This window comes from Myotis daubentonii, chromosome 6 (assembly GCF_963259705.1).
Source record: "Myotis daubentonii chromosome 6, mMyoDau2.1, whole genome shotgun sequence".
Lineage (NCBI taxonomy): Eukaryota > Metazoa > Chordata > Mammalia > Chiroptera > Vespertilionidae > Myotis > Myotis daubentonii.
This window is the reverse complement of record NC_081845.1, coordinates 88825451-89113808: the sequence shown is the minus strand read 5'-3', so window position 1 is coordinate 89113808 and position 288358 is coordinate 88825451. Positions and strand designations below refer to the sequence as shown.

Sequence of the window (288358 nt, the reverse complement as noted above, 5' to 3'; positions counted from 1 at the left end):
AAAAAAAAAAAAAAAAAAGCAACAAAACCAGATGCTGACATGGATACAGAGAAACTGAGTCATTCACACTTTACCGATTGGAATGTGTAGTGTAAAATGTGTCATGACTGGTACGGGCACTCTAAAAAACAGTTTTGCAGGGTTTTTTTAATATATATTTTATTGGTTTCTTACAGAGAGGAAGGGAGAGGGATAGTCAGAAACATCGATGAGAGAGAAACATCAATCACCTGCCTCCTGCACGCCCCCCACTGGGGATATGCCTGCAACCAAGGTACATGCCCCTGACCGGAATCGAACCCGGACCCCTCGGTCCACAGGCCGACGCTCCATCCACTGAGCCAAACCAGTCAGGGCTAGTTTTGCAGTTTTTTACAAAACTAAAGATGCAACTACAATAAGACCCAGCAATTATGTTCATGGTGTTTATATCACAGAAATGAAAACTTTTGTTCACACAAAAACCTGTGCATGCATGTTCATAGCAGTTTCATTCATGATAGCTTCAAACTAGACAGAATCCAGGTGTCCTTCAACCGAAGAATAGTTAAATAGGTGATGGAATACTATCCAGCAATAAAAATGAAGGGACTACTGATACATATAGTAATAAAGGGGAATTTCCAGAGACTTATGCTGAGTGAAAGCAGCCAGACTCAAGTTCAATGCTGTATGATTCCATTTTTATAACATTCTTGAAATGACAAAATTATAGAGATGGAGAGCACATTAGTGGTTGCCAAGGGTTAGGCAGGCAGGGAGGGGGTGAAGTGGCTATGGCTATAAAAGGATCCTTGTGATGGACTATTGTGTATCTTGACTGTGGTAGTGGTCATAGAAATCTACCCATGTGATAGAATTGCATAGAACAAAGCACACACACACACACACACACACACACACACACAAACGTCAGTGCATATAAAACTGGTGAAACGTGAATAAGGTTGAGTAAGATGTATGAATGGTATCCTTGTCCACTCCCTGGTTGTGACCTTGTACTGAAGTTATGCAAGATGTTGCCATTAGGGGACCTGGGGAAAGTGGATGTAAGATCTCTCTGTATTATATCTTAACACTGCATGTGAATCTATAATTATCTCAAAAGAAAATGTTTTCAAAAAGAAACTCTCAGAGAATGAAAAGACCAGCCACAAACTGGGAGAACACTTTGGCAAAACACCTATCTGAGAAAGCTCACATCCAGAATACCTAAAAACTCTTAAAACTCAATAATAAATAGGAGAGCAAACTACCCAAGTAATTAAAAAAAAAAAAAAAGGTGGGCAAGGATTTGAACAATTACCATAATATGGATGGCAAATAAGCACATGAAAAGATATTTTAACGTAATGAGCCCTTAATGAAATGAAAATTAAAACCACAGTAAGACACTACAACACCCCTCTTAGAATAGCTACAAATGAGGAAAGAAAACTGGTAATACCAACAGCGAGTATGTATGCAAGCATCTAGAACCCTCAGACAAGGCTGGAGAGACGGCAAGATGGACCAGTCACTTTGAAAAAGTTTCATGGTTTCTTACATGGAGAATCACACATAAACTTACTATTAGACCCAGCATCCTCACTCTTAGGTATTTACCCAAGTTAAAAGAAATGTAAACAATGACTATTGTGGTTTTATTCACAACTAGGAGCCCAGCGTGCGAAATCACGAGGCCCTGTCCACCCACCCGCCACCTGCCTTGACACCTGAACCTCTCTACGCAGAGCTCTAGCACGCCCAGCCCAGCCCCCAACCCCTCTGGCCTTCTCTGGCTGCTTCAAGTCCTGCCCTCAGTCCCTCGAGTCACCTTGGGCTGGTCCCGCCTCCAGAGCAATGTGGCGACTCCACCCCATCATAGCACAGGAGGAGAGCATGGACGCCTGCTGCCTGCTGCACTGTGCTCCTTCCCCTGGCAGGTGGGCAGCAGGGTGCTCTGAGTGCGAGCAGTGGGTGGCAAAGGACTGGTGAGGGGGGTGCTATGGGCTCTCACCTCCCCCCCTCCCCAGCACAGGATGGTCCTGCCTCCTCTGGGCACCTCCCTGCTCAGCCCTGTCTCTGGAGCAATGCTCTGCCGCCCACGCTCAGTCAGCCTCCTGTGATTGGTCCTTACACATTACGGAGTCCTGACCATTAGCATATTAGCTCTTTATTATTATGATTGCCCCAAACTGAAAACAAAGTAAATGTTCTTCAATGGGTGAATGGATAAACAAACTGGTATGTCCACACAGTTAAAAGGAATGGGCTGTTAATGCCTGTAACAACATAGTTGAATGTCAAATTTTTCATGCTAAGTGAAAGATGCTGGACTCAAAGTTACACACAGTATAATTCCATTTGTATGACATTCAAGAAAAGACAAAACTATAGGGAAAGAAAACAAGTCAGCGGTTGCCAGGGGTTGGGGGTATGGAAGATGTTGACTGCAAATGGGCATGGCAGAGGGGTTTTTTTTGGGGGGGGGTGATGATGGAACTGTTCCATATTTTGATTGTGATTATGGTTACATGACTAGAAACATTCGTTAAAACTCATAGAACTATTTATATACTTAAAGGGGTGAATTATACTGTATATACATTGTACTATTATCAAAGGGTAAAAAAAGAGATGAGGTATGAACAGGTATGGCATAGCAGGGACCGAGAGAAGGAGAGCCAGGTCTTTGTGGAATAGACTTTGAGGGCTTTTTCACTTGCTGCTGGTGGTGAGGAAGAAAAGACTCAGGGTTGCATAACCGGGTCATGTCCACACCTTGGCTGCTGTGACTACTACTGCATTGAACATGGGAGTGCAGGCATGTCTTCACCATACTGATCTCGGCTCCTTCAGAAGTGAGACCACCTGAGTGTTTGTATACACAGAATGGAATAGAATTCCCAGTAAAAAGGGGGAAGTCTGCAATTGAAGATGACACTGATGAAACTGGAGGGCATTATGCTAAGTGAAAATAAGCCAGAAAATTCACAGAAGATTGATTAATATATACTGATTTCAGAGAGGAAGGGAGAGGGAGAGAGAGAGATGGAAACATCAATAATGAGAAAAAATCATTGACTGGCTGTCTCCTGCACACCCCGCACTAGAGAATGGTCCACACTGGAGATCAAGCCTGCAACCCGGGCATATGCCTGACGGGGAATGGAACCGTGACCTCCCGTTTCATAAGTCGATGTCCAACCACTGAGCCTCGCTGGCCGAAGAAGATCACTTGAAGTGTTGAATCATGAGGCCCAGGCTGCAGGCTAGTGGCCTTTGCCATCCGGAGTGTTGTGAAGTCAGGAAGGACACTATGGGTCCAGGATGTGGGGACGCCACACCTCCCACGTTAAACTCCAGGTCCCATGATCAAATGCATTGATAAGAAAGCTTTATGGGTTCAGATCTTGCTTCGATCACACCTAAGGGCATGGCATTGAGCAAGTAATGTATGCTTCGTCTCAGTTGTCTCATCCAAGAAATGGGAATGGATGATAACAGCTACCTTAGGGAGCTGCCGTGAAGGTTATATGGCACGGACATGGGAAAACGTTACCGTGGAGACCAGGGAACAGGAAATGCTTCAGAACCAAAGGGTTCGGACCTCTGGACCGGGACTCCTTCGATTGTAAACACCTCCTCAGGGGCAGAAACTATGGCGTGTATGTGAATAAGACATACCAGGGATTGCAAAATCAAGTATCTCCTGGGGCCAGTGCGGCTCGCAGGCAGGTATATGGCAATAGGGAGTTGTCACTGTGACCTGGAGACCATTTACCCCTAACTGAAAACATTCTCTTCAAAATAGTTCAAACACAAGATTGTCTAAATAAAGCACATGTGTGCTCCCCCCCAACCCCACCCCCAGTTCACAACCTCTGTTTTGGTTCCTGGTTTAGCCAATGTCAGGAACTCCCAGGCCCAATGCCTCTGGCAGGTTTACCTAAATCTCACCCAGATGGCCCTGATGGGTGTAAGTAAGTTTGGAGATTAAATCTCCAAGTTGCAGTGCCTTTTCCACAATGGGGTACATTCCGTATTCCTATCTGCACCTTATCTGCTTGCTTGCACGTGGGAATTAAGATGCCTTTCGATTGTTCAAAAACACTCTTGAGCCCTGCCTTTGCCAAAACAACATGTAATTGCAGCAGGCACATGAGCCAGGGCTGGTAGGCCTCGGAGCTGAGAGAAATTTAGCTGTGCCTGAAATGGATTAGTCTTGAGGCCAGTTAGCTGGTTTCTGTTTGTATGTTTTTAAAGGAAAATGGAAACTCCGGTGCTCGTGTTCAACTATCGCTTGAGCTGTTAGAACCACAACTCTAAAAGGCATTATTTTTCATTGTAAGTCTGAAGTGGGGCAGTTAAAATTTTACGGGCTGGTGATTTTGATATTATAAAATATATATGTAAAATTAATGAATTATAGGAAGCTTCCCTCCCCCTATTTGATCTGTGGCTTTGGGGCATTCATGATCATTTGTTCTAAAAAATCTATCATTGCCGCAGCATGACACCCCTCTCCCCCATCAGGTGGGCAAGCGTGTTTAGAGGGTGTGCTGGGCCATCAGGAACAGGATGGGAAACATTTGATCGGAGTCTTCTGCCCCTGACTTACTCTGAGAAGCAAGCCCAGGAACCAGACTGTTGCTACTTCTTGGCAAATGACAACATGAACAGAACAGAAGTCAACAGGTGTGAACTGTGTCCCTGCACATGCACGAAACATGTTCTCACCCACAATCAGGTCTCTGTGTGGGGATATGGCTAGGGCAGGGGTGGGCAAACTTTTTGACTCAAGGGCCACAATGGGTTCTTAAACTGGACCGGAGGGCCGGAACAAAAGCATGGATGGAGTGTTTGTGTGAACTAATATAAATTCAAAGTAAACATCATTACATAAAAGGGTACGGTCTTTTTTTTTTTTTAGTTTTATTCATTTCAAACGGGCCGGATCCGGCCCGCGGGCCGTAGTTTGCCCACGGCTGGGCTAGGGTATCGGCAAGGTGGCCGAGTGTCCCCAGTTGAAGAATGTATGGGAAGGAATGAAAAGATGAGGAAGAAAGATTAGATTTTCTGTGGTGGATGCCTTTTGTCCAGATCCCTTTCTGGTCTGAGCCCCTGTCCATGAGTCTGATGAGTGGTCAGTCCCTGAGGGAACCCCTTGTACTTACCCCATTGTTTCTAAATCAAGCGGAGAACACAGCGCACTTTCTGGTGCTCATTACATGCTAAATGATCACAACATGCTGTTAGATTGCAGAGCCAGGGCACCACGGAACCTGTAATATATAATTTCAGTGAAGAATTTTCCTTTGAGAATACGTCCGGCTAATTTAAAGCATAATGTCATTAACATAACCCGCTCTGCACACACAGCAGAGTGGAATGCATAAAACTTTACTAGCGCTTGGGTTTATGGGCTCTCAGTGGGGATCGCTGGGCTTGGTAAGCTTGCATGCCCTCCCCTCTTCCTATCAGACGGTGGCTGCAGACTCCCAACACCCTACTGGGCTCTCTCTCCTTTGGTTCATCCCTTCCTGGCTGAGAGAGAGAGGCCCCCTCCCTCTGGCTCCGTCTGACTCTCTTCCTGCAGCCCTCCTGGGGCTCCCCTGACAGCAACATCAAAGTCATTCCTGGCTGGAAGCTGGTGGCCAGCCATATGGAATTACAGCCCGGGCTGCCTGGGGATTACAGAGCGGAGCACGGGGCCCAAATGACTGCCATGGCACAGAGGAAAGGCTGGTGAGGCCTCCGGTTCTGAATGGAAAATATGACCGCGTGTACATTTATAAACAGGCTCCTCATAAACAACCTGCGTGTCTGTCTCACCAACATCCCAATGAAGCAAAGGGATGGGCTGCATTCAAAATAGCCTCTCTTCTAAGGGAATTACCCACCATGCCCCGCCTCCTCCTCCGGGGGTTTACTTTCATGTGTTTGCCTGCAGATTTCAGAATTATAAGAAGTAGTGCTTCCCGACAGATAGCGGACGTGAAGGCATAAAAGAGCATGGCTCACGCAGCAGAGGCCCCTCGTCTGACGCGTTGGGATTGCCACGAAATCGCAGCACGCTGCTCCTGTCCTGAATCTAGCTCTTTAGCAGCCCCCCTCTCCACTTCTCTACTTCCTCCTCCCCCAGCCACTTCTCGCTCTGGCTTTGTCTCCCACCCTCCACAGAACCTGCTGAAACTGTGCACCTCCAGCGATGCCTCTCGTCTGCACGTCCTGGGAAAATATCCCGATGGACCCAGTTGCCTGGGCTGGAACTCAGCTTTGCCCGTTGCTTCCTCCTCTCTCTTGGAGAGCTAGGTCCCGTTTCCAAGTCCTGATGATCTTGCCTCCTACATGCATTTTGGCTCTTTCCCATCAAGTTCCCGCTCGCTACTCCCTGCCTCAGTGGCTCCCAGTCTCCTTGCCAGAGTCAGCGAAGACCTCCCTGCTCTCCTTGCCTCTAATCTTGTCCTTTCCCTTTAGTCCATCATCTACACCTGCTACCAGATTATCAACGAAAGTCAGTTCATGTCTCTCCTTTTTTAAAAACCCTCAATCCTTCCCTGTTACAAACAGAATCGAGTCCAAAGAGCCTTTGCAATCTGATCCCAAATAATCTTCACATCAATATCATAGCCCTTATGGTGTCCTCACCCGCTCCTTCCCTGAGCCTGTATTCCAGGCACGGATTTCCAGCAGCTCCCTCCCAAGCAGGCCGAGCTTTTGCATGTCTCCCTGCCTTGTTCTTGCTGGTCCTTATGTTTCCAGGGCTGTTTCCCACCTGATGTATCAGGAAAACTCAGCCCACCATTCCAGATCCAGCTCCGGTGTCACCTCTTCTGTGGAAACCATCACCCCCAGCTCCTCTAGGCAAAGTTAGTGACTCTCTGTGCAGCTACATGTTATTCGTCCCTTTCTAACATTGTCCTGTCAGTGACCTGTGTGTTTCTGTCCCCTCATCGTGCCAGGGGTTACCTAAGGGCTTTGATTTTTCCCATTTATCTCTCTGTATTCCCAGTGACTAACAAGGTTTTAGATACATACCACAGATTTCTACGTGCCCAATGAATGAATGAGTGAATGCCTAACTTATTGCAAAAGAAAAAAAAATCAATAAAATGAAACGCCCTGCAGTTTAACATTTTTATTTGAGGTTCATATATCCATAGCGAAAATTGCTTTCTCCTCCTCTCTCACCCAAGGGAACAAACATAACTTACAGACTGAGCAGATACTGGCGGAGAGAAAAAGTTAGAAACAAACACAGCATCCCCTTTGGGATTTCTGAACCCTCTTTCTTCAGGCACAAAAAGATGCTTACAAATTTCCCAGGGTGATAAAGGGAGCGCATTGACATTTGTATCAATGGAGGGAAATAGAAACAGGGCGGTAAGTGTAGAAGCCCAGTAGCCCATTGTTGAGTTAGGGGGTTTCTAGGATGTCTGGGAGGCATTTAATGAATCTGGAAATGAACTTGTGTTTAATTTAAAAAGAATGCACCATTTACAAATGGCCAATTAATTCACCTTCTTTTGTTGCCGTGTTAAAAAGGTTTGTTCAAATGACTGACGTGGGCACTTCAATCAACTGTGCTCTCTCCTCTTCCATGATTTTTATCCTCCGCAAGCACCAAAGAAATGTTTCCTAGTACACAGCCAGGCGCCCTTTCCTCCCTCCTCTGTTCCCAGCCCTTCTCATTGTTCAGGCCCCAGGTGAAATATCACTTTCCTGAGAAACCTCCCTGATCTTCTCAAAGCACACACAGAGCTCGAGCTACTCAGGCTCTTAGCACCCTGCACACCCCGCGTGTATACTGACATCACGTTGTCATCATTAGTTACAACAGGCTCTACTTGCCATCAGATTCTCAGTCCATGTAGGTAGTAAGGGCTTGATAAGTATGGATTTAAAGCAAGGTGATAAATTTGTTGAATTGATGAAATGAAGCCCCTGGGTGTGAGAAGAATCAACATTGTCTTAGAATGCATTTCCCACAAACAGACACCAAGACAAGCATTTGAGTATAAGTAGTTTATCTGGGAAGGAAGGAAAGCCAATGGCAGGTGCATCTCTGGGAGGGTTATCATAGTGGGAAATCAAGGCACAATTCCACTGAGTGTGGGGAGCTGCTATAGGGTTAAACCTGGGACTGACCTGTTGGCAAAGTCACAAACAAGTCCCAGCTTAGAGGGCACAGTCCTCTTAAGCATAATTAGGCTTGACCTTATAACAGCTCCCTAGATCTTACCTGGTAAGCTAATGGGCTGAGGGAAGTGCAACAAGAACAAAAACAAGTGAAACTCACAAGAACAGTGTAACTATGGAAACCACTGCCTTGTTTACCTCTGACTATAAAAATAAAGGCTCAGTTTGCCTCGGGATCATTCTCTGTGGCCTCAGCCAGGCACAGGAAGATCCATGGAGACTAGAGAGTTCTGAACGCTGTCTCTGTGTAAAACATTCTTCGCTGACTCCGTCCACACCTTTGGGAACCCCTGGACCGCTGGGGCTGGACCCCAGCAACTGAGGACCTACTGAAAGACTGTGTGTGACACAATTTAGCCTTGTTCCCCTGGTCGGTGATGGATGGGGGAGCTGGAGTATTTATCCAGCAGCTCTTGCTCCTCATTATTTGGGGGGTACTCCTCAGGGTGTAAATAGTCCCCTCCCCAGGCCTTCCAGCCTAGCTGGTGTGCCAATGCCCTGACTTCAGAGAAAGCCCTTGGGTAGAGAGAGATGCAGGTGTCTGAGGTAGGATGTTGTTGGCACGCATAGGTATGTCCATCAGAGCTGCTGTGACATCTGCCGTGGACTGAGGAGATGCAAATGGGTCACCAACAATGTCTTCTATCATAAGCACGATCACTGTTTCTTTCTAAATTTTAATTTTTTAAATTATGAAGCACATGTGTATAGTTGTAAGTCTCAACATAATTATCTACCTCTAAGTAACGGCATCCGCCTCTACATAATAGTCTAGTATCTTGTGCGGTCACAGGAAACCACGTGAGATTCATCTGCTGTGGGAACACATCATGTCCAGTGTTTGCATGGATGCTTGGACCTCCTTTACCAACCAGCCATCCCATTACACAGTATTACTCATCCGCTCGATTGAGGATCCCTGGTGCATGCCTGCATCATATTTATAGTGTCAACATGTCGTTCCAATAACATTAGATTTTGTAATATACTAAGCATCTGTTCTGTACAACTTATGTTTATGGAGCAGTTGCTAAATCAAGCACTAACTCCCTGAGCAACGTGTTGGCATCCATCTCTACATGATCATTTTTTTCTTTTTTTATTGATTAAGTTATTACATATGTGTCCTTATCCCCACATTACCCCCCTGCCCACTCATGCCCTCACCCCACTACATTATCATTTTTTAAGTGCCCTCTTGTCAAAGGAGTTTGGGAAATTCTGTCCTAAAGTGAAGTCCTACCCTAAAGGTCTTGATGGCTTCCTGTTGTCTATTGAATTAATACCATCTTACCAAGACACTCCAGCAAATTAGTGCCCACGCTTTCCATGTTTTCTCCACACGGAGTCACTCTCCTCTCCCCCGACACAGCAGGCCTGCCCACCGGTTCCCGTGCTCTCTGTGCCTCCTCCTGAGTAACGTCTCTTTCTTCCCATCCTCAACGGCTGCCTACTGAATCGTGCTTATCTTTCAAGGTCCATCTTAAGTTCCACGAGTTTTCATTTCTCATCACATGTACAAAGTGGTATCTCTACTCTCCTGCCTTTAAACCCCTCGCCCCTGTGTGTACCTCTCTTGAAGCTCTGTAGGTAGACTGCTCTCCAGTACAGTTGTCAGTGAAAATGGGCCACTCCCTACCCTAGCCTGAAGTCTTTCTACTAGATTCTGTAAGTTCCCTTGAGGACAGGAACTCTGACTTTCTCATATTTATACCCTGTACTACTTTAGCAGAGTGCCTGGCACATAATACTCAAACATGAAATGTTTGTTGAATTAGATGCTTCACATTTATTTTTTTAAATTTACACACAGTAAAATTGGCATACATAGGTATGCCCTATGTATATTGTCTATTGAATTAGAAAAGTACAGGGCTCTGAGTTCTGACAAATCCATAGGTTATATAACCATCACCATAATTGGGATATAGAACAGTTGTATCATCCTCCAAAAATTCCCTCATGCTACCATTTGTCCTCAGATCGTCCCCTGACAATTACTGATCTATTTTCTATCCCTATAGTTTGGCCTTTTCCAGAGTGTCATAAATGGAATCGTACAGCATATAGCCTTTGATTATGGCATTTTTCTTCTTTATTTTAATTTTTCCATCACCATTTATCCCCCTATACCCTCTTCCATCTGCACCTCCCTCCCTCTCCCCTGCAATCACATTGCTGTCACGTCCATGAATTCTTTCTCTCTCTTTTGCCTTTCTTGCTCAATCCCTCCCCCATTAGCCTCACCACTAACACCAGAGCTGTCTGCCTGCTTTCTATCTGAGAGTCTGTCTCTATTTTGCGTGTTAGTTCAGTTTGCTCATTAAATTACACATACTTGTCTTTCTCTGACTGGCTTATTTCACTTGGCACAATGCTCTCCAGGTTCATCCATGCTGTCACAAAAGGTAAAATTTTCTTCCTTTTTACATCTGGATTATATTGTGTAAATGTCCCACAGTTTTTTGGTTGTTTTTTAATATATTTTATTGATTATTTTTTTAAAGAGAGGAAGGGAGAGGGATAGAGAGTTAGAAACATTGATGAGAGAGAAACATCGGTCAGCTGCCTCCTGCATGCCCCCTACTGGGGATATGCCCGCAACTAAGGTACATGCCCTTGACTGGAATCGAACCTGGGACCCTTGAGTCTGCAGGCCGAAGCTCTACCCACTGAGCCAAACCAGTTAGGGCCGTACCACAGTTTTTTTATTCACTCATCTATTGATGGACACCTGGGCTGCTTCCAAATCTTGTCTATTGCAAATAATGCTGCCATGAACATAGAGATTCATTTATTCTTTTAAATTAGTTTTTTGGATTGATAAATTCCCAGAAGTGGAATCTCTGAATCAAAAGGCAGTTCCATTTTTAATTTTTTGAGGAAACTTCATACTGTTTTCCACAGTGGCTGTACCCGTCTGCATTCCCACCACCAGTGCACGAGCATTTTCTTTCCTCCACACTTGTTTGATTTATTGATGATAGACATTCGGACAAGTGTGAGGTGATATCTCATTGTGGTTTTAATTTGCATTTCTCTGATGATTAGTGACATTCAGCATCTTTTCATATGTCTGTTGGCCATCTGTATGTCCTCTTTGGAGAAGTGTCTAGTCAGGTTCTTTGCCCATTTTTAATTAGATTGGGTTCTTTGTGTTGAGTTTTATAAGTTCTTTATAAATTTTGGATATTAACCACTTATCAGATGTATCATTGGCAAATACGTTCTCTCATTCAGTGGGCTGTCTTTTCATTTTGTTGATAGTTACCTTCACTATGCAAACATTTTTAGTTTAATGTAATCCCATTTGTTTATTTTTTTCTTTTGTTTCCCTTGCCCAAGAGATATATCAGAAGAAAAAAAAAAAAAACATTGCTATGAGAAATGTCTGAGATCTTACTGCCTAAGTTTTCTTCTAAGATTTTTATAGTTTCAATTCTAACATTTAAGTCTTTAATCAATTTTTAGTTTATTCTTGTGTAGAAGGTGGTCTAGTTTTTCTTCCTTCCTTCCTTTCTTCCTTTCTTTCTTTCTTTTGCACATATCTGTCCAATTTCCCCAAGACCATTGAATAAACTATCTTCAGCCCATTGTATGTTTTTTTGCCTCCTTTGTTAAATATTAATTGACTATGAAGGCATGTGTTTATTTATGGGCTCTCTATTCTGTTCCATTGATCTATATGTCTTTTTTTATTATGCCAGTTCCATGCTGTTTTAGTTACCATAGTCTTGTAGTATAGTTTGATATCAGGTAGCATAATTCCTCCAACTTTGTTCTTTTTTCTCAAGATCGCTGTTGCTATTCAGTATCTTTTGTTGTTCCATATAAGTTTTTGCAACATTTGTTCTAGCTCTGTGAAATATACCATTGGTATCTTGATTGCATTTGCATTGAATCTGTAGATTGCTTTAGGTAGTGTGGACATTTAAATGATGCTAACTCTTCCTATACATTATCATTATATATGCTTCCACTTACTTATATCTTCTTTAATTTCTTTTTACAGTGTCTTATAATTTTCTGATTCTCGCTTCTTCCATTCAGTGTATTGAAGACTCATCTGTTTTGTTGCATGCATCAATAGTATGCTATTTTCTACTGTTGAGTAGTGTTCCATGGATTAGATATACCACAGTTTGCTTAATCATTCACCCATCCTAGGACATAAGTCTTCATTTCTCTAGGGTTAACACTTAGTAGTAAGATTGCTGAGCTACATGGTTAGTGTTAAATAAAATGTACAAGAACCTCCAAGACTGTTTTCCAAAGTGACTGTACCAGTTTGCACTCCAACCAGCAATATTTGAGAATTCCACCTGCTCTGTATCCTCATCAATACCTGGTATTGACACTTTAAAAATAACTTTCTAGCTATTAAGGATTGGTATCTCATGTGGTTATTTATTAATTTATTTAGCTGGTTATGGGAGATCTAATTTTTAGACCACCACTCTTATTTTTTCTTTATTTTTTATTACATTTATTGGGGAACATTGGTTAATAAGATCATCTAAGTTTCAAGTGTACATTTCAATGATACATGATCTGTATATTTGCGTGCACATCACTCTAAGTCAAATCATCTTCAGTCACCATATATTTGGCTCCCTTTACCCTTTACTGCCTCTCCTCACCACTCATATGGTTATAATTTTCACTTTCTTAGTGACAAATGGTGGTCTGCATTTTTTCATGGGCTTATTTCCCATCTGTATATTTCTGATGAAGTGCAAACCTTTTATCCACTTTTTAACTGGGTTGGTTATTTATTATTATCATATGCTAGAGGCCTGGTGCACGAATTTGTGCACAGTTTGGGTCCCTTGGCCTGGCCAGCAATTGAGTCCTATCAGGGAGGCCAGCCGGCCAGAGGGAGGTACTCCTGGAGGTTGGCCAGCTGACCCACCAATTGAGGCCTATGGAGGAGTGGGCGGGTGGAAACGGAGAGGGGCCACAGGGGTTTGGCTGTGGGAGCACACTGACCACCAGGGGGCAGCTCCTGCATTGAGTGTCTGTCCCCTGGTGGTCAGTGTGCATCATAGCGACTGGTCGACTGGTCATTTCAGTCTTTTAGTCATAACAGTCGCTTAGGCTTTTATATATATAGATGTGATTTGTAGATATTTTCTCCAAGTCCGTATAGCTTATCTTTTCATTCTCTGAGTAGTCTTTCATAAAGCAAAACAATTTTAAATTTTGATAAAGTCTAATTTAACATCTTTTTATGGCTCATGCTTCTGGTATGTAATCCAAGGTCATGAAGGTTTTTCTTTTTATTTTCTAAAAGTTTTAGAGTTTACACTAATAATTTTACATTGAGACCTATGATGCATTCTGATACATTTTAAAATAGTTTTTGTATAAGGCATGCTGTACACTGGAGTGAATCAAATGACTCTGGAGGAAAATTTTTCTTTTCCTTCTTACACCCTGATTCTAGTTTGATAGCTGAAAACTCAACAGTACTCTGATTTCTTGCATCAAGGTTACAATTCTAGTGAGCATCTTTGAGGCTGGGCTGGTTCGAACTAAAGAAAGGATTATTTTTTTTTACCAGCTAAGCTGACTGCATGGAGTTTTAATAAATAATAAACAGAACAGATGCTGAAATATCTCATCTTTGCTTTGACAAGTTAGTATTGGTTGGCAAAATCAACATACGGTTTTGTGTTTTATCTGTATGCATGAACTTATTCATTTGTACACACACACCTATAGACTCTTAAATATTTCTGAGTTATTGCCTTTCCCTAGAGCTTTAAGCCATAATTTTACTTATTCAGAAATTCCAGCTACCCTTTTCCCAGAGGCAGGAGATTTTGGTTAGTGGCTTTAGAGTTTGTCACAACTGTCACATCATTCACTTTCTGGCGCGTCCTTGACTTGGGTAGACCAAAGATGGATTTTCCATTACATCACTGAGAAATGGATAGGCCTTTCCGTAAACACACTTAGACATTTTATCCCAACGTTCACTTTTTTATATTTCACTCCCATTTTTTAATGGCACTTTTGCTGGCAACCAACACATCCCTGTTGGCGCTGCTGGCAATGTGGAGAAGCTTGAGCACACTCGTCTTGCCCCGCATCAGGCAGAAAGGCAGTGTGGCTCCTCTGCCAAGCCCCTGCATCGGAGGCCTGCAGCGCCCCTATTACCCCATCACCATGAGACCTTCACACAGAGTGGGGAGCATCTCCAATTTCTTGGATTTAGGATTAATGACTTTCTCACTATTTCCAATTCTTTGGTGTTTATGGGTTCACTTAAGGTAACACTATCATGCTTTAGCCTACAATGTTATCTTTGAATAAGAAAAGCAGGTATCTAGGTCAGCCATTACACACACACACGCACACACACACACACACACACACTCTGGAAGATTGAATTATTCATTCCAACTCTTCACTCCCCTGCAATAAGATGATATATCTGCATCCCTTCTCCTTGCTGGTTGGCACTCCCCCCCCACCCAACAGGACAATGGGACATTGACGGGAGTTTACTTTCTCCCAAAGTCCACTTTATTGATCATGCGCTTGGCCAATGGAATGTAGTGAAAATGACATGAGCATAGGCTTTATGCGTGCTTACATGGTTTGGCTTGCCCTGCTGCACTCCAGTGATGATCGTAAGAAGAGTGTGGCTCGGCTAGCTCCCATCCCTTCAGTTGGGGCCCAGAATAAAACACATAGAGTTGACTCAAATCTGATCTGGAACCTGGACCTAAACTCGTCAACCTGCAGCCTTAAGTAAGAACCAGGACTAAGAACAATAAAATGCCTGCTGTTCATAAGCCACTGAGTTTGTGTTACACAGTGTTATTACAGTCATAGCTGACTAATACAATATACTTTCATGTCTCCAGTCATGCTTCCCAGGGGCAGTAAAGTCCATATGACACCCAACACAAACTGTTATTTGCTAGGATGAACAAGTGCATATTTGCAGTCATGAGTCAGACAGGTTGCCATCATCTCATGGATTTTTCTACAGCGTAGCCCATTCTTCAAGAATCTGTTTTGAACAGTTTTTCTGAGTATCATTTTAGTAGGATCAAGCTATACAGAATAATAGAATGGAAAAGCTGCCATTTCTTAATTATCCTCACAAGTGCTAGGTCCCAACAACTGAAATCACTAGCAAGATTTACAAATGAGTGATGGCATAGGTTCCAAGCTGCTAGAGCCAAATGTCTAGAGTGGTTCTCAACCTTCTGGCCCTTTAAATACAGTTCCTCATGTTGTGACTCAACCATAAAATTATTTTCGTTGCTACTTCATAACTGTAATGTTGCTACTGTTATGAATCGTCATGTAAATATCTCATATGCAGGATGGTCTTAGGCGACCCCTGTGAAAGGGTCGTTCGACCGCCAAAGGGGTCGCGGCCCACAGGTTGAGAACTGCTGGCTCTAGACAATAGAAAAAGTAATTAAAATTCAGCATCCCCCCCCCAATAATATTAATAGACCCTGATCATTTGCAGTTGTTAAAGTGTCCATTGCAATGCTCACAGAATCTCAGCATGGAATGGCAAGCTGTCCCTTGTTTTACCTTTATCCCCAAAGGAACATAATTTCTGGCATTCCTTGCTCCACGAATAGAGGTGTATTTTGCAGTTACATTATTGAGGTTGGCCAACCCTCACAAGTACATTTCCTGTCCTCTGGATTAGCTGGATACTTTTAATTGAAATATTTTATTACACTGTAGTTTTTCAAAATCTAAGGACATAGATTGATATTCCTTTTACCAAGAATGTCTCAGAATAAGATTCCATCATCTTGTCAACAGAAAGTTTCTAGGCCATCTTAAGACCCAGATTTGTATCTTTAAAATATGGTCAAATACTCTTCTTACTTGTAATGCATCCTGTGAAGTCCTGAATTTTTAAAAATAATCACCAGCACATAAAAGTCATACTTAACCTTAGAAAACATGTGTTGGGCTCAGCTCGTCTTCTCAAAACTCACCTCCCTGTGTCTGCCTTGACTTTCTCTACTTCTCATCACACCAGTCCTTTATCCCTTGAATCAGATTGTTTCCTCTCTGACTAGTCAAACACAGATTTGACAAGGCTCAATTACATACGCGATGTTTGGCCTACAAGAGCAAACATGAAAGGGGGACATTATAGTTGTCTTATAATATTTGGTGGTCTGTCATGAGGAAAAGGGAATACTTGTCCTGTGTTTCCAGAGAAAGAATGGAGCTACACAAATGAGAACAAGTCACAGGAGGGACATTTGGGCACAGTTACAAAGCTTTCAAACAATTGGGAACGTCCAGCAATAGGACAGAAAGCAGTGAGCTCCATGTCAGTGGATATGGTCAAGCTTCTCAGACATGATAGAGACATAATTCCTACATCATAGTATTAAAATACCATGATTTGTGCCTAGCTGCATGGCTCAGTGGTTGAGCATTGACCTATGAACCAGGAGGTCACAGATCGATTCCCAGTGTGGGGTGTTCAGGAGGCAGCCAATAAATGATTTACTCTCATCATTGATGCTTCTATTTCTCTTTCCCTCTCCCTTCATCTCTGAAATCAATAAAATATATTTTTTAAAAAAATAAATAAAATACTATGATTTGATCTTCTTGAATCTCTACAGTTAATTAGTATGAGTATTTGTACAGTGTGGGACAACATGGGCCATAACAGTTTTATGATTCTATGATTAAATGGAAAAGACAAGAAAAATTTGTAGTCTTCAATCTGGTATATTCTTCTGAATTGTCCTGGCTTCTGTGGAATCTAAATTAAAAGATAATGTGTAAGATAAAAACATTTTATTTCCTTGCATTCTGCTGGTTAGTTTTCTTTTTCCCCATAGCTTGATGTGTCTATTTTCATGGTTGAGGTAATGTTAATTTATTACCTCCCATGGCACTCCTGAAAGGAACTTTGCTATTTTTTGAAACAACTATTTGGTTAAGTTTCTTTTAATCTAGTTACTAATATTAAGAGTATACTAAGATAAATATGTTCTATGTAGGCCTATTAAGTCAGGAATACAATTTAAAAGGTAAAAAATGATATATAGTGAAAATTATCTCCTCTTATTAAAGAAAACAAAAGTCAGATATTAAAAGAAATTTACAATTTAGCTTGATGCTCAGATGATTTAGTTTGAGATTTAGGATTCTTTCCTTCTGCCTACAGACAACCTTTAGAAAGTCCTTCACTGTGATTTATTAGTGGTGAACTACCTCAGTGTTTGAAAAATATATATATATACTTCCCAAAGAATATTTTTTTCTACTGAAGAATTCGAGGTTAGCAGTTATTATTTATCAATTTTTTTTTCAACACACCAAAGACATCCATCCACTGGTTTCTAGCTTTCATTGCTACTGTCGAGAAGTCAGCCATCAGTTTAATTGTGATTCATTTACTGGTAATATCTTTTTCTTCTGACTACTTTTAAGATGTTCTCTGCTTTTTTTTTTTTTTTTTTTTGTAGTTTTCCTCTAATGCACCCAGGTATTAATTTTCTTTCTTTATTTTATTTTATTTTATTATTTTATTTTTGTTGTTAATCTTCACCTGAGGATATTTTTCCATTGATTTTTTAGGGGGCATGGAAGAGAGAGGGAAAGGCAGAGAGAAACACATCAATTGGTTGCCTTCTGCATGAGCCCTCACCAGGGCCTGGGCGGGGGAAGAGCCTGCAACTAAGGTACATGCCCTTGACTGGACTCAAACCCGGGCCCTTTGGTCCACAGGCCGACGCTCTATCCACTGAGCCAAAACAGCTAAGGCCTTTTTTTATCTTATTTTTGATTTATTACGATCCTTAAATTGGAGAAAGTTGAGGCACAAATGGCTTAAATATCGTGACCATGGCCACACAATCAATATAGGGAAAGGCCAGGGTTCTAACACAAGCAGTGTGGTTCCAGAATCCACTTTCTTAGCTATTGCTTTATGATTTATTATGATCCTTAAATTGGAGCATAAATTAGATTGATGGTTTTTCTCAGTTCTGGAAAAATTTCACTCATCAATCTTCAAATATTGCTTCTTCTTATATTTCTCTCACTTTTTCTTTTTGAATCCAATTAAACATCCTAGAATTTCTCATTTTACATATTCCCAGCAACATTCTTTGATAAGTATGGTTATTATTCCTAGTTTATGTAGATGAGAAAGTTGAGGCACAAAAAGGCTTGTTTGCTTTTATTTGTTTCTCCATGCTTTATTTTTAATATTTTTGACCTATCTTCCAATTGTCTAAATCTCTCTTCAGATGCTATCAAACCTACCAATTGAGGTCTCAATTTGGTTATTATATTTGTTTAATTCTAGAATTTTTATTTGTTGTTTTTTTTTCTAACATGCCAAGTCACTTATTCTGGTTTCCTGGTTCATGCTGTAATATTCAGCTTGTCTTTTTATCTCATTAATACACTAAGCCAAAATTTTTTTAGTCTGTCTTTAATAATTCTAATATCTAAAGTCTTATATCATACTCTTTTCCTTTATATTACATTATACACATAATGTTACTTATGAGTCTCCTTAAAATTTTAGTATCTGTGTAATATTCCGTAGGCATGATAGTTTCTTCATCTATAAGATGGCGATATTCCCACCTCTTGGGTTAGTTGCCTGGTTCACAATGATTACTCTTCTCAAGTGTGGACTCTAAATATTCATTTCTGTCCTCCTATATCTTTGCAATGATTATAACTTTAAAATGATGCTTGTATGTAGATAGGATCTTTTTTTTTTTAAATTAAATCTTTATTGTTCAGATTATTACATTTGTTCCTCTTTTCTTCCCCCCCATAACTCCCCTCCTCCCAGTTCCCGCCCCACCCTCCGCCCTCACTCCCCACCCACTGTCCTCATCCATAGGTGCACGATTTTTGTCCAGTCTCTTCCCACATCTCCCACACCCCTTTCCCCCCCAAGAATAGTCAGTCCATTCCCTTTCTATGTCCCTGATTCTATTATAATCAACAGTTCATTCTGTTCATCAGATTATTTATTCACTTGATTCTTAGATTCACTTGTTGATAGATGCATATTTGTTGTTCATAATTTGTATCTTTACCTTTTTCTTCCTCTTCCTCTTCTTAAAGGATACCTTTCAGCATTTCATATAATCCTGGTTTGGTGGTGATGAACTCCTTTAGCTTTTCCTTATCTGTGAAGCTCTTTATCTGACCTTCAATTCTGAATGATAGCTTTGCTGGATAAAGTAATCTTGGTTGTAGGTTCTTGGTATTCATCACTTTGAATATTTCTTGCCACTCCCTTCTGGCCTGCAAAGTTTCTGTTGACAGTCGTATGGGTATTCCCTTGTAGGTAACTGAGTTTCTTTCTCTTGCTGTTTTTAAGATTCTCTCTTTATCTTTTGCTCTTGGCATTTTAATTATGATGTGTCTTGGTGTGGTCCTCTTTGGATTCCTTTTGTTTGGGGTTCTCCGCTCTTCTTGGACCTGTAAGTCCATTTCTTTCACCAGGTGGGGGAAGTTTTCTGTCATTATTTCTTCAAATAGGTTTTCAATATCTTGCTCTCTCTCATCTTCTGGCACCCCTATAATTCTGATGTTGGTATGCTTGAAGCTGTCCCAGAGGCTCCTTACACTATCCTCGCATTTTTGGATTCTTTTTTCATTTTGCTTTTCCGGTTGGATGTTTTTTGCTTCCTCGCATTTCAAATCATTGACTTGATTCTTGTGCTCCTCTGGTCTGCTGTCGGGCGTCTGTATAATATTCGTTATTTCAGTCCATGTATGCTTAATTTCTAGTTGGTTCCCCAATATAAGATCGAGGGTCTTATTAGTTTTCGTGTAGATCTCATTAAGTTTATCGGCAGCTTCTAAACAGTTCTTGAGAGACCTTAAAAGTGTGGTTCTGAACTCTATATCTTCCATTGACAATTTTGTCCTGTTTGTCTCCGCATTTTGTTATGCTTCCTTGGTGCACCCCCTAGTGGTCTTTGTTCGCAGTCTTATAGTTAAACCTTGATTGTTGTAGCTAATTCCAGGGAGGGATTGACCTCCAGGCCAAGTGGCTATGAGAATCAGCTGTGTCAGCAGTGAGAGAACTTCTGTCCTCTAGGGAGGTGCTAATCTAGCCTTTGCCTGAGGCTATCCGGCAAATGCCTCTGTGCAGGGCTTGGGCGGGGCGGGTCGAACAGGATCAACAGCGTGGGCCGGAGAGAGCAGTTATGGCGGCTCTCAGTCCTGTCCCCAGGGGCTCTGCCTCTCTGAGTCCCAGTACCCGCTGCAAAGCTCGGAGAGAAAGCTGCACTCGCTCTGACCGAAGCCAGACAGTCCCGCTTCTCCCGTTTGAGTCTGGGTCCCTAAAGACTCGCCCGGATCTGGAGCTCAGAGTCTGGGACTCCCTCCCGATTGAAAACAACAACCGCGCCCTCCGCCGCCAGCCCGCTCCGCGCACCCCGCACCTCAGAATTTGACCTCAGCACTGCGCCTCCTCTGAGTGTCCGTATGCGTTTCTCTTTCCTCCTAGTTGTAGGACCTCCACTCAGCCAGCGTTCCTGTGGTTCTGGGTGACGTCCCTTCCGTTTTTTGGTTTCACCCCCGAAGTAGTTGTTCAAAGCAGCAAACTCCGGCGCCAACCTATGCCACCATCTTGGTTCTCTCACTGTAGATAGGATCTTGAAGAAAACATGGAAAAATGAATTAAATTGATCCGGTATTGGAATTATGTGTGCTTAAATGTTCCATTATTTATGTTGAAATGTGTCTGTGCAATAAACATAAATCACAACAAGTAATTCTTAGACCTGAAATGGTAATACCTAATATTTCAATGAGCACTTACTACAGGCCATATTCTAAGCTCTTTATATGTATTAGCTCATTGAGTCATTCCAGCAACCCTCTTTGATAAGTATGGTTATTGTTCCTATTCTATATAGATGAGAAAGTTGAGGCACAAAAGACTTAAATATCATGTCCCTGGTCACACAATCAGTATAGGGTAAGGTCAGGATTCTAACACAAGCAGTGTGGTTTCAGAATCCACTTTCTTAACGATTGCTTTATGGGAAAAAAGGAAGCAGCATAGAAATATACAATAAGAGTATCAAGAGGCATAACCCCACTCATCTTATCACATCTTCTTTGACAGCTCCAGCACCATTCTGTATAACCTCAGAGGGCTAGGAAAAGAAAGATGGGGAGAGAAAAGGAAGGTGTTCTAGGTACTATGGATGAGAAACTAATCATCTTCTGATTCAGTGGCATAAAACAACCATTTATCTTGCTCATGAATTCTGTGCCTCAGGAATTCAGAAAGGGTAGAGTGAGCAAAGCTTGCCTCTGCTTCACATTATCGGGAGCCTCAGCTGGAAGACTTGACGTGGGGATAGGAATCGTGCAATCAGCTGAAGGCTATTTCATTCTCCTTCACGGACATGTCTGACTATTGATGGTGACCATTATTAGCTGGGAGTCTCAGCAACTCTCCATGCGGATCTCTCCATGGGATTCTCCTCATAGGCTAGTATGAGCTTCCTCACAGCCTATGAGGATATCTTCCTCTCAAGGTAACACTTTCAGAGAGGAGACAGAGAGAGAGAGAGAGAGAGAGAGAGAGAGAGACTGAAACTCTTGCGACCTAGCTGGGAAGTTACATAGCATCTTTTCTACCCTACTCTGTTGGTTGAAACAGTCATGAGCCCCCACCCAGGCTCAATGTCCAAGGGGCTTGGCATCATTTCTCCATTGTTTGGAACACACTCATCTTTGCTAGGAATCGCACCACGTATTAATGGCTTCTGAAAACAATGCTTACCATGCCCCTTGGAAAATCAGGACAAAATTCACTTCAAATAAAATGACCAATGTGAGCTTAAAAAAGAAACCCACAAGAACTAGCTCTTTTGAAACAAACCAGAAGCTCTTTTGGCCTGAGTAACTTCCTCAAATTTGCTTCCAGTCAAGGGTTTATTATAGAGACAACCAACCCAACAGATCCTTGTAGACTTCTCCTTAACCTCGTAGGGCAATGGATTCCCAGTCACTTTTCCATTCCCTGCCCACCCCAGAATTCATGTGCTGAAAAAAGTATAAACCCTATAGAACCAGATTTTAAACGTCTTGACATCAGCTTCTGAGCCTTACATTCCCTTGTAATCCTAAGAGTGTTTAGCACATTGGTTTGCATATGGTAGGTCCTCAGATATTGTTAATTTAGCTGTAGTTCAGCTTCCAGTCATGTGGCATAAGATAAATATTTGACAATATAGTTTGGATTAAATTACCTCTACGCTATAGGTCGGACATTCAGATGCAGAATTTCTAAGATCTTGAGCTATAGGGAAAAATATATCTCTATCTATCTATCTATCTATCTATCTATCTATCTATCTATCTATCTATCTATCTATATACTAGAGGCCCGGTGCACAAGAATTTGTGCACTCGGGGGGGAGGGGGGGGTCCCTCAGCCTGGCCTGTGCCCTCTCACAGTCTGGGACCCCTCGGGAGATAACGACCTGCTGGCTTACGCCTGCTCCCGGGTGGCAGAGGGCAAGCCCAATCCCTAGGTGCAGCCCCTGGTCGGGCTCAGAGCAGGGCTGATTGGGGAGTTGGGGTACCGCCCCCTGTCACACTCAAGGCAGGGTCGATGGGGAGGTTGTGGAGCAACCCCCTGTCACGCACAGAGCGGGGCCCATTAGGGGGTTGAGGAGCTCTCCCTGTCACACACAGAGCAGGGCGGATCAGGGGGTTGGGGCGCCGCCACTCTCACACTCAGGGCAGGGTTGATGGGGAGGTTATGGCTCTACCCCGTCACACACAGAGCAGGGCCCGTGGGGGGGGGGAGCTCCCCCCTATCAGGCACAGAGCAGGGTGGATAGGGAGGTTGTGGCCCCACCCCCTGTCACACACAGAGCTATAGGGTGATCAGGGGGTTTGGGCGCTGCCCCCTCTCACGCTGATCCTGGTGCCGGGAGGCATGTTACCCTTTTACTATATAGGGTAGAGGCCTGGTGCATGGGTGGGGCCAGCTGGTTTGCCCTGAAGGGTGTCCTGGATCAGGGTGGGGGTCCCCACTGGGGTGCCTGGACAGTTTGGGTGAGGGGCTGAGGGCTGTTTTCAGGCTGGGGGTGACTGAAGCTCCCAACCCCTCCTTTTTTTCTTTTTCTTTTTTTTATTCTGGGCCAGCTTTACCTTGAGGCTTGGCTCCAGCTCTTAGGCCTCCGGCTGAAAGTAGGTTTCTGGCCTTTGCATATAATGTTGCGAATCTGCTGGCTGAAGTTGGGCGGTATTTGTTACAATGTTTCTTAAACTGCCCGCTCAGAGGCCTGCAGCCGCAGGCGGAACGTTGGTTTCCTCCATCACTGAAGAAACCAAGCCTCATGTTAGTTTCAAGCTGCCTGGCTGCCGCTGCCATCTTGGCTGACAGTTAATTTGCATATCTCGCTGATTAGCCAATGAAAAGAGTATCGGTCGTACACCAATTACCATGTTTCTGTTTTATTAGTGTAGATATATGAGAGAACTGCCCTGCTATCACCACACAAATGGTGAAATGGTCTCTAGGAAAGCTGACCTTATTAGACTGCTCCTGATTCATTGAACATGTATTTCAACTGAACTGGGAGCCCTCACACTAAACATTCTCCATGGATGACCTCAGTCACTCTTACAGCTTCAGCTACCTCCTAAGAGTGGATGATTCTCAAATCACTTTCCAGTTCCTATCCCTTTTCTAACTCTAGACCGACCACCCTTTCAACTCCTTACTGGGAATCTCCACTTGAGTGTTCAACAACCAGCTCAATATTAACATATTCAAAGCTAAACTCCAAATATGCTCTTCCTCAGATTCCAAATATTATTTTATAACATTTTCCTCCCTACTGGACCATAGCCAGAAACCTTGGCATCATTCTAGACATTTCCTTCCGTCATACTCTCCAGAGATACAATCTGTTGCTGTATCCCATCTCATTTGCTTTCTTAGTTCTTTTTATTTCTTAAAATATTTTTGAAATTTAATTAACATTTTATAAAATGCACTCACTTTAAATACATTCTTTAACATGTCTTAACAAATGGATGTAGTTGTGCAACCATCATTACAATCCAGTTTTAAAACCTCCTCATTATATCAGGTATTCTTTACACTCCTACCCTGGCCTCAAGCAACCACTTACCTGTTTCTACAGTTTTACTTTTCCTATAAATTTCATATAAGTGGAATCATATAATATGAAGCCTTCTGTCTGTTTTTTTGGTGTTTGTTTGTTTGTTTGTTACTTATCATGATGTTTTTGAGACTTACCCATGCTGTTGCATGTATCGATAGGTTGTTCTGTTTTATAGTTCACAGTATTCCATTATAACACATTTTGCTTATATCTATGGGCACTTGGGTTGTTATTGGCTATTTGACTAACATTGATATGAACATGCTCATGTAACTCTTTGTGTGGGTATAGGTTTGTGTTTCTTTTGGGTAGATACCTAAGACTGGAATTGCTGGCTTATATGAAAAATGTTTGTTTAACATTTTAAGAAACTGCCAAACTGTTTTTTCAAATTGGAGTTGCTATTTTACCTTCTCACCAGCAGTGCATTTAGGTTCTGGTTTTTGTTGTTGTTGTTTTTTCATATCCTCATCAACACTTGCTATTATCTACCTTTCAATAGTAGTCATTTTGCTGGAATGGAGTAACAGGGCATATCATTATCATTTAATTTGTATTTCCCTAAGAACTAATAATGTTGAGCACCTTTTCATGAAATTTGCCATCTATCTTTTCTGGTGAGGTATCTATTAATATTGTTGCTCTTTTTTATTGAGTTACATTTCTCTTATTACAGAGTTATAAAAGTTCTTCCTATTTTCTAAATACAAATTCTTTATCAGGTATATGTTTCGCCAATATTTCCACCCAGTCTGCCACTTTCCTTTTCACTTCCTTAATAGAGTATTTTGAAGAACCAACATTTTTAAAAAAAACTTCTTAGTTCTTTTGATTCTAGTTCAAAAGCCATCAGCCATCTCCTTAAAGTCAGTTCTTTTCCATTCGTGGCTGAGTTTTTTCAGAAGCCTACTGACTACTCCTGTATCTCTACATCTCATGTTCTAAAATGCCTCTTGCTTTCAGGATTAAACACAAATTTCTTAGCCCGGCACATGGGACACCTATGGAGGGATGCCCCCCAGATCTTCTCCCAAAGAACCTGCTGCAGAGAGCACAGCCGACTGAGGGCCTCAGTGGCCACAGCTGCGGACCCGCCACAGCCCCCATGCTAAGCCATGTCTACTCTAGACTGCCCCCGACAGTGGCTGAGCACAGTGGCACCAGGGCTGAGTTGTCCTGCACGGTGCAAGCCTCTCCTAACAGGCAGCCTCTATTTGGGAACTGCCAATCAGCCCTGCCAAGGCCTCCTCAGGACTCTCTTCAGCCTGAGGCTTCCAACCAATTCCTCCTTCCCTCTTTCTTTTCATGCAAAACCTCCAACCCAAATCGGAAGGCTCTCTTAGCCTCTTCCTGTTTCCTTTTCCTTTCTCCTTGTAGGTGTTTTAGCCAACAAATCTCTTGCACTTATCATCCTAGTCTGGCATCTGCCTCTCAGAAGACCCCACCTGATACAACAGTAATGGGACGCTTGACTTAGCTCCCACGATCTTACTGGCTCCACTTATCAGTAGCTGCTTTCTGTTTACAAATAGTCTGACTATGGAGGGAACAAGGGCTTCCCCTGACTCATCCAAGAATCCTCCCTTTGGTCAAGCTTCTGAAGCAGCATACGGAAAACCAATCCGCAATATTACAGAGGCCTTCCTAATGTGCCGAAGAAGCCTTGTTTGAGTGGGAACAGGAACTCAGAGGAAAAGTCAGCTCTTACCTTCCTCTACACCCCCATCACCTTCCTTTGAGCTGCACATGTTGAAGGGAGGAAGAACAGAAAAAGACCTTCTTTTCCCCATGGGGAGTTATTCTCCCTGTCCCCAGACAGTGCTCAAAAGTGCTGTTGGAGGGGCTCTTCAGTAGTGAGAGACAAAACCAGGAAGGGAAGTGTTGATCATTATGAGAACATCGTCGGGCTCTATAAAAAAATTACAGGGATCTGGGTCTCCACACAAACTTTCTAGACTGGACTCCATGGAGAAAGGCACTGGGAAGAGTATTTTAAACAAGTGCCCCAGCAGTTCTTGGATGTTTGAGAAGTACTGATGGAGGGTTTACGAACTAAAGCCAACCTGATTCAGTTTGATTGTCAGTCCTGACACTTGTTGGCTGTGTAACTTAGACAAGTTTCTGTCTTAGTTTTTTCACTTGTAAAATGAGATAATGAATAGGACTTCCTCATAGGTCGCTATGAGCACGCAAAGAGTTCATGGTTTTAGAGTGTGTAGGACAATAACTATCATGTAGCCTATTGCTTATTAAGTTTTAACTATTTATCATTGTTGCTATTGTTAACATTTATCATCAGCATCGTTCTTATTAGTGAGAGATTGAATTCACCAACGATCATGAGCACTGCCAGGTCCCATATGAAGAGAGTATGTCTGTCAGGGGTAGGATTGGGATACAGAAATGGGCAAGACCCACCATCTGCTCATTAGATGAGTTTTTCCTTACCCATCACATTCTTCCATCTCATCTCCAGCACCCAGGGCACACATCTGGCAGCTATCTGCCAGAAGCAGGAGTTGGATTTGTGGTTGGTGTAGAGACATGCTAACAGCCTTTGATCTTGGCTTCAGAGAGGCTCTGATGAGAACAGGAAAGAGCCTCTGAGTCAGCAGATCAGAGTTCAAATCCCAGGGCATCTCATTAGGGGAGTGAGTGAACTTGAGCAAATTATTTAAGCTCTCGGAGCTCCTGTTTCCTTCATTTTCTGAATGTTTTTAGTTCTCTGGGCTATTGCGAGGCTTAACTGAGATGATGTAGGCATACACCATGGCACACGGTAGGGGCTGAAGAAATGTGTGTTGCATGCACCATGTTACATCGGTACTGTTTCAGCTCACGAAGCTAACCCGTCCGCAGAGCCGGGTTAGCCCTGCTGCATCCCTGTGACGATAGAGTTGCAAGACCTGAAAGGCTCCCTAAACTTCCAAACCTGTAACTCAAATAAACCACCTTGATTTTGGTGCTTGGGACTTTCACACCTTACTCCTCTATTGCCTTGCTGTCTACCCCTACAGTCTGGAAGTGGTATTGCAGTTTCAGGATTGTTTCAAAACACAGAAATACATCTCAGCTCAAGAAACCCAGCTCTTTCCCCAAACTTTGGCTTTGGTTTCATGCACGTGATTTTGAATTCTTTCCCTCTGCCTTGATGTCGAGCATATAAGGACTCTTTAAACACGTCTTCAAAGTGTTTTCAAAGTTCCCAAAGTTAGCCTTGGAACAGCACCGTAAGTAATATCACCAAAACAGCAGTCATTTGGTAAAATAATCTTTCTAAACAGGCTAATAGGTTTTGGACTTTGATGTGCCCAAATTTCAAAGGAATGTATAAACTAGTTGTTGTAAATTTTATTTTTTTAAAAATTAGAACATTTCTTAAAGTAGTTGCCAAAATGGTGCCTAATTTAGAATTGTTCTTTCTTTTCTGGTTCGCAAAGGATTTGCTATGGGGTAAAGTTATGTAACAGAGATTGCAAATCAAAATTTACTTCTTACAGATTTCTAAGCCTAAAGAGAATGTTAGTCCCCGAAATAGATTGGATAGTACTTGAAAGCTCTGTGAGGTGAAGGGCAGGGTTATGCAAAGATAGTAACAGGCAGTGCCTAATCTTTTTGCAATTTTTCAAGTGTGATGGTGGACTCCATCAAGTTCATAAGACCTAAAAATAGAGATGTCACAAAATCTTTTTGGCACTGAAAATGAAAGTGCTACGATATTCTGAAAATTTGGTAGATAAGCAACTGGTGTTCAAAGGTGAAACAAATCATACCAACTACATGATTGATTTATTTAAACATGAATCTTTCCTTCAGGGGAGAATGATTTCCAGAGGAATAGAATGGAATTTTGGATGTGGTTGTCAAGACATCCCTTGAAGAAAAATTGCATCTCCTAGCTACAATAGGAAGGAGTAACACCACAAGAGTGGAATGCGGCTTCCTAGGAGCTGAGCCACAGCTCATCCTTGTGGCCCTTGTCAAAAAGAAGAGGCTACACATGGGTTGATGGGGAGAACCTCCTCCTCCTTCTTCATTTTTTTTTTTTGACAAATTCAGCCAGTAAGTAGAATCCTTCCAAAATGGGTTTGAGAAATGCCTGTGGATGAGGGCTAGTGCCACAGCTAGCGTGGCAGCAGGCAACGCCTCTTCTCCTTCCCTGGTGTGAGCCGGCAGTCTGTTTAAGAAAGTCCCACCCAAATCAAGAAATTTAAAACAGCCCCAAATGAAGCTCAGGAGAGAGAAAGACTTTTCAGCCATAGCCCTTGGCCTGTGTTTTATTCAGTTGTTGCCGAAAAACAAATTACCAAAACTTGGTGGCTTAAGACAACAACAATCATAACGTTTAGCATAATTGTAGGCACATTTGAGCAGTTTCCCTCTCCATGTGGTATTGGCAGGGGACACTCAGTAGCACCCACCTGGTGGCTGGGCTGGCAGCCCTAGGAGGGCTATGCTCGCAGGTCTGCCGTGGTCTGCTCCTCGTTGCCTCTCCGTGAGGTTAGCTTGGGCTTCCTCGCAGCATGGTGGTCTCAGGGCAGTTCCGCTTTTTGTGTAGTAGCTGATTTTGCTACGTCTCAGAAGTCACTACTCATCACTTCTGTCACATTTTTATTGGTGAAAGCAACACATAAGGCCAGCCAAGATTCAAAGGGAAGAGAAATTGATCCCTCATCTTAATGGAATAACATGGCGGTGGTCCTCTTCAGAGACTCTCTATCTCAGTCTAAGAAGGTGGGGCTGCCCGTGATGGCTTTGAGGAGGAGAGTGGAGTCAGGTGAGGCAGGGGAGAGCCCTATCTGGAGACGGCCAGTGTGTGAAGCTTGTTAGAGCTTAAGCAGTTTGGCACCAAATTTTAGGTAGGAGTTTAGAGATAGTACAATAAGCTATTATTGATCCTGAGGAATCTCAGGGGATAGGAGGAAAGGGAGCTGAGAAATTATACTAACTTGAATCAGACTTCTCATGAGGTCATGGATTTATTTTTAAAGTTAAAATATCTATAGAAAAACAAGGCCTTTTTACACCATCTTTGAATAGCTGATGACTCTGTAAGCTTGTGGTTTTAGGTAAAGAGCGGGGAGACAAGTGGCCCAGAAATGATGGTGCCAGAAAACCACAGTCAGTTACTGGCGCTGTCCTGGTTACTTGTAAATGTGGTCATGGCTGTGCTAAAGATGTTTGGTGGTGCTGGGAGTGCTCCTGAAATTTAGTGGGCAGGGCCAGAGGTGCTAACCATCCAAATGCCCCCCCACATTTGGGGATAACTGTTCCAGCCCAGCGGTCAGCAGCACCTCAGTTGAGAAACACTGAAGTAGACAATTGGGTGACGTAGGGTATTTGGGTGGAAAATATGGAACTTAGAGATGCAGGGACTGTGAAATCCCAAGATAGGCTGTGTCTTCTGGTAAGATAAGAATTAAGTGTAACGCTAAATTGTAAGAAGTATGGCACTTGTAGAAAATACACTCTTCAGATCACATACCCAAAAAGGCCACCATTGGGAACAGGCGTATTCTCACTTACCATAGCCTTTTTGAAATGTTAAATGAAGAATCAAGAAGAGGTACAATTTTTAAATAGTATTAATATTGTACCATTACCACTTGAAAATTTTCTTCTACAGACTGACTTATCTCCACCCGTGGAAATCATGGCATCCTGTTTTTGTTGTTCTTATTTAAAATCAAATATGTTCAGTTTTCCTGTGAAGAGATGTTTCTGCTAACTATGTATAGAATCATGTTTTATGCTTCCTTAATCCAACTGATTTAACCCAAGTGTGAACCAACCAGTTATACGTTGTCTGTCAAATCCAATTTTTGATGGTAGTTGAGCCTGACCTGTATCAAAACCTTACATGGCGTCTAATGAGTTGATTTTCCTCCAGCATGAAATTCACCTGGTGGTGTAGAAACATACAAACTTCAGACCTCCCACCTTGAACAATTCAGTTCTCGACCAAGTTGTTCAAGGGAAAATGTTTCAGATGTGGAACAAATCTTCAGTTGTCGACCTGACAACTCTTTCATGCTGATTCCTCAGCATGACAAAAAGCGTCTCTCAGGTAACAAAGGAGAGTATGCTTCTGTTGCTGGCAGAAATCCGTGATTAGCACAATTTTAAAACATAAAGAGGCATACAGAGTACTAATGTTGCTAAGGGTGTGAAAGAGCTCCCAAAACAACAACCACAGGCAATTGAAGAGGTAGAAAAACTGTTGTTGATATGAATAAAGGAAAAGCAGTTAGCCTGTGGTAGCATTTCAGAGGCAATGATGTGTGAAAAAGCAAAGATGCTGTGAGTTAACCCCCTGAAAGACATCCCTGGAATGAGAGCTAAAAGTGATTCTTTTAGCTCTAACCAGTTTGGCTCAGTGGATAGGGCATCGGCCTTCAGACTGAAAGGTCCCAGGTTTGACTCCCGTCAAGGGCTCGTACCTTGGTTGCGGGCACATCCCCAGTAGGGGGTGTGCAGGAGGCAGCTCATTGATGTTTCTCTCTCATTGATGTTTCTAACTCTCTATCCTTCTCCCTTCCTCTCTGTAAAAAATCAATAAAAAAAATAAAAGTGATTCGTTTAATGTGATTCATTGAATGTGGTAGAGGCTGTTTTGATAAATTTAAGAAGTGTTTGTTTATAAATTAAACAGTACATTAGGCATGTACTGTATACAAGAAAAGTTAAAATAGGGAATCATTTAGGGGTCAGATTAATTCAATTTACATGATTTCTAATGGGGAAAAATGATTTGGTTTTTGAACAAATCGCTTCTCGAACAGCCTTCTGGAACGAATTCAGTTGGAGAACCGAAGTTCCACTGTACTCTGCAATGCTCCATTTAAGAAGAGACCTTGAGTTTGGGAGGGAGTCCTGTTTAGTCTGGTCAGGAAATTGTCCCTCCCAATGGTAATCTCTTTCTTCTTCTCCTCCTTCTCTGTTTCTTTCTATGCTTTTACCCTTTGATGTGGCTGTGACTAATACAGAGATTTTCTTGGAGGGAGGGAGCATTCCATGTGAAGCTCGGTGCTGTCCATCCCCAGGGCCTGGACGTGGCCTAGGCCTTGCTGCTGTGTGGTCAGCAGACGGGAATCTGACACAGTCGCAGCCCAAGGGGGAGAGTTTGTCTCACCCACTCCTACAATCAGAAACTTCCAGATTTTAAAAGCTTTTGAACGCCTTCTAATGTGTCAGTACATAACACAAGCCCGGCACAAACAGGAGTGACTTCATTGGATACACCGACTTCTGCTTTGACAGCCAGGAACTTTCAAAAGCCGTGCACAGGTATTTGAGCTGAGTCCCGGGTGACCATGAGGAAGGTCAGCGGGAGGGGAAAGCTCTAACACATGGGGTGCAGATTTCTATTATCCACACAGAGCGGATTACCTGTGACAAATGTGAAGTCCCCACTGTACTGCTCCTGCTGCCCAGCACTTATCTGGACTCCTGCCCTCCGCGGTCAGTTGATGTGTGCCCTGGGAATGCAAACTCATTTCAGTGCAGTCTCTTTGATGGCTTGGAAGGCATCTGAGACCATGCAGAGCCCCAGGGTCATGGTTATGAACAACAATGATTGTGCTGGAGATTTACAGATGTGCTGGTTACTAGAGGGCTGTGGCTAATAGAATGTTGAACAACAAAGAGTTTATTGTATAACGGAGGTGGGGGGAAAGCTCCCCAGCAGCAAAATACATAATTTCAGAAAGTCAGGGGATCTGGAGGAAAACACACAAAGTTGAGTTTTTCCTTTATATAAAAAAAAAATTGTTTTGTTCCCCCAAATTAAATGGTCAGAGTTTTAAAAAGCTGCCCTGTGGGAAATATGCTGCTTCAAAGGAGAGAGAGAGATCAAATGTAGATGCAGTGAGCCAGTGTCTCCCATATGCGACCTCTTTTCCACAGCCTGGTTAAGCTCGGGGGGAAATCTGATTAACTCGGGTCCCACAGGAGACATTTAGAGTCCTGTTACTCCACTGCACTGACTTGGGTCCAGTGAGCCTCCTCCTGCCCATGGAGCATCAGACCTGGCCTTTCCGTGGCAAATTGAGGCACAGTGCAGGGACTGCATGACCCACTGCATTGAATGCATTAGCCTGGCACCGTCCTTCCATGCTATCATTTTTAAAAATATATATTTTATTGATTTTTTTACAGAGAGGAAGGGGGAGGGATAGAGAGTTAGAAACATCGATGAGAGAGAAACATCGATCAGCTACCTCCTGCACACCCCCGACTGGGGATGTGCCCACAACCAAGGTACATGCCCCTGGTCGGAATCGAACCTGGGACCCTTCAGTCCACAGACCGACACTCTATCCACTGAGCCAAACCAGTCATGGCCCATGCTATCATTTGCCTTGAACTCTGGCAACCAGATATCTAAATTGGGTCCTGCTAAGACATTCACTGAAACCTAAGAAAACTCATGGTGGTGGTGGTGCTGGTTTATATCAGAGTGGATGGGCTTTGTGTGTGTGTGTGACCCATTTCCCAAGACCACTGGAGTGAGACGTGCAATGAACCAAACCCGGTTGAGTTGATCTCGGGCACTGGGTAGACCGGCCACAGAGTGCAGGCAGCTGGCAGTAGAATGCGTTTCTGCCTGGTGGCGGCGGTGCATCTCTCTGACCTGGCCCTCCAGATCCATCCCCTGTCCCCTCCATCCTGCTCTGTGCCCAGGGAGGCTGGCTCTGGACTTGCCCCATGTGGGGGCACCAGCACTGGGAGACAAAGAAAGGGTGGTCAGGAGCTTCTCCCTTCCCAGCCTGGTTCCTGAGCCACCTGGTGGCCACGGGCCTCTGTGGAAGTCTGCAGCTGGCTCTGCCTCTGGGTTCTCGTGGCCACCCACCCAGCATCCTTTCAGGGCTAGTCATTGTAACAGCTCCCCGCTGCAGCCAGCCCAGGGTGCAGCCCCCGCACCCTAGGTGCAGCCCCTTCATTAAGCTCACCTTCCATAAACAGTGTGATGGCCTGTTTCCTGCTGGAACCTTGATGAACAACACAGACTTAGTCCGCTTCTCGTTGTATGTAATGCAGTATTTCCCAGGCTATAATCCTAATAGACACAGAAGAGCATTTCTCTGTCCCTGCCACCCCACCCCAGCCCCCTCCCTGCAGACATTTCAGTTACCCTGTGTCCTAATAAGCTCCCTGAATCTGACCTTTGCACGCACTCTCTCCTTCTCACTGCAGCTCAGCCTCCTGGTCCCGCGGCCATCTCAAAGGCAGCAGTGCCAGCCTTGCCGGGCGCACCCCTGGCCAGAGGCAGCAGAGTGTTTGGGCGAGGTCCCTGACGTGGACACTGAAAGCATTTCTGTAGTTAATACAATGGCTTCCAATCTCCAGCTGCCCACAGCCATCCTGGCCGCCACTGTGAGCTCTGCTCCTCGCTCTATGTTCCCTGGAGATGACACCCTCTTTGTCCTTTATCACAGTCCTCTTGGCCAAGGACTTGGACTTGAGCCCAGTGGAATGGGTCAGGGTTCAGTCTGAGTGGCAGATAACGCACTGATGTTAGCATCAGGCCTCCCTCGGTTCACTAGCCCCTTGTCCTTAAGCAACGTCCCCACCTCAGTTTCTCTTTCCCTTGGGATGTGTTCTTTCCCAGGCGTCGTTTCCCATGCAAACAGTGCCCTGCTTGGCTGCCCTGCTCTTTGTCCTTCTGGGTCTGCCTAGAAATGTCTGATCCTAAGGGGACTACAGCTCAGAGTCACCCGATACCCTCACAGGTGCCCCTGGAGGCCCACTCACCCTTACCTGCTCCGGCCTGTGCGTGGGGAAGCTGAACCCTGTGGACTCCACCAGCTGGGCTCACCTGCCTCTCAATGCCAGTTGGGCTCAGGCAATGGAAGGGTCATCGGAGCGGGAGCAGAGAGAGCCTCAGTGCTCACGCCCCGCCCCTTCCCTGCTGGCAGCTTGGCAGGAGCCGTTCTCTCCGCATGTGGCCACAGCTCCTGCAGGTCACCTATGAGGGCAGTGGCTTCTGCTGCATTCCGATAAGAGTGCCCGCCCTCCCTTGGTCCTTTCAGTCCTGGGTGAGGAATGGCAGGCAGAATGGTCCCCCACAGGTGACCACACCCAAATCCCTGAGCCTGTGAACATGTTTCATCCCAGGGAAAAGGGCTCTGCAGATGTGATGACGGGATGGCCCTCTTAAGAAGGGAGGGTGTCCTGGGTTATCCAGGTGGGCCCCTCTCATCACACAAACCCTTCAAGCAGAGAACGTCCTCTGCCTGGAGTGGGATGGATGCTGCAGTGGAATAAATCAGAGAGATTCCGGTGCCAGAAAGATTCACTGCTGGTCCTGAGATGGGGGGCCCAAGAGGAGGCTCCAGGAGCCCGGGCGCCCTCAGCTGACAGTAAGGAAACGGACCTCAACTCACACCTGTGAGGAACGGGTTCTGCCAGCAATGGGGGCTCATCTCAGAGCCTCCTGGAAAGGAAGACCCCAGGCCTGCCAACACCTGGCTTCAGCAGAGGACCCAGCTGAGCCCTGGTCCCCAGACTTCTGACCTCCACACCGTGAGAGAATAAGCAGGTGTCAGTTTGAGCCATTGCATGTGTGCGGATTTGTTAGGGCAGCCGTGGGAAATGAATGCAGGTGGTATGACTGTTCTTTGTTGCTCCTCTATGGTGCCGCACCATTTCTTGTTGTTTCCTTAACTCTTCCCACGCCGCGTCAATGGTCGCTTCCGTTTTCCTGTAGATCGGCTGCCTCTCCTGCCAGCATCTCAATGACACACCCGCTACTCTGTCAGAAGCCTAAAGAAACTCCTCCAGGTAGTTGCTAAGTGGTCATGATATGTTCCTGAAATACAGTGCAATCGGTTCCATCAGCGTCCCATAGAGCCCAGCACACATTGACAGAGGGGAATTTTAACAGCACCGGGAGAGTTTATGTGTGAGGTCTGGGGCCTAAGAGAATGTTGCTGCTCTGATGTCCAGGATATCTGAGGTCCTTCTGAAATAGGATGAGAACAAAGACCAGAAAGACATGACATTTAGTTCTCAGGAACTCAGCTGCTCAGAGACATACGTGCTAAGATGGACGAGGCAGGTCCCTGCACTGCGTGTAAGACGAGTGTAAGAGCAGGTGCTCGCTCCTATCTGCCTGTGAGGGGCACCGGATCCCGGCTGCCCTCTCCCACATAGAGTTCTGGTGCTGGGCTAGACAAGAGGGTGCAAATGGATCTCGCTGTGTGTGAACAGCCTGTAGGAGGGGGGTCGTTTTCACTTGTCAGATATACTCCATCAGGAGACACTGCTGTCCTTGCTCCCCTGAGCTCACAAAGACAACATAACATCTTGCCTTGTCTCTGACAAGCTCCCAATAGAACAGAGTTCTAAAACTCTGCTTCCAGTCCCACAGGGAATTGAGGCTGTGCTTTAGAGAAGCAATATGGTCCGGATAGGAGATGGACGAAAAGACAAAGGATTGGCTTGAACTTGACTTTAAAGTGCAATTCCCTCTTTTATATTCCTCAGGGGTCCTCTGGGCGTTGAGCATTTTCACAGGGGCCCGGACCCTTCGTCCAAGACAATAGGCTGTGGATGTGGTGTCATCAGGACTCTGCAGCTTAACCCGGAGCACAAACCAGACACTTCACAGGGCCTTTGTTTTCCTCCCCAGTCACAGCCAGTCCTGGCCCTAATGGGTAACATGTCACTAATTATAAACAAGCAGACAATGGAGTTTGTTTTTTGTCCTGAGAATCTGCACTTGTTCCCAGTCCGATCTGAATGCATTTTCAATGGTAATAGAAACCAGAGCTCGGTGCTCTGGGGCTGTATGTTGTGCGCAGGAAACAGAACTGATGGAAAATCCAACCCAACTTTTAAAAAGTTGAGGGCCCACCCTTGTGGATTGCTTTACACACATTTTCTCTAGTAGGTTCCCCATGACCCCTCTCATCCTGGTTTGTAGATGACAAGACTGGGCTAGTGTGGTTTTCTTTTCACTTGAGCAGGGCCACCCAGTTGACAAATGTTGAAGTTGGTGTGAAACATGTCCCCTGGCTCCGAAGCCCAGACGTCAGACATTTCACCGTGCTGCCAACCACGAGTTTCCGCCAGAACTTAAGGACATTTAACCTTCTTCTTGGGTCTGCATTACTGGGGCTGGAAGAAAACCCTGCCTCATCCATTCGTCTTCCATTAAAACTACATCCAAATTATCACCCCTCAATACTGTTTCTAGAACTTTCTCTTCATGGTTCTCACTGCTCAGAAGTTCTTTAAGTCTGACCCAAGTACTTCTTGCTGTAGTTTGAAGCCTTCTTCCTTGCTATTCTCTTCCTATAGAGCAGTGGTTCTCAACCTTCTGGCCCTTTAAATACAGTTCCTCATGTTGTGACGCAACCATAAAATTATTTTCGTTGCTACTTCATAACTGTAATGTTGCTACTGTTAGGAATCGTAATGTAAATATCTGATATGCAGGATGGTCTTAGGCGACCCCTGTGAAAGGGTTGTTCAACCGCCAAAGGGGTCGCGACCCACAGGTTGAGAACCACTGCTATAAAGGGAGAGAGCCCTTTAACATATACCCTCTGACAGACCTCTGGATCATGAAGGAGCTTCCCCAAGCCGCTGGCGCCTTTCCCCGGAGGAGAAAACTCATCCTCTTATTGCAGACAACTGCGCAGCCAGAGAAAAGCAATCTCTCCTGTCGGAACTCAGTGTAGGTTTTACCATTTCCAGGCCTCTCCCAACTAGAAGTTCAACGTGGAATACATCTTCAGGATTCTTTTTAAATATATTTTTTTATTGATTTCAGAGAGGAAGGGAGAGGGAGAGAGAGATAGAAACATCAATGATGAGAGAGAATCATTGACCGGCTGCTTCCTGCACGCCCCCTACTGGGGATCAGAGGCCACAACCCCGGCATGTGCCCTGACCGGGAATCAAACCATGACCTCCTGGCTCATAGGTCCACGCTCAACCACTGAGTCACGCCGGCTGAGCAAATCTTCAGTATTCCTAACAGTCCTTTCCACAACTCTACTTGTCCCCCCTCTGCCTCACCCTGCTTATTCCCCACCATCCTTGAGTTAAAGGATAGGTAAAGAGACAGAAATTGGAGATGAGGGGGAATTGGGTTGGATATAAGCGTCAATTTATTAAACGTCTTTGCTGAAAAATGTCCTCGTAGATATCAAGCTGCTAGGAGCCCAGAGGCCAGGGGAGCTAAGAAGGCTGCCTCTGGGGCCTGGTGCTTCGGATACCATTAGACACACCTGGCTGAGTATCTGAGCAGCTCCAGGGAGCCTCTCGTGTGGTTGGAAGATCAAAGCCAAGTGTCCCCCCACAGTCTGGTCTCTCTGAGGAGCCTTAGGTTCTTCTGGGAATGAGAACCCAGCCAAGGGAGGCTGCCATGGACAGAGATCTGAGGGAGGGCTGGGCAGCGTGGTCAGTGGTTAGTAATAGTGCTCCAGCCCAGGACGAGCAGGCTTTGAAAGAGGGCCAAGGCACTGGACGGCAGGCCCAGGCCGAGTTCTGAGAAAGCCACAGAGGGTCCCAGGACACTGTGAAGATCTGGGAGCCAATTACTTCCCAGTTGGCATCTGCCACTTCGGATGAGCTGGGCGAGAGCAGTCCCTGGGTCAGCGGGTCCTCACCATGCGCTCTGCTCCTGCTCTGAGACCACCTTCACAGTTCCATCCCTCCCCGCTTCAGTCTCCTCCTTGACCCAGGCTGCCCTCCCTCCGCCCTGATTTGCTCCCCAGCCTGAAATGCTTCCCTAAGCAATAGACTTCTATATCAACAACCACTGAATACTTCACCCCAGGGACCCCACAGGCTCCACAGATGTAATACCTCAAATTGAGCTTGCTGTCTTCTCCTCTTAAGAAAGGCATCTCCACTGTCTCCCGTGTAGGTCATTGCCATGACTCTTCCCAGTTCTCTGAGAGGGAGAATTCAGGATCCCCCGAATGAGGATCCTCAGGTCCTGAATTCAGAATGCTTTTGGCCCCAGGCACCACCTCATTCCCACCTCTGTCCCTGTCCTAGCTCAGGCCTCCCTCATCTCAATGGAGGATTGTAACACCTCACCCTCGGCTTCCCCACCACAGCCTCCACCCACCATGGACTCCACCTGCCACCCTGTCCCGCAGTGCCCTTCCTAACCCCTGGCTCCAGCCACACTCCTGACCGAGAGCTCTAGGAGCTCCCATGCTTTCTGCAACACACCGACCAAACTCATTGGGTCTTCGCCCTTCAACTTACACTAACTTTCCTGACCTCACAGGTCCTGGACCCTCCTCATGCCCTGCAGTCCCGGCTCTGGAACCAGCTTGCTGAGCTTGGAATCCTAGCCTCTGGCAAGGGTTTTGTTTTATTTTTATGTTTCCCTACGGATGAGAGCCTATGGGCAGTCATCTGGCAGTGCCTGCCACACTCCCTGTAGACCTTCCACCCACAGGAGTGATATATGTAAATATGTATACATACATATGTGCCTGCATGGAGAGATATGTGCTAATATAAAAAGTATCCGCTGAATGCTTACTATGTGAATAGGGACAGTCCTAAATGCCTTCTACCCAGTACTTGTTTCTCCCTCAAGCCCTCTGACGTAGCAATTAGCATTAGCCTCAATTTACAGAAAAGGAAATAAAGCCCAGAGAAGTTAAGAACCCACTCAAGGCTGCACAGCTAGGAAGTAGCAGAGCCTGGAACCCGTGCCATTAACTACACTGGCATGTCACCTGCTACCACCCAGGCCCTCACAGTACGCCTTCTAGGTCCAGGAGAGCCCCTCTGTCTGACTAAACTGGGAATTTTTTTCTCAATTAACCCTTTAGTATTTGGGACCCTGGAAAACCAAAACTGGGGGGTGGGGGAGCTCTCCGCTCTGGTCCACATTTTTCCACTGTTCAGAGAGGGAAAGCGACCTATTCAGAGTCCCCTAGGAGATGAGACAAGGCCCAGCAGGGAATTCCCACACTGCTTTTGTTGTACGTTTCCGGACACAACTTTTCACTCCTAATTAGCCCCCCTGTTATCTCATTTCTGATTTGGGATTCCTGTAAGATCTACTATCTTTCAGAAAGAAAAGGGGGGGGGGGCAATGTGTGTCTGTATACACACACACACACACACACACACACACACACACTTATTTACGTGAAGATACAGCCTCAGCTTCGCCTTAGTGAGCTCTTTACCTCCCATCCAACTCGCCTTTCCTCTCCCTGGGCATCCTTCCCCGGTTCGTGCTGATTTTATCGAGGCTGCAAATGTGGAAGCAACTACGGTGCTTCGAAGAGTGAAATACCTTACGGAGACTGTGCTCACCTGTTACTAATGCCCAGCGAGTGCCAACAGGACTAACAAAAGCAGAGAGATAAACACATTTAGGCCAGACTGATTTCCAGAGAAACAATTTAACGTTATTGCTTTAAAGTGCTTGAAACACACAAAAAAGCATGCGTTCCCCCTGGGTGCATTGTGTGCTTGCTGGCACCTTAACTTTGGCCTTACATACAAAATCCCACACAAAGTTAGGGGCGAGATTAAAAACAAACAAGTAGTGTGCATGGAGGGGAGCCATAGGTTGCAGCGGAATACCCCTGCCCCCAGTGACCCAGCCCCAGTCTGCTGCCTGGGGACTCCAGGGGCCTGCAGTGCTGCAAGTTCCTTCTATGGAAGTGCCACGTGGGGAGGCTGGGACACAGGAGGAGAGGACCCTACCTGCTGTGACTTTCTCTTAGCCTGCCCATGAGGCAGTTTGGCCCATGTTTACTTGTCTCCTTTTTGCAGAGAAAAACATCAAAGCAGGTGTGTCATTGGGAAGTCGGGGAGTGGCCGGATCCCACTGGGTGATCCCAGAGTGACAGCGCGACTGAGTTAATTCTGATGCAAGTGCAGTCCACCCTTCTGCTCTGCAAACCACTGGAAACCACAAGAGGCTTTAGCCACCTCAAGAGGGTTGTCTGACCCTGACCCTGACCCCCCAGACACTAACTTGAGGTATTCCCATCACCCTCACAGCAGTCATATTTTGGCAGAAATCAGTGTGGCCAACCCTACCCATTTGGACCCGTGCCTAAGCTCTCCACTGAGGACAACATCAGTGATGGCAATGACCTTGAAAAGGTCTGCCCTGTGCTTCCTTGCCTAGGGTTTCCATGCTCTAGGGGTCCATCAAAAGTGATGAGTTGTTTTCAGTGTTTCAAGGAAGCTAAAAACAAAAAAGCCTACCTCCCTGGTAATAAGACTGCACACGATGGCTAAAGAGCAGGTTTCCTTAATGATGGCTAGAAATACATTAACTCAGAATGTGACGACGCTATGACGTCCTGCACACACATGTTGATGGCTATTGATGGCGAGTTAGGGCTTGCTGGGACTTTATAAGGCATTGGATCTGGTTGTCAGGGCCACATGCTGTTTCTTCTCCCCCAGTGCACACCCTCCCCAGTTCCTCCCCCTTGCTGACGTTTCTCAGAGGTACAATACCTGCTTGGCCCCTGAATCCAGAGCTCCTGAATTCTGTTATCTCCCCCAAGTATGGTCCCTGTTCACCAGCCTACACATGATGTGAGGCCGGGAGAGTGCAGCATAAGGACTTTCCTGGTCTCCTCCCTTTTCTTCTCAAAGGTCATATCAGGAAGGAGGGTTGGTGGGGAACTCAACTGGGGCTTGTCCTGCAGGGGCCTGAGTGTAGGGCCTGGATACAGACTGAGTCCCCTGCTGAGGAGTTGAGAGTGGGAGACAAGTTGTGGGGCCCATCGGGAGCCCCAGTGCCCGAAGAGACTGCATCCATGTATTGGATCAGGCTGACACAAGGACACAGAATGTCAGCCAAGATTGAACTACCCTCACAGAAAGCACGCCGACAGGGGACTTGCTGCTGAGGCTGGAAACCTCTACCCTGGGATTAGAAAACTTGTCTGACCCCTTGGTGGTGGGGGAAGGGGGGGAATCTCAGCCCCAGGACCTCACGTGAGTTTGAAGGTGGGGAAGAATCAGAACCAAGAGTTAGAAAGCTGCAAACGTAGAAAGAGTCTTGGTCCATCTGAAAGGGCTCAAATGCCATCGGGTAGCTGGGAGGCTGGACAGGGAAGGGGAGGAAGACAAGCAAGGAGGCGCCAGGGCAAAGTGTAGAGGCGGGAAGGGTTCAGCCTGATGGTGGGTAGAGGCTCTGGGCTGGATGTTCTGCCTCTGAGTGGCCACAACCCCAGGAAAATGACCTGGGCTTTATGCTTCCCACCCCATAGTTGTGGGTTAAGGGCCTTTGGGAGAGGGCCATAGACGGCCCTCCCAGCTCTTTGCTCTTGTCTGAGGGGGCACCGTGGTTCCAGGAGCTGAAAACAGGCCACCAAGGCGAGCTGCAGGTGTAGGAGATTGAAATCACCCCCCACCCCAAAAAAATATGGGATGAGCAGAGAAATGGTGAAAAAGGACCCTAGGGAAGCATCTGGAACCATTGGCATTGCCCACTGCCACCCAGCTCCCCTCATGGCTGCTTCTCTCTGACCTGGCTTCTCTGGCGTGGCCTGGCCCGAGTCTCTGGTTTAGAACTGGCCACTCTGACTTGCAGACCCCATGTTTCTACGTCCTCAGTCAGGGACCGTGGGCCGATGGTCTGTCCCAGCAGGACCACTCTTGCTGAGACAGAGGGCAAGAGACTGGCATGGAGCCCAGCCCGTGTCGTGTTGCCCTTAATCCTGCTGTAGAGACCAGCAAGGAGTGCCCTGAGTCTGTCTATGCAGCGACTCTGGCGCATACTGTATAACTGGGTACTATTACCTTCTAGTTAGGATTGTCCTCATCACTGCTCCTTTCCATTGCCCTGGTCATGGGGCTTCTCATCCATATGCATGAGTTTATCTATTGTCTAGACTTATCAGATGAAAAGGTAGAAAATAATATGTGTGTGATTTTTGTCAAGTGAAGAAATTCATTTTCGAGTATTACTCGTCCAATAAAAAAGAAAAAGAAATCTTACCATTTGTGACAGCCTGGATGGACCTGGAGGGTATGATGCTGAGTGAAATAAGTCAGGGAAAGACAGATACCACATGATTTCACTAACATGTAGAATCTAAAGAACAAAGTAAAGAAAGCATATTGAAACAGACTCGTAGACACAGACAGCAGACTGGTAGTTGCCAGGGGAAGGGAGAATGGGGGCTGAGTGAGAAAGGTCAGAGGGTTAAGAAGTACAGGTTGGTAGTTATAGAATAGTCATGGATATAAAGTCAATATAGTCACAGGCAATATAGTCAATAATATCATGATTAGTATGTATGGTGCCAGGTGGGTGCTAGAAATATCAGGGGAACACTTTGTAAAGTATATGATTGTTTAACCACTATGTTGTACACCTGAAGCAAATACAAAATAATATTGAATATCAACTGTAATGGAAAAAATGGAAAAATAATAATAAAAAGAAATCTATTTTCAATATATTCTAGGGCTGCTCATGTTGACAACAATCAATTATAAAAATAATAATAGTTATTACTATAACAACACAGTGGTGTTTTGGGGGCCATGCACTCTGCCTCACATGCAATACATTGTCATCATTTCTCTCATTCCCATTTGCTGAGGAGAAAAATCAAAGCACGGAGAGGTCAGGTAACTGGATCATAACCACACAGCTACTAAGTCATAGCAAGTAGATTCAAGGCCCGGTTGTCTCTCAGCCCAGAGTTCATCTTCTACTCATTCACATCGCTGTTGCCGGTTGTGGAAATGCCAAGAGGTCTGATAAAATGCACTCACCTCTTCAGAAACAAGTGAGAGGGTGCCCGAGGGACATTTGAGAAGAACAATGAAGCAGGCAGAGGCCCCGGAGGGACTGTGATCCTGCCTCCAGAAGGCTGCTGACAGTCACATGCCCAACCTGCCCAATTGTCCAGATAAATATGGCACTAGCTTAGCTTCCACCCACGTTCTTATTGACTCTCCCCTAATTCCATCGAATATGCATCAGTTTTCCCTAGCTTCCAAGGGAAGTCGGAAAGCAAATGAGAGCAAGAAAGAGAAGTAGGAAGCTGGCTGACAGTGACTTTGCACTTTTTCTCTCGTGTATTTTGAGTGCACACATTTGTAGGAATGATAAGAATTCTCCCATTAACATCTCTACACATAAGGTCACGCCGCTCGTAAAATTTGGCCTTCTGGTTATAAACAAAAGGGCATAGCCTAGAAATGGGTGAAGATAACACTCTGTATAGAAAAAGGAAAGAACATTTTATGAAGTTCAGGTTTTATTTTTAACTTAATTTTATTTTGAGAGAAACATCCACTTATTTACGCATTCACTGGTTACTTCTTGTATCTGCCCTGAGGATTGAATCCACAACCTTGGCGTATCAGGATGCTGCTCTAACCAACTGAGCTACATGGCCAAGGTCAAGTTTTATTTTATGCCTTTAATTTCAGAGAGGAAGGGAGAGGGAGAGAGTGATAGAAACATCAATGATAAGAGAGAATCATTGATTGGCAGCCTTCTGTACGCCCCCTACTGGGCATTGAGCCCACAACCCGAGCACTGGCCTGACTGGGAAAGAAACCTTGACTTCCTGGTTCTTGGGTTGACAACGCTCAACCGCTGAACCACACTGGCCAAGCAGGTTTTATTTTTTTAAAGTGATGACACGGAAAGGTAATCCGAGCTGTTTGAAAAAGCTTATTTCAAACCTAAAAATAACTACTTTCTACTAAAAAGGGAGAGAGGGGAAACAGAAATAGTTTACTGTGGGTGATTTATGAAGCAGGCTATTTCTGGGGATTAAGGCTGTCTACCTGGGTTTGAATTATTTGATTACTTAAAAACTTGAATGAGCACGAGGCAGTTAATTTGTCGGCTTTTTGGTTGACCTGTGAGTCATCATGTCCTCTCCGGGGAGCTCTGGGGAGACTTATCTGGGTGGCCCCTCATTGTGCCCGAGCCTCACCAGCACGCAGTTCCTCTTCCTCCCACAGGCCCGCCTCAGGCGCCTGCACAATGGCTGCCTTGGAGACTCTGTCTCATGTCTCTAAGGAAAATGCTGGAATCCCTTGGAACGGAGCAGAACTGGAAGGGGAGACGTCATGCACCCAGAGCTGACTGTAATTTGTGCTGTTTAGTCTGTAAAGCAATTAGGTCTGGGGAGTGTAATGTGATGCTTTGGGCGGCTGGCCTCTGCGGCCCTGGTCAGGATGTCAGTTCTCTGTGGGCACCAACACCGAGCTTTTCAGGACAGTATCCCACTCTCCCTGAGCTAAACGGATGCTCCAGAATAGACAAGTTTCCTCTTATGAGTGTGTACAAAGGGCCTGGACTTGGATCTTGAAGACCTGAGTCCAAATTCCAGCTTTGCGTCTCTCGTGCTGTTTACTAGTAATCTGAAGGATGGCCGGTCCCTACAGCTGCCCTGAGCGAGTCTCGGTTGCTTTAAATGGGCCTCGTCATTGCTAACAAACAGATTTGGCAGAACGGCCAAGCGCTGGCTGGCCTTGTGTGTGGTCAGAGTGAAGTGTGTGTTCTCCCGAGTCTATCCAGAGCCCTGTGCAGGGTGGCTGGCTCCTGCTCCTTACTTGTCAGCAGCCATGTTCAAAAGTTCTGCCATCATTTCAGAGAGAAATAGAAAGGGAGAGAATCATTGATTGGCTGCCTCCCACTGGGGACCGAGCCTACAATCCAGGCATGTGCCCTGACCAGGAATCAAACCATGACCTCCTGGTTCATAGACCCATGCTCAACCACTGAGCCATGCTGGCCAGGCTCTGCTTTTTAAAAAAATTAAACTTATTGTGGTGACATTGGTTAATAAAATTATATAGGTTTCAAGTGCACAATTCTATGATACATCATGTGTATATTGCATAGTGTGTTTACCACCCAAATTCAAATCATCTTCTGTCACCATATATTTGATCCCTTTTACCCACCCCTTTCCCTCTGGTAACCACCATACTATTATCTGCCTCTATGAGTTTTTGTTTGTTTTTCTTATTTATTCACTTGTTGCTTTTAGGTTTATATCCCACATATGAGTGAAATCATATGGTTCTTGGGTTTTTTCCGTCTGTATTTCACTCAGCATGATATTCTCAAGATCCATTCATGAGATACCACCTCACACCTGTTAGAATGACTACTGTCAGCAAGACAAGTACTAACAACTGGAGAGGTTGTGGGGGGAAAGGGGATTCACTGCTGGTGGGAATGTAAACTGGGACAGCCACTACGGAAAACAGTATGGAGGCTCCTCAAAAAATTACCGTATGACCCAGCATCGCCTCTTCTGGGTACCTACCTCCAAAATTTGAAGATATTTATTCACAAAGATATAGGCACCCCTATGTTCATTGCAGCATTATTCACGGTGGCCAAGACATGAAAACAACCAAAGAGCCCTTTGATAGACGATCCGATAAAAAACTGGGGTACGTATATACAATGGAACACTACTCAGCCATAAGAAGAAGTGAAATGCTGCTATTTGTGACAACAGTGGTGAACCTATTTGTGTTTTGAGAATCCCGGCTGGCCCAAAGGCTACAATGTCTCTCCTGCCAATTCTGTAGAATCCTAGCCAGGCTCTGTACCACCTGCGTTAAGCAGGTCTCCCTGCCCTTCTCCATCACAGGATCCTGGCTGTTTCCTACACAGGGTTCTCATTTATTCATTTATTTCTTCTTATCTGCCTTCCCCCCTTCACTGTGAGCTTCATGAGAATGTGAACATGGTTGGGTCAGTCACACTATGCCTTGACACCTAGCATAGTTCCTTTCTGCTCAGTAAGTATTCTGTAGGATGAATGAATGAAAAATAATACACTCCCAATATTTAGACAGTAGGAAGATTGGGGCAGATGTCCTGCTCCTTGCTGGCCTGGGAAAAGCTCTAGGTCAGAATCATGTCCCTGGAAGGTCACGCCAGGGCAGCTACATTCCTGGTTACCTGAGGGGACATCCTCACATCATCCTCACCACACACAGTCTTGGACTCCCTATTTCGGGACTACTTTTACATGAACAAGAATAACTTCATTTATGCTACTGTTATTTTGAATTTTTCGTTGTATGCAGCCAGAATGTATTTAATTGATACACCAGGGAATTGACGTTCAAGAGCAGCTCCATGGGGCTGGGGTGGCTTTGGAACAGCAAACAAAGTAATGAGGGGGCCTGTGTGTGTCTGCGGGGGGAGGCAGGTGTCACCGGAAGCCTTGGGTGTGTTGGGTACCAGAGGCGTCTTTTCCCCAGTGACAGATGCAGCACTAGGAAGGCTCCCCAAACTCCACGTCAAACTGAGCCCACTTTGCTCTGTGGGACTCCAGTACACATGTGTTTTAAATTATTCCCTAATTGCTTAAGTGTTTGTGGTGTCTTTGCTTTTAACTTGGGGGCCTAGAAAGTTAAAGGAGGGAATCTCACTGTCCCCCGCCCACCCCCAGGAGGGAGATCCTCACAGGAGCTGCCCTGACTAGGCCTATTGAGAGGCCGATTGGTCAGAAAGCCAAGACCCCTGGGTGTGGGAAATGAAGGGACCACAGAGCTTCCCTTCTAACCCCCGCTCCCGCCCCCCTTCCCCCCAGTCCAAGCCCCAACTTGGTGTTGTGTTGGGAAATCTGACTGTTTTGCTTTTGTGGCAAGGCTAACATATACCTAATTAGTCTGTTTGTCTTAAATCCACCCACTCTTTAAAAGCAAAAGAAAATAGCTGGGGCTTAAAATAGTTCAGTTTTATATGTGGGAGCCATTGCCAGAGGTTTAATAAATATTGAAGCTCTGGCAATTTTTGTTTTTTGCTGGACCCGCTTCTGGGGCAAGAAGCTGCAGGGCCCTGGCTGATGCTCTCTCTACTGGGTGGACTCTCACGGCTGGGAGGACACACATCTCACGGCAGTTAGGAGTCACCACACAGAGGTGGTCAGAGATGAGAGACACTAGGCTGTTATGGAGATCGGCTCTACTGAGTTACCAGAGGCCCAGAGATGGGGAAGGACTTGTCCAAGGTCGCACAGCTTGGAAGGGCAGAGCTTTACTTTAACTCATCCTAGGTTCACTCCTCTCCCTTTACGCCTCCAGTCAGAGGCATATTTAATTGGCATTGCTCCCATGAGCCTCACCCTGGGTCTCTTACTACCTGAATCCAGTGACTTCTTAATTCTGTTCGTCTGTAGGAAAAGCGAACCACTTGTTGAGTCCTCAGTCTGTGCCTCATTCCCATGCTTCACACGTGGAGCCCATCTGATCCTCATAAGTGACTTGCCCAAACTCACAGATTGAAAATGATGGCGCTTAGATTTGGTATTCTTGCAGGTATTGGTATTGTCTGACTCCAGACTCCCTGGTCTTACCCACTGTACTAGACAGCCTTCTAGACTTTTCACATCGTGACCTTTCTGCTCAAGAAATCTAGTACCATTCACCAAACATCAGCAGGCCATGTCCCTAGAGTAATTTTTCTTTGATGATGATGGATTCTGTGGATCTGGTCATAGTTTCTCGTCTGGTCTGCTTAGTGGCCACACTTGTGGCCCATGTTGAATGGATATAGCTGTATAATTTCTCAGCTCACACTTGGCACAGTTTTGAATGGGACCCAGAATGAAGAGGGCACCCCAACAGATCCAAGCTCTGTGGAAGCCGCTTTGCCATGTGAACTGTCTGACCTGGCACCTCCAGCGGTGCCTGAAGTGTTCGTGGCAGATTGAGATGCTTATGGAAAGCCCCTGGCAGGCCTTAGTCCAGTGGTTCTCAACCTGTGGGTCGCGACCCTTTGGGGGTCAAACGACCCTTTCACAGGGGTGGCCTAAGACCATCGGAAAACACATATATAATTACATACTGTTTTTGTGATTAATCGCTATGCTTTAATTATGTTCAATTTGTAACAATGAAAATACATCCTGCATATCAGATATTTACATTACGATTAATAACAGTAGCAAAATTACAGTTATGAAGTGGCAACGAAAATAATTTTATGGTTGGGGGTCACCACAACGTGAGGAACTGTATTAAAGGGTCACGGCATTAGGAAGGTTGAGAACCACTGCCTTAGTCGGTGAAGCACAGCAAAGACCATCAACATTTTGAGCAGATATGCCATCCTATGTGAATAACTATTCGCCTTTGAGAAACAGCTTTGGCTTGCTCCCAGGCCCTAGCAGAGGCTAAATGCATGTGACCATGGGCCAAGTTACCATGTGACTTGAGCAACCCATCATGAACTGGGTGTCAGCTGTCTGAAATGTTAAAATATAAAATTGGGCATGCATGCTTCACTCCATCATCACATGGGAGTGGTATAGGTGACACTGGGTTGAAGCAGGTCCTAAAGCACAAGTAAGTTGCATGAACAATTAGTCCAGATGCCATGGCCTGTACTTACGGGCACTCTCCCAGGGCCCATGTTCAGAAGGCCCCATGTTTGGTTCAATGCTCTGCTGTCACTGTCTTGAAAGCTTTAATTTTTGAGCAAGGGGTTATTTATTTTCATTTTCCTCTGGGATCCATAAATTAAAGAGCCAGTTCTGTCTCTGCCACATTGCTTAACTTGCATCTATGGTTGCATGGTGAGTTTTCTATGACCAGTTGACTTAAGAAGGAAAGATTCAGGCTGGGTTTACATATAATTATCTGCAAGATACTGATACTACCTGAAGGTGGGTGGCTGTAAAATCATAGCCTCACTCCATGGTGTCCCTGAAGGACAATGGTGGGCAAACATCCTTCCAGTGGACAGAATTATTCATGTTGCCGGGAAGAAGAGATGGTCAAATGTTGAGATTGACACTGATGCATGCACAGTGGATAAGGGTTTGACTGGGTGGTCAGGGACTTGGAAAATTGGTGACAAGGGGATCTGGGGAAGAGGTGTATGGATGGACGTCTCTGAATGGGCACATCATGTAAATATATTTGTACCTTTGCTCATCAATGAATGATCTCAGCAGAGGAGGAGTTTAATAATTTGGTAGATAAGATGACTCATTCTGAATACCAGATAGCCTCTTTCACCAGCCACCTTTCTTTGACCAAGTAGCTTGTGAACAAAGTGGCCATGGTGACAGGAATGAAGCTTATGTATGGGTTCAGCAGCATGGACTTCCACTCACCAAGGCTGATCTGGCTATAGCCACTGCTGAATGCCCTATGTGCCAATAATAGAGACCAACAGCGAGCCCTTGATAGTGCACCATTTCTTTAGAGGAATCAGCCAGCTGCCTGTGGCACGTTGATTACAGTGGGCTGATTCCACCATGGAAGGGGCAGGACTTTGTTCTCTGGAGAAGATACTTTTTTTGGCTATAGATTTGCCTGCTCACATGCTTCTGCCAAAATCATATCTGGACTTACAGAATGCTTTATTCAGTCTCATGGTGTTCAGCACAGAATGGTTTCTAACCAAAGAGCTCATTTTACACCCAATGAAGCTTGTCCTTGTGGATTTTTCCTGATCTTATCATGTTTTTCATTACTCTGAAGCAGCTCATCTGCTAAAATTGTGGAACAGCCTTTTGAAGATATAGTCAGGGCACCAATTGTGAGGCAAAGCCTTGCAGAGTTGGGGCAATGTCCTAAGGAATGAGGAATGCGCTCTTAATCGGTGATCGAGATATGGTGCCCTTTCTCCCATAGTCAGGATTCATGGGCTCTTGAATCAAGGAGTGGGAATGGGAGTGGGTTCTCTCACTATTTCCATCAGAGATGCCACTAGTGAAATTTGCTTTTTGTTCTTGCATTTTGGGCTCTTCTTGTCTAGAGAGCTTGGTTTGCAAAGGAGAACTGAGTCCACCATTCCATTAAACCGGAAGTAGAGACTTCTTCCTGACCTCTTTGTGCTTGTCATGCTAGAGAATCCATAGACAAAGAAGGAGCACTACTGTATCAGCGTGGTGATTTTATTAAGGGAAAATTGGTTGCTACTATACAATGGGGGTTAGGAGGACTGTGCTATACATCTGGTATTCAGGAGATTCCCAGTGGCATCTGTTGGTTCTCCAATGTCCAGTGATAAAAATCAATGGTAAACTACAGCAACCTAGTACAGGGTGGCCTGCTAGTGGTCCAAATCCTGGAGGGATAAAAGTTGGGTCACTGCCATCAGGTAAGAAACCATAATCACCTGAAGATGCTTACTGAGGGCAAAGGGAATACTGAACAGGTAGTAGAAGAAGGTAGTTATAAATACCAGCTACAACCATATGTCCAGTTGCAGAAATGAAGACTATAATAGTTATGAACATGTCTTTCTTATTTTGCTATGAACATGTTAACCATTTTTTCTCCTTTTCTTTACCATCTAACATAGGTGTGTTAATAGTAGTGAACCTTATATCTTAGAATTTAATTTACAAGATATCACCACATGAATATGGGCTCAGTTGGAAGGGAATAAACATCACCCAGAGATGAACAAAAGACCTTTGTTTTCTCTTTTACAGAGAAGATGACTATGTTTCTGGTGGGTACATGTATTTGTTGCATCATCTGAGGCAAAACATGACCTTGCTATTGTCTTTCTATGGATGTCAAATATGGCTAAAAGGAATATGTATAGATGCCAAGTGGGTGGGCTGTGTGCATTGTACTATGTCCACGTAGCTAAGCTGAAACTATGTTTCCAGAATTCTCTGCCTGGTTCCAGGTTACGGCTGGCCACAAGAGAAATTTGCATAAGATTTGAAAGGCAGAATTATAGTCACTTTGCTACACTCTGAAGGTTATTAGAGGACAGACACTCTTGAGACCCATGCACACTGTGATTGATCAGCTGCTTCATGTCGTTGATGGGGGTGGACGCTGGGCACACAGCTCTACTGGCTCCCACCTGCTATCCTTCCTTCTGTGAATCCTGGTACATGTGAAGCTGTGTAAAGGCGCCAGCTAATCCTTCAGGCCATTTGGGTCATCAGAGCAGCAGGGTTGAGATACAGACATGGTATGGTCTGCCCTTCTGGGTTTCAGGTGAACCTTGTCTCCCCAATTTACATCCATCTTCCCTTCACAACTTCCAGCTCTGCTGGCTTTGTGCTCGACATGAGATACAGCAGTGACAGTCTTAGACAGACTGCATTACCAGCCCCAGAGCTGGATTGCATCCCTATAATGAATCCCTCATTCTCTATCACTCAGAGTGGTTCACCTCCCTGAGTGAGCCCTGCTTGGTACGTCTGGACTGATACATCTTCTCTCAAAATTCTTTTCAAGCTCATTATCCCACTTGGTCCCTATAGTAACCCCTTGAGGTAGATATTACCATTGTCAATTTGCATAAAATCAATTTGAAATCAGAAGTGTTAAGTGACATTCCCAAAGTCACCCAACTATTAAATAGTCAAGCAAGGACTCAAAGCCGGGTCTAAAAGATTCTGAGTTCAAAATGCCTCTGTTCCCCGAACACTTGGATTCTACCCTTTGCTATGTTGCCGAATTTGTGTATTTGTTGCTCTGTTTCTGATTCTTGTGTCACCAGATGCTGAAAAATCAGTTTTCATGAGGGGCGGGGGTGATTATGAAATGGACTTTATTTTTGTCTCCTGCTACCCTTTCACACATATGACAAGGGTGGTGGGGGGGAGTCTTATCTTTTCACTGCTACTAGGTAAAATCTCAGGTCCTGTGACTTTTCTGTTCAATAGTAGGCAATACAAAGTTCCACAGCTGTGTTAGGGTGTAAAATGTAGACTAGGTTTAAATCCTGTATGTTAATTAGCTTTTCAATTTATGTTTAGAGTAAAGCTCCCTTCTTCTCTGACCCCCATCCTCCTCTCCGACTAAAACTGGCTGCAGTCTAGCTGCCTACCTCTGGGGACAGGCTGTGGTTGGCATCCTTCTCTCTTCCTGGCCTCACTCTGCCCCCCCCCCCCCTCAGCCTCCCTCCAGGATTGCAGTTGGGAGGAAGGAGAGGGGAAAGTTATTTTGTTTTTTCTAAAGTTTTGCATACCACAAGGTATATCCCACAAAATTCACCCATTGCAAGTGTATAATTCGGTGCTTTTTAGTAGATTTATAGAGCTGTGCGATCATCATAACTTTAACTCTGTAAGAACGTTTCCACCACCCGGCAAAGTCCCCGTGAGCCCATTTGCAGTTAACCGCCTTTCCTCCGCCAGTGCAGGGCAACCACTCATCCACTTTATGTCTATAAATTTGCCCTTTTCTGGATATTTCCTATAAACGGGATAATATGCTACGTACTATTTTGTGTCTGGATTCTTTTACTCAACATAAAGTTCTTAATGTTTATTCATATTATGGCATGAATCAGAAATCTGTTCCTTTTTATTGCTAAATAATATTCTATTGTATGGCTGTATAGTGTTTTTTGTTTATCCATTCACCAGTTGACGGACACTTGGGTTGTTTCCAGTGTTGGTTATTATGAACAATGTTGTTATGAAGTTCACATGCATGGCTCTCTGTGGATATATATTTTTATTCCTCTTGGATTTGTTCCTAGAAAAGGAATTCCTGCATCTAACGATGTGTTTATATTTAAGTTTTTCAGAAACACCCAAACTGTTTTACAAAGGAGCTGTGGCATTTTATCTTCCCATGAGCAATATATAAAGATTCCTGTTTCTTTATATCCTCGCCAATAATAATTGTTGTTTGTCCTTTTTATTTTAGCCACTCTAGTAGATATATAGAGATATCTCATTAATTCTCATTTCCCTAATGATTAGTAATGAGTAACTCTGCAAGTACTCATCAGCCATCTGCATATCTTCTCTTGTAACATGTATAATACAATCTTTTGCCCATTTTCATCGACAGGCAAGTGGATAAAAAAGTTGTCGTACATATATAATGGAATATTAGCCATAAAAAATGAAATATTCCTATTTGTGCAGCATGGATGGACCTAGAGGGTATCGTGCTAAGTAAACGAAGCCAGATGGAGAAAGACAAATACCATATGATATCACTTGCATGTGGAATCTAAATAAGAAAATAAATGAACAAACAAAATAGAAACAGAATTATACAGAGAACAAACTGATCGAGGCCAGATGGGAGGGGTGTTGGGGGATGGGGTAAAAAGGTGATGGGATTAAGAAGTACTAGTTGGCACAAGATAGCATGGATGTAAGGTACAACATAAGGAATATAGTCAATAGCATTGTAATAATTATCTGTGGTGCCAGATGGGCATTTGAATGATCAGAGGGAACACTTTGTAACCTTTATGAATGTCTACTCACTCTGCTGTGCACCTAAAACTAATACAAAAAAGTGTTGAATGCAAGCTGCAATTGAAAAATAAAATTTAAAAAATCTTTTGCCGATTAAAATTAGATTGTCTTCTTCTTATTCATTTGTGAGAGTGCTTTAAATTTTTGGATATAAGTCCTCTATCAAATATATGATTTGCAAATATTTCCCCATATGTTGCTTGTCCTTTATTTTCTTTTTATTTCAAAAAGTGTCTTTTGAAATGCAAAACTTTAAAGTTTTGACAAAGCCCTGTTTATCACTATTTTCTTTTATGGATTGTGCTTTTAGTGTCATATCTAAGAATTCTTTGATTAACCCAAGGCAAAGTTTTTCTCCTACTTTTATCCTAAGAAGTTTTATAGTTTTAATACCATTTGTTGAAAAAAACAAAAGAAAACAACCTATCCTTTCCACATTGAATTGTTGAAAATAAATGGTAGATAAACGAAAGGTTCTATTTCTGCACTTTCAGTTCTGTCCCATTTACCTATATTATATATCACATGTAGATTCTATATGCCCATTCTTATGTCAACACCACACTGTCTTGATTATTGTAGCTTTATAGTAAGTTTTGAAAATGGGTAGTATAAATCCCCCAAATTTGTTCTTATTTTCATTTTTTGTTATTGTCGTTCCTTTGCATTTCTGTATACATTTTAATATAAGCTTACCAACTTCTTCCTTTGCAAAGAAACAAGCAAGCAAACAAACAAACAGACCCTGCTGAGATTTTGACAGGAGTGCATTGAATCTATAAATCATTTTGGGGAGAAGTGCCATTTTTAACAATATTGAGTCTTCCAATCCATGAACATTTAGAAGGATGCTGCTTAATTTCCAAATATTTGGGAATTTCTCATATTTTGTTATTATTGTTGTTTTATAATTTAATTCCTTCGTGGTCAGATGCCATACTTTGTATAATTTCAATTATTTTTAATTTATTGAAATTTGTTTTATGATTCAGTATCTGGTCTTTCCTGAAGAATGGTCCAGACCAGGGGTGGGCAAACTTTTTGACTCGAGGGCCACAATGGGTTCTTAAACTGGATGGGAGGGCCGGAACAAAAGCATGGATGGAGTGTTTGTGTGAACTAATATAAATTCAAAGTAAACATCATTACATAAAAGGGTACGGTCTTTTTTTTCAATAGTTTTATTCATTTCAAACGGGCTGGATCCGGCCCGCAGGCCGTAGTTTGTCCACGGCTGGTCCAGACACCAGGTATAGTATTAGAGACAAGGATGATATTTCCTAAAAATAAAATGGTTGCCCATTGGCGGCAGAATACATATAATTTTCAAGCACACTTGAAATATTCTCCAGGAAAGACAATATAGTAGGCCATAAGTCTCAACAAATTTTAAAAGATTGAAATAATACAAAGTATGGTGTCTGACCACAAAAAATTATAGTATCAGACAAAATAGACATTGAGACAAACTCACATATACATACACACACACACACACACACACACACACAATGTTAGCGATGTCAAGTTGTTCATAGACTTTTTCAAGTCTTCTATATTCTTGCTGATTTATTGCTTAGTGATTTAATAAATTACTGAGAGTGGGATATTAAACCTTTATTACTATTATTAAATTTTAAATTTCTCCTTTTAATTATTTCACTTTTTTAAGAATTAGAAGGTTGTTATTTCTTATATCTTCCTTATGTGTTGACCATTTTATTACTATGAAATATTTTTTGTTGTTTCTAATATTTCTGGTTTTAAAGTCTATGTTGTCTGATATTAATAGAGCCACTCCAATTCTTTTGTAAATGCTGTTTTCATGGTATATATTTTTCCAACCTTTTACTTTTAACTTGTTTGTGTTTTTAAATATAAGGTGTTTTTCTTGCAGACAACATATAATTGATTCTTGCTTTTTAGGTTCAGTCTGATAACCTCTGGCTTTTTTATTGTATTTTTAGGCCATTTACATTTAATGCATTTATTTTTATGGTTGAATTTACATTTACTACCTTGCTAGTTTTTTCTTTATGTTTTCTGTTCTTCCCTGACTGCTTTTGGTATGTTAAATAGATTTTTATAAAAAATATTTTTATTGATTTCAGAGAGGAAGGGAGAGGGAAAAAGAAATAGAAACATCAATGATGAGAGAGAATTATTGATTGGCTGCATCCTGTACCCCCCTCCCCTCATTGGGGATTGAGCCCACAACCTGGGCATGTGTCCTCACCAGGGATCAAAACTGTGACTTCCTGGTTTATAGGTCAACACTCAACCACTGAGCCACATGGGCTGGCCTAAATAGGCTTGTAAGGAGTATAATTTTCTGTTTATTTTAACCATGTTTGGGTATTATTTTGCCTAAATTTTTGAAAAAAAGTTTGCTTGATTTAGAATTATTGGTTAAGTTTTTTTTTCCAGTTCTTTGAATATGCCATTCCACTGTCTTCTGGCTTCTACTGTTTCAGATGAGAGGTCAGCCATTTTCATATTGATATTCCCTGTATGTAACACATCATTGTTCCTTCCCTCCTTACAAGGTTTCTCTTTGTTTTAACATTTAAGAGTTAGATGTTATGTCTAGGTGTGAATTTCTTTGTGTTTATTCCATTTAGAATTTTTTGTGCTTCTTGTACCAGTAGATTAAATATTTTTATCAAATTTTAGAAATCTTATGCCACTATATCTTCAAATGTTTTTTTTTTCTGTCCCTTTATATATCTTCTTTCCTGGGAATCCCATTACATGAATATTGGTAGACATTTGATGCTGTTCCACATTTATTGGTAGACATTTGAAACAGGTTTCTGATGAACTGTTCATTTACCTTCATTTTTGTTCCCTCTCTATTCTTCAGGTTGGTAATTTCTATTGATTTATCCTCAAGTCCACAGATTCTTCCATCTTGCATCTGCTACTGAGCTCCTCTGGTGAACTTTTCATTTTAATTATATTTTTCAACATCAGAAATTTTTATTTGTTTTTTAAAAATACATCTGTGTCCTAATTAAGAATCTCTGTTTATTCATTCATTGATGTCACTCTTTTCTTTCAGCACTGCTTTCTTCAGTTCTTTAAACATATTTATAGTAGCTGTTTTTAAGCCTTTGTTTGCTAAATCCAGCATTTGAAGACACTAAATAGTTTCCATTGACTGCTTTATATATTGCAAATGAGTTATACTTTACTGTTAGCTTGTCTGTTGTAAGTTTTTTTCGTTGAAAAGTGGGCATTCTTGGTAATCTTTTGCAGTAACTCTGGATTCTGATCTCCCTGGTCCCCAAAAGCTGTTGTTGGTATTTAATTTGTTTGTTTTATAACTTACCACGGCTAAATCTGTGAAGCCTGCAGTATATGGACACTGATGTCTCAGCTCAGCTTTGTCTTGAATAAATAGTCTTACTTTTATTTACGAGCTTGGCTTTTTAAAATTCACCCTTGTGTCTTCATGGTGTAGTGATCAGCCAATGATTTTCAGAATGCTGAAATGATTGTGTGTGTTTTTTCAATTTTATTCTTTATTGCTTTGTGGATATAAATTTTTCTGATTTCCCTGTTCAGCCATTGATGACAGTCCTCTTTTCCACAGAGAACTTTTTGCTTGACCAATACAGCTGTAAAATGGCTTTGCATACATCTGACTCTCGCTTCTGAGCCCTTTTGCAAGTTCTTCAGATTATTCACTGAGGCCCCCCCAATGCAAATTCTCTGATGTGAGCTGTGCATTCTCTTCCCTCAGCTACTTCTCCCCCACTTAGTTTGATTTCCCAGTGGCTCACTCCACACTCACTCACCGATTCTTCTTAATAGCGTGGCCCCATGATTCTTCCAGGTAGTCCTCTTTGATAAGATCTCCAATAGCTCCTGGCTCACTTTCTTTCCCATGTGGCCCACATATGGTCCTCAGGAAACATGTATTAATCCCTGTCCTAGCAAGCTCAGCCAGTGCCAGCCTTCCCAATAAAGCAATTACTCTCCTTTGATCCACACAAAATTAATTCACCATCTGGCTCCTGCCCTCTTGATTTCTAGGCTGGAGTCTGACATTGTCCACATTCCCAACTTTGGGGAGACTGTAGTGAGGTCCTCGAGTCATCATCCTCAAGCTGTTCTCACTGTGTGTGCGAAGAGAAAGAATTGTGGTGCGGGTCCCTCAAGGAAATCCTCCTCACAGCATTCTTTCTCAACCTCCACACTTCTAATTCTCTCTATAGAAAGGGTTTTTTTAGAGGCATGAAACCGCTCCCAGATATTTCCTTTTGAAAATGTGCTTCTCTACGCTGAAACATTATTTTAGAATTTCTTATCTATCGCATCTCGCTGCTTCATTAACAATTCCAATTCAGCATCCCCTTACGCTTGTGTTTATTTTTAGAGACTTCTCTGGTCCCCTTTAGACTAAACAATGTTTCTTAAAGTTACGGGATGTTCACAGATGTTATGTGAAAAATGGGTCTTGTGAGGAAATAACTGTGCTAAGCAAAGTTAGGCAAATCTTTTAGGCCATCAGCCTTCTCAGGAGTTTTAACATGCTAATAGGACTGCGAAGTTCCAAGGTGTGTGTGTGCGTGTGTGTGTGTGTGTGTGTAGAATATACAGCTTTTATCAAACTTCTTGGGCCTTGAGGAACACTCCCCCTACCTTTTTGGCAAGCCGCTTAAAGAGGTTAGCATTCTACAGAACACATTTTGGAAACATTGGCCTGGAAAGTACCTGTGGAAAGAGAAGGTGTTTTCCTGCTCACCCCGAGTGATCCCGAAGGCAGGCAACGTGCAACTGCCTTTCCCCTCCTCCCAACCACAGCGATTCTTTTATTTGCTTAACCCGAGTGTCCTAGCGCTTGGCTGCCTGGTCCCGCCACTAGACCAAGTTCCTTATTGATAGGAATCCCATCTTATTCATCTTTGCATTTCCAGGGCTTATGCCCAGGACTCAGCAGGAATGAATGAAAAACAGCATTAGAGGAGGGTTTCTTGCTGCTGCTTCTGTTGCTGCTTGTTTTTTTAAGAAAGTAAAACATTAATAATAATAAAAACTCTAAACGTGGGTCCTAAACCACATATGTGCAGCAATCAAACAAGTCTATTGGGTGTTTATGAAACTCCCCTGTGTATGACAACCTGTGCTTATTAATATCTGCGGGAGGATTCATGCGGTGTGCCAATGCCCCATGCCCTTCCCAGGGCAACCTGGGTGAGGTTTCTTGTTCTGTATGTCTGTGTGTGATTGTGTACACACAGCTGAAGAGGCGAGTTGCTGAGAACTTCCCAAAAGAAATGAATGGGGTAAAACAGATTGTCAAGTTACTGAGTGGTAATTAAGAACAGATTCCTAACATCATCACGTTACCATTTTTCAGAAATTTTCCTGTAAAAGACAAAACCACGGAATGACGAAACGTGTCATTCATGCTTCTCCTGAAGTGCCCGTAGTCTTACACAAGTCCTTGCTCAGTTGCACACAAACATACATGACAGCCCAAAGTCACACATACCTGAAGATTGTAAGGAGTCTCAAATTATTGTCAATGGAGAAAAGTGTGTGTGTGTGTGTCTGTGTGTGTGTGTGTGTGTGTGTGTGTGTGTGTGTGAGAGAGAGAGAGAGAGAGAGAGAGAGAGAGAGAGAGAGAGAGGGAGAGAGAGAGAGATTTACTCATCCTCACTCTCAATATAAACAGCTGGGAAGATTTCTTTCTCCCAAAGATTTCAAAATAGAATTTCACCCTGAAGCTGACTGGGGAGCTTGGCCCTGAGTGTTATTTTTCAAAGGGTTCAAGCTACTGAAAAGGGACTCTCGCGGGACTTTGTACGCAGCCATGGCTGTGCAAGAACTCTAGCTCCAGAAATAACACCAGCAGCTGTGGCTACTAGCGGGCACGTCCTTCCGCAGCCTGGGATCTTTGGCTCTGATCACACATTGGGGAGAGGGGGGAGCAGAGGGAATGGGGGGGTCAGGAAGGAATTCCACCTCCTTTCCCACCCACTCAAGCACTCTTCACACTGTGACATTCCATCCCACATCTGGCCAGGTGCGTGTCTGACTGGCCTGGGAGGGGAGGGGAGCACATACCGGATTAGACACACGCGTGGCCTGCCTCGCTGTGGGGGTGGAGGGCTGCCGCCACGATGTCCCAGGATTGTGTGTCTTGTGGTTAAACACTTAGGGTTTTGACGTAGACGAGGCGGCAGAGTCGACCCTCAGAGCTGCTACAAACAACCTGAGAAGGCTTCTGAAACATTCAGTCCTGCGCCTCGGAAGGCGACGGCCTTTATGGGGGCAATTTTCCAATTGCTGCTTATTTGGTGTGGTCATGTCTGAGCCAGGGGAGGTTTCTTAACTCCAGGCAAAGATATTTACAGAGAGCCGGATGCCAGGGACCTGGTGAATTGTACACTGATGTGAAGCGCATTCTTGGTATTAACTAACAGAGGAGCCGTGTGTGTTGGGGGTGGACCTGGGAGAGGGCAAGGAGGGAAAAGGCCTGTGAGCACGGCCATCTGTGCGGTACCAACACTGTAATTTAACTCTCACTTTGGCACCATGGGGTGGATGCTCCTATTAATGCATCTCTCCCAGAGAAGCCAAATGAGGCTCTTACACAGCTGCAAGGGCCAGAGCTGGGGTGAGAAGCCGGCCTCATGGAGGCCGTGTGCTGAGAGGCCTCCCCACTGCACTACATACACCACAGAGAGAACCCAAGACCTCTTGATCAAGCCTTCACATCCCACTAATACAGCGGTTCTCAACCTGTGGGTCGCAACCCCTTTGGCAGTTGAACGACCCTTTCACAGGGGTCGCCTAAGACCATCCTGCATGTCAGATATTTACATTACGATTCATAACAGTAGCAACATTACAGTTATGAAGTAGCAACGAAAATAATTTTATGGTTGGGTCACCACATGAGGAACTGTATTTAAAGGGCCAGAAGGTTGAGAACCACTGCAATAGGTCCTTCCCAGGAGGAACGTGTGGGAGCTCCGACTCTTTCTCTCTTTAGTCGTATCCTTGGAAGTTACTGTCAGATAACAGAAGTCCAGGAGACTTCCCTAAACAATGGAGATCGCATCTTTTATTCTAAGTGAGAGAAGCAGGATCCGGCCCATGATCCTCCTGGGTGACATGTCTGTACGGAACTGGGTCCGGCTCAGAACAAGCTTCTCTGCCTTCGAGGCACTGGCAGCGCCCTTGACAACTTTTGGAACATCCCTGAGCAGAGCCTGCAGGGCAGCAGGTTGATTCTCACAGGCCAAGGGGTGGGTGAGAGAGACCACACAATTCTGAGTGTTCCTCACCCTCCCCAGTCTCAGAAAAACTCACAGAGTAAGGGACTTTTATTCTGTTTTGACTCACTTGACTGTTCATTGATGAGGAATGCTGTATTAGTCATGGCTCTCCAGAAAAACAGCCCACAGGATATGTGTGTGTATAGATAGATAGATAGATAGATAGATAGATAGATAGATAGATAGATAGATAGATAGATGGATAGGTAGATAGATAGGTAGATAGATAGATAGATAGATAGATAGATAGATAGATAGATAGATAATAGTTAGGTAGAGATTTATTTCAAACAGCTGGCTCATGCAATTTGGAGGCTTGATGAATCCCAAATCGGATGGGGTAGGATGGCAGGCTGGAGACCCAGCGAAGAGTTGCAGTTCAAGACTGAAGACCATCTGCTGGCAGAATCCTGGAGGCCAGTCTTTGTTCTATTAAGGTCTTCAACTGATTGAGTGAGGCCCACCCACATTATGGAGGTTCACCAATTTAACTGTTAATCTCATCCAAAAAAACCCATTCTATCCCAGAATCATGTTTGACAAATATCTGGGCACTATATGAGCCAAGTGGATACATCAAATTAACCATCACAAACACTAAGCTTCAAGAAGTCACCTCCCGTCTCCCATACTGAGGTTGCACAATGAGAGGCAAAGTTGGGGATTCAATCAAGGTCTCTGATCCTGATGCCCGAGTTCTTTTTATGATCTTCCATGCCCCGTGTTAGTAAAACAAGGAAAAATCCATTACTCATGGATAGCTTCATATTGATTGGATGGCATACTCAAGGGATTCTCATTTACTCATCAGAAGGTCTTCACGGAATGTTCCAAGGTCCATGAAGTATAGACCAGGAGCTGTACCCCTGGGAAGTCAGTAAGGAGGAGCCATTGTGAAGCTACTTCTCCCCACAGAAAGGCTGTATCTTGGAAGCACATGTTAGCTTTGGAAGCCAGGACAAGTTTGGTGAACTATTTGAGGACCCCCCACCCCCTCCAGTGCACAGGCAACATTTTCCAGGTGAGCGGTGTGCTGCACACACTCTGTGTTCATGGAGCATTCCTGGAACATGCAGGTGACTGACAGGTGAGGAAAGATGGAAAATAGGAAATGCCCCTACCCCTACAGTAGGACACTGTGGGATAGAGTTGGGGGTGGGGGGTGACTCAGATAATCTTGGAAGGAGTCCGCCCACTTCATGGACTTTTCAGGGATCACCAATTTCAAAAGCAGCCCCTTAGCACTGAGACCCATGCATTTGATAAGCTTCAACTGCCTGTCTTTCCAAGCTACCCTGAGTAAGCTCACCTGGGCAGGGATGGAGACGTCCCTCTCCCAGACCTGGCGCATTCTGTGGCCCAGCCTCACTTCTGTTCCTGTCTTCCTGATGCTCCCCACCCACCACCTCTAAGTCTCTGGCCCTATCTCACCTCAACTTTATTAGTAAATACTCCCTTTCTCTCACTTTGCCTGGAATGAGTTAATGAGGATCTTATGAAAGGAGTTAATTCTAAAAGGAGTTAATGAGGATATTTTATTTCTCATTAGGCCTGCCTCTTCATTTCCATTCGGTCTATTGTTGCTGATTTCTATTAACTCCACTTCATTTCCGTATGATAGGAACAATTAGATTGGCCTGTGGTGTGATTTCCAAGGGAGCATGGTCACGCCATAGCTCCTGATACAAGATATTAGTCAGTCATAAAACCCTCTTGTGCTGTGGTAACTTTCCTGCATCCTTTTATTTTTGAAAAATAGTTAAAAATAGATATCCTGTATTTAATACTTGCCCTCTGCTGGGCATTGGAGACCACAGTTGGAAAGGTGGGATTGGAGTTGAGAGGAAAATGTGGTTGGCGTATAGATTTGGGCACTGAGACCAGGGTTGAGTTTCCCAGACAGCTCCTGAGCCCGTGGTGGAATTCAGGAGAACTGAACAAATTCACAAGAGGAGGCTCTGTGACACTCGGAGGACAGCCAAGGACAGATGCCTGGGGAACATCAACATCTTGGTGAGAAGAGAGGACTCAAAAGAGAAACCACACAAGGGAAGTGGTGGTGATGGGAAGACCTCCCTGAGGAAAGTGCTTCAAAAAAGCAAGAAACCTGCCCAAGCATTTCAAAGGGAGAGAATGAGAGTGACAAGACTGGACTCACCTGAAAGCCCAACCGCGGGGATTCACGCTAGGATGTCAGGAGGTAGCTGGAAGGCGAGGGGGATTCGGGGAGACAGTGGACTGAACTTAATTCCCAAATAGACCGTGGCATTTTCCAGTTCCAGCATTTACTTGCAATCTGATTCATCTTGGTTGAATTAAACAGAATTCATGCCAACTTAGTAGGAATATGTGTTCTTCGCTGGTCTTTCTTGTGTTATTAAAGATGTTGCAGGAAATTCATGGAATTGGAGTCAGAGGAACTAGGTTAGGGTCCAGGGTCCTTTATTTGCTGACTCTGATCTGGGACAGAACATTTGTCAGATCCAGCTTCTGTGTGTGTGTGTGTGTGTGTCTGTGTGTGTCTGTGTGTGTATGTGTGTGTGTGTGTGTATGAAGTAATAGTGATATCTCCCATAGTTGTGAGGGTTCAGAGAAGACATATGTGAATAGCCTTTGAAAACTATAGAGAATCATGCCAGTGCATGGTACATCCTATCTAATAAAAGAGAAACATGGTAATTAGCGTACGACCGCTACCCTTCCCATTGGCTAATCAGGGCGATATGCAAATTAACTGCCAGCCAAGATGGCAGCCGGCAGCCAGGCAGCTGGAAGCGAACATGAGGCTTGCTTGCTTCAGTGACGGAGGACTCCAACGTTCCCTGCCTGCCGCTGCCGGCCTCTGAGCTGCAACTCTAAGCAACTATGTTACAAATATAGAAGCTAAACAAAACCCCAGAAACCTGCTTTAGTCCACGGGGCTTCAGCCAGCAGGATCGCAACATTGTTTCAAATACAGAAGGTAAACAAAGGCCAGAAACCTGCTTTCAGCAGCGGAGGCCTAAGAGCTGGAGCCAAGCCTCAAAGCTAAAGCTGGCCCAGAATAAAAAAAAAGAAAAAGAAAAAAAGGAGCAGTTGGGAGCTTCAGTCACCCGCCAGCCTGAAAACAGCCCTCAGCCCCTCACCCAGGCTGGCCAGGCACCCCAGTGGGGACCCCCACCCTGAAGGGTGTGTGACCAGCTGCAAACAGCCATCATCCCCTCACCCAGGCTGGCCAGGCACCCCAGTGGGGACCCCCACCCTGATCCAGGACACCCTTCAGGGCAAACCAGCCGGCACCCACACGTGCACCAGGCCTCTATCCTATATAGTAAAAGGGTAATATGCCTCCCAGCACCGGGATCAGCGGAGCCGAGAGGCCTCCTGGCACCGGGATCAGTGTGACAGGGGGCAGCGCCCAAACCCCCTGATTGCCCTGCGGCTCTGTGTGTGACAGGGGGTGGGGCCACAACCTCCCTATCCGCCCTTCTCTGTTCGTGACAGGAGAAGGCGCCCCAACCCCCTGATCGGCCCTGCTCTGTGTGTGACAGGGTATGGCCCCCCAACCCCCTGATCGGCCCTGCTCTGTGTGTGACAGGGTATGGAGCCCCAACGCCCCTGATGGGCCCTGCTCTGTGTGTGACAGGGTGCGGAGCCCCAACCCCCCTGATGGGCCCTGCTCTGTGTGTGACAGGGTGTGGCCCCCCAACCCCCTGATCGGCCCTGCTCTGTGTGTGACAGGGTACGGAGCCCCAACCCCCCTGATGGGCCCTGCTCTGTATGTGACAGGGGGCAGCGCCCCAACCCCCTGATCGGCCAGCTCTGTATATGACAGGGGTGGCACCACAACCCCCTGATCCGCCCTGCTCTGTGAGTGACAGGGGGTGGTGCTGCAACCTCCCCATCGACCTTGCCTTGAGTGTGACGGGGGCGGCGCCCCAACCCCCCAATCGGCCCTACCCTGAGCGTGATTGAGGGTGGCATCACAACCTCCTGATCCGCCCTGTTCTGAGCCTGACCGGGGCTGCGGGGCAGGCACCTAGGGATTGGGCCTGCCCTCTGCCACCCGGGAGTGGGTCTAAGCCAGCAGGTCGTTATCTCCCAAGGGGTCCCAGACTGTGAGAGGGCACAAGTGGGGCTGAGGGACACCCCCCTCCCCCGCCAGTGCACAAATTTTTGTGCACTGGGCCTCTAGTAAAATATAATTGTCATACCTGTAAGTTAATGCTCAGGAATGATTCCAATAGTATATTTTGGTGGACTGATGGAGTATGTCAGGAAAGATTATATTTGGCTGAAAAAACCTCACAAAAAACAACAACAACAAAACCCCCAGAAGACTCAACTATAATAACCTGAACACATAGGAGTTTATTTTTGTCACCTAACAAGAAGGTACAGCTCTTTACAGATGCCACCTAGGACGTCCCTGCTCCACCATCCTTAAGTGAGTGGCTTTTGTCCCCAAGGTTGCAAGATGGCTGCTGTATCTCCAGGCATCATGTCTCTGTTCCAAGAGAGAAGAAGTAGGAGAAGGACAATTAAGGAATGTCAAAGTGTTGAAGGGGCATGCTGTCTGAATCTGACTTTTTCTTAAAGAGTTTTGTGGCAGCTGACTCCTGCCTTTTGCACAACAAACTCACCTGGCCAGAACTGGGTTTCATAGCTGTCCCCAGTTACAAGGGAGCCTGGGACGGTGGATACTGTAGACTTCCAGTTTTTTATTGAGGACGACAAGGGAGAAGAGGTTGGTCGATGGCTTTTGGAAGCCAGCTTTCAACGTCTACCACAGAGCAGGACTTACCTTGCCAACAGAACCCTGATGCAAACAAGGGGAAAGACATGGCAGTGGGTATAAAGCTCAGGAGGCCACCTGGCACTGACCACGCAGCAGGGCTCAGGCCCTCTGTGGCTTGGATCAAAACATCTTGGCTGTCCCCCCACCAAGAGGCCCAGTCCCCAAGACCTGGCCCCTTCTGGCAATCAGCCCTAACCAGCTGCTGCCGAAGGGGTAAACACATTCCAAGTCCGTGAGTCCCTGCTGCATTGTAACTGTGGTTGAGGCACACACACCCGCCCCATCTGGGCTAACGGAAAGTTCACTGGAGCTGTGATGGCTTAGTGATGATTTGCAGTTATCTGTGCTCTTTCTACTGATGGGGAGTTGAATACCTACACACTTATGTTATCTCACTGCACAAGCGATTTGCATCTTGTGCATCATTTTTATGTTCGTTCTCCAGTTCCTGGGAACCATGAAGGCTACAGCATTACATTCTCTTTTTCTGTATTCTGGAAGGAGGGCCCTTAAACTAAGCCATTTCCCTAAGACCCTTGAGCTCGGTGGAGAAATAGAAACCATCAGAATCCAGACCTGGACACCCGGAAAACCTTACATGGGTCCTCACCCAGTGGAGGGGGCGGGGGGGTGCCTCCTGGGACTGTGGGGGAAACAAGATCAAACATTCACCCTGAGGAAGGTGCAGGCTTGAAGCAGACAGTCGCTCCGGACCAAGGCGACTCCAGTGCAGCCCAGGAGATGGGTCACAATCACATTTAAGAAAAAAAAAATTAAAGGCGATTTTAAAAAGTATGAATAAGAGCTATTGTAAACGGCTCACACTCTGTATATAAGCAGTGAAGTAAGATGAATTGACTGGCACTGAGTTGGAAAAGCTATACAGAGGCAGGGAGTGTGGAACATAATTTTATAAAAATAAACCTTTTTTTTTCTTCTTTTACATACACACTCCCAAAGAAGAAATGGAAAAGTTGTTAGGGTGTGGACCCGGGCTTCTAATTAGCTGTTCTGTTCTGCCTGATTTGTCTCTTTTCTTGCCCTGGCACCTTCCTGGGACTTACTGTCCTACCCGGGGGCCCTGTGGGATGGAGAGGGCATCCCCCCAGACCGGACCCAGCAGTAGGTCTTTGCGCCAGATGCCCAGGGGAGGAGCCGGGAGAAACCTCCTGGCCAGGTCGCCACTTTTGCCTCCTTGACCCTAACATGTTTCCAAAACAGAGGGAGCCCTGCGAAGGCTCCTTGCCAGAGTAGCAAACAGCTACCCTCATTGTCTGCCTCGCCCCTGCCGGCTGCCCTCCCTCCCCCCTCCCCCCCCCACCCCTCCTTTCTGTCTGAAAGTGTGAAAATTACAAATCCCAAGGAACCGCAATCAGAACTCTACCTAGGGAAAATTCAGCGTATCCTGGCCATAAATATCCCGCTCCAAGACGCCTGACGTCAGAGCGGGGCGGGCGGGGGAGGGAGGCCGGCCGGGAGGGGAGGCGGTGGTTTCTCCGGACGCAGCGGAGTCCGGGCGAGGAGCGAGGAGCGGAGAGCGGCGAGCGCGCCCGGGGTCCGGGCTGCGGAGCGGCGCCCGCGCGGGGTCCTTGGAGTAAGTGCCGCCGCCGGTTGGCCGGGCTCGCGTCCCTCCCGGGGTGGGGGCCGGGCGGGGCGGCTTTCTGCCGGCTCTTCCCCCGCTTGCCCCTGCTTGATCCCTGTGCGGGGAGCGGGCTGGAGGCAGAGCTCCACAGGCTGCTGTTTTGTTTCTCCAAAGTGCTGCTCAGTGGGCTCCCGGGGCCTGCGTGCGCGGCCGTGTGCGTGTGTCTGCCTGTCGGCATCAGCACATCTGGACACAGAGAATGTCTCTGGAAAACTTTTAAAAATGTGTTTTCGTGGCTTTCAAATTGGTTTCCTTGTTGTCACAAGTGGACAGGCATAGCCGGTGCCCCCCAAACTGAGAACTTTTTTGGTGGTGGCTTGTCCTGGGTCGGTCTGTGCCTTCACTGGCGGTTTAACTCTTCAGGAGCCCAGCTCCCCCCAGCAAGCCTGGCCTTGGCCGCAGGCAGGGCAGGGGGGCGGCCGTCCTAGCTCTCAGCAGCCCTGGGCAGTGGGACTTGGAGCAAAGAAAGGAGCATCTCAGGAAAGGGGTCCCCACGTTGGGGGCCTCAGCACCTGTGGCCCTGACATGCCCAGGCCCTGGGACTTTGACTTAAGCAGAAGGAAGGATCTGGTCAGGACGCAGGTAATTTAAGGAAGAGGAGGAAGAGGAGGAGGAGGAGGAGGAGAAGGAGGAGGAGGAGGAGGAGGAGGAGGAGGAGGAGGAGGAGGAGGAGGAGGAGGAGGAGAAGGAGGAGGAGGCGGCCTCGGCCAGGACACTGCGGCTCTGTGTCCAGCCTGCCCCAGGAGTGGGATGAATGTGTCTGCCACATGTGCCCGCAGTGGGGGACATGCCGGGTTCTCTGGGAGCACCGCGGTGCCCCAAACAAGATGCAAGCTCATAACATAAAGAGACGTGTCTGAGCTGTGGGGTGGAGGGAGGGGGTGTTGGGGGAAAGGGAGAGAGATTTTTATCAAAATTGAACACAGATTGCTGAGGTCTGGGCTTGATTTAACTCTTGCCTCCCTGCTCTGGCCACTTCTGCACCGTTCAGTTCTGTGGTAGGTTTGCAAAGCTCCGGGGAAGGTGGGCAGGAAAACCTTGTCTCTCTAGGAAGGAGACCCTGGAGGGTTTCCTTGAAGCTGACATGGGAATGAAAGCAACTTCCCATTTTTGAAAAGCTTAAGGTTTTGTGTTTTCCCCCATCTGAGTAGCGTGTCAGTTTCTTGGATTTCTCTGAAAAGCCGGCGGATGGAGGCGATGGGTTTTCCCCGGAACGCAGAGGGGGAATTGTGTTGTCCTGAGAGTGAGAGGCGAGGGGGCTGGGGCTGAGTGGACTTGGATTGCCCAATGCAGGCCCTGGATGTCAAAAGCTGGTTCCACAGACCAGTGACCACAAAGAGAGCCCTTCCAGCTTTGCCCTCGCCTGGGCTCTGGTTTTGTATTTTGCAATAGAGCCAACCTACAACGTTTGGGTGGGAGGAACTTTACTGGACTCTCCCTGTGCCCTAGAAAAAGTGAAGGGATGGGGAGGAAATTTGGGCCCACAGGAAGTTGGGAGATTTGGGAAGGATTTTAGAAATTATACAAATCGATCCCTCGGGAAACGCGATAATAGACTGAGCAGACGGCAGTGTCAGAAAGAGAGTCGTTTAGCTTGAGGAGTCCATCTTCCACCTACGTGTGATGAAGAAGGCGGTGGAAAGGAGTGTGGAAGAGGGGTGGCTGGGGTCCCGGGAGAAGCATGGGCAGGACATGCTCACATGTTCGGAGTGCCTGGGGATGGTCCCGGCCTGGGGCATGGGGGCATAAACAGCCCGTTTCTCCTCCGTGCTGGGAGCTGCACTCCTTCCTTGAAAAGCAACAACTGTGCTATTATGTCCTGCCGCCTGGTGAGTTGCACGCTCCGGTGCCTACTCCTAGCCGAGTTTTCGGAGCTTGTCCTCCAGCTCCAGGGATGCTGAGGGAATACTCGTGCCCCCATCAGGACGAAGAGAGGAGAGAATTCTCCTGGGCACTGGAACTAAGAAGAGAGCCAGGCAATCAGGAAGGGAGGATGTGAGGGCAGGACCAGTAGGAAGGCCTGTGAATGATTTTTTTTTTTTTGGGGGGGGGGGGTGGTAAGGGGCCGTGTGGGTGAGATTGAGAGACTACAGCTTTCTATGGGAACATGGTCTCGCCCCAGTCTTCCTTTCCAACTTCCTGCCCCCAAAGTTTTGGACACTAGACAGGTTAGAGTTAGACTCTCTCCCTCATTGAAGAGCTTTGGACCCAGGGGAGAAGGAGAGGGCACGCCTCAGCGCCCTGCGGGGGGTGGGGAGGGGGGCGGCAAAGATGACTGATGAGGCAGAGGCTTACGTCTTTGATTTCCGTGGCGCCAATGGGAGGACCAATGTTAAATGTTCCCTCTCATTCCCACTATTTCCAAATAGAAGGCTGAATAGCAGGGACAGAGGGACCTTTTGGAGGTGACGCCCAGAAATGCCCTGGTCCCAGCAGCACAGAGTCCTCAGCAAGAGAACGGGCTTCGATTCTTTCTTCATGAAGGTTTCTCTGAGAGTCAGTGCCATCCTGACCCCTCCAGGCTTGCCCTGGGCCATTTCTCCAACTTGAGACCTGGGATGAATTCCTAGGCCACTGATGCTTGGGCCGATAGTGGAGCCTTCTCCTCCTTCCTTCTATCAGCTCAAGATCTGGCTGGCTGGCCAGTCATCCCTGAGGTCAGAATACTTAGGGCGCATTCTCAGACTCTCCTGAAGTTCCAAAGGGCAAGCACACCGGCTGACAAACAACCTGGACGCTGTCCTTGGCTTTGCTAGTGGCCAACTCTCTGGATTTCCATGGCCGCCAGTCTATGGTCAGGGACCGTGTCCTTCAGGTCTGGAGCAGGATAGAGCGCAGGCTTCCGAGCACTGCCTGGGAGGGGATTTGTCACCTGGGACACCCTACCTATTCCTGCATCCTCACCTGGGAAAAGATAATGAGGGTAATATTTACCTCACAAGGTTATCACAAAAATGATACTTATGCAAAAGGATGGAAACAGAGCTAGCGATGCTGTAGACCCTTCATAAAGGGCCTGTCATAATGTCACGTTCCCGTTTTCAGCCATCAGGAGCCTGCGTAGTTTGGAAAGGACCTCCCCCCAAATCTGGCTGCATGTCTTCCATTATTGAAGGCCAGTGGGTGGAGTTGCTAGGGTCAGGTGACCTTTACTGGCTCCCTGGAGAAAAGGTGGCTGGTGGGGATTACCCAGGAGCACATGCCTGGCCCATCATCCTGAGGGTGGGGGGAGGCGCCTGGCATCCTGGGCATCTGGCCTGGAAACCACTCCTGTGTGAGCTGCCTCCAGAGGCAGAGGGCACAGAGCAGGCTGGAGTGTAAGGTGCGGGTGGGAGGTGGCAAGGTGGGGATTTGGCACAAGATCAAGAACCAGGGGAGTCCTTTTTTCTTTCGACTTTTAACCTTTGTATCATTCTTTTTTTAAAAAAAAAAATTGTTTTCAACTATAGTTTACCTTCAATATTATTTTGTATTAGTACAGCATAGTGGTGAGATAATCATATACTTTACAAATTGTTCCCCCAAATCAAGATTAGATGAAGCAGAGGATAGAATCAGTGATTTGGAAGACATGGTAGCAGAAAACACCCACTCAGAGCCGCAGAAATAATAAAAAAAAAAGAAGAATCTAAGAAAATGAGGTAGAAGAACCAGTTGAGTCTTGAAGAACAAGCCTCAGGTCAGAGGTAGGTTAGGCAGCCACTGCGCCTGAGGTGCTGAGGTCAGAGCAAGGGGAAGAAATTCCAATGGGTTGCAAAGAATGGAAGCGTTAGCCCTGGCCGTGTGGCTTAGTTGGCTGGGTGTGGTCCCATGCACCAAAAGGCTACTGGTTCGATTCCTCATCAGGGCGCATGCCTGGGTTTCTGGCTCGATCCCTGGTAGGGGGCAGGCAGGAGGTAGTCTGTTCGATGTTCCACCCTCCCATCCGGATCTTTCCCTCTCCCTCTCCCTCTCCCTTTCTCTCTCTCTAAAAATCAATAAAAATATGTATAAAAAGGAATGGAAGTTTTAGGCATCTGTAAACCTGTCTGGTGGGGTGGGGTGGCAAGCTGCCCCCCGATTGGCACACCGGTTGGCACACTGCGTAGGGGAGCGGCCGTCCAAGCACAGAAGGAGCATCTGATGCAGCTCAGAGCAGCTGCAGGTTCTCTTGGACCATCTGAGAGCTTCTAAGTCATCCTTCAAGTTGACATTTAAGACTTTGAGGATCACATTTGTTTCTGTTTTGTTCAAGCAGTCTCTTTAACCGTGGCCTGGGATGACTTTTGAGCTTTTAAGAGGCTCAGCTAGTGGCCAACATGTCTTGAGATGGCCCAGATTGGGGGTCAGTGAATTCCTCACCGCTGGCAGTATCTATTTCTCCAACTCTCTCCTCACATTTTTTTGGTTTGTTTGTTTTTTGCTTCATTACGAGGTTATAAAACTGTGCCGTCGAAATGTTGCGCAGGGAGGAAATGCCTTTTCTTTGGCCGCGTGTATCGCGCCAGAGCTGTGGGAGGCTTTCGCACCGTGGCGATGAGCAGGTGTCATGGGATTCTTTCTGGGCTCCCCGCTCCAAAAGCAAAGCAAAGAAAAAACCTGGAAACATAAACGTTGGACAGTTCATCTCTGGCCGTGCAGGAGCTGACTGACTTGCAGGATGCCTCGGGCTCCGTGGGGCATGTTTCAGGACCAAGTGGACCAGGTGTGCCTTCTGACCCCACCAGGTCACAAGCGGTTCAGTCTCTGTGATTTTCTTCGTCCGCTAAATGAGAACAGTAACGATCCTCCCCTCCCAGGGTTGTTCTGAAGACGAGATGAAACAATACAGGAGAAGGACCTAGCAAACTGCTCTGTGCTCGGCACACTGTTCATGCCGTTCCCCTCTAGAGCTAAGCTCATGAAAGACATGCATGGGTTTGGACATTCGTCTAGGAGTGAAAGTAAGTAAGCCACTTATTCAAGGCTTAACGTCGGTGCTTAAAGTTGGAGACCCTTTCATACCAAAGTGGGGCATAGGCCAGCACTCCCCATGCCAATGGCAGCCCCATGTGACCCTCCGCTGGAGTAAAGCAAAGGCCACCAGCTCACTCACCAATGAACCCGGGCTACCAGTGAGCTGTCTCCATACAGCTTGCTGTAGAAATCCCAAACACTGCCGTGGCTCAAAGAGGCAAGGGCAAGCCTGGGGAAAGAAATTATTGAGTCAGTACCTAACATAATGGCAGAGTGACAACAGTACCTTACCTTGTATAACATCCTGCAGTTTGAAGAGCTCATGTCCTCATTTCATCATCATGACAATCCTGTGAGATTGGTATTATCCACATTATATGGCTCATCCTCTGTGGGCAAAGACTTACCCTAATTCACACAGTAGGTAAGTGGGAGAAACAGGAGGTAAACGGGGATCCAAACCAGGGGTCCTCAAACTTTTTAAACAGGGGGCCAGTTCACTGTCCCTCAGACAGTTGGAGGGCCGGACTATAGTTTAAAAAAAAAAAACTATGAACAAATTCCTATGCACACTGCACATATCTTATTTTGAAGTAAAAAAACAAAACGGGAACAAATACAATATTTGTATTTGCATGTGGCCCGCGGGCCATAGTTTGAGGACCCCTGATCCAAACAGTGGGTTGCAGCCCTGGCTGCACATCAGAATCAGTTGGCGTGCTTGTCAAAGTGTCAGAGCCTGGGCTCACCCAGACCAATTAAATTAGGATCACAGGGGAGTGGACCCAGGCGCTGAGTTCTACAAGCTCCCAAGTGACCTGAAGTGTAAGTTGAGAGCCATGGGTCCAATGGAAGAACGAAGAATAGTGTACCAAGGTCAGTATCAGGTACAGGTAAAATGAACAGGCAAGACGCTTCTAGGACTTAAGTAAGCTCCATGAGGGTGGGGGCTTGAGTGGTTCTCCCTGAATTCCAGAACCTGGTATAGTGTCAGGCACAAGGGAGACAATAAACACTGCCTGAACGAATGAAAGCACAAACCACTGTAGATTAGGAGCCAAATCCAACCTGTCCCCTTGTTATATAAACAAAGTTTTACTGGCGCACAGCCATGTAATTTGTCTATGTGTTGTCTATGGCTGCTTTCATGCTAAAAGGGCCCAGCTGAGTGTTGTAATAGGGGCACTATGGTTCACAGTGCTGAAAATATTTATTGTCTGGCCCTTTAACAGAAAAAGTTTGATGGCTTCTGCTCTGGATCTCAGACAGGTATGGAGCGAGTATGCCTTCGGGAGAGTCATTTCTGCATGGTGGTCAAGAATATGGGCCTAGAGTCAGACAAGCCTGTGTTCGAATCCTGGCCCTGCTACTTACATGTCGTAAGGCCTTGCATATTATTTCATCTCTCTGAGTCTCATCGGAGAAATAGGGATCATAATAAGTAATACCTCCCACTCCAGGTGGTGGTGAGAATTGTCAGCCCTTGACCTAGAGCAGTGGTCGGCAAACTCATTAGTCAACAGAGCCAAATATCAACAGTACAACGATTGAAATTTCTTTTGAGAGCCAAATTTTTTAAACTTAAACTATATAGGTAGGTACATTGTTATTAACTTAATTAGGGTACTCCTAAGGCTTAGGAAGAGCCACACTCAAGGGGCCAGAGAGCCGCATGTGGCTCGCGAGCCGCAGTTTGCCAACCAGTTGACCTAGAGTAAGCACTCAGCGAATGTTAGCCCTCACTATCACGGTTGTTGTAGTTACTTGCAATTAACCAAACAGAACAAAAACTAACTAGATTGGAGCCAAAACCTAAATCCAGTGTCATGGACAGAATGAGGGATGCGGTAGGGAAAACAATCAGTCTGTAAGCTGGTGGCGAAGAGAAACGCTTGTGAGGTTTCTGAAGTAAAGGTTCCCTGGTTAAGACAACACGGATCAGGCTGAGGGGCGTGAGTGAGGAGTTCCTGTGTGGCTGCCTGCTGTGTCAACCAGCAATCCCTGTCATTCCTCAGGGGTTAACCTAGATTTTATTACACGGACTAGTCAGGAGCACGTCCCACCTCCATACCCTTGTTCATTGTTCTTTCCAACTGAAAGACCCTTCCCGACCCTCAGCTTCCTGGCCCACTGTTCCTGCCAGTTTGCTCCTGCCTTCTCTCTCAAACTCCCTTTGCAAGGCTCCCCCCATCACTCCTTCCTTCTCACTCCCATGAACTTGACATGCGGCTCTGTTATAACACTTAACAAACTGCATTACAGTCAGGGTGGGACTGAGTCTCCATCTTGCTTTCTACAGGTTTGGAGCTCAGAAAAGTCAAATTCCACTGTAGAGTCCACACCTGTTAGCCAAACACTGTCAACTAACCCGTGATTCAACACGATGGTACCTGAGTTAACTCTGGAGGAATGAGTAGGAGTTGCCCAGGTGCTGATTGCAAGAGAGAATTCCCATAGCCAACCAGATTGAGAAGAGCTACTCTGTTTAAAGACTTACGTGGACCCTTGGTGTCCTCACCCTTCCACTCTGTGGTGGCTCCTTCCCTCTGGGACACCTCTTCCAGGGTGCAGCCAGGGACAGAGAGAGATGGAAGAACCATAAAACCAAGTCTTTGACTTCTTGTCTGCAGATGTGGTGACAAGTTGGGTTTCGGTCCCTCTGGGCTTTTCATGTACACGAGCCAGGATAATTGGGAGTTAGCTTGCTATGGTCAGCTTTCGTTAGCACGGCAATAGAGAGAAGCATGGTCCTGGATAATAGCAAACAGCGGATAATTCACAGCTTTGCCATTTGGCTACAGAATGTGTTGCATAATTTTTATAGGTTTAATGGCAGATTTATTTTGGTGGCAGATATCTACTGTGTGTGGCATAATATTAAAACGATGCTCTCTTTTAATGACTAAGGGGAGGGCACAGGAAAATGTTGGCCTTGAATTAAATATTCCTTTTGATCAATTCCAAATGGACAATAAGGAACTGCCTTTTCAGAGGGGAGGTAGGAGAAAGAATGAAACAGTATGTGTATCTAGGTCCCCATCATGCACATGGTGCTATGCTGATCATTCTTAAAAATGTATCCTTTATTTGATTTTTCCAAATTATGAAAGTAATTCATCCTTGCTTAAACAAGTGAACCGGTATTACAAAAAGACAAGTGGGAAACGAACAACATGTCTACCCCTCTCCACACCCTCGTAATTAATGTAAATAGGCTAGAATGATATTCTTCCATATCTTTTCCTTTTTTCATACAAATACCTACAGGTGTGCTACTGGTAGGGAGGGATCTTGTTGTTTGAGTGTTTGTTTTCCATTGAAATTGAATCTAACTCTGCACATTACTCTGCAGCATGTGTCTCTTCCCCTTGACCATATGTCAAGGTCATCCCTACAATGCCTCAAGCTCTTGTTAATTTTTCCTGATTTCTTTATGCCTGGACACATACACCTGTACATATCTGAGATCATGCCATTTTTGTAGGGATGTTTACTTTTCCATCAGTCAGATATTAGAGGTGGTTTCATCCTGGCTGATCACCAGTTTGGGTCCCTGAGTCTGACAACACAAACATCCATCACCCAGGAAAGCTTGGCTTGGGCACTCGGGCTCAGTGAGTGCTGTACCAGGCCTGACCACACTGAGGTATGACTACGTGTCGTATGTGGTCCTCGTTCGTCCCCTAGGGAAGCTACTGAGCACCAGGCCATGCGGCTCCTCTTCCTCCTCATCAGATTTAGCCTTCCCTCCTTGGGTCTCCTCAATTACTGAAATGCAGGCGATGCCCAGGAAACATCAAAGACTGGACATCAGGTTGGAGGCCAGTACAGATGCCACAGATTAGTGTAATATCATGGGCAGGGCTGTGGACTTTAAACACTGATTGCCTCTCTGCGTCCAAGTTGCTGGGGTTTTTTTGTAGTTGTTGTTTAATATTTTTATTGATTTCAGAGAAGAAGGGAGGGGGAAAGAGAGATAGAAACATCAATGATGAAATGATGAGAGAGAATCATTGATTGGCTGCCTCCTGCACGCCCCACACTGGGGATCGAGCCCACATCCTGGGCATGTGCCCTGACCTGGAATTGAACCATGACCTGCTGGTTCATAGGTTGATGCTCAGCCAGAGCCAAGCCGGCCAGGCTGAGTCCAAGTTTTGCATAGTGGTCTCTGGGCTATGCCACCCAGACCCCATTCAGGACTAACTCAGCGGTGGACAGTGCTGGGGGTGGTCATTCTCTTTGGAATTGCCTCAGCTCAAGAGTTGCCTTCGCACACAGTCACTCCCACCCACGCTCCACTCCTGGGTCACCTGCATCCAATGATAGGTGGGAGCGAGGAAGGCCTGCCCCCTCTGTCCCAATGTGAGGAAATTCCAAAGGGCCCCCCAGTGTCAGGGCTCCCCACGGGGTTGGCAGAGGCCTTCTCTGAGGCTGAATGACAAATGATGGCTGTATTTTCTCTCCTCCCAGTGCCACCTCCCGCCTGCCAGCCCCTCCCCTGGTTGGTTGATTCCAAGTGCCCTTCTTGATAACCCCGTGCCTGCTCCAGACACTGTGACTGTTTTATATGAAGTCCTTTCAGAGGCGTCCATTATTTTCTGGGTAATCATCAGTGGCTCTATTAGAATATGAGAAAGTGCACCTTTTTTTTCTCGTGCCCTATTTTGTCTGTTTTCTAGGTGAGGCCCAACGGATTTCTCTACAAATAGGTTGTGTCGTAACTGGGCAGACTGAGCAAATGTTTAGAATTTTGTCACCAAATTTGCATTTGCCCCTGCCCTTGTCCCCACTGCTCATGCTAGACAGAGGGCGTGGGTCCTTCTGGGTAGAAGCACAACCAGACGGCTTTGCTGCCATCCTGGAGACGGGACTGGACGAGTGTGCCTTTGGGAACGCCTCTCCGTCTACTGGTGCTTCTGCCATAGAAAGGGAGTGGTCTCAGAGGACCCTGCCTGCATAGGTGTCCACACCATCCCTGCCCGAGCCTCTGCCAGACCTGATTTGTCCCTGTGGGTGTTTGTTTCTTACTAGTTTGTCCAGAGCACGGGCGGGCTTTGGCGCTGTGACTTCAACATTCCGCCCTCAGGTTAAGTACACTGACCGCCTGCCCCGAGTGCCAAAGCAAAGCTAGCCTGCGTGATGGATGCTCGTGTGCCAGACTCGGGACCCAGACTCCCAGTTCAGTGTCTGACCACATTCGTGGGGGTCAGTGTCAACACTCCCTCCCTCCCAGCCTCCCAGATGCCACAGCCCCCAGCCTCAAGGTCCCCTGAGCAGGCGGCCAGGGGAGGGAGTGATGCCAGGCCAGTGGGGAGATCTGTCAGTGTTTCCACAGAGCCAGAGGCAGCTTTGAAGTTAGTTTGAAGCAAATTCAGGGTTTCTGTGGACTTTGGACAGTAGAAGGCCAAGCCATTTTAACTCTTCTTCTTCTTTTTTAAAATCTCTATCAATTGGGCTGACAGCTGCCCAGAGGCAGAGTTAGAAACCCCCTCTGCCTTTCTGAGACACACAGTTGTAATTTCCCATTACTGTTGCCCTGAACAGAGGTGATGCTATAGGAGCTGGGGCTGGCAGAGCTGGTAAACAGGCCAGACTCCTGAGTGTAAGGCTGTGGTTCAGAGCATAGGCCCTGGGTCCAGATTCTGGCTCCACTTCCTGCTGGCTGGGTGACCTTGCATGAGTTACTGCACGTCTCTGTGCCTTAGTTTCTCATCTGTAAAATGGGTTGTTATGAAGATAGAGTTGATGCAGGGTTTGGTAAAAAGAAGAAAAAAAGTAGGGGGGGGGGGAGTACTTAAAACCATGGCTGGCACATAGTAAGCACTAAGGAATGTTAATGATGCTGATGAAGGTGATGGAGATGATGATGGAGAATGGGACTAAGTCTCATTAGCTCTGTTTGTCCAGCATCCTGCTCAGTGGCTGGCATAGAGCAGGGATTCAACAAGCATTTATTAAACCAAATATCCCACTGCTTTTTGCTAAGTGTCTACTGCCTACTTAGTCTGCTCAACTCTCTACCAAAAAATGTTTTCCATTTAAAAATTAATTTTAACTTTTTAGTGAAGTTTGACATGATTCAGAAAAATACAGTTTATAAGTATATGGATCAATGGATTTTCACAAACCAAACACACTGTGTACCCAGCATCCAGATCAAGAGACAGAGCATTCCAAAGCCCCCCACGTCCCCTGCCCAGAGGACCCGCTCCTGTACCTTCTGCCCTACTACCCTCCCACGATCCTGAAACCCAACTCCGTAGATCAGTCTTCCTGTCCTTGAACTTCGCGTACATGGAAGCACACGGGGCATATTTGTTTGTGTCTGTTTTCTTTTGTTCAGCATCATGTTATTGCATAGGTCATTCATTCTCATGGTGGTGCAGGTTTCCATGATCTAAATATGGTTTACTTACCCTTCTGTGGTTGGGCATGGGGGGGCGCAGTTATGCACAGCCTTGCTCTGAGCATTTGTGCACTTGTTCTTGGGTGAACATGTGGATATGTGGTATATGGGTGTGTTCCTGGGCGTGGGACTGCTGGGTCATGGGGAATGCATGTGTTTGGCTGTAGGAGGTATGTATTGCCACACAGTTTTACATATTGCCACAACAGTGGTTGTACCGTGTTTTCCATTTTCTGTAAAGATGAAGAAGTGAGCAGTTCCAACTTGGTAGTGCAGGGGCTTGAGGCCCAGTCATACCCTGGGGATCCTGAGATCTTCCTATGCCCCGTGCTCTTTGTATCAGAGAGTTCGCATGTTCTAGAAAGCCCGCTGGGGGTAGGTGTGCCCTGCCTACCAGGCACTGTGCTAAATCCTCACAACCATCCCCTGAGATAAGACGGGTATTACCATCCCCTCTCACAGATGAGGCAACTGAGGCTCAGAGAGGTTGAGTGACTTGCCTAAGATCACACAGGAAGACACTTTCAGAGTCAGAATATAGACAGATATGCTTGAATCTAAAGCTCCTGCATTTGGGGATCTGATGGCGAATAGTTTGGGCTTCAATGTTAACACTGAATAGAAACATAGACACGGGGGTGGGGGCTGTTCCTCTAGAACCCGTGCCAGCTGTGGGTGGCGGCTATGAGGAGATGCTCTGTAAAAAGGAGCAACTCAGTGACCTTGAGAAGCCAAATTGTTTTCCTGCCCTGGGGCTGTTGGAGAAAGTCATACATTTCCTGGAAGGCAAGAGTGACCATGTAATTTACTGTCTAAACCAGGACTCCTTCATGACTGAAAGGGGCCCTCGCTGGACGGGGCACTGGGCAGCAGACACCGCCCAGGGGAACTGGGGTATCGCTCACCCTGCGAGGCTGAGTGGGCAGTGCCCTCCTGCTCAGCAGGACTGTCCCAGCCCTTTTTAACTCTTTCAGAACCCTGTCTGTGTGGAGTCTGCCGGGATGCGATGTACGTCTAGTCTCCTTGGTTCATGCCAACCAGGGCCTGGCTTTCCTCTCCTCCTCTGCACACCATCCCCTGCTCAGACATGGCTCCGACAAGGGGAGCTGTCTTGGACAGATCCAGTTACCATTGAGATGCTTATGCCAACGGATCAGAAGCTGTTAGAAGGCTAGGGCTGTGCCTTAGTCCCTGTGACATTGATGGCACCTGTCCACGTGTCAGGCATAGAGTTAGCACTCAGGGAATTCTTGTTGACTGTATATGTCATTTACCCATGTGCTCATTCATATTCATTCATTCATTCATTCATTCATTCATTCATTCATTCGTACTTCATAGAACAAGCTTAGTTTAGACTCTTCCTTTTCTGTCTTTGGATCTGACTCCTATTCCATTGGCCCAGAAAGAGAAGTCAGTTGTGTGTAGGAGTGTGTGTGTACATGCAAAGGACGGAGAGTAAAAGGGGTCAGCTTAACGAGCAGCGAAAGACACTGCCTCTTGGGAGTTGGTTGAGGATCTAGGCTGAAATTTCAGCCATCTGCTAATTAGCTGCACTTCCATAGGTAAGTGGTTGAGCAGTTTAGCATGTCTGAGCCTCCGTTTGAGTCTCCTGTAGAATGGAAACGACAGCACTACCTCTGGTAAGGAGTTCAGTGAGCCTATGACCCAGGGCGTAGAAAAAGCACACGTTACACTGCAAAGGGCCCTGTCATTCTTAGTCACTAATGGTTGTGGTGGTTCAGCAGCTGTCTGAGGAGCACCCGTGTAAGGCCCTGTGTGAGAGGCTCCAGCGGGTCCTGGGGAATGCATCCTGGGGAGCAAAATCCACCCCCTCCGGGGTCTCCAGTCTCTTCAAGTGAGGCCTGCAGTGCACACGTGACAAGCCCACATGACAGGGAGTTTTAAATTAATAAAGAAGGGATCGGCGAATTCTCCTAGGCCTGAGAGATTTGATGTGTGTCAAAGATATGGATGCAAAGGATAATTAATTTCTCATTAAGCCCACAGCTGCATTTTCACCAGAACAACAGCCAGGAGCATTTAAGGGCTTGTGCGTGCCCAGCAGCAGCTTTGGAGCACGTAGTGGCCTCCTGATGCAGATGCTGGGCTCCAACTGCTGGGCTGCAAATTCAGATCCCACCACTTACTAGAATCGGAGCCTCGTGCAAGCATGTCTCCTCCGAGGCCCAGTTTTCTGATCTGTTAAACGGTGACAGCATCAGTACCGCCCCCAAATGAGGACAACATTAATACTTGTAAAGTACTTAGAACAGTGTCTGGTACGTAGTAGGTACTCAGCAAACCGTAACTATTATTATTTGCCAAATAGTGTGCTTTCCATTGGAAAACTAGTGTGTGGTCTGAGGCAGTGCATGGTTAGAGGAAAGATGGTTTTGAGATGGGGGAGTCGGGGAAGGTTTCATGGAAAAGAAGTGTCCCAGCTCTATCTCAGGCGTCTTTTATGCCCTGAGCAAACGGGTTTGTTTATTTCTACGATTACTCTGCCTTCAAGCTCAGAAAAGAAGATTTCATATGGGAGGAATGCCTTCCCTAAGGAAGCACACGTCAAATGCTCCCTGGAACTTGGCAGTTGAATAAGATGTGGTCTCTGCTCTCACACATTTCGGAGCCTGTTCATCCATCCCTTGTGCCAGTGACGGGAGCTATTAAGATGGATCTAGAAGTGAGGAACACTATTCCATAGAGATGCTCAAAGTTGAGAAGTGTGGAGTCCGTTTAAGAAAGCTTGGGAAATGTCGGAAAATTACAGACTCCCCTTCAGGGTTTCTGTGGTTATTAGACAAGTGTCTGGAACGAGGTATGTACTCAGCAGATACTATGGGAGGGCAGGTGCATGGCGTTTCCTGCAGGGGATGGACAGGTGGTCCCTCTGGTTCTGTGTCCACAGGTGAAGGGCACCAAGAAAACATTTGGAACTTTCCCTGAACAATGTTGACAAAGTCTAGAGAAACGGGCCTGCCACATTGCCCAGGGATTGTGGGAATTTCTGTCCGTGGCTCACCTCGAATGTGACGGTCATTTTACGGCTCCTCTGCCTCAAAGCCGGTCTCTAACAGGAAGTCCTTCCTCTGCCTCCATCGCCCTCTCTTTTTTCCAGTGAAGAGGTGATGAAATGCACAACTTGTTCAAACTTTTATAAATTAAAAGAAAAATTCTTTTGGTTTTTCGAAGCATGCAAGAGTAGTTCTAACTGTAAAACAATGCCATAGAATAATAAACACATGAAAAGATGTTCAAACGTACTGGGAAACAGGGAACTACCATAAATTGAAATCACACGGAGACATCATTTAACACCCACTTGATCAGATTGGCCCCCAAATTATCCTCATCACACTGGATGCAGAGCCAGACGGAGTTCCCACGCACTAATGGTGGGAATTAAATTGCTTTGACACTTTGGAGAGCGATTTGTTGCTGTCTAGTGAAACCGGAGATGCACTTACCCTACAGCCCAGCAATTTCATTCCTAGAGAAAAACTCGAAAACATGTGAAGAGGAGATATGTCCAGGAATATTCATTATAGCATGAATATTCTATAAGGAGGGATTTGAGAGCTAGAAAGCAACTCAAATGTCTATCCTCAATCAAAAGACTGGTTAAATAATTTGATATTTACATACAATGGAATACTATACAATACCGTGGTACTAGGGAGGTATGATCTCAGAAACAATATTTAGTGGAAAAGCAAGGTGCAGAAGGATGCATTGTCATTAAGTTTGAAATAATACAAAGGAATGCCTTATTATTTGCAAACGTTTACATATGTGACGCTAGATTCAGAGAGGTGGCTCCCGCTAGGGAAGGCAGGAGGAAGGCCAGGGTGGGGTACACAGGGGCTCCATCTACATCTGTGATATTTTATTCCTTATGCTCAGTGGTATACAAATATTTATTTAGTATCTATATTTATTTAAAGTATTTTTGGTTTTTAAAAAAGTTAATTTTTAAAAAATGGGCACAGCCCTAGCCGGTGTGGGTCAGTTGTTTGAGGTTGTCCCATGCACCAAAAGGTTGCCGGTTCAATTTCTGGTCAAGGGCACATGCCCACGTTGCAGGCTGAATCCCAGGTAGGGGGCATGCAGGAGGCCGCCGACCAATGTTTCATTCTCACATCGATGTTTCTCCCTCTCTCTCCCTCTCCCTCTCTTCCTCTCTCTCTCTCAAGATCAGTCAATTAATACATAAAATTAAATAAACAATAAAATGGGCACAGACTCCCAATTCATCTCCTCTGCCCGTTGGCACATGAACATGCTGGAGGGTGACTAGAAGCTGCTGCCCCTTTGCTCCAGGTCCAGCTGGGACATTTTAGTGCTGTGACCATCTTCAGGTGGGCCACGGGGCCCCGTGTGCTCATGGTAATGACTGTTTTTGGACTGAAAATCTTTCCCTCTTTTTTTCTGATTTGTGGATTTGTCGGGATCCTATTTTGATATATCCATGGAGATGCAAAATAGGGTCAGAGTAATAGGAGCCAAACAGCAACTCTCTGGCACATTCTCTATATTGCAAATTGCTGGAGCTTTCTCTCATCCCATCCCCTCCTTGGGAACAACTGGAATTTCTTGCGAGTGACCACAGCTATCGTCTGTCCTGACATGCTTTTGATAAGGACATGGGACCAACAGTCTGGAGCTTTCTCAGTGCCCTGGGCTAGAGACTCGCCCTCTGCGTCCTCGCTGCCTGGCTCCCACGGAGGTCTCCGTGCCTCTGACTTTCACTGGGACAGCCCCTCTCTGCTCCTCTTGCAGGCATGCGGCCCTGAGTGGGGGAGTCCCTCCACTGGGAACTGCTTCACTTTCCTTCACGGGACAATGAAGCCACACTGACTTCTTCTCTGGGCGCCTATTAAAATGCAGGTGGTTCCGCTCTTGTATGTGCCTTCCTCGATTACAGCCCCCTCTCCCTGGGCATCTGGCCCCAGTCCAATGCAAGGTACACACACTGGGTGGGCCTCCAGGGCCCTGTCCTCTGATCTGCAGCCTCTGTCCTTGACCACGCCCAGGAGTCCTTGACTAGTCTCAGTTCGGCACCATGAGCCCCTTACCTGGCCAGCAGAGTGCTTGCCCTGGGACTAAAGCCAGGCCGGGTGGGAGGGCGGGGGGTGGGGGGGTGTGGGGGGAGACGGGGACGGGGCAGGGGGGTGTCTTTCCTCTCTGCTTCCTGCTTATTTATGTCCTATAATTCACCTGAAGTAAAAGGAAAAAAGTCACACGAAATTGGGACTTTGCGGCCGGAATCCTGGGCACATGGTTGCTCTGATAACATACCTTGAACATACCTTGTAGTCTATGACAGTCAGGCTCTGGGTAGGAGACACTTGGCACTCCCAGAAGGTTTAACTGATAAGAATGTAATGAGAGGACTATTTGCAGAGAGATAAGGGACTAGAGGAGATGTGAGACACCCAGGGGCCAGCCACAGCAAGAAGCTGTTAACACTCCTGCCCTTGAAGGGGTGAGGGGGAAGGAAGTGTCATCAGGGCCCTGGCCCAGTGGGAGCCGAGGAGGAGTGGCCTCCTAGCAGGAGCTGTGGTCCTAGAGGAATGGCCGCTGCCCATCACTACCCACCAGGGCTTAGCAGAGGGAATGGGAACAAACACCCTGAGGCCTCTCCCTCCGCACTCCAGTCACCCGCTGGCTGTTGCTTCCCGCTGGTTAAATCCCACTGGGCAGCAGAAGCCCAGGACCCTGGGTGATGCATTTCAGAGAGGTCATTCCCCTGGGCAGGGTTGTGGCGAGCAGGGCAGGGTGTGGAGGGAGAAGGGCCAGTGGAGAATAGTCAGCACCTTGTATATTTCTGTATGCATTTGTCATGCAACTGGATAAACCATTCGTAATGGGGAGGCCCTTGGATTCCAGTTGGAATAACTTTGGGCAGTTTGTGCTGTCTGTGGACTGGTTGACTCCGGGAGGCTGAGATGGGTGAGCCAGGAAGGGGTCTGGGAGGGAAAGGACCTGACCCTTATGGCTTTGGGTCAGGTACTTTGCTCTGTGCTTTGAAAAGAAACATGTTTTGAATGCGGCTTGGGGATTGGCCCTTTAACTTGCTCTAAATCAGGGGTGGGAACCTTTTTTCTGCCAATGGCTATTGGGATATTTATAACATCATTCGAGGGCCAAATAAAATGATCAACTTAAAAATTAGCCTGCTATATTTGGTCAACACTTAATTGGCTCACCCTTAATGCCTTGGCAGGCCCACCAAATGATTTCTCGGGCCTTGTGTGGCCCGCAGGCCAGACGTTCCCCACCCCTGCTTAAATGCTTTGTTGCCTTAATTTAAACCAGAATTCTTCCTCTTTATTAATCTACAGAGGGCTTTTTCGTTGGGACACCCCATAGAGCTGGTGTTTTGAGGCGCGTATCAGTTAGGATTTGTGCTCAGTGTCTGGCCACCTACCAGCGTGGCCCTATCAGCGAGGGGCCTGTATTTTCCTTATACAGTGAGTCCAGCAGACGCAGGCCAGCGTGGGCAGGTAGCCCCACAGTGCCCGCAGGGGCCCGGGCTCCCCCTGTCTCCTGGAGAATGAAACACAATTTTGTCTCTGTGCTCATTGCCTTCTGGTTGCAAGGTGGTCTCTTCCAGGCAGGAAGAAAGAGGAGGACATAGCACAGAAGGTCCGTGCCAGCTAATGCCGCTCTCTGCAGCCAGCCTTCCTAGGTGCCCCCTCTGGAAACTGGCCACGCTGTGCTAAGCTGTCCTGCTGTGGGCCAAGCTCCTCTCCTCCATCCTGTTTGTGGTCACTGGTGGGTTTTGACTGGGCCTCAGTATTGCGGGGACAGCTCTGGATTCCCCACTGGTGATGGCCATGGGACAGCTTCTCCCAGGCCCTGTCATCTCTGAGGAGGCCTCTGCGCAGACACTTAGCCAGGGGAGTCTAGCACTGTGTAGATATTCTTAGAAACATTGATTTGCATTCTTGAGCCCATGAACCGTTTGAAGGGACTTTTCATGTTTGTGCTTGTGTGTGTGTATGGTGTGTGGGGTGTGTGTGTGTGTGTGAGAGAGAGAGAGAGAGAGAGAGAGAGAGAGAGAGAGAGAGGGAGAGAGAGAGAGAGAGAGAGAGAGAGAGAGAGAGAGAGAGCAAGCAGGCTTTTCCATCTTGTGGCAATGGCAGCCGGGTATTTATAGCTGGATCTACAGGGCCATTCTCACGTGGCTGAGAAAATGAAAACCTCATGTGGATTGTGTTTGGTTTCCCCCCTGCCTTGGCCATCGCAGGCTCTCCAGTTCCTCGGCCCTTGTTGTTGTAACCAGAGCCGGCTGAGCATCGCTGGGACTGGGAGGTTATGTAAATTTACTGTTTCAGGCAAAGGGCCTGTTCTCCTTCAGGCGGCCACGGGGTCTCCGCGGGGACTTCTGAGGAGAGCTTGTGGGTGACACTCAGTGGCAGCCTCACCATCACCACGCTCTGCTCTGGAAGGCGGTGGATTAACCCGTGGGGTGTGGATTCCTTAGCTCACCGCCCCTCAGCCTATATGAGTTCCTTTGAAAGAAAACGATTCTTTCCCCTTGTTTTTCTGTATTCTTACGTCTTTTCTGTCTGTGTTTTGCCTTCTCGGTTAGACTGAGAACACCTGGGCCTGGTGTGTTTGCCCGGTTACTGGAGCTCTTGGCAGGACGGGTGTGTGTGTGTGTGCGTGTGTGTGTGTGTGTGTGTGTGTCGGGAAGCAGGGCTTGGGGGGCGGCGGGGGGCAGTAGCTCAGGTCCTACTTCTCTGGGCCGGGTGAAGACTCATGGACTTCTCTGGACAGTGGGGCTGCGGCGGTTCATCTGATCCTTACTGAGGCAGGCGTGCTTCCTGACCACTTTACCCCGAGGCGACTGAGAGACCCAGAATCCGTTTATAGGCTCCATCACTTCATTCTGGTGTCTGGGACCCACACATTCACTTCGGATTTAAGCAGCTGAGGCTGCAGAGGGTCTGTGGCTGCGGCAGGGGGTAGGGTGGCCTGGCCCAAACCTGCCAGAGCATTCAGAGGCCCCCAGGAGCCTGCCAAGGAGGGAGCTTGAGCTTAGCTGCCATTATCCCGGGGAGCTGTGTCTTCTCATTGGCAACCCCCAGGGCTGTCAGACCTTCTGCAGCTGGCCCACCACATGCATGGCTTTATTAATTCCTAGTCTTCAAACTGGCCAAACTATACCTACCAAGACCTACTATGTGCCAGGCACTGGGCTAAGCACTTGTGCACTCCAACACATCTCATTCTCACCCTAGACCTGCAAAGTGGGTGCTATCCCATTTCACAGACGAGAAAACTGAGGTTCTGAGAGTTTAGGCACCTGACCTGTCACATAGCTAGTTAAAGGCCCAGAGGCCATTGCAGATAATGCATGCCTGACTTCAAGACCCCTGCCCTCTGTGCCGCACCCTAATGTATGGCCACCATCTCCCTTCATGATGAACTCAACAACCAACCACCTGACTTCTGTGTTATAACTCACCCCACAAGCATTGTTCAGTATCCCTACCTGCCCGCCCTGCCTGCGTCTAGCCGCAGAGTGGGAAGGGACTTCTGATTTGGAGAGATGGGTAGCTTCTGGTGCATCTGTAGCTTGACCCCTGGGATCCTGCACTTCAGCCCTGCACCCTGCTTTCTGCTAAGAACACACCCACACCCTGTCCCCCGCCTCCCTCCTCCCTACCTCCTGTGAGTTCTAGAGGATTTCCAGTTCTAGAGGGCAGAGCCAGCTCATTAGTGTTTGTCCTGTTTCCAGGAATCCCAAACAGACAAGAATCCTTGCTGAAAAGTCAAGCCTTCCTGGGGAAAGTGTGTGTCACCGAGAGAGCGAGGTTCCTCACGCTGGGAGATGGGAGCCCAGACCCGTCCAGGAAAATAAGTGTGGCTTTCAGAGCCAGATGGAAGCGGACTGGCTGCTCCCGACACCCCCTCCCTGGCTAATCACCCCTCACAAAGCACTCTGGGAATTTGCCTTTCCAGTTCATCCTAGGGCACTACTGATGACATTTTCCTCCGGACACAGAGGGGAAGAAGAGGCAGATGAGGTGCCTGAGTGTGTGTGGTGGGGGGGGGGTGTAGTCTTGCTCACCTTTCTTTGCCTTCTTGGCATGAATCACCCCCTTATTGAAGAACCCTCTGGTGAGTTTTGGGGGTGAGGGTGGGTCCCAGAATAGAGAATGGCAGGCAAGGAGCCCACCTGCTCTTCTGTTGGAGGAAATGTCTCCTCCCACTTTGGAGAAGCTCCACCTACTAGAGGGTCACAGGTCAACACATGGGACAGCTACTCAAGGACACTGAGAAGGCAGCCACCATGGCTCCATAGGCAAACTCATGGGCTAGAGGCAGACAAGAGCCAGAGGTGTGGAGTGGCTTATGGTCAAGGAACACTTTGGAAGTATATGGAGTTAAAAACAACAACAACTTTCCCTCCTTGATTATAAAAAAACGTGCAGGTTTATGATAGAAAATACATAGAAGCAGAAAGACAAAAAATAAAATTAGCCTATGAGCCCATCACTGGGGGACCCAAAGGGACGCAACTCTTTCTGTCCCTGTACCCCTGCTCCCCACCTTCCCACCTGGCCACCATGCACACTCGGGGAACTTGCCTTCCCAGTTCAGCTGACATTCGACAGGTCCCCTTTCAGTCCTCTCTGCCTGCACACATTTGAAAGCAGGCTGAGTACATATGTGCAGGCTCAGGTGGGATGGGGATGTATCCTGCTTCCTCCTCCGCCTCCTCTTAGTGCTACCAATTGTGTAAATGAGAAACGTTCTGAGCTGGGTGTGGAAAGTGGTCGCCAAGACTGGTCTGATAGAGAGAAAGCTCAGAACTGGGGGGAGGGCCCTAAAACACTGAAGGGCACCCGATGGGATGGGAGATCTTTCCAATGCTGGAGGGTGACGAAGATCTCAAGTTCAACTTCCTTATGAGGAGCAGCGAAGTCCCTGCCTTTGACAGAGCCTCGGGCTCCCTGGCCACAGATATAGCCCTGATGCCATTACGGTGTTGGATTTTATAACGCTGAGTATCTGGTTGTTAGTTGCCCCATTTTGGGATTCAGAAACTAGGGCTTAGAACAGTTAAGGACCTTGAGTCAGGGCCATACAACACAGCAGTAGAGCTGCAGTTTGAATTCATTTATCTTCTAACCACTGTCCTGCACAACTTCCCATTCTGGAGTGTGCATCCAATCAGTAATCCCAGGGCCAGTTCTTCTCACCACTGGTGCTTCCTTCAGGAAGTCTTCCAGGTTGAATTCCACTGGACACTGGTCCCTTCTCTCCTCCACTGTCTTCAGTATTAGCCTCCTCCAGTTCCAGCTGCTCAGTAGTTGCTATTGTGACCAAATGTCACCTGAGGAGCCCTGCCTTTGAAATTCAGAATGAATTAGCTGAGTCCAGTCCCCTGCCCCCCTCTCCCCGCCCGAAAGCACAGGAAGTCCATATCCTTCCATAGGAGCAGAGGTTCCCAAAGACTGGCCCTGGGCCAGCAGAGTCAGGATCACCTGGAACTTGTTAGAAAGGCAAATCCTTGGGCCCCGACCCAGGCCCACTAAATCAAAGGCTGGGAATGCAGCCCAGCTGTTGTGTGTTATCAAGCCCGCCAGGTGATCCTGGTCACACTGCAGTCTGAGATCCGCTGGGCTAGGGATTCCCAAGTCAGAGGTGAGGGCTTATCATTTCTCATCATCTCCAGCTCCAAGTTCCTGTTTCCATCTAATTAGCTAAGATTATGAATCACCACTGGTCACAAGCAGGGTGGCCCAGACGTTAAGACGTGGACTCTGGAACTAGGATTTGAATTTGAATTGGCTTTGAATTCTGCCTGTACCTGACTCACTGTGATCCCTGAGTGAGTAGCTTAAATTGCCTCCGCCTCAGACCTCTTAGCCCTACTAGGCCAGTGGTCGGCAAACTCATTAGTCAACAGAGCCAAATATCAACAGTACAATGATTGAAATTTCTTTTGAGAGCCAAATTTTTTAAACTTAAACTATATAGGTATGTAGATTGTTATTAACTTAATTAGGGTACTCCTAAGGCTTAGGAAGAGCCACGCTCAAGGGGCCAAAGAGCCGCATGTGGCTTGCGAGCCACAGTTTGCCGACCACGGTACTAGGGGATAACAATGGTGCCCCCAACCCAATCCTCCATGGCAGAGGGCAGCTGTGAGCATTTGGTAAGATTGCATGGCAAGTACTCCATCAGTGCCTGGCACATAGTAGGCCTGCAGTAAATGTTAACTATTATTACTGGTTTCATGCAAGTGGACTTTTTTTTTGCACTGTGTTGACTCAGTTGTAGAATTTAATGCCCATACCCTTTTTACACACACACAAACACACACACACACGCACACAGTGTTTACACTAGAGCTTTGTGAATATGGTGAACTTTAGTGAGGTTTGAGGAGACCAACAGTGTTTACATCACAATAATGCAAACAATTTGCAATTGAACATTGGACAACCTTGTCCTAAAAAGGATGGATTGCTTGGCCAGACATCAGGTTGTCTGGCCTTTTTCCTGAGCTTCTGGGTGCTTACCAGCAGCTCAAGGAATTCCCCTCTTCAGATGCCCAGTAGTCCCGCTATGTTTATTCTCCGGCCCCACCCTAAACTTTGCTCCTTGACTCACTTTGCAAATCCAAAGACAACCTCTAAATCAGGGGTGGGGAACCTTTTTTTCTGCCAAGGGCTTTTGGACAATTATAACATCATTCCCACGCATACAAAATTATCAACTTAAAAATTAGCCCTGCTATATTTGGTCAAACATTTAATTAATTCGCCCCTAATGCCTTGGCAGGGCCAGACCAAATGATTTCTCAGGCCTAATAGGGCTGGAGGACTGAACCTTCCCCACCCCTGCTCTAAATAATGGGCCTTCTCCTCAAATGCTCCTGCTAGCTTCCTCCCTCATCAGAAAGGAGAGAGTAGCAGTGCAGTTACGAGTATTTCCTGCCCATGAAACCTCTGCTCCCTCTCCGCATGCTTTAGTGGAAGAGTCAGTGTGGGTTGATCTGTATGCGTATGTGAACGTTTATATGGATATGCATGCCTGTATCTTTTTTCCCATCGGAGCATATTCCATAAATGTTCTTTCTGCTCTTTGTTCTAATGCTTCACACCCTTCCACCTAGGGATTTATTCTTGATGAGGGTTTCTCAACCTTGGTACTAGCCTGGATCATTCTTTGTCCTGGAGAAGGGTGCTGTCACAGCATCCCAGGTCTCCACCCATTAGATGCCAGTAACGTTCCCTAGTGTGACGATCAAAAATGTTGCCCAAAGACCCAGGAACCACCCAAAGTCAAGAGCCACTGGTTTAAGCTTAGTCTCCCAGAGTTTATCTCTGTGGTGTACCTAACGTCAGGGGACTGGATTTATCCATTGAGAAGAAAGACACAGAGTCCCAACAGCCTCTGGGTCACTGTTGATTCCTAAGGAGAATCACCAATACTTAATTGCATTTCCTCAAAGACCCCACACTTAACCCATCTGCTTTTGAGCCAAGGACATCCTGCACCCTTTCCAGTCCCCCTTCTCCCCAGGCAGCAGGAAAGCTCACGGGGATCAGGGAATGGCCTTTGGGTTTTGGCTTATAAATACTCAGGGTCTCATTTTTCTTACTGAGAAAAAAAGTCTTTATCACGTTTAACATTCTTGTTGCCGTAGTGGAAACTTTTGTTCTTTGGAGAGTTTCCCATTCCAGGCCCGGGGTCAGATTCCTCAGCAGAACTCTGAACATTTTCTAGGGAAGTTTCTTTCACCACTGAGATTGTACCTTTGATACATTCACACAGCTATGTTTGGATTCCGTGGATTAAGACATCCCAGGATCCTGAAATAGCCACCGGGGCAGCTGGGCAGCTGGAGGAAGAGCTGCACGTCTGGGACTCAGTGGTCAGCCAAGATCAAAACCTTTCAAGGCTCCCTTACATTTTTGGAGCTCTCTCTTCACACTCTAGCACCTCAAATCTAAGACAAACAGCCAGTGCTTCAGTCCGTATAAGTTAAATGATGCTGCGGTAACACACATCCCCCAACAGCTGTTCTTATTGGTAGTCAGTCAATAGAGAGTCTCTGCTCATGATAGTCACTCAGAAGCCAGGCTGGCAGAGCAGGCGTCTCCTTAAATGTTGACGACTAGTGTAGCAAAGGGAAAGATGGCCTGGTCCTGCCAATGAATGCTCTAGACCTCTAATTACACTTGTATTAGTCGGGGTTCTCCAGAGATATAGAACCAATAGGAAGTCGGCCTCCCTCCCTCTCTTTCTCTCTCATTCTTTCTCTCTTTCTCCCCCTTCCTCTCATCTATTTAGATTTATTTTCAGGAACTGGCTCACTTGATTGTGGGAGCTCGTTGAAAATCTAGAGGGCAGCCCAGCAGGCTAGAGACCCTGGGAAGAGTTGACTTTGTAGCTTGGGTCCAAGTGCAGTTTGCAGGCAGAATTCCTTCTTCCTTGGGGAACCTGGGACTTTTCTTTAAAGCCTTCAAGTGATTAGACAAGGCCCACCCACATTATGGAGGATAATCTGCTTTACTCAAACTCCACTGAGGTCAATGTTGATCTCATGTAAACAACGCTTCACCGCTGTGACCTCTACACATCTAGTGCCATGCCCTAGCCAAGTTGACACTTAAATCAAGAATCACAGCCGATGTAAAAAGGAAGGAACTCTTACCATTTGCAACGTCATGGATGGAACTGGAGAGCATTATGCTAAGTGAAATAAGCCAGTCAATAAAGGAAAAATACCACATGATCTCACTCATTCATGGACAATAGAGACCATTATAAACTTTTGAACAATAATAGATACAGAGGCAGAGCTGCCTCAAACAGATTGTCAAACTGCAGCGGGAAGGCCGGGGAGGGTTGGGGGGCAGGAGGTAGGGGGGTAAGAGATCAACTAAAGGACTTGTATGCATGCATATAAGCATAACCAATGGACATAAGACACTGGGTGATAGGGGAGGCTAGGGGACTGTCTAGGGCGGGGGGATAAAATGGATACATATGTAATACCCTTTGTAATACTTTAAGCAATAAAAATAAATAAATAAATAAATAAATAAATAAATAAATAAATAAATAAATAAAAGAAAAAGAAAAAAAAGAATCACAGCCGAAACCGGTTTGGCTCAGTGGATAGAGCGTTGGCCTGCGGACTGAAAGGTCCCAGGTGCGATTCTGGTCAAGGGCATGTATCTGGGTTGCGGGCACATCCCCAGTGGGGGATGTGCAGGAGGCAGCTGATCGATGTTTCTCTCTCATCGATGTTTCTAATTCTATCTCTCTCTCTTCCTCTCTGTAAAAAATCAATAAAAATATTAAAAAAAAAAAAGAATCACAATACTCAGCTTCTCCTCTCACCTCAGGGGCCAGAATTGGTCACGTGGCCCCACACAGACACAATGGCCAGGAATTGACTATGTGCCTGGAGTGGGGGCTTGGGAACCACCGATATTTGACCAAACACCAGAAACTATCACAACTGTAAATGATGGTGGCTGAGGATGGACGCACCAGTCTGTGGTATGCCCGTGCCAGTGCAGGCTGTTGGGTCAATGCGGGAAGAGCTTTAGACTTAGACCCACACGCCCTTTGCTCAGAGGAGAGGCTGTGGAAGGAGTGGGTTATGATGTGGCCAGGTCTCCAGGGAGACTAGATTTAACACTGTTGCTGAACACCTCCCTCTGCTTGGATCAGAAAGGAGCAGAGCAGGCGTCTCCTTAAATGTTGACGACTAGTGTAGCAAAGGGAAAGATGGCCTGGTCCTGCCAAAGAATGCTCTAGACCTCTAATTACACTTGTATTAGTCGGGGTTCTCCAGAGATACAGAACCAAAAGGAGTCAGCCCTCCCTTTGCACCATCTTACTCTGTGCTTCTGACAAGACCCTCCCCAGGCAGGGCCCGATTTTCCTGGCTGGCTGGAGGGTGTTGAGCAATGGCATCTCGAAGTTCCCTTCTGGCTCAAACATTCTGTGCACTTTGGGTCCACACCCTGTCCCGGTGGCCCCCAATGCCAGGGTTTTGGCCAGGCTGTCCCGTTGGTACGCTGGAGGGCATGGCAGAGGTTTCCTCCATGAAGCTGACAGGATCATTCTGGGCTCTCACTGCAGCTGTGGCCTCATTTGTGCCCTGGCCACGCTGCGCTCACTAGTCCTGAGAGAATGTGTGCTACACACCGGCTGGGAAGCGTCATCTCTGTGCCCACTGCCCTCTGGCGTCCCCTCCGCCTGGACGGTGGGGGGCTGAGGGGAAGGATGTGTTGGGATGGAGCTCTGGGAGGCAGGCAGAGGGCCTGGAGGAGATGGAAACAGTCGGCCAGTTGACGCTGAGGTCAGGGAGCTAGGCCTGCCTTCCTGGCCACCTGGGCAAACCTCCCGTCCAAAGGCAGAGTTTCAAGGACCTTGAGCACTACTCACTTCCTCCATATGCACACCTGATGCTCTGATACCCACCCAACCTGTCGTCTTGAAGCTCAAATGAGATATTGTAGGAGGAAGCACATGGAACACGACACATGTTTTATTATTAAAACAATAATAATTATTATCATGTGCTGCCTACTCCACAGATGTTTGGTGGTAGGTGCTAGGGATGGAAAGTGAACAAAGACACTGAGTTCGTTAGCACACAGGTGCTGCCAGCTCTAATGGCCTGCTCTGGGTGGGCAGAGCTTGTGGGAGCTCAGAGAGGGGAGCCTCAGTTTTGCTTGTGGGGGTGGCAGGGTTCATGGGAGCAGTGACAGGCCGGGCCTTGAAGGATGTCAGCTGCTGGGTAGGCTTGGGGAAACCTCTGCAGGTCCGGCCTGGCTGCCAGGAGGGAGGGGGGTGGGGTGGGACCCAGGGAAGGGAAGCTACACAGCTGGGTGGTGATCAGATTATGAAGAGTCTGGATAACACGTGAGGACTGGGTCTTCACTGGGTTCTTTGTAATTTCTAGGTTTTAGAAACTTCTTTATTTCAGTTTAGCTGAGAGGAAAGCTATTGCTTCACTTTTATTGAAAACCTGCCTATTGATTCACAATAGGCAACATTTCACTCGCAGATTTAATCATAGTAGAGCTGGCTGTCCTGGGGATTTTGCTATTCTCCTTCCTCTTGGAACTTTCAGGTAGAAAACATTCATCTTCCTGCTCTAGTCTGGTCAGATTCAAATGAGAGGTAGGAGGTAGAACTCTTTTTTCTTCTTTTTATAAAAGGAACAATTTATTTTAGAAAGCGTGGGAAATACAGAAAACAATAAAAATGGAAAAAAGCAAAAGACACGTTTGGTGTTAACATTCGGTTGGTTTCTTGCAGCAAGCATTCTGAGGGCAGACAGTGTCTCGCGTGACACCTTTTCTGGGGCATGAACCTGACCCTGGTAGGTGCTCCGTCTGCAATCATAGATTGGTATAGTGACGTTCCCCTATTGGATGGGCCCCAGGAGAACCACTTGTGTTCAAATCCTAATGCTGCTGTTCATTACCTGTGAGACCCTGGCAACTTCTCTCTCCAGGCCTCAGTTTCTTTATCTATAAACTGGGAACAATAGCAATAACAGGACCTTCATCCTAAAATGTGGCGACCCAAGCACACAGTAGGTTTGTTATTGGTTACTGTACTGCCCTTTGGCTGAGTCCCAGCCCTGGGCTTGTTCAGAGCTTTTCCCTGGAGAAGGCTGGCTCATCCTTGCTCCCTCCTTCCTGTCTAGTAGTTACTCCGTGGGCTCTGGGCAGGCTGTCCCTTTAAGAAAGACAGCCCCATGCTTTGCACCTCTACTGGGGGCCCTGCCTCCCCTGCAGGGGGCCCCTCTGGGCTGCAGATGGAGCCCCCCTGGGCTGGAGCTGTGTACTGGAGCCTCTGAGGAGGGGACTCCTGAGAATCAAGTGCGCTCCCCCGGGAATCCGTGCCCCGGGAAGGACTCCCTGTCCGCAGCCTCCTACCCTCCGGGGACAGAGGAGGATCCTGCTTAAGGCCTGAGCTCAGGATCCCTAGACAGAAAGTTAGGAAATAGCTGCATGAACATGGCAGGTGAAGGAAACCCAACATCGCACCCTCCTCCTCCAGCTGTGGATGCAGGTTCCGGGGTGAGTCCGGTGAGTCCTGTCCGATGGAGTTCTTTTATTGAGGTGTGGTAGACATATACTATCATATGAGTTTCAGGTGCACAACATGAGTCAGCATTTACATACCCCATGATGTGATCCCACAATAAGCCTGGTGACCATCTGTCTCCATACACGGCTATTACGGGATCGTGGATTACTTTCCCTACGCTGTACATTTCATCCCCACGACTTAATTATTTTTATAACTGGCAGTTTGTCACTCTTACTCCCCTTCACCTTTTTTATCCAGCTTCCAACGCCCCCCTCCCCCCCCCCCCCCGCCCTCTGGCAACCATCAGTTTGTTCTATGAGTCTGTTTCTTTTTTGTTTTATTTGTATGTGCGTTTTGTTTAGAGTTTACATGTATTTGTCAGACTTATTTCACTTAGCATTATACCCTCTAGGTCCATCCATGCTGTCGCAAATGGCAAAATTTCATTTGGAATCTGATGGGCAAGTGTGGAAAGGAGGCGGTGGAGGTGGGGCTGGGATTCCCAGTGGGAAGTGAGATTTGGGGGTGTCACCCTTGAGGCAGGGAGCTGAGGGTTGACATCTGGCCTGAAGGGTGAAGACCAGGGAGCGGCCGGTAGCAGATCCTCTCATTTGGAGGAAACACCGTGTGGTCAGGGAGGGCTGTATGCACAGATGCCTGGCGCCCAGCGACATTTAGAGCCTGAGGGTGAAGCCAGTGAGCCTGCGATGCTGTCTCAGCAAAGGGGACTCAAGCCAGTTCCTCTTCCTCCTCCCGGGGCGAGGGGACAGACCTGGCTTGTTCCCAGGCCCCAGAGAGGCCTGTGCCCGCCCCTTGGACTGGGGCAGCTGCCTGGGAGCAGCAGTGGGCAGTGCCACAGTGGGAGGAGGCAGGTCTGCCAAGGGCAGGGAAGAATGGGGAGCCTGTTGTTCCTGGGCCTGGGAACGACGCCTTGGGGGAGACCCACGTGGGCCCTAGCTCAGCATGAGAAGGAATCGGGGAGAGGTCGGTGCAGAGGCAGAACGCTGCTGAGCTGGCGCCCTCACCGTCTGCGAGCAAAGGGTCCCCCACCCCTTGTTCTGTAGCAGGGGCCCTGGTGAGCTTCCTGGCCTGGGAAGCCCAGGTGCAGTTTGGAGGGTGGGGGTCTGTGTGTGAGGGGTAGCCTCCCCCTGCGGAGGGAGGAGACAGGAGCGGCCTCTGCCCCTGCACCCACCTGGGGCCATGGAGCTCTCTGCTAAGTTCTGCTCCAACAACTCTTTCCTGTGTTCCTTTGCTGGCTTCTGTGCTGGGTCTGCATATGGAATCGTGAGGGTGTGAAGATCTGGAAAGATGTTTTTGATATGGGGTTAAAGTCATCTTTGGAAAGTAACAATAATAGCTACCACTTATTCTGCACCTTGATTGTGCCAGTCGCTGTGCCAAGGGCTTAATGGGTACTATCTCATGTCATTCTCACAGTAATTCTTTGAGTGATGAATACTTTTGGAGATTTTAGAGATGAAGACACTGAGGCTCAGAGAGGTTAAGGATCTTGCCTGAGGACACAGAGCTGGTAAACTGCAGAACCAGGAGCGGACTCCTTCATTCAGTCAACCATCTATTCATTTGACGAAGTGGAGCTGGTGGCCTACCCTGTCCAGCCCTTCTGGTGGGCTCTGACGGCATGGCTGGGCATAGGACTAAGGAATGCCCTGCCTGGCCACCTAACTCCTCAGCCCCGTGTGGTCTTTCAGATGGGCCCAGTGACACCGGGGGGATAGTGTTAAGAACTCTGCGTGAGAATGTTCTGTTACTTAAGAATTGTTTCCTTTTGTTTTCATTTTAATAATAATCTGAACATTGAACGCATTCATTCGGAAGCATCTGAATGGCCGTCATAACCTACCACTGGCATGGATTTTAGTCCCTGAGTTTATGTTTCGGTGCAAGTTGGCACCAAGTGGTTTCCTAAAATGATAGTGTTGAGCTTTTAATGCTTTGTTTCTTAAACTGGGTTCCACATTGTCTGCTTGGAAGGCCCACACTGATTCTGCTGCAAAGAGAGCAGGGTACAGGATGGGCCCCCCAGGAAAGCTGGTCCAGCCCGCCCCTCTCCTCAGGCAGCGACCTGGACTCAGCTGGGGTGAAGCAGCTGGCGGCTCAGACCTTCCAGCCTCTGGTTCTCCAGGATCAGGATGGACCCAGACCAGAGACTCAGAGAGGAACGTGCAAGCCCCCAAGTTAGGAGCCAGGAGCCCCACTTCCAATACAGCATCTTGGCCCCCAGCAGATGGCTGCTCCTCTCTGGGCCTTTACAGCTGGGACAACTTGTGCTGAGGCTGGGAAGGGGGTGGGAGGGCCTCCAAGAGCACCATGTGACATCCTCTCAAAGAGGGGTATTCTCCCTCAGGTCATTCCAGGACTCTGACCTCTCCCTCTGGCCTCTGCCTGGTGCTGGGCCCTTGGAGGGGCCTTGGTGACAGCACCGTGTGTAGGTCAGCTGTCCCCCCAGTGCAGGTGACTGGAGACAGGAGACCTGGGACCCAGACCTCCTCTTCTTCCTCTTCCAGCTCCTGTTCCTCTCCTGCTGCGGAGGTTCGGGTCCTGCCGGGAGGCACCCTGTGTACACCTGCTTTGAGTCATGCTCTGGTGGATCTTCACTTTCTGGTCACTGGCTCTCATCTGGAGCCTGCGCAGGCATCCTGGTCTTTCTTGCCCCAGACCCCTTTCCACTCTTGTCCATCTTCTTTTTGTAAAACAATTATTTATTGTTTAAAGTATTACATATGAATCCTTTTTCCCCCATTGACCTCTTCCTGCTCGTTCCCTCCCCCCGCCCAGCACATGTCCTCACTGTGTCCATGAGTTATGTGTATATGCATGCATACATGCACACAAGTCCTTTGGTTGATCTCTCACCCCGCTCCCCTCCCTGCCTTCCCCCTGAGGTTGGATGGTCTGTTTGATGCTTCTCTGGATCTATTTTTGTTCATCAGTTTCTGTTGTTCATTATATTCCACAAATGAGTGAGATCATGTGGTATTTATCTTTCTCCAACTGCTTATTTCACTTAGCATAATGCTCTCCAGTTCCATTCATGCTGTGGCAAATGATAAGAATTCCTTCTTTTTTACAGCAGCGTAGTATTCCATCGTGTAGAAGTACCACAGTTTTTAATCCACACACCTGCTGATTGGCACTTAGACTGTTTCCAAATCTTAGCTATGGTGAATTGTGCTGCTATGAACATAGGGGTGCATATATCCTTTCTGATTGGTGTTTCTGGTTTCTTGGGATATATTCCTAGAAATGGGATTACTGGGTAATGGGAGTTCCATGTTTAACTTTTTGAGGAAACTCCATACTGTTCTCCACAGAGGCTGCACCAGTCTGCATTCCCACCAGCAGTTCACGAGGGCTCCTTGTTTTCCGCATCCTCGCCAGCACCTGTCGTTTGTTGATTTGTTGATGATAGCCATTCTGACAGGTGTGACATGGTACCTCATTGTCATTTTGATTTGCATCTCTCAGATGATCAGTGACTTTGGGCATGTTTTCATATGTCTCTTGGCTTCTGTATATCCTCTTTCATAAGGGGTCTATTTAGGTCTGTTGCCCATTTTTTGATTAGATTGTTTATCTTCTTTTTGTTAAGTTGTATGAGTTCCCTGTAAATGTTGGAGATTAAACCCTTATCGGATGTAACATTGGCAAATATGTTCTGCCATGCAGTGGGCTTTCTTGTTGCCTTGTCCATCTTCTATGTTAGGAGTCGGCAGGTGTTTTGTGGAAAGGCCCTGAGTTAGTATTTCGGCTTTGGGGACACACAGTCTGTGTTGGAGTCACAACTCAAGCACTGGGCCCCTGGAGAATATGTAAATGAGTGGGCATGGCTGGGCACCAATGAAACCATAGCTACACAAGCTGGCTGGGGCCAGATTTGGCAGCGTCTGACCGGGATGCAGTTAGCCGCTGTTGGGAAAGCCTAGTTCCCCATGGCCTGCTGGACTCCTTAACATGACGGGCCCACCCTCTCCTCCATCTCCAGAGGCATCTTCTGTACCAGGTCCTTCTCACGCCTCTGCAAGCCCTGCTCTCCCGCCACATGCGCCGCCTGCCCTTCTTTAAACATGTCTTCCACGCCTCCTGGCCTTTGCCTGTGCTGCCCCTTCTTCTGGAATGCCCTCCCTCCTCATGCATCCCGTCTGCTCATGTGACTTGGGCTCCTTGTTCAGGTTAGATGTTTCCTCTGTGTCCTGCGTGAACCCTCCCGCCCTCAGCCCTCGCCAACTGTGGGTCCCTCCTCTCCTCCATGAGCCTGGCTCTTAGTACTTGCCTCCCAGTGACCTTTCATATGCTGCCGTCTAGTCATTTGTTTCTAACTCCATCTCCTCAAGGGCAGGAATCAACAGGACTTGGCTACCTCTGCCGCCTCCCTCCTGCCCAGCGCCAGCCTGCCAGGCAGTGGGCACTCAGGAAATGGCGTTGGCACAGTCACCGTGACTGTCTCCCACACACACTCCCCAGTGCATCAGGGGCTCTCAGGGTCTGGCTGCGCCGTTTTGGGAAATCAAGGTCCCGTCAGGTGTCCGGCCTTGACGCGTCCTGTAGCTAAATCCGTTGCTGGCCCGTAACCTGAGCCTGCCCGGATCCGGTGGCCTGTTTGCTTTGACATCCCGTGAAGGGCTGGAGGGGAGCTGAGAGAGCCAGATTTCAAAGCAGGAATGCTCCCTCGCAGCTGTGGAGGGCCGGGCCCCTGCGGCTCCTGGGCTCCTGTGTTAGCATTTCCAGTTAATTAAGAAAACAAGCCCCGAATCCCTGACAGAGACGGGCCTGCAGATTCGGGATGGAGGTTTGTGTCAGCACGTGGCAGTGGCCTCCGGCTTCTGTGCAGGATGAGCTGAAAGAGGGGCCTGTGGGCCAGAGAGGACCGGTGTCCTCTCACTAGAGAACATGCGGGTCGCAGGGGCCAGCTCCAGTGGGGCCAAGCACGAGTCTGCTCCTCCTTCCCTTCCAGGGCACATTCTGAGCAGGTGGGATGTGGAGCAAGGCCAGCTGGGTGAGAACGGGAGAGGAGAACTGGGGACACCGGATTGGCCCAGCAGCTTCTTGGTTATTCTACCTCCTGGCCATGAGGACAGTGGGGAGAGGTGGCCTGGGGAAGGCTTCAGGGGGAGCTGCCTGCCAGGGGGGAGCCTGGGCCGGGATGCTGCTCACCATGCCCAGCCTGGGTGAGGATTTAATGGGGAGTAGTAGTCACTATATGCTGTATAAGTGGCCCAGCCACTGTGTCTCTGCCCACCTGCTCTCTGTGGAGCTCAGGAGAAGGTGCTGGGACTCCGCCAGCACCAGGCCTGACAGGGTGTCCGCGGGCAGGTGGGAAGGGAATTGGGCCTCGGGAGTGGCAGGTGCACAGGGCACGCAGGTCCGGCAGGTGCATTTCCTTCCAGGTGTGCGTGCCCTGCGGGCTGGGTGGTTTCACGCATCCCCTTGGTAGTGGGATCCTCTTGCAAGTCACAGCCTGAACACTGCACGCGGTGGCCCTGGAGCCTCTTGGGCAGAATGCGGTGGGAAAGAGACCCAGTCCTGCGCTGCCACTGTAACTGGCCCAGGGCTAAGGATTTGGCTTTTGAGAACCTCCTGTTCCCAGTAGGAAGTGGGGACGAGCGAGGCTCACATTTTTTGTGCGTCCCAAAGGCATAGGGTAAATATTGGCTAAGGCATAGATATACCAGGCCCGGCTCAGTGAACCTCGGTTCCTTCCCCATCAGACATCTACCTTGTCTACCGTCTGCCTGCTGGCTCTGGATCTAGCTGCCTTAGAGGCTATGGGAGAAATAACAAAGCCGTGGTTAGCATCTGCTCAGCGGGGGGAGGAGAGGCCTGGGGAGGAAGTGGTTCCTGGGCCAGCTCTCCAGATCTGGTGTAACAAGTCCAAACAGTTGGTAGCAGATATTTTTTTTACTTTTGAGAGCCCTCCCCTTATACCCCGGGACTCTTAGAGCTTCCTGCCTTCTATACGTCGCTGCCTCCTCACCACCACTCACGGGACAGAGCCGCATTCTGCAAGCAGCGGGGCCATTCCCCATTCTGGGAAAGCAGATCTTGGAAGGTGAGCATCTCTGGGTGCTAGGTGCTAGCTCTACTGCAGCAGAGAAAGCATTGGGCTCCTCTCTCTCTCTCTCTCTCTCTCTCTCTCTCTCTCTCTCTCTGTCTCTCCAGAACCCCCAAGTTGTGTACCTGGTGTGACCAATAGCTCTTCTTTCCTAGAAAACACATCCAAAATGCTACCTGATCCTCCTAAAATCCCCAAATCCCTTGCTTTCTGCTTCTGCTGCTCATTCTTCTCACTTTGTCTTGGGGCCATTTGCACACAGACATTAAGGAAAATACACATAAAGTCATGTGTGGGCTATGGAAAGGCACGCTGAGGGTAGGCAAGTAATGACGATCACATGTGCAGTCGGGGGTTCTAGACCTTCCACGAGGCAGCTCAGAGGCTGTGGAGGGACTGTTAGGAGCACTTTTCTCTTTAAAAGGGGTTTCTATGTATTCTCCAGGCCTCAAAGAGAAAATGTGCGGTAAAGACCTGGACAGGCAGTGATTAGCTTCTGGAATATTAGGGAACATCATCTAAAGAGAGAGGTGCTGTGCCTTGGGCCCTGGCAGGGCTCAGTACTTAGGGAAATATCTGTGTATATAAAAGGCAAGCAACTGAATGACCAGTTGCTTTGACCTTGCACTGCTGCCCTGATCCCCCCACACCCCTCCCACCTACCCCTGCCGGCCCTGCCCCTGATCTGGCCAGATCAGGGGCAGGGCCGACCGCCAACCTCCCGCACCCCCTCCCCCTGGCTGGCCCTGCTGTGCCAAGGCTGTGCCAGGGCTGTGCCAGGGCTTATGGAAGGAGTGTGGCTGTGGGGGAGGCTGGCGGCACTTCCGGAGACAGAGGGAGCCCCACTGTCTATTCCCCTAAAGGACACCCATGTCGGAGGCCGAGACACCTATGTGGCCCCAGCTAGAGAGCTATAGCGTGTGAAGCTTTTTATGCTGACCAAGAGGAAACTGGCAATCACGTTTTCCTGGGATAAGATGACAGCAAGGGTCCCTGAGGCCAGTAGTGGCCTCGCTTCAGGGAGGTCATTTGCTCACAGTGCATTCAGGCACCTCTGCCGAGCGCCTCCACGTGGTCACTGGCTCCTGTGTTCTCCCCAAGGCAGGTGTCACCCTCACCCGATTCCTGGCTCTCCTTCCTTCCCATGTGGGGTTAGAGACCCTACACCCCAACTCCCCTCATGTGCTGTGCAGCTCTGCCCAGCCCGCTGTCCCTCCCTGACCAGCTCACCAGTTGTACCCCTTTCCCCACCTGAGAGGGTTTCTGATGTTCAGGTCTGTGTGGTACTCACGGTCACATCCCTACAGTGATGTGCCTGGCACAGGGTGGGAGTCCATATATGACTGCGGAATGAATGAATCATGGGGTAAAGGCCGGGTTTCATTCATTCGCCTTTACCATTCACAGTGCATCTGTTTTCCTCTCTCTCTGGGTCAGTCATGGAGAGGGACAGCCTCCCAGGGAAGCTGCTGGAAAGCGGAAGCGCTATGAGAAATTAGAAATGGGAGGTGGCCCTGGTTGGAGTCAGTTCTCCAGTGGGTCCTCTGTGAGACGTGGCCACAGGAGGCTCATTTGCTTCGAGCGCACTCCCTCGCCCAGGCCGGGAGGGTGGGTGGGCTTCAGGGCAGGCGGAGCTGGGCTCAGAACCCAGACCCCTGTGCCCAGGCCCGAGTCTTCCTCCTTGTGGGTGGGGACGACCCCATGCTAAGGGACAGACCTGCCCCTGCAGCGCTGCGGCTCAGTCAGCCCAGCTGGGCCAGCAGGACAGCAGGCCGCCTGGGAATGGCTGGGAAGCAAGTCCAGGCTGTGGGCTCACCTCCCCCAAGGCCAGGATGTGGCGTGGGACCCAGGCGGGTGAAGGTTCCCACCGCTCAGCTCCTGCCCTCACTCCCAAATGCTCCAGGCCCAGGCAGCGTCTCAGCAGGAGAGGGTGGGGGAGACGCCAGCTGCCCAGGGCAAGGCCCCGTATGAGACCAGAGCAGCTCTGCAGGCAGCCACCTTTGACATTTGTCCTCCACTGGACAGCTGCCAGGGCCCTGCAGCCCAGCCTGGCCTTGCTTGGGGGACGAGCGCCAGGGATTAACCACTGCAGGCCCTGCCTGAGTCGGGCCGAGCCTGCTGCTCCCAGATCAGCCAGCATCCATGACCACCTACCCAGGGTGGCGTGGGCATATTCACAGATGCTATCTCATTTAATCCTCACATCAATCTGGCGAATATAGACACCAGTCCCATTTTCCAGATGAGTAAACTGAAGCCCATGGAGTTACATCATCTGCGTAAATGTATACAGTTGGTGAGTAACGTTTCCTATACTTATTTTTTTTATTACAAGGTCCTACTATGTGTGAGGCTGCGAGTGATGACAAAATTGTCTCCTGGAGCTTATGTTCTAATGGTAGAGAAAGGTGATATAACAAGTAAAGTATGTGGCATCTAACTCTTGTGCCAATTCACCCAAGTGAAAGGGGAGGGCTTGACTAGATTTGCAGAGATATGAACAGGTGAGGGTAAAACTCAGGCAAGTCCCAAAGGCCCTATCTCTCTCCCTTCCCCCCTCTCCCCACCAGACTTTCCTGCCCTCCCAGGACTCAGGTCTGGAACACATAGGACTGTTTCTAGCTCTTTCCTTCCCTCTGTGGCAATCTGAGAAGAATCTACTTAGTGATGATGATGGTGATGATGCTGGTGGTGGTGATGATGATGATGACAGCAGCTAATATTTGCGGAAGACTTACTGAAATGGATGGTGAAAGTGTATATTATTACAACTCACATATGCAGAAGGAAGTAATCATTCCCTATGATTGATAACTTGCAGTAAATCTCAGCTTGATAGATAAGGTACTTTAGTCTCTTCTGATATGAGACGGTAGCTTTGGCCCACGGTCAGGTCAAGTCACAATGCAGACTCTCCGTGAGAGCATCACCTCCTCTGGCCTCCTCCCCATGTGGGCTGGTGCCCGGGCACCTCCAGCTTTATCCAGGCTGCCAAGAGGACCTGGGGCCGTGGGGCCCTGTGGATCTCTGGTGTGTGCCCTGTTCCCTCTGCTTCTTGGGGGAAATCCACTTAGGGGCCAGGTTTGGTCTTGTCTCTGGTGCTTTTGAGGGGAGACCTGGCCCGGCTGCTGAATCCTGTGGCTTCCTCAGGCCCCTGGCTCTCCTGGGATGCCCACCGGCCTCTGGGGGGCCTGGGTGTCCAGCTGTGGCCTGGATGTGAGGCTCTCTGTGGGTGGCCTGAGGGTGGCACCCAGGTAACTCCCTCAGTCCTTGCTAACCTGCCTGCCACAGCCCGCTGCTGAGCCCAGCTGAAAGCAACGCTTCTCCAAGGCTGAGGCATTTCCCCAGGTGTGTCCCTGCCCAGGACTCTGTCACTGGGCTGTTAGCAATGTCCCTCCTCCCCCTTAACCTCCAGGAGGAGAGGGAGTGACGTCCTGGCCATTGACTTCTTTCCCTCCGGGTCCTGGAAAGGTTTTCTGTTCTCTCTTTCTGTCTAAAGGAAACACAGCTGCCCCCTGCTCCGTGGATGGCTCTGTTCTGAGGGCTCCTTTCCTGGGAAACTAGGTCACGGCTTACCTCTGCTATTAGAAGGTCCTAGAGAAAGGAAGGGCAACAAAACGAAGACCCAGCTTTCCCGGAGGCAAAATATATTGGAAGCAGTCTGAATACTTTCCTTGTAAAATGCTCTGTATGGGCATCAGACACAGCGTCCCTCCTGCATCGCCTCTCAGACTGCAGCCTGCGGTGTGTCCGGCCTGTTCTCTTTCACCGATGAGGACAGTGAGACTTACGTGAAGCAACGGTCCCAAGGCCTCACAGACAGTGGGTGGCAGAGCCCAGTTTCGAAGCTATAAAGTCTGCATTCTCGACCCCCCTGTTCCTGGGCTTTTGCTGCTTCTCAGAAAGGAGTCGGGTGCAGGTTCTTTAGCGAACACTCAGGCCTGAAATGTGGCCCCTTGGATAACGTGGAAAATCCCCAGAGAAGGGGGCTTGGCCTCAGTGGACTCCCCCAGGGGTCAGGGTCAGGCAGGCCCTTCAGATCACAGGGGACCTCGTTCCGTGTTAGCAAGGGCTGTCCGCCTGCCAGTTCTCTCCCAATCGTATGCACGGGAATACCTGCACCTCCTGCTCTCATGCAGCCTGACAGGAGCAATGACTTTCACCAGCTGTGCGGGTGGCTGCGCTTGACAAGGCGTGTGGCGTGACAGCCTCCCCACCCCGCTTCCCCGAGGACGCCTCAGACTCGCAGCTGGCGCCTCTCTGCGGAGCCTGGCACACCCCGCCTCACAGCTCTCCCGTGGCCGAAGCCCTGGCCCTTTTGTCTGCCAGGAGCTGCTCTCCAGCTGCTGAGGACCAGGGCGCAACATTTGAAAAACTCAGCTCTGGCCTTCAGTTGCTCTGGAGTTGAAAAGCTCGGGGTTGAGGTGGGGATCTGTTCAGCATCTAAACATAGCCAGGGGGAATAAACTCTTGCCTTATATTTTTAGTTTTTAGTACATAATTAGCATCATGTTAATGGTGTTATAATAATATTAGCTCTAAATAAAATGGGGGGGGGTGAGATTTAGACACAGTTATGCCATGTGCACATGGACTAATTTTTCCAAAAGTCCCAATGACCTGGGCATCCTGAGATGGAGAGGGGCAAGGAAGGGAAGGGGCAGTCAGTGAGAAGTGATTTAGGTGTCCTGAAATGGCCGGAATCAAGCCAATGCACAGGCTTGATTTCAAGCTCACGGCTTCTCTTTTGTAAGACTGAGCTCTGGAATCGCCTCCTCCAGGAAGCCGTCCATGGTATCCTCCTTGTCAACAGCCAGGCTGTATTAGGTGCCTCTTTCTACTCACATCACGCCTTCCCTATGTGCTTCCCATGTTGTGTTATGACTGTTTATGTGTGTGGCTCTTCCAGGAGACTGATTCCTAGGTGCTCAGGAGTATATCTTATTCACCTCCACATCTCTAGTGCCTCGTACATTCAAGCAGTTCAGATGTTGGTGAGGATGGTCAATAAGCTAAGATGCTAGACATAGGGGTCAGGCATTTACAGAAGACAATATGCACTGAGGCTCAGGCCAATGTCTAAAGTCTGCGGGATAGAAAGCAACATTGAAGTGTGTGATCCGTGCCTGATAAGGGTGTGTTTTCTTAGAAGTGTTTTGTGCGTGCAAAACAGAGAGGAGGAAGACTTGGCCGCATCTCACCAGTGCCTGGGAGGTCTCTTCCCATGTTGGGAAAGAGAAGAACACTTGCAGAGCAGGAAAAGGGGCCCCAGCCCCCCCCCCCCTCACGACTCTGCGAGCTTCAGATCTGCTGCTCTCCCCCTTAGCCTGCAGGAGGCAGGGACAGTGTCATCATATTGGAATCCCTGCTGCCCCGCATGGTGCCCGGTCACAGAAGAGATGCTCAGTGAACATTTGTGCAATGAATAGATGAGTGAATGGCTGCACGTATGGAGGAAGGAACTCTTGCAGTCCAGTGCAGTTCATCAGGGAAGACCTGGGAGATAAGCATGGAGTCCAGTTATGGAAGGGGGAGGGGCAGGCATTGGCAAAGAGGGCTCGTGGTTGGGTGGTGCGGGCAGGCTGTGGGTGCCCCTCTCAGTGCGGATACTTCAGCCAGATGCAGGCCCCGAATGGCATCACTTGTGGGAGAGGAAGACTAGGAAGTCACATGAACCGCAGGCCCAGAGAGAGGCCTTTCCCCTTTCCTTCGCTGCTTCTCCTCCAGCGCTTCGAGTTGGACACATTGCTAAGATTCCTTGAGTCCCTAGAGCAAGGGTGGGGGTGTGGAGGGGGGGCAGTTCTAATAAATGAGTCTGGACAGAGGCATGTGGAGAGTGGCCCAGGGAGACGGGGAGGAGGGGGAGCAAATTGGGAGCTTGCGGAGGAGGCCATTCTATTTCGGGTGCCTGACTCCCAGGCCCCTCTCACGCCAGATCTGCAGCAGACCCCACCTCTGCACACAATCCAGCGTCCCCACTTCTGTGCACTGGCTTCTGCTCCGACCTGGCTCCCTCCCTGCAGCCTTCAGCACTTGGCTCATTCTCCCGTGTGCTCGCCTGTATCCAAACCTCCTCCCAAGCTTTCCAGAGAAGCCTTCCCTAAATAACAACGCCTGCAAATAACAGTCGACATCCACAGTTTATCCCCGTCCCTACTGTGCGCCATGCCCCACACTGGGTGCTTTGCATGTCCCCATTCAACTCACAAGAAACACGTGAGCTCATGACTCCCGTGACCTCTACTTGACAAATGAAGAAACTGAGCCTCAGAGAGGTTGAGTGAACCAGGCCAGGCCCCCCTGCCAGGTGGTGGCAAAGCCTGGCTAGAACCCAGATCTGCCTCGCCCTGAAGCCTGGACTCCTCCCACAGCTACACAGCCCTCTCTCTAAATCAGAAACTCAGGGTGGGGCCCAGCGAACTGCATTTTAACAGACCCACTAGGACAGCGGTTCTCAACCTGTGGGTCGCGACCCCTTTGGGGGTCGAACAACCCTTTCACAGGGGTCACCAAAGACCATCGGAAAACACATATATAATTACATATTGTTTCTCTGATTAATCACTATGCTTTCATTATGTTCCATTTGCAACAATGAAATCGGGGGTCACCACAACATGAGGAACTGTATTAAAGGGTCGCGGCATTAGGAAGGTTGAGAACCGCTGCTCTAGGAGGTTCTAGAACTGCTGGCTTCACTGATCAGGCTCCAACCTGGCTGAAAACCTCCAAGTCCAACCGAGACTCGAAGCAAGGTGTCGTGACACGTCGGACAGTTCTGTTTATGGGCTCTGGGCATAGGGTTCCCCAGCACTGGTTTCTGGTTATGAAATAGGAACAACCACAGCCTTAGAGGGGACAGCCCTGGCTTTGTGTCTCTGGGAGAGGAGCTCCCAAGAGTGGTTACTTAATCTTGATGGAACCTTAGTGTCACCAGGGCACTTTTGCAAACTATCAATGCCAGCTCCCTCCCCAGGCCAGGCCAGCGTCTCTGAGGGTGGGATCGGGGTCTGAGTGGCTGTAGTGTGCATCGGGTAGAGAACTCCGGCTGCTCACACTCAGGCCTCTCCCTCCCTATCACTTCCTCCTGGGAAGAAGCGAGGCGGCTCTCACAGTGACTCTGGGGGAAGTTATGAGCCAGGCCTCCCTCTGCCCTCTGGCATCTGCCCCTGCAGGGCGGGTGCATCTGGCCAGCTCCGGGAGAGGAGGTCAGGAGCCTGCTTCTGTGGGGAGGCCCACGGGCACCCTCCTGTGCCGATGCCTGGGCCTGGGCGCTGACCTCCCTCATGAGTGGGGCATCAGGAAGTCCATTTGTCTGGAGATAGAAAACCACACACTCCCCCAGCTTTTCAGGAATGTGGCCAATCAGGTGACCTCTATCTGTGTGCTCCATGCGTCTGTTCCTGAACTGGTGCTGAACTTGAGCAAGAAGAGGAAGTTTTATGGATGGACCTACCACACTTGTTAAATCGCAGATTCCTGGATCCTTGCTGGAGATCTGCTGACCCAGGAGCTCTGAGAGCGGGGCCTGCAGCTGGTGGGTGGGGGGAGGGGTTGATGAGCTGCTGGGGAGGTGCTACTGGAGATCCGATGCCCAGAAGGGGAAATGAAGAGCTGATTTGAGGGAGGGAAGCTGGGAACCAGCATAGGATCTGAGCAGGTAGCTTGCAGATGAGTTTGGCCTGAGGCCAAGAGGAGGAGTGGGCGGGTGCAGATGGAGCCCAGAAGAAAGGGTCAGTCTCGGCCTGGGCTGGAGGTCATCCTAGCCAGTGGAAAAGGAGGTGCTCCTTGGGTCCCCAGCTCGGAGGACATCCCAGCTAGCTCAGCGAGTGAGCGCCAGGCGAGGTCAGCACCGTGTCTGCTGGGAGTCGCATCCAGCTCCTGCCGCCGTGACCACACGGCTGTGCCCTGCGTGTCTGTGTGGGGCCGGAGCGTCCACACAGGAGCACAGGACTCCCACAGGAAGCATTTTGAGGAGTGGACCGGGCGTGGAAGCTGACGATGGTTATAGAGTGAAGGAGAGACAGTGCGTGCTGGGAACGAGGGGCTTTGGATGGTCTGTAGAACCTGCCTCTGACCAGTGCAGCCATGTGCTGGGACTGTGCAGGTCGCTTCCCGGAGCCTCCGTTTCCTCGTCGTAAAATCAGATGCTACTCCCCACTTGTAAGGATTGCCGTGAGAATTGAAGGAGATAATCACATAAGATGCTTGCTGGGTAGCAGTGCTCAAGGAAGAGTTAGCGGCCTGCTGTTTGGAGCCTCAGGACTGTGGTGTCATTGGCAGCAGAAGGCAGGGGTGGTCTGAGGGGAGGCGGTGGAGGCGGTGAGAGGAGCCGGTGGGATCTGTGTGCACATCTGTAGGAGAGGCGGAGAGTTGGAGGGTGGAGCTGGAGGTGGGGGAGGAGGGTGTGGAGTGAGCATTGCCCAGGTAGCCTGCCACACGAGGATGGACGGTGGACTTGGAAGGAAAAGGAGGAGAAGGGCAGAGGTCTGACAGGTGGACAGTGGCAGAGCCCCGGCACATCTGCTGGGTACAGGCTCTGTGCTGGACACGGGTGACTGTGGAACCCTGCGACACTGTCCCCGAGCGCAGGGAGGTCACACGCGGTCAGAGTGGCTGTAATTCAGGAAGCAATAGCGGTGATGTCTGAGTTTGATGATGGGAGAAAAGCAGGCTGCCCGAGAGGGTGCCTGCAGAAAAGGGTAAGGCTTGCCAGGGGAGTGCCCAGGAGAATGGGGACAGGCAGGGAGAGGCTGTGCCAGGCAGAGCGGCCCAGCTGGTAGAAATCAAAGAGGAAGAGGGAGCTTGGAGCATCGGGACAGCTGGGTGGGATCGCACAGTGTTCTGAAACACCGGGAAGAGGAGGAACTAAGAAACTGGCTCTGGAGGGTGACAGGGTGGAAGGAAGGGATGTCCAGAAGCGAGATGCCAGGGCGAGGTGGGTCATGGGCCTCAATTACTGGGCACTGAGGAGGCACCTGAGAGGAGAAAGTGAGGTGCCCTGCTGGCTAGATAAAGCCCTTCAGTGGAGAGAATTGGTAGAGCTTGCAGGGAAGTCAGGGTCAAAGAAAGGATTTAGAAATGGGAGCAGGACCTCCCCCAGGGCTTGGGGCTGCCAGAGGGACAGCCGGCTCCCAGAGGAAGTCCAGCTCCTGCGGTCTGATGTCCTGGCGATCAGGTCTCCTCTCCTCCGAGGAAACACCCCTTCCTGGGAGCACAGAGGGACAAAGAAGCCCTCTGCCTTCTACCTGCAGCGGGCCTTTCCTTCGCAGGAAGGAGGGGCAGGTAGGGACAGACAGAAATGCAGACGGCCCGGGTTTGTCTGGGAATGCCAAGCTCTGATTGAACCGATTGAGCCGTGCCAGTTCGTAAAGGAGCGTGCCTTTGCCTCCTCCTGAGTGTCACTTGAGACACCTCTTGAGGGTGTCTGCCCAAGGTCTAGAGGCCTTTGACCTCCAGTGGACTTTGGAGAAGAGAAGAGGTGAAGTTCATTTGGTTTGCCATAAAATTTATTTCTGGGGACTCAACTTTCTCTTCTCTCTCTCCTCCCACCCCCAACCCAACCCCCACCCACTGCCCTTAGAGGTCCTTCATCTGGGAAGAGGACCTGCTGCATGCATGGCACCGGGCCAGGAGCTGTCCTCACGGGGCCCTGAGGCGGTTCATTTTACTTCAGTGGATATACTGGTAAATGAATAAAGAAATAACGTAGCCCTAGCCAGCTTGGCTCAGTGGATAGAGTGTCGGCCTGTGGACTGAAGGGTCCCAGGTTCGATTCCAGCCAATGGCACATGCCCAGGTTGCAGGCTCGATCCCCAGTAGGGGGTGTGCAGGAGGCAGCCAATCAATGATTCTCATCATTGATGTTTCTCTCTCTCCCGTGGTCTCTGAAATCAATAAAAATACATTTTAAAATTAGAAATAACCTGAAGTGTAATGAAGTAGTACTTGACCAAGTGTCTTATAAACAGAACACAAGCGCTCTGAGTTTATTTGGGAGGATTCGGGTAGATAGGGTGGTCCGGAAGGCTGTTTGGAGGAGGCAGGATCTGCAGGGGCTGGAGCGGAGGAGTGGGAAGCCGAGGTGGGCATGGCATGGGCATGGGTGCAGGATAATGTTGTGAACCCAAATGTAGAGCAAGCAGAGCCATTCACTTTATTCCCAAGCTCACACGTTCCCTTGCTTTTAATATCCAATTGCAGAAGGACATACAACCTTTGGGCTATGTCTTATAACAGACAGAGTCAAGAATCCAGGGAATACTGCCATTGATTTAATCCAATCCAAGGCTCTTATCAAGTTCCTGCTGTGTCTGCGGAAAAAGCCCTGTGGGGGAGCTGGAGATAAAAGCCAAAGTGTCAGGCCCTCCAGGAATTTCAGTCCCCCCAGCAGTGGTGCTCTGAGGGAGGAGGGAGGACCACAAAGTGCTCAGAAACCCAGAGCTGGAGTGGAGGGGGACTGGGAGAAGGAGGGGAGGCCAGGATGGGAAACAGCCCAGCCTTGCTGAGTTGCCCACCCAGGCCATTCGGGCAGGAAGCCACCCCCGATTAAAGAAACTGGTCTCTGTGCCGTCCCTCCATTCCGGGACTGTGGCTCCCATTTTTGGAAACACACAGGGAGTGGCTGCGGGGCTGCCCTTCCTGGGAAAGTTGGCCTGCGCTGGCTGCCTGGGGAGACGGGCAGCGCCAGCTGCATGGTTTGTGGGGCCCTGTGCAAAGTGAAAATGCAGGGCTCCTTGTTCCAAAGTGATTAGAGATTTTACGACGGTGATAGCAGAGCCTAAACCCAAGCGGGGTCCTTCTGAAGGCCCCCAGTCCACACGCCCGGGAGGCTGGCCCTGAGGATGGCACAGCCTGGACCTTTCTGTGACTCAGTGTGTGTGGTAAGGTGACCGGCCTGGTGCTGTCTGTCTCGGGGCAGGGCTTCTCTGGACTAGATTATTCCTGGAGCACACGGGGCGGGGGGGATGGGGAAGGATGGGGCTCTGCAGGAGGCTGACATGGCTGTGGGGGCCCCTACGTTCACCACATTTACCATGATGCTGCCTCCTCCTCTCACCTCTGTGCAGGGGGAGGTTGCTGCCTCCTCCTCTCGTCTCTCTGCAGGGGAAGCTATCTGAGATCTGGAATCATTCAGACCGAGGGTCATGTATTTTATGATCTTGACTAACTTGGCCAAGTTCTTATCTTCTCTAAGCCTTAATATCCCTAGATGTGAAAATGCAGATCATAATACCATCTTTGCAGGATGTCGGGGTGATTAACTGAAATAAAAAACGTGAAACTCTGAGCCCGGCCTAGCGGGTAGTAAATGTGAGTCAGTACCCTTCTTTCTGGAAATGTATTGAACATCTAGCTTGTAAAGTGTGGGGCACGGAATAGTTCGGAGACACATTATTCGTTTTTTTCCATCTCAGGCTGGTTGGGGAAGCAGCTAAAATCAACAGGAGAATTTCAGATAGAGGCAGGGGGAGTGTGTGCCCTGTCATGACATAACCCAAGGGAACCCAGTTGCATCTGCTGGACACACACAAACCCATGTGCACACATGCACCTGTGCACGAGTACACACATCCGGGGCAGAATCTAAACTGGGCTGCAATCAGGGCTGTCTTATATGAAAGAGCCCGAGTTTGGGTGTCATCTCCTGGTTTTGAACCTCAGGGTCCTCATCGGTCACAGATCCTGACCTCACTTGATTGTCTTGAGATTAGATGAGATGCCAAATGTCACCTCGGACTCTGGCCCATGGCAGGTACAGCGTCCTTTGAGTAGGTCTCTGCTCCCAGGCAGGGCTCATGGGGACATGACGATGAGACACTGCACTCCCCACAGTGACACTTTCTAAATATCAGGCTTGGGTGACCCCTTTATGACCTACAGGCGGGCTAATTTGAAACTGAAGTGGGGGCTGCTTTAGAGCAGCATTAGTTTCCTCTGCTCATCTACTTTGAGGAACTGGCCGGATCCTCTTTCTGCTGAGACTTGAAAGTCAGTGGAATCAGGTGTATTTGTTTCCTGGAGATGAACACACATATACACATACCACCTATGCATGCACACCATACCCCATACACACAAAAATACACACAAACCATATTCACACACATGCCACATGCAACCACCCGCACACTTCTGCACCTGCAGAGTCACATCCTCTCACGTGCTAACTTGCATTAATTTCTTCTCTTCTCCCTCCCCCCCCGCCCTTTACTGAGCATCCCCCACACTTGCTTGTCCACTCTTCATGGATCAGGTCTCTCCCCAACCCCACGCAAACCCCATCCCTCCTGATGCCTTGTCCTGAGAACTCCACCTCATGGTCCCATTCTCGACCCCCTTGGCCATCTTCTCTGCCTCTGACAAATGTCAGGACTGTAACCCTGGCAGTGAGAGCCCTGTTTTTACCCACCTGGATGCCCTGGCTGCTGTCATTCAGCCCTATCCCAGAGACATCCGGATGGAAACAGGCCTGTCCTGTGTGTGCTTCTAACTCCATCCTCACTCAGCTCCCGGAGACCCTCAGCTCCTCTCCTGCTTTCCTGGGCTGAGCCCTGCACCTTAGCCATCACTCTGAGCAGCCTGGGGTGGGAGAGGAGGAGGGAACTCAGTTGGAGGGCTTGCAGTGTGCTTGGTGCTATGCCGGCTGCCTGATACTTGCCCTTCATTTGGTGCTCATGGCAGCCCTGGGAGGTGGGCATTGCTGTCCGTGTGTCCATGAGGGAGAGGAGGCTCATGGGTACTAAGTCATTTAGCCACAGGCTTATTATGAAAGCATACACTCTTTGCACTCCTTCCTCCCAGAAGATGAAACCAGATGGGCTGAGGCTTTCCCTTTGGGGATTCCGTATTCTGCATCCCCTCACTTCCAGCCAGCCTTTCCTAGCCTGAAAAATAGCTTATAATATTAGAAATCTTCTAGAAGGGAACCTGAGTCCTTGGTGGCTTGATATTGTGAGGCTATGAATAGACCTGTTTGATTTGTTGTTAACAGCTTTGTTGGACTATAATCTTATATAATAAAAGCCTAATATGCTAAGTGTCCAGTCGTCTATTCAACAAATCAAAGCAAAATATGCTAGTGATATGCTAAGGCCACTCAGCCGCTCGCTATGACGTGCACTGACCACCAGGGGGCAGACAGTCAACTGGTCGACCAGTCTCCATGATGTGCACTGACCGCCAGACACTCTGACTGGTAGGTTAGCTTGCTGCTGGGGTCCAGATGATTGGGACTGGGTGAGACGGGCCAGACATGCCCTGGAGCCCTCCCGCAGTCCCTCCCCAGCTGGCCAACCTCCCACATCCCTCCCTGGCCCTGACTGTGCCCTGGTGGGGTCCCTCAGCCTGGCCTGTTCCTTCTTGAAATCCAGGACCCCTTGGGGGATGTCAGAGAGCCAGTTTTGGCCCATCCCACAGGCCAGGCTGAGGGACCCCACTGGTGCACAAATTCGTGCACCGGGCCTCTAATTGGTATATAACAAACCTTACATAATTCAATAAGTTTAACCTATGTGTGCACCTCTGAAACCATCACCTGATGGTTTGCTCTTAGATCCCCCAGCACCAAGAGCAATGCCAGGGGTGGAGCAAGTGCTTAGGGGTTAAGTGATTGAACCAGGGAATGAATGGTGAACTACGGGAGCTCAGAGGGTATGGTTCATTCAGCCAGCAGCATGTAGCACCTCACATGTTCTATGGCCCAGAACCCAGTGTTGGGTGGGAGAAAATCCAGGGAGCATGTGGTTTGACCTGCTCACTTACAGGCGAGGCTCAAAGTATGCTCTCTTGTCCAAGGTCATTCCTCTCTTGTCCAGGTGGCCTGCTAGGGCAGAGTTAGGACTCAATCCTAAAATGAGGTCTCCTCATCTTTAGCCAAAGGTGGTTCATCTTTTAAAGCATTGTTTTCTCATGAAAGTAATAAATGCCCATGGTAAGAAATGTGGGAAAATCTGGAAAAGTGTAAGAAAAATAACCCCAAACTCCAGGAACCCAAAGAACATTGTGTGTGTCTCTCTCTAATCAGTCCCTATTAACCAAGCCTCATGTTTTGGTGTTTTCAGTCTTGTGACCCTGAGTTGGACATCTGGTCCTGACTCTGATGGCATCTCTGATTATGTCCAGCACCCTCCCCCCTGTAAATGCTCCTCTAACCCTCTGTATGAGCCGGGAGTCGTGGAATGCGACCCCCATTGGGCATGCAGTTCTGCAAACATTCCTCAGATCAAACATTTGCACTTGCCCTATCATCGCGGTATGCACACTTCATTAGATGTATTTAATTGTCTCCCTACCCCACCAAACCAAACTCTTGTTTACCATTGTCTTTTTCCAGCTCTTCACATGGCACTTAGGTGCTCAACAAATATTTGGTAGAATGAATGAATGAACAGATGAAATTATATGGATAAGAGTGAGGGGCAGGTGAGGGGTCACCTTGGGTCTGCTTTTCCATCACATTTGCCTTCCAGGAGCCAATTCAGATCCCCTTCCCCCTCTCCCAGTCCCTGCCCTCCCCCACTCTGCCCACCAGGAGAGATAGGATATGACTGTGGTCCTGTCCAGGATTTATGTCCAGCCCGGCCCAGAGGCACCTGCGGAGCCTTCTCAGTGTGAATGCAGGATGCTGAGGGGACTGGCAGGACTGCATGAGGGCACCATGTCTGGAAAGACAGCCTGAGTCCAGAGTGTGACCATGTGCACAGGCCCACCTGGGTCCCAGGGCTAGCCTCCCCTAATAGCACCTGGGTCCTGCCCTCAGGAGTGACAGCATGCCTTTGTCCTAGGACTCTGGGAGAAGAGGACCAGCAGGAGTGGACGGTAGGACGCTCCGCTCCTCCCCACTCAACCGGGGTTTGAGTTCTCAGCGTGCTGGGTGCTGGGGCGAGTCCAGGCAGGGTACACAGACAGAAGCTGTGGGCCCTCTTCCCTGGAGCCTTATCTGTGCGATGGAGGAGGGGAAGCTAGAGGGTGGTTTCCCTTTGGCCAGGAGCCCCTCTGGCTCTGATGGGTAGCAGACTTGGTGTTGAAATTCCTTCTTCTCCTTTACTTCACAGCTGTCCAAAGAGCTCCCAGCCCTCCCTCTCCTGCTCAGCCCAAGTCCTGTTCTCTGTGCCCAGTACATGTCATGCCAAAGCCCCTCGTCTGCTCACACACGTGCGGGCACACCCTCTGTGACATCCTCAGCATCTGTCCCCTCCTCTCTGTTCTCAGCAATTCAGGGCCTCATCAGCTCTCATTCAGCTGGAGAGAGCTGCATCCTACCTCTTCCCCTCTGCCTGTCTCTCTTGTAGTCCACCCCCTACGGTGCCACTGGAATTGCCCACCCAAATCCCAGCTCTCACCAGGCCTCACAAACTCTCTCTTTTCACTAAGAGCAACCAACTAATCAGCCAGCAAACCACACCCACCCATCTCTCAGCAGCTCCTCCTCAGCTGGCATGGGGGCCTGGCTTTGTCCAGCCCAACCTTGTTTCCCATGCCCCTCTCTGAGCCCTGCATTCCAGCCTGGGAAAACCACGTCCCTTCACCTCTCATTTGCCTCAGGGCTTTCTTGATGCCAGACACTCTGGTACACCTGGTGAATGCTTTCGTGGACACCCCTGCACGCTGGCATGTGCCAATATTCTCTTTTCCTCTGTGACCCAGCTTCAGTGCCATTTCCTGTAGAGACCGTTCCAGATCACTCTTATCCTCCCTGCGGTCCAGGCCTGGACCACACCTCCTCCCTCCCGTGCATCCTAGTTGTTTATGCACGTGCCTCCCCCACAAGACTGCCAGCCTGGTGAGGATAGGATATGAGGTTTGGTTCATCTGAGACGCCCAGGAAATTGCTTTGTACCTGGCGGTCACTCAGGGGGTGGGAGGATGGATGGATGGATGGATGGATGGATGGATGGGATGGATGGATGGTTGGAAGCTTGACCATGGCCTTGGGGAGCTAGTATCTGCTTGTTTTCTGCCCCAGTGAGACAAAGAAACTTATATTCTCTTTATCATTTTTTCAAAATGAGAAGCCAATTGGAAAATCCCTAACTTCACATTCACCCCAAGTCAGAGAAATGCCACTTTGGGGAATTTTCAGTTTCCTTTTCCCGGCAAGATACCCCTTTCTCTCCTTCCCCTTCTCTCCTTCTCTGTGCTTCCCACTCGACAGGGCAGCCTGCACAGAGGGGATGGGGCTGAGAGAGTTGACTTTTGCTTTCTGTGTCTTTCCCAGAGCGGAGGGGAAAGCCATAATTTAGGTGGCTGCTAAAAATAGCTCCCCAGTCCTGGAAAGAGAGCTTGATTATTTTTGAAAGTGCTCCCCGCCCCTTCCCAGCCCTGCCTGAGGCTCACACTCCCTTGTCCTGAGGTTGACAGGGAAGTGACAGCCCGTGGCCAAGCCCTGTCTGGGAGATGGTCCCACAGAGAAGTGGGCGATGGGATGTCTTCGTGCTTTCTTTTCCTGTCCGACTCAGATGGATCTCACTCCCAGAACCGCTCAGCACTGAGTGGGGACCGTGTGGTAGATGTGGGGTCTGGAGACCCGTTTTGAGTCCTCGCTTTACACTCTGCATCTTTCTGAGCCTCACATTTTTCATCTGTAAAAGTGGGCGGCTGGGTGGGGGTGTTGATACTCACATTTACCCTGCAGGCGTGCGGTGAAAGCTCAGTGTAAACCTTGAACGTGGTAGGTGTTCCAAAATGATAACTATAACTTTGTTATGATTAGAATCACTGGATTTAGAACACAACCCTCCCATTTTAATGGGTGAGGACGCGTGATTAGCCTGTTTGATACACTAAGTTGAACCATATGAAATTAATGATTTTGTAGATTAAACATAATTGAATACTGTTAGCTCCATGTAATTCAACCTAACACAGTGATGGGTAAGCTTTCTGTAAAGGGCCAGGGAGTGAATGCTTTTCGCTTTGTGGGCCACGGGGTCTCTGGCGCATGATCGCAGCCATGGGTGATACTTGAATGGTGGGTGTGCTGTGTTCCAATAAGACTGTGTTTGCAAGCACAGACCGTGGACTGGATCTGGGTCCTGTAATAATATGTAACATTCATTCATGTCGAGAGCTTTCTGTAATATAGACAGTCAACCTTCAGGTATCTTCATAATTATAACAGTGGTGTATGCATGGAGCTATTCATAGTGTTTCCCATTACTAGGCACTTTCTAAGTGCTTTACAAACACTAACTAATTTAGTCCTCATGACACCCTATGCAGAATGTGCTGTTATTATTTCCCCATTTTCCTGATGAGTTACTTAGAGAGGCCAAGTGACTTGTCTGAAGCCACAGAGTTAGAGTTGCTGGCAGTTGAACAGAACCCAACCAAGTTTGTGGGTAGAGTTGGGTGCTGGTAATTCAACTTCAGGTTGGAAGTGTGTGTGTAGATAGAGTTATGAGGGATCTCAAGCCTGTTTGCAGCCCCCAAAGCATGAGGAGATGGTCTTCAGAGGCTTGAAGTGGTAGCGGGCGAGGTGTAGGTGGGCAGAGGCTCAAGATGGAAATGCATAGACTTTTCCTTGGGGAGCCAGGTCCCGGGTAAGCTGGGCCTGGGTCCATTTCCTAGGTGGCCTCCAGTGGTGTACAGTGGGTCAGCATATAGGGTGGAATCTCCTGCCTGTGAAACAGGAAGTTGTTTGCATTCCTTATGTTCCATGCAGTAGCTCTGGGCCCCATTCCAAGATCCAGGCTCCAGGGGACATGGTGGTGAGGAGGGCAAAGGAGCAGACTTCCCAGAATGCCTGACCTATACTGTCAAACCAAGGTACTTCTATCCCCTATCTATTCCCGTTGCCTATTAATTTAGCCACAAAATAATAGGCCGCTGGTCAGAACTCTGGCCTCACGCACACCATGCTGTTTCTGCCTCCTTGCCTTTGCTTTTGCTGTTCCCCTTGCCTGGAATGCCTTTTCCACCCTTTACCCTTCCTAAATTCTCTCATCTCTTTCAAGACTAGTTCAATATCATCTTCTCCTGGACACCTTCCCTGGGCTAAACCAGGTCCCCTTTCTCAGTGCTGCCACCGCACGTGTCTCTCTAGCCCTTGTGTTGACTCCCTTGCCTCCCTGGCTCCTACACTAGGAGGGACCTCCTTGAGGAGAAGGACCGCACCTTGTTTAGTTATCACCACCCAGGTCCGTGTCTAGCACACAGGCTAGAAGCTGGCTAAAACCACGTGTGTTCAAGTGGCCACCACTGTCCTCAAAATCCAGTCCTTCACCCATAGGATGTGGTTGTGGGCCAAGTTGCCTGACCTTTGGGAGTCTTGATGTCATCATCGGTAAGAAGGTAGAGTCATGTTCTTGGAGAGTTTCAGGGACTAAGTGAGATAAAGCATTACATGGGCAGCACAGTGCCTGGCTCCTAGCAGGCATTTGGAAGTGGCCAAGGAGAGACACAATAGCATATCCTTGCCCTGTTACCCCCATGTGTGGAGCTTTGGGCAGGGGGCATGGGAAGGCAACTGGAATACTCTAAAGCCACTCTATTGATCCCAAGAGTTAAAGGGAGGGTTTATGAATCAGCTTTGGTCATGTGATAGGAGCACTGAACTTGGAGTCAGAATATTTATTTATTTATTTTTATATTTCATTTTTTGGAGTCAGAATATTTAGTTGTGAGTTTTAGCTCCGTCTCTTAGGAGCTAGTGTTGTGACAAGCCATGTGACAGCTTCTGGAGCCTCATAATTATCATCTGTAGGGAGGGATTATAGCAATAGCCAACCCCCAAGGAACATCACAAAGCTGAAATGAGACCTCAGAGCTAGGCAAACACCTGGCCCAGCTCATAGGAAATACTCAGTTACGAGTGAGTGAGTTGGGGCCTGTAGAACTCTTGAGAAAGCTCTGAGCAAGTCTAAGATATGGACATTCCTTTGACATGTGCCCTATGGCTTAGTGCAGTGGTTCTCAACCTGTGGGTCACGACCCCTTTGGGGGTCGAACGACCCTTTCACAGGGGTCGCGCCTAAGACCATCGGAAAACACATATATAATTACATAATTGTTTTTGTGATTAATCACTATGCTTCAATTATGTTCAATTTGTAACAATGAAATTGGGGGTCACCACAACATGAGGAACTGTATTAAAGGGTCGCGGCATTAGGAAGGTTGAGAACCACTGGCTTAGTGGCTTATAGCTTTAGAGTCAAAGTCATGTGTTTGAAGCCTACCTATGCCATAACTAGCTGTGTGTCTTGAGGCAAGTTACCTAACTCCTCTGAACAGCAGGTTTTTCTTGTTTCTTTCACTAACTTCTTTAAAATGATGCCACCTATCTCAGAGAGTTGTGGTGGGGATGAAATGTAGATATAACCCAGTGTGTGGAATATACCAAAGTCCCAGTTGTAAAAATATTATTCTGCTTTTAGTTATGAGTTAAAAATAAGCACTGATGAGACAGGGCTTTTGAAGTCCTAATTAATGCAAAAACTGGTGCGTAGAGGGCCTGGGGGCTAGAGTTTGAGGGTAAGGGTTAGGATTTTCATCTTTCCAGACCAAATGGGAGCACTGCACTCACGCAATAGGAAGTGCTTCCTGGCTCCGGCGGAATGTGGGAGGAGCACGCAGTGGAGGCTGAGAGCCCTGGGGAATCTTTGGGAATGAGATCAAATCAGACAGTGTGAAAGGTCAGGGCTGACTGGGCTCTGGGAGTTCTTCAGTCCAACCCTGCCGCTGCACCGAGAGCAAACTGAGGCCCAGCTAGGATCACTCCATGCCCCCCTGCCCCACAGCTGACTGGTAACAAGCTCTGGTCTCCTGAATAGAGGACACACGTGTTCTCCACAGTGTGGAAGGATGGCAGTCAGGAGGGGAGTCTGGCAGGAGCCTGAGGCTGGAGGAGAGCCCTGACAGTCGCAGGAGGGCTAACGTGGTGACCAGATGTTTTGGTGCCTTAGGGTGCTGGCTGGTCTGTGTTTAGGGACTAACAGCCCTGGAAGACCTTGTCCCCACAGGAGAAGAAAGGGATGGGGCAAGGAGACAGGATAGGGAGGGCATGGAGCTGTTGGGATTAGGGAAGTTTCCATGGAGAGAAAGGTAGGTGGTGGTGGGAGCAGGTTAAATCCCTCTGGCCCAAGTTCAAGTCCACTGGATTTTGTTCGGTTGTTGCTACCTGTTTTTCTACATTGCTTCTAATACTTTTCTAACGTGGGGACCTCCATTGCCCATCTTTGTAAAGGGGTTTTGCAGAAATGACTCTCTGGTCACCTCCACCTTCCCACCTCCCTGCCCAGGGTGAGTGCAAGGGTTTACCTTTCCATCTGGAGGTAGCTCAGAGCCTGAGGAGAAATCAGATCCTCTGGGTCAGACTTCCCAGTTACCAGAGGTTAAGCCAGGTGGCTTAAATCTGACTGGGCTTGTTTCTACGATGCCCGGCTTGGTGGCCCATCCACGTCTGGAGAAGGGCTCCTGGCTGAGGCTCTGGGTCGGGCAGTCACCTTGCTGTGATGATGCCATTGAAGCCGCAGCAGCAGTGAGGGCCCAGTGTGATCCAGGCATCTCATTTATGTTACCTCCTTTTCTCTTCACCAAAACCCAGTGGGGAAGATGCTATCATTATTATCTCGGTGTCACAGTTGAGAAACCTGAGGTTCTGAGAGGTAAAGACCTCATGAAACATACTCAGGGTCACCAGCCAGGAGTCAAATCCCAGTTCCTCCCACTTCGAAGACCCTGTTCAGGTGGAGGAGGGGTTACAGCAGGGGTTGATGGGAACTTGGGGTGGTGGCAGGTGGAGGCTGTTGCTCCTGATGGAAGAAAATCAGGTGGCCTTTGGAATCCTCATGACCCTTTCCTGGCCTAGAGGAGACCTTTGACACCGGAGCTATTTCTAAACTAAGCTGTGGAGATTGATCTTCTCTAGTGGGGGAGGCTACTAGGGGCTGGAGCCGTGGGTAAAAGGGCGATTGATGCAGGAAGGCAAGCTCTGGTGTGCTAAGTCAGACAACAGCCTGAACACTGGAGTTCAATCCCAGCTCCGTCCCTCACCTGTGAGACCCAGATAAGATAGGTCTTCTTTGAACTGTAGTTTTCTGATCTCTCCATGAAGCTAGATAATTTCCAGCTGAATGTCTGTGGCTTTAGTTTTGGATGCTTCGATGTATCCCTAAGAAAGAGAGGCAGCAACAAACTTAAAGAGGGGTTCATGGGGAGGAGGACGTCCTCAGAAATAGAAACATACTCAGCAGCTGTCAAACAGGCCTCCCCTTAAAGGGGCAGATATACAGCGTTCCCCTGGGTGTGCAGGCCCTTCTCTGGGTCTACTTCCTCCTTCCTCCTGAGGCCACTCCCTATCACTCCTTATACTCAGGGGAGACATTAAAAATATTTAAGGAAAGCCATGGTCAGTGTTTCTCAGTGGTTAGAGCATTGGCCCCACACTGAAGTATCACAGGTTCGATTCCCAGTCAAAGGCGCATACCTGGGTTCCAGGTTCAATCCCTGACCCCAGTTGGGGGGGATAGAGAGTTAGAAACATCGATGAGAGAGAAACATCGATCAGCTGCCTTCTGCACATCCTCTACTGGGGATGTGCCCGCAACCAAGGTACATGCCCTGGGACCCTTCAGTCCACAGGCCGACGCTCTATCCACTGAGCCAAACCAGTTAGGGCTCAATCATGATTTCTTGACCAATTGATAAGGACCCTTTTCCTCCTATGAAAACACAGGTTGGTTGTTTTTCAATTGACCACAAAATATTTTTTGAACATTAAGTGAAAGGCATTTTATTAGCTATAGAAATTGGGGGGAGGTGGTCAAAGAAGCAGGAGGCATGGCCCTGTCTTCACTGTGGCTGTGCTGAGCCAATATGTAAATACATAGCAGACAACCCACAGCACACGCAGCCTTGGGTATATGCTATTTGAGGCTATCCTGTCACAAAGTTTATAAAGAAATATAAAAGCTCCAGGATGACAATTAAAATGCATCATGACTTATATGAGAGGCCAGACCAGATGGCTAAGTTAGTAGTGAAATGGTTAGGGCTTAGGAGACAAAGCAGTGCTCTCCAGAAGTTACCTTGCCTTTACTAGGAACAAGTTATGCCACATTTCACTTATTTTTTCTTGATCAGGTTCTAGGGCTTGGGCCAAAGGAATGCCTTAGGTTAGGCTTGGGTCAGTTCCACCAGACTTCAGGGAGCGTCTCCTCCGGTGTCCTTACAGGAAAGGGCTGGGTAACCACGTGGTTTGTGGATCAAGAGCTGGTTGAAGGACTGTTCCCTGAGAGTAGACTAGTCCTTTGCCATTCCCATCTAGGTCTGTTTGTATCCTTGCTGTGTTCAGCATTTTTAGGAATGATGTGAGTAAAGACCATGGACATGTTCTGATCATTCTGTTCATGGCCTAAATCCAGAAGAAGCAGCTAAGAACCAATACTTAAAATACCTTAACCCTTCCCTCCCCGTTGTATGAAACCTTTAAACTAAGTATCCCCAAACCCCAGGATGAATGAAATGAGTGAGTGAGCCCTGATGGATGTGGGTCTGCCAAGATCAGGGAATAGGGTTCCCTGACGTGATGGGAGAGGCAAGATGAGGGCCATCTTTGACCTCCTGAGAGTCCAGTTTAGGACTACACCCATCCTCTTCCCTAGAGGCACAGAGTAGGAATCTGCAACTGTGTGTCCGGAAACACTGGGAGGGTGCGGTGAGGAGGAAATGCCTCCAGGTAGAAGGAGCCAGAGAAATGCTTGGCTGTTGGGTTGAGGGCTCCTGACAGTTGAACAAAGAAGTTATGGTGGCAGAGGGACCACTGTCCCCGCCCACCTGGCTGCCATGTCTGACCGCTCTGTGCTCTCTGCTCCCCTATCAGATCACGATGAGGACCTAGGGCACCTGCCTGTGGACTGTCCCCCTGGCCTGCAGTGACCATGGCCCCCCGCAAGAGGAGTCGCCATGGCCTGGGCTTCCTGTGCTGCTTTGGGGGCAGCGACCTCCCTGAGATCAACCTCCGGGACAATAGCCCTCTGCAGTACATGGAGTTCTCCGGTCCCATCCCAAACACGGAGGAGCTCAATGTCCGCTTCGCGGAGCTGGTGGTGAGTGAGGGGCTGGGGAGGTGACGGCAACGAGGAGGGGAGTGGCTGGAGTGGGCAGAGCAAGACAGAAGGCAGGGCCTGTGTGCTGGGATCACAACCTCTGAAGCTCTGCGTGGTGCTGAGGTGGGCCCCCAGGACCCCCGAGCTGTGTGGGAGCAGCAGACCACTCACCAGGCAATGCATCCCCAGAAGAGCGGACCTACCTCATTTCTGCTTTGACTTCTAGTCTTAACGGACAGCAGTTAGGCCACCGTGGAAAGAGCAGGTCCAGGTTTTTGTGAAATGAGGCAGTGACCTTCTCTCTGATCTTGGGTTTCCCTGGATCCTTTCACCCCAGGCACAGGAAGAAGAGGCAGGCTGGGATTCTGTAGGCAGACACTGGGCACCCCGGAACAGTGATGACTGGCTAGCAGTATGGAGATGGGGATGCCTGCATGGCACCTGGAGCTGCCTGGGGCCGGGGATGACTGTATCCCATGCCCAGCCTTAGGGAGGCAGCAGCCCTGCCATTCACATTGGTATCAGCCCTTGTCTCTGATGCCACCTGGACCAGAGCAATAACATTGTGCCTTTGTGGGAACCGCTGTGTGTGAGAAACTTCTCCTCTACCACAAAGGGGCAGAGCAGGAAAGAAGCATGATTCCGCTCATGGGAGGTGTGCTGGTGAGAGAGCCTGCAGGCCCAGGCAAGCCCAGACCAGGGATGAAGGACCTGTACCCAGGATTCAGACCTGAGCCCTGCCGTAGGGCAGAGTGACAGGCACAAGCCCATCTATTGGAGCCTGTCTGCCTATCGTGAGCTCCAGATCACTCATGCTCCTGGTTGACCAATATAGAGATGATGCTGTGTGATTCGGAATGGGATATCACACTTGCATTCGATAATAGACGTATCTGATTAAGGCCATCTAGCCCTTAAAATAACAGGACGCTATCAGATGAGAACATGAAGGTTAGGTGAAAACGTTGCCCGCCCTCCTCATCATATCTGGTTTAGGAATACTCATTGCTGCCTTAATTTATGCCCTTCTCTCAGGATAGGGCGAGGTTGGGAGAGAGCAAGCGTTTCCTAGTGTGGACTAACATGTGGAGCCCGATGCGTTAGCGCCGCTAAGATCTGTTTTCACTCAGAATGTTGCTGCCACCACGTGTGGGTTCCCACACCAAGCAATTCCAGTTCTCTGTGGACAACAGTGGGTGTCCCACAGTTTAACTCGTTTCTGACACTAGCTACCCAGAATTAGCACAGACTCCATGGGTTGAGGGCTCAGCCCAAGTGACTGCTCCCCACTTCATACACCAATCACAGCTAGTGGTTACCCACACTGCTGTTCGACTTGGCTACAAATTGGGGGTTTCCACCATCCCCACTTCAGGTTCAGTAATTTGTTGAATGGCCCACAGAACTCAGGGAAACACTTTTCTTACTAATGCCAGTTTATAAGGGATGTTATGAAGAATGCCAATGATGAAGGGGTGCATAGATTAAGGCCCAGCAGGGTAAGGACAGTGAGGCTCCTGTCCCTAGCACAGGAGCCTCTGTCCCTGTGGACTTTGGGGTGCAGCACCCTGGCAGCATCTGAATGGGCTCAACACCCTGGAGACTCCGAGCCCTGCCATTTAGGGACTTTTATGGCAATTTCATCATGTCACGATCAAGTTTTAGCTCAACCTCCCACCCCTCTCCTCCCTCTGGAGTTTGGCAGGCGAGTCTGAAAGTTCTAGGCTTCTAGTCAGGGCTTGATCTTTCTGGTGTCCAACCCCCATCCGGAAGCAATCTAGGTCCCACCACGAGTGGAGTTGCTTCATTCTTACGTCACTCGTCACTCGAGGAAAAGAAGCTCTTATCACCCAGGAAATTCCATGGGATTTAGGAGCTCTGTGCTAGGAACTGGGAACAAAGATCAAAAGTGTGTCCCTTGTGCTGTCACAGGCAGGGACGTTTTCTCTGTCAGAAGGCATGAGTTTTGACAGGAGGACATGACGAGAGGAATTCCTGCCTCTGGCCCTTTGATTCAGCAAGTATTCACGGAGTACCTTTTGTGAGCCAGGCTCCTAACACGGCGAGTTGGCAAAGCAAGAATGAGTCCGAGAAGTCCTGTCTGTGAGGAGACTAGTGTTGGTTATTGAAAAATAAATGAAAAAAGTGTTTATTAGGAGACTGCTGTGTGCTGGGCCTGGTGGGACAGGGGTTTAATGATGAGCCAACGGGCACAGTCGTCGCTGACAGTAGGGCAGACTGAACTTGAACAGTCTGACCAGTGTGATGAGTGTGAGGGAATGTTCGGGGGCCCATAGAGTGTCCAGCAGGGAGCTTTATTCTAGAATGGGGGTCAGGAAGGTGCCCCTGAAGCAGTGCCATTGCCACTGAGATCTGAACACAGAGTGATGGTTAGATAAGTGAATGGGGGTGCAGAACCATCACAGAGGGGGCCCCACCGAAAAGAGCAGGTCCTTTTGGGGGACACCACGGCGATGAGAATAACTGAGGCTTTGGATTTATTTCTGCAGAGAGCCCCGAGGCTTTAAGCAGGGCTTCCAGGTGACCCGATCTGATGTTCTAACGACCATTCAGGGTCCGCTGTTGAAGAAGGGCGCTGGGCGGGCCATTCGAAGGCTCTTGGTGCAGCCCATGCTAGGAGAGTGGTGGCTGGGACCTGGGTTAGCAGTGAGGGTGAGGGAAGTGGAGAGATTCAAGAGCTATTCAGGAGACACTGCAATAGGACTCGTTGGGTGAGTGAGTAGGAATCAAGGAACACCCATGATTCTGACATGAGGAACTGGGTGGGTGTTGGACCCTGTACTGGACAGGTTATGCCTGGGGAGACTCGAGTTTTGGGGGTTGGGATGATGAACTCAGTTTACATGCTCTTTGCATCAGGGCAGACGGTTTCAGTAAGGAGTGATTGGGTCACAGAGTCAGGGCTATCTGGGCTGAGCCAAGTCACCAAGAAATAGCCAATGATTTAGTGACGGGGGCCACTGGCGAGAAAAGACAAATAACCACAATGCAATGCTGGATATGACCGTTCTGGAGCTCAGGAAGGAAGAGGCATTTTTACCTGAGAGGAGGCTGACTTCGAGCTTGAGGATGAGGCCGTCCGCGGGTGGGCGGGCAGGGAGGGCAGCCTGGGTGGAGCTGACTGTAAGCCAGGCAGAGAGAGGCAGCTGGTGCTGGGAATTGGAACATCTCTGACTCTGGCCGGGGAGCAGGAACACTGCAGGGACCTCGCACGGGGCTCTGGGAACTCTGACTAAGGACACTCCTGGGATGTGTGGAGCGTGTGGTGGTCTAGGAAGAACCTTTGTTTATTAGATCTGCAGGAGTCCGTTTCCGAAGCCAGGTGAACGGATGGGCAGTGTTTCAGATCCCCTTCGTGTGCTGTCCAAGGTGGCAGGCTTGCTCCCGCAGGCTGCTGGCCACTTGGCGTGTGGTGGTCTGGACTGGGATGAGCTGTTAGGGTCAAATACACACCAGATTTCATGCCAGAGACCTCACTGATCATATCTTTACATTGATGGCATGTGGATATGATCATAGTTTAGATATTTTGGGGGGTAAATACAATGTGTTATTAAAATGAACTTCACCTATTTCTTGCTTTTCTAATGTGCCTGGAAAACTTTAAAAAGACATGGGGCTCACATGATATCCCTATTGGACAGTCTTGAGCCACGTGAAGGACAATCTTACATGTTCTCTCGTGAATAAAAGCATAGGGAGCCCCGCTGCTTTGGCTGAGTGGTTGAGTGTGGACCCAGGAACCAAGAAGTTACTGGTTAGATTCCGGATCAGAGCACAGGCCCGGATTGTGAGCTCATTCTCCAGTAGGGGGCAAACAGGAGGCAGCCTATCAGATCGATGGTTCCCTCTCATTGATGTTTCTTTATATATTAAATATATAATATATTTTTATTGATTTCAGAGAGGCAGGGGGAGGGAGAAAGAGATAGGAACATCAATGATGAGAGAGAATCATTGATTGGCTGGCCTCCTGCACACCCCCTACTGGGGATCCAGCCCACAACCAGGCATATGCCCTTGACCAGAATCGAACCTGGGACCCTTCAGTCCTAGGGCTGACGCTCTATCCACTGAGCCAAACTGACTAGGGCTCTCATTGACGTTTCTCTCTCTCTCTCTCTCTCTCTCTCTCTCTCTCTCTCTCTCTCTCTCTCTCTCCCTCCTCTCTCTCTAAAATCAATAAAAACATAAATAACTAAATAAAAGTATAGGGACAAGAGTATGGATATTGATATTTTAGATTCTTATGCTTTAGATGGATGCTACTCTCACTGTTTATCATTATTAAAAATGAAAAGGTTAGTAATGCTGAGCTTTGTTATCTTAAAGCCAGTTTTGCTTTTGATTTAAAACTTCTGGGTGCTGAGTTGAGAAACGCACTGTGTTCCCCCGGCCCATTAGCTATGTCTTAGAAGAGGCTGAGCATCACTCTTGACTCACAGGTGAAAACCTTCAAGAAGGGAGCATTTTGCCTGCCGTCCACACAGACGCACCTGTAAAGTCACCCCAAACCACCCAGAGAGCTACCCTGAGTTTGATGATGTCAGAAACGCCTTGGTTCCCCTCAGGAAGCGTGGCCTCGCCTGCCGGAACCCCAGCCTTTTCTGGGGGTCATGTGGGTACAGGGGCCGCCTCTGGCAGGGACATCTCCAGGAAGCAGGGCACCGCCTCCCTTGGCACCGTGTGCCCTTCCTGCCAGGAGAGCGGCTCCGCCTTCACCTCCCCAGCTCCCCAGCCTGTGCCGGGGCCCATGGGGAGGTCAGAGGAGCCGGGAATTTCCGCAGGAGAGACTGGCAGGTCAGGGAGACCTGCAGGATGGACCTGTCGGAATGCTCCTTTCCTTGTCTGGCCTTGACTTAAGTGTTGACAAGTTTAAGAAGGACAAGGGAAGGAAGGCAAGAAACCCGGTAAGAGAGTTAAGGGCTGGCAGAGCATTGCAGGATGTGCAGGGCTGGTGAGGAGGAGGTGGGTCTGCAGGGGCAGCGGGGTGAGGAGTGGGGAGACGGGCGCAGGGCGAGGGTGGATGGAAGCAGCACAGGCTTGGGCTGACTCCAGGGCACGGGCTGTGTTTCCAGGAGGAAGAATTGCCCTGTCATCCCTCTGATCCTCTGGGAGGAGGCAGGAGGCTGAGGGATAGGTTGGGGCCCTTGTTATCTCCTAGAGGACTGAGTGTTCATCTCTGGGTGCAGACGCCTCTTCTCGCTGTCTTTGCAGGATGAATTGGATCTCACCGACAAGAACCGGGAGGCGGTGTTTGCTCTGCCCCCTGAGAAGAAATGGCAGATCTACTGCAGCAAGAAGAAGGTGCCCCCTCTCACCCTCCCGCCGCAGCTCAGGGTCCACGGCTCGGGGTGTATTTATTATACACAGCTCCGGGCTAGGTGTTGGAGGGATGACAGTGAATAAATCAGGACAAAAAAAAAATCCCTGCTCTCACAGAGTGCACACTCAGGAAATAGGTTCTGTTTTTCCAAAGCCCTTTAAGCAGGTGCCTGCTGGGACCCAGGAGGGGTGCTGGTTAGGGAGGCACACAGACCACAGGTCTAGACTCCCTTCCATGCCTGACCGCACCTGGAGGGCGGCACCCTGGGCCGTAGGTGGGGCAGCTGTGTTGTGAGGACCAGTTTGGGAGGGGAGGGGCATCCTCAGGCCCCGCCCTGCCCTGTCTCAGGCTCAGCCTCACAGGCCAGCATGCCTGTCAGGTCACACAAGAAGGTCACACATCGGTCCGTTCTCCCCCTCCCCCCCTCCTCTAGTTCATTTGACCCTGGTCCTCCCTAGAAAGGGATGTGCGGCTCCAGTCAGGGCTTAATTGGATTTTATCTCCTCCCTCCACGTTTCTTCTCTCTTCCTCTTCCTCTCGCCATCTCTGTGTCTCTTTTGCTCATCTCTTTCTCTGTGTGTGTCTCTTGCCCCCTGTGTGAGCCCATCTGTTTCTTTTAGTCTGTTTTCCTTTTCTTGACCCCTTTCCTCTCTCCCTCCCCTCTCCGATTTCTCAGACTTGCAGCTTCTCCCTTTGGGGGTTAGAACCTGGCAGAGCCCCACACCCAGAGGCTGACTGTGAAATGGGGGCAGGGGGACTAGCGTCACTCACCATTTAGAGTTGGAAGGCACTGAGCAACAGTCCAGTCCAGTCCAGTCCTTTCTTCTGCACATGAGGCGAGAAAAGCCTCGCGAGGCAGTGGCTCAGCCAGACCTACCGCTGCTATGGCTGCGCCCTGGCAAGAGCCCCGCCTGCTGGGCCTGCGGACCTGTGGTGAGCTGCGTGGGCTGCACACACTGCAAGTCATTATCTGCTGCACTCAATGCGCATGCATTAAGCACCTGCAGAATACCACGTTCTGTGTCTATGAATCTCACTCTCAGAAAAACACGTCTTTAAAAAAAACACAAGTCGTGGGAGGAAGGGAGGGAGGGATGAGAAAATTAATTTCGGGAGTAATTAACCCTGTCCCATGATTCCCCACTTTCCAAATTGAGTTACTGAGGAGTTCCTTTAAGTCGATCTCTTATACAGCTAAAATATTTTAAACAAGTTATTAAAAATGTAAGGAGTTCTCTCTCTCTCTCTTCCAAATCAAATCGTGTGCAGTTTCCCCACCCACGGTCATAGCCCACACCGGGCTTCCTGTCTGCAGCGCCCTCTCCACTGTCTTCGCTTCAGTCATCCTCAGTAACTCAGTCCCGTCCCCAGCCCCACCGCCTCACCCCTCATGAGCCCGGGCTGTTTGATGTCCCCCCAAGGTTTCGGTGGCCCCCTAGGGACAGTTCTTCCAGAGAGCATTTGTCACCGTGTCTCTGACACTATGAAGATACAGATTTTGCTCAGTACTTTCAAGACTCAGTGCAGTGGTTGGCATGTAGTAAGAGCTCATTAAATGCATATGAAGTGGATAAAGGATGAGCCAGCAAATAAGGCAGGGAAACATGTGTTTTGTGATGGATTTGCTGTGGGTTCTGTGATCCCTTCTTCAAGGTAGAAGATAGAATTTGGGGGCCTCAGGCATGGGGATTTAATACAGATAAGCCACATGAAGTCACAAAGACCAAGTCAAGACAGCTTTCCCACTGGTCTAAAATTTGCATTTTATGAAACTAAATCCTGGAGCCTGAGTGGACAGAGCTGAGAGGTTCAGGGTAAAGTCCAAGCCAGCAGGCAGAGAGTCTCTGGAGGAGATAAATTTCATGCTGATTTGGAAGCAGAGATTTGGCAAAGAGAAGCCGGTAGGAGCAGCCAAATGGGACAGGGACAGGGACAGGAGGGAGCAGGGGCAGAAGCAGACCCTCTGGCAGAGAGGAGGGCTGGGTTTTCAGTCAGCACGGATGTTTAGCCAGCTCCCATCTTTCTTGTCCACTGGGGGAGGATTGGAGCTTTTTCTTGGTACCTGACAGCTGGGCCAAAGGCCCTCTGCTCCGGGCTCTGCCTCTCAGCTCCACAGACCCCTCCTGAGTCTTCCCCAAACCACGGTCTTTTCCTCTTTTTATAAAGTTATTATTTATTGAGCACCTACTATGTGCCAGGAACTGCACCAAATGCTTTTATATCAATGCTTCTCAAACTATCTGGGAGAGAGAGACCAAGTTTTTAAATTCCCAAACCATCACAGACCAAAATACTTTTGTAGAATACAATGAGGCTATTATCAGAAAAATAAAATTTGGGAAAAAAAACAAACACAAAAAGAGATATAACATACCAGCACACATTTTTATTAGCTTCAACAGACAAAATTATATTTTGTGAAATAGGGTCAGAAGAAATATAAAAAGGAAAAATGACTTTATTTTTAATTGCACATATTGTTCATTGAACGTGTATATACCTGCCTGGTTTCTGCCCACGTCACTGGCTGGTAGTGAGATTCGGGGTTTATTAGCCACATTTTGCCGAGGCAGAAAGGGAAGCTGGGAGACTGAGTGATTCCCTTGCCGCCTCCCTCTGGGTGGGGCTGGGGAATGACTGCCCGGGGACTGAAGCTGAGGGCCGCGGGCCACGGCCTGCCTTGCTGGTTGGTCCTTACAAGTCTTCTTGTTCCAGGAGCAGGAGGACCCCAACAAGATGGCGACCAGCTGGCCTGACTATTACATTGACCGCATCAACTCCATGGCCGCGGTGAGTGGCGCTCCTCTCCTGCCCTGGTCCCACCTGAGAGGCTATGGGGGCGAGTGAGCCTCCATCATCGCCCCCTGCACCTCACACCCCGCCACTGGGATCAGAGCCCAAGATGCTGTCACCATCCCTCCCTTCTCCATGTGACTTCAGAGTGTCCCCACCATTTAACCACTTATTTGCCAAGGAAGTTTGGGAGGAAGGCTGGGCCAATAATTCTCCCCATTTTACAGATGAGGAATGTGAAGTCCAGGCCAGAACCTGTATCTTCTCATAGTCTGACAGTCTGTCTTAGTCAGCCATTCCCTGGTCTCACCCCTCCTGAGGCCAGAGTGGCCCCTCACACCGGGGGTGGGGGCGCAGGGGCTGGGGGACGGAGCCCAGCATGACCTCCCGCTCTGTACCTGCCTCAGATGCAGAGTCTGTACAAATTCGATGAGGAGGAGATAGAGATGAGGAACCAAGTGGTGGAAGCCCTGAAGACGGCTCTCCGGACGCAGCCCATGAGGTGTGTTCCTCCTTCCCTCGCCTCCTTCCCTGCCCTTCGCCCAGTGCTCCCCTCAACTTCCTACAGCGACAGTCAGTTCCCACCCCGTCCCCTTGGCCAGCTCCTCTCCCCAGCGTCCCCTGGAGCTGACCTCATTCCAGCTCCCACACCCCCTTTCTCTGAGGAGCTGAAGATGGACAAGTTGGGGAGCAGGGGGGATGAATACAGGAAAATGGAATACATCTCGGGTCTGTGGAAGAGATATGGAGGACAAGTACTTGCTTTTCTTGGGAGAATAGAGCATGAAGGAAGGGAGCCATACGTTCAAGGCTTATAAGAAAGAACTCTGAGGACGAGGTCTCCCGAGTGTGGGTGAGAAATACTCCAGCCACTAGGGGGAGCTGTGGTGACCATGGATGAGATGTCACCACCAGAGTGGGAGCAATAAAAAAGGCCAGGAAAAGGGGATGGGTGCCTCAAAAGGCTGGAGAAGAGCCCCCCACTCCCCAGGCCACGTAGTATAAAGGTCCAAAGAGGGGGCAAGAGCCACGGCTTCTTCTTGTGCCTGGGAATGGGCTCACACCAGTTTGTGAGAGCCAAGTGTTCCATTTTTAGCATTTTTGCAAACTAGGTTACACACAGTTATGACTAAAATGTAACTTAATATAAATTTATGATTAAATTACGCCAAAAACAAAGCTAATAAATACTCGGAACTTATCACTCCCTAATTATCTAATGATTTTACAGACCCCGTTTTACTATAATGTATAATCTTCACTATCAGTTACGCTCGAGTTTGCGCCTGTTGTATACGCCTGGCGGAAACACTGTAAATGGCACATCTCTTCCCAACTCCACGTTCAAGGGGGTCACATTGGTGGCTTGAAATCGGCTATGCTGGGAGCATTGATACCATGGAAACTGGCAAACACTACAATCAGGCCTTTTTAAATTTCTCCAGAGAGCCAGTCTTTTAACATCTACTAGTACTGGTCTGCGTGTGTGTGTGTGTGTGTGTGTGTGTGTGTGTGTGTGTGTGTGTTGTCTGGACTGAGCTCTCACCCCAGGAGCCTGGAAACAGAGCCTCAAGGAGAGTGGAACATCCTATTTTCCACTTGTCTCTCAGATTGCGGGGCGAGGAGGGGGGTCTGGAATGGGAAGGAGATGCAGGAAGGATGAGGGCCAGGAAGCAAAGGGGTTAAGGGGACGTTTCCAGGTCTGTGTCCCATTCAGTTTATTTTCTTTCCCTGGGTATACCTCTGACGGCAAAAGTTACACAAGGTCATGGTGGCAATTTTGTGGAATAGAAAAACCTATAATAGTGTAAATAACACCATTTTAACAACTTAATTTGAGAGTAAATTTTATTTTTCTAGGCCTATTTGTGTAATGTAGAAATACACACAAATATATTTTGGGATCAAATGTATTCATTACTTTTTTAAATAGTCAAATAAAATAAAATTAGATGGGAATAAAAAAAAGCAAGCCAATTAAAGTGAAATACAGTTACCAAATATTAAAATTTTGCGAGATGGCAATAAATGTGCCTTAAATAGCAAGAACTAGCAACTGCAGTCATTTGAAAGTGATGATAAGTGACAGTGATATTTTGAGATGCCTACAATGATTGTAACTTGATATGAAGATCACTCTGATTTCTTTGGGGACAAAGTCACAGATTCTGCTAATACCACTGACATTGATTGCCTTCATTCATCATGGAAGGAATTGCTAAATTTCAGTTGAAGGTTGCCAAAAATAAAAGTACAGGTATACCTCGGAGATATTGTGGATTTGGTTCCAGACCACGGCAATAAACTGACTATCACAATAAAGTGAGTCACATGAATATTTTGGTTTCCCACGGCACATAAAATTTGTGTAGTGTAGTCTATTAAGTGTGCATTAGCATTGTGTCTAAAAAACAATGTATGCACCTTAAAAAATACTATATTGCTAAAAAAAAAAAAAACGCTAACCATCATCTGGGCCTTCAGCAAGACATAATCTCTTTGCACTATCTGTGAAGCACAATAAAGCATAGTGCAATAAAACAAGGTATGCCTGTATAATTTTATTTTTCCACCCAAGTCCCTGGACCCCTGAATGCTAGCCATAGATCAACAGAGTCCAGGTTAAGAACCACTGAACTAAATGGTTTTTACTGTTTTCTTAAGGATCCCTAGCAGAGTACCTTCTGGAGCCTTGGCCCTTTGACTTTTGACTCTACTGCACCTCATCCACTCACCCACCCATGGTTGAGAAATCCTTCTTATTGTCTGACTACAGTTCTCTTAATTCCCATCCTCCCTGGAGATAAGTCTTCAGGTTTAATAGCCCTAATAGTTATTGTAATAATTATCATGATCATCGCCTTCCCTTGCACAGCACCATAGCTATGCAACTGGCAGTCAATGACATGCAAATGAACAGTATTTAAAATGCAAACAAGATGTGAGTCCCCCGTGAGCATGCTAGGATGTCAGTGTTTTAGATACACTGTATAGATGAGCCAGTGGTCACTATCGGTGGGACACAATGGAGCCGGGGTCATGGGATGCCTCTTTGCAAATAGCTGTGTAGAGCAATACGCCAGTGCAGGATGCCCATTCCCTTCCACTAACGGCTCTGGCCTGGACAGGTTTGTGACCCGCTTCATCGAGCTGGATGGCTTGACCTGCCTGCTGAACTTCCTCCGGAGCATGGACCACGCCACCTGCGAGAGCCGCATCCACACCTCCCTCATCGGCTGCATCAAGGCTCTGATGAACAACTCTCAGGGGCGGGCTCACGTGCTGGCGCAGCCCGAGGCCATCAGCACCATCGCGCAGAGCCTGCGCACGGAGAACAGCAAGACCAAGGTGGCCGTGCTGGAGATCCTGGGCGCCGTGTGCCTGGTGCCCGGTGGCCACAAGAAGGTTCTGCAGGCCATGCTGCACTACCAGGTGTACGCAGCCGAGCGCACGCGCTTCCAGGTGAGGGGCCCACGGCGGGCTTGCAGAGGGACCTGGAGAGATAGGGCTTTGGCTAGGAAATGGACTTCTTGCTAGAACGTGGGTTCCAATGAGGCTGGGATACTGGTTTGTTTCATTCTCATGGCTCTGTCTCTTTGAGCCCGGCACCTGGCTCATTAGAGGGACTCAGGGAAGAATTGTCTAATTTATGCAATTGTTGGGCTCAAGATTTTAGGCCCTGTGCCTGGCTGGTGCCTACGACGGGAACCCTGGGAACAGTCCTGTGAGCTCAGGCCAGGCTGTTCTCTTTTCTTCTCCCTGGCCTGCCCCCGACACATGCCAGTGAGGGAGACAATTAGCATAATGTGTCTCGGCATAGAGTAAGTCTCCATCGACATGACCTGTCCTTACAATCTGTGGCTTATCCACCAGGATAGGCTGTTTGTTTATTCTATCATCCAACATTGTTAAGCACCGACTCTGTGTGAAAAGTGGCCCCTGGCCCTTTGCAGAAGATGCGAAAGAGACAAAGGCAGTGGCCGTGCTGTGGAGGAGCTGTAGGTGCCAGAGCAGAATTTCAGCACGGCCCAGCAGAATCACCCAGCCCTGAGGCCGGGTGGAGAGGAAGTAAGGCAGGGCTGGGACCGAGACGTGGAGAGGCAAAGGATGCTTCTCAAAGCTGTGGCGAAGGCCCCGGATAAGTTGGACAGTTGGGTAGAGAGAATGGACGGGCATTCTGGCGGTTGGGATGGCAGGAGAAAAGGCACAGAGGCTGGACCTCTAGGATCCTGAGTTCCCCCCTCCTCTCCCGTGCTGCCTTCCCATCCAGACCCTGCTGAACGAACTGGACCGAAGCCTGGGCCGGTACCGGGATGAAGTGAACCTGAAGACAGCCATCATGTCCTTTATCAACGCCGTCCTCAATGCTGGCGCTGGGGAGGTGAGGCATCTTTCCTGGCCCTGGCTGTGCCCTGACTTCCTGGACCTGGGCTCGCGTGTGTGCCTCCTGGGGAAGTAGCAGAGGGGAGGGCCAAGGCATCTGGCTGGGTGGCTGCCACTGCCATCGTTGTCTTTAGCACTTCCTGCTGCCTTCTCTTGGGCTGAGAAGGAATAGCTTGTCTTTAACCTTGCTGTCAGGAGAGGCTCCTGGGAGCGTCCTGCACAGGTAGCATCTTGCATGATGTGTGTCATGGGCAAACCCCATCTGGGCTGGCTGATGGTGGCTTAGGGCGGTGGGATGATTTATGGGAAGAGGAAAAGTGTTGGCCCTTCTTTTCAGAGTTTTCTAAAGATCTTCTGTGGACTGGTTTCTGGGTTGGCTAGTCATGCTCTTCTAGCTCCTTCTGTTAGGAGGTCTGATTTCTCATTTCTTTCCTTTGGGGTCAGAGTGGGATTTTCAGACCAAAAAGATAGCAATAATTAAAGAATAATTAGTCAGATGCCTCAGTCAAGGTCAGCTTATTGAAGGATAGAAGGGGAACTTTAATAATCTGTACTTTTCCCTTTTTTCTGCCAGCATGTTTTTTGGTTGGTTTGTTTTTCACCCAATACTGATGACCTCAGTTAGGTGAGGTGGATTTGGGGAATAATCTGTCCCTAAGATGCTGACAACACCTTTGTCATTACTAGCTGTTTATGGCTGACATCTGTTCTGATTAGTTGGTAACCATAACTCATCGGGTAATATCTACTAACACCCTTCCTGTAGGTCAAGCATGTCAAACTCGCAGTCCGCGGACCGCATGCCTCGTTTATTTGGCCCGTGTTAGGCTTTGAGTTTCACATGCTTGCTGTAGGTAATATCATGACCATTTTACAGATGAGGAAACTAAGGCTTTCCCAAAGTCACAAAACTAGTAAAAGTGACAGAGCAGGGATTTGAACCAAGATCTCTCTGATTCCAAAGCTTGTGTTTTGTATCCCTGAACAACACTGCCCTTTGATGCCAAAAGCTACAAGACTCGGCAGAGATGAGTCAGGAGACCTACAGGGAGTGGATTAACGACATCAAAAGATGTCTCCTCCCACCCTTCCTTGGGACTCTGGGACTTGAAGCAGTTCCAGTTGAGTGGGCTGCAGAAGTGGAGGGATGATGACTGCAGTGGCAGTGAGGGTCCCCTGGGGACTCTTGTGGAAATCGAGACCAGCCAGAGTCTGGTCCTTCCTTGCTGACCCCCTAGGACAATCTGGAGTTCCGCCTACATCTACGGTACGAGTTCCTGATGCTGGGGATACAGCCTGTGATTGACAAACTCCGGCAGCACGAGAACGCCATCCTGGACAAGTAAGGCCCACTCCACCCATCCCCATGGTAGACCTATGGGGACAGAGCCTTGGTGGGTAATAGTCACAGCCTTCATGGAGGCTTCCCTTCCCACTGGAGACCACCTGCCACACCCAGCATCCATGCAGAATCAGCTCTGTGTGTGGGGCAGGCTGTGGCTCCCCATCCCCTTGTCCCACGTCTTATCTATATCCCTACCTGTCCTCTTTGCTGACCTGCTGTCTCATCTCTGATGTTATAGACAGGTGGACCCTGTAGTCATTAACCGTGGCAGTACTTCCCCACTGGGGGGCATTTGGAAACATGTGGGAGTGTTGTTTGGTTTTTGGACTGTCTGGTTGTTAGGGTCCAGAAATGCTGAATGTCCTACAGGGCGCTCCTGCTCAACAGAAATGGCCCACTCAGAAGATAAGCCATAAAGACCTTTGTTGGTCAAGGGCACAGTTACATTCCCGTGTGTTACTAGCAGCCCCTCTGGCTCTGTCCCATGGGTACAGGCATTTTATTACACTGGACCTTAAGGGAAAGAGGGTGAATCCTTTTGAAGTGGAGTGGAGAGTGAATGGGGTGGAAAATGAGTAAGATTGACCTTGAGGGCTGACATGGGGACAACATGAGAACACTGGGAAGGTGTATGTAGGACAGTAGTCCCTGACTGGGAGCGATTTTACCCCCACCCCAGGGACATTTGGCAATGCCTGGAGACATTTTTGGTTGTCACAACTGTAGGTGGGGGTGCTACTGGCATCTCGTGGGTGGAAGTCAGATGCTGCTGAACCTCCTGCAACTGATATAACCTCCCATAACCAAGGGTAATCCAACCTCGATGTCAATAGTGCTGACATTGAGAAAGCCCTGGGTTGGCCTCCCTGAGGGAGTCTATACAGGGGAGTGTTGCCTACAGACAGCTGCTTCCTTCTGGTTTGGCATTGGCCTCGCCTGAATGAAGCTTTCAGGTTTAGCTGGTGGGAGCTTGAAGGGGCTGTAACCCTTCAAGGATGTCCTGATGCTAATGTCTGCGCTCTCTACGCTCCCATCCTCTCTAGGCATTTAGACTTCTTCGAGATGGTCCGGAATGAGGATGACCTGGAGCTAGCCAGGAGGTTTGACATGGTGAGGTGCCTGCCAGGGTGAGGTGACTGTGGCGGTCCAGGTGGCCCCACAGCCGCTTCTGCAGCTCCTGTGCTTGGGGGGTCTAGCATTGGTTGGGTTCCCTGGTGGGTCCCCCCATGGCCAGGTCCTGTTTCTGGATGCCCGGCAGTATGTTGGCTCTGGTGAGCCTCACCTGTCGGGTTTCACCTGGTAGAGTATTTACCCCCTAGTGCCGTGGTCGGCAAACTGCGGCTCGAGAGCCACATGCGGCTCTTTGGCCCCTTGAGTGTGGCTCTTCCTAAGCCTTCGGAGTACCCTAATTAAGTTAATAACAATGTACCTACCTATATAGTTTAAGTTTAAAAAATTTGGCTCTCAAAAGAAATTTCAGTCGTTGTACTGTTGATATTTGGCTCTGTTGACTAATGAGTTTGCCGACCACTGCTAGTGGGTCACAACCCCCAGAGGAAGGATAGACATTCTTTCTTTCAGCTGAGTAGTCTCAAATGCTGCTCCTGGACGACTCTCCCCTGCCTTCTAGCGATCCTGAGTCGCCTCCTCCCATCACTCACCAGATCATGCTTAGCAAACAAAACCATATTTTCATTTTAGCCCTAGTAACCCTGAAACACACAGCTCTGCTGCTTAAATTTTGTGCTATAAACCCCCATCCAAACAGAAACCTGCTTTGGGCGGTGCTGCAGTCACGAACCACCAGCCTGTATATTCGCTCACAGTTCCTGGATTTACAGGCACAGAAGCAGGTTAGAGAGGCTGGGCAGCTGGCCTGTTGTCACAACCGGAGAGCAGGCCTGGGGCTGAGCCCAGGCTGTAGACCCGTGTGCCACGTGCTTCTTCACTCACCTGTGTCCCTGCTTCCTTCCCTGGGTTTGAATCAGTAGTTCTCAACCAGGGGCGACATGACTTGAGACATTTTTAAGTTGTCACGACTAGTGCGAGGAGGATGCCACTGGCGTCTGATAGACAGAGGCCAGGATGCTGCCAAACACCCTACAGTGAACAAGGCAGCCCCTACAACAAAAATGACCTGGTCCAAGATGCCAATAGGCCGAGGGTGAGAAACCCTGGTTATATAATTAGCTTATCTCCCTCTCGCCCCTGGGCCTGAGGCAGGGGAAGGTGGGCCCTCCTGGGGGATGATGCAGTGGATGGAAGCAGGGTCTTCTCTCCCCTATTCTCTTCCTCACTGTCTCCCCCAACCAATCACTGCTGCCCCCAAACCCCCAGGTCCACATCGACACCAAGAGTGCTTCCCAGATGTTTGAGCTGATCCACCGGAAGCTGAAGCACACGGAGGCCTACCCCTGCCTGCTGTCTGTCTTGCACCACTGCCTGCAGATGCCCTGTGAGTAGCCAGCACCTGCCACTTCCTCAGCCAGCCCCGGGAGGTCAGGCCAGGACTCAGGCCCCTGCTCTTCCCCGCCCTCCTAAGGGCAGGACTTCCACTATCACCTTGGGCAGTTGCTGGACTTGGCCCAGAGCAGTGCCAATATCCCAGTCCAACAAACAGTACTTGATCACCATGAAATCAGACAGTTCTGACAGGGGATGAGCAGACTTCTTGGGGAGTTCCAAAAAAGTCTGTGTTTGGGGGATGGCACAGATGTGCAATAAGCAGGCCAATTTTTTGAAAATCAATTCCTCCAGCCAGTCCTTGCTGGAAGCCACCCTAACACCCTTGCCCCTGCCTCTCTTTTCAAATGTCAGCATCTACGGGAGCAGATGCTAAGCTCTTAAGATCCAAGTGTGCACGGTGACTGCATAAATGACACATAATTATTGATAAGCCACTCCAGCATGCAACTTGAAATTGTACCATTTGGTATCTAAGCTCTTCACAAAATGGAATATTTGGAAAGTCATCGTCAACCTAGACAGACTCTCTTTGGTGGTAGTGAAGGTGGTGGTGGTGGTGATGGTGACAAGGACAGTTTACTGTGTGCCAGCTCTGGGCCAGGTGCGGTGTGAGGTCCTTTGGCACAGTGTCTCTGAACCTCAAAACGATGTACAGAGTGAGCATTATGATCTTGTTTTCAGTGGATGAACTTGAGGCTGAGCCAGTCGTTGCATAGGAAGGAACCTCTGTTTCTTTGGGGTCAGGGCTCTGGATGAAACGTGTTCTGCTTCTGTGAGCCAGTGTCCTGGCTCCACCCTGGTTTCCTGGGTGAAAGGTAAATGGAGCATGACACCATGTGGCGATGCCTGTGTCAGTGGGGTGGTGGAAAAAAAACCAAAGAGACGGAAATGCTGGGTTTGGAAACCTCTCAGTTCTCCAAAAGTCAGTGCAGAGGTCTTCATGGAAGACACGGGAAGGTCCTGGGAAACCTGACTTCTGTCCCAAGTCCCTGTGCTTGGTGTCCCATGGGCACGTGTCTGGGTCTCTCTATCTACTTTAGAAGGGGCTTTACAGACATTACCTTCCATCTTGTAGGCATTAATGATTGGACTTCAAGGTCAGGATCACTCTGGTTGACCTTCCTTGGTGGTCAGCAGAGATGAAGTATTGGGGATAAAGAAACAATGAAGAGTGTCTATCTTGGAAATAGTCTATGCCAGCCAGACTATGATTAGAGGGGATGAGAGTGGGACCCCGTGAGATCGAACACAACACACAATGCCTTTGCCTTCAGAGTTCAGGGTCACCTTCACCAAAACAAACCTTCCTGGGTTCCATCACCACTTCTCCTATCCAGTCTGATTCCCTTTCTGTGCACACCTGCAATTAGTTTCCATTCATCTTTCTCTGTAGAACAATAGCATAGATATTGCCCTAAAACCTCTTCTGTTTAAAAAATTTCCCTGCAGACTTCTTTATTCAGTATGTAATATTTTGGAGCAGATTTGCCTTCTGAAAGGCTTTTTTTAAGGTAATTGAAAAAGCAATTTGCATTCCCAAGGCCTACCATGCTTGGGTGCCCACAGGGAAGAAAAGCAGACAGGAAGCATTTCAGAGAAATATGTCCAGAGGTTTGACACAGTCAGAGGGCCAGTCACAGATAATCAAGAAATGGCTGGATTGGAGATTCTCCATCATCAGCAATTGCATTGCCTCCCGCCCCCTTGGGAGCTTGCCAAGGGGGTGGGGGGCATCTCGCCAGCCTGGGCCCAGGCAGTGACTCTAAGGTGAGGCTCCAGGGGCTCCAGGGCTCAGTGTAGATGCGATACTGTGTCCCTCAGACAAGCGGAATGGTGGCTACCTGCAGCAGTGGCAGCTCCTCGACCGCATCCTACAGCAGATTGTCCTCCAGGATGAGCGGGGCGTGGACCCTGACCTGGCTCCCTTGGAGAACTTCAACGTCAAGAACATCGTCAACATGTGAGCAGTGGCGAGCCCTCCCCTGTCTTCCTCCTCCTTCTCATCTCTCTCCTACCTGGGGGGTCTCACTTCCCCTCTCACCCCAGACATCTCCACACAGGCCTTGAGCAGCATTGTCCAAAGGAACTCTGAGATCACAGAAGTGGTCCATATCCACCCTGTCCACACGTGGCTGCCGAGCACTGATATGTGGCTGGTGTGACTGAGGAACTGAATTTTACATTGCATTTCCTTTTAATCAAATAACCATATGACATATGGCTAGTGACACCATATTGGACAGCACAGCTGGGGGTTACCTCTCACTGGCCCATTGAGTGGAGTGGATAGAGGAGGAGTTTAAACTCATCAACACAGAGGAGGAGTCAGCAGGCCATGCCTGTGGGCGAACTCCCCAACTTGTGTTTGTATGGTCCATGAGCTAAGAAGAGATTTTACACTTTAAAAGGGTTGTTAAAAACACCAGAATCTGCAGCAGAGACTGTACACAGTATGTAAACCTCTGTCCCTTTGGAGGTTTTCCAACCGCTGATGCAGGGCAAGACCATTTAGCCATGAGGTTATGGGACAAGGATGGCGCAGCCCGAGGCCTTCTGACCTTACAGGCTTTGTCTGACCCGGGGTACAGAGGAACACAGAGAGCAAGTTCCAAGTCACATCAATCATATTCAGACCTTATGTTCTGAATATTGATTTTAAACTTAAACACTGAATTTTAATTTGAAACGTTTATGTATCTTTCAGCATAAATTTTTAATTTTAAACACTGACTTTTAATTTTAAAATTTTAACGTTAAGCTTTTACTTATTTTTCAGCGTAAGTCTGAGCCAGTTGCCCTTAAGGAGATTAAATAGGCTCTCACTGATTTGTTGTATTGCAATTCAACACCAAGCAGAAAATGAATCTTAAACAATCCAGCTACTGCCAACAAACTCTAGAGAGCTGTTGGACCCCAGCTCAGCAGCGCTGTCCTGCTTAATGCTTCCTCACTCTCTGGACCTGCCCAGCCCCAAGTCAGACCCCAGTCCACCATGCCTCCTGCCCAGTGTCAAGGAACCTGGGTCAAAACTCTCTGAGAGGCTCAAAGAAGCCATTTCACAGATGGTAGTGAAGGAGGTGGCAGCACCGGCGATGATGGCGGTGGTTCTCCCCAAAGAAATCTCTGCCCAAGTTACTTCTCCACACTGTCCCCTGTTTATAGCCTTAGCCTCGTTAAGGAGGCCAAGAGTCATGGATCTCACTCTTCCACATTCTCAGGTTTACCAAAGACATGATTACTGGGGTCTCACCTTGGGGTTTCACCTCCCTTGTACTTCGATGTCTAAATGAAAGCTTACTTTTATCCCAGTTGCAAGAGTTTGATACAAATGAGGACTTCTTATAATTTAGACACCCTCCCCGCCTCCCCCTCATTCTGTGTTGTTGGAATGGGTGGCCTCTCTCACTCTCACGCATTGGTCTTTAGCAGCCTGCACCATGGTAGTGCTAATATTGTGATCTCTGTCAGTGCAAAAACCTGTTTTTACAAAGGGGTACAAATCATTACAGCTAAGGGAAGCCTGAGATTTGGGCCTAGTTCTACCATTAAAATCTTGTCTCCAGTCTCATCTCAGGACTTCAACTGTTTCACAAAGGGGTTAGATTACAGGGCACCTGAGGGTCCTCGTAGCTTTCACAGTCCATGGAGAAACACACAGTGAGAACTGGGAAGGGATGGGGACCTGGAGGAACATCCGGGGAGTCAAAATCCTGCCCTCCTCGATGTGGCCAGATAGACTGGGGTCCAGGCACCAATGGGAGGTCGAGTGCCAATGTTCAATAGGATCCTCCCTCTGCTCCCCACCAGGCTCATCAATGAGAATGAAGTGAAGCAGTGGCGAGACCAGGCAGAGAAGTTCCGGAAAGGTGAGGAGCTCTGCCTAAACCTGCTACACGCTCCACCCACCCCTCCCGCTGGCCAGCCCAGGACCCACCTCCCCTGGAGGGGGACACACGCAGACTCACATTCTCTCCATTTCCTCTCCTGCCCCGCATCATCCAGAACACACGGAACTGGTGAGCAAGCTGGAGAGGAAGGAGCGAGAGTGTGAGACAAAGACCCTGGAGAAGGAAGAGATGATGCGGACGCTGAACAAGATGAAGGACAAGCTGGCCCGAGAGTCCCAGGAGCTGCGCCAGGCTCGGGGACAAGTGGCTGAGCTGGTAGCCCAACTCAGTGAGATCTCAGTACGTGGGCACTCTCCTCTCCTTCCACACAGATGAGCCTAGACCTTCAGGATATGGAGGGAAGAGCAGGTGTGGGGAGGGGCCGAGGATCCCGGGATGAGGGAGAAGAGGGGGGGCCTCATCCCCGCATAGAGGGGCCTCCTGAAGCTGTAAGGGTGACACCTTTGTGTTACTTAGTAAAAGTAATGCTCCTTCTTCTGGGTGGTGCTGTCCCAGGAAGCACACCTTGGAAGTAGAGTGCAGGTGGGCTTTTGGCTTCCCCGCCCTCAGCAGGTAGTGGCCTACACAACTCTTTGTGTCAACCCTGCCGTTGCATTGTGGGGACTGTGACTTTGCTCAGTGTCTGTGTGTGAGTGACGTTTGTGTCTATCTGTGGTTGTGTGTGTGGTGGATGTTGGAGATACAGAGAGAAAATGGGAGCTCAGTGTAGGTGGGAGGTAAGAACAGGATTGGCAGATCTAGTGTAGATGGAGAATAAGAATAAGGAAAGGAATAATAGTGGGACACCTGAAAGGTATCATTGCTGATGGCTTTGTTCTTCTGATTTTTCTGTCTCCTCACAGACAGGACCTGTATCTTCCCCACCTCCCCCTGGAGGCCCACTTACCTTGACTTCCTCGATGACAACCAATGATCTGCCTCCACCTGCACCCCCTTTACCATTCACCTGCTGTCCCCCACCGCCACCACCCCTTCCACCTGGTGGGCCTCCCACTCCCCCTGGTGCCCCACCTTGCTTCGGCATTGGCCTGCCTGTCCCTCCAGACCCTTTCCCCAGCAGTGATGTCTCACTCAGGAAGAAGTGTGTCCCCCAACCTTCCCACCCGCTGAAGTCCTTCAACTGGGTCAAGCTAAATGAGGTGAGTCACCAGGGGAGGCCAGTGCATCCCTTCTCCTACAGCTGGGGGGCAGTCAGCCCCACTGTTTGGAGATCTATCCCCTGGGTTCTTTCTTTGGTGGGTGTCAGGGTAGACATAGAGGATGCAAAAGAGGGGGTTGCTGATGCCAGGCAGCGCACTGTCCACCGGGAAGAACATTCTACCCTGGGAGGACATGGCTCGGCATGTGGTAATGCTTGCATTGCCCAAGCCACCTACAGAAGGAATTTCTGCGTGCTGAGGATTAATGGAGTAATATAGATACAAGAGCATGGGCCAAGCAGGGGTTCTTTCTAGACAAGGCAAGGGCTGGACTGGAACCATAAGGACAAGGTGAATCTGAGGAAAAGGGTAGAAGATCTGGGCAAAGATCTTGGACCAAGGACTGAGATGGTAAAGATCAAGGACTGAAATGAGGCCATGGCAGGGGCTATGACACCCTTGCAGTGAAGAGTTTGGTGCCAAGATATAGCCATTTTGGCATCTTCCCAGAATGGTGCTGCTTCCTAGATGGCTCAGCAGTGAGAGGCCCTCACAAATATTACCCACTAATCACCCACTCCAGGCTCAAGTGTGGAGTTGACTTCTCTGTCAGACGTTCAAGATCATAGAGCATAGATGTCCTGGTCACATTAGACCCCTAGAAAATGAAGGCCAGTTGCAGCCTGGGTCAGCCCTGCACCTGGTTCTGTTCTGTGTCCTATTATGAGGATCAGTGACTTTGACCCTGAGATAAACACATGTAAGGCAATTGGATTCAGTTGGCCTGACTCACCCTCACCCTTCAACAACAGCTATGATTGGAGTTGAGAGTAATGGGTGCCCTCTGACCTTTGGATCTAGAAAGTGTGTTTGAAGAAACACTTCTAGATCCTGAGGTTGGACTGAGGGAGAGGTTCTACCCTCTAACAAGACCAGGTTTGGCTCTAACCGTGTGGGCTGTGAAACCACTCATGTTGTCCACACTCCATTTACTTGTCTGTAAGGTGATCTCTACGATTCCTTCCACCTCTGGTTCTGTGATCCAGGTAGAAACACGATGCATGAATACAGCCCATTTGTAGTCTCCTGGGCCTCTGATACCACCTTCAACCTGAGTTATTAAAACTTTAGAGCCACCTCTTAGCAGCATGTTGAAGAAACACTGTTGAAGTCAGTGGCAGCTGCATTGCACAGTTATGCCCTGTGCATGCTTCTCCATGGCTTCGAGGCAAGGCAGGAAGGCAAGGGCATGGGAGCCGGCAGCCAGCTCTGCAGGACCAGAGGCCAGAGGCTGTGTGGGCATGTTCATTGTCCATCGTCAGAAATGATGTTTTTAAATTGTCGTAAAAAAAGGTATAATCTGCATCTCCTATACTTACAACTTTTAATTTATGGTTTTAAAATGTCACAAAAAGTTGATTAGGTACCTTAGCAATTAAGGAATACAGACAAGGCAAAACATTTTTGCAACATTTTTATCATCTAGAGCTTTGTGCCTAGGATTTTCTCCGGGGTCCAGTACTAATAAAGCCTACCGAATTCCTCAGGGCCCCAGCGCAGGCCAGTTTCATTCCTAGACTGGAAAGCACCGTTTTGGTGGAATAGCCATCGGGGAGCAGTCCTGGGAGCTGCACACGTTTCTTAGCCGGGGTGGGTGGCTAATGTTTTGTGAACCTATTATCCCAGCCGCAAGCTTTGACTTGTATGATGAGGGGGTCATTTCATCATTTGGGCTACAGGTTCTTGATCTGTAAGATGAGGGTAATTATGACATCCATAGCAAAGGTGGTTTTAATACATATAAAGTACGTGCCAAGTGACTAACACAGAGGAAGTCGTAATATTAATAGTAATAATAGATTGGTTATTGTTGGTGGCACTGCCATGTGTGCTTTGAGTCTGTTGTCTCACTTAATCTACACTTTAGCTCAGTAAGGAAGCACCATTGAGATTCGGTTTCCCCTCTCCCCCGCCCCCCTAACATGAGAAGAGAACAGCCCCCCGCCATTTGCCAGTGGTCCCACAGAGTGATGAGACAGGGACAGAGCAAGCCAGCCTGGTCTCACTGACCCACATGCTCCTTGAGAGAAACAGAGACTTGCGTTGAGAAAGATTTCCCTGGCTTACACAAGATGTCGCTGAGGGGCAGAAGCTCCAGGAATCTAGGCCACAGGTGATGGGGCCTCGGCCAGAGTGGCAGCAAAACTAATCTGGGGATGATGCATGGCCGGCACATCAGGGTAACTTGGTGAATGTAGGGTGTGGAGAACACTGGAATAGACGTGCCCCTGTCCGGCTGCAGACTCGGCGCACCCCACCGGGCGTTCCTGTGGCGAATACGGGGGAGGGCGGGTGTTTGGGGAGACACGCGGAGAGGCTGGCCCTCAGTCTGTTGTCTCTTCCTAGCGCTCAGCATCCCACCCTCTCAATCCGCCCCTTTTCTCATCCTGGCCTCACCGGGAATGAGGAGCAACGGGAGGCTTCACCGCTCTGAGCTTTCCCAGTGCGCCCACCTGCCCCCCAGGCCTGGGTTTAGGTGGGGACCGAATTAGAAGTTTCTCTCCCCTGCCTGCCCCAATTCCATTCCTACTATCTCCTCTCCGCTACTACCTTCCTCATTCCAGGAGCCTGGCCCCTCTCCCCAGGCCCCTTCCTCTTCCCCGACCCCACGAGTGCTCCTGTGTGTACACACACACACACACACACACACACACACACACACACACACAGTGGCTGCTTCTGCCATGAAAAGAATGCGTCTGTGTTGGGTTTGGCCAGTTGCCTGTATCCCTTGCCGCTCCGAGCTTCCCAGCCCGGCATTCCACAAGAGGGTCCCTGGCCTCAGCAAGGCCACAGGAATGCCCCCACCCCCTGCTCTGGCCCAGCCTCCCCTTTTCCAGAGTTTAAGAAAATAAACGTGAGTGAAAGGTATGTTTCTCTCCCCAAGCCTTGCTGAGGGGGAGGTGGGGGGAGCAGGCGGGTCGTTAGGAAGGCTCCCCAGCTGCCCTGCAGCAAGAGGACGGTGGGCGGCGCCACCTGAAAAGTCAGCAAAGATGTAGGTGAGGTGGGTTCTGGGAGGGGGGGTGGAGCACCTGCAGGGAGGACCTCTGGTGCACCCTCTAAGCCAGGGCTGGGCAACCTTTTTGTGAGTGCATGCCAAAACCAGCAAAATCTCTGACTCAAAATTCTTCTGCGTGCCAACCCTAATTTTTTGAGCACGTTATGCCTACTTGATACCTCTTAAGGTGTACATATGTGAAGAACCTTGAAGAAATAATAAAATTCATTCGAGCAACAAAAACACAGTATATGATGATGAAAAATACATTTATTTTTTAATGTATATATGTACCCTGATAGTCCGACAGAAAACTTTATGACTCCCTTTGATATGATCAGTGGGACTTTTGCTGCTGCATCACTGATGACAGAGATTTTACATCAGGTTTATATTTCGTGACCTTCAGAGATATGCACGAGCCACTACTTTCATCCGGCAGGCTACTCCTATTACAAGACTTAACAAAATTCATCACTGAGAATAAAGATTCACAAGCGTATGTGGATGAAACCAAAACACTGGTCGGATCTAGGAAGGCAGGGAGAGTTAAGGCAGAGGCTTAGAAATTGATCTTCCCCTCTCTCGTCAATCCATGTCTATGGTCTTTAAGATAACTTGTTATGTAAAATTATTTATTTATCTAAGATGCACCTACACGGAATTTATCTGAAAAATAAAAAAGTCGATATTAAGAAAAAAATTGTAAATGGAAGATTATAAGAGAGGGTTTCGCGTGCCAGCAAAAGTTACTGGCGTGCCATGTTTGGCACGCGTGCCAGGGGTTGCCCACCCCTGCTCTAAGCCATCCTCAGATGTCACAGGACCACTGGAGTGGGCTCGCTTGGCTGGCAGCTCCTCCCCAGAGGCTGACAGCTTCTTCCGAGGCCCCTGGGGTGGGGTTCACTGCAAGGGTCCTAGCAGAGGTGGACGGGGCCTATGGTGAGGGGCCGTGGAATGTACACTCCTGGGCCCTTCCCAGTCATAAGCTACGGGCCACCTTCCCTGGGTCTGACCAACAGGAAATTGTGGCAGAGTCTCTCTGGCCCGGGCAGTCACTGGAGGGGACAGGATGTCCCAGCCTTTGACATTGGTCCGCTTTCTGGGAATCTGGGAAAGTGGGAGGAAGACCCCTGGGAGAGAAAATGACCATCTCAGATGCCGGAAATACCGTTGGCGCTAAGGATGCCAGGATCCCCAATATGTGTGGGCACTCTTCCTGCCGCTGACCCCACCAGCCCGCCTTCAGGGGGAGGCCCCGAGAGCGCTGGCTCAGCTTGGCTTTTCTGGAAGGAGTTTCATACTCGCCCATCCCTCGCTCGGCTCACCCACCGATTTCTGTAACGTGCTTGCACGTGGGCCCACCTGGACAGGCGGGAAAGGAGGTTGTCTCTGGCCTCTACCCTGGGGCCAAGTATTGAGAAAGGGTGGAGGTTAGAGGGGAGGATGACCCCCTTCTGAGGGCCTGGCCGCCTGGCTGTCAGGATGTGTGCCCCTGGGGGCAGGTGGGGGTAGGGAGGCACCAGCCATCTCCACAGGGAAGGAAGTGAGTCAACCATGGGTGTCCTCCCCGCCCCGAATCTTAGGAGCGTGTCCCTGGCACCGTATGGAATGAGATCGATGACATGCAGGTATTTCGGATTCTGGACCTACAGGACTTTGAGAAAATGTTCTCAGCCTATCAGAGGCACCAGGTAAGACCCTGCCCCTCGAGCCTCTTGGATCTTGACTTTTAGCCTTGACTTCACATTTGCGCCCTACTAAACCCACAGTGTCTGACACATAGCCCCTCCCTCCCTCCCTCCCTCCTGAATGTATTGAATGATTTGATCCTTTGCCAGGCCCCATGCGCTTGCTGGGAACGTAGATATGAAGTGGAGGCGTGCAGTGCAGGAGGGGAGACATCCCATAGTATTACAGTTTGTAGTCACACATCAAGTGATGAGTGAGCATGTGTTGGTTTCTCTCTCTTGTCCTGGAGCACTAGAGGTGGAGTCCGAGGGCCTGGCCACTGCTGATCCTGCTCTTTCTTTGGCCACAGCATTTAGGGACTGTACCTAAAAGGCATTTTAACTTTTCAAACTATTTTCTCTACATACTCTCATCTCTCAACACCCCCAAGAGTCGGGGAGCAGAGGATGCTAACGTTCAAGGTCATGTTAGGGGTTGAGGCTGGACCAGGCCCGGGCAGGCAGGCAGAGGCCCTGGGCTTTGCTCTGCAGGCGCTGGGTACAGACGGCTGGTGAGTAAGCAGCATTAGGGGAGTGGGGTTGGGGGCAGAATACAGGACATTCCCGAGCCAGGGATCTTAACTGTGCCAAGTGCCTGTGGGATTGCCAAAAATGCAGGTTCTGGGACCTCATCCTCATGTGAATGTGAGTCAGGAAATGAGTTGGGGCCCAGGAATCTGCATTGCAGTGGCACATCTGGGGGCTGCCCCCAAGTCCAGTTGGGCATTACCAGCCCAGGCCTGGAAGGGGTTGCTTTCTCTCTGGCCTGCCTCCAGGGGCTGTTTCTGCTCAGGGCTGTGCTCTTTTCTTCTGTGTTTTCTCTGCTGAGCCCAGGGTTCCGGCCTGAGGACTCCCCAGGTGCCACTGATGGGGCTGTGCCCTCCTGGGCCCTGGGCAGCGGCTGCATGTAGTGACCAGGCTCCCCACTTCTTCCTGCCAAGTCCAGGCCTGAGGCTGACCCTTCCTGAGGGCAGTGGGGGCTGAGGGCAGGTGTCCCTGCTCCCAGGGGACTAGCCAAAGGGGCGGGGGCAGGGCTCTGGCCTGTTTGGGGGTTCTAGAAAAGCCAGATAGTTGTTTATGTCATTTAAATGTGGGTGCTGAAGGCATCTGCTTGCAGGAGGCATTTTCAGCCCTTGCTCGTGCCAGGCTGCATGGGCACAGGCAGCGACTGGAAGCATCCTGAGTGCCTGGTGCTCCTGCATGTCAGTGCTCCAGGGGGGCCTGGAGATGCAGGGAGTGCCTGCAAGGGGTGTCATTCCTGCAAAGATGCTCCGTCTACTTTGAGCATCATCTCCGGATCCTGAGGCAGGGCTGGGACGGGGCCAGTAGGGAAAGAGGGGCTGTGGGGATGAGGACAGGCTGGGTTTGGGGCTCCCCATTTGGTGAGTGGAGAAGAGTTAGACAGAAAGCCCCCTGGTCTGTCTTCCTCTCCCCCTGTTACCCCCTTCCCCCCCCTGCTCTGAGCACAATCAGTCCAGCACCCTGTCTGGGCACAAAATTCACCCAGGCCAAGTGATTGGGGTTAAATTCACAGCAGCAGAGCCGGTCGCCTCCTCTCGCTGTCAGGGGACCTGGGTGGTTGTGGGCAGAGGGAGGGCCTATGCGCAGTGGGTCTCCCTCTCTGCCCCACATGGGCCCTGACTTAGTGATTTCAGTTCATCAGGGTCAGGAAGGGAGAACCAGGGGTGAGCTCCGCCTCCTCAGCTCCCCTGAGAGATTCAAAGACTGATGAGGGGCAAGGGACGGGGAGCAGAATTCAGGGACGCCTGCTTCCCTCCGCCTCAAGGAACACAACTTCTCAGGGCCCAGCTCAAGTTCCCTGTGTTCCTCCTCCGTTTAGAAAGTTTAACTCATGGCGGGGAGGGGGACTCCAGGCGGAGGACAGGGATGCCTGGGACCACCAGCAGCTGGGGTTGGTGGGCCTCTCGGTGGGGAGTGGCAGGGTCCTCTGCGCCCAGGACCTGTAGGGGGCGCTGCCTGTCCTCCGCTGAGTTTGGCTTGGGGGTGCATGTCTGCTAGAAGCTGCTCCTATGCGTGCTCCTCCCCGTCCCCCTCTCCAGCCAGGAGTCTGGTTGGGATGGAGCAGCAGAGTAGAGATGAGGGGCCCCCATGTCTCCCCTCCCGTCCCTGGGTCCCCGTGCCTCTTGGCTAACGTTGTGCATGTTTAATCCTCTGTTGGCTGTGGCTGCTGCCTGCCTAGGAGCTGATAACTAATCCTTCTCAACAGGTGAGTCACTGAGGGGCCTGGACGCTCCGACCTTTACTCTCCCAGGCTGCTGCCTGGCCCTGGGCCCCGAAGAGCAGGCCTGTCCTTATTACCTTCTGTCTCATTCCCCGTTGATACAGGGTGGCCTGGGGAGGTCCCCAAAGAGAAAGCAAAACGTAGGAGAGGGCTTAGCACTAGCAGACCTGGCAGACCTGGCCCGCGGTGGAGAGAATGGGCATGGGAGTGAAGAGGAAGCTCCTGGTCTGTTGCCCCTCTCCCCCCGCCTGGAGGGGGGCACCAGGCCGTCCTGTAGGACTGAGCAGACTGGGCACAGCTCGCAGAGGTGGCCATGTGAGTGGCGGCTCCTGCAGGCGCACAGCATGGAGCATGTACTTGGAGGCAGCTCCCAGGATAGAAGCTCATTAGGGGCTCAGAGAAGGCAGGAGCGGGGGTAGGGGGGCGGTCTTTGATTTTTTGGGAATACGCCTGCTAGAACCTCCAAGGAGAGAATCTACAGGGAATTCTGCCTCAGTTTCCCCACCTCTGAACATGTGGATGCCCTCCCCTCAGAGGACATTGGGGCGGGCCTGAAGTCTCCAGGAGCCCAGGGACTGTGACCTTGTGGGGACTTAGAACCAGCTCCTTACGTTTTGGGGAGTTTGGGTGGGGCGGTGGGAGTGGGGGTGGAGTCTGGGGATGTGTAGATCCTATGACATTCCCGCAGCCAGGGATCAGTGTCTCCCTCCATCGGAACAGCTCCTCTCTAGTTTTCCCAGAGAGGGCCATCTCTACAAAGGGCTCTTCATTGCCCCCAACTCATCCTAGCCCAGGGTGAAGTCCCAGGTGCCTCCTACTGGGTCAGGAATGACCCACCCTCCTCTCTCCCCGGCCTTTTCCTCTCGCTTTCTCTCACACCAGGAGCCTGGCCTGGTTGGTAGCCGGGCGGCTCCTTCAGGGGGCGGGGCGGAGAGTAGAGGTTTGGGGGAAACACATACCTCACCTTTCTGACTGGCTTTTTGGTTGCAGAAAGAGTTGGGCTCCACGGAGGACATCTACCTGGCCTCCCGCAAGGTCAAAGAGCTGTCGGTCATTGACGGCCGGAGGGCGCAGAACTGCATCATCCTGCTCTCCAAGTAAGCGCTTGCTCGGCCTGTGGGGTCCTGCCCGGCCTGGGGGGCCTGCCCAGCCTGGGGGGCCTGCCCCAGGATACCTTCCTGGTGGGAGGGGCTGGGCCCCCAGGACGCAGAGGACTGAGATGGGGTGTGTGGAGGGAGATGGTGGACTTGAATGCCTGGGGGAAGTAGGTGGCCGAGGACTGGGGCGACAGCAGTCTCTGGCCTCCCTGTCTGCTGCCCGCTGGGAAAGGGGACGAGGCCCCGATCTAGAACCCTCCCCAGGAACCTATGTCAGCAGCAGCGTGGGGCTCTGCACACAGGAAACTGCCCCAGCTCGAGGCTCCTGACCAGCCTGGTCAGCGTCTGCTGGTGGAGTGGCTCTGAGCCCATGGAGGCCCCCAGGCTCAGGCCACGGAGCAGCATGATCTCAGCCCCCAAGCATTTCCCGTGGCTGCAGAACAAACAGGGCAGTATGTGCACCAACAGCACAGCTTCTGTGCGGGGCCTCCCGCCTGGGCCAGGGTCAGAGGGCACCGCCTCCCAGACTATTCTTAGTGCTGCCCCAGCCGTCCCTGGGACACCCACCCCTCCTTCCCTCCCGCAAGGCCCAGGCCTCTGTTCCTCCCCCTTGCTGGTGGGGCAGAGGTCTGTACCCCAGGCTCCCATTGGCTGAGCGCCTGGAGGGGCTGGGAAGGTGTGTGTGTGTGTGTGTGTGTGTGTGTGTGTGTGTGTGTGTGTGTGACGGGGTGGGCTCCTCCCCCTCCCCAGACAGCAAGCGGATAAGCCGGATTGAACAGCTGTGCGGGAGCTGAGGCTGTGCCAGACTGAGGCTGCTCTGTCTGCCGAGAATGAGGGAAGCAGGAAGCTGCCCCTCAGAGGCCTGCCCTCCTCCCGCGCTCCCAGGGAGATGCTGCGGGCATCTTAGGCAGGAGGAGGAGGAGGAAGATCAGGACCCTTCTCCCCGTGTCTCAGGCTGCACCCAAGATGCCCCTTTACTCCCAACCGCCCCTGTCCCCTGTCAACCCTCACGGAGACTCAGGCACAGACCGGAGACGCATTGGCAGAGGCGAAAAGACCTCGTTGTTGAGCTTAGGGAGTGAACCAAGTCAGTGTAGTCTGAGGAGGCTTTGCCAGAGCTGGGGAGGACTCTCCAAGGTGCTCCGTGCTCTCCGTTCCCTGAGGGAGGAGGGAGAAGTGAGCGGGGTCTGTCCCGAGCGGACACCCACCTGCCAGGCTGCTCAGGGCTGGACTCTGCCTAGGTTGAAACTCTCTAACGAGGAGATCCGCCAGGCCGTCCTGAAGATGGACGAGCAGGAGGACCTCGCCAAGGACATGCTGGAGCAGGTGAGCCCCTCAGGAGGAGGCAGCGAACCCCTTCCCGACAGCCCCCCGAGAGACCCAGTGGTCCAGGAGAAATCAGGCTGGAGGCTGGAGGAGTGGCAAAGAGGTTTCTGGAAACTTCCCTCAGCCAACCCACACCACCATTAACTGACTTAATTAAAATCCTGAACTCTGTTCATCCAAGGCACTGTTGTATTACATTCTTTTATATTAGAGCAAAAAGACAAGCCAAACCTTAGAACAGTGATGGCGAACCTTTTGAGCTCGGCGTGTCAGCATTTTGAAAAACCCTAACTTAACTCTGGTGCCGTGTCACATATAGAAATTTTTTGATATTTTCAACCATAGTAAAACAAAGATTTATATTTTTGATATTTATTTTATATATTTAAATGCCATTTAACAAAGAAAAATCAACCAAAAAAATGAGTTCATGTGTCACCTCTGACAAGCATGTCAGGTTTGCCATCACTGCCTTAGAAGATGTTTGCCTTCGGTATATCAAGCAAAGACCTCATGTTTAGAATAAAGAACTCTACAAACCAGTGAGAATATGGCAAACGACGGCACTTAAAAATGAGCAAAAACTTCATGAAGGAGAATTTCTAAGTGGCTCCTATTGGTCATCAGAGAAACAGGGTCGATGTGGGTGTGTGCGGTGGGGTGGCCCCACATACCCACCAGAATAGCTAAGATTAGAAAGACAGACCATCCAAGTGTGGGCTGGGAGGGGAAGCGATGGGAGTTCTCGTTCCAGGCAGTCAGCTGGAAAAGCACTTGGCAGGGCACACAGAGGCCACACACACCTGCCCAATTGCCCAGCAGCCCCCCTCCTAGGGATAGACTCAGACCCCCCCCCCCCCCCCGTGAGCGGCCCAGTGTCTATCCGTAGGAAAGCATAGACTGTGGTATATTGCCTCAGTAGAATACTACTCAGCAACGAACAAGAAACAGCCCATCCCACTTACAGCGTGGATGAATCTCAGACACTGCATTGAGTGAAAGAAGGCAGACACTAAAGGGCACACCTTGAGTCCATTTACAAGAAGTTCAAGAATAGGCACATCCACCCTAAGGTGACAAACTTCAGCCGAGAGGCTATGTTGTGGGGTGGGTGGGGGGAGGAGCTGGCTGCTTAAAGTGACACAAGGGAACTTTCTGGTGGGATGGAAATCTGCATCTTGTCTGGGTGGTGGCAGGTAGCTTTGTAAAACTCATTGACCTGCACATTTAAAAGGGGCATGTTCTTCTCTCTCTCTCTCTCTCTCTCTCTCTCTCTCTATCTATCTATCTATCTATATATATATATATATCTCCTCAATAAAGGTTTCAAAAGAAGAAAGTCACTGAACTGTATAATTAAGAATAACGTACTTTGCTCTATGTAAGTTATTTCTTAATTTTAAAAAAGTAAAGGAAGGAAGGAAGGAAGGAAGGAAGGAAGGAAGGAAGGAAGGAAGGAAGGCAGGCTAGAATCAAGTGCCCTGTGGTTCCTTTCGGGCAGATGAAATGCAGACCATCCGCAGAGGATGCCTGTGTCTTAAGGGGACGCCTCCTGGGTTGAGCCTGTCAGTGTGGGCTTCCGTGGGCTGTGCCGCCGTACCGGCTTCCTGTCTGACCCCCACCTGCTCTTTGCAGCTCCTCAAGTTCGTCCCGGAGAAGAGTGACATTGACCTCCTCGAGGAGCACAAGCATGAGATCGAGCGGATGGCCCGCGCTGACCGCTTCCTCTATGAAATGAGCAGGTCGGCCGCGGGTGTGGCGGGAGGGTGGGGGAAGGCTGGCTGAGGAGGGGCCTGGCTGGCTTCTGGGGCTGGGGCCGGGCCGGGCCGGAGGGGGGCCGCCTGTGACGCAGCCTCCCCGCCCACAGGATCGACCACTACCAGCAGCGCCTGCAGGCCCTCTTCTTCAAGAAGAAGTTCCAGGAGCGGCTGGCGGAGGCCAAGCCCAAAGTGGAAGGTAGGGCTGAGGGGGTGGAGGAAGCCGGAGTGGAGTGGCATCTGGGGAGGCTGGGGAGGGAGCCCAGGAACAGGCAGAGGAAAATCCCCCCCAAATCCAAAACCAAACTCTAACGCTGATTTTGTAGATATTATATGCACTTGTGTATGTTGGCTCATGTGCCACGCACGGACACATTTCCTGTGCCTCAGCATGCAGACCCGCTAGGGCGGAGGATCTGTGACATCTGCCCAGCGTGGGACAGAGATGCTGAAAGCTACCTGCGGTCAACCATGGTCCAAAAATATTAAACGGAAGGTTGCAGAAACAGAATTCTTAAGTTTTAAATTGTGTGCTTTTCTGAGTAGCATTAGGAACTCTCATACCATTCCGCTCCGTTCCGCCTGGGCGTGAACCATGCCTTTGTCCAGAATATCCAGGGCTGTAAACACTCCCCCTCATTAGTCACTAGTAGCCGTCTCCATGATCAGAGAGAGAGGCCGTGTTCACATAACTTATTGCTGTAATTGTCCTAATGTACTATTGGTTATTGTTCGCCTCTTACTGTGCCTAATTTATACATTAACCTTTATCGTAAGTAGTACTTACAGGAGGAATCACAGTATGATGGGGTTCGGTACTGTCCTTGGTTTCGGGCATCCACTGGGGGTTGTGGAATGGAACCCCCGCAGATAAGGGGGGACCATGTAATAGCAAGCAAGCACCGAGAACAGTTCCTGGCATGCTTTAGCCGAATCAACCTTGACCCTGCGGGAGAGGTGCTCAGCTCATGGGAGACTACGGGGCACATTGTTTTAGGTGTGAGTTACTCAGAAAGGAGGAAATGGGCAAGGTGATCCTGGGCGGTGCCTGGTTTTCTGGGAGCGAGAACCCCACCCTACACCGACAGGCCTTTTCCAGAGGAGCACCTGGTTATTAAATGAGAACCATGTGCCAAGCGCTGTGTGAAACACTCCACGCGTATGGGCTCATGGTCCTCACCACAACCCTGCGGGGGCAGATCTCTCACCTCTGAGATGATCGGGACAGGTTGCCTTAGGTCACGTGACTGGGGCATGGTGGAGTCAGGATTGGAACACAATGCCGTTCTTCAAAATCCATCCCCTCGTTCTCCTCCTGGTGTACTCCCCAGAGGGTGGCAGAGACGGAGGCGGAGGGGCAGGAGGGGGAGCGGCAGGTGGTCAGGATGGTGGGTAGCCATGGGGACGGGAGGGGGACGCAGGCCAGGCTGTGAGGCTCATTGGTGGTGAGGACAGGGTCAGTGACGCGGAACTAGGGAGCCTGTGTCCAGGATCCTGAGGGGGACGGGCTGGGGGCAGAGCATGGGCCCCCTCTGCTGGACACCCAGGCTGCTGGCACGTCCTGGGATGCCCCGTGCAGAGAAGGATCCTTTCTGGAGTTCTCCAAGCTGCTTCAGCGAGGTTTCTGGGGCAGGTGCGGCATGACAGAGCTAGAGGCAGAGATCTTCTGTGATCTGGATCCTGACACACATGCACACGTACTCACACCCACACGCAAGCACTCACACCCAACAAGGGCACTGCAGGCGGCTGTGATCTGTGATGTGAAGGACGGGGAGCACGGTCAGTGTGACCCTGCAGGTCTAAGGCCTTCCCTTCACAGCTTTCTTTGTCCTGCTGCCGACTGCCCTCAGGGCCTGAGGCGCAGGTCGGGGTTCAGCCGAAGACAGGTGTGCTCAGCTGCTTGCGTCTCTTGGGTCAGTGGAGAAATGTAGGCAATAGCACTTGGGACTGTGGGACCGAGGAGCTTAGCCATCCGGTGGCTTTATGCTCAGATGGTTTCCTGTTCCTGCGGCCACTCCTCAACTCTCCCTAAGGTAGTCACTGCGGCCGAGAGGAGTCCGCCTTTCATATCACCAGGCAGAGCGGGGCGTGTGTAGATGGCAAAACCTGCCGGAAGGTCATCACCGCCCGGCTGTAGCTGCTGTTCTAGAAGGGCCCACAGGTCTCCTCCCTCCCAGGGGTGGGCAGAGGCGGCTGAAGTGTGCCTGACAGAATCAGGTCAGTGGGCTTGACGGGGTGGGGACAGAGGAGGGTGCAGGAGTGGGGTTCATATCCCTCCAGTTCTCCGAGGAAATACTCCTGGGTGAGCTGGTTGGTGAGCGATTGACACTCCTCCATGCACCCTCCATCCTCTGGGCCCATTCCCCAAACTTGACAAATGTACCAGTTCTTTTATGAATATATTCATAAGCATGTCTTGAATATAGTCTTATGAATATGTTCATTTTGGGGATATACCACATTTACTGATTCTTATTATGAATACATTTACTGAATATAGTCAAGATGAATACGGTCTCCAATGTAAACATCCTCCTATGAATGTATTCATGAGCCCATTCTGCTTATGAATGCCCCTGAACTGTCTGCACTGCACGTGGGACTCTCCCCATTTGCACTGATTTCCTTTGAACTCTTGTCATCTGTTTTGCCAACATTTCAGCATTTTCAGGAGGATTCCTTCGCAAATTTTTCAAATAGCTTATCAACCAAAGAGAAACGATCCCAACCAATAAAAACTGCTGGAAACTTTTATAAGCAGTTTTATTTTAAAGTGAACTTTTTATTGAAATGTGCGTGTGGAAAAGGACACGGAATCATGAGTCCCACTTGGGGAATGACGGTGAAGTGAGCTCACTGGTGTGATTGACGTCAGGTCGAGTGGAATGTTTCTAGCCCCATCTTCATGCCCCCCCACCCTTGAACATTACCCCTCCAACCACTGCCCTCCCCTCCTCTCTAAAGGTTTTGTCCAGCTTGAGCGTCATAGAAGTGGGACAGCGTATGAATAATTTTATGTTTGTTCCTTTTGCACAGCATTATGGTTGTGCGTTACTCCTGTTGTTATGTGTAGCAGTGGGTTATACATTCTCAGGGCTGCATTTTATTCCATTTATCAATATACCATAATTTATTTCACCAGTCTATTTGTAATTTAAGAAGGGGGGGACTGGAAACCATTCAAATGCCCTTCAAGTATAACGGTCATAGAATATGTACATGCTCAACCTCAGAAGCTACTGACAATCCTTCCATATTACCCTCCTCCTCCTCCTCCTCCTTCTCCTCCTCATCCTCCTCCTCCTCCTCCTCCTCCTCCTCCTCCTCCTCCTCCTCTTCCTCCTCCTCCTCCTCCTCCTCCTCTTTTCTTCTTCTTCTCCTATAATTACCTTTAACTGTCTTGAAGATTTTCTGCACACGTTTAGCAGATGGTTCTCATTTTGTCTTCATAGCAGCATCTTACAGCATGCTCAGTTTGGCATAAGCCAAAGATCAGAGGCTCCTTTGGTCTCCTTATCACCACATTTAATAATCAAAAGGCAGTTCCACAGCTAGTGGCCATCATTTCAGTGTAGGACTTGTCTCCCGATTCTGCACATTGGCCTTAAATACAGAGGAGCTGAGGAAGGGCCATGCCCTCCACGTTAGACCTCACTACTGAAGTTCTGGTCACTGCTGGCTTAACTTGTATTTCCAGCCAAGCCAGTACTTAAGACAAGAGGATAAAATGGCTAAAATACCTAAAGATGGGACCGTTTTTAAAAATGATATTTGCCCTAGCCGGTTGGGCTCAGTGGATAGAGCGTTGGTCTGCGGGCTGAAGGGTCCCAGGTTCGATTCCAGTCAAGGGCACATGCCTGGGTTGCGGGCTTGATCCCCAGTGGGGGCCGTGCAGGAGGCAGCCGATCAATGATCCTCTCTCATATTTGATGTTTCTATCTCTCCCTCTTCCTTCCTCTCTGAAATCAATACAAATATATAAAATAAATAAATAAATAAAAATGATATTCAACCGATGTCAAATCATCTATTTACTCAAAGACACCATCATCTACAAAGCGCACCATTATCTTATAGGACAAACGTAATTTGGGAATATTACAGTTGGTGATACGTTATAATTTAATTTGATAGGATATTTTTCTTTCCAAAAATATCAATAAAATTCAGCATTTCAAAAAGAGATATGGATAGTCCCATAATATGTAACATGCTGAAATTTACACTTTAATCACTAAGTTTAGAAAAGTGAAAGTATTATATGCTTATATATATCCAGAGAAAGAATATATTAATAGTCTTTTAATATCCACAAGAAAAGATATTCTCGAATATATATTCTTAGGAAGAGTTGGCGCATTCTAAGAATGCGTTATTTGGCAAATTGGCGTGTGGCGAGTTGGTCCCGGCCCTGGCGGTGGGCAGGTGTGGAGTAGCTGGTCTGTGGCGGCGTGGGCACGGTTCCTGCTCCTCTGAGAGTGGAAGACACTTGCAGCCCCCTTTCTGGACTTTGTGGTGGCACCATCTTGGGGTGCGAGGGGACCAGCTGCCCTGGCCCCGTCTGTAGGGATCTGAACTGTCCTCCCACCCCACCCCCGCCCCCCAGCCATCCTGCTGGCCTCCCGGGAGCTGGTCCGCAGCAGGCGTCTGAAGCAGATGCTGGAGATCGTCCTGGCCATCGGGAACTTCATGAACAAGGGGCAGCGTGGGGGCGCCTACGGGTTCCGGGTGGCCAGCCTCAACAAGATCGCCGACACCAAGTCCAGCATCGACAGGTGCAGCCTGCCTGCTTCCTGAGCCTCCATCACCCCCCACCCCCCCCCCACCCCCGCCCCTCATCCCTTGGGCCCTCCCTGCATTTCCAACCCAACCCGTGGCCTCTCTCTACACCTCAGCCTGGTGTCCTGCTGACCCTGGTTCCCTTAGCCATGAGCTGCCTTTCCCCCGCAGGAGCATCTCCCTGCTCCATTACCTGATCATGATCCTGGAGAAGCACTTCCCCGACATCCTGAACATGCCCTCGGAGCTGCAGCACCTTCCGGAAGCCGCCAAAGTCAAGTGAGGGTCCCCCCGAGGCCGCATCCTCTCATGGCCACCCGCGCTCTTGTCCGAATGTCCTCGGGGCTACTCTGGGCTGACTAGGGGGGGCAGTGTCTCTGAGTCTGCCAACTGAAGGCAGACTGTTTGCTCTTCAAACCTTTATTGGGGATCTCCCAGGAGTCAGCCTGGGGCTGGGGAAGGGAGCCAGGGATGGGAAGGCTGCTAATAGGGGTGTCATTCCACCAGCTACCACTGGGGGCGGCTGCAGCTTGACCCTTTCCAGGGAAGTCAGGGAGATAGTGCAAGACACTCTCCTAGTCTTGCCAAGTGGTGAGGGAGCTGGGACATCATACACCATCGCCTGTCCGTCACTGGCTGAGGGGCTCAGGGGGTGGGGCATTGCTCGCTGGCTCCCAGAAAAAGGGCTCACAGCCGAAGTCAGCACTGCGCACTGCAGTGAATGATCCAAGGAGCTGTGGGTGGGGCACCCGCAGCATCTGCTATAGGCAAGAGGTCAGACCTGAACATATACGTATAAGCTGGTAGAAGTATCTTCAGTAGAAGCAGAAATGCAGTGGTACATGGCTAGCATCATCAAATGCTTACTGCTTGCAAGTATAATACTTGTAAGTTATGAACTTACACCTATCCCCTGGTGGTAAAAAATAAATCCATGCCAGAGGCCATGTGTTAGAAACCTGACATTTCCGGTCTCAGGGGTTCTGTAGAGCATAAGCTTCACCCCTGTTATTCTGTAGCCGCACCGACAGAGCACAGTGGGTGGGGAGGAAGGCGGAGATTGGCTGCGTGTTAGTGGCCAATGCAGGACTGGGGTGCAGGACTAGGATGCTGAACCCCAGGCCTCAGGGTTTAGAACTGCCCTCTGCTGGGCCACCCTCATCTCCTGTCCCTCCCTCCGTGTCCCCCCACAGCCTGGCAGAGCTGGAGAAGGAGATAGGCAACCTCAGGAAGGGCCTCAGAGCAGTCGAGGTGGTGAGTACAGCGTTCCTGCCGCGGGGGTTTGAGGGCTGCGGTCAGGGGCACTGGGTCAGACGGTGGGCCCCCAGGCGGCAGACCCTGTCAGAGCCTGCCCGGCCCAGCGCTCCTGGCTTGGGTGCTAGAATAATGAGCACAGCCTCTAGCACAGAGCTGGCCTCAGGGAGGAGGATTGGCTTATCGGGGGCTTAAAGTTAGTCTCTCAAAGGGAGACCCTGAGACTAACCCGGTCCCTGTCCAACGTGTGTACTGGGCGGTGGAGTGGACTGAGCCGTAGATCAGACACATGCTTAACTCTGACTCCAGTAGGTGGGAAAGAGGACCCACGTCCTCTGGGCGCCGGCGAGGGGCAGGTGGCACAGTGTGACACTGGGGACCGCTATCCCCAGGAGTCCCCGCCTCATGTCTCTTTACCCCTCCCAGGCCCTAGAGGAGCCTGGCTGCACTCTTTGCTGGAGACCCAGGTCTCTGGTCACCACCATTCCTGCTCCGATGGCTCCTCTGACAGCATTGTCTCTGGCCCTCGGCTAGGCTGGCTCAGTGTGGGGATGTCCCCAACCCTCTGTCCCCCATACCCGTCTTCACTGAGTGCATGTGTGTGTGTGGGTGGGGGGGGTCATGGGTATGGAGAATGAGCTTAGAGAACAAAGTTAAATATGAAAAAGAACCCTTCACTGCCACTCTGAGGGTGACAGCCAACGTATCAAGTGCTTCCCGAAGCGTGGTCCAGGCCAGCAGCGCCAGCGAGATCTAGGAACGCGTCCCCCACCTGGATGTGCACACGGCTCACCTGAGGGTCTCGCTAAGAGGCAGACTCTGATCCCATAGGTCTGGGTGGGACCCGAGAGCCTGTGTTTCTTCACCTTCCCCAGGTGAGGCCGACGCGGCTGGTGGCAGGCCACTCTTGGGTAGCCCGAATCTAGAGGCAGGAAGGGGGCAGGGTGGGCGAGGGAAGGAGAGAGGTAGATGGACTGGCTGGTCACTCGCCCAACCTTTTCCACCCTTAAAACTGAACCCAGGGTGCTCCTCTTCCCAAGGAAGGCTCACTGCCCCGTGACGGACAAGCAGGGAGGGCGGGGTGGTGACCCGGAATTCCCGACTCCGACCCACCGCCAATCTAACCAGCACTTCACTCTCCCCCCTCAGGAGCTGGAATATCAGAAACGCCAGGCGCGGGAACCAAATGATAAGTTCGTCCCCGTCATGAGCGACTTCATCACGGTGTCCAGCTTTAGCTTCTCAGAGCTGGAGGACCAGCTCAGTGAGGCCCGGGACAAGGTGAGGGTGCCCAAGCCTCCGCTCACCCTAGCCCAGCCCGCCCCACTCCTCTCTAATGCAGCCTTATGTCGACGGGACTCCTTCACCCACTCCTACTGGGTGCCCCAGAAGGGACAGACCCAGAATCACAGAGCCCTGAGGACCAACCACGTACTCACTCCCACCAGGAAGCAATAGCAACTCTGATGCAAAGACCCTAACCCTGTGGTCGGCCAACTGTGGCTCTCGAGCCACATGCGGCTCTTTGGCCCCTTGAGTGTGGCTCTTCCTAAGCCTTAGGAGTACCCTAATTAAGTTAATAACAATGTACCTACCTATATAGTTTAAGTTTAAAAATGTGGCTCTCAAAAGAAATTTCAATCGTTGTACTGTTGATATTTGGCTCTGTTGGCTAATGAGTTTGCCGACCACTGGCCTAACCCATTCTTCAGGTATCAGGCACCGCATTGCTTTACCCTGGTCTCATTGCCCACTTTATGGGTTTGTTGAACAGTTATTGGCCCTTTCCACAGATACGTGCACCGAGATCCAGAGAGGTTCAGGAACTTGCTATGCTGGACAGAGCTGGGTCAGAATGACTGGAGCTCAGCTTCGGCCTCAGTTCCTGCCTCCCCACTGACTTGCACGTGGACCCGTCTGTGGGAGTTTTAGTAAAACGTGCATCCTCCTTCAGGGGGTCCGGAATGGGGCCTGGGGTCCAGCAGTGCTGAGACACTCACGGGAGCTCCCACACGGGTCCGTGGAGCACACACAGGGCAGGGAGGTCTTCCTTGGAGGACTCTGAGTGTGTCAGGGGTGGTGGCTCTTATTGAAGAGCAGTGCCTGGTTACCTCTGTTAACTCGTTAACCCCCACAACAACACTGAAGTAGGTTCTATTATCATCCCCACTTTACAGATGAGAAAACTGAGGCACAGGACACGTAACTAACTAGCCCAATAACTGTGAGCTCTGAGGTCCTTTTGATTTCTGACCAGGCAATTCGGTCCCAAGGTCTGTAGCTCCTGTCCCATACTCACGCCGTGACAGACCCAGAAGTGGCTCTGGGCAGCCTCGTCAGCCAGCTTGGACCCCCATGTCCCCAGGGTGTCTACCTCCACCTTTTCCTTCAGCCTTGTCTGCACCCTGCTGACACGGGGGCTCCCCTTCTCCAGCCCTGACCCCATGCAAACGCCCCGGCTCTGGCTGGCGCCCAGCTAACCACGTGGCCCATGGTGCTCAGGGGTGACTCTCCAACCGCTTCTCCCCCTTACAGTTCTCCAAGGCCCTGGTGCACTTTGGGGAGCAGGACAGCAAGATGCAGCCAGACGAATTCTTTGGCATCTTCGACACCTTCCTGCAGGCCTTCTCCGAGGCCCGGCAGGACCTGGAGGCCATGAGGAGGAGGAAGGAGGAGGAGGAGCGACGGGCGCGCATGGAAGCCATGGTGTGTGGCAGGCAGAGCCTGTGGGGGGAGAGGCGGGTCCGAGTAGGGTGCCCCCAGGGGACAATGGTTGGAGTGTGTGCCAGGAGGGCAGGGGCTAAGAAACACTGTAGGGACTGATGTCACACACACCCCCACCCCCCGGGGAGAGAATGCCTTCAGCCTGAGAGAGCACAGGGCATCCTGGGAGGGCGGGCCCAGCTGGGAGGTACCCCTGCTGGGAGACCTGGTTTAGAGGTCAGGGGTGGCTGCTCCAGCCTCAGCCTATCTCCCTCCCCCTGCAGCTGAAGGAGCAGCGGGAGCGGGAGCGGTGGCAGCGGCAGCGGAAGGTCCACGCGGGCAACGCGCTGGAGGAGGGCGGCGAGTTCGACGACCTGGTGTCAGCCCTGCGCTCTGGGGAGGTCTTTGACAAGGACTTGTGCAAGCTCAAGCGCAGCCGCAAGCGATCAGGGAACCTGGCCCTGGAAGTCACCCGGGAGCGGGCAATCAACAGGCTAAACTGTTGACTTGGGCACTGGCCGCACAGGAGGCCAGGAGACAGGGATGGCCAGGGGCTGAGTGGAGGAGGCGGGACACTTAACCACATGGTGCTTGGCTTAGAGCCCTGGGCTGGGTCCTGGGGTGCGGCTGTGTGAGGCAGGACCAGGCGTCTCCCACATGTACCTGAGGGGCTCCTCCCTCTCCTCTTCCCATTACTCATCCTGCTTCTGGGCCCCAGGATCACCCTCCGAGGCCCACTGGGACGTCCCTGGCAGGCTCAGCACCCACATGTTGGCACAGAGCTGCCCAGTTCCAGCCTGGACAGGTCCCTGGGTCTTGCTCAGCTATCATGTGCGGTGGGCAGTACCTGGGGGGGTGGGCACCCCGAGAGCCAGGTGAAAGATCCAGGCTCCCAGCCCTCAAGAGGCGGCTAATGGGGCATAGACCTGAGCCCACTGCCCTCTTAATGGAGAAGGAAGAGGTGCTATGTATCCTGGATGTGCTCTAGGAAAGATGCTGAGGGTACCACAGGGACCAAGTCGTCAGGACACAGAGTAGCAGAGCCTGTTTCCTCCATCACCACTCACTCCAGCCTCTCGCATGTCTAAGCCTCCCCCTTCCTTCCCACTGCCACCTCCATCCTGTCTACTAATGCAGAATCCCACCTATGGGTTCCCTGGCTACGGCTCCCCATCAGGTACTTGATGAATCTGGTAAGGGAAGGGTTGCAACAGAGACCCCCCTCCTCACCATACTTTGTGCCTTGGGCATAGGGACCCTGGGCCATGGTCCTGAGAGACGGTGACCTCACACAGCCCTGCACCAGAGCTTTCTGGTCTACCGCTCATGTCACTCAGACCCCACACTCTTTTCGTCTGCCTCCGGGCAGAAGCCACGGTGACCTCCATCCTGTCCAGCACAAGGAGGCCCCCTCAAACCACGTGTGCCTGGCTGGCTGAGGCTGGCCCTGGGGTCAGTTCCTGGGAGGGTCCCGAGGGCAGGCTGCCCTCTGCATTTGCACATCATCTCTGAGGTGTCTCCTCCTCTGAGGCCATCAGACCTGGGCCGGCACAGACGGGAAGCGAGGGAGACGGGGTGGGGGGGGGGGGCTGACTTCCCTGGGGAGGGCACTGCCTGAAAGGTCACCCCCCTCATCGGTACCTGATTGGTTCTTCAACCTGCCTGCCCAGGGGCTCACTCTGGTCCTCTGTTCCTATTTCCCATTCTGCATCTTGAGCGGGTGAGTCGATGGCTGTATCTAAGCTAGATGCTGTCTTCTAAAGGAGGTGAGGTCACTTCCATCAGGACTCTTATTTTCAACCTCCCCCCCCCACACACACACACACACCCAGAGTTCACCTTTTGTCCTGCCTGCACCCCATCCAGGGGCTCCTCGCCTCCTGTTCTCCTGACTCTCCCTTTATGTTTCTGCCCTTCTAACCTGCTCCTGGCTCAGGCTCAGGCTCAGGGCTATGCCAGTGGACAGACTGGTGGGCTGGGCCCACGCTCCAGCTGCCTCTCTTCCCTACATCAGACCCCTGGGGGTGGGGCCATAGTCGCTTCCAGGGAAGAAACAGGGTTGGTGAGCCCAGCATGTGTGTTGGTTCGAGGAAGATTAGAGCAAACGCAAGTCTGGCCAGGACCTGGGTGCAGGGCCATCCTGGAGCCCAGGTGAGGGTAAGGCGAAGGCTTCCAGGAAGAGCTGCAGGGGCTGATACCGTCTGCACAGCCAGGAGCCCCACTGAGGGCAGGCGTGGGGATGAGGGAAGGTGGTAGGTGGGGCCTCTGGACTCCTCCCCCACCTGGCTGGGGTGGAGCTAACCCACGGGGCAGGGCACAGGGCGGGCTCCACTGCCATCTGACAGGTGTGCCACATCCTGGCCTCGCCACCCTCCACGGAGACTGGATGTGTCCCACGGAAGACAAGGGGTATGGAAGCTGACGGAGACACGTGGGATGCGCAGGAAAGCAGTTTGACCCTATAGAGGACACATACATTGTTCCAGGGTTCTGGCTTCTCACCCCGATTTTCCCTTCTCTATTTATTATTTTCAAGATCTGGCCAGTGGCTCTGGCACCGGGCACCGTTGTGGCCGGATCTCCAAGAGTGCCTTGGACCACAGACCATCGCGGCTAAGGGGCTAGCGCCCCGTGGAGACGGCTGCGCTGGTCCTCGATATGCTACATGTTTACGCCCGTGTTTGTTCCTTGGTCTCTTCCGGTGCCCTTCCTGCCACCCCCGGGTGAATGCCTCCCGCTGTCTAATTTTGTGTCCAATGTAAAATCCACTTAACCTAAGGCAACCTGTCCCGTTCAGCAGCAGCACCCCCTCCTGTGATGGAAGTAAGGTGTGTCTAGGGCAATGGGAGGAGCAAGTTCTCCAGGGGCAGGGAAGGGGCTGGCCCAGGCTCCCCCCAGCCCCATCCTGTTTCCACCCACTGGGGAGCCGTGGCCGTTCCCCCGCCTCTACCTGGGCCGCCTTCTTGCCAAGGCCGCTCTTGCCAGCGGTCTCAGAGGACAAATGAGGCTCGTGTACGAAATCGGCAGCGTCCTTTTTACCCACACCTTTTTTATAAGAATATATTGTAATACTAAAAAATATTAAACCCATACCACCCCAGCCTGCCTTGAAACCTGTGCTTTCTTCTCGTGAGGGGCTGGGGGGTGTGGGGAGCGCCGAGGGCCCAGAGGCAACACTTGCAGGGACTGTGCACTCCGGGCACCTGGACCGTAGCTTGACATCGGGAGCTTGGCCTTTCCCTTTCCCGAGCTGGCTGTTAAGCATCCCCAGCACCCTGGGTGCCGGGCACAGGGAGGTCCCTGAGGACAGACCCGAGGAGGCCCATCCACGTTAGAGGACCCAGCAGCCCAGTCCAGTGTTGGGGCTGTGACACCCAGGAACCTCTAACTACTTCCTGATCTCTAATAGCCAGTGACGAGCTTCGGACACCCCGACTGTCTTACTGCAGACGGTGCCCTTCCACACACATGCCCCCCCCACCCCCACCCCCACCACCTCGCCCACAGGGACCGGGGATGGAGGGCAGGCAGGCGCCTGCGGCCTCTCCAGCACCCTCCGGCGCCTCTCCCCTGGGGAGTGGCTTGGGCTGGGGTGCAGGGTGGGCATGAAATCCTAGCAGCTGCGCGCCCCGTGCAGACAGTGCTCGTTCTCCCGTCTCCGAAGTTGGCATCCAGGCTTTATTTGTGGGCCGTGGGTGAAGGCAATCTCCAGCCCTCTTCTTTCCCTGATATGTTCCGGAACAAAGGGGTGGGGCGGGGCTGGGACAGCAGTGCACGGGGCCAGGAGCCACCTGAGTGGCTGGTCAGGAGTCCTCAGGGCCGCAGTCCCCGGGGGTCCTGTTTGGGGGGCGGAGGTCGGGGAGCAGGCAGGACTGTGTGTTGTTAAACCGGAAGCCTGCCAGTCTGGAGGGATGGGCTCTCTGAGGATGGAGGGCGGCAGGCAGGCGGGCAGGGCTGTGGCTCCCGGACAGGCGGGCGAAGCTGAAGAGAAGTCCTGTTCCTTCTTCGCGCAGGCGTGCTCTTCCCCTCGCAGCGGGTTCCTCTGCTTCGTGAGCCCTTCTCTCTCCCCAGGGAAGCAGCAGAAGAGAAAACCCGAAACGAGCCGTGACACGGGCTGGCTGAATGGCCCGCAGATGACACAGCTGACTTCAGTCACTAGCATCGCTCGCTGCGACCCCTCCCGTCACGTGTCCAGGAAGGCAGAAGGGCCTGCTGGTTTCTCTCCGGATAAAGGAGGCCTCGCAGGTCACCATTAGCAGGACCTGGGGTTCCCACTGAAGGTCAACACTGACGGGGTTAAAGGAACTAGACGTCCTTCCCTCGGCCCGAGCGCATCCCTCGGGACCTGGCTGGGCCGTGGGGAGAGGGCAGGAGCTCTAGGTCCGGTGGAAGTCCCCCCGCTGGCCCCCCGTCTTGCTGATGAGCTTGATGTCCCCCAACACGATGTCCCTGCTGACCGCCTTGCACATGTCGTACAGGGTGAGGGCAGCCACAGCGGCTGAGGTCAGGGCCTCCATCTCCACCCCGGTGGGGCCCCGAGCCCGGCAGGACGCCTGGATCACCACGGCGTGGCGTGTGCTGTCCAGCTCCAGCCGCACGTGGACGTGGCTCAGGGCCACGTGGTGGCACAGAGGGATCAGCTGGCTGGTCAGCTTGGCGGCCTGGACTCCGGCCAGCTGGGCCACCACCAGGGCATCTCCCTTCTTCAGCCGGTTCTCTTGGACGAGTCTGAAGGCCACCGGCCCCAGGAGGACCATGGCGGAGGCCACGGCCACCCGCTCTGTGTCCGGCTTACCACCCACATCGACCATAGCCGCCCGGCCTTCCGTGTCCACGTGGGTTAGCTGGTCCGAGGTTGGCAGCGATCCTGAGTGGGTGGCAGGAGCCCGGGACCCGGGGCTAAGGCACTTGGGGTTGGTGTCTGAGTCTGGGTGGGAACAGTAGTGTCTCTGGGGGGAGCCAGGCCCCAGCCACCGCTGGGCGAGGGGAGGGGTCTGGGGCCCCCGGCAGCCCTTCCACAGAGTCGCCACCTGGTTGGAGAGACTCGCTCTGTGTCTCAGACCCTGAACGCCGAGTGGGTCCCAAGAGGAAATGCTTGGAATGGCTGGTGGGGAATCTTGGAGCATCAAAAACAATCCTGCAAGAAGGAAGACAGACTCAGGGCAAAGGGCATTCTTTTCCCCGCCTCCTCTCGCAACCCTCCCCTCCCCCACTCTGGTTCTGCCCACACCACACCACGGGAGGAGGCATGGAGAGCACAAAGCCGAGCGAGAGAGAAGCTGCCACGTGCAGCCCTGCATCAGAGGTGCTTTTGTTTGTGGCATCCCACGCAATGAGAGACGTCCTCATCACGCAGTTCCCGGGAGTTAAGGAGCCTGGAGGCTGCGATCGTGGCTGTGTCCTCCCTGACGAGGTGAGTAAGCGGCACTCCTAGCTTGCTGCTCAAGCTCTGCGCTGCGCAAAGGCCAGCGACACATCGCCCAGTGGGTGCTAACGGTCCAGATGTGCCCGTGCGCGGCCCACACTCCAGAGGGAAGACACCTGTCACTGCTCCCAAGCCAGGACGTCCCAGAGCCGAGGACAGGTCTCTGCCTTAACCCGGAGCTCTACATGTGGGGAATGGCTTGGCGATCATTAAATCCGGAGGACCCCCCAGTTTCTGGTGACACAATGACTATTCCTGTGGCATGCTTGGTGCAGGGGTGCGTGCAGAGGGAAGAGCAGAGGCAGTCAAAGCTTGAAGGGGCATGACAGGATGAGGGGGCAGGACAGGATGAGGGGGCAGGACAGGATGAGGGGGCAGGACAGGATGCGGGGGCAGGACAGGATGCGGGGGCAGGACAGGATGAGTGGGCAGGACAGGATGAGGGGGCACAGAAGAAAACCAGGGCTGCGAACACCGGGATGAAATGCAGGGTCTAGGGGTGCCTGATGGCAGGGGGCCCCACCCCACGGAACCCCAATGACAAGGGCGAGTGGTTACGTACTGCTGGGTCACCCACCGATGAGGATCATGGGCCGGTTCTTCATCTGGGAGATACTGAACATGCCTGGGGTGAGGGAAGGATGGGGAGGGAAAGCGGGGAGGGAGAGCAGGGGAGGGGAGAGAAGGAGGGACAGTTCGTGACACAAACATGGACACAGTGGTGTGACAGCCCGTGTACATGCACTCACCCAGGAGCACCCGACAAAGCCCCACTGTGTGCTGCGGGCCACCCAGGACCGAGCCCAGAAGTCTGATGCCAGGCCCTGCCCTCCTGACAGAAGACCGTGTGTGGGAAGAGAGGGACAATGACACCCCTTTCCCCACCAATGAAACAGCCCAAGAGAATTTGGGGGCCTGTCCCTTGTGGTCTCCACTGTGCCAGCCTCCCAGGAGGAGAACCATCACCGCACCCCAAGTCTCGGGGTCCAACGCTGAGTCCCCAGCTCCCTGTCAGGCTGTGCTTTGTCCTCCCCCCAAACTCTGCTTCCCTCCTGCTGACCGTGGCCCGCCCACCCCACCCCTTACCTGCGTGCTGCCGCTTCTTCCTGCCCACAGCGGCCCCGATGATCCCCAGCAGCTCCTCCTCAGACGCCCCCGCCCGCAGGTGATCCCGTAGGGAGACCTCTGAGTTCCCAAAGAGGCAGACCTGAGGGGGTCATCACGGGTGAGGACAATGGGCCTCCTGCATCCCTGGCCCTGGCCCATCCCTGGAGAACCCTCTGGGCTGAGACCAGCGTCCAGGCCTCCCACGGCTGGGCACAGTCAGGGCAGGACTTTCCGCCACCAGGGACAGGAGGAGCCGGATGGAGGAGTCTGGCTGGAGGGCAGGAAGCAGACTCAGACATCCCTGGCCTGTCTCTGGCTTGCGATCATGTCGCCTTCAACTTGGAGAGTGAACTTTAAAAAACGGAATTGGTGCCCATGGTGCACACTCTCCCAGGACCTTCCCTGGAATGGCCTCCTGAGGCGTCCTCACTGAGACCCAGCAGTCCCGTCTGCGCACCCCATTTTCCCTCGGGCCCTCCTGCTCCCTCGTCTCATGGACGTTACCTGCTGGCCCCCGTCCCACTCCAGTGCGGACAGCAGGGGGCTGGGGGAGGCCATCCTGTGGCCAGTCACACTGACTCAGGGCTCCCAACCCCGAGAGAGGCTGGCGTTCTGGGGGCTCCAGAAAGAAAGATACCCACCGCCCTCCCACAGAACCTTATAAAGCACCTACTATGTGCCAGCGCTATACTACAAGGCTCTGTGGACTCAGAGACAGAAGGATGTTTGAGGAGCCCCTGAGGGCAGAGACCACCCGAGAAATCTGCCCCTGGTGGCGTGAAATCTAAGTAAAAGGTACACCTACTTCTCCATGCTGCTCCCGGTCCTCACTCCCCACCAGGCCCCGGGTTCTACTCTCCGCCCCTCTCTGCCCCCAGGAGGCCCGGGGACTGCACCTTCCAGGCCCCCTCCAGCTGCCTCTGCCTGGGCCTGGGCTTGGCTGATGGGAGAGGAGAGCGTGAGAGGAAAGGGAGGCTGGCGCTTGCTCCCGCTTCCTCCCTGCTCTGACTTGTTGGAGTGGCTGCTTCCCTCATAATGACACCAACCAGGGGGCCACTGCGCCAGCCTCTGGCTTTCACTGGCCCCAGTGGTACCACCTCCTCCCCTCCCGCTCCCCCCAGAGTGGGACCAGCTGCTGCTCATGGGTGCCTCACACCCCTCCCAGCCCCCGTCACCTGCACCACCAGCAGCTCCCTCAGTCCGGTCCCTTCATACCCCACCTTCCATTTCCTGCAGGGCCCCGTCTCACCACCCACAGTTCAGGTCCATTTTAAATCCCAGCCCAGGAAAACCTTTTTGCTTTTTAGTAACAGCTGAATGATTCCTTCTGGATGGCAAACCTGAAGCATCTGAAACCCCCCACCCCCACCCCCAGTCCTAACCAGGTCCCAGAGTCCACATCCACCTGATGCCTTTCTCTCCACCCGCCGCCTGCACGACCAAGTCCGCTTTCCTCCTTCCCATCTTCACCGCACACTCCTACACATTTGGGACATCGCCAAATGGCCATCTAACCAGTCTTCCTATTTCCAACTTCAACCCGCAGATTATTTTTCCTAAAATGTGAACAGGGGACCAGGTCTCCCCCGCTGCTCAGAAACCCTGCACAGCGCCCCCCCACCCCCCGCAACAGAACACTCCGCACCTTCTCCCTTCTCCCTGGGCACTCGAGCCCCTACCACACTCCTCCCGGATCCCACTGTGATCTGCCCAGGATGCTGGGATTACCCAGACCCTCCTCCCCCGCCCTCACTTCCACCCGGACATCCTTCCAGGCCCACCACCCGCTCCCTCAGGTCCACCCTTTATATCCATCACCCTTATGTCCATCACTCATTGGACCAAGAATCCTGCACCTGCGCACATTAGCAGCTTTGTTTGGTCTTAGCAAGGAGCCTGTGTGCCCCTAAAGGGCGGGGCAGGTCTATGTCTCCCTTTCATCCCTCAGGGCAGGCGCACAGCACATGCTCATTAGACATGAGTAACGAGGCTGGTTTCAGAGCTGAGCCCCTGGCTGGTGGGAGGGGCCAACCTGGGGGGCGGGGAGGAAGGCAAAACGCACAGTGACCCTTCCCCACCTCCCCCACCATGGTAGCACCAAGTCCTGGAAAATGGCTCCCAATCAGCTGCAAGTTACTAGGAGGGAGGGGGGAAGAGAGGGAGGGAGGGGGGAAGGTTGCAGGGAGGAAGGGAAGAAGGACAGGGAAGGGATAAATCAGGGTGCTGGTTCCATGGGTGCCACCAGTTCACCTTCCCCTGCTGCTCCCATGACCTCCCCAAATCTGACACTATTTCACCCCCCACCCGTGTGCCCCACTGTCTCCCCTCCACTCGGGGCCGGTGGGAGGGATGTGCAGACACTCACCTTGAGGTTTCCGTCCGCTGTGATGCGCAGCCGGTTGCAGGTCCCACAGAAATGCTCAGACATGGACGTGATGAAGCTGAGCTGGCCTCGGAAGCCAGGGACGCGAAAGGTCTGGGCGAGGAGGGAGAAGGGCAGTGGCGGGAACCGGGGCGGAGAGGGCCGCTCTCCCTGCCGACCTGAGCCCTCACTCCACGGCCCCTCGGGGAAGCCTTCGGAAGGGAGCACCCCGGGCCCTCAGACCACAGAAGACTCAGGTACACGAGTGGGGACGAGCTCTGCCCGTGCCTGGCCTGCCGAGAAGACCAGCTAAACGTACAGGGACCGGAGCACCGCGGCCAGAGCAGGCCCGTAGGGGAGCAGACCGAGCACCCCTCCCCCACTTACGGGCGTGTGTCCTGTCAAGTCCCTTTACCCCTGCCTCACGCCCGCCCGGCCGCTTCTTTATCGTCTTGATCCGGGAGAAGGGAGGCTGCTGTGCTGGCACTGAAGGGCGTCCTGCTAACTGGCACTGCCCTACATCGCTGCTCTCTGACCTCCCGCAGCCCCTGCCAGCGCTCCTGAACTTCCCCCGCCCAGCCCCAGGCTGCCCCCAACCTTGGCCGTGCTGGATTCCTCCTCGGGCAGCTTCTCCAGCTCCGGCCACTGCTGCCGGAGGGTGTCCAGCATCTCCTTGTAGCTGACCATCTTCTTGACGTTCCACTTGTTACCTGTATGGGGGTTGGAGGCTCCCGAATGAGTCCAGCATGGCAGGAGCCCACCCTCCCCCACAGCCCGGAGTCAGGAGGCCCTGCCTATGCCTCTGACGCCCATGCAGCCCTAGGCTAGCCCTGCCAGGCCCCTCCCCACCATCTCTGGAGAAGTTTCTACACACACAGCAGGGCCGGAGGTCAGCAGCACCCACAGTGTGAGCCAGACCTTGCTGCCCCACACACCCTTCACGGGGGCTCCATGCTCTGCCCGCAGGCCCGGCCTCCTCTTCCCTCCGCACCCCCATCACTGACCGTCAAAGGGCATGTACTCTATGAAGCGCACGTCCAAGGGGAGGCCCTCGGTCAAGGCCACAAAGTCCAGGAGCTCGTCCTCGTTCAGGCCGCGCATCACCACGCAGTTCACCTGCCCGGGATGAAGGGACCATGGGCACTGCCCTCGGGGCTGCTTTGCAGGGGTGACCTTTGGGGATGTGGGACCTGCCTGGGCTCTCCAGTGGAGGTCCCGGTCCTTGCCCTTCACCCCACAGCTCTCCTTGGGTTTGGGGAATCCACGGGGGTCACAGTTCTGCCCTCCCTTGCGTTGTGAGGGGCAGGGCTGGATGCAGTGGGTAGGGAAGTGGTGGCCAGGAGCTGACAGGGAAAGACCAAGCCAGGGTGGAGGGACAGAGCAGTGGCCTGCCCTCACCTTCACGGGGCTGTAGCCCAGCTCGATGGCCTTGTGGATGCCCTCCATGACCTTGTGGAAGCCTGTGGGAGGAAGAGAAACAGTCAGGAACTCCTCCCTCTCCCCGGCCTCCCCCTCACAGCCCTGGGAAGTAAGGCATCTCTGGGACCACTGAGGCCTGGCCAACGAGCGTTTTCTGTAAAGGGCCAGATCGTAAATATTCTAGGTTTTGCAGGCCAAGAGGCAAAATTGAGGCTATTATGTAGGTGTATGCCATAAAGGTTTCATTGACGCAATTCAGAATATGATAATAATTGAGAATAGTTTTTGGTAATACAGGTCCATGTATGGGATGGAAGAAATTAATTATTTTTACAAGGATAATATTTTGCTTGGTTGGGGTTCCTAGTCAATGCTCCCTATCATTAAACTGATTGCAAATGTTACCTGTAAGCCCATTCTTGGTTCACAGGCTGTTAAAAGCAGGCAGGGGCTGGGTCTGACCCCTGGGCTGTAGTGTGCAACGCAGACCTGGGGGGGCCTTCTCAGTCCTGAGAGGGGACTGGGGTCCAGAGAAGCAGGGCCCTGCTGGCTGCTGCACACCACATCTCAGAACACAGGCTCCTGGCCCCGTATCCAGGCTTTCTCCCGAACAGCCTGTCCGTTCATATAATCTACATGTTCTCACTAGCACCTGCTGTGCGCGGCTGTGTCAGGGCTGGTGAGTGATTCCCATGCATGTGGTTCTCACCTGTCTCTGTGCTTACCCAGGCTGGCCTGTCTTCCCTTCACTCCCCTCAGCCCCCCTCAGCTCACTCCTGCACCCACTGCCTGTCGGTCTCACCCGCCCACAGCCCGCAGAGGCTGCAGATCACATGGGATTCCCAGCCAGGATGTTGGCTGAGGGCGGGTGGCCTGGGAATGGCCTTCATGCTGTCCCTGCAGCTGTTCTGGACCGGCCCAGTGAAGGAGGGCAAAGGGAGGAATGTGCAGCAGCTCTCCCTCCCTCGCTGGCACTTCAATGGACACCACAAACCTAGTGGCCTCACACCTCTTCAGTAGCCTGTCCTGCAGGGCAATGTCCTGTGTGTCTGTCCCCTCCTAGTGCCTGGAGCAGGCTTCACAGAGGGCGAGGCCCCGTGAGCACTTCAGCACATGGAGGGCTGTAACCAGGGAGGCACAGGGAGAGGCCGGAACCTCTGTCCCGATGTGCAGCGCACAGCCCGAGACCACAGGGACTGTGGCAGGTCTCCCTCTTGCCCTGCCCTCCCCGATGAAGCCTAGTGGGAGGAGGCTGTGGGAGTCCCTGCTGCAGGGCTGACGGGAGAGGCTTACATCCAGGATGGGCACAGGGAGCACCCTTGGGAGTTGCTGAGGGACCCCCACCTGGCAGTGCTGGCCCTGACCCTGGCACCTCAGGGCTGCTGCTTCCACCCTGGGCGGCCCCACATTTCTGCAGAACTCATCACAGGGCAACCAATTCAGCCCAGTCATGAGAAAACTGGGGACAGAGCACAGGGAGGTTGGTCACCATAGCTCTTAGCATCTGACCCCCAAAGGCCTTCAGGGCTGTGGCTACAAGGACGAGGGGCATTTAGAGAGGGTGAGGGGTGAAGCCCAGGATTATCCTTAGCCAAGACACCAAGGGTGAGAGAGAGCCCAGGCCTCTGGCCCCAGCCCCAGCTCCGGGGCCTAGGAGGGCACCTCCATTGGGAGCTGCATGGTCACCTTTCCTGCGGACGATGAACTCAAACTTGGCTGGCACCAGCGTGTCCAGGCTGATGTTGATGGCACTGAGACCAGCTTTCTGGAGCTGAGGCAGCAGCCGGGCGAGGTTGATGCCGTTGGTGGTGACGCCGATGGTCCTCAGCCCCTCCAGCCGATGGAGCTGGGCTGTAGGAAGAGAGGAGGAGGCATCAGCCTACTTGCTCTTGGTGAGGCCAGGAGAGGGCGAGTCCAAGTAACATGGATGGACCTCAACTAACCAGGCTCAGCTTAATCAGAAACAAGAATAAAAACAATGATAAAACTAACCAGAAGATTAAACACGGAGTGTTCACTCTGCAAGAGGCTCTGCTGAGGGCTTGGGTGCCTGAGCTCATTGAAGTGTCACGATAATAATGATCCCATTTAAAAGGCAAGAGAAGAAAGGCTCAGAGAAGTAAGAAAATGACAAAGCACACAGCTAGTAAGAGGAAGAGCCGAGAGCCAAATCCATGTGTATGTGACCCCAGAACGATGCTCTTAATAACTAACTCACAGGTCCTGATACTCTAGTTTGTTGACTCCTCCATTCCACCAAAAATCTCCAGAAACAACAGAAGGATTTAAAACAACAACACACACCCATAATAGCACTGGGAGGCAAGAAAGAATGTGTTCAATGGCCCATAATGGTGGAGAAATACTGAAAGACAGAAAGCAGAGGGGGACCAGATGGCTCGAGGAGACCACAGCCCAAGCACACAGAGGAGAAGGTTCTGTACAAAGTGGGAGGGTGACTGGCATGCACCACACTTAGCAGTCACACAGACAAAGAGAAGAAGGGTCCTTGGTTATGCCAAGGAGGTTGCCTTTCTGGGTAATTCTATTTGGACGAGTTGGACAAGCTGGGCAAATTGGCCTCCCTCTCACCTCTAGGATCAGGGAGAAGGCAGCAGCTTTTACCCAAGGCTAGAGCACTTAAGGCAGCCTAAGGGGGTGGGGGAAGCCCTGAGTAGCTGCTGATAGTCAGGAGACACGGGAGCCCTGAGGCCCAGAAGACTAGCAGGTCCTCATGCTCCTGTCCACAACCTCAGGGGCAACCAGCATAAACAGAAACCGCCCTGGCAGCCAGGCCAGCAGAGGCCGTGGGAACGGAGATGAGTACAGTCAAGAATAAGCAAACATTTTGAACTAACAAGCAAAATAGGGACAGACTCATAGAAAGCAGGCTGACAGCAGTCAATGGTGGGACAATGGTGGGAGGGGTGGAAGGATAGAGCAAAAAAATGGGGGAAAAAGAGAAAAAACTCATGGACAAGAACAGTGTGGTGACTGCTGCAGGGAAGCAGGTGTGGGGAGGTGGATGAGGGTATAGAGGTGATAAATGGTGATGGACAGAGACTTGACTTGGGGTGGTGAACACACAATACAGTGTACAGAGGATGCGTTACAGAATTATGCACCTGAAACTTGCATAATTGTGTTAACTAGTGTTACCCCAATAAATTCAATAAGAAGGAAAAAAGTAAAGACAATGCTGAGAAGGAAACATAAATTTCACAAATAGAGAAATAAAAGGAGACATGAAAGAGATAACAGATGATGATTCTTTTAAAATTCAGAGTTAGATGGACATAGATGCAAAAATTCTCAAAAATATTAGCAAAACAAATTCAACAATACATTAAAAGGGTCATACTGTATACCATAATAAAGTGGGATTTATTCCAGGATGCAAGGATAGTTTAACATCCACAAATCAATCAATGTGATATACCTCATCGGCAAAATGAAGGATGAAATACATACAGTCATCTCAATAGGTGTTGAAAAAGCATTTGACAAAATTCATCATACATTCATGATAAAACTCTCAACAAAGGGGTATAAAAGGAACATTGTTCAACATAATAAAGGCCGTAGATGATAAGCCCACAGCTAACATACTCAATGGTGAAAAGCTCAAAGCTTTTCCTGTGAGACTGGGAACAGACAAGGATGCCCACCCCTGCCACTTTTATTCAACATTAGAATTCCTAGCCAGAGCAATTAGGCAAGGAAAAAAACAAACAAACAAAAGGCACTTAAATCAGAAAGGAAAAGTAAAACTGTCACTATTTGCAGATGACATAATATAAAATATAGAAAGTCCTAAAGACTTCACCTAAAAACTGTTAGAACTAATAGACAAATTAGTGAAGCTGCAGGATACAAAGTCAGTATACAAAAATATGCTGCATATACACTAACAATAAACTATCAGAAAGATAAATTAAGAAAACAACCCCAATTACAATTGCATTAAAAAGAATAAAATACCTAGGAAACAATTTAACCAAGCAGGTGAAAGACTTTTACACTGACTACTATGAGACACCGATAAAAGAAATGGAAGAAGACACAAATAAGAGGAAAGCTATCCTGTGCTCATAGACTGAAAGAATTAGTATTTTGAAAATTTCCATGCTCCTAAATGCCAGAAGCCAATTCCAGCATGACAGCAGGGCTGAATCTGCAGTGGCTGAAGGGCATTTCCCCAAACCTGAAAAGGATGCATTAAATTGATTGTTTGTTGCCAGACAGCTCAGGGCATCTTAATCTACATGTTATTGCCTCCTACTGGCCAAACACCTGAACAGCCGTAGGCAAATTCTTCCATTCTGACAATGGACTCTGTATAAGAAACCCTGGCCTTTGAAATGTATATCTCTGCCTCGCCTCAGGACAATTTGTGTTAATAAAAAGCATGGGGTCCTGAGATGAGGAGATCTTAGTTTCTTTAGCTAGGCTCCTCTGACCCCTAAATGTCTTTCAAAATTATGCTTCGTCTCTGGACTTTTACTTAAGTTACACACAGCCCCTTCTCCAGATTGCTGAACCCTTCTAGATGCTGGAACAAGAACCCCGACACTTAAAGCAATCTACAGATTCAATGTGATCCCTATCAAAATTCCAATGTTATTTTTCACAGAAATAGAACAAACAATTCTAAAGTTGATAGACCCACAAAAGACGCCACATAGCCAAAGGAATCTTGAGAAAGAAGAACAGAGCTGGAGACATTACGCTTACTGATTTCAAATTATATTACAAAGCTGTAGCAATCAAAACAGTATAATACTGACATAAAAACAAACACATAGATCAATGGAACAGAATCAAGAGCCCAGAAATAAATCCACACATATATGTTTAATTAATTTAAAGCAAAGGAGCCAAGACTATACAATGGGAAAAGGACAGTCTCTTCAATAAATGGTATGGGGAAAACGGCACAGCCACATACAAATGAATAAAACTGGACCACTATATGACAGCATACAAAAAGATTAACTCAAAATGGAATGAAGACTTAATAGGAAATGATAAAACTCCTAGAAGGAAAACATAGTACACTTCTTGACGTTAGTCTTGGTGATGAATTTTTGGATCTGACACCAAAAGCAAAGGCAACAAAAGAAAAAAGAAAAAAAGCAGGACTACATCAAATGCTGTTCATTACAGCATTATTTAAAATACACCAAGACATGGAAGTCACCTATTTGTCCATCGGTGAATGAATGGATAAAGAAAATGTCACAATACACATAATGGGATATTATTCAGCCATAAAAATAAAATCTTGCCATTTTTTATATAGATGGATCTTGAAGGCATTATGCTAAGTGAAATAAATCAGAGAAAGTGATATGATCTCACTTATATGTAGAATTTTAAAAAAAACAACACCCAAACTCACAGATACAGAAAATAGGTTGGTGACTGCCAGAGGTGGGTAGTATAGGGGGTGAGTGAAATGGATAAAGGTAGTCAAAAGGTATAAACGTCCAGTTATAACACAAAGTCCAGAGGCTGTTATGTACAGCATGGTGAGTATAGTTAATAATAATATATTGTATATTTGAAAATTGCTAAGACAGTAGATCTTAAAAGTTCTCATCACAAGAAAAGAAAATATAACTATATGTGGTGATGTATATTAACCTCACTTATTGTGGTGATCATTTTGCAATATGTAAAAATATCAATTCATTATAATGTACACCTGCAACTAATACAATGTTATATGTCAATTATATTTTAATACAAAAAAAATCAAAGTTAATATCCTCCAGGAGTTAAATATTACATTCTGAAATGAGAAAAATAACTTATTAGAACTCTTAAAAATAAAATATATATAGTCATAGAAATATATATTAATTATGGAAAGTTAGAATATATATATATATATACACACATATATATACACACACATATATACATACATATATATATATATACATATATATATACACACACACACACATACATACATATATATGTCCATCGGTGAATGAATGGATAAAGAAAATGTCACAATACACATAATGGGATATTATTCAGCCATAAAAACCATATATATATGGTTGTAAAATATATAGTGTAGAAAGAAAAAAACTTAATGAGAAAGCAGAATGGACACATATGAAGAGCAAATGAGCAAATTGGAGTACAACACAATTCTCCCAGAATGTACACAAAAGAACAAGAATAAAAAAAACACCACCTACTGACATTTAAATCCAACAAAATCTAGAGAAAGGATACTGTGTCAAAATGTCCACCATGGTTATCTTTGCTCAGTAGTATTATTATAGGTGATTTTACATTTACTTGTCTGGAGATAAAATTTATTTCAAACCACTTGAATGCATGAATCTTGGTGAAGAATCAGCTTATCTCTGCATGAGAGCAGAAGCCAGGAGTGAAGTGCCCAGATGAAAATTGGGGAAAAGACTGCACAAAAGGCAGCAGAAGATGACACATTTAAGCATCAGTTTGTGGAGGGCTATGCAGAAGTGCACATGTTTCGGGTATAAGGCTAATATTATACCGCCTTTCTGGAGAGACATGTATGGTAAAGCATTGGACCTGAAGTTCCAAGTCTAAGAATTTACCTTAGGAAATAATTGTAGATGTGAACAATATTTAGTACAAAGATGTTTAGTAGTCAGCAATGCATAAGACAGTTGGAAATCATTCTGATACCCAACAATAGAAAACTGGCTAAATTATGCTTTGTTTAGATGATGGAATATTATGTAAACAAAAATGACTCTACAGAATAATATGTTCGGCTGTTGGGAGATACACATGCTATATTAAGTTCAGAGAGCAGGTTAAAAACAGTTGTTAATAGGATTTCCCTTATATGTGGATTCTAAAGAACAAAATACATGCTCAACAAAGCAGAAAAAGACTCAGATACAGAGAACAGATGGATAGTTGCCAGACTGGAAGAGGGTTGGGTGGCTAGGTGAAAAAGGTGAAGAGATTAAAAATACAATTGGTAGTTACAAAATACTAGTCACAAGGATGTAAAGTATAGCAGATGGAATACATTCAGTCAATAATATTATAATAACTATGTATGGTGTCGGGGGATCATAAGTTATGTAATTGTCTAACCACTATGCTGTACCCTGAAACTAACATAAAATAATATTGAATATCAGCTGTAATGGGGGTGGGGGGGGAGTTAAATAAAAAACAATAACATCCAGAAGTTTAAATATGAAAATAAAACACCAAAATGTTGACAGTGGATACAACTGGGTAGTAGTTATATATTGTTTTTGCTTACCTAAAATAAATATGTATTACTGTTGTAATAGGAAAATAAAAGTTTAAAAAGAAAAATTGTTTTAAAAAAGGGCAGAAAAAAGCTTTACCCTGGGGCTCTGCCAACATGGAAAATTAGCAGTAGTTGTTGGTTCCCTACACAGAGGGATTCTGGAGAAACACAGAATCCGGGACATTAATTAAAGAAAATCTAGAGAACTCATAGGAAGACGGACTGGTCTTCTGAACTAGTATGTGGGGACGGCGGGGGACGGGGCGGAGGGGGTTGTAGCCTGGGTTGAAGGTGCCGGTAGAGAATGTCAGCAATAATGGTAAGCAAGGCAGTTCAACTCCCTTCTTGCCCTCACCCACTGATGCATCAGAACAGCCACTGCTTGTCCCCTTACTGAAGGAATCAGTGGCATGCGCCCCAGAACTAGCTCAGCAGCCACTGGTGGTAAACTCGGGGGAGCTGCCCGAGGCCCGCTAGAGGAGGAGCTGAAGACACAGGTGGGGACCTACCAACCTCCTGCATTCATTCCTCCGCCTGCCAAAGCCCCAGGGCTCCTTCCAAACCTGCTTCTCCCTTAGGTAACTGCCACGTTCCCTGAGTCCAGGTGCCACTCTCATGAGCTAAATGAGCAGTATGACCTGGAGCTGCGCAGGCACAGCCGTGCTGGTCGTGCAGGGGGAGACAAACACGAGTGAACAACGGAGACGGTCTGGGATCTTGAGCTCCCTGTGCCTACCAAAAACTACACTCTGGCCTCAACCCTTTTTCCATGAAGCAGTGTCACGTGTGTGATGTGCCACTGAGTCAATCTGACTCCTGATGACGCCATGAATGACTGACACCCATATCCTGCCCTCAACAGCCCTGCTCCGCTCCTGCAGACGCAGGCCCCTGGCTGCTGTTATGAAGTCAGCCATCTCAGGTTTGGTCTTCCTCCTTTCCTGATGCCTCCTATTTCCCCAGCATCACTGTCTTTTCCAAAGAACAGACATGGTAGAAGAGTGTCCGCTTTGGCATTTTTTGCCTCCAGTGATGTTTCAGGTTTAATGTGCGCTTGGACCCACTTGTTCCTCTTCCTGGGGGTCTGTGGTATCTGTGAAGCTCTCCAGCTCCATCTTTCAAATGAATCAATATTTTCCCCTATCAGCCTTCTTCACTGTCCAACTTTTGCATCCATACTTAGCAATTGGGAATATGAGGGTGTGGATGACCTTAGCCTTGGTCTCTTTGACACATCATTGCCCTTGAAGATCTTTCCTAATTCTTTCACGGCCCTTGTGAGTCTCAGCCTTCTCTTGATTTCTTGGCTGCAGTATCCATTTGACTTGATGCTGAACCAAGGTAAGCGAAACCTTAAACAATTGCGATGTCTCCTTTGTCTATGCTAAAGTTGTGTACTTCTTCTATGGTCATGATTTTTGTCTTCTTGGTGTTCAGATAAAGTCCTGATTTGGCACTTCCTTCTTCCACTTTCATCAGAAGTCATTTCAAATCATTGGTACTTGCTGCAAGTAAGAGGGTGTCATCTGCATATCTTAGCTTTTTGATATTTCTTCCACCAATTTTCACTCCTTCCTCTGAGTTTAGTGTAGCCCAGTTTTTTGTATGATACAGTATGTGTACAGATTAAACAAAAAGGGAGATAAAATGCACCTTCGTCTGGCAACTTTGCCGACAGTAAACCATTCTGTCTCTCCGCATTCTATCCTGACCGTGGCTTCCTGTCTACAACACAGGTTATGCTTCAGGATAATCAAGTGCTGGGACACGCCCAGTTCTTCCAGAGCAACCCAGAGCTTTTCAAGAGCCACAAAATCGAAGGCTTTACTGTAGTTTGTAAAATCCTGAAATTCCCTGGAGCTCTCCCATATCCAACCAATGTTCACACTGAGATCTCAAGTGCCTCTTCCTTTTCAGAATCCAGTTTGAACATCTGGCATTTCTTGCTCCGTGTGAGGTAGAGGCCTTTGTCACATCACCTTGAGCATCACTTTACTTGCTTAGGAAATTAGAGCAGTGGTCCTATGGTTACTGCACTCCTTGGCATCTCCTTTCTTGAAAATTGCGATGTATATTGAGTGTTTCTAGTGTCATACAGAATAGCTAATATTCTAGGGGAGCAAACTTACAGGCTAAACTAAGGAATCCCTTGAGAACTATAACAAGTACCTCCAAAATAAAATCTAAAATATATACCAATAGAAGAAATAAGATTAAAATAGATAAATCAAGCAAATAAAATAGACATAATAAATACAGTTTAAAAAAGAATATTTATAATATAAAACAAAAATTTTCATTTAAAAAAAGGGGGGGAAATATTAAGTAAGAACATAATTGTAAAATAAGGAACATAAGAAATAAGATGAGCAGTGGTATGGACACGGAAAATACTGGTGAGTTAGGAAGTAGGATTAAAGAGCTCTCCCAGAAAACATGAGGAAGAGATTAAAAAATCAAAATATAATTGAAGAGCTGTGGAGGCTATAAGCAGAAGGGGCAACATCCAGACAACAGAGGTCCCAGGAAAAAAGATTAAACTGGAGAGAAGGAAATAATGGAGAAATAAGGAGAAAATGTTCCCCATATTTAAAATGGATGGCTTAGTACTGAAAGGACACTTTCATGGAATGCAAACAGAACAGACAAGGAAAAGCCTATTTTAGACATAGAGTAAAATTTAATAAAAAAAGGTAAAAGAAAACGTTATACTAACTTCTAGGGGAAGAGAGCATATCACCTGCCAACAGCAAGGAGCAGACTGACACCAGACTTTTCCCAATAGCATACTGGTGTAAGGAGACAATGCAGGGACATTCTTAACATAATAAAGGGGTGAACCCTGAGCCCAAAATTGTATATGCACCCAAATAACATTTTAAACTACTACTAGGCTACTTTAAAACATTATAAAAACTGCCTGGCTGGCCAGATCTAATCAGATTTACTATCAAAATTAGATTCACCATTAGGCCCACATCGAAAAACTGTTAGAGGAAATAAATACGATGAAAAACAAATTCAGAAGATGCTACAACAATTAAGGATGATCAAATACCTTAGTACAGTCGGTTGTTATCTTAAATGACAGACAGTGTGCTTAGGAGAGACACAGGGGAAGACTATTCATAATAACCCATGAGAAAGTTCTAGAAAATATCAACAATCAGTGGAGGTGAGGGGTTGGCAAAATCACGGGCCAACAACTGGGTTAAAGTTCTTGTCTTGGTAGGAAGAAAGAGGAATCATTTATTTTAAAAACCAAAAAGGAACAGAAAAACACATATTAAATATATGACAGATAAAAGACTGTAGAAAAAAGTCCAAATATTTAATTAATTACAATAAAGGTAACTAGAATAACTGGTGAGTTACCCATTAAGAGTCAGAGATTGATTATCAAATTTGATTTAACAAAAACAAAAGTAACAGCTATGTGCTGTTATAAGAGATATATCTAAAGAATAAGAACACACAAATAGTTTATATTCAAGTCTTACTACAGCTAAAAGCAAGCTGATACAGCTTTGGTAAAATAAAATACATAGATCTTAAGGCCCAAAGTATCATTATGGAGAGAAACCCACTATATAGTGATAAAAGGTTCAATTTATGAAGAAGACAACAATTCTAATCACATATGAATCTAATAAAATCACCTCAACAATGTATAAAATAAAAAGCAATAGGACCTCTGAGAGAAATGAACAAATCTACACACTTACTTATTACTGGCAGACCAAGCAGACAGAAAGCCAGCAAAGATAGAGATAACCAGAGGTTTGAACAATAAAATTACCCAGCTGTATCCAATGAACAAATATAAATGTCTCCATCCAATAATTAAAGATTAACCATTCTCCTCAAGCACAAGTAGAACATTTACAAAAACTGCCAATACACAAGATCATAAAGTCTCAATAAATTCTAAATGATTATCATGTAGATATATTCTCTGACTACCATATACTTAAATTATAATTTAATAATGAAAATATAAATGAAAAATCCTCATATATTTGGAAATTAAAAGCACTACTTCTACATATTTTGTGAATGGAAGAACAAATCAGAATAAAATTAATATTTAGATCTAAATGTTATAAAAGTGATAGGCTATGCCATGGTAGAAACAGAAATAATAAAATAGAACACAAATATACCATAAGAGGTTCAACAAATCCAAAACTAGCACAACAGATAAACCTCTAGTAAGATTTAAGAAAAAAGAAGAGTTAAAGCACAAATAAACTACATTAAGAAAAAAAGTTACAAAATTGCTAGTAAAATTGAGACTAAAAAGACAAGAAAGTATTACCAATAATTTCATACCAATAAATTTGAGATAAGAAATAACAAATGTCTAAAATAAAAATTTAACCCAACTGGTGTGGCTCAGTGGTTGAGTGTCAGTCTATGAACCAAGAGGTCATGGTTCGATTCCTGACCAGGGCACGTGCCCAGGTTGCAGGCTCCATCCTCAATAGGGGGCATGCAGGAGGCAACCAACGGATGATTCTCTCTCATCATTGATGTGTCTATCTCTCTCCTCTCTCCCTTTCCCTCTGAAATCAATTTAAAAAATTATTTTTAATCTGGCAGGCAGGAGGGTGGTAGGCAGTTTGTATCTGGGCTGTGAGGTGCTGGGAACCTCCGAGACCTTGCTGCCTGTCGCTTTAACACCAGAGGAGGCAATGCGGCATGGGAGGAACGGCAGAGCTGCAGATGTTACCAGAGGAGGAGGTGCCATCTGGCAAGAGGGCGCTGATAGAGAGGTACCAGAGCCTGAGCCGGGTGGCAGACGACTGCGAAAACAGCTACATACAGGCGACAGACAGGAGAAGAGCTTTAAAGAGAGCAAAGCCTACACAACCCAACCCCTAGCTAGTGCTGCTTATCGAATAAATGCATTGGCCAACGATGTGCTCTCACGCTGGACATCCAAGGCTCTCAGCCTCGGAAAACGAGTCTTCCATCAATCGTATCTCAAGGACGGTGGACAGTCATAAAGAAAAAGAGGCTTGAAGAGAGACTGGTATTTTGACAACAAATAAAAATACATCAAGAACCCACAAAATTGTCCGGGCCAGTGTGCCCAGTGGTTAGAGCGTCGGCCTGTGCACTGGAGGGTCATGGGTTTCATCCCGGTCAAGGGCATGCACCTGGGTTGCAGTTTCAATCTCCAGCCCCCATCAGATGTGTGCGGGAGGCCACCAATCAATGTGTCTCTCTCATTGATATTTCCTCTCTCTCTCTCTCTCTCTCTCTACACACACACACACACACACACACACACACACACACACCCCTTCCCTTCCACCCTCTCTAAAATATCAATGGGGAAAAATACCTTCCAGTGAGGATTAACAAAACAAAACAAAACAAAAACAAAAAAAGAACTCACAAAGTAATAGCACCTGCAAATATGAAGCACCTTGTCAGGTGTATTCGGAAACCTATGGACTATACAGTTCTGGACGATGAGGGCCACGGTGTCAAGCACGGACACAGTCAGCCTGCAAGAACTGGTGCACGGCTGAGACAAGTCCTCCCATTCAGGCCAGGGAATGCGGGAAGAAACACTCCTTACAAAACCCTGGAAGCTGTTAAACCCCCAGCAGTTCCTGATGAATGACTACATGGCAAGTCCTGCTAGGCGTGGAGGTCAGCATGGCTTAGGCAGGACAGCTTCCCTAAGCCAGAGACTGAGGACACACAGTGGAAGTGGTGTGGGAAGTGGAGGCTGAGAAAGCAGTGGCAGCAGCAGTACTGGCATTCCCTCTGCCATGCCTACATCTTCGCCACCCGCCACTGGACCGGCTGCTGATAGTCCAACTCCACCACCACCCCTCCACCAGATGACATTCCACCACCGCCGCCTCCACCTCCAGTGGGTCATGAAGGCAAGGAGGCTGCAGTAGTTCAGTATAATCGCCCAAGAATTATACTGAGAAAGTTGTGGCAACATGTGATATGAAAGACAAAGACAATGAGCGATCATTTATGCAGGGTGCAACATTTATGCAATAAAGAAGAATGATGACGGCTGGTATGAAGGAGTCTGCAATCGAGTGACTGGTCTGTTCCCTGGGAACTATGTTGAATCAATCACCTACTAGATGATTAAATTTTCTTTTGCTTTTAAAGTGGGTTCTTACTGTGGGACTATTAATGGTTAACAAAATTGTCTTAAAATGTGCCCATATTTTCAGGACATGCTATTTTATTGGTATAACTGAATGCCTACCTGTAAGCATTCATCTTTGAGACAGTTTGTGTATTGCTAAACAGCAATTTATAAAAGAGGCTGCCCATAACTGATTATGCTTAAATACTTAATTTCACAGTATTAACTCTGGGGGTGAAGGGTATGATATTTAATGATTCAACTGTATCATAACATGTTTCAATACAGCACGGTTACAAGTGCTGTGACAGACTGATATTAACATCAGAAACTTAAATGCTGGTGCTGATCATACACTATGTTTAGGTTCTCCCATTTTTGAAATATAACTAGTTGTTTAAAGCATGCACACAAATTTAAGTATTGAAATATACTTTAAAAACTCCAAGATGCCTCCAATTTGTGTAATATTTTCTTGGAGTACTCATACTTAGATCTCTTGAAATCAACTGAGTCTTTATTTAAGGTTTCCATGTGAAACAAAACAAACAAAAAAGAGGTTATCTATCTGTAATGTTATAATTTGTACCTAAGTTTTTTAAGGACAAAATTTGCATTATAAATTTTTTTTCATTCACAAATACATAAGTGAATCAAATGTTTCTGATCTTTTCTTCACTGATTTGCTTTTAAAAAATAAATAATAGGTACTGATTTATTGCATACAAAAAGTATCTACCAAAACTGACTCCAAAAGAAGTGGAGAACTTGAATAGTGTAGTAACTACTCAAGAAATTGCAGCAGCAGTTTAAAATTTCCCTGCATCCAACGGCTATGCATATATGCATATACATTCTTCGGTTAATCTCTCCCCCCCCCCACCCCCTTCCCTCTGAGATTCGTCAATCTGTTCCATGCTTCTATGTCTCTGGATCTATTTTGTTCATCAGTTTATTTTCTTCCTTAGATTCCACATATGAGTGAGATCATGTGATACTTGTCTTCCTCTGATTGGCTTATTTCACTTAGCATAATACTCTCCAGGTCCCTCCATGCTTTCTCAAAGGGTAAGAGATCCTTATTTTTTACTACTCCATAGTATTCCATGGTGTAAATGTACCACAACTTTTTTATCCACTCATTTACTGATGAGCACTTGGGCTGTTTCCAGATCTTAGAAATTGTGCTGCTATGAACATAGGAGTGCATATATTATTTCTGATTACTGTTTCAGGGTTGGTAGGATATATTCCTAGAAGTAGGATCACTGGGTCAAATGGCAGTTCCACATTTAATTTTTTGAGGAAAAGCCATACTGGTTTTCATAGTGGCTACACCAATCCACATTCCCATCAGCAGTATACTAGGATTCCCTTTTCTCCACATCCTCGCCAGCACTTGTCATTTGTTAATTATTGTGGTGAAGACCTGGGGTAGGGGGCGGGTGCAGGCTAGAAGGGGTCAATGGGGAAAAAGAAGGAGGGCATCTGTAATACTTTCCACAATAAAGATAAATTTTAAAAACAGAAATAAAGTAGCTTAATATAATAACAAAAAGTAAGTAAATAAAAAGTGGCCAGGTTCCATGAGTAAACATTAAAAGCAGCCTCCTATTTCCACTACCATTCAGTATTGTACTTAAGAGCCTAGATATTGCAATAGGACAAGAAAGGGAAATTAAAGGCATATAGATAGAAAAAGTAAATTGTCTTATTTGCAGATGATATGGTTGCTAGCACAGAAAACACCAAAGAATCGAAAGACATGTTATAAAATTGACAGTAGAGTTAGAGGATATATCAACAATGAAATGAGAAAATGTAACTTAAAAAATATGACACCGTGTCTGTTGGGATCCTAGCATAAAACAGAATTCATCCCAGATAGTTAAAATGAAGAGACTGTATTGAAAGAACTACAAAGATATGGAAGGAATTAGGGGCCTCAACAATAAATAGTACAGCACTCAGACTAGCAACATTGGGGACCCATTATTATATGTAAGGCCAAAGGACAGATACAAAGAGAAAGTTAAGCTAGGAGTCCAATTAAGGAGTCCATGGAGAGAGGCTGCCCTGTGGGAGTTCTAGTCTCAGAGGGAATACAGCTACTGTCAGAACCCAGTGTAGAAATAGAGCAGGGAGCAGTAAAAATAACCTGACCTCACTGGCGGGCTCAACCCATCAGGATCCCAACAGACAAGGGACCCTGGGTGATGTAGTTTCTTGGGTTCAGCCACCTGGAGCAAAAAGCAAAACAAAGTAGAGAGATGTCTGTGGGATGGTAAGTCTATGAATAAAAATGATATTAATTCTCCCCAATTTGATGTACATATTTTATGCAATTAAAATTTCAACAGATACACAATGAACATTCTGAAAAGAAAATTACAAAAACAATCCATTTATAATAGCATAAAAATAATAAAATGCGTAGGATTAACTAAAGTGAAAGACTTTAACAATGAAAACTACAAAACATCGATGAAGAAAATTAAAGAAAACATAAATAAATGGAAACACATCCCATGTTCATGGGTTGTAAGATTTATTGTTAAATGTCAATATTACCAAAGCAATCAACAGAATTAATGCAATCCCTATCAAATTCCCAAGGACCTTTTTGTAGAACTAAAAAAAAAAATTCTAAAATTCATATGGAATCTCAAGAGACCCTGAATAGCCAAAACAATCTTGAAAGAGAACAAAACTGGAGGATATACACTTCCTGATTTCAAAACACATTACAAAACTACAGTAATCAAAACTGTGCTACTGGCATAAAGACAGACATACAGACCAATAGAATAGAATAGAGAGCCTAGAATACACCCTCTCATTTATAGTCAAATGCTACTTATGGAGGCTGCCAAGACCATACAATAGGAGAAAAAACAGTTTTGGGTTTTTTTCAACAAATGGTGCTGAGAAAACTGGATATCCACATGCAAAAGAATGGAGTTGGAGCCTTACCTAACACCATATACAAAAATTAATTCAAAGTGGATCAAGGACCTAAATGTAAGTCCTAACACAACAAAATTACTGGAAGAAATTACAAGACAAAAGCTTCACAACATTCGATTTGGCAACGATTTCTTGGATATGACTCCAAAGGCACAGACAACCAAAGAAAAATGGACCTCATGAAAATTTAAAAATGTGGGCACAGAAAGATACTGACTATAGAATAAAAAGCAATCCACAGAATGAGAGAAAATATTTTCAAATTATATATCTGATTAGGGGTTAAGATCCAGGATAATAGAGGACCTTAAAACTCAATAACAACAATTGAACGCCCAACTCGAAAAAGGGCAAAAAATTTGAAAAGATTTCTTTTCCAAAGTAGATATATGAATGGCCAATAAGCACATGAAAAGATGCTCAACTAACCATTAGGGAAACGGAAATCAAAACTACAATGAGAAAAAAACAAAACAAAACTACAATGAGATACCACCTCATACCCATTATAATGGCTACTATAAAAAAAATAATAATAAATGCTGGCAAGAATGTGAAGATATTGGAACTTTGTCACTGTTGGTAGGAATTTAAAATGGTACAGCCAATGTGGAAAACAGTATGGAGGGTTCTTAAAAAAGTTTAAAAATAGGACTACATATGACCCAGCAATTCCACTTCCACTGTCTCTTTGAAAGCAGGATCTCAAAGAGATATCTCTGTGGTAGGCAGCTATACAGAAATGAGCAGAGTAAGAACAAGGACGATGGGACAGGTACAGAAGGTCACCAGGGAGACAAGTCCAGGGTGACCCTTCCTCCCCTAGCATATCGCTGGTCAATCTGTTTCGATCCCCTGACCTTTATTCTCTAGAGATAACATCCTGGCCTCAGTTGTATTTCAGCTCCAGGCTCAGAAAAGCAGCAAAACCAGACAAGCAACACCAAAGCTGACCTCAGGACCAGCTGCATTGAATAATGGCCCCCTACCTTGGCACCAATCAGTGGAGCCCACAACCCTGAAAGGGCACCTCTGGAAACCTGCTGAATATTCTACTGAGATCTTCCCCTGGGACCTCCCCTAAAATCTACACCCTTAAAACCATTAGGACTCAGGACTTAGCGTGCTCTCCTTCCCTGGAGCACACCCCTGCCTTTCCCTTCCTCCTCTCCCTTCCCATTCCCCCTGGCATGTTCCCTTAACCTTCCTCACTTTTAAGCTCCAAGAGCCCTCCTTTTGCCTCTGTAACTTGTTTCCTAAACCCATTTCTTCTATCACTCACTTCTTGCACCTCTGTGATTTTTCTAAGTAAATGTTCTCTTATAGTTTGAGTCTTGGCTCTGAATTCTTTCCCAGCCAGAACTCAAGTACTGATGTTGCTGACCCAAGTCCCGTCTGACCCCACCAGTCTAACACCTGGTGCTGTTATCCACGCCACCAACATTTCTATACCCGTTCATAGTAGCATTATTCACAACAGCTAAAACATGGAAGCAACCCAACTTGACCAATGAATGGATTATCAAAATATGATATATGTATACAATGGAATATTATTCAGCCTTAAAAGAAAGAAAATTCTGCAATATGCTATAACATGGATGAATTTTGTGAACATTATACTAAGTGGAAAAAGCCAGTCACAAAAGACAAATGCTGTATGACTCACTTATACAAGGTTCTTAAAGTAGCTAAAAATCATAAAGACAGAAAGTGCCAGGGCTGAGGTGTGTGTGGGAAGCAAGAATCGGGTTATTGTTTAATAGATATAGAGGTTCAGACCTACTAGACGAAAAGCATTATGGCTATGGATAGTGGTTATCCTATATAATAAAAGCCTAATGTGCTAAGTGTCTGGTCATCTGGTCGTCCATTCAACCAATCAAAGCATAATATGCTAAGGCCACCCAACTGCTCACTATGATGTGCACTGACCACCAGGGAGCAGATGCTCCGACCAATAGGTTAGTTTGCTGCTGGCGTCTGGCAGATCAGGATGGACACACCCTGGAGCCCTCCTGTGGTCCCTCCCTGGCTGGCCAACCTCCCACATCCCTCCCCTGCCCCAATTGTGCACCGGTGGGGTCCCTCAGCCTGGTCTGTGCCCTCTCGTAATCTGGGACCCCTTGGGGGATGTCAAAGAGCTGGTTTCGGCCTGATCTCACAGGTCAGGCTGAGGGACCCCACTGGTGCACGAATTCATGCACTGGGCCGCTAGTGGCTGTATAACTATTGCCAGGGAATCAAACTTCCCTGTCGCTCATGGGAGTGAGGTGGAGGTGCTCGGGGGACTGCTGAAATAAGAGCTCTCAGAAGCCCCCACGGGACAATGGGACGTGGAAAAAGGCTTTATTTGCATGAAGTTACATTGCTCGGGTTCCAAAGTTCCCTGCCCCTTAGCCAGTCCTGGAAAAAGTGCAGCTGGGGTTCCAGCAGTGTCAAAACCAAGACCAGTGCCCAGAGTGTCTGCTCCATGGTGCAGCCAGGTGTAGTTCAGCATCCAAGCTAATTAAAATCCATTAGTCCACTGTGAAAGTCCCACATGGCTGTGTGGGCGCAGGGGAGCACAGCCCCCTGCAACAGGAGTCACAGGTGAAAGAGAAAGAGCTAGAACTTCCTCTGTTTGGAAATTTAAATATTCAGGTTTCCTGCACTGGTAGTGGCCATGCCTATTCTAGCCCCTGACTCATTTAGCTTCCAGGTATGACAGGTAAGCATCCTCCCATGTCACTCAGGCCTTACTGGGCATGCATCTACATGTCCTTTTATCTCGTCCCTTCCCCCATCAATCATCTGGGAAGAGACTTGGAGAATATTAGATGCAACTTTTTGGCAAAGCTGTATAAATGGCATGCCTATACTATTGGGTCTTCCCTTTCCTCCTTCCCTGTTAAATAATAACCAGGTTATTACAACGGCATCACAACAATGTACAGGAAACACAGGGACTTAAGATTGAACCCAGGCCAGAAGGCACACGAAGTGGCCTGAACCAGGGGGCTGTGCCTGACAGCCTACCAAGTTCAGCAGGTTCAGCCTTTTCCTGGAACCCAGCTCTCTCTGAAGCTCCGAGGAACAACCAGAAAGACTGGTCAGCTTCCCTGGGACAGGGTGTCCAGCCCAGAAATAATGGCAGGATCCCAGGCCGTGACCACTGGTGGGTGGAGGGAGCTGGCCCTGGGGAAGGAAGGAGAGGGCTGTGGGGGTCCTGAGCCCTGTCAGATGGCAGGCTCCAGGGGCTGCTTCTGCCTACGGCAGTGTCAGGGGCTCACTGTGCCCAGCACAGGCCCAGACAGGACAAAGCACTCCAGAACACACTCGCTGAGCCAGCAAACGAGGCGGAGAGCCGAGGGTTGGGAGGTCCTACCTGGAACAGCTGGGGTGGGGCTGGCGGTGAGGGGGTGGAGGGCTCAACGATCAAGAACACACAACCTTATTTTCCTCTGATTTCATCATCTACAACCATGTGAGCAAAGGTCTCTCTGCCCGACCCTGGGGCATAGAAGCGGTGCAGGGCCACCCTTACAGAGCACTCCCTCCTCATTCCTCCCCGTAAGGCAGGTAAGGCAGGTACCGTCTCCGTCCCGATTGTGAAAGTTGCCCAACGGTATGCTGTCAGTCAGAGGCACAGCTGGGACTCACACATGGGCATGTCCTGCCTCAGAGATTGCACTTTCAACCACTCTCCTTTCATTGGACAAATCTTAGTGAGCACCACCTGTGTTAGGCAAGGTCCCAGGTGCTGGGAGCGCAGCTGGAACAAACCCTGCCACAGTTCCCACAGAGTCCCACGGCCCCCACAGAGCCCGATAGCCCCCCAGAGCCCCATGGGTCCCTGAAAGCCCCATGGGTACCTAAGAGCCCCATGACCCCCACCAGAGCTCCACAGCCCCCCCAGAGCCCCACAGCTCCCTGAGAGCCACACGGCTCCCCACAGAACCCCACGGCTCCCACAGAGCCCCAAGGCCCCCTGAGAGCCACACGGCTCCCCACACGGCCCCCCACAGAGCCCCACAGCCCTCTGAGAGCCACACAGCCCCCCACACGGCCCCCCACAGAGCCCCACAGCCCTCTGAGAGCCACACGGCCCCCCACAGAGCCACACAGCCCCCCTCAGAGCCCCACGGCCCCAGCAAAGCCCCACAGTCCCCCACTGAGCCACACAGCCCCCTGAGAGCCCCACGGCCCCCCACAGAGCCCCACGGCCCCCCACAGAGCCCCACGGCCCCAGCAAAGCCCCACAGTACCCCTCTGAGCCACACAGCCTCCTGAGAGCCACATGGCCCCCCACAGAGCCCCAGGGCCCACTCAGAGCTCTCATGCTAGTTGGTGGAGGGGACAGACAATGCAAAGCGAAAAACCATATACAACCAAATAACATAAAGTCAAAATGAGACAAATCCCGTGGGGAAAAATAAGGTAGGACAGGGGTGAAGTAGGCGCTGCCACACTTTTTCTGCAAAAGACCAGATAGTAAATATCTATGGCTTTGCCGCCACATGGTCTCCCTTGCAACTACTCAACTCTGCAAAAGCAGCCTGGGAAATATGTAACTGAGAGGCGTGGCTATGTTCCAACAAAACTTCATTAATGGACAGTGAATTTAGGATTTCATTTAATTCTCACATCACAAAATGTTATTCTTTTGATTTTCTTTTCCAATCTACAGAAACATAAAAAAAAATTCTTTGCTTGCAGGCCACACAAAAAGGTGGTGGCCCAGATTAAGCCTATGGGCTGTAGCGTGACAACTCCAGGGACAGAGAGTAGCTGGCGTGTCTATGTGGAAATGTACTTTATTTTTTTCATTTTTAATTATGTTTCAGGGTCTGTATGGAGATGTACTTAGAGTGGTCAAGGAGGGCTCCGCAAGGTGACAACATCTGAGCAGGGACCTGACTGAAGCAGGCAGTGAGCCCTCCGCTCCCAGAGAGGGAGCAGCAAGTGCCAAGGCCCGGCACCGTGCCTGGAGGAGAGGAGGGGAGGCAGGGAGGCGGGGAGGCGGGGAGGCGGGGAGGCGGGGAGGCGGGGAAGCGGGGAGGCAGGTCATGTGGTCCCAGGTCCCGGCGAGGACTTCAGTCTCAATGTGACAGCAAGCCTCTGGCACTTAGTAGCTTTGTGACCTTGGGCAAGTTAATGAACTTCTCTGAGCCTCATTTCTGAATGAAACGGAATAACAATGGTACCCATCTCAGAAGGTGGAAGGGCCTGGTGAGCATAAAGCTCTATATCAGTGATGGCGAACCTTTTGAGTTCAGCGTATCAGCATTTTGAAAAACCCTAACTTAACTCTGGTGCCGTGTCACATATAGACATTTTTTTATATTTGCAACCATAGTGAAACAAAGATTTATATTTTTGATATTTATTTGATATATTTAAATGCCATTTAACAAAGAAAAATCAACCAAAAAAATGAGTTCGCATGTCATAGGTTCGCCATCACTGTTCTAAATGAATGAATGCTGCCGATATAAGTACTAATATCGGAGTCCAGCTGGACGAGGCAGGAGCTGGGAGAAGTGGGACAGCTTCCGCCAGACTCACCCACGATGTCCACCACGTCGGGCCGGATGAGCGGCTCTCCACCCGTCAGCCGGATCTTGTCCACGCCTTCTTTCACAAAGAGCCGCGCAAGGGTCAGGATCTCCTCTGTGGTCAGCAGGTCAGCCTTGGGCGTCAGTGGGACCCCCTCCTCGGGCATGCAGTACTGGCCTGCAGGGAAAGAGCGTGGGGAATGATGACAGCAGCCAGGCCCATGATGTGCCCACCCTCACGAGGCCAGGACTTCCTCCCTCCTGACCCCACCCAGACAATGAGAAGTCTCATCAATCTGAGGCGGTACAGACCCTAGGCCAGATTCTCTCTGGGCCTCAACTTTCTCATCTGTGAAATGGTAACACTCCCTCCCCACGGAGGTGGGGGGGGGGGGGAGGTGAGGGTACAGGTTAAAGATAAGCCAGGTAGACAGCAAGCCTGGTTGAGGTAGGGGGACGCCAAAATGCTGACTCCTCAGTGCTGGGCATGGCCTGCCCGGAGGGCCAGGGCCGGGGCCCATTCCTTCTGGCATTGTTCACGCTCTCTCATTTCATCTGGTTTGGACAAATAGCTACCCTTCCGTGTGTGCGTCACGGGGTGAAAAGGCTGGGAAGTACCCTCTGGCCTGGCAAAGCCGCTGTTCTCTGTGGCTACCACCAGCCTATCTACTCCAGCCTATCTACTGTCAGGGCTGTTCGATGGGTTGGAAAACTCAGGTACTATTTCAGGGCCAGGTAGCAGAATGGGGTAAAGGAGGTGGGCCCTGGCGGGTGAGGGCGCCATCCCACCATCAGTTTGGGTGGCTCAGTGCTAACAAGGATTGGGACCAGATCTGTGAAAGGTCATGAAGGCTCCAGAATTGGTCTTTTAAGACTGAATAGATATGTTTGGTTCAACATTTACATATGCACACACATATTTCCTGGGCCATGAAGTGAACACATTTCTTACTGTGAACTACAGAGGAAGGGAGGGAGGGAGGAGAGGAAGGAGGGAAGGAGGGAGGGAGGAAGAGAGGGAGGAAGGGAGGGAGGGCCAACAAACTTGAGAAGTCAAGCAGCGGATACCCCCCAGGGCAGTCCACGTGGGGTTATGAAACGAGGACTCTGCATCACCTTGACACAGATGACCTTGGGCAAGTTAATAAACTTCTCTAGACACTGGAGTGTCTCCACAGCTCAAATGTTGGCATGGGCCCTGCTGTGGGCCTCATGTGTATAGTGTCTAGCAGGGCACCCTGGCACGTCCTGAACGCTGGGCACTGTAGGGCAACAGGAGGGAGGAAGAAGAACCCTGAGGAGTGAGAGATGCAGATCCAATCTCAATCCCAAGCACAACAGCAATTCTCTACTCAAATCTAATCCCACGTAGAATCCAGCTTCCAGGGTCATAAAACTCAGCCTGGACCCCAATATTGTCCTGAACCCCACCTGGCGAGCAAGGCAGCGGGCGGTGGGGAAGTCAGAAAGAGGAACTGGGGACATCGACAAGAAGCCCTGGCACGGGGAGATTTCGGCAGAGGAACGGGAGGGCAGAGAGGGCCCGGGAAGGAGACTCACATCGGAGGTTGCACTTCTCGGTGAGGGAGATCCGCAGGTAGCTGTGGTGGCGGCCAAAGCTGTCGGTGAGGAAGGCGGAGAAGGGGGCTGCGTGCTCCCTCAGGAACTGCCTCCGCCTGGACAGCTCCTGCAGGGACAGGTCAGGTCAGAGTGGAGGACACTTGCAGGAGTGGAGCCAGTTGAGTCCGACTGGGGGAAGCCTATCTCTGGGACATCATCCCTCCCCATCCGTGCAGCAGCACCTCTCACCCACAGGGCCATGTGGGTCCCACAGCCCTGAGGGAGCTGGGGTTCCCCCTCCCCCAAGACTGGCCTGAGGGAAGGACCTGATCAGTTGGAGTCCCCACCTGCAGGACATGCCCCCCCCCCCACCCCCCAGAGGAAGCCTGCCCAGGAACAGATATCTCTTGGACAGGTCCCTGGGACAGGAGGTCCAGGAAGGAGGCAGGAAGGAGCAGGTAACTGAGGGGCACCGTGGCGCCATCGCTGCATGGCTGGGACTTGGTGAGCCACCTCTCCAACCAAGGCCGCCCCTTCCCTCCCTTGACCATGGGAGGCAGAAAGAGCTCCAAGCAAAACCATCAACTCTGGGTGTCACACAAGCTGCCTCCCCCTTAACTATCTCCCTGTTGGCTGGGGTCCCCGGGGCATCCCCAATGCCCAGGAGGACCCAAAGGGCCAAGCCACCAGGAGCAGCTGGGGAGGATATACACATGGGAGGGCTCCCCGCACACAGGCCAAGGGGCGAGGACAGCACAACCTGGGAGACCTGCAGAAGGAATGAGGCTCCCAGCCCCCAAGAGGGCAGAGTGGAGGGGCCGGAATGATCGTGCAGAGATTACGCCAGTCTTTATCCTTCCCGACCCACTGCAGGAAGAATTACGCACCCGTTGTCTAAGGCCTAAGGGGAAGGAGGTTGCTGGAGGGTCCCTGGAAGGCCCAGCAGCTCCTGGGGAGAAAAGAAGGCAGCCAGCCTCACCGTTTCCAAAGTCTGATCTAGTCTGATCTCCACCTTCAGAGCAAAACCCTGGGTCAAGACAGATGCTGACGAGACCATTGCTCCAAGAAGGAACATTTGCAAAGCATCTTAAAGTTCCAAAGAATGTTCTCTGTTCAATTAATTCCCACATCTTCTCCATGAAGAATCCAAGAACACCCCTGGCAGAACTGGATTCAAATCCAGGTCTCTGATTCCAAGTTCTAAATCCCTTCCTCTGATGGACAGGGTGAGTCCGAGAAGACGCATGGGGCAGTATGAGGGGCAGGCGAGGAGAAGCCATTTCTTTAGAACCTTTAGAACAATGAAATCATGACCTTGGCAGTCATCCCCAAGGCCGATGGGAAGGGCTCTGATGAGGCAAGAACCCTAGTTTCTGGGCCAGGTGTGACCTTACACCCTGGGAAAGCGCCCTAATCCCTCAAGGCCTGTTTCCCAGCTGTAAAATAAGGAGAGAATAATGAGTTGAGGGGGAGGGCAAGGGAGGGGCCTGGGAGCTCCTAGGTAAACACCTAGGATTAGGATTTTGTAATCTAAGAGGCAGAAGGCCTCGGGCCCTCCTGAGGTCCAGGGTAACTTTCGCCTGCACCCAAGAGGGAGAAACATTGATGCCAGTGACCTCCTCAGCCCCGGCTGTTCCGCGAAACCACTTGGGAGCTTAACAAAAAAGTTCCTCTGGAGATCAGTGAATCTGATCTCTGAGCCCTTGTGGTTTTAATCTCTCCAGGTGACTCTAACGTGCAGCTAGGCCAAGGGCCACAGCCCCACAGCCCCACTCGGGAGAGAGAAGGGACAAGAATGAAGGTGTGAGGGTGTGAGGGTGTGAGGGTGTGAGGGTGTGAGGGTGTGGGGGTGTGGGGGTGCTCCCGTCAAACTTCCCTCACGCTGCCCACACTGAGGCCAGTTCCCCCTGTCCTCTGAGGAACCCTGCTCAGTCATGGCCAGGGAGCAGCAGTCACTTCTCAGAACTGCAGTCTAACACCATCCTAACCATACCTTCCTCCCTCGCTCCCACCGCCTTGCCGGCGGTAGCCTTGAGGGTGGGGTAGGGGACGCTCAGAGCCAAGAGTCCCACTGGCCACCAGAGCCCAGGAGGTCAGACACCTGGGAATTGGGATTCAGGGCAGAGCTGCACCTGCTTCTCCATCAACAGCTATTTGCAATTCATTAATTTGTCAGTCACCCCAGACCCCACCTCCTCACTTGCCAAGATGCCTCTCCTGACCCTCATGGTAACATACAGGGGAGGCGGCTGGGTGAGGGAGGAGCCAAAATAAATCCAGGAATTGGGAGTAAGTGAGGGCCAAGGAGTATGACTCAGCAGAATCAGGGAGCAAGCAGTGTAATGGGGCATCCACAAGGAAATTAGATGCTCTGTTCTGGCCAGGGAGCAGCAGGCCCATTTCCACTTTGCAACCTGGAGTGACCTTATCTAGGTTCATTTAGACTCTGTACTGCCAGCACCTGCCCAGCCTCCTACACACACACACACACACACACACACCCTCTCTCTCTCTCTCTCTCTCTCTCTCTCTCCCTGTCCCTCTCCCACTTTCTCAGATATTAACAAGCCTCACCCCTGCCTCTTTTCTCCTCCAACACTGCATGTCCTACTTTTGTTCTTCCAGTTTCTTCCTTTCCCTTAAATCTCCTTGAGGAAAAAAATACCAGTGCCAGTCAAAGGAGCCCAGGGCTCAGAGGGCACAGCCACAGGCAGGGTGGCCAGCAATGCCTCCCCCAGGAAGGGCTAGACATATCAGAAGCAGAAAGCCCAGCTGCTCAGATTCCTAGGGCCCCAGCCTGGACCAGGCTGCTTCCCAGCTGGGGAGCCGTCCTGTGGGACTCAGTATCCTGTGTCCACACTACATGTCAGTAGCAAGTGGCAAACTGTGTCAACAAGCCAAGAGGCAGGCTCCTACTCCAAAGAGAAAGTTGCACTGGGGTCATCACGCGTTTCCGGGTTGGCCTCTGCTGCCCACGTGGTGTGGGGTGGTACCGCGGCTCCCAACTCTGCTTGCCCGGCAGCATCACTGCAGAGCTTCTAGCACCGCGGCCAGAGCCTGCCAATGGCTCTGGGCGAGCTTTGGAGTTGTGTTTGTTTGAAGAGCTGTAGCTTTCTCCCTGCAGCCGGCCTGAGGGCCACTGGCCCAGCCACCCCAGGACAAAGGCAGCAGCAGCTGGTTCACTCCGCTGGTGGCTGTGGCTCCAGCACAGGCTTTGAGAGCAGGCAAACCTGAATTACAAGCTTGGCTCTGCTCCTTACTAACTGCCTGTGGAGCTAATTCCTTAAGCCTTGGCTTCCTCATCCATATAGTGTGGGTAACGTTTCTACCTAACGATGGGCGGTGTTCCTGGCACAGAGTAGGTATTACATATGCGATTCCTGCCATTTTCTTAAAATAACTCCTACTTACACGCATGCAACCATCAATCAAGCATTCTTGAGCAGCACTAGTTGTGAGTGCCGTGACTAGTTCTCCCACCCTTCCCGGTCCTGCGAGGCCCTGGCCTTCCCACCCACGGCTGGGACTTAGACCTGCTGCCACAGCACCCAAGGCAGGACAGTGGTGTCCGATCCCTCCAGGACCACCGGTACCAGTGCCAATAACCAGTTCTCAGCAGCCTACCACATGCTACCACCTGCCTACCTCTTGTCTCCCTGCCCAGGGCAGATTTGGGCAGAGTGGAGTGGCGTGGGCCAGGGTGGTACTAAGGTGTTATGTGCCTCACCTGGCATTAGTCACTTGGGCATTAGATTTCAATGGTAAAGGCCAGCCCCCGAATAGCTCTAGAGCAGTGATGGCGAACCTTTTGAGCTCGGCGTGTCAGCATTTTGAAAAACCCTAACTTAACTCTGGTGCCATATCACATATAGAAATTTTTTGATATTTGCAACCATAGTAAAACAAAGACGTATATTTTTGATATTTTTTTGATATATTTAAATGCCATTTAACAAAGAAAAATAAACCAAAAAAAATGAGTACGCGTGTCATAGGTTCACCATCACTGCTCTAGAGTATACACAGGGTAGCAGGGTTATGCAGGAGAAAAAGCACACGCCGAACTCGAGTATCAGTGGCCCTGCCTGACCAGCAGTTTGCAATGATGTATACCCCGGGTGCCTCAAAATTAACTCCTGCCACGTGAGAGGACTTAGCACAGCGCCCAGCCCCCGGCCTCACTCCCTCCTCCCCTCACCACCCCCTAAGTGTGAGGTGTACACACCTACAGCTCCCTCCCCCCCTCCTCCCCACCCTAAGTGTGAGGTCTACACATCTATGGCTCCTGGGGAGGAGTGTCACACTTACGGAAGCAAAGGTTTTACAGAGCTGCCCAGGCTGGGAGTCCAGATAACACCCTGCTTGCCCTCTGTCTTCTTTCCCTCCACGTGTCCTGCCCCAGGCCAGGCCCTGCTGTCCTTCCTACCTTCTCCTATACCCAGTTCCTTCCTCATAACCCGTCTCCATCATCTCTCCTTTCCAGCCATTTGCACAGCCGGGTGCCATGGCCTTGCGGAGTCCCTCTCTCCCCTGCCTGAGGCAGCAGCCCCAGCACCCGAGACCGGTCCCTTGTTGCCCCAACAAAGCCCACATGGAGCCTGAGAGGGCAGAAGAGGGGTGCAGTGCTTCTGGACTGGGGTAAGCCCTCTGGAGAAGACTGTCCAGGCCGCCCCAATCACAATGGCAGGTAGCCATCTCTCCCCTTCCACGTGCCCACGTGCCCACGTGCCCACATCCCCATGTGCCCACACGCCGCCACTTACCCTTTCTACCTGTAGAAGCTGCTCAACCTGTCCTTGGACCAACCCCAAGGCCTCCTTTCAGCTAGCCTCACAGCCAGCTCTCACACCCACACCCCAACACAGAAATGTTTCTACCCAGTGGCTTGCCCCTCTGTCTCTCCAAGCAACCCCCGCGCCCATCCCAAACCAGAGGGCCCAGGTCCTGTGCAGGGTGTGGGAAAAGGTACCCTGCAGGAAGGAAAGGGGGATAGGGGTCCAGGGGCCCCCACCCCTGATCCCGCCAACTGGCAGGCTCTGGGATAGGCTGAACACATGTGCTTCCAGGCTTGTCTCACCTTGAGAGCCTCCAAGACATTCTGTGCCCTCCCCACTGTGTAAAGACAGGCTGCTTCAAGCCTCTGGTTTTGAAGACCGGAAGAGGGAAGAAGTGGCAGCCCAGGAGCCAGGGAAAATTGGAGGCCGAGCAAGATTGTAAACTTGGGGCTCCCTTTCCTGTGCCTACGGTCCATGCCCCTCACTTGGGTTGCAAACAATCAAAAACATCTGCTGACTCCACTGCAGGCAGATCCCCGCGCTGCGCGCTGTGGGAAAATTCCAAGAAAGGCAGGAGAGCATCCGGCACTCCAGGGACAACCTGTCCGCTGAGGACAACTCCAGAGGGGAACGACCGAGATGGGCGGGCTGTGGTCCAATAGATGACAGAATGACTATCTTGAATGTCCAGGTGGGAGGAGGCTAACGGGACACCGCATGGGCCAGTGGCAACAAAGATAATAATTACCACAGACACATGCTTACCAGAGCACGTACGCGTGCCAGGCTTTGTTCTAAGTGTGCGTGTGTGTGTGTGTGTGTGTGTGTGTGTGTGTGTATACATTATAGTCCCTATAGCCACCTGATGGAGTAGACACTATTATTCCACTTTACAAACGGGAAGAGGGGGCACTGGGAGGTGAAGCTCACACAGCTAGGGAGCAGCAGGGCTGGGACTCACATCCAGGTCCTCTGTCCCACCGTCCATGCTCTCCCTGCTCACGAGAGCTCCCTTCCCGGTGCATAGGAAAGGGTGGGGGCAGGCTCTCCCCCATCCTCCCCACAGGCACCAGAGTTTGAGTTCCTGACCCTTACAGCCCTGTGACTCCATAAGCCCTCACACCTGAAATATACTCTGCTCTTCAGATTTACAGACTCGACTCCATGATTTCCTGTGAGGGCTGACGCACTTAGCACGGGTCCTCTCCTGAAAGATCTAAAATGAACTAGGAGAGGGGGAAGCAGGAACATCCCTTTTCTGGAACTGTTTAAAGATCTCTCAGCAATCTCGGCTTTCCTACTTCCCCCTCAGTGGAGTGCAGAGGCCAAGAATACTGAACATTTTCTCCATCTCCCAGCAACTGGACCGTCTTATCTGAGGATCCCAGAGGGGACCGCAAATTAGGCTCCCCCTCATTGGGCAGTAGTGTGGGTGGTGGGGAAGCAGGAGCTGCTGAACCCCAGGACTTGAAGGCTTGTGCTGGCAGATGGGAGGAGAAGGACCAGATGGGTCTAGAAATAGGTTTCACCAAATAAAAAGAGATGCTTCTCCCCAAATTATTCTCTGGCCACAAACACAAAACAAGAGCAAACTTAAAACTTGTGATTATAGGAACCACTCTGAGGGATGCTGTCAAGGACTGGGGTGGTGGGGGGAAGGGGGCTCCCCACCCTGAAGAGATAGATACCGAACCCCTAACCTGAAGGGCCCAGGTCCTGCTCCCTGCTGGCTGCCCTAAATGCGGCTGAACCCTCCAGAGGGGAGTGAAGATGAAACAGAAAGTCAGAGCCCTGTGACCACTGAGGTGACAACTACTGGTGGCACCAAGGTGACATTTCTAGGCAGTGTCACACTTTACAGAAGGGTGTCTCAGGAACACCTGGTCATACCCAGACAAGTCCGCTGGGGGGTGGGGAGGAAATGTTTAAGGAAGAGGTTGAGCGTGGGGCGGGGCTGAGAGGGGTACTGATAACATCTCCTAGGACCCAAAGCCCTATCCGCCTGCCCCCCAGCCCCGAGGCCACTCAGACCTGGTGGGGGCTGCAGGGCTGGTGGGCAGGGAGGTGCTTAAGCAAGACCCCCAAGGAGCGAGCCCCTCCCCCACCCCGAAGTATGAGAGACGGGCAGTCCATCTAGGGAACATCACTGCACCCCTCTCCCCACCCCCAATAAGCGACGAGGCGTCCCTCCCAGGCTAGCCTGGGTGGTTCTCGGGGCATAGGGGGCAGCTTGCCAGGCAGCCGCCCCCGGGAGGGTGCAGATGCGGCGCGCGGGCTCACCTCCGCCGCAGATTGGGAGGGCTCCCCGGGTCGGGGCTGCGTCACGGGAGCCCCTGAGCTGCAGCTCCGGACACTGGACCTCAGGACCCGCCGCAGCATCCGGGACATCGGCCGCGCCGCCATGGAACCTGTGGGCCTGGGCGAGACTCGCCCGAGTAGCCGGCTTCGGGAGCACTCTCGCCCGGGACTCGCCGCCCTGGGTCATCCCGGCCAGGGCGGGCGGGGCGGGGCCAGCGCAGCCAATCGGCGTTGGTTCCGAGCCGTGCAGCCAATCGGAGAGGGCCCCGTGCCGCGCGGCCTTTTGGGAGTTGTAGTCCACGCCGTCTGCTCTTGTTCTATGCCAGGTAATAGTTTCTAGGGTTTGGAAAGCACAAGCTCAAACTCAGGGGAAATCCGAGGTCTTTTCCTTCAGGCTTCTCTGGCTGTTCTGGTCCTGTGCTTAGGCCGTGATGTAACTGACACAACGTTCTGTAGGCAGAGCAGGACTAGGGACAGGTGAATAAAGCATTGCTTTGGGTGCAAAATTTAAATAAGAGCATGCCAATAAAGTAGGTAATCAAGATAAATAGTATTTTAATGCAATATTTTGAAAAGTCAGAATCAATGCAAAAAAATTATCAACATTTTATGTAAAAACGTGATCTCACCCTGCATACTTATGACTCATCCCACTCCTTCTACTGTAGTCTAGGCCCTGGTTGTAGACGGTCAGCTGCCTCTTTCAAGGTATACTTCTCCACTTGTGCTCCCAAAGAACATTCACAATCTTGGCCTCACCGTTTTAAAAAGAAGAATATGGAAGAAGTCATAGACTAAGTGGATACCATTTTTGTAATGCTTCCTACCCTCCAAGCAAACTCCATGCTAGGCATCATGTGCACCTACAATAATCCTGCAATGAACAGAGCATCAATCTGGCAGCTGAGGAAACTGAGGTTTAGAGAGGTTAAGTAATTTTCCCAAAGTTGTATAGTTGATAGATGGAAAAGCTGGGATTTAAACCCAGGACAATCTGATTCCTAAAGTCAAAGTTTAGTATGTGTTAGGAATGGATGGGGAGATCTCTCTCTCTCTCTCTCTCTCTCTCTCTCTCTCTCTCTCTCTCTCTCTCTCTCTCTCTCTCTCTCTGAAACAAAGAGCTACAGTCTTTTAAGATTTTGGATGGTAACGCACACTCAATAATGAATCTATGTACTAAGAATCTTTATACTCAAACCAGCCTATTTATTGCATCCAAAACTCTATTGTTGTGGAATAGCAAGACTCAAGCATCCACTGGAACCCACCAACTGCCAAGTGCATATTAGGAAATGGGTATAGAGTTTCTGGTCTTGCAGAATCAACAGACTAGTGGAGAGGAAAGAATAACTGATTGTAAAACTGACTAGAACAAAAGGCAGCAAGACAGTCAGAAAAGCTGAAATGATTTTAGCCTTAGACTCAAGATTTCTTATGATGTTATTCAAAACATAGACAGTACATTACAGAGGGTGGGGGTGTGTCTGGATATGTTTGAAACTGGTGGGGACAGGCCTGACAGAAATCTGTTTACAAAGGGCCTGAGGACCACCGAGGACTGTTCAAGGCTCTGTCCACTGCTGAATTTGATGTCTGGATTTGTCAGGAGAACTGGGTGTGGGGGTGAGGAGAACAAAAGCCATATTTTCACAAGTGAGAAGTCACATGACATAATGAACTTGATCCAGTATCAAGTCCTTAGGATTTAGAGGAAGTGGACATTCTGTCCTGAGCTGTTGACTTTTCATATTACTGCTGTAACAAGTTGCCACAAACTGGTGACTTAAAACAAAATTATTCTCCTACAGTTCTAGACCAGCGTTTGAAATGAGTTGTACTGGGCTAAAATCATGAGGTTGGCGGCTGTGCTCCTGCCAGAGGCTCTGGGGAGGAGCTGTCGTCTTTGCCTTTTCCAGCATCCAGAGCTGCATTCCTTGGCTCAGGGTCCCCTTCTTGTCCTCAAAGCCAGCAGCACAGCATCTTCTCTCTGTGACTGCGTCTATCCCGTGGCCTGCTTCTCTTCTGTCTTAATTCTTCTGCCTCCTTCTTATAAGGATATTTGTCCTTGAATTTAGAGACCACCTGAACAACCAGCCCCCTGTCTCTTGTGTCCGAATGGATCTGGCCAGTAGGAGGCAGAGACAGGAGATCAGAGAGCAGAAGGAGAGAGAATTGAGAGCTCTGCTTTCTCCTGCTCCCTGCCTGTTTTGATGTGGTTGTGGCAATGACTGTGCCCTTCTAGAACCACAGCTGGCGTCACACAGCTCCTCTGCAATGAGTCCAGATCTTGCCAGGCCCAGTAACACCATGCCTAACCCTGTCCTTCGGGCTGCGGTGGGGTTGTCTTTCCCCTGTTGATTGCCATGAATGCCTCCATATCCCTGTTGGCCACTTGAACCTTGCCCACATCTCAAAAATTGTTTCTTCAGTAAAAAAATAAAATAATAAAATAAAATAAAATAAATCCCTTCAAAAATCCCAGGTAAGTATGCTATCTGATCCTTGCCGGTTCCATGACAGATGCAATTCTCAAGGACTTCTCCCTCCCATCATCCCCTAGCTTCACCTTTGTTAAAATAGTGGTAATTGCAACAGAGAGGCAGTTTGTTTGTTTGCTTGTTTGTTTATTATTTATTTGTTGATATGCCCTTTGAGGGTGGTGCCAAATCTAAACCATTTGTAATCGTAGCACCTAGCATTGTGTTTGGTGCACAGTAAGCTCCCAATAGGTATGCATTACATGGCACATTTTGTATCCTTTACTTGCCTTTCTAGTCAGGTGGCTGTATCAGTCAGGAGGAGACAGATTGTGCTGTTATAACAAACAACCCCAACATCTCAATGGCTGAAAACCACACATGCTGTTTTTCATTTGTATTTTATGTCCAGCAAGGGTTAGCTAGGGATGGTCCCCCATCAGTGTTGTCCTCACCCTAGACCAGTGATGGCGAACCTTTTGCGCTCGGCCTGTCAGCATTTTGAAAATCCCTAACTTAACTCTGGTGCCGTGTCACATAGAGAAATTTTTTGATATTTGCAACCATAGTAAAACAAAGATTTATACTTTTGATATTTAGTTTATATATTTAAATGCCATTTAACAAAGAAAAATCAACCAAAAAAATGAGTTCGCGTGTCACCACTGACACGCGTGTCAGGTTCGCCATCACTGCCCTAGACCCTGGGCTGATGGGGCAGCCAATAGCCACATGGAACATTGACAATTACCAAGAGGGAAAGACTACAGCAAAGAGCAAAAGTGGCTCCTGGAGCTTCTTCCTGAAAACGTCACACATCACTCTGTTCAGAGCAAGTTGCATGGCTACATCTAATTTCAAAAGGAAGTGAACCTTAGCCTTCCCACAAGGAGTTCCTGGGAAGCAGATATTAGTAAAAATCTTACACAGGAGCTAAATTCCCCTTGTGCTCTGATGTGCCATCCAGGCTTTTCCATTCCTCTGGGCAGCTCTTCCTTTTAGTCATCCCTGTGGCTCCCCTCTAACACTGAGATTAGCCCCGGTGGCCTTGCATGTCTGGGCAGGTCAGCCATGAAGTGCTGATTTTAGCACTCCCTTGTTTAGAGTCTGCCATCAGCAAAATTAAGAGGAGAGTTTGTAATACCTCTTTAATTTAGTGGTTCTCAAAGGATTTGTTTCTGAGGTCAACTATTTTCATAATAATACTAAGATTCACCTGCCTTCTCATGCTCCTGTGGCTCTTCAGAGTTCTTTCCCCACAGGTTATCTGTTTGTGATTTCACAACAGATTGAATGCAGAAGCAGATATGACAATCCAGCTGATTCTACTAGGCCTGACATTTAAGAGATTTGCAAAAATACACCACCATGCCACCGTTCTATATTTTTGAAAATAGTTATTTTAACGTTATGTTAACATGTAATAGGTATCATTGACTTTAAAGCATTTAACTCATTTAAAAATAATAATTTTTTCCTGTTTTAATTTCTAATATGGTAAATATTAAGTGAAGTTAATTGATACAGTAAATAGATGTTAAATAACACACAAGCAAAGATTTGGGGTCTTTGATACTTTTTAAGAGTATAAAGAGTTCCTGACCAACCGTTTGAGAATTGCTGCCTCAATATATACTCACTCATCTTCTGGAGAACCAGCGGCAGCCTAGTAGTGCTTTGTAATTGCTCTGTGTCCACATCCGTCTCCCCAAACCATTGAAAATAAAAGAACCTCCTACCAACTCCCTATTGCCCTGGGCTCCTGACGTGAGCTCCCTGTTTTGCTGAGGGGATAGTGGTGGGTGATGGCTTCAGGGATCCTGCCGAGCAGACCACGTTCAGTGCAGGGCCCCTTGCTGGGGAGCAACCCCACGTTTCACGTCTAACCTCTGCCACGCAGTCTCTCTCTCTCCTGGTGCAGGTTTCTTGTCAGTTGCAAATCATAAACAGGTCTTCAGCTTTGCTGGGATAATGCATACATTGTTGAGCAGGTGTTCGGTTGTTTTAAGATATTGTTGGGGAGTCAGGAGTGCCTTACTAGAGCCACTGAAGCAGCCTTTCTCCCACATGAAAGAGATTGTAGAGACTGATTTCTTTAGATCTGTTAAGCCTCTGGTAACTTGCCGGAGGGATGTGTGGGTCCATTATAAACCATGAATACTCCAGTCAAATTAGACGAACTGTTTCTCAAGAATAAGGAGCCAAGCAACATAGAGGGCACTGGGGTAGGTATAATAATGAGTGGGGGAGATTAAGAAGGCGCGGGGATTGCCAACAAGGATGGGTCCCTGCAGGGCTCCACTAACAGGGTGTCCCAGGGCCCTTGGTGTCTGGGAGGAGAGGAGGGTGTGGATGGGCACTGAGAACCTTCTTCAGAGATCTTCTCAGATCTTTGGCAGACCAACCCTCCATTTCTATTATGAAACCACCCTGAACAATTTTCCCTTCTAATCTCCTTCCAAGTATATGGTGGTTTTAAATAGGTTCTTCAGTTATTAACTACTCCTCACTTCAAAAGGTGGAACCTAGCCCTAACCGGTTTGGCTCAGTGGATAGAGCATCGACCTGCAGACTGAAGGGTCCCAGGTTTGATTCCAGTCACGGGCATGTACCTTGGTTGTGGGCACATCCCCAGTAGGGTGTGTGCAGGAGGCAGCTGATCAATGTTTCTCTCTCATTGATGTTTCTAACTCTCTATCCCTCTCCCTTCCTCTCTGTAAAAAAAAAAAAAAAATCTACACTAATAAAAGAGAAAAATGGTAATTGGCGTACGACGATACCCTTTTCATTGGCTAATCAGGGCTATATGCAAATTAACTGCCAACTAAGATTGGCAGTTAACTGTCAACAAGATGGCGGTTAATTTGCATATGTAGGCACAATGCAGGGAGGCGAAAGGGAAAGCAGGAAGAAGCCCCCTGCCACTGACAGTGATCGGAAACCCAGGGGGGAGCTAAGAGCTGGGGGGCAGGGCAAAGGCGGCCCTGGGGCCGCCTTTGCCCTGCCCCCCAGCCATGATCAGAGAATCAGGTGCCTTTTCCGCCCTGGCCAGTGATAGCAGGAAGTAGGGGTGGAGCCAGCGATGGGAGCTGGACACGGTCGAAGCTGGCAGTCCCGGGAGCTAGGGGTCCCTTGCCTGGGCCTAAAGCGGAGCCCATGATCGTGGGGCCGCTGCAGCTGTGGGTCCCCGCTGCCCAGAGGCATTAGGCCTGGGAAGGGGCGGAGCCTGCAACCACGGGGAGCTGGGGGTCCCCTGCCCAGGCCTGACACCTCTGCCGGAGGCCTCAGGCCTGGTCAAGGGGCCGATCCGGTGGTTGGTGATCGGAGGGTGATGAGGGTCAACTCCTCTGGCCGAGGCATCAGGCCTGGGCGGGGGGCTGAGCCGGGGATTGGGGGGATATGATGGTCCCTTTGCCCAGGCCTGAAGCCTGGGTCAGAGGCGTCAGGCTTGGGCGGGGGGTGGAGCAAGCGATCAGAGGGAGATGGGGGTCCCCTGCCCAGGCATGATTCCTGGGCCAGAGGCCTCAGTCCTGGGCGAGGGCCAGAGCCAGTGATCGGGGGGAGATGGGGGTCCCCTGCCCAGGCATGATTCCTGGGCCAAAGGCCTCAGTCCTGGGCGAGGGCCAGAGCCAGTGATCGGGGGGAGATGGGGGTCCCCTGTCCAAGCCTGACACCTTTGGCGGAGGCGTCAGGCCTGGGCAAGGGGCCGATCCTGCGATTGGAGGGTGATGGGGGTCAACGCCTGAGGGCTCCCAGTATGTGAGAGGGGGCAGGCTGGGCTGAAGGACACTCCCCCCACCCCCCCCACCCAGTGCACAAATTTCGTGCACCGGGCCCCTAGTATATATATATATATATTTTTTATTTATTTATTTTTTTTTTTTTTAAAGGTGGAACCTAGTTCCCCTCCCCTTAAATGTGAGCTAAACTTGGGAATTCCAATACATGGAATGTGGCAAAAGCGATGGTGTGATTGGTAGGCTTCTGGAGGTAGTTGGTGAAAGGATGAAGCTTTCTCCTTGCTCTCTCTCTTGAATCACTCCCTCTGGGAGAGGCCAGTTGCCATGTTGGGAGCAGCTCTTCGGAGAAGTCCACGTGGTCAGGAACTGAAACCCCTGCCTATGGCCAGCAAGGAACTGAGATAATTATTGACTTTATTAGCCAACAGCCATGTGAGTGAGCCATCTTGGATGCAGGACCTCCAGCCCAGTCCAAGCTTCAAACATCTGCAATCTCATGGGATACCCAAGCCAGAACCACCCAGCTGGCTGCTGCCAGATCTATGCCCCTTAGGAGCTGTGAGATAACGAGTGCTTGTTTTAAGCCACTACATTTGGGGTAACTTGGTCCACAGCAATGGATAATTAATGTTACTGGTCTAAAGGGACCCATCTGCCTGTGCTCATCAAAGCCCAATCAAATGCAAACAGGTGATTGCAGGCAAGAAAGTAAGGATTTATTAGTTTAGGAAATGGTGCTGCATTGAGAGTCACAGGTGAGCTAATGCTCAAAGACCTCACCAATGGCTTCCAGGGGATGGGTTATTTGGAGGGGCGGGGGGGGGGGGGGGGGGGAGGGGCATTAACTATGCTGACTAAATGAGTTAGGTTAGGGTCTTGGTCTATACTGATTGGTCGGCACTAGGGTGCTGATTGGCCAGCGCTAAGATAGGCCTGAGGCTTTGTTCCTAAGTTTGTTTAATGTTGACCAGGGCCTCATTGTCCCAGGGATTTAATGATTAAGAGAGCAGACATGTAGGGGAGAAGGAGGCAGGTAAGTCAGAATACTTGAAGAGGCCGGTTTGAATCAGAAGGAAAGAAAGGAGAAAAGGTCAAATTAAAAAAAATGAAGTTTCTGCATGGTTACATTAATGCAGTGTGTGAATTCCTCCTGTGAATTGCTACTTCTTAAAAATATTACCTATCCCCATTACAGGAAAGAGATGCCTTTGCAATCTGTATTGGTGGAATTCTGGGGCGATTGTTCTCCGTTTGCCCACCCTTCCCTGGGATCGAGTTCCGCCTGTCTTTGCTTTGCTCTGTGCTCTGAGAGGCTGATTCCACGGACTCCCTTGCCCTCAGGCTTCCACGGTCGGGAAGCAGTGGTCAGGATGAGAGAGGCCCAACACCCTATCCACTGAGCCAAGCTGGCTACGGCTGTACACTCTGACTCTGGTAACTTGCCTCTGGACCCCTCTGACTCTGCTTCACTTCCCACCGGTCCTCGGGAGGCAAGAGATGATATGACATGTGGCTTTATTTTACGCCTACCTGCAGAGTTGCAGTGTAGCAGGTTAAAACCCCACATTCAGGAGGAAAAACAACTCACTTTCGGTTCTCCCTTTGAATGGAAAATAGCATGTAATTCTTCTAAGACAATCAAATCCACTTATTCATCCCTGATTCCTCTGCAGGCAAAATAAAATTACACTGTGTGGATCATGTGATTGTTGTTTGTTAAATCAAGTTGGGGTAATTACGGGGGTGGAGATACGAAACAAGGAATATCAAAGGTTGACATTTCTGGAAACACCCCAGAAGCTCCTCCTGCTTGTTTGAGAAGTGGCTGTGCCAAGAACACCATATGACCTGCCTCCCTCCTGGAGCAGTCAGGGAGGGGCAGGCCCCTTTAAATGAGGCAGATAGTGAATTGGAAAGAGCCCAACCTTGGCAGCAGAGGGATCTGACTGCCAGGCCTCACTTGCCACAAGTTCATTCCCTATCCAAATATATTAACTTCTCTGGTTGCCTCATAGGTCAAAGGAATACTTGCCTGTCTTAGCTACTTCATAGGAGGGTGGTTGTGAAAAATCAATTAAATAGCATTTTACTGTATTATTCAAATATAAAATAAGGCACAAAGAAGTTAAGTAATTAGAGAAGAACACATAGCTAGTGAATGGTGAAACTGGGATTTAAACCCAGAAAGTCTGGCTCTAAAATCCATTTTCATAACCATTGTCCTTGACCCTGACCACAGCCCTCAAATAATCTTTTCAGTAAATTCTCCTTGAGTATCCCTTAAGACAGTGGTTCTCAACCTTCCTAATGCCGCGACCCTTTAATACATGTTGTGGTGACCCCCAACCATAAAATTATTTTCGTTGCTTCTTCATAACTGTTATTTTGCTACTGTTATGAATTGTAATGTAAATATCTGATATGCAGGATGTATTTTCATTGTTATAAATTGAACATAATTAAAGCATAGTGATTAATCACAAAAACAATATGTAATTATATATGTGTTTTCCGATGGTCTTAGGCGACCCCTGTGAAAGGGTTCTTCGACCCCCAAAGGGGTTGTGACCCACAGGTTGAGAACCGCTGCCTTAAAGTCTCTCCTTTCCTGCTTTAATTCTGTTCTATAATCTATTATCTGTTCTATAATCTATTATCTTTCCTAATCTTACATAATATTCCAAAGGGGCAGGGTGATACTAAAAAAAAAGTAATTTTGAGTTAAAAAAACTTTTTATATTTTATGTCAAAGTCAAATTGTATTTGTAAAGAAAGTCTATTAATTATAAATAAAAAACAAAACACACCATATTCTTCCCTAAAGAATGTTATGGATGTGTGAATGAGAACACAACTCTAAAATCTCTTATCTCGCCGAAACCGGTTTGGCTCAGTGGATGGAGCGTCGGCTTACGGACTGAAGGGTCCCGGGTTCGATTCCGGTCAAGGGCATGTATCTGGGTTGCGGGCACATCCCCAGTGGGAGATGTGCAGGAGGCAGCTGATTGATGTTTCTCTCTCATCGATGTTTCTAACTCTCTGTCTCTCTCCTTTCCTCTCTGTAAAAAATCAATAAAATATATTTAAAAAAAATAAAGAAAAACTTAAAAAAAAATAAATAAAATCTCTTATCTAAAGACACAGGAGCTAAATAGATTTTGGAATTTAGAAATGTCTTGGAATTTGGAAAAGCCATGAACTTATATGCATTGTATGTGTGTGTAAAAGAAAAAAAAGTATATATATATATACATCCTATCTAATAAAAGAGAAACATGGTAATTGGCGTACAACCGCTATCCTTCCCATTGGCTGATCAGTGAGATATGCAAATTAACTGACAGCAAAGATGGCGGCCGGCAGCCAGGCAGCTTGAAACTAACATGAGGCTTGCTTGCTTCAGTGACGGAGGACTCCAGCGTTCCCCGCCTGCCACTGCAGGCCTCTGAGCTGGCAGTTTGAAACATAGTTACAAAAATAGAAGCTAAACAAAACCCCAGAAACCAGCTTTCAGCTAGCCGGGATCTCAGACCTGGAGTTGATACAGAGTTTCGATTGTAGAACCGACACAAACCAGATACCTGCTTTCAGGAGCGGAGGCCTAAGAGCTGGAGCCTCAGAGCTAAAGCTGGCTCAGAATTAAAAAAAAAAGAAAGAAAAAAAGTAGCAGTTGGGAGCTTCAGTCCCAGCCTGAAAACAGCCCTCAGCCCCTCACCCAGACTGGCCAGGCACCCCAGTGGGGACCCCTACCCTGAAGGGTGTGTGACCAGCTGCAAACAGCCATCATCCCCTCACCCAGGCTGGCCAGGCATCCCAGTGGGGAACCCCATCCTGATCCGGGACACCCTTCAGGGCAAACCAGCCAGCCCCCACCCATGCACCAGGCCTCTATTCTATATAGTAAAAGGGTAATATGCCTCCCAGCACCAGGATCAGCGGAGCTTCGAGGTCTCCCGGCACCAGGATCAGCATGACAGGGGGCAGCGCCCAAACCCCCTGATCGCCCTGTGGCTCTGTGTGTGACAGGGGGCGGGGCCACAACCTCCCTATCAGCCCTGCTCTGTTCCTGACAGGGGAAGGCGCCCCAACCCCCTGATTGGCCCCGCTCTGTGCCTGATAGGGGGGAGCTCCCCAACCTCCTGATCACCCTGCGGCTCTGTGTGTGACAGGGTGCAGCGCCCCAACCCCCCCACCCCATGGGCCCTGCTCTGTGTGTGATGGGGTAGAGCCATAACCTCCCCATCGGCCCTGCCCTGAGTGTGACAGTGGCGGCGCCCCAACCCCCTGATCAGCCCTGCTCTGTGCATGACAGGGGGTGGCGCCGCAACCTAGCCATCTACCCTGCCTTGAGTGTGACAGGGGGCGGTGCCCCAACCCCCCAATCGGCCCTACCCTGAGTGTGACTGAGGATGGCATCGCAACCTCCCAATCATCTCTGCTCTGTGCATGACAGGGGGCGGCGCCCCAATTCCCCAATCGGCTCTGCTCTGAGCCCGACCAGGGGCTTCACCTAGGGATTAGGCCTGCCCTCTGCCACCCGGGAGCAGGCCTAAGCCAGCAGGTCGTTATCTCCCGAGGGGTCCCAGACTGCAAGAGGGCACAGGCCGGGCTGAGGGACCCCTCCTCCTCTCCCCCTCGCCCCCGAGTGCACAAATTTTTGTGTACCGGTCCTCTAGTATATATATATGTAATTTTACATAATGCAGGTCTATGGAAATCTTTGATAATCAGCAATTTTTCTGCAAGAAAACAAATATATTCACACTAAGTGGGATAGATAATGGTTATAAATCGTTCATGTCAATAGGTCATGTTTTGCTGATCAATGAAGTATGTAGAAATTCAGTTTCAGAAGTACATTGGAATTTGGAGTTACAGATAAAGGATTGTGGGTATGCAGAATTTGGCCAAGGGCAATCAAAATAAACTTGAGCATTCATCAGAGAGAAGAGTCTACACTCCCCCCTTTTGATTCTGATCACCTCTTCAGGAAAGAGGATGGTGTTTTAGAGCTCCATCCCTTCCCCAGGTCAAGATGAAAGAGATTTTTTATTTCCCTTTAGGTTTGGTAAACTGGGCAGTCTATATGCTATGAAACACCGGCTCTAAAAGAGAAATCAGGTTTTTGCTTTTTGGAATGAGGATATTTTCTGTTTCCACCTCCAGACCTCTTCTCTGGAAGGGAGATGTGAAGGGACAACCCTCATCTTCTGCATTCTGACTGGGTTTGTCCAGTGGGGATCCATGGCAAGAGATCAGAGGGGAGAAGATGTCCAGGTGCTCATCCCTTACTCAGCTCCTTCCTGAGTGGCCACCCCGGGATGGTCATGTCCTTCAATGACAGCCACAGCTTCTGTCAAGGCACTCCTTCCCAAGTGGCTCTCTCCTGCCTGGTGTCTATGATCTGTTCCCCTGTCCTTGCTCCTTCAGGCCTAGGTGTGGTTACCTGTGGAGAGTGGCTACAGCGTTTGCACAGGATCAAGCCTCAGACTGACAAAAGGACACGGTCCTCTTGTGGCAAAGCCACATACAAGTCCCAGCTTGGAGGGCAGAGCCCTCCCAAAACAATTATAGCCAAAGGCTATGGTTGTATGTAAGCTTGACCTTATAGTCTGACCTTGGAGTCCTAGGTAGCTGAGGGATGTGGGCTGCAGGAGGTACAGCAAGTGCTGCCAAAACAAAGCTTGATAGAGTTCAGAGAATTGCAATAACAGGAAAGAAGCAGATTTGAAACTCACAAGAACATTGTAAATATCTTGATCACTCCCTTGTTTTGCTTTGTGTGATCTGACTATAAAATAAAGATTTGGCTTACAGGCGGGGTCACTGTGTCCTCATCCAAGAACAGGGATCCACCTGGCCCCAACTATATTCTTATCTGTTTTCTTTAATCCTTCACTGCCCCTCCTCAGGTTCACCATTGGCCATGCTGGGCGCAGTTCAGTTACCAGCCCCTCCTACCTCCCACCCCCGCCCCTGGGTTTCCTGACACCTAGCCAACATCTTTATAAATATCACTTTATTGGACTCTCCCAATTTGAGTGTGCCCTTTGGGTCCTGACAAGCTATTGATTGGTACAAAAACCAAGATCAATTAAAAAAAGTGATAACAATTGAAACAATCTGTGCCTAAGAGTTAAATCAATTTAAATTTTACTTTCAAATAGTAATTTAATAGATAATTACTATGAAACCAGTATCATTTAAAAACCATTTATTTATTAAAGACCAATAAGGATAATAATTTCATAGGTGAACAGGAAGAGGGCTTCTGCTGGGGGATTAAAGAAGGAGAGGAGTGTGCCCTTGAGCAGTGAGCGGTACCATCTGAGTCATGGGTGTGAGAGTTTGATCGAAAGAAAAATGTTTATCTCCAACTCTAACCACAGACCTGCCATAATCTTCCACTCCATTTCCAAGGCAAGTGCACAGTTGACTCCTCCTAAATGCTTGTGATTCCCGTTTCCCCTTTCCCAGCATTTGAAACTTTCCCAGAGTCATACACATGCATGCTACTTCCCCATGTGTGGCTACTTATGTGGCCTTCTTTTTTTTTTTTTTTTAGACATAAGACAGACCCCCAGAAATGTGTGAGGGGGGCTGGTGATCAGACAAACATATCAAGGGTGAGGTCATCAGGACAGAACCAAGATCACAGGCATCCAATTGTTTAGCTCCCTTCCCATGGGCACCACAGGGATCGCTCTTCCTGGGAGTCTACCCTAAGTCACCTGGCTCTGTGCATTCAATGTGTATTCAGAAGGCGTGTATGTGCCCTCACAATTCTGCCTCTACAATACCATAGAAGGGAGACCTAACGGTACACGTAGAGATTGTTCACGGGACTCACAACTCAGCCAAGCTTACCTCGGCTTTAAGCACTGCCAGCCTCTTCCAGCCCTCTCTGCTTTATTCTTTCCCCAGTCACACCCTCATTTGCTTCTTCCCTTGACCTTTTGAGAAAGAGGTGAGAGTGGAGAGGACCAGTTCATCTTAATTCCATATTTGCTTCCATATGTGCTGTCACAGTCCTGCAGCCAGCCATGTCTTGGCTAGGTCTAAGGTTCATTGCCTCTAACACATGGTGCATGATCAGTAAATGCTGAGAAACAATGATGGTGCAGGTGCATGCATGAAAAGAAAGGTCAAGTCAGCAGGTTCTCTATTTAAAGTAGAGTGTATAGCCCTAGCCGGTTTGGCTCAGTGGATAGAGTGTTGGGTTATGGACTGAAGGATCCCAGGCTCGATTGTGTCAAGGGCACATGTCAGGGATGTGGGCTCAATCCCCAGTAGGTGTCGTGCAGAGGGCAGCCAATTAATGATTCTCTCTCATCATTGATGTTTCTATCTCTCTCTCCCTCTCCTTTTCTTTCTGAAATCAATAAAAAATACATTTTTAAAAAAGATGTCTGATTTAAAAAATAAAATAAGATATGTATAGAGCTCAGTCACAGAGAGGAATAATGTGGTCGGATGACCTAACAAGGGGTTGACCCTGTCCCTCCCCCCTCTTCTGACACTAAGGGTCAGAGAGCAGAGCATTAAAATAACATCTGCACTTCTCCCTACTCCTGTCCCCCTTACCCTACTTTACTTGTACTTCCAAGGTTCACCTCCTGAACAGACTACCTGCATCCAGGTACTCACCCAGCGTCTGTTTCTGGAGCAATCTAAACTAAGATAGTTGGAAAGTAAAACAAAGTCATCCATAGTTGCTTTCTCTTCCTCCCACTTAGCTCTCACTTACTCTCCCACCCCACTGAAAGCTGGCCTCTGTCCCTGCCACTTTGAAACTCCAGCTATTCTGTCCTATCATATTGACCTCTCAGTAGCAGTTGACTGACCATTCTCTCCTGGGAGCACACTCCCTTGGCTTCTGGGGTGGATCTCTCTCCTATTTTCCTCTTATCGCTGAGCTTTCTATCACGGTCTCCTTCAAACATGCCCTTTTTTCCCACTTCCCCGTAAGCATCCACATCCCCCAAAGCTCCATCTTAGCCGTCTTCTATTCTCATTCCTCACACTTGCTGGGAGGTCCCACCAATTTCAGTGGCTTCCATTTACCAAATGCCAGTGATGCCCCAATCTATGTCTCTTGCCCAGGCTTCTGTGTTGAGCACCCCTCCCCAGGCTTGTATGTAAACATGTCTACTGAGTGGAACCTCTTGATTGCTCCATGGATCCTCATTAAGCATGTCCCCAACTGAATTTTATATATATACTAGAGACCCGGTGCACAAAAATTTGTGCACTCGGGGGGAAGGGGGGGGGTCCCTCAGCCTGGCCTGTACCCTCTTGCAGTCTGGGACCCCTCGGGAAATAACACCCTGCTGGCTTAGGCCTGCTCCCGGATGGCAGAGGGCAGGCCCAATCCCTAGGTGCAGCCCCTGGTCGGGCTCAGAGCAGGGCCAATTGGGGAGTTGGGGTGTGGCCCCCTGTCATGCACAGAGCAGGGCAGATCGGGAGGTTGTAATGCCACCCTCAGTCACACTCAGGGTAGGGCCCATTGGGGGTTGGGGCGCCGCACCCTGTCACACACAGAGCCGCAGGGCAATCAGGGGGTTGGGGAGCTCCCCCGTATCAGGCACAGAGCAGGGCTGATCAGGAGGTTGGGGCACCTTCCCCTGTCACAAACAGAGCAGGCCGGATAGGGAGGTTGTGGCCCCGCCCCCTGTCACACACAGAGCCGCAGGGCAATCAGGGGGTTTGGGCGCTGCCCCATCACGCTGATCCTGGTGCCGGAAGGCCTCTTGGCTCCGCTGATCCCGGGGCTGGGAGGCATATTACCCTTTTACTATATAGGATAGAGGCCTGGTGCACGGGTGTGTGCTGGCTGCTTTGCCCTGAAGGGTGTCCTGGATCAGGGTGGGAGTCCCCACTGGGGTGCCTGGCCAGCCTGGGTGAGGGGCTGAGGGCTGAAGCTCCCAACTGCTCCTTTTTTTCTTTTTTTTTTTATTCTGGGCCAGCTTTAGCTCTGGCTCCAGCTCTGAGGCCTCTGCTGCTGAAAGCAGGTATCTGGTTTGTTTGGGTTCTATAATCGAAACAATGTATAACTCCAGCTCTGAGATCCCTGCCCGCTGAAAACAGGTTTCTGGGGTTTTGTTTAGCTTCTATATTTGTTACAATGTTTCAAACTGCAGGCTCAGAGGCCGGCAAGGCAGGTGGGGAACGTTGGTTTCCTGGGTCACTGAAGCAAGCAAGCCTCATGTTAGTTTCAAGCTGCCTGGCTGCCGGCTGCCATCTTGGCTGGCAGTTAATTTGCATATCACCCTGATTAGCCAATGGGAAAGGTAGCGGTTGTACGCTAATTACCATGTTTCTCTTTTATTAGATAGGATTGATTTCAGAGAGGAAGGAAGTGGGAGAGAGAGAGAGATAGAAACATCCATGATGAGAGAGAATCATGGATCGGCTGCTTCCTACAAGTCCCCCACTGGGGATCGAGCCCACAACCTAGGCATGTGCCCTTGACCAGAATTGAACCCAGGACCCTTCAGTTCACAGGCCGATACTCAATCCAGTGAGCCAAACCGGCCAGGACCCCAACTGAATTCTTTGTGATAGCACATTCACTCCCACCCCAAGAAATGTATCAGAGAAGAATAGAAGAGAGGCAAGAACATAAGGAGGTGAGTTATGAAAGGTTATGGCTGTTTTTATTTTACATTGGAAAGCACTTGAACCAGAATGAAAGGTGCATGAGAAGGATTAGTGGAGAGAAGACAAAGACATGGGAGAAACTGAGTTTCTGAGAAGGTGGAGGAGAAAGACTAAAAGGAAGGCAGGAGATAGGTTCCCATTCAGAAACCGGTGCCAGGGAAATAAGTTGATGGCATTAGTTGACTTCTGTCTCCTCTTTGAACCAGAAGGCAAGATCATTTGCTGGGAGTGGAGTAAAGTGAGGGATTTGAGGGAACAGGTAGATTTTGAAATGAAGCAAGAATGGAAAGCTCAATACAAACTGGCTTTAAAAGAAGCAACCAGGACATTTACATGTAACGTGACAGTCAGGCTAAAGGCAGACCTGGACCTGGGCATGGTTAGGCCCAGAGGCTCAGGATTCCATCTAGCTCCTGTGATTCTCTTGTTCACCTGCCCCTCGTGTTTCAGCAGCTATAGATACCGTACCCACACTGCAACACCCAGAGGGAGGTCTCCTCTGGGGATCCTGCAGAAGAGAGAAGTCTTACTGGTATTTCCCAGAAGCCCCTACAATTGTCACCTTGGCTCAAATTGGATGGTGTGTTTATTTGGAGGAACCAATCATTATGACTAGAAGAACAGAAATGCTGATTAGCTGAAGCTCATCTGGCCCCACCCCTGAAGGTGGGAATGAGGCCTAACCCACCCAAACTATAGCCTTGAGAATGGGGGAGGGGCACTTCCTCAAAGGAAAACCTGAGGGCCTTCGGGAGGAAAAGTGGGGAATGGATTCTGGGAAGTCAATCAATAATGTCTAGTTCATTTCGGAAGGGAAATGTGGGAAGCCACTGTTGAAAGATGTGCAAAGGCATGCTTGTGCTGGGGAGGGGTTGTGATGCGTGTGGAGCGGAGAAGTTTGCAGTGGCTTCATGCCTCATGGTTTTATGATTGCCTGTGGCAGTCCAGACGAGGCTGATGGTGGGAAGGAGAAAGTGAACGATAGGATTGATCCAAAGTTTATCACATATATGTAAGGACAACTGGGCAAGAATTGAGTTGAGGGTAATAGAGTGCTTGAAGTGATGGATGGACTAAGAAAGGAATTTGGAAGGGAGCTGATAGACTAGGATACAATGGAGTGGGTTCAGGGAAGGTTGTGTTGGGAGGTCAGGGGAGTATGAATGCAGACACAGGTGACAGCAAGCAAGATGTAGTGAGCCAGAGAGAGAAAGCTAACAAATAAGGATGCAGGTAAAACATTGGCATCTAAAACCCAGAGGGAGACAGTGATGGCAAAGGGCTTTCTGGGCACTATTTTCTAAATTAAGACATCATGACACACGTGTGACAACTTACATGTACTTGATAGTGACACAATAAACATGTAAAAGCCCACACAGCCTCATAAATCTGAGACATGCCCACAGGGTACCTCCTGCCTGGGTGTCATGTTCCCTAAATGTCACCTAAGTCGCAAAGAAGAAAGTCAGCTGCAAAGAGTTCACCCATGCCATGCCATGCCGTTATTTCTTGTCCCTGGAATGCCAATGGCCACTGCCACTAATCTGCTCAATGACAGAAATCCAACTGATGATAAGCACAATGCCTCCTCAGAAGAAAAAGATCACTGTAGCCCAATGTAGATACTTCAAAGAATCGAATTCTTTGAAGACAGCAGTTCTGAAAGTGATTCTGATGTGGAACTAGAGACCCTTCCACCAAGGAAGCTTCTACTTAGCTAAAGAATGGGAGCAGCCCTAACGGGTTTGGCTCAGTGGATAGAGCATCGGCCTGCGGACTGAAAGGTTTCAGGTTCGATTCCAGTCAAGGGCATGTACCTTGGTTGTGGGCACATCCCCAGTAGGGAGTGTGCAGGAGGCAGCTGGTCAATGTTTCTCTCTCATCGATGTTTCTAACTCTCTATCCTTCTCCCTTCCTCTCTGTAAAAAATCAATAAAATATATTTTTAAAAAAAGAATGGGAGCAAAGAATTGTCCACAGGTCATTTTAATTCAGAGTCTGATGAAGCCCAACCCTACTGTGAACCTGCAATGCTGAAAATAAACACAATGCCACAATGCCCAAAGCAACCCGCAGTCTCCCTTCCTGGGAGCAGTTTTCACTGAAGACAGACACGAGGAAATTTACTGGTGCACAGAAGCAGGTATGTTCTCTGATATTTGAGGTTAACAGAAAAGTTGACATCGAGTATTGAATTTTGGAGCAAATACACAGACCTGGTTTGTCAGTGGACCTTTCGTTTGGTGTTACATGTGACCCAGACTGTCTGACCTCCATTCCCTCTGCTTGGGTCACTGTAACACCAAAATGACTGTCAAAGTTTTACGTGTTAAAAATTCTGGGGTCATGTTATAATCTACTATGGTTTCTGCAACCCATGTCAAAAGGCACGTGAAGCTCTCTCATCTTTCATAGCAAAGCACAGTAGACTGCTAAGAATATATTTGAATTCTTTACAAAGACATTAATTTATTTTTGCCTTTTCCACTATACATAGCAAGCAATAATGAGTCCTTCATCAATGATATTTCCACGTCTGTAAAGGACTCCTCTAAGTAATTCATAAACATCGACAAGCTTTCACATTGTCAGAAGCTATTGCAGAATGGGAAGAAATACAGAATAATCACTGAACCAGAAGCTGAAATTGCCCCAGAGGTTTATAGTTTAAAAACCAACCTGGAGTAACGGCAAGGATGTATATATCTTAGATATGGTACTTTGAAGGGGTCAAAATAATGCATTTTGCTCTCATTTTTATTTTTCTATTTATAAGAAAGCAATTGTTTTTGCTAGACTTATAGCTTACCTAAAGATGCTGTTAAATTTCTTGATTAATCTTGAACCATTGCAAAACTAGGCTATCTGATCTCTCCCTTTAAAAAGGTTCTACATTTTCTTGAAGTTTTTTATTAAATTTGCCAAAGGGTTAGCTTCCAGGGAATACAAAACTTGTTTAATTTTCAATCACAGAGCATTAAAGGTTAATGGAAAGGAGTTTCTAACAAGGGATATTGGGTTTCTCTTACTGGAAGGCATTTTAAAAATAGGTAGGTGGACAAATTGTCACTAGATGTCAACCATTCACTCTATACACCATGACATTTCTAAGTGATTTGGGTTTTTCCTAAATGGCTAAGTAATTTTTATTTCTTTTAAATATATCTCTATTGATTTAGGAGAGGGAGAGAGAGATAGAAGCATCAATGATGAGAGAGAATCATTTATTGGCTACCTCCTATATGCCCCACATTGAAGAATCGAACCTGTAACCTGGGCATGTGCCCTGACCGGGAATTGAACCATACCCTCCTGGTTCATTGGTTGACACTCAACCACTGAGCCACACTGGCTGGGCAGTAATTTTTAAACTTATTTTTATTATGTGCTCTGAATGTGTGTCATAGCTTATTCAGCCTACATGTCTGTGTGGACATTCCTTTTGTACACCTCTTTTTGCTTGCTTTATGGTTTATGAAGTTAAAACATGTTTCTATTCCATTACATTAAAGTGTGAAGCAAGAAAGAGCTAAACAAACAAAACCAACATGAAAGGATAGAAAGTCCACTCATAAGAGAATACAAAAAGATAACACAAGGAAAACACTAATCAGAACAAAGCTGGTATAGCTATCTGAAATGAGACAATGACTTTATCTCTTGAAATGCTTTTTGCTTTAAGGAGGGTCACTCCATAAGGATAAAATTTTAATTCATAAGGAAGATATGGTTTCTAAATAATACATATATAAAACATAGACTCAAAATATACAAAGTAGAAATTTGAGAGAACTTTAAGGGAAATGTAAAATCTACAATAGAAGGGGATTTTTATTTTTTTTTAGAACGGGATTTTTAAAACTTAGTTTCTGATTGATCAAGCAAATTAAAATGTAATAAATGTTTAAAAGCTGTTGATAATATGAACCCTACAGTTATCCCAAATTAAGAATTACAAATTTTATACAAATAGAACATTTATGAAAATTAGCCATGTATTATGCCACAAAATAATTCCCCACAAATACTATAAGAATCAATACCATACTGAATACATTATCTGACTACACTACCATTAAATTAGAAAACAATAACAAAAAGATAATATAAAATATATTTGAAAAATTTAAAACCACACTGTAAAGTAATTTTGGGGTTAAAGGCCATATTATAAGGAACATTAGGAAATATTTCAACTAAACAACAATAAAAATTTACATGTCAAAACTCATGGGGTGCAGCTGAAGCAATATTTTTTCATTTTTAAAATTATATTTTATAAATTTACAGGCTCATATGCTCAAGAAATCTGGAAATTTATGAGTTAATCATCTAACTGAAAAAAATTATAAAGAGAACAGAGTCCAAAGTAATTTACATGGAGGATAATAAAGATAAGATCAGCAATTAATTGGGGCAAATTGGATTATTGGTTTCAGTTCTTCCCTGTCCTGTAATAGGATTATATATCCACACTCTTTCCCCAAAATGGGAAGAGATTGCAAAGTTATGTCAGAATATACTTCTTTTTTAAATGTTTTTATTGATTTCAGAGAGAGGAAGGAGTGTCCTGACTGTGACCTCCTGCTTCACAGACTGATGCCCCACCACTGGGCCACACTGGCCAGAATATACTTCTTTGTGCCACTGAAAAGCGGGCTCATCCACTTGCTTTAGCCAGTAGAATGTCAGTATTCTGATGGGAAAAGGAGACTTAAATATGCCTGTGCAATTTGGTTTGGTCTCTGCATGCCTGTCAGTCACTGTGAGAAAACATGACACAGGCAGCCACTGGTTCAAGGAGGATAAGGCTTGAATACAACTTGCAACTTGGACTCTGAAGCTTGGCTTTCAGCCTCGCCCAGCTGAGTGCAGCTGGCTCAGACATCATTTAATAAGAAGCAAAAGCTTGCTGTTTAGATGCAGAGTTTTAGTTTGTTATGCAGTATTATTATTGCAATAGGTAATCGGCTCATAAAACAGAATAGTTATAGCATAGCATCACCAAACCTAAAACATGGTCTTCTGAAAAGAAAACTATACACAATCCATTGCCAAGGGGAGAAGGAGAGAGAGAGAGAGAGAGAGAGAGAGAGAGAGAGAGAGAGAGAGAGAGAGAGAAGAGAAAAGCAAACAACCAAAATGATGACCAGAAAAGGAGATATAACTATGGATATATCAGAGAACTTTAAAATGAAAGAACTGCTATGAATAATTTTATGCCAGTAAAACTGAAGACTTAAAGTAGACAATGTTCTAGAAAAACATAACTTATTAAAATCAACTAAAAATAAAAATGGAAAGCCTGAATAGGCTTATAGCTGTTTTTAAAAATTAACCGGTAATTTTGACTTCTGATGGAATCGCTGGAGCAGATGACGGAGTAAATGCACTTTTCTCTGTTTCTTACTCAAAGTCCAACTAAAAACCCTGGACATTAAATGTGAAACAAATATAAAGAGACTCTGAAAGGTGGAGAGAAGAAGGAAGACCAGCTAAAACCTGAAGATCCAAGGAACAACAAGGTAGTAATGAGTTTCCTGTGTTTTCTTTTTGCCTAATATATCACAGATTTGAAGCTGAAGATCCTCAAAATCAACAAGCCAGTGGGTATAGACAAAAACGTCACAATACCAAGCCTTCTCTAGCTACAGGAAACACTGTGGCCCCACCCCACCCCACCCCACCCCACCCCACCCCACCCCACCCCACCCATGCCTGCAGAGGCCCTGTGGGGAGCCTTGGCCAGGTTGTGAGGAGGCATCAACACCCACCCCCACACCCGGACTCCCCCTGAACCCCCTTGCTGGTGTCATAGGAAGAAATCCAGCAGAGAGTTGGGGCTTTCATGGCCACGCAGTGGTAATGAGGCCACCCTCCAGCTCCATGCTGTCAGTGGAGGTCACTTAGGAAGCACTCATGAGGCACTCCGACACCTCCCAACCAGGGAGGCCTGCTGGGGAGCCAGACTCCCACCCCTGTCCAGCAGCAGGAAGGAGCCCCCCATTTTTATTCAGGTGTTAATGGAGGCTGAATGGGAAACCTGGACTTTTACCCCCATCTGACAGTAACAAGGTAGCACTTCCCTTCCCCTAGCAGAGCACTGTCCAAGGAAGCCAGCTAGGTCAGAAGGTTTAAATAAAATTCAGGTTCTTGTGACATTATACCCAGTGTCCAAGTTTTAGCGAAAAACCATTCATCATGTTAAGCACCTAGAAAATCTCAAGCTGAATTAAAAACAAAACAAATCAACAACAGTTGCAACATCAATGACACAGAGATGTCAGAATTATCTGATAAACAATTTAAAGTAGTCATCATAAAAATGAATGCACAAAAATCAATCCAATTCAAATATGGGCAAAAGACCAAATGTAGACAAAGATGTTAGAATTACCTGATAAATACTTTATAGTAGTCATCATAAAAATGAATGCACAAAAATCAAACCAATTCAAATGTGAATAGATATTTTTTATAGAAGATATATGAATGGCCAATAAGCACATAAAAAGATGCTCATCGGCACTAGTCATTAGGGAAATACAAAAAAGACCACAATGAGATACCACTCCACACCCATTAGGATGGCTACTGTGAAAAACAACAACAACACAGACAGTAATTAGTCTTGGTGAGGATGTGGAGAAGTTGGAACCTTGGTGCACTGTTGATGAGAACATACAATGGTACATCCACTATGGAAAACATACTGGTACTTCAAAAAATTAAAACTAGAATTACCACATGATCTAACCATTTCACTTCTGAGTATATGCCCCCCCCCCAAAAAAAAAATTGAAAGTAGGATCTCAAAGAGATATTTGTACACCCATGTTCATGGCATTATTCAAAGCAGCAAAGAGGCAAAAGCAACCCAAATGCCTAATAACTGATAAATGGATAAGCAAAATGTGGTGCATACATACAATGGGATATTGTTCGGTCTTAAAAAGGAACGACATTCTGACACATGATACGACATGGATGAACTTTGAGGATATTATGTTGTATGAAATAAGTCAGTCACACACATGCATACACACAAATACTGTATAATTTAACTTATATGAAGTATCTAGAGTAATCAGAATTATAGAGACAAAAAGTAGAATGGTGGTTGCCAAGAGCTTAAGAAAGAGAGGAGTGAAGACACATTGTTTAATAAATATAGAGTTTCAGTTTTGCAAGATAAAAGGAATTCAGGAGATGAATGATAGTGATGGGTAAACAGTGTAAATGTACAAAGTATCGCTCAGCCATACACTTAAAATGGTTAAAATGGTAAATTTTGCTATATGTATTTTACCATAATAAGAAATTAGAAAAAAAGTCAAAAAGTGATTATGAACGTTGAAACAAATGAGAAAACAGTTTCAACAAAGAAATAAATGAAAATTGTAGAGCTAAAAAATACAATAAGTTAATTTAAAAAACTCAAGAAATGGGCTCAATAGCAAAATGGAGAGGACAGAGGGGGAAAAATAATAAATTTTAAGGTAGAATATTCCAAATTTATGATGTTTGAACAACAGAAAATAGACTTAAAATAATTAACAGAGTGTCAGGTACTTGGGAGACTAGATTTAATATTTATTTATATCATTGGTGTCCCAAAGGGATACAAGGAAGAGGGTAAGGCTGAAAACACACTGGAAGAAATAATGGCTGAAAATTTTCCAAATTTGGCAAAAGACTATAGATTAAAGAATCTGAACAAACTCAAAAGAGGATAAATCCAAGACATACACAGTCAATTTTCTGAAAACTAAAGACAAACACATAATTTGGTAATTTGCCTATCCCTCAGACAAAGCAATACAAATATTGAAGACTTTTGGGCAAGATGGCAGCTAAGCACAGACACAACTACATCAAAAGTAAAACTATAGACTAACCATCATTCAGAACTGTCTGAAATCTGGCTGAGTGGAAGTCCAGTAACTAAGGAGTTGAAGAAGATGCCACATCAAGACTGGTAGGAGGGGTGGTGACTCAGAATGAGCTGGTCTCACACCCATGTGTGGCAGATAAAAGTTGGGAGGGATATCTTGGCTATAGAGGGCTCCTCTGGGGAGTGAGGGGTCCTAGTTCCACACCAACCCCTCCATATCACGGTTCCAGTGCCAGGAAGTCTCCATAAATTCTGGCTGTAAAAACCAGTGGGGATTGAGGCTGAGGAAGACAGAGGGCTGATGGAGTCCCAGGCAATTCCTCTTAAAGGGCCTATGAATGGACTAACTCAGACTCACTCTCCCTCTGAACCCCAGCACTGAAGCAGCAGTTTAAAAGGAACTAGATAAATAAAAAATAATAAATAAATAAATAAATAAATAAATAAATAAATAAATAAATAAATAAATAAATCCAAAGACAGAGAAACAGCAAGCAGACTATCAATCCCCAGAGGGAAAGTAGGGGAGGGTGGGGGTAAGGGGAAGAGATCAACCAAAGGACTTGTATGCATGCATATAAGCCAAACCAATGGACACGGACAACAGGGGGATGAGAGCATGAGTGTGTGTGTGTGTGGAGGGGGGGGGGGTTAGTGGGGGGGATGAGGACACACTTGTAATACCTTAACCAATAAAGAAATTAAAGATTAAAAAATAAATAAATAAAATAATAATAAAAATAAAAAATAAATAAAAGGAACCAGAGCCCTAACCGGTTTGGCTCAGTGGATGGAGCATCAGCCTGCGGACTGAAGGGTCCCAGGTTCGATTCCGGTCAAGGGCATGTACCTTGGTTGCGGGCACATCCCCAGTAGGGGGTGTGCAGGAGGCAGCTGATTGATGTTTCTCTCTCATTGATGTTTCTAACTCTCTCTCCCTCTCCCTTCCTCTCTGTAAAAAAATCAATAAAATATATTTTAAAAAATAAAAGGAACCAGAAACATATCGGGAAGGACTGAATTGTCCAGCACTAGGGCTAAGCTTACAATTCTTTCCACCTCCCTTCTCTCCTCCCCGCTTCTGACACTGTTGTGTTATTCTTTTCACTTTGTCAAAGTCTATACCATTTTTGTTCTCAAATTACTTTTTCTATGTTCTTTCTTCAGATTGATTTTGACAACGGAAACCAAATCAATTTACTTTCAAGACTGAGATTATTTAGCTTGTATTTGTAGCGGAATCCCAAGCTACAAATGTCATCTGTGCCTTTTGAAAGGGACTGGGTCAGGCACGGAGGTTACATGGGCCTTCTCATACTATTCAGCTTTCTTTGCTGGTTCTCGGATGTAATCAGCTCCTACTGTTTCTCATATTTCACTCCATTTTCTTTTTGGATTCACTTTTCTAAAGCACAACCTTCATGTTTAACACACAGAGATAGTGGGTGGCAAACTCTGAATCCTTACATATCGGAAAAGACATCGGTGGCTGCCACAAGCACGTCCCTTTCAGATGTCTGGCTGCAGAGCATGTCATCGACCCACAGCCCCCACTGCTACCTGAGATCCATCAGTGAGTTCACTGGGGCTTGAGCCGATGATGAGCAGGGAGACGCAGGCTGCACTTGGGCTTGAGCACTTCCTGAAAACCTTCTTGAACTCTTTTAAAATTGCACTGCAGTCTAAGACACTCTCACCCACCCTTCTGCCCTTTGTGTGGCGTCAGATTAGCACTGAGGTCTGACGGCTGGTCCACCCCTGACTCCCTTATCTCTCACAGGTGTTTAACTTAATATATTTTGGTACAAATAATCCCATCTTGGCATGTTTTCCCAGAGGACTTAGACTAGCACGACATCTTTATTTTAACTCACATTTGTTTTTATGTGTTGCATCTAGAATTCTATACCCAGCCATTTTCTCTCTAATTTTTGAGGGCACTGTACTATTTTCCGTTAGTTATCTAGAATTGCTGATGAGATCTTATGTCTTTTTTAGTCTTGTTTCTTTGTAAAAAGAAATGAATACAAATATATATGTATAGATATGTATATATATTAACAAAATAAACACATATATGATCTTTTTCTCAACTTTGAAAGCTTTTGAAATTGTCTCTTTATCCTTAAGATAGAGAAATGTCACTAGTACATACTTAAGGTGAGTGTATTTCAGATTATTTTTCTGTTTAATAGTTGATGGCCTCTTTAAATTTAAAGACACATTCTTAGCTATTATTTTCTTAATTCTTTTCTTTTTTTTCTTGTCCTATCCTCAGTTTCTCTATTCTCTTCTTCTGTGACTTCTATTAAAACCCCTACTACATTTTTTAAACTCCTGAGAACTATGTGTTTTAGAGAAAAAGCTGGGTATTTATTTATTTATTTATTTATTTATTTATTTATTTAGTAGTAGTTGGTTATTGGAATATGAGAAGCCCAGGGCAGGTTATAGAACTTGAACAGGATTTTCCTGGGCAGGAAGTCCTGAGAGAACTACAGGGAAGTAAATCTCATTCCAAGTGTGTGCGGCTTTGGATTCTTACCAGGTAAGACTGTGAACTTAAAAACATGCTAAAACCTTTTGTGGTCATGGGTAATTTGTTTCAGTACACAGTGTCTTTATTTATAAATGTACAGTGATGAAAATATACAATTGTGTGATGTGGAAAATTCACTGTATTGGAAAGCTACCGTACCCACCCCTTCTCAGGACCCAGTGACCCTGAGCCCCCCTGGGGAAGCATCAAAGGTGATGATGTTTGAGCTGGCATCCTGAAGGCTTCATGGTAGAATCTAGGCATAGGGATTAGCTTGACCTGTGGCCAAGAAAGTACAAGGTAGTTTCGGGGAGGGTTATGTTGCCCTGATGCAATGGGGCATTCATGAGATGAGGCTGGGATGGAGGACTGGGGAGTCAGGCCACAGCAGGGCCTCAGGTGAATGCATTAAATGTGGGCTTTCTTCTCAGGAGCCTCTGAAGCTTTTTGAACAGGGGAACACTATGACCTCCAGATCTGAGGTTTTATAAGGATGCTGCTGGTGGAAGGCAAATTTAGAGTGAGGGAGACAGGAGGCTGTCCATATTAAGCGCAAGCCAGGATTTGTTTCTAAGATTGGGACTGGGTAGTTGGTGATATTTCCAGAATTTTGGTAATGGGGAGACTGCGATACAGAGAATCAAGGCAGCAAATGTGGGAAGGCCCAGAGAAAGCAATGGGGAGAGCACCACTCTGCTCCTCTGACAGAAAAAGAGAAAAGAGTGAAGGAAAGTGGGTGATCTTCCTCTTTGCTAACGAAGAAAGAGGCCATCTGCAGGATGTGAAGGAGTCAAAGATGGGGAAAGTGGAAGAAATACTCTAGGATCTGGCTCTGTGGACTGCTATATGATCTTAGTGGCTGCCAAGAAGTTCCAGCATGTCAAGTTCATCTGGGTTTCCTGCTACCCTGTTTCAGTCTAGTTGGTTCTTCCACCCTCTAGACCTCCCCATGTCAGGGTGTCCCCAGGGCTCAGTCTTTGGGCCTCTTCTCCATTTTCTCCCACTCCTTAGATGACCTCTCTCAGCATTTTGGCTCTAAACATCATTGGTAATTTGATGACCTCATTTATATTGTCTATCAAACTGTTTGCTCAGTATATCTACTTAGACATCTAATAGACTTCTCAAGCATATCAAAGGAACTACTTTTGATTTCCTCATCACTGTCCACCAACCTAGTCCTTCTCTCACAATTTCCCATCTCATAAAATGTCAACTCTCTTTGCCTTGGAATCATTCCCAAGTCTGTCTTATCATCATTCCCTTAGGAGTCACATCCAATCTCCCAGTGAATCCTGTCAGTTCTACCTACAGATCTGTCCTGCCCCTGAGCACTTCTTATCATTTCCAATAACTGCCACTGTCTAGGACAAGCCACCAATGCTTCTCCCCAGAATTCCTGCAGTGGCACCTGGCTGGCTCTGTTCTTCTTCTGTGATTCCGTCATTCTCCTACTCAACCGTTCCCTTTCCAACGGCTTCGTATCACATTTAGAGTAGAAACCCAACATGCCCCCAAAGCTCTATCTGAGCTGGCTCTGGCTTCCATTTCCTACCCCTCTTTCTCTCAGTCAGCTCGCCCAGCCACTCTAGTCATCCTGTTCCTTGAACACATCAGGCACATTTCCTACCCCAGGGCTTCTTCCTGAAATGTTCTCGCCCAAGATATTCTCCTGGCTTACTCTTTTACTCCATTCAGGTCAAAGATCCCACTCCTATTATCCCGTTTTAATTTTTCATAGCCCTTCATTGCTACATGCCATGTTGCATTTGCTTTTTACAATGTGTTTTTATTTCTTTTATGAAAATTGTCTACTGCCACTAGAACTAAGTCCCAGGAGGGATATTTTGTTCCTCACTGATGTATCCTCAGCGTATAGAAAAGTGTCTGGCCCATGGTAGGTACTTAATGAGTCTTTATTCAAAGAATAAAAGAAAACATGGGTTGGCCCAAAACTGGAAACTGGCAAAGTAGAGAGATCAAAGGTCAAGGGCATTGGGGATTTGAGGGAGTTGGTGAGAACATCGTTGGAATGTTGGCCATGGATTCCAAGGCATATATGGAGGTGAGAGAAGTCTGGTGACTGGGTAAACTGAGAAATGGGTGGTGGAGGTGGTCAGGGGATCAGTGAGCAGGTACAGTAGGAGAAGGGGAAGAAAAAAGCTCTAGTCAAAAAAGGAATTCTGGAGTTGATTATTCTGGGGGGGGGGGGGAAAGGGAAGCATGAGTAATTGAGTAATTACGAGTTTTCTCAGAACAGGAGCTACTTTTTTACCTTTTAAAAAAATCTTTTTATCTTCTGTGCTCTGTATAGTTTAGTACATGCCAGACTCTCAATCTGTGGGTGTATGAGGAGACCCAATTTATAGGCCCTGCAGGTACACACTTTTATTCTGGTTACTTGTGTTCCTCAAGTGGTACAATGAGAACATCATATTCTTATGCTGTGTTCATTTCTTACAATCAATGATCCCTTCATTCATTGCCCCATGGGCTTCTCCTTTCTTCCTAAGAAACTTGGGCCAATGCAAATCCGGCCACCTGAACTAGAAGTAGAAAAACTTGCCTGATGTTGTCCAGAAACATGACAGGATTAAGACTCAAAGCACCTCATTGGCAGAATAAGTAGGTTTCACTAGATGTTCCCCCCAAATTCTTCCTGATTTCTGACACTAAGCTTTCATACTTGCTCGTTTTAAATGTCTCTGCAGGATGTCTACTTTTTGAATTTGCCCTTGCAGTTTCTGCTATTCCAGTCCACCTCTCCCCTCGACTACTGAGTAGCTTCCTCCCTCATTGTACCTATAGTTTTGCATAACACACACAGATCAATCTTCTAGATATCCCCCCGTAGCCATGACACTCTGCTAAGTTGTGGATTTCTTGCACTCAAGGTTGTGGTGAGGGAGACAGGGGAGTGTTGTCCTGGTAATAACAGCTCTGGAAAAGTTTATGTTCCTGACAATGGCACCAGTAGCTCAGATGTTAGAGAACATCTCCAATATCTCACATCGGCATTGGTAGCTCATAAAACATAAAGAAGGATAATGCTCATGAATAAACTGAAAAAGGACACATCAGCCCAGTGAGATAAAATAGAGAGGAGTTTTGAATGGATTTTAATTTTTAGAATTTTTAATTGGTTTTTAGAAAGAGAGGAAGGAAGAGGGAGAGAGAAAGAGAAACATAGATGCAAGAGTGAAACATCGATTGGCTGCCTCCAGCACATCCCCAACTGGGCATCGAGTCCCCAACCCAGGCATATGCCCTGACTGGGAATCAAACCAGCAACTCTTAGCGCATGGGATGACATCCAACCACCTGAGCCACCCAGCCACGGCTAAAATATAGTCCTGAAAACAAACATTACAGTCATCGAGATGACCAGAGTTGTCAACTGGGAGTGACAATTCTCAAAATAATTGGGGAAGAATATGAGGGGGCTGAGGTCATTTAAAACAGAGAGTGAAGGGTCCAGAGGAATGCCATGCTGACAGTATTGCCATCTATGTGTGTGGGTGCTGACTATGAAGAGGGCCAGTGAGGCTGATGAGCATAGCTTGTGCGTGTTAGAGCTTATTCCCATGTAGGGAGCTGTGTCCATATGCATGGCAGTGGAAGGACCTGAATTTAAGAGAGACAATCACTGAGGCCCCAGGCAGAGAGGATGGGGTGTCCCTGCCTCCTAGGTTGGTGGAGGCACAGAAGTAGTTTGGGGTGATCCTGTGAGATGACTTCCAAAGGCTTTCACTAGATGGCGGTGTCGGTCAGCACATGAGTCTGTAAAGGTTTCTCAGAGAATGGAGCATGGGCTGAATAAGAAATGTCATTTCACAGATGAGAAGACGGAGGTGGATCAGTAAGGCCGGGCAACGTGGTCCAAGGTCACTACTGACTAGCCTTGTCCCATTCTCTATTCCTCAGACTTCTAAGGACCAGCAACGACCTTAGGTTCTGCTTCAAGAACTGTTGAGAGTATTTTTAACCTCTAATCTCCCTTCTTTACCACCTAACATACAGTGCCAATGTGAAGCAAATCAGATTTAAATCTAGAGCAGCGGTTCTCAACCTGTGGGTTGCGGCCTCTTTTGGGGTCGAACAACCCTTTCACAGGGGTCGCCTAAGACCATCAGAAAACATATATAATTACATATTGTTTTTGTGATTAATCACTATGCTTTCATTGTGTTCAATTTGTAACAATGAAAATATATCCTGCATATCAGATATTTACATTAGGATTCATAACAGTAGCAACATTACAGTTATGAAGTAGCAACAAAAATAATTTTATGGTTCGGGGTCACCACAACATGAGGAACTGTATTAAAGGGTCGCGGCATTAGGAAGGTTGAGAACCACTGATGTAGAGGTCAGGGTTCGTGGATGGCAACTGCACTGTGGCTCCCCGTGCTGTGGGATAAAGGCCAAGTGCTATAACATGGCCTACAAGGTAGTCTGCATGCTACAGGATTTCCTTTCACTATAGTTCTATGTTCTCTGAAGCTGCTTAAACTGTGCATGGTGCTTTTTGTGTTCCGGAGCCTATGATGTCAACAGCCCCTGATCTGCTTTAGAGGGAAGCATCCCCCAATTTCTTTAGGGGATTTGACCTTTTTTGCCACTACCTTACCTAATCTCATTAAAGATGTAGGTTGGAGGTGGTATGATGGTCAGGGACCCAACATTGCCTACACATCCCCCCTTAACAATCCCCTTCTTAAGCCAGTCAGGACTTTCTTGGGTGAGACACAAATCCAATTACCCTAGACCAGTGGTAGGCAAACTGCGGCTCGAAAGCCACATGTGGCTCTTTGGCCCCTCCAGTGTGGCTCTTCCTAAGCCATAGGAGTACCCTAATTAATAAGTTAATAACAATGTACCTACCTATGTAGTTTAAGTTTAAAAAATTTGACTCTCAAAAGGAATTTCAATCATTGCACTGTTGATATTTGGCTCTGTTGACTAATGAGTTTGCCAACCACTGGCCTAGACAAAAAGTAAATGTTACTGATTTCAGGAAGGGCATAGGTATAGCTGGGCAAGGTTGGAAGCAGGATGACATGATTTCTTTGGACCGTCCTTGCTGCTCTTCTCCATTGCTTTAAGTGTCAAATTCATTCTCTCCTATGGAAGACTGACATTCTCTCACTGGTGGAGGACATGGATCCTAACTGCTTTATGCTCATCTCTTGCAAACATCACTACCAGAAAGGAAAAAGCTCTTCTCAATCAAGATTCAGTTACACAACAATAAGGAATGACACTTGCAGAAGATGGACATAAGACTAAAGCAGGGCCAATGATTACTGTTGTCAAGGGATCAGGCGCCTTGATTGGTCTCTCTTGGGTCACCTGTGCAACCATAGCCTATGATTGACAGCCTCCCACTCAAACTGCATGATTGGAGTAGGGAAGGAGAATTTTTCAAAAGGAAAGTACTCTTACCAAAGGAAAATGATAGTTGGAGAGGAAAACAGTGCTGGGCAAGCAATACTGAATGTCCGTTTCCCAGCCCCCTCAGGTACACAAAGGACACATTGACAAGAAATGAAAGCAGAGCTACACTGAAGTGTGTGTATTACTTACCAGGTTAATGACATGTAGCTCTCAACACAGAGCTCCAAATTATGCACAAGACTTGAGTTAAGCCTTGGGTCTGAGGCTTACTTATGCAGGGTTGCTACCTACCTCCCAAACTCAAAAGTCAGATCAGTAACCAACATGCTTAGGAAAAGAGAGAGCAGAGCTTCAAATGCAAGGAGAAAGAAATTTGTGAAGTCACCCACACAATACGGACTAGGAAGCTTTCTCTCATTCTAACTGACAGAATCAATACCCTAAGTGAGGAAGCCCCCGGGAGGCTTAGCTCTGCCCCAACTAGTAAATGAGACCCGATCCATATCACAGCAATCTGGCTGGCCAGCAGGTCCTCTCTGGGTGGTGAGTAGGAGTTAGGAAGGGGCGGGTTGATTGGTGAAAGTGCTTTCTCCTTTACGTTTACCCCTTTGTGATGTGGTAGCCAGTGGGCTCAAGATTATGGTCCTGAGCTGGATGGTGAGTGCCTTGGGGGCAGGGCCCCTGCCCCAGCTTCCTGTGACTGCCACTGTGACAGCACAATGCCTGCCTGCAGAGGCAGGCACTCAGGAAATATCATTGGACAGAAGGATTCAGAGCAAACTGCTACCCAGAATGTCAGCTGCCAAGGGGTTCTGGTGGAACTGAGGGGCACATAGTTGGTGCCTGGAAGCTGGCCTCTCTGGCCACTATCTCCAGTGGGCAGGAAGTTCACTGGGGCCCACTTGGTGAACAACCCCTTCTGCCAACTGGGGCACTTCAGCTCAGCCCAGAGTAGAGGTGTCAGGAAATATCTCTCTACCCAAGCGTCCTTTCCCAGTTCCCAAACTTAGAGGCCCAGCATAGGGCCTAGAATTCACTGAGGCTTAGTGGCTATTTGCTCAACAATCAATCAATCAGCATGGATCACCGAAGCCGATCTCGCAGCAGAGGCCTGAGCCGAATCCCCGGGACTCAGACCCGAACCCCCAGTGCCCCACTCCCCTTGCACGTGGAACAGGAGGCCAGGGAAGGAGAAGAATGGGAGCAGGGAGAGCTTGCTCGTCAGAGGACTGCTACCAACCTGCCCGTGCAAAGTGGAGAGTTGGCAGACAATGTTATGGTTTCCAAGCCAGCACCTTATTGGGAAGGAACCGCTGTGATAAATGGAGACTTTAAGGAGCTCAAGTTAACTGATTATCGTGGAAAATACCTGGTTTTCTTCTTCTACCCACTTGATTTCACCTTCGTGTGTCCAACTGAAATTATGGCCTTCAGTGATCGAATTGAAGAATTCAGATCCATAAACACGGAAGTGGTAGCATGCTCTGTCGATTCACAGTTCGCCCATTTGGCCTGGATTAACACGCCTAGAAGGCAAGGAGGACTTGGGCCAATAAAGATTCCACTTCTTTCAGATTTGACCCATCAGATCGCAAAGGACTATGGCGTATACCTGGAAGACTCGGGCCACAGCCTTAGAGGTCTCTTCATTATCGATGACAAAGGGATCCTAAGACAGATGACTCTGAATGACCTTCCTGTGGGTAGATCGGTGGATGAGACACTGCGTTTGGTCCAAGCATTCCAGTACACCGCTAAACATGGAGAAGTCTGTCCTGCTGGCTGGAAACCTGGTAGTGAAACAATAATTCCAGATCCAGTTGGAAAACTGAAGTATTTTGACAAACTGAACTGAAAATACTTCCTCAGGCTATGATGCTTGAATGCTTTCAATAAAGGATGATTAAAAAAAAAATAGTTTAAGGTCCTTTCTCAAATTTATGGCCAACCAGGAAGGACATAACCCCCTTCAGTGGAGGAGACCATCAATCATCAAGGGAAACCCTTGAGGCTATCCCCTAACATTTACCACTAATTTTTATAAATTCCTGGGACCAGAGAAATGGGCAGTTCCACTTCTGACTCTAGAAACTTCTAAAATGGACAGAAGAAGACATTTAGTTCAAGGTCACAGGCTTACCAAATATTGACCCCCTATTTTATTTCTCAACCCAAATAATTCCTAGTCTTATAGAAAAACTAGAGGCCCAGTGCATGAAATCCGTGCAATTGGCGGGGGATGAGGGTGGGAGGGAGAGGTTCTCAGCTCAGCCTGTGCCCTCTCGCAGTCCAGGAGCCCTTGGGGAATATCCGCCAGTTGGACATCCTTAGTGCTGCTGCGGAGGCAGGAGAGCCCCCCCCCCTCACCACCACCACCGCTGCACTCGCCAGCCATGAGCCCAGCTTCTGGATGAGCGGCGCTCCCCCTGTGGGAGCACACTGACCACCAGGGGGCAGTTCCTGCATTGAGTGGGATCGGGCTGAAACTGGCTCTCCAACATCCCACGAGGGGTCCCAGATTGCAAGAGGGCACAGGCCAGGTCGAGGGACCCCACCGGTGCACACTCGGGGGTCAGGGAGGGATGCAGGAGGTTGGCCCACCAGGGAGGGACCACGGGAGGGCTCCAGGGCATGTCCAACTGTCTCGCTCAGTCCCAATTGACCTACCAGTAAGAACATCTGCCCCCTGGTGATCAGTGCACATCATAGTGAGTGGTTGAGTGGCCTTAACATATCATTAGCATATTATACTTTGATTGATTGACCAGATGACTGGATGACCGGATGACTGGACACTTAGCATATTAGGCTTTTATTATATAGGATGTTGTTCACCAGAGCATTATACACGTGAGTAGCATATGTATAATGCATATGATATAAAAAATATCCCAAATTGAAACCATATGAATCTCCCTTATTAAATTCTCTCAGAGATATTTAAGTTCTAGTACAAACTCTTTCTTGGTTATCATGGAGAAAATAAAATCTCTCTTCCCTTGGGGAAATTAAAGTCAGTGAGAAATTGGAGATCAGAAGTCTCATTGTAATGTTCTCATTCTGCCCAGTCCTAGCTAGAGACAGCCTGACTGTGCTGATTGTGTTTACTTCCCCGAGCACCCCTTTCTCTCCCCCTCACCTTTCTCAGATCCTTGCCCTTCTCTCTGCCTTGGGAGGCTGGTCTCTGGGAACCGTATTATTGGCATTCCCTCCCTAATTGGTTTCTTGTCCTATTCAGGCAATGAGAGCCATTCATAGGAGATTGGCAGGTTGGCTTCCTCCCCGCTTTGGGACACATTTCTGGCAGTGACCGTGTACTTGAATAACTACAGGTTTTGTCTAGAATCCCTTTCTCCCCAGTTCTAGCTCTCACTGCGCTAAGATAGCACTTTTTCCTTTTTGTTTTTTCTTCTTATTAGTTAAGGGTATTACCAGGTTTCTGCTGTTCCCAGGACAGCAGAAACCTGGTAATACCCTTATTACCAGGGAATCTGCAACAACCCTGCTGATTCCCTTAATCCTGTCCATAGCTCTGAAAGTCCTTTAATTAAGGCCTCTTCCTTTGAACCATCAGAGTTGCATCCTGTTTCCTGCTGTGACCTTGACTTCACACTGAAATACCTGGCACCAGGCAGCCTGGGTAAAGTGGTCCCTCTCCAACAGCAGCAATCGCGACGTCTTCCACCAGAGTGCATAGAATCAATTCCAGCACCTGCACTGCTGAAATAATTCCAGCTTCGAGTCTCATCTGTTCCACTTTTCCAAAGTTCCAAAGGGTAGGAGGACATATGGAAGTCATAGCACCAAGCCTAGACTCATACCATTTAGTTACAACAATAGCATTTTCTAAACAGGAGTGATGTTTCCAGACACAGTGCTATTACAGTCTCCAGCCCCACATTGCTGCTGCCAGCTGTCGACACTAACACAGAGGAAGTGTTATCTGGGGGGGATTAAGGTAGACAAGAAAGCAAAAGAGAAGAGAAAATCTGCATTTCAGCTCCACTGGGATGCCAGTGGGGATCGCCAATAATGCTATCCATCAAATGCCCATCTTCCCCATCCCAGGTACAGAAAAGGACTCTATTCCCTGCTCTCTTGTGGTTGGGTGGGGTCTTATTGCATAATTCAGCTAGAGCAGTGGTTCTCAACCTTCTGGCCCTTTAAATACAGTTCCTCATGTTGTGACCCAACCATAACATTATTTTCGTTGCTACTTCATAACTGTAATGTTGCAACTGTTATGAATCATAATGTAAATATCTGATAGACAGGATGGTCTTAGGCGACCCCTGTGAAAGGGTCGTTCGACCACCAAAGGGGTCGCGACCCACAGGTTGAGAAGCGCTGAGCTAGAGAATCATGAGTAGCACTGACGGGAAATGTGTGTCTATTTGTGGGTGAACATTTAACACCCGGTGCCTGACTCTCCAGAGCCCTCTTTCCTTCTGCCAAATGGTGGACCATTTACAGCCAGGGCCCCTGAGTGACTTTGATGAGCAGAGCACTTAGTTTAGTCCGTTATGAACATGAAGTCTGAGAGAAAAATCCTTGAGCCACCAAAACGTGGAGATTGTGTATTACAAATCACACGATAAACATTTGTGATGAAAATATTTTTACATCGTAGAAGCCCAATGAACGCAGTGATCTTTACCACTTGCTTCCTCCCTAAGCCCTGCAGGAGCCCAACTTAAACTACAAAACCTGTGCCTAAGGTAGGCTTCAAAACCCAGTGAAACGCACTGGGGCCTCCCCACCCTCTAAAATGTTGTTCTTTGGGTCCCCCAGGGCTTGGTTGATTTTATTACCCCAAAGGCAGCACCCAAATCCCTTTCCTCCACCAGTGTTTCTGCAGCATCAGCTCCCATGAAGAAGAAGAAAAAAAAATTCCTGAGCAGCATTTGAGAATAAGTTTTTGAGATGAGGGAGGAGGAGTTGTGATAGGAAAAGCTCTTCTACCCAAAGATTAAAGGGCTCCTTTTAAAATTGCATTTGCTCTGGCCCAGGCGAGAGCCCTGCCCTCAGTATTTGGAATGAGGTTACCCAGCTGAGACTTATTATATGGGCAGCCACTTCCGCAATCTAATGTTAATGTCCCAGAGTGAGTCTTCCCTGGTCCAAGGAAAGGTATTTCTAATGCAGGCCAAGAAAAAAATCTAAACTTATTTTAAAACCCCAAACCAATGATACACAAGAGAGCTCAACCTTCTATTACAGTTCTTGGCTCCCAAATTCTGTGAATGTACTCACTTGATCTATCCTGACTACCCAAGTGTTATAAGTAGGAGTTTAATAGCATTTGATGGTATTTCCATTTTACTCCAGAATGTCAGTCAGCCCTCCAGTCCACAGTGCCTTAGAGAAGCAAGGGAACAGGAGCTGAATTAGAAAGCCATCACTGCTTGATAATTAGCGAGGCTAGGACCACCTCCTTTTGATGTTTAGTCTTTGATAAAGCGAGGTAGGAGGTCTAAGAAGGTAGAGTTGCCAGCTTCCAGTGTGGCTCTCAATGATTTCCACCTCATAGTATTCACACTCTTGTGTAGTCCCCTCCTACTTTGTACCAGGGTTGATCAGTGTGACCATGCAGAAGTGATGGCGTGCCACTTATGGAACTAGATTACAGAAGACACAGCAGTTGCTCTCTTGGGTTCTCTCTCCCTCGTTGATCCCTGGGATCTACCTCTCGGCGCTGGGAAAAGCCAGTTGCCATGTGTTTTGAACACTCAGGGAGCCCCTGTGGAGAGGCCCATGAAGCCCTCATTCCAACAGCCTGGGAGGAACCAAGGCCTGCCAACACCCAGGTGAGTGAGATTGGGAGCCGATCTGCTAGAATCAGACACCTGATGCTCGAGACAATAGGTTGACTGCAGCCCCTAGAGCCAGAATCACCATACTAAGCTACTCCTGAATTCCTGATCCTTAAAACTGTGGAAAATAATGTTTCTTTTAAGATGCAGACTTACGAAGGAGTTTATTACATATCAATAGATAACTAATAAAAGGCCACTGGCTCTGTGAATCATGGAACCTCCCCAAATTTCTGGTGACCTGCATTGTACCGGAACTTGAAGCAACATTCAGCCTCTAGCTTCTGCATTCTAGGGTTGAGGGCCAGGGCTGCGGGCACTATAAACAGGGCCGAGTGACCAACCCTTTCTTTTGGAGGGAGCAGAGGGGCAAGGGAATAGGGAGGAAATAGGTATAGAAACATATTTATGATGGAGACAATGGGCTTGAGATTTATTTTCACTTTCACATATGTCTCAGTTAATTATCTGTGTAATTTTTTGTTGTTGGCTGAGCTGGGCCTGGCTCATTGTATAGGCAATGCCTCCACTTCCTTGTTCCCAAACACACCTGCCTGTGTGCATAGATACCGAATGCGAGGCTTTGCTTTGTACCTGGGGTAACTGTTTGGTTGGAGAGGAAAGCCCAGGAAGCCATGTAAACTAGGATAATGAGAGCTCTGAGTGCTGTCTATCCCAATAGTGAGTGAGAGAGGCTAGACCTGCTCCTCAGGAGAGACTGTGGTACACAGAGTGAGGCTCTGAGCCCAAGGAGATCCACTCAAGGGTTGAAGAAGCTTGTCTCCCTCTTCCTGCAATAACCCAGGAACTCAATGATCTCCAGGATGGAAAACCCTGCATGCGTACCCAGGAGGGGATGTACCCCTCTTCCCTTGCAGACAAAGACAGGATCAGGCTGGATTAAGTAACCAGAAGCAGAGCAGCTGAGACCCACCTTGATTTAAATCCCTTTAAAATATTTGGAGTGGTTTCTGTTTTCTTAACTGGACCTTAACTAACACAGGCCCCAGCACCTAGGAAATCAGAAGAGGAGGAAGATGAGGGAGAGAATAAACATGGTGTTTCCATTTTTTCACACCAATTCTGACACCAACTGGGTATCTAACAATTCAATTCAATTCAATTCAATTCAATTCAATTCAATTCAATTCAATTCAATTCAGACACTAAAAGCCAAGTGAGAGATGTATAGGGCTAGGTATGGGATGAGGGTGGCCCAGAACTTCCATGCCTTCTCCAGGTGTGCTCCCATCCCAACACTTGTATGTGTTCACCACTGGTAAGATCCTGAACTTCATCATTTAGGCCTTTTTTACAGAGGTTTCATTAGGTAGGCAATGTGGATGAAATTGTTGGCCATTGGTGATTAACCTCAATCTCCAGCCCCTCCCTTTCCCTGGAGGTTGAGGGGTGGAGCTAAAATCTTTAATCTAATTATGTGCTAAAAGCCTGTGGTTTGTGTGAAAACCAGCCCCATTCTGAAGTTATCTAGTGATACCCTTCAACCATAAGTCATCTCATTAGCATACAAAAGACACTAAATTCCAAGGGTTTGAGAAGTTCTGTGCCAGGAACCTGAGACAGAGGTCAAATATATATATTTTTATGATATCATATGAGACTCTAGAACAGCCATGGGCAAACTACGGCCCGCGGGCCGGATCCGGCCCCTTTGAAATGAATAAAACTATTGAAATAAAAGACCGTACCCTTTTATGTAATAATGTTTACTTTGAATTTATATTAGTTCACACAAACACTCCATCCATGCTTTTGTTCCGGCCCTCCGGTCCAGTTTAAGAACCCATTGTGGCCCTCGAGTCAAAAAGTTTGCCCACCCCTGCTCTAGAATAAAATGACAGAGAATTGGAGCAACTTTTGAATCTCACCAGGAGCATACCCTGCCGGGCGTCTCCAAAATGGGCTGCACCAGGTTACAAGCCTATGCCCCACAGATCAGCGCTCTCATCCGCTGGAGGAGAGGGAGCCCAAAACGGGAAATGTTTTCAGAAAGGAGTCACTTCAGACAGAACTGAACACATTCAAAATTGCTTTGCCCTGTCTGCTTGGGGATTGTTTCAAGCAATGTCCCAGGTTACGGTTTCCTTCGCACTAGGCCAAACTTAAGGTATAGAAAGAACGCAGGCTCTGTTACCTTGAATAGTCATTTTCATGGGGAGTTTTAAAGCATAAAGAATAAATGAGACTGTGTAACACAGGAAGCAAATGATTCTTGGCTCCAGGGAAAATCGGACTAAACATACTTTGATTTCAGTGCAATTGAATTACTTTGGCAATTTAGCAAGCAGCCCAGGAAACCTATGCTTTTCCCTTAAAAAGGCGGCTTTATTTCCCCCCACTTCATATTAATTTTTTAAAACCTTAAGTTGAAAGCTCTATTACCAACCCAAACCCGGTTATGGCTCCTCAGTACATTTGATTGGATGAAACTGATTTCATTGGGTTTCTCATATGACTAGATCATGCATTTGGAGAACCAAGTTTGTATCGGCCTCACCCTTCCCTGGGAGTGGGACTGTCTTCATGTGAAGGTAAGGTGGGGTGCACTGAAGTGAAGGGAAATAACCGAAGCTATTTCACTTACTTTAGCAATTTTCTGCAAAACCAAATATCCTGGAAGCAAATAAAGTAACGGTTCCTGAGACTTGCCCTATAGTGTTCTATTGCACACGATCTCAAAAAATAAAGTGAATCAATAAACCAGAGTTACTTTTTTATTTTCTTATGGGGGAAAATGTACAAAACTGTGGTAATATATATATACTTACAAGTCCCCAAATGTGCCTATTACAGATGGCAATGTTTTCATAAACTTGCAAATGTTGAGATAAGTCAAAAGTACTTCAATCTTGTACGATTCGTGTATAGAGACTAAGTTTTGTATGTAACTCTTTTACTTATTAAAAGCCTGTGGTTTAAAAAAATGTGGTTTGGAAGAATTTTAATTCTTGTTTGGTTATTTATTTATTTACATTTTTGCCCTCCTTCCCCCCCCCCCCCCCCCGAATAAGTTTTGCTTTGGTTGTTTATAAAAAGGCTGGTCAGGACATTGAAATATTGAAATGTTTTTAGGAATTAAAGAAAAAAGAGTGTAGTGTAAGGTCATATACAAACTCCAAGTCAGGCAAGAGGGATGATGGTACATTTGGGTCACATGCATCTGATTCCTCATCAGAGATGTTCTATTAAACCAGTGGTTCTCAACCTTCTGGCCCTTTAAATACAGTTCCTCATGTTGTGACCCAACCATAAAATTATTTTCGTTGCTACTTCATAACTGTAATGTTGCTACTGTTATGAATCGTAATGTAAATATCTGATATGCAGGATGGTCTTAGGCGACCCCTGTGAAAGGGTCGTTCTACCGCCAAAGGGGTCGCGACCCACAGGTTGAGAAGCGCTGAAACATTGATTGGGTATTGGCAATGAAAATTCAAGAATGTTGTATTGAATAAAGAAAAAGAAACCTCAGTTTAATCAGTGGTTTGGTAACAATTTTTATTTTATAGGATTCAGTTTCCTTCTGTGTAAATTGGTAGTTAGAGATAACATTTCTAAGGCCAATAGGGCTTGTTTTTTAAAAAACTCATTAAAGGTTAGAGACTCCAGCTTCACAGTCCACCATTTAAACAGTATCATCTCTATTAGCTGTAGGCCAGGTCGCTGTTCTCAAATGGGCTGCACACTGGAATCACCTGGGGAGTTTCAAATCATCTGGATGACCAGATCTCGCTCAGGGATTCTGATTTAGTTGGTCTTGGGGATTACGCAGTGGGAGTGCCAGAGATGGGTGGGGAGTGGGGTGGTGGATAAATGCTCCTTTGGTGACTCTAAAGCAGGGGTGGGCAAACTTTTTGACTCGATGGCCACAATGGGTTCTTAAACTGGACCGGAGGGCCGGAACAAAAGCATGGATGGAGTGTTTGTGTGAACTAATATAAATTCAAAGTAAACATCATTACATAAAAGGGTATGGTCTTTTTTTTTTTTTTTTTTTTTAGTTTTATTCATTTCAAAGGGGCCGGATCCGGCCCGCGGGCCATAGTTTGCCCACGGCTGCTCTAAAGCATAGCAAAATTTGAGAATCACAGGTCTTGGTCATGCATTACAATCACTGAGATTGTTCCTAAAGAAACAGATACCCTGCTCCCAGGCTCAGAGATTCAGATTCAGTGAGTATTTGATGGAGCCCAGAAAGCTACCTTTTAACAAGTTCCCCAGTCTTTTGTGCAGGGGTTCTCAGGGCCACACTTTGAAGGAACACTGCTTAGGTACTTCTTGGATGATGCTCACTAATGGTTTCGATAAGTAGGATCAGCCCTAAGCAACAGCTCCTCTTATTTGGGTTCTCACTTGGGGAAATTGGGGGTGGATGAAGAACATTGTGACAAAAGGTCATTTCTCACAATGGGTATAGATGGGGATTCATTTGAGAAAAATTAGAGATGCTGTTAAAGTCACAGGGTGAGTGTTGAAAAATCCCTGTGAAAACAGAGCCTCAGATTTGCACTGTTTAGACATGGCTACAGGAGGCCATTCCATGTGCCAGCGTCTGAGCCACCTGCTACTTTTTGTTGTTTTCATGAAGAAAAACAACCACCCAGTTTTTCTGGGTTCTCACAATTTTGAACATAAGTGAAATATTCAGTGACATCCTGTGATAACTCTTAGGCCCAATGTCACAGTCATCATGATATGATAATGGACTCATCATAATAGGATACTCAACAGGCCTAGCACAGTATCATCAATCACCAGTGCCCTCCTCTGTCGTCCAGTGCCCTCATGCCATCAGGGCCCTCACTGTGCTGGTAGAAAGGACCAAAGGTGTCTGCTTGGAGGCAGCAGAGGCTATGGGGGCCCTGCCCAGACTGCTGGCCTCACTTCCATCTCCCATCATTTGCTACCTGCTCCTTCTTGCTCTGTCCTCAAACATAGTCACACACACACACACACACACACACACACACACACACACACACACACAGTCCTCAGCTACTGATGGATGGGAGTTGGCATAGCTCCCTTGCCTTTTGAGTGAGATATCTCTGAGGCATGTTTCCTGTAACAGGTTCCAGAATTCCTCAATGGAATTAAGGCTTCAAGGCTCACAATGGCAGGTAATGCACCCTTTATCAGTTGTTTCCCTTCCTTGTCTCCTATCCCCAACCCCTAACAAGTGTTTCCTGGAATCACATCAGAGATATACTACTTGTGCTCAATTCTTTATTTGGGTTCCTTCACGAATACATGCCCAGTCAAAGGCATCAGGATTGCCTGTTTCTTATAACTAATCCCCCATGTTTATAACTCAGCTACTTCTGCATATCTAAAGCTTTTTGTTTTTTTTAAATGATTTTTATTTTTTAGAGAGAGAGGAAAGGAGAGGGAGGGAGAAACATTGATGTGAGAGCACAACATCGATGGACTGCCTCCTGATCTCCTACCTGCCCTCTCCTTCCCCACCCTGGTCTGCATTACTTGCCAATCCTACTTTGGGCCCATGCTGTTCCATATCCCATCTAGGGCTGTGTTAGATCCTGTCTGTTGCAGGGCAGAAGACAGGCACAGGTGAACTTTGCTCAAAGAAGTGACTATTGACACACACTCACACGCATAAACTATGTAATTGCTCAGAGCTTTCATCTGCTACGTTTTCAGAGTTCTAGTTACCCATCATTTGCTACCACAAACCCCTGTGATTTGGAACACAATTTACTTCCCTTTAATATACTCTGTGAAGTGAGTGACAGCTAACAGACGGCGTCTCGATACTGCGGTTCTCCTTTTAGCCAAAAGAGGACTTCCTTACTGATCACTGTCTAGAAGTCCTCCCTGCTGCGCAGGACATTAATGGATATTTGCTAGTTGAATGGTGACCTTCTGGCAGGTCCAGTCAGAAACCCAGGTGCCTGTTATCACATCATCACGTGTGGATAACCCACAGCACACACTCTGGGCTTCACGGGCATCACCCTTTTTCTAAATTCTAAGAACCTGGAAGGTGAACAGCAGGGACAACCTGGCAGAGATCCAGCTGTAAGTTTTATTGCTGGTAAGTGGAGGATTGGAGACTGTGGCTTGAATCTGAACCCCAATCAGATTTCCTAAGATTCCTCCTCCTGCAGTCCTGCAGGTCCAGACCTTACCTCCTAGAGGAGAGAGGGGGCCTATAGGGCAGGTACACATGCCCAGAATCACTGGGTGGAATATATGACTTGATTCTAGGAGAAGGCCTTGGCTCAGCTGACCAATTCCACCCATGGATGAGGCTGGCCGGCCTGTCTTAGGAGGCCGCTGGATATAAAAGAGTGAGGGAAAACATACCACATAAGAGCACTGACACAGTGACCTTGCGCACTAGTAAGACATGGCCTGTGAATGTTCCATGGTGACCTATTGCATTGGCCGTCCTCTCCCAGGGAGCAGCGAGGAGGTGGTAGGCATTCCTTTGTCCTCATGCTCGCACGTTAGGGCTAAAGGAGGCCTCTTCTTTATTGTTCATGACTGTCCAATGGCCATTCCTGCACTGATCGCAAGTCTACTAAGTGGATGGACTTATTAAATCTCTTTCAAATCTTTCCATTCTTCTTTATCTCCTGGGCCAGGCCCCTGGCTCAGGCCACCATTATGCTGGAATTATCACTAGAGCCTCATCTACAAACTTTTTTAAAATTTTCCCTCCACATCCTTCTTTGTGCCCCAGGAGGCTGCCCTCCATAGACTATGAATCAGATTCCCATCCCACCTGTCTCTGGTTAGGTTAGGCCAGTGGTCAGCAAACTGCGGCTCGCGAGCCACATGCGGTTCTTTGGCCCCCTGAGTGTGGCCCTTCCACAAACAACCACGTGCGGGCACGCACGTAGAGTGCGATTGGAACTTTGTGGCCCATGCGCAGAAGTCGGTATTTTGTGGAAGAGCCACACTCAAGGGGCCAAAGAGCCGCATGTGGCTCACGGGCCGCAGTTTGCCGACCACTGGGTTAGGCCAACCTGAAGCATGGACTGAGGTCATAGAGGCTAGCCCCCACCCCCACCTTCCCACCCGCAGGGCGTGGTTTGGGCGGTGGCTGCACTCTCCACAGCCACAGCTTCTGTTAGGTGGCCCCTCTCCCATGGCTCCAGCTTCCTCCCCTGACCCTACGGCTTATGTGCTAAAGCTTCCACCTTTGCTAATCCCTGAGGGACGCATCATCCTCTCAGGGTTGCCTTCATCTCTGTAAAGGAAACACTATAAATAGTCCTTCACTAAACTTTCTCCAGTAAAGCCCTCGGAGGGTGCCTGTCTTTCCCGTGGGAACCCTGACACACCCTCAGGTACGCTCCCTGCAGTAGGCCCCTGTACCCCATTCTGCACGCAGCAGCAGAGTGACTCTTTCTAAATACAAGTCTGCTCTTGCTCTTGCTCCCCTGGTTAACACCTTCCAACGTGACTGACTGCCCTCAGGCTACAGTCCAAGCCCCTCCGAGGCCCTGCATGGTCTGTTCATTCTCATATCTCCCCCTTGTCATTCTCTCTGTTGCTCTTAATTCTAGCCACACCGAACTTCATAGTTGCTCAAAACCCCCTTCACTTGGTTATGCGTACCGCTTTCTGCCTGAAACACACACTTTTCCTCCTCTATCTTCCACCTCCAACCCCCCAAATCCCAATCCTTTATCTGGATAGATCCTATTTGTACCTTAGGTCTCAGCTTGAATGGCATCTCTTCTCTCAACGGCAGTCTGGATTAGGGACGCCACTTTCATGGCACCCATTAATCTTCCTACATGTCCCAGCAAATCATGATTCCCTGCCTTCCAGTCCCAGGAACAAGGCCTGGCAAAGGGTAGAAACCAAGGAGCAGGATGGTCAATAGGTCAGTAACTACTCTATTTGTTCATTGTTCTTGATTTATGCAGAAATTATCATCTCCTGCTTGGCCTTTAAATGTGGTATTTCACTGAGGACCTTATAGGAAAAGGAATATGAGAAATAAACACTCAGGCTAATTGGGATTGTATTTTAAAAAAAGAAGTGTGGGAAACTGTTTATTGCCTTCACTATCTGATAAGCATAGACAAAGAATCTCCCCCCCCCCCCCCAAGGCTGGGTGCCTTTGAAGCCCTAGCAAAGGTTGGAGCTAGGTGCCACCTCTGTTTGTCCAGACAGTGGTAGCTGAAACTATTCCCCCATTTATTATTATGTAAATCCTTGCTGATGGGCTAGTCTGCCTGTTAATGGGGAGTCGCCTGCCTAAGGGCTATGCTATGGGTGCATCCCAGATCAATAAAAGCTTGGTGAGGCCTGAGCACGGGTGGAAGTCCTTGGAGGAAGTCCTTCCCCTTGAGTTGGACTTGCCCGCCTGGCCCCCCAATATTCCCAAATTATCTCTTGTCTTTTCATTTTCATTTGTGTGCGGCTCTGCTTCCAGTTCCTGAACCCTGATCCACGTGGGACGTGGGAAGGAAACACTCACCATCTGGCGCCCAAAGGGGAAAACTGGAAGTGAAGGTTTCGCTAGAGCAAAAAAAGGAAGAAAGAATTCACTGAGAAAAGGTGTGGAAAATTCACCGAAAAAAGGTGGGGAAATTCACCACACGCAATGCCCAGGATGAACTTCAGAAGTCGCGAGCTGTAAGTAGGCTGGGAATGTTTTCTTTCACCAGGCTTATGGGGCAGGATTCGGCTTTAAAAAAGTAAGAAACTTTATTATAGACTTTTGATTTGCATGCTTAAGGAGTTAAAATTTTAGAAGGTAATCTCTTACAGTTTTTGCATATTATTATAGAACATAACCCTTGGTTTCTTGAAAAAGGTACATTAGATCTTAAAAGTTTGCCAAAAAGTTAATCAGAACTTGCCAAAAATTGTTTCCCCTTGTGGAAAACGGTATTTCATTTGCTAGAGCCTTTAGGAGAGGTCAAGGAGGATAGATCTCCTCCCCCTTGCACCCTCTGCTCCTTAAGAGGAGCAGAAAGAAAAGAAAAAATTGGAGGAATGGCTTTCATGGATCCCTCCACCTCCATGTCCTAATCCTGAAATGTTTAATTCTCTGTTAATAGAATCACCTGTGCAAAAAGGCCAAATTATAAAGAAATTGGAATATTAAAAGGTATTCTTTTAAAACAGGCTGGAAAAAAAAAAAGAGTGCCATGGTCATCTTAATGTGGTTTCTTGTCCAAATTAAAATCTTAATTTGTATTTGGAATCTAAAATCTGTAATAAGAAATGAAACCCTGCTGCCGAGTCCACCTCTGGTGTGGAGAGATTCAAAGGTGGCAGGAGAGGGCAGAGCTACAAGCTCTCCCACAATGAGATTACTTAATGTTTTGTTTAAAAATTACCGGAGAACATCTTATGACAACCAAACTTTGGCTAAGATTACCTTGGGTGCTAGCTATGACTTTAGAAAGTGAAATAGGAAAAAATTTAAAATGTCTTTTTCTATTAAGCATGACTTTGGGAAAAATACGCCATCTGAGTCATTTGCTGAAACTTCCCCCAAAGCAGGATGTGGGGGAAGGGAAGAAGAGAGCATGTAGCAATCCAATATGGATGCCTCCTCCCCAAGTATTCTAATTTAAACTCTTCTCGTGATTGAAAAGTTTTACAAAATTTAGAAATGCGTCTGGGATTTCTGTGCACGTGTAAAGAGAAAAACTGGCTTGAAACTAATGCGCACATCATCCAATTTTGGACATTTAGATAGAGCTTTGAGCTGGAGTCTCTTTACAAATGTACAAAATAAAACCCAAGACTGATTATTTCCTAAGAAAAATGGCGAATTTAACTCAACAGTAAAAAAGATGCAAGCTGGTTCTAGCAACAAGATTGATATTTCCATAATAAAGAGTAGTCTTTAAAATGTTAATGAACCACATTCCAAAGTTAACTTCAAGGCCAAAAGAAAATTCAGTAAAATTGTCTCTGTTAGAAAAATTTGCTAAAGAATATGCCTTAAAATAATAATTTGGATTTGAATCTCAAAAATTATTGAAATATATCTTTATAAAAATCTGAGTAGCCAAGGTAAAAAACTGGTCCTTTGTAAATTAAGAAAGCTTTTCTTAATGGAGGAAGGGGATAGTCGCTTCCTGCCTGTAGCAAAATCTTAAAGAATGTGGTCAATTTACATCTGAAAAGACCAGGTAGGCCAGAAGCTGTTTTGCAAGGCTCAAATGTGGTTTTCCAGAGCCGCTTGAAAGTAAAAAGTAAAGTTTACTAAATCAAATTATAAAAATTGCTCAATAATCTAATTTGCCTCATGAAAAATCTAGAGGACAGGATTAAATCTGTTGGTTGATTATGTCTTGCATTTTTGAAGTTTATTCTTAAAAATGTTACTGATTGAGAAATGCTAAATATTTGAGTTGCCAGCTAAAAGTTTAAGGTTTGGATTGAATTGGAGAAATTGTGTAGTTGTGATAGCTACATGCCTAAAGTTATAGAAATTTATTTTTGAGAAAATAGTTTTTGTTTTCTCTGAAATAATTAGGAATTCAAAATATGTTGCTTATTGGTCTGATTAAAAAGAGGATTAATTTTGTGATTGCAACTGATATTTTTAATACAAAAACCAGTTTAAATTTAATTGATATTCTTTAAAATAATTATAAAAGGTATAAACAGCTAATGGGATTTCTGCTTGTCTGAATATAATGTTGGCCATGTATCTTTTAGGGGTTTTGGTTTGCTCTGTCAAAGAACAGTGTAGACAGCCTCCACTTTGGGCTGTGTGACTTGGCAGCCACCATGTTGGCCACATGGCTTGCCGCTCCCCTGGGGGCCACCATCTAGAAACAGCAAAGGCTCCTCCCTCTGACTTAGCCAATCACAATAGGAATGTCTACTCACTGAGGCAGGATGGGATTTCAGGGGTGGAGTTTTAAGGCGGAGTTTTACTATGAAAATGCGGATGGGGCAGAAAGTGTGCTTGCCTCTCAGATTTATTTAATAATATTTTTAAGAAGATATTTTTAATGCTTAATAAATTAGCAATCATGGTCTTAATATAATTTCAGTGGTATGGTAGACCAATGTTTTGAGCAGTTGGCTTTATGAGGGCCGACAATAGAGCTCGTATTTCTTAAAAGGCTTGTAGATAGAGACATTTTTTAAAAGATATCTTAAATTCTCAGTAGAACCACAGTTATACATATATCATAAACAAATTAAGAGTAATTGATTCCATGGTCAAGACTAGATCCTATTATGTTGAGAACTGTTTTTAAGTGTTGAAAATGTTTTAATTAGATATGTATTTGGAAGTTTTTCCAGAGTGCAATATTTCAAAATATAATATGCTTGGTTGCATAAGGAATTTCTGCCAAATAAAAGAAAAAATTGATTTATTAGTAGCAATTTCTTTATTTAAACTAACAAAAGCACCACGCCGCTGCATTTTAAATTAGACTGGAGGTGGGGCAGCATTTGCATTTCGTGTATCAGAATAAAACTTTACTAAATTTACTAATCTTTGTAAGCAATTGAATCCTAGTAAAGTAAAATTCTTCTAAAAAGTTACTGAAGGCTTCCCATGATCCCTCTGTATATGCAAATAAGCCGAAAGGGAATGCTGTTTAAAAATATTATTTTAAATTTAATAAAAAGAAATTTTAATATTTTGAAATATCTTCCATAATATTTATAGGATAATCTAATGATTTGCTGTTAAAATACCAAATCTGAAAATAAGTACAGTCACCATAAATGTTTAATGACTTTGACTTGAAATACATGGCCTTGTGGCACTATCAGTCAACATCCAAGAAGTAACCATGTAAGTTCCTTGGTGTAAAAAAGAAAGATTTTTCCTTTTTAAGTTGAAGTTCTCCAAGTGTAATCCAGCAGGAGGAAGACAAACCAGACAACCAACAGCCCAGAGACCACCTGGGGCACCGTAAAGTGAAGTATGGTAACAATTAATTCAGGTAAAAACTATAAGTTTCATACTGGTCTTAGAAGGTACATTTTTCCTTTACCTGGGAAGGACAGCACAGCTATCCCAAGGTCAGAGGGCTCCAGTTAGTTTATCAACCCAGTGTTCTGGAGACCCAAAACTGTAATTTAGATAAAGTGCCTAAGTTTAACCAGGTCACCCAAGGGTTCTAGATAATGTGTTTACCCAAAACTGTAATTTGGATAGCATGCTGTCTCTGCTTCTGTAAATTGCTTTCTCTCTCTCTCTCTCTCTCTCTCTCTCTCTCTCTCTCTCTCTCTTTTTTTTTTTTTGCAAACTAGGTTCCTCATTCCAAACCTTGAAATAGCCAGTTTAAAATTAAGTTGTCATGACCTAGAGCAAAAAATATTCTTACATGGTATTATTCTACAAGTTTCATTAATAATTTTTGATGCTTTACAACAGCATATTGTACATTTATCCCAAACAAACTTACAAGCTAATTCTTTAAATGTTTGGCAGCAATTTAAAGACATGAAAGGATTTACTCCCTTCCACTGTGTGGCAGGCCCCCTGGGAAGGCACTTGAGCATTCTATATTGGCCTCTCCTGACCTTTTTGCCAAGAGGATTCCCTCTTCTCACAATCTAATTGCCTACAGCTGTTACCTGACTTCTCCGTTCAAGCTGAAATCATGGTGACTGGTACCATGGACCTGTCTCTTGCCCAATGGCGTAAGCTGGGCCCTCTCTGGAAAAGAAACCTGGGTTCCCCAAGATATGTGATCAATGCCGGGGCCCTGCCAGCAGGTGAGGGGATCCCAAGGCAGTTGCTGGGCATGGAGGCCACAGGGGCATAGGCTAACAAGGAGACAGAACTGAACCTCACATCACCCTACTTGGCCCAGAGGATGGCTGGTAGTCAATGACGGGTAAGATCCCTCAGGGAGGGACAACCTAAGACAGGCACAGTCGAGGGGCCAGTAGGAGAAAACTTGGGGTTCAACGGAGGTGGGGCACAGATCCTCACCCCCCCAATTGTGCAGGGGCTTGAACACTCGCTCCTTCTGAGGGAGGTCTCCTGCCCCCATGGCTGCTGCGCTTCCCATGCCCAGCCCAGATTGGGAACCAAATAACAAAAGAGACTTGGTCCAGCTGAAATCAGTATCCAGATAAACGGAGGCTTGGCTAACAGACCCTATGTCTAAAGCTAGCCTAACAACAGGAATGCTCAGGCCCCCCAAAGGATGTAAAATGATCCTTTCCATTAATATTTACAGTGTACATTAAGATTATTGTTAGAGTAATAAAAAAATGGACAAAGGACCTAGATAGACACTTTTCGAAAGAGGACATACAGAAGGCCGAAAGACATATGAAAACCTGCTCAAAGTCACTAATTATACGAGAGATGCAAATCAAAACGACAATGCGTTATCATCTCACACCTGTCAGAATGGGTATCATTAACAAATCAACAAACAACAAGTGTTGGAGAGGATGTGGAGAAAAAGGAACCCTTCTGTACTGCTGGTGGGAATGCAGACTGGTGCAGGCACTGTGGAGAACAGTATGGAGCTACCTCAGAAGACTAAAAATGGAACTCCCATTTGACCCAGTGATCCCACTACTAGGAATATATCCCAAGAAACCAGAAACGCCAATCAGAAAGGATATATGCACCCCTATGTTCATAGCAGCACAATTCACCATAGCTAAGATTTGGAAACAGCCTAGGTGCCCATCAGCAGATGAATGGATTAGAAAACTGTGGTACATATACACAATGGAATACTATGCTGCGGTAAAAAAAAAAAAAGGAACTCTTGCCTTTTGCAACAGCATGGATGGAACTGGAGAGCATTATGCTAAGTGAAATAAGCCAGTCAGAGAAAGATAAATACCACATGATCTCACTCATTTGTGGATTATAGAGAACAACATAGACTGATGAAAAGGGACAGACCCAAAGACTGAGAAACAGCGATCAGGCTATCAAACCCCAGAAGGAAAGTAGGGGAGGGCGGGGGTAAGGGGAAGAGATCAACCTAAGGACTCGTATACATGTATATAAGCCAAACCAATGGACATGGACAACAGGGGGATGGGAGCATGAGTTTGTGTGTGGGGGGGAGGTTGGGGGTTAATGGGGGGGATGAGGACACATTTTTAATACCTTAACTAATAATAATAATAATAAAAAGGTTATTGTTAGAGTATTAAATTTGACAGTAAAATAGTTGTCAAGTTTTCAAATTAATTAAATTTGGCTAATTTGAAATAAGTAATTATTCAAAAAGTATTAACCAAAATTTTTATTTAATGGTAAAATTGCTTAACATGTTATGAACCTAAAGCAGTCATATTTTTGTGCAAAAAAATTAAAATTTATAGTTATCTAGACTGCATTATAAATTTTCCAAAAAGCCTTCTAATTAAAAAAAAGGGGGCATTGTGGAAAAATATAGTGGAAGAATACCATGTAAGGAAAAATATCCTGTAACTAATTTACATCTAGAAAAAAATTATTTTTCATTTGTAATGCTAACAGCAAGACACCCATGAAAAACATATGTGGTGTCAAAATAAGCCAAAGGAAAATCATTTAGGCAAATATAAAAAGGATCCCCCAAGTAAAATTTCCTGTATTAACCTTTGGTCGAGAATACGTTTGTATATTTTCAGAAAAAACTCCAAGACCATGTGGATTCCTGCAACAAGGGATACCGGAGAGAAACTGACCAGATTGCTCTAGCCACAAAGACAGGAGAGACAGTTAAGAGATGAAGATGGTGAAGACGCCTTGCCATGCTAGCAGTCAGCAGCTGTGCATCGCTGCAGGGTGCCCAGGACCAAACCAGAGAGGACCGGACCTGCATTTGTCCACCATCCAGAACCAGCATTTCATTGCTGGCATGTACACATGAACTGTCAGACATTAAAACTTGGACTCAGAACTGTTGGACATTGAAATTGGGACTTGTTCTTATATGTTTATTTCTGGTCTGCAGATACAAGATCCTTAAGGAAAAAATAAGGGGGAGATGTGGGAAACTGTTTATTGCCTTCACTATCTGTTAAGCGTAGACAGAGACCTCCCCCACGCCCCCCGCTCGCCCAAGGCTGGGTGCCTTTGAAGCCCTAGTAAAGGTTGGAGCTAGGCGCCACCTCTGTTTGTCTAGACAGTGGTAGCTGAAACTACTCCCCCACTTATTATTATGTAAATCCTTGCTGATGGGCTAGTCTGCCTGTTAATGGGGGGTTGCCTGCCTAAGGGCTATGCTATGGGTGCATCCCAGATCAATAAAAGCTTGGTGAGTCCTGAGCACGGGTGGAAGTCCTCGGAGGAAGTCCTTCCCCTTGAGTAGGACTTGCCCGCCTGGCCCCCCAATATTCCCAAATTATCTCTTGTCTTTTCATTTTCATTTGTGTGCGGCTCTACTTCCAGTTCCTGAACCCTGATCCACACGGGACGTGGGAAGGAAACACTCAACCAAGAACTATCTATTGGTTTCAAGTCACCCTGCTTTCAGGGTTTAATGTGGGTGGATGCTGCACAACCATATTTTAACTCAACCCCTGGGTGACTGAGAATCCCTCCACACAGGTAGCACTCTTTTCACAAATTAGTGATAACAGGACCACTTACATTATCATGTTTTTTAAAAATCTCAGTTGCATAGATTTGGATTATGAATTAGTGATAATCCTGGTTTATAAAGCATTCATCATCAATCCATGAGTAACCTGTCATTTCTTTTTCTCCTTTTGATAATTATATAATAGTCTCCACCTCCCAAAATATTAAGATCTTGATAATCTCCTACATCTAACAACACATTTTCATCCAGTCCATGCCCCCGTTCTTCCTGCCAAAGGTGTCCACCATCCTGAATCCTGTTTTGTCAGGAAAGTGACAGGTCACTTCCACTCATAACTCATTAGCCAAAACTAGACCCATGGCACCACCACCCACAAGGGACCAGGTTGTACATTTTCAAAAACAAGAGAAGCAGATATACTTGAAAAAGGGTTTGAATACTTAGTTTTTGGAGGTAATGCCAAATACTTATAATCCAGCAACATATATATATATATATATATATATATATATATATATATATATATATATATATATATATTTGCGCACTGTGGTATTTCTTAAAGTTGTCTTCCAAACTGATTGCACCAATTTATACTTCTACCTGCAAAGTATAAGAAATCTTGTGGATACATAGATTTTCCAACCTTTAGTACTGTCAGACTTTAAAAAATTTTGCCAATTGAATGTGTATAAAATAGTTATCTCATTAGGATCTTGATTTGCATTTTATGATCACAAAATGTTGAGCATCTCTTCATATTTCATTAATTATATATGTTTCACCTTCTAAGATATACCCATTTATGTCTTTTGGCCTATTTGCTGTTTTTTATTTACTTGTAGGACTTCTTTCTATATTCTGAATACTATTTTTTTTGTAATTAGTGTATATTGCAGAAATTTCTCAGTTTGTAACTTGTCTTTTTCTTTTCTTTATGGATAAACAAAAGTTCTTAATATTTAAATAGTCAGGTTTATCAATTTTCTTTTATGGTTAATGCTTTTTGTTTCTTAAATTTTCCCCAACTCCAAATTTCAAAAAATAAAACATTTAACTCTGCCTAATATGCAAATTGTCCCCACGGGAGTTCGACCAGGAGACCGATTGCTCGCTATGACATGCACTGACAACCAGGCGGAGGCATGGAATGAAGGAAGGCCCCAGCCGGCAGCCAGAAGGAAGGCCCTGATCGCAGGCAGGCCTAGAGACCCTACCTGTGCATAAATTTCATGCACTGGGCCTCTAGTAAGTAGATTCTTTAATTCAAGTGAAGTTATTTTATGTGTGTGTGTGTGTGTGTGTGTGTGTGTGTGTGTGAGAGAGAGAGAGAGAGAGAGAGAGAGAGAGAGAGAGAGAGAGATGTATAAGGATAAGGTCCAATTTTACTTTACTCCATATGGTTAAAATTGTCCAGCTACATTTGTTGAAAAATTCTTTCTTCACCCATCACATGTCATCCCACTGTCATGGTTTCTCAGGGGTTCCCTGTTCTATTACATTTGTCAATTTGTCTTTTCTGTCAATAGCACCCATTAAATTAATAAAGCATCATATTTAGTAAATACATTTGGTACTGAAGACTTCCTGCCTCATCCTCTTTTTCTTAGAGAGGTATTTTTTTTTATAGAGGTCTTACCTATTTTTGTTAGATTTATTCTTAAATTCTTTATAATCTCTGATAGTGTTGTAAATGGTGTCTTCTTTTTAACTACATTTTCCATTTGCTTGCTGCTGGTAAATAGACATACAATTAAATTGGGTATACTCTTCTTATACCAAGACTTCTCCGTACATATAATAAATTCAAAGGAATCTACAGACAAGTTTTCTTTATAGACAATTTTATTCCCCCCTTTCCAATCTTTATTACTGTATTTTTCTTGTCTTATTACTTTGGTTAGGACCTTCAAATACAACATTGAATAAACTAGTTATAGTAAAAATTCTTGTTTATTTTCCTATTTTAAAATGAATGCTTTTAATATTTTCCACTTGAAGTTTTTATCAAAAATGGTGTAGAATATTATTACATGCTTTATTGTGACATTTCCAGATGACAATTGTCATAAAGAGTCTGAGATTTTACTCTCCTTGCAAGCCAGTAAGTTAGCCTGTTTTATAGATGCAGGCAGAAGACTTAGGACTCTTGTTTAAGAGATAAAGGACTATGACTTATGGTGCAGCAGGCAGCATGATATTCATGTACATGTCAGTTCCCCTCAAGCCCGATGTAAGCAACACAGGGCAGCCCAGGTGGATGCTGCACATATAGATTTATATCACAGCTGAGAAGGTCTAAATCTTTAAAAATAGGCTACAAGAAAATCTGTCCAAGATTTTCCCTGAAGCAAGATATTATTTTTATTATAGTGGGTAATAAAAAAAAAAACACAAAAAAAAACCCCAACAACAACCAAAAACCTGCCATCTGCTTCAGAAAGAGACAATATAACTTTCAAGGCTATTCTCTATACAATCATCTTTGAAAGGTTAATCTCAACAAAGGTCATGTGCACTCTGCTCACAAGAAGTGCAGAAACATAAAAGATCCATGGAGAATTGTCTTAATATTTGCGGGGGTTTTTTTGTTAATCTGCTGATGTGGTGGATTATATCTATGAGTTTTCTAATATTAAACCATCTTTGTATATATCCAGCTTGAATATGGCATATTATTTTTTAATACACTGTTGGATTTAATATACTAATATTTTATTTAGTATTTTTCACCTATATTTACAAAGGTAATGTGCTTGTAATTTTATTTTTTTTTCATAATGTTTTCAAGGTTTGCCATAAATGGTGGCCTCTTAGATTGAGTTTGGGAACACTACCTCTTTTTCTATTGCCTTTATTATTTTTTATTAAAATTTTTTTCATGTTGACATTGCAGGTGTCCTGTCGGCACCCCCCCCCCATATCCCCCCTTTGCTCATTCCACCCACCCCACCTCCACCTCCTTTGGCCTTCACCAAACTGTTGTCTGCACCTATGGAGTATGCATATATGTTCTTTAGCTAATCCCTCACCTTCTTTATTCAGTCACCCCCACATCTCTCCTCTCAGGCACCAGCCAGTCTGTTCCATGTAGCCATTGCCCTTAATTAAAATAGAATAATCTGATCTTGTAATCTGTCTAGGCCTGGCAATTTCTTTGGAAAAACATTTTCAACTACTGTTTCAATTTCTATTACATGTTTGTTTGTTTCAATTTTTTAAAATTTATCTTTATTGTTGAAACTATGACAGATATTCTCCTCTTTCTCCTATTGACCCCCTCCACTCTGGTCCCACCCCCTCCCCAGGTCTTAATCACACTATTGTCTGTCCATGTGCTATGCATATGTGCATATAAATTCTTTGATTAATCTCTTCCCCTTACCCACCCCCCTTTTCATTTTTATTTCTTCTTGGTTCAGCTCTGATCAGTTGTCTGCTTTTAAGAATTTATTCATTTTGTCTAAGTTTTCAAAATTGTTGGTGTAAAGTTGATGGTATTTTCTTATTACGTTTTGAATATCCACTTTATATATAGCTATGTCCCTATTTCATGTACATTATTTGAGTGTTTCCTTCTCTCTCTCTCTCTCTCACTCTCATTCATATCTCACATTGGCTTTGTTGGCCTCTCTATTAAAAATCTGTTTTCTATTTTATTCATTTATCTTCTTATTTAAATAATGTATCTACTAGAGGACCAGTGCATGAAATTCGTGCACCTGGGGGGAGGGGTGTCCCTCAGCCCAGCCTGCGCCCTCTCGAAGTCCAGGGAGGATCAGGCCTAAGCTGGCAGTCAGACATCCCTCTTGTAGTCTGGGGCCCCTGCAGTCAGGGACCCCTTGCTCCTTGTTTAACTTATTTCAATAATTGAGAAAGACATATTGACATCTTCCACCATGGTATTGTATTAATCAGCTTCTTTCTGTAGTTTTATTAATTTTTGTTTCCATATTATAAAGTTATTTTTTAAATTTATGAAAATTAAAAATTACTATATGTGCTTGAACTTATTATTTTAAGGTTAAATATTACCTTTTGCATCCCCAATTATACATTTTGTCTTATTGTATTTTATCTGCTCTTAATAGAGCTATACCAGTTTTCTTTTGCATTAAATTTGCCTGATATATTTCTTCATTCTTTTAAAGTTTATCTTTATGCATTGTTTCTCTTGTAAATAGCTTATATCTGGATTTTGCTATCGTTTAATCCTTTTGTCAATATTTCTCTTAGCTGGTGAATTTTGTACATTTATTAATTAGTATTAATTCTGATTTATACCACCTTAAATTGTTTTTTTTTAATTTATTCCACTTATTTGTATGTCTCTACATCATCTTCTTATGTAATTAATACCTATGTCTTCTTCTAACATGACACGAATTTTAGAATTTTAGCATGCTTTTACAACCTTTGTTCCTCCCCCTGCCCACACAACTTCTCTTTTCATAGCATACAGATTCTTAATTCTGGGTTATTCCAAATATTTTTCCTATTTCTTTGTAAAGCTACTGTCATCTTAAGAAACAGCTAAGACCCAAGACATGTGATCATTTTTGTTTTATTTCTCCTCTGCAACAGCTCCTAGATTAATCTCCTCGCTTTGTCCAAAACTGTTTCAACATAAGCTGTTGTATGGTAAGCGCTCAGCCTTTGAATGCCTGAGAATATTTAAATCATGTGTTAGTTTGACTGGATATGCATTTCTAGAATGTAACTTATTTTCCATAAATACTTTGACATCAAATTTTTCAACAGAAACATTAAATGCAAGAAGACAACAAGTCTCTTTGTATAAACTGTAGAATTTTCTATTGTCTTTAAAATCTTAGATTTTACTATACTGTGTCTGGGTATGAGTTTTTTCTTCTCCCTTCTCTTTGGCACTTTATAGGCCTTTCTGATCTGAGAGGTCTTATTTGATTAATTCTGAGAAGTTGATCTCTACCAGTTTTTCAAACATTTCCCCACAGTCCTTTTTATTGAGCTCTTTTTCTGTAATCTTTTCATTTCTATTTCTATCCTTCATGCTGGCCCAGCATCGAGAAGGGTTCAGGAATCTGGAAAAGGCTGTGTGTAGATGACATAGGAATCCAGAGACTAATAGAGAGTCCGGAGACAAAATATAATTTTGAAAGGCACTGGGGGTCAGAGGAGTTTAGCTAAAGGAGCTAATATCCAAGATCTTAAATCTAAGGTCTTAGGTTCTCTCTGTCCCCAGGACCCCATGCCTTTTATTAACACATCTTGTCCTGAGGCGAGGCAGAGATATACACTTCAAAGGGTCAGGGTTTGGTACAGAGTCCATTGTCAGAATGGGGGAATTAGCCTATGGCTGTTCAGGTGTTTGGCCAGTAGGAGGCAATAACATGCAGATTAAGATGCCTTTTAGCTCTCTGGCAGCCACAATCAATAATCCCTTTTCAGGTTTGGGGAAATGCCTTTAGCCTTTCCCAGCAGGTGACTACATGTGTGACTCAACCCTGTTGAGTCCCCAAGTCTCATCAACCTTTTGATGAAACTCTTGAAATTATGATATGCTGGAATTGGTCGCCGGCACCTTCATATATTATAAACATTTTTTTTCTTCTCATGTTTCCTTAATCTAATCTTCCAATTTGCTAAATAATTCCTCATCTCTATCCATAACACTCTTTATTTCACCTGTTGTGTTTCTTATATAATATTTATTATTTATTATCCTATATAATAAAAGCCCAGTGACCAAACGGTGGAAAGACCAGAAGGACCGGTTGACCAGTCGCTATGACCACCAGGGAGAAGCTCCTGCATTGAGTGTCTGCCCCCTGGTGGTCAGTGCACTAACACAGTGGGAGTAGGATGAGCGGCTGCTCCCGCTGCGAACCCTGGGTCCACCAGCAGGAACCCAGGCTGTGATTGTTGCCTCCTCTCCCCAGGCTCCTCCTCCTCGCTCCCTGCTGCCTCCTCCGGATGCCCACAGGCTACACAGTGCCACCACTGCTGGGCTTGCAGAGCTGACCCTGGAGGCTGGGAGGCAAGTTCATGGCTGCCACGGGACTAAGGCCTACTCTGCCACCTCTCAGTGCTATTGTCCCTAGGCTGGCCCTGACCAGGTCCCCTGGAGAGGTGAGTGCTCCAGCTCTATGGAAGATGGCGGACCAGGGAGCAGCTTCCCAGAAGGCAGGTCCACAGCCGCTCAGCTGATCAGCATGAACGGTGCTACCACAGCGTGCTGATCCCTGCAGGCCACGCCCCCCACCAATGCATGAATCCCATGCACTGGGCCTCTACTATTTTTCGTAAATATTGTTATTTGTTCTTTTTGGTATTTTCTTGTTCTTGTTTCCAACTGAAATATCTTAATTTTTTGGCATGTTTATTAGGATAATTTTAAATTCTTGGTTTACCTTTTCTAATCTGCTTTTTGGATAGAACTTGTAATGCCCTGTGTATATGTTTTAATAGTTGACTTACTAAACTTCTTATTTCCACCTATGAGCTTATTTTCCCCAGGGGTTTTTTTATCCCTAATGTCAGTCAGTGCTTATGGGAAAGGCCCAACCCCAATCCAGGTTGCCCCAAAGCACTAAGGGATTTCAGGGGGATGCCTCTCACCTGGAGAGCTGCAGGCACCAGAGAACCCCAGTCAGCCTTCACCCTTGCTCTTCAGAGAAAAGCTGAGAATGAGGGAATACTCGACTATAATTCCCCAATCCTGGGACCCAGGACAGTGAGATTTGCCAGAAGGCAAGTGCCTGAGGCCAGTTGATCTCCTGTTTTCCAGCAGCTTCTCCCTAATGAGGCTCCTATGGCCCTGGTTAGAATCCTGGAGACAGAATCCTGGAGACAGGCACATTCCGCTGGGGCAGATATTCTTTGCTCCATGGCAATGGCAGGAAAATGCAAGGAAGGGCAGGATTGTAAATTTGTTTCCCATTTGCGCTCTCCCATTTCCTCATAACATTCTCACTCTCATTTTCCCCCTATTCTCACTCCCCTCCATCCCCCACTCTATCTCTTATAAAAGTTCTACCTTCCACCCTGTGGGTTTCCTCACTTTCCTCTTTGTTTGGGTTTCCTGCTTTAGTTCTGGCTAGTTTTGACCTTGGAGGAAGGAGTGGCACTTATTGGCTAGTTCAGCACCTTGGTGGGCTGTGGTGGCTTCTCTTTATTCAGCACAGCCCTCTGTGAGTGGCTCAGGTATTGCTCACCCACCTACATATGGGAAAGTCAAGGCTTGCAGGGTCCAGTGACCAGCCCAAAGGTCAGAGGACCTCCATGCTCAAACCATACCATTTTAGGCTGGGCCAGTCTTCTCTGACATTCCACCTGCAAAGGTCTTGAGCCCCTCCTTCCTAGGAGTGAAATTTGACCACCCTCTTTGCTATTTACTAGGGACATTGACAAAGTGTAAGATGTCAGTGTCATCACACTGCACCACTGTGGTAGTGGGCTCCCTCGCTAAGTAGTTTCTTGAAAGCAAAGGAATTCCCTTATTTAAAAAAATATATATTTTATTAATTTAAGAAAAGAAGAGAGAGAAAGAAAGAGAGAGAGAGAAACATCAATGATGGGAAAGAATCATTGCTCAGCTGCCTCCTGCAGGCACCACACTAGGGATTGAGCCTGCAACCCGGACATATGCCCTGACCAGGAGTCGAACTGTGACCTCCTGGTTCATAGGTCAAAGTTCAACCACTGAGCCACTCTGGCCAGAATCCCTTCTTCCTCTCTGCTCTCAGGACCTAGAAGGGTAGCATTTTGTAAGTTTGTTCATAGACTGTTTCCTAGGGCAGCCTGTAGGATGCATCTCTTTTGCAAAATTCCTCGCCTCCTTCCATCGGGCCTAGGGTTGGTGACAGCTCCCCTGGGGTACCCAGTGCAGCACACTGTCCTTTGGGGGCCTCACTTTGCAAAGAGCCTCCTTACAAATAAACCTTCCTCTAACTCTAATATGAGTGAGCCCTATTTCAGACAGACCTTTGACTGATTTTCATAATTTTGTAAAGTATATGTATAAAATATAGATTATTTATATAATGTCATTATAAACATGCTTATCTATATATATGAAAGTCTAAGCAACCAGATGACTGGACGGTAGCTATGATGTGCACTGACCACCAGGAGGCAGATGCTCAATGTAAGAGCTGCCCCTGGTGGTCAGTGCACTCCCACTGCCAATGGGTGCCAGAACCCAGGCTCACTGCTGGCGAGCGCAGCTGCAGTGGCACAAGCCTCTCCGGAGGACACTCCCCCTGCGTGCACCTCCTCCATCTGGACCTGGACCGGTATTGGGACTGGCATCCAGTCAGACTGAGCATGCGCCCGAGGCCACTTCTCTGGCGCCACGTGAGGAGCGAGGCTGCGATGATGAGTGGCTGCACAGTCATGGGCGTGCCGATATCGCCCTAGGACGGGCATGCGAAGACCACAGCAAAGTGGCAGCAAGCCTACTGAGTGGCGCAGCAGCAGGCCCAGGCTCCGGCTCCTCCCCGGCTGCCTGCGGCTTGGTGCACTACTTCATGCTGTGTGGGATCGACAAGGACAGCGGCTGGAGCCCGAGGAGCTAGAGGGTAAGGCTGAGCTGCCGCGGTGCATAGGTCCACTGATCCCTGCAGGCCAGGCTGAGGGACCCTACTGGTGCACTAATTTGTGCACCAGGCCTCTAGTATATTTATAAATGTCGTTATAAATATACTTGGTTTACTATTGTATTACTGTATTAATAAAATATTTCTTCTGAAATATATTGTATTGGGGGCCTGCATTCAGAAAGGTTCAGTGAGGAAATAAAAGACAGAAGATGAAGAACCATTTGGCCTTTAGGGGTGCTAACCCCCCACCCCAAGGGACAAACAGCCCTGTTTCTTGGATGATGAGCAGCACTCTGAACATCTTGCTCCAGCACCCACTGTGCTCAAGACGGAGCTATATGCAGCATCTGGGCTTGAGGGAGGCCCTGGCACCTGCTGGGATCTGGCCCAACTCATGGCCAGGCTTTGTGTGGCAAGGGAGCGGAGGCCACAGGCTCCAAGCGCCCAGTCACCTGAGGTGTGTGGGGCGAGGAGAGGTCAGCTCTGACTGTCATGGGCTGTGGAGCCCCAGCCAGGTGTCTTCTTCCCTCTGAGGTCTCATCTGCAGAGGACCCTCAGCCACCCAAATGATGCCAACATCCTTTTAAAATATTTAAACTTCATTTGCTGGAGCAGCAGGAGAGATGCAATTAGGTTTTTCAATAAAAGACTTCTGAGGAGAGCTGGTTCTTTCTGTGTTTAGGGACACTCACTCGCCCTTCCATTTCCCACCATAGGGCAGCACCTTCATTCCCCAGGCTGGGCCTACAGCTGCCCTGGCGTGTGGGATGCGCTGAGGACATGCTGCAAAGCCTGATGGGAAAGGGGCTTGAGAAGGGGAGGGCCGTGTGCTAGAGATGAAGGAGTAGAGAAAGGTGCTGCCTGTGCAGGGCAGAGGCTGAGACTTGGAAAAATGGGCTCTTGTTTTGGGGCTGATTGTATAAACTGGAAAAACATTAGCAATAGTTATTAGTCTTTTAAAGTTTACAAAATGCTCTCATATTTGATGTTTATTGAATCCTCAACAGACCTCTGAGGTCAGATTATAATTCAAATGAGTTTAGAGTTTTGAGAGAATTTCCCCAAAGTCTCAGAGCTGGCCCTTCAGTCCAAGTCTGCGGACACTCCTCTCTAGACCATGACAGGGACCCTCTTGTCCTCCCAGCCACCTCTTACTCCAGCCCCTGCAGCCTTGCTCTGCCCGAGGTTTCTCCCACTCCTGACTCCAGCCTGCACAGCTGGAACCATGGGAGCCTCACACAGCGTCCAAAGGGACAACTGTTGATCAACGGAGGAAGGAAGCCAGGACATAAATGTCCCCCTGTTCTGTCCCTTGGATGCCAATTAGAGGGCTGCTACAGCTCCCTAGACTCCCAGTGAGAACACACCTCCATTGCCCATAGCAGAGACCAGTTTAATAGATGGCACATGCTTGTTTTGGCATCTTCTTCATTCCTGTTTCACTTCATCTCTTTCCTCTGTTGATTGCTGAGAATCACTTCTCAAACCAAGTTGCCTGCTCAAAAGCCCTTGCTATAGGTTTTCATCTGTGTCTTTCGAGCAAAGACCATCACGATTCATTCTTCCACCAGTCCCGGTGGTGGGGGTGGGAGAAGGGCAGATACAGATGGCTTGTTAATTACTGCTGTATATTTCTGTGGGCTACTGTAACATTTACCACAAACTTGGTGGCTTAAAACAAATTTATTCTCTAAGTCCAAAACCAAGGCGTCACCAGGGCTACACTCCCTCTGAAGGCTCTGGGGGAGAGTCCTTCCTCGCCTCTTGGAGCTCCTGGTGCGTCCAGGTGTCCTTGGCTTGTGGCTCTGTCTTCACATGACTTCCTTCTCTGTGTGTCATCTCTCCTCGTTCTTTTTCTCATAAGGACACATGTCACTGGAATTCGGGCCCATCCTGAATCCAGGATGATCTCATCTAAAGATCCTTAACTTAATTATATCTGTGAAGACCGAGTTCAAGTAAGCTCACATTCACAGGTTCTAGGGTAGACTTTGACATATCTTTGTGGGGGCTACTATTCAACCTACTATACAACCCCTTTTGCACAAAGTATGGAGACACCCAGGCACCTTAAGCAGAGACTCTCAGGATCTGAAAACCTAGAATAGATGGCAGGTGAAGAAACCGTGTGAGCCCCAAGGAAGTTACAGGGGAAGGAGAGCCAGTGTGCAGATGTGGCCAAAATCAGAGACTGGGGAGAAGCTGGATGTGACCAGTGTGTGGGCAGCTCACCTGAATCCTGAGGCCAGGTCCTGCAGGTGGGATCAGGGCTCCAACAAGATGGCCCGTAAAGCAAGTTCAAGTGTAAATAGATCTCAGGTAGGTTACTGTGCGCCTTCATGGAGGATGGGATGCACAGGCCAGGGCTGCACAGCTATGGGTGGGAACAGACTAGACCTGCCCAAAAGAAAGTGCAAAGGCACCTCTTCTGGACTAAATGCTGGCCGTGTATTATGAGATGGAAATACAAGGTTCCTGGGTTTGGTTCAGAGAGAAAGAAAGAGTACAAGATTGAGGGTATGGGTGGAAAGACAAGAAATGGAGAAAGAACAGGCTATGAGCATCAGGCGTCTAGGCACTGGGTATCGTGGTAGATGCCACCCCAAGTCTAATTCAAAATGCATAAGAAAACAACTAGGTGTTTTTAAAGCAATAAACACTGATTATAGGCACATATTCTGCTACAGACGCTATGTAACTCACAAAGCATAAATGCTGCCTATAATCAAACCAGCCAAAAAGTCACTGTTATATTTTATGTCCGCAAAAATGAGATTGCACTGTATAAAGCTTTAATTCATCACATTTTGTATTTTCACATCAAAGCACATTTTGACATTCCTCCACGGCTGTAGTACATTCTAGAGTATAGAGCTGCCATAATTTAATCACATTGCTGAGCATTTACATTGTATTTCTAGTTTTGCTATTATAAGCACTGCAATGACTGCTTTTATACACTTGTCTAATGACATAAGAAATTCTCTGAGTGAAATTTGCTAAGGAGGCATGTGAAGTTTTTTTTCCCTTCAAGCTTAATTTTCTTTTATTGGGGTAAAATTTACACACAATTCTCAAGTGTCCAACCCAATAACATTTGACAAACATTTATCATCTGCTCAAAATAGAAATCATTTTCATCACCTAAGAAAGTTCCTTCATGCTCCTTTTCAGTAGTTGGTCCCTATCCCAACCTTCTATAGGCAGACCTGTTCTGACTTCTTTTACCATCGATTAGTCTTGCCTGTCCTTGAGCTTCCTAAATATGAAACCATACAGCTTTTCTCTTTTGTGTCTGGCTTCTTTCACCAAACTTAATGTTTTTCAGATTCACCCATATTGTCACATGTATACACAGTTCATTCTTCTTTATTTTATGTTTTATGTGAACTTATATATTTATTATTTGTATTATGTATTGTTTTTATTCCATTATAAGAAAAATACCACCATTTGTCTTCTCCTATTGATTTTATATTATCAAATATAAATATCTCCTATGATTTTATATTATTACTAGTGGCCCGGGGTCCAGTGCACAAAATTCGTGCACAGGGGAGGAGGTGTTCCTCAGCCAGGCCTGCATCCTCTCCAATCTGGGGCCCCTCAAAGGATGTCCTACTCCTGGTTTACAGGGAGGGTACAGAAAGATGTTGAAGTCCTGGATTGTCAGAGTCCAAAGGATTCCCACACCATTGCCCCTGAAAATAAGCTGGAAATGATCTAACACCCGAGAGGATGGTGATTTGCTCATGATCACGCAGTTCTCTAGCGTCTCTGAGAGTCTTTAGGCTAGAGATTGCTCATGAAAACTTCCTTCAGAGAAAGAAAGGGAGTGGAGGGGGGCGCTGAGAATACTGTATGCAAGGGCTGAGTGTCTGGATAATAGAATTTCCTCTGCCTGGTAATTTAACAATTTCAGTACTCCAGGGGGCAGTCACTCTGAAGGAGGCCCGTTAATTACCGCCAGGCCAGAGAAAAATTTCCCCAAGACCCCCATATTCTAGGCTGCATTTCATACCAATTAAAGCCTAATCCAGTGTGACTCTTTCCCAGAAAATTAACATTATGGAATTTGATGAACTGATGCTTTTAATAGACTGTGGCATTTTGGTGGACTTAGTCACAGCTGTAACACCTCTCTTGCTCCTCAGGGAGGTCAGCGAGACTATATTCCTGGGATTTGGGCTATTGGCAGAGGGTGGCTGAGCGCAGTGGGAGTGAGGGAAAAGTGGGAGGTTCAGTTAGGAAAAGCATTCTCAATGAGTTCATTCATTTTTTTGACCAACTCTATTTATGGTCAGAGGCAACTGACAAGGAATCATAGTGTTGTCGGATTTCATTCAATCATTTGAGCTCTTATATTTATGTCAGGCACTGGGAAGAGAAAGATAAATTTGACTATTTCAACCCTCCAGGAGCTAGGAGTCCATAGGGAAAAAGCTCCCACACCTGCCTCCACATCACATTCACACCCCAGATAATGCCTTCTGGTTTCACAGTTGTTCTTAGGAACTAAAGCTTTATATCTGGGATGTTCTGGTTAATAACCTATCACTCCAAGGATCACCTGTACCTTAACCTATAACCTGCCCATAGAACCCAGAGAGAAATGCTGGACTAGTGAAGACGAAGAAGGGAACACATGGACACAAAGACAACCAGGAAATGTCGGGAGCCACATGCTATTTCAGAAATGACTTGGGTGATGCCCTAATTAGTACTATGTCTTCTGTCTTCATCCACGGTTCCTGGCTCACAGTCCCCAAAACCTTTGGAATTTTCTCAGTGCGGGGAGTGACAAAGGTGCCTTTTCTTAGGTGACATTTGTAAAGCACCTTATGATGGGGGCTGGATGCCAGTGATTAGAGGGTTGGAACTTTCAGTCTCTCTACCCTCCCTCCTTCCGCCCCCCAACACACACACAACCTCTGGGAAGGAGACTTGAAGTTGAATCAATGGCCAATGATTCAATCAATCATCTGTAATGAAGCCTCCATATAAACCCCAAAGGACTGGGTTCAGAGAGCTTTTCAGTTGGCAAACACATGGAGATTCAGGGAGAATGGTGCACCTGGCGAGGGCATGGGAGCCCTGCACTTCTTCCCCGTACCTTGCCCTATGCCTCTCTTCCATCTGAATGTTCCTGAGTTACACCCTTTTATAATAAACTGGTGACCTGGTAAGTAAAATATTTGACTTCTGTTAGCTGCTGGAGCAAATTAAGCAAATCCAAGGGTTACGAGAACCTCCTATTTATAGCCAGTCAGAAATACGGGTGACCACCTGGACTTGTGGTTGGCATTCTGAGTTGGAGGGGGTTGTTGGAACCTCCAATTTGCAGCTGGTTGGTCAGAAGCACAGGTCACGACCTGGGCTTGTCTGGCACTGAAGTGGAGGGTGGGCTTGTGGAAATGAGCCCTTTCTCTATGGAATTTGATTCTATCTCTGGTAGATAGTGTCAGAATGGAGTTGAATTCTTGGACACCAGCTGGTGTCTGGAGCATTGTTTGTGGATGTGGGGAACTACCTCCTCACAGTGAAAATGGGTGATCAGAACACAAAAGACTCCCACTTACCAACAACAAAAAGTTTTGATGATAAAAATGCTACATTAGAAAATCTAAGGGAAGCACTTTTTTCTTGCCCTGTGATTTCTAAATGGAATTTTAACAAAGTATTTGTGGTACACCTGTTCTACTAGTGCTGTGGGCTGAAGGAGGGAAAAAGAAGCAAGGGGTGGTTAAAAGAATCACCATCTCTTTAGTCTGGAGGATAGTCACAAAATCTAGACTATCTGACAGCCTTAATTTCAGATGAGGTCGTGCTACAAATTATTTCAGGGCCCATCTAAGTATGATCAGAGATCATCAGGAGATTAGATTTGATGATAAGATTGGGAATTCTAGCTCCCAGAATTTAAATCATTTAAACATTGGCGACAACAATCAAGGCTTAACTACAACAAGACTGCACACAAAGACCACTAAGGGGTGCACCAAGAAAGCAAAAAAAAATGCGGAGACAAAGAAACAGGACAAAACTGTCAATGGAGGATATTGAGTTCAGAACCACACTTTTAAGGTCTCTTAAGAACTGTCTAGAAGCCGCCGATAAAGTTATTGAGATCCTCGAGAAATCTAATGAGACCCTCGATAAAGAACTGACTAGAAATTGAGCATACACGGACTGAAATAACGAATGTTGTACAGACTCCCAACAGCAGACCAGAGGATAGCAAGAATCAAGTCAAAGATTTGAAATGTGAAGAAGCAAAAAACACCCAACTAGAAAAGCAAAATGAAAAAAGAATCTGAAAATACGAAGATAGTGTAAGGAGCCTCTGGGACAGCTTCAAGCGTACCAACATCAGAATTATAGGGGTGCCAGAAGATGAGAGAGACCAAGATATTGAAAACCTATTTGAAGAAATAATGACAGAAAACTTCCCCCACCTGGTGAAAGAAATAGACTTACATGTCCAGGAAGTGCAGAGATAACCCCAAACAAAAGGAATCCAAAGAGGACCACACCAAGACACATCATAATTAAAATGCCAAGAGCAAAAGACAAAGAGATAATCTTAAAAGCAGCAAGAGAAAGAAACTCAGTTACCTACAAGGGAATACCCATATGACTGTCAGCTGATTTCTCAACAGAAACTTTGCAGGCCAGAAGGGAATGGCAAGAAATATTCAACGTGATGAATGCCAAGAACCTACAACCAAGATTACTTTATCCAGCAAAGCTATCATTCAGAATTGAAGGTCAGATAAAGAGCTTCACAGATAAGGAAAAGCTAAAGGAGTTCATCACCACCAAACCAGTATTATATGAAATGCTGAAAGGTATCCTTTACGAAGAGGAAGAAGAAAAAGGTAAAGATACTAATTATGAACAACAAATATGCATCTATCAACAAGTGAATCTAAGAATCAAGTGAATAAATAATCTGATGAACAGAATGAACTGGTGATTATAATAGAATCAGGGACATAGAAAGGGAATGGACTTACTATTCTTGGTGGGGAAAGGGGTGTGGGAGATGCGGGAAGAGACTGGACAAAAATTGTGCACCTAGGGATGAGGACAGTGGGGGGGGGTAAGGGCAGAGGGTGAGTTGGGAACTGGGTGGAGGGTAGCTATGGGGGGAAAAAAAGAGGAACAAATGTAATAATCTGAACAATAAAGATTTACTAAAAAAAAAACAAACAAAACAAACAAACAAACAAACAAAAAAAACATTGGCCCCTGTTTTCTGGACCTAAATCAGAGATCTAGGGTCTAAAGTATTATGTTTTCTCCTGCTACAACTTTAATCCACAACTTCCTGTTTTAAACCTGATTCAGGCAAAAAAAAATTAAAAAAATAAAATAAAATAGCCATCGACACTACCTACCTCAAGATCATGGTGAAGATCTCTACCTAGCTGTCCCTCATTAAGAAATGTTGCTAGGTAGAGATCTTCACCAGGATCTTGGTTGAGGGTTCTAAATAAGTCCTTAGAGGGATTCAATCAGCTCAGGAACCTAGTAGCTAATCTTAAAAGATCTTGGAGGAAAATACTGGAAACTCCTCATCCTTGTCAACAGAAAAATCAGGGGTTTGAGTGCCCTGGACCTTCTCAGGCTAAGCTCTTTAACTTTGATGTAGCAGGCGCTAACATGGACACACATGATAGGTTGGACAAAAACAAAACAAAAAACCCATAAAATAAATGACCATAAGTATCCTTTATTCCCAAACCCTCACCTTGGGTATAAGCACTATCAGAAGAGAGTTTTGCCTTAAATTGACTTGTGCAGTTGTTCAAATGTGGGTACCCACACTAAATACCTCATTCCTTGAATTCATGCAGGCCTTTACATGTTCCTTTATACAGAGAATCTCTTTCCTCTTTCTCTACTTCTTTCCTTGGCCAACTGCTACTCATTCTTTTAGCCTTAAGTCTTAAGTCTTCCAGACTTCTGAGAAGTCTGATACCTTCCAACATTTTGGAATCTTCTGTAGCAGGAAATGTCTAGCAGATAATACCACTAATCACTGATATTCTTAAGGGGCAAAGGGGATCGTACTTCTAATCCCACTTAAAGCTAAGTGTGCCTATAAAATGTGATTCGTGTTACTTCTGGGTACAAGCATTTAAGTGCCCATGATTGACTCATTACCTTCATAGTAGTGGAAGTGAATGTTGATGTGGAGATGCAATGTCACATGGAAAGAAGCTACTCTGGAGAGTCACTGAGCCCCAAATTATATTTTTCATGAGTTTTGTTTTTTTTTTTTTAAAAAAACACACACATTAAAACTTTTTGCTGTATCAAAAACCTGAGATTTTGGAGATGTTTGTTATTATAGCATACTCAAGCATATTCTGCCAAATACATAGTATCAGATTCTAAATATTCTAATTAGATATCAACAGCTCAATGTCTTAATTCCTGTGTCTTTACCTTCAATTTTCCATGTATGTTCTTATCTTATTTCCCAAAGCACTAATACCAAGACTATTTAAAAGTCATTTCAGACAGACCTGAAATCTTTCACTTAATACATTAAAATGTTAACTGTTGCTCACATAAAGTACAGTGTAAATTCAGTCACATCTCTAAACCTTGCTATGCCATCTGAAATTCTTGGCCTTCAAGATTACCTCGGCAGGAGAAGAGGTCAGAGGAAGGAGAGCCTATCAACTACCTCTCCCTAGAAGTAATATGTTATGGCCACTCATATTCCATTGGGCAGAAATGGTCCTCACCTAATTGCAAGGGAGGCTGGGGATGTTGGGGAGCACATGGAATACTTGGTGGAAACTAGCTGTCTCTAACTTACCTATTATCTATCTTTTACTGAGAAGGTAAGTATGCACGATGAGGGATTATATTCTTGCAAATCTGGAAGCAAAATGAAGATCCTTCTTGAGATCCTCAGCCAGCACCATCCTAGGACATCTCTCCCTGGCAGCCCATCTGCTACCATTGCTTGCAAGTCTCCTCCTGTCCTTCTCTTTCCAGATGAAGGTCAACGGGTACTTATACCTTTCACCCCCACACTATGCTATGGACTGAGTGTTTTGTTTTTCTAAAGAAACATACTAAAGTTCTTGCCTAAACTGCCTTCTGACACAATCTTCACTCTTAACTAGATAGATGATCTACAGAAACTTTAAAATTAACTTTTCCACCTTGCATTAGAGAAAATTCTCCAGAAATCCTTCTCCTAGTAGTTTCTAAATCAAAGGTGATTGCTAAAACATTTATTCTCGCATTGTTTAGAGAAGGAGCTGCCTGTTTTTGTAAAGTTATATGAGAACATGGCCACAGCCATTCTTCAATGCAATGTCTACAACTGCATTTAGACTACAGTGGTGAGGGTGAATATAATGGCAGAGACCAATTTCTGTCCCTTTAAGAAAAAAATTGTTCAGAGCATGTGGTGTCCATGGATTCTCTCCTCTTCTTCACCCCTCACACTTCCAGCCATGGATGCGCAGCAGATCACCTGGGGGAGGGGGTAGAATTTCATCTTTGAGGAGGAGAAAGGGGTGGTCTCTTAGGTGGTACAGTGGGCCTGTTCTGAAGGCTTCTTCTCCCCGTCTGTGTGTGACCACTGGCGTAGGGCTCACAGTGGTTTCGGGATGCTGAGCTGGTTGGTGGGGAAAAGCAGAGGAGAGTCAAGTGATCTTCTCCAGGGAAATTCTGGATTGGTCCCATGAAAATGGTTTCCAGGTCTTTACAAGTAAATGCCAATTATAAATAATCTGTTACCAGGGGATCAAATTATATTCAGTTAGCCAGGGAAGATCAAATCACAAATCAGCGCCAGGAAGCTGTGCCAGGTTGCAAACTTCAATGTAAGACTGTAAGCTACCTCAAGGAAGGCAGGGCTGTCCTATCCATCTTTAGTCCTCGTGACAAGCAAGATGTTTTAATAAACGTGATATATGTCCGTGCTCAGAAAATTGCATGTTTAAACCAGTAAAGGAGTTTAGGCAAGAACTTTAGTATGTTTCTTTAGAAAAACAAAGTGGAGGGAACTTTCTTCTTTATATCCATGACTTTCTCCTGGGAAGCCTCATTTCAAGCCTCTCTTTTACAGTCTTTCCCATGATACTGTGACTGCCTGTTTACTTGTTGTGAGGGCCAGCAGTCTATTCCTCTGCCTCATTAGTTACTCTCCCGTCTCTACATGAGCTGACTAAAGGTGCCCAACCCATGTGCTGCATGAATGAGCTTTGAAGTTCTCTCTCCGAGGTCTGGCCTGGGAGAGTAGTTGCCTTTCCTCTATGTTTTCCATGAGAATAGGAATGTTGTGGGAACCGCCAAAAGGTGAAGACTACTTGGAGGGGAGCTTTCCAATGAAGGCCTGGAATGGTTACCGAGGAACCGAGGTAGAGATTCTCCCAGACCTTGGGACAGTGGGTGGGGCATGAACATCTAGAGCCCCCAACCCAAGGTCTTCAGTGACCTCAACACAAAGATCATTTCTTGTTGGGGTCCAGCCCCAGCAGGTCCAGGGGTACCCAAAGGTGTGGATGAAGTCAGCGAAGAAGAAAAGACTCGGAGGCAGCATTCAGTTGATCAGAATGGTTGGGTTCTCTGGCCTGGTTCTAGCCAGGATCTCCAGCCAGGTTCTGTCCAGGTTGTCTTGCCATGTTCTCTTGCTAGGTTCTCCAGCCAGGTTCTGTCTAGGATCTCCAGCCAAGTTCTGTCCAGGTTCTCCAGCTAGGTTCTGTAGCCATGTTCTCTCTCTAGGTTCTCCAGCCAGGTTCGGTCGCCAGGTTCTGTCCAGGTTCTCCTGCCATGTTCTGTCTAGGTTCTCCAGCCAATTTCTATAGCCAGGTTCTGTCCAGGATCTTTTGCCATGTTCTCTCACTAGGTTCTGTGTCCTGTTGTCTTGTTACACCTGTATTTATACCAGTTGATTCTAATCCTATCAATCTCTATTCCAAAGGTTAGGGCATTTCTTATCTCCATTCCAGGGAGTAAAGATTATGTAGCTTAAGCATGATTGTTCGTAGTTAAAGTATTAACTACCCGCCTGACACTTAGTTAAGGGGTTTTATTCCCTCCCTAACTTCAGGGGAAAATCCCTACCTGAGGAAACAACCCCTCTCAGAGAGGCGGCCCTGGTCAAAACACACAGTGCCAAGAAGGCGAGCAAACATACTAAGAACAGTATGCCATACACGACAGGTCCCCCGAAACACATGCCGTGCAGATGCTTCTTCCCTACAGCGACTGTGCCAAGCAGCAAGGATGGACCGGCTACCAGCAATTTCTCCGTGTTCCCGATGTCAGGGGGTGGGAAGCAATGACGTGGAACTGGGCACCAGGGTCAGGGACATGTCAGTAATCAGGTCTAATAACCAGGGTCCCCGAGGACCCTAAAGGTATTCTGAGCTGAAAGCTCCTTTCACAAATGGGGCAGGTCTGGGCTGATGAGAACCAAAACCATGTGGAGCCTTTCTGGGTGGGGAGGCTGGGAGGGAAAGGAGCATAAACAGGAAGATGAAGGACCCATCCCCTGTTCCGTGAAACCTGGCTGCCCACTCCACTTGGTAGCTTCCAAAATAGTTCACTGAGGCAGGCTCTGCCTCATGTTCCAAATGTCAGGACTATAATTACTTCTCTCCTCCAAGGACCCTGACATTTGCAGAGCCCAGCTCTCGGAGCTTGCCTCCCACAGCCCGGACAGCCCCAGGAGCTCCTTTATTGGTTTAAACATGCATTTTTCTGAGCACGGACATATATCACGTTTATCAAAACATATTGCTTGTCACGAGGACTAAAGATGGATAGGACAGCCCTGCCTTCCTTGAGGCAGCTTACAGTCTTACATTGAAGTTTGCAACCTGGCACAGCTTCCTGGCGCCGATTTGTGATTTGATCTTAGCTCCACCAAGCTTCACCATAGCCCCCTCCCCACATGAGGGTGTGGATGCTAAAGACTCACCTTGTGACCCTGGTCACATATATCTTGTTCATTTGTCTGGTGACAAATGATAAAACCCTTGTCATCCTACACAATTTTACTGCTAGTCCCAAGAGGTGTGACTTTTGCAAAATTGATCTTTCCCATTTTTCCCACCCACAATGTTCCCACCCACAATAACACTTGCTCTGAAGATTTTTTTTTTTAAATTAGGGAAGAAAACACACACACACACACACACACACACACACACACACACACCCCACAGGAGCCAGGCTATCCAGGTGGGGAAATTGGAGAAATTAAACTAAGGACCCTAAGCTGATAGAATCCTATTATACTCTCAGCATCCCATCTATATCCTTTATCTTTACTTAGCTTCCTTCCTTCCCACAATGCCACCTGAAGTGCCATCTCCTATGAGAAGTACCCTAGGGCCAACCAAGGAAGCTGGAGGAGCACTTCTCGGTCCCGGTGAAAGTAGAAAACAGAAAACCAATGGAAACTGCTTGATACATCCGGTACCACTGAATATAATTTGATCCCCTGGTAACAGATTATTTATAATTGGCATTTACTTGTAAAGACCTGGAAACCATTTTCAAGGGACCAATCCAGAATTTCCCTGGGGAAGATCACTTGACTCTCCTCTGCTTTTCCCCACCAGCTCAGCATCCCTGAACCACTGTGAGCCCTACGCCAGTGGTCACACACAGATGGGGAGAAGAAGCCTTCAGAACAGGCCCACTGTACCACCTAAGAGACCACCCCTTTCTCCTCCTCAAAGATGAAATTCTACCCGCTCCCCCAGGTGATCTGCTGCGCATCCATGGCTGGGAGTGTGAGGGGTGAGGAAGAGGAGAGAATCCATGGACACCACGTGGAACCACAGCCAGGCCAAGGTTCCAGCTGGAGCCCAGTGAGCTGCCCCAGGCTCTTGCGCCTGAACTCCAGTCCCATCCCTCCCCAGAAGAGAGTGGTTTGGCTCCAGACTAAGTTTTACTTCTGTTGTGATGGGAGCAGCCAATGAGCCTTCCAGGTTTGAACCAAGAGGCTTCTCACTTTGCTGACAGTGATGACCACCACGAGCAGAACCGATATTAAAGACAGAGAGGTCAGCAGACAAGGTATTTTGGTAAGAACTTCCATGTAAAGATACACCTGCCTATGTTTGCCACCACTCTTCCTGACAGGCTGTGACCTCCCTTGGGGGAAACAATTCATTCGAAGCTAGCCATAACTTTGCTAATCCTTCAATCAGCCAGAAAAAAAGCCTTCCCTCCCTCAAATTCTGTGGGTATAGGGAGAGGCAGGACTGTCTGGAGATTAGAAGAATATTCTTCCGAAGGAGGCAGCGGCAGACACCCACACAGCTGACCCCTCAAATGGACTACACAAGGGCACAGACTCACCTTAAGAATCTGGAAAAATGCACTGGGGCTGATGAACAGGTATTTCCAGGGCAATGTGACATTAAGAACTTGTCTCCCTACCACAGTCTGTGCCCTGGTTTTAGAGGCGAGCCTTCAGCTAGCCTTAGTTCTTGCTCTGGACATAATAACTACCAACCCTTTGCCTTCTGCTACCAGAGTTATTATGGTCAAGATTGTTGCCCTGCAGGTGATTAAGTAGAATAAGCAAGAGAGGCCAATGATGAGGAAATAGCCCCTGAGAGTTTCCTCCTCCCTGAGCCATAGGCTTATCTTCCCTCCACTGGGGCATGTAGCCAGGAACAGTTGGTGCATATGGTGCTTCTCTTGGATTCAAGATACCAGGGAGCGAAAGGGAGCTCTTCAGGTGCCCAAGACTGAGGTCAACTCCATCAGCCGAATCTATCATCAGTTTTCCACGTGTGGTGATGCCAAATCTAGCGATCAACCAGTGTCCTCCCTTAGGAAGAGGAATGTGGAAGGGAATTCTAGAGCACAGTGGAGAGAGAGATCTGTGAGCCATGATCTGTAAGCCGATCAGTGTGGGCTTATTTCCAAAAGAGCTCATTTCAGAGCTGTGGGTGGAGGAAGAATCTGGTATGTCGGGAATATAATCAACCTTGATGGAATTATCATATAGCGGGGATGGTTGGATTTGTATATATTAGATTTAAATTGACTAGGGGATCTTAATTTCATTGTGCCAACCATCCACAATACGTACTGATTTAATTTGACAGATGCTGATCTAACATTGTTCCATGACTTGAAGTCTAATAATGGGTAGGACCACATAATGTCTTCTTGGCACTGAGGTTAACATCCCATCCCAGGTCTAGGGTGAGGGCTGTAGGTAGAGGTTTGGGGAGATAATGGCCTCACACAGTAGGAATGTCAGAGATAATAAAAATTCTAGATAGGAAACAGTCCAAGGAGGTAAGGAATACTGATCAAGGCTGCTATAGAAAGACATGAGACCTGAGGGAAGAAGGTAGGCTGGTGTGAATAGGAGTATAACCAAAGGGTTTATGAAGAGTGCAAAAGTCTCAGGAAGACTTCAGAAGATAATATTGGGTGGTCACATAAGGCACGTGGCTTTCAAGTCATTTTTGGTTTTGAATCTGGCCCAAACACTTGAAAGCTGGGAAAACTTGGGCAATTTTCATGGTTTCTATTCTAATAATTACCTTTTTAAATATATAAAATGGGAATTCATAACTACCTCCTAAGGATGTAAAAGGATTACAGCAGCCAATGGATGTGGGTAGACTGGCCAGTGTGGTGCCTGGCACACAGCAAATGGTCAAGAAGTGATGGTCGCTGCCATTATCACACCATGTGTGAAGGCCGGTCTCTGGAAGAAGGTGACAGTGATATTGTATGTCCCTGACAGTAAAAGAGGAAGACAGACTTGTTTGGTGTTAGAAGGCATTCCCTGGCTCTTCGGGTTGTGTGAATAAGAAGGGGGGGGGATCCTTTAGGAATTGGGGGACCCTCCTCCTTTATTGGAGCAGAAAATGCTGCAGGCTCACTCCTTGGCTGTATGGAGTATGGGGACAGCCTGGGCTGGGTGGTCGGACAAATGAGGAGACTCAGAGGCTGCTTCAGATTCTGTGAGAGATGTGTGTTCATCTTGGTTTTTACCACTCAAGTGAACCCTGTTCTGACCAAAAGCTCTGAAAACAATTTTGTTTCTAAATCTTTTCTGTTTAAACCTTATTGTATCTCATTACCTGATCAGGGATTTTCATTAGAAGAAGTGAGGTAGAAAATAGGTATGAAAAATGTTTTGCAGTCCTTTAAATCTAAGTAAAAATGAAATTACATTCCAGCAAAGTTATTACAAATTGAGATTCTGCAAGTGGTCATGCCCACCCTGGAAGTGTTCTTGAACCTGCGCAAATTAAATCATCTTCAATGCGCCAGGAGAGAGCTTGATGTTTAACTCACATCGGAGGATGGTGCTCATGGAACAGGATTTATAATAAGATGGCTGGATTTGTATATATTAGATTTAAAGTGACTAGGGAAAAGCAATTACTTCTTATTACAAAATGAGTGTTGTGTTCCTGTGAGGGGATTTTTAGGATCATTGGCTAAGAGTGACAGAGGGAGTTAGGAAAAGACAAAGACACCAAGCCCTGCTGATTCTGGCTTTGCCAGGGAAGGTCTTGCCTGAGTCCTCACAGGCTTCATCTTTGGGTGTCACCTGGTTATGTACACTGACTTGTTCCCACCTGAGGCAGAATCTGGGAATCCGCCCATTTCCCTTGAAACTTGAGAGTCCCGGGACTGACTTTCGACTGTCAGGATCAGCTCTGTGGATGACAGCATTTTCTGAAATTGCCCAGCAATTGATAGCAGACCCCAAGCACTAAGCAATGCATATTCCCTAAGAGGTGCACTCAACTGGTGATTGACAGGGGTATAAATACCCCACCTCCCACCCCCACACACCTGAGTGAGATTATTCTGAGGCCTTTGTTTGGTACCATCACTCGGGGTCTCCAGTGCCTCTGTGGCTGTATTGGTGTCCTTCCTTGATCCTTGTCACTCCCCCGAGCCTCTATCAGTTCCTCTGTACCACGTGGACCACTTGCACTGGATTCTTGTCCTCCGGCCTGTTTCTGGGGGAATATAGACTAAGATATGATCTATGTGAACTCCTTTCCAGCCGCATTGGATTACTGAATCGGAGGCCTGTGTGCAGGAGCACGCAGGCGCCCTCTGTCCTCCATAGTTCCTGCAAGGAACCATTGGGGGGTCCAGATTTGAGGGATTCAAGTCAGAAGAACTCTTGGCAATTTCTGACTGGTCTCTCATTAGTCTCAGGATTTCAGGATGTGGCCTTCTCATTTTATAGATGACTAGAGGCCCGGTGCACAAAATTCATGCACGGGGGTGGGGGATCCCTCAGCTCGGCCTGCACCCTATCCGATCCGGGACCCTTTGGGGGATGTCCGACTGCCTCTCGCAATCTGAGACCACTGGCTCCTAACCGTTTGCCTGCCTGCCTGCCTGATCACCCCTAATCTCTCTGACTGCCTGCCTGATTGCCCCTAACCACCTCTGCCTGCCTGCCTGATTGCCCCTAACTGCTCCCCTGCTGGCCTAATCACCTCTAACTGCCTCTGCCTCGCCCTGCACCCAGGACCCAGGATTCCCTCCTCCAGCCGGTTTCAGGCACCTGGGAGCTGGGTTTCCTTCCCTCCCTCTGGCCACCTGCAGGCACCCAGGACCTGGGCCAGCTTAGCCTGGTTGGACCGCAGGGTGGGCAGCTTGTCCGTCTCCTGGGCTGCAGCCTGGCTGATCCCCATTCCTCTCTCCCCTCTGTTGAGTGTCTGAACAATTATGGAGTGAAGGCATGAGGGTGTGATGACCATTTGCATATTAGTTCTTTATTATATAGGATACTGGGCAAAATCATTCTGATTTCAAACCAAAGCCACAAAGTAACAGAACGGGAAAGTCAACTGTTGGAAACAGCTGCCTGGGCCAAGTCTCAAGGTTGCTTAGGCCACCTCAAGTTGAAACGCCCCATGTCTTAGGTTGCATTCTTATAGTAGGAGCCCCAAGATAAGGATTTGAGAGAAAGTTGCTTAGTATCCAGGAGATGTGTCCAGGAAAATACTGATAAGGGGAGGAGAAATGAGACAAAGAAGATAAGGCAGTCAATGAGTGGTATGTCATCAAGTTCATCACTGCTGTGGGTACCTGGAACACATTTCCCTGGACAGTTTGGAGAGCCCTATAGCACATACACCTCAGGGAGCTGGAGTGTTTATATCTAAACTCCTGTTAGTCACTGGCTGAGGGCTGCCTTCACTGGTGAAGTCCCTGACCCTTTGAGACTGCCATGGGTCAGATTTCAGCAGCCAGAGAATCCCTGCAGGCAAAGAAGCCTGGGTGCAGTGACAAGGGGAACTTGAGTGTGCTGCTGGGTAACAGCCAGGGGGTGTGGGCAGCCCACCACGACCATGTGACTTAAGCAGGTTTCTCACATATGAAGTCAAGTTTGGTAGCACCTATTTAAAGTGCGTTGTAGCATGGATTTCAAATACCCTGGCTGCACAGCCTTGGAATCCCTAGCCTGGTAACATCTTGACACCTAGAGTCTGGTTCTTGTACCTGCGGGATAGTCTTACCTTGGTCATGAGACGTTGGGGGCACTAGTCAACCATGCACACCATCTGCTACAAATGTGAAAGCTGAAAGACTTCTCGTCTCATCTGGAGTTGATTTTCACCATCAGCCTATATCAAGAGTTGGCAAATGTTTCTGTAAAAATGCAAGATTCTAAATATTTTAGGATTTGAGGGCCATCTGGTCTCTGAATTATTCAACTCTTCCTTTGTAGAATGCCATGGCAGCCATAGCCAGTATATAAACAGTCCCGGGCAAACCAGAATGAGTTGGTGACCCTACTCAGAAGTGTGTGCCAGCCTCCTTGGGAGCACACCCTCCGGCCCCAGTCAAGCTTTCAGATGACTGCACCCTCCCAAGGTACCCTGAGCAGGCACCACCTGCTTAGCTGGCTTAGATTCCCGACCCACAGAAATTACAGCATAATGTTAAGCTGCCAACTTTTAGGGTAATTTGTTGCACAGCAATAGATGATGAATCTAAGCACATAATAACAATCAGCCTTTCAGCCAACTCTTGGGATTGATCTTTGATGGGGACACATACCAAATGAAGAGAACATTAGAACTCTGTCCCACGTGTGTTCCCTTGTGCCTTGAGTTATCTTCTCCACCATTCCCTACTCTCTCTGCCCTGGGACGCTGAGTATATGGAAGGATTTGCCCCTTGCTCTCTGGGTCTGGGTTGAGTTTAACCCATGTGGAGGCCAGGTGTATATCAGAGTAAGGGAGGGAGTCACTTCCAGCTGGCTGTCCCTTTGACCAAAGGTCATGACTCCTCTCAAGGCTGCTTTCTCTTCAGGACTCACTCCCCATATTTAGTAATGTTTCTCCCTCCTCCCTTCCAATCTTCATCCCAGAGGTGGTCACAGCTTTGTTGCTTGTTATTGACTACTCCTGTGGTCCCCTTGTAGCCACTCACAGCTCTGAAATGAGCTCTTTTGGACATAAGCGCACACTGATGGATCTAGCCTTGAGTGGGGCCACATGTTCCCTACGGGACCGCACCGGCAGAGATCCAGAGATGAGATGCGTGGAGCACTGCTGGCCTCAGTATCAGCAGCTTCACTTGGTGGGCAGCTTCCCTCTGACACTGCAGGGGGATTTGCAAATTGGTCACAACTCTGCTGACAGGCACCTCTGAAAGTGAGACAGAACAGCCATCCTCTGCTAGATGTTGCATTACCCTATTCTAATAAGCAGTATTTTAAGCCATGCAAGGAGTCCCTGACAGTCGCAGGACATACCCTGAGAGGCGGCATCAGAAAGACCAGCTGCAGTTTCTGGGAAGCAGTGTCCAGGCATCCCCCTCCAGGTGGGATCCTGAGACTCAGGGGAGAGTGTCAGCACTTATGGGCATGGGCTTAGCTCAGTCCTGAGGGGCATTTGGGGATGTCTACCCACCCAGGCCCTCCTCCAGCTGTCTTCCTGACCAGAGCTAGGCTAAAGAAGTAGGCAGTGCAGGCCTTGCATGTCCAGACAGCGTCTCCAGGAGATAAGTGACTGGGTGGTCAAGTGGCTGAAATTGGAGCCGGGTAGGGGACATAGGCAAACGCGCCCTCGGGTGTCATCCTGCCACACAGCACAGCCGCTAGTCAAACACCCCAAGTGTAACATCAGAGTTTGTCTGTAGGCCTCCTGAGTTGATAGCAGCTGCTCTGACCTCAGTTGGCTGTTCCTCAGCTTTTGGGTCAGACAGCAGGGTGAGCCTGGCTCCCCTGCTCTTGACACTCAACCATCAGCAGGAACCCCCAGGATCCACAGGGCGGGGAGATGGGCGAGAGTCGCACCTGTGCTCGCTTGTGGGTGAAGGACAATGGGCGCTCAGTTCCAGGATGGCAGTGGGGAAAGGAGCCGAGACAGGGAGAGCATTCTCCCCTCCTGGAAACGTGGAAGTTGGGCTCACAATGCGTTACTGGTGTTTATCTAATTACTTCGTTCCTTATTGTGTGCATTGCGCTGTGATCACTAGCCCTCTGCCTAAGAAGGATTCCCACCAGCCTCTGTCCTGCTGACTTAGTCTCCGCGTCTGGCTGTTTTGGGAAGGAGGGAGCAAGCTGAGACTGAGTTTGGGTCCAGCCAATCCTATCAAGACGAGTTTAAGTCACACCTTGACCCAGACCACGCAGAACCTATGACTAGTAGGAACTACTGTGATTCATGGCAGGAGCCCACTGTCTCACGTGGGAGCAGCAGAGGCCCCACCGCTCCCGCGTCTGGGATTCAGGAGTTGTTAGCCTCCCCCTCCCTAGTCTGGAACCAGCACAGAATTGGCAGTGTAGCC

The 288358-nt window shown here is 47.8% G+C and overlaps 3 protein-coding genes, 1 long non-coding RNA gene and 1 pseudogene across 11 annotated transcripts; 3 read left to right on the top strand and 2 right to left on the bottom strand.

Moving 5' to 3' along the window:
* Positions 1 to 65115: 65115 nt before the first annotated feature.
* On the bottom strand, positions 65116 to 66876 carry LOC132237360 (uncharacterized). The gene is made up of 2 exons (XR_009453513.1): positions 66236 to 66876; positions 65116 to 65272 (listed from the first exon to the last, which is right to left on the bottom strand). It is a non-coding gene; the product is annotated as an uncharacterized LOC132237360 (long non-coding RNA).
* A 141-nt stretch (positions 66877 to 67017) lies between these two features.
* On the top strand, positions 67018 to 169200 carry DAAM2 (dishevelled associated activator of morphogenesis 2). Of its 4 annotated transcripts, none has more exons than XM_059701783.1 (26): positions 67018 to 67157; positions 124545 to 124770; positions 130009 to 130098; positions 132833 to 132907; positions 133318 to 133412; positions 136039 to 136372; positions 137181 to 137291; positions 138532 to 138635; positions 139682 to 139748; positions 140976 to 141093; positions 142926 to 143064; positions 144912 to 144970; positions 145107 to 145291; positions 145855 to 146151; positions 150796 to 150903; positions 153140 to 153166; positions 154172 to 154278; positions 155520 to 155604; positions 157240 to 157346; positions 157472 to 157560; positions 161971 to 162139; positions 162315 to 162422; positions 163337 to 163397; positions 164547 to 164678; positions 165933 to 166103; positions 166385 to 169200. In XM_059701783.1, exons 2-26 carry the CDS (start codon positions 124603 to 124605, stop codon positions 166604 to 166606), a joined length of 3228 nt encoding a protein of 1075 aa, XP_059557766.1. In that variant the 5' UTR covers positions 67018 to 67157; positions 124545 to 124602; the 3' UTR covers positions 166607 to 169200. The 4 variants fall into 4 exon arrangements, with proteins under 4 accessions (XP_059557766.1, XP_059557769.1, XP_059557768.1 ...); XM_059701785.1 differs by lacking the exon at positions 67018 to 67157 and adding an exon at positions 103997 to 104015; XM_059701784.1 differs by lacking the exon at positions 67018 to 67157 and adding an exon at positions 111306 to 111406.
* Positions 169201 to 169764: 564 nt separating this feature from the next.
* MOCS1 (molybdenum cofactor synthesis 1) lies at positions 169765 to 207167 on the bottom strand. 5 transcript variants are annotated; one of them, XM_059701789.1, is made up of 11 exons: positions 206939 to 207167; positions 199884 to 200010; positions 198334 to 198501; positions 178100 to 178264; positions 176393 to 176454; positions 175999 to 176110; positions 175592 to 175704; positions 174998 to 175108; positions 172612 to 172732; positions 172103 to 172150; positions 169765 to 171237 (listed from the first exon to the last, which is right to left on the bottom strand). In XM_059701789.1, exons 1-11 carry the CDS (start codon positions 207059 to 207061, stop codon positions 170477 to 170479), a joined length of 1911 nt encoding a protein of 636 aa, XP_059557772.1. In that variant the 5' UTR covers positions 207062 to 207167; the 3' UTR covers positions 169765 to 170476. The 5 variants fall into 5 exon arrangements, with proteins under 5 accessions (XP_059557772.1, XP_059557770.1, XP_059557773.1 ...); XM_059701787.1 differs by lacking the exon at positions 206939 to 207167 and adding an exon at positions 204961 to 204981; XM_059701791.1 differs by having other exon boundaries at positions 171098 to 171237; positions 172088 to 172150; positions 206939 to 207166.
* Positions 189118 to 189811, top strand: LOC132236623 (abl interactor 1-like; annotated as a pseudogene).
* Positions 207168 to 239747: 32580 nt separating the features above from the next.
* LOC132237630 (peroxiredoxin-4-like) lies at positions 239748 to 240560 on the top strand. The gene has a single exon (XM_059702257.1). The coding sequence runs from the start codon at positions 239748 to 239750 to the stop codon at positions 240522 to 240524; it is 777 nt and encodes a 258-aa protein (XP_059558240.1). The 3' UTR covers positions 240525 to 240560.
* The last annotated feature ends 47798 nt before the right edge of the window (positions 240561 to 288358 follow it).

Excerpts from the sequence above, each read along its gene's own strand:
- DAAM2 (XM_059701783.1), top strand. The coding sequence starts at position 124,603 with ATGGCCCCCCGCAAGAGGAGTCGCCATGGCCTGGGCTTCCTGTGCTGC. Across the intron at positions 124,771-130,008 it reads TCCGCTTCGCGGAGCTGGTG|GATGAATTGGATCTCACCGA; the intron begins GTGAGTGAGGGG and ends CTGTCTTTGCAG. Across the intron at positions 141,094-142,925 it reads CCACTGCCTGCAGATGCCCT|ACAAGCGGAATGGTGGCTAC; the intron begins GTGAGTAGCCAG and ends TGTGTCCCTCAG.
- LOC132237630 (XM_059702257.1), top strand. The coding sequence starts at position 239,748 with ATGGATCACCGAAGCCGATCTCGCAGCAGAGGCCTGAGCCGAATCCCC.
- MOCS1 (XM_059701789.1), bottom strand. The coding sequence starts at position 207,061 with ATGGCGGCGCGGCCGATGTCCCGGATGCTGCGGCGGGTCCTGAGGTCC. Across the intron at positions 200,011-206,938 it reads CCTCCCAATCTGCGGCGGAG|GAGCTGTCCAGGCGGAGGCA; the intron begins GTGAGCCCGCGC and ends CTGTCCCTGCAG. Across the intron at positions 175,109-175,591 it reads AGGAATCCAGCACGGCCAAG|ACCTTTCGCGTCCCTGGCTT; the intron begins GTTGGGGGCAGC and ends CTCCTCGCCCAG.